Source organism: Bubalus kerabau, chromosome 1, assembly GCF_029407905.1.
Source record: "Bubalus kerabau isolate K-KA32 ecotype Philippines breed swamp buffalo chromosome 1, PCC_UOA_SB_1v2, whole genome shotgun sequence".
NCBI lineage: Eukaryota > Metazoa > Chordata > Mammalia > Artiodactyla > Bovidae > Bubalus > Bubalus kerabau.
This window is the reverse complement of record NC_073624.1, coordinates 278,426,412-278,714,769: the sequence shown is the minus strand read 5'-3', so window position 1 is coordinate 278,714,769 and position 288,358 is coordinate 278,426,412. Positions and strand designations below refer to the sequence as shown.

The 288,358-nt window shown below is 43.6% G+C and overlaps 1 protein-coding gene and 1 long non-coding RNA gene across 2 annotated transcripts; both read right to left on the bottom strand.

Moving 5' to 3' along the window:
* Positions 1 to 23,941: 23,941 nt before the first annotated feature.
* Positions 23,942 to 24,960, bottom strand: LOC129642316 (uncharacterized). Its single transcript, XR_008709619.1, has 2 exons — positions 24,837 to 24,960; positions 23,942 to 24,281 (listed from the first exon to the last, which is right to left on the bottom strand). It is a non-coding gene; the product is annotated as an uncharacterized LOC129642316 (long non-coding RNA).
* A 47,977-nt stretch (positions 24,961 to 72,937) lies between these two features.
* Positions 72,938 to 281,043, bottom strand: MAN2A1 (mannosidase alpha class 2A member 1). The gene is made up of 22 exons (XM_055565880.1): positions 279,973 to 281,043; positions 240,684 to 240,941; positions 233,310 to 233,454; positions 214,511 to 214,682; positions 197,304 to 197,431; positions 187,574 to 187,747; positions 184,484 to 184,670; positions 180,497 to 180,674; positions 170,954 to 171,156; positions 167,987 to 168,169; positions 163,549 to 163,663; positions 162,371 to 162,438; positions 130,748 to 130,913; positions 128,385 to 128,603; positions 127,545 to 127,667; positions 124,366 to 124,480; positions 104,831 to 104,964; positions 101,923 to 102,064; positions 99,256 to 99,389; positions 89,786 to 89,980; positions 77,508 to 77,618; positions 72,938 to 75,748 (listed from the first exon to the last, which is right to left on the bottom strand). Exons 1-22 carry the CDS (start codon positions 280,105 to 280,107, stop codon positions 75,596 to 75,598), a joined length of 3,438 nt encoding a protein of 1,145 aa, XP_055421855.1. The 5' UTR covers positions 280,108 to 281,043; the 3' UTR covers positions 72,938 to 75,595.
* Positions 281,044 to 288,358: the final 7,315 nt, after the last annotated feature.

Genomic DNA, 288,358 nt, shown 5'->3' with positions numbered 1-288,358 from the left:
CAGCCAGGAAAGGGGTCTGTTTTAGTGGATGTAAATTCACTAGGTTATATTTCATAAATGTGAAGATGGCAGGCTTGGTGATTAATGGCAGGGAACTTGGACACAGTAAGTTGTGAGAACATATGAAACATGACACGGCCATCAAGCGGACATGGCGCTGCAGCCTGTGTTGGCAAGCCTCGACACACAGACCTCCACCAAGGAGAGGCCAGCCTCCTCCTGCCAGAAGAGAGCAGTGAGGAAAACAGATGCCTCGCGGAGCGCCTCAGGCCTCCACTGTTCCACGTTTGGATGCCACAAGAGACATTTTCAACATCCACAAGGGAGGAGGTAACCACTGCCTTCCAGATGATTCTTTACCTTTAATTTATTTGCTATCTATTGTATTGCAAGAAAGTGGAAAAACTGATTTTTTTTTTATTTTGCGTAGATTTCCACTGTGTATGTATTTGGAATCAATTTTCCATTGATTCTTCATAGTTACAATAAGTTAGCTCTTGTCAGTATATCCTTTTCCTCTGGTTTGTGCCCACACTCTCACTATCCTAGCAGAGCGGATGTTTATCTAACGTTTTGAGTAACTCTAGAGCTACAGATACCCACTCCAGTGTTCTTGCCTGGAGAATCCCAGGGATGGGGGAGCCTGGTGGGCTGCCATCTATGGGGTTGCACAGTCGGACACGACTGAAGTGACTTAGCAGCAGCAGAGCTACAGATGACTCGCGGGCCTCACTTAGGATGTGCTGTGGATGGGCTGGCTGGCCGCCTTCATGGACCTCTAACCAGGCGTCCAGCAGTCCCCAAGGTCCATGTCGACCCAATTCCCACCCGTGCAATTAACCCCTAGGACTTGCGGTCGCTGTTTGAGAATGCTCTTCTGTGATTTTATTTCGGCCTGTGCCACCTGAAGCAGAACTCAGTATCTTAAAGTTCCATCATCTAAACTTGCAGACACACGTTGGTTGTGTGTGTGTTTAGACCCAGCGTTTTAGGAAAAGGGGCCTTCACCCAGTAACTGCTGTCATGGGGAGAAGCCCTTTGTCCCTCACCCACTCCTTTCCCTTAACAAAAATGCGCCTGTGGAAGATGAAAAACTCCAGTCTTGATAACTAAAAGGTAGAAACTCTGGGCTTTCTAAGAATCAGAGATCTTAATATCACTGAAGAGGGAAATGATGTCACCTTTCCCCACTCGCTCGTCCACAATCCCCTGTCTTCCAGGCTTTCTTAATTTATACCTCTTAAACTCCAACACCTTCTAATACTATGTCAGAGTGTCTTAGGCCTCTGAGACCAGGAGAATAATGACCCTGGTCTGAAACTTGACAGAGTTTGGAAAAGTATATATAAATCAAGCCAAACATTCTTTATAAACTATATAAAGATAAATTGATTGGGAGACAAATGATGGCTAGATATGGATTTATTAGCCCAGGCAAAACTGCAAGGATATAGATCAAAATGGTAGTGGTCTTTATCACTGAGAAGCATATTAGTGATTTTTATTACCGTATTTGGTTTTCAAGATAATTTTTAGGTGAAGTCTTAGGTTCACAGCAAAACTGGAAGGAAGGTACAGAGGCGTTCCCTACAACCCCTGGCGCACCCATTCCCAACTCCCCATCATCAACACCCCTCAGCAGAGGGGTGCATCTGTTATCACTGATGTCTCTGCATCGACACGTCCCAGCCACCCTAAGCCCATGCTTTCCCTTAGGGTTCACTCTCGTGCATTCTATGTGTTTGGACAAGTGCATGATGAAGCATTTCCATCAGTGTGGTTTTGATGCGAAAAAAAGCATTTCATAGCACAGTAAAATCAGACTGGTCTGAAAAACTTTGAAATGCTGGATAAGATTATAACCACCACTTGGGTTTCTTACATTAATCATTTGAGAGAATGCAGAACTTGCTTAAGTTGAGGTCCAAAAGCAGGCAGCTTTACTTCTGCTGTTGTGTTGGACAAAGTAGCTGCAAGTTGGCCCAGATTCAAGTAGATGGAGGCAGTGAAGCAATGGTGCATGCATACGGCCTGGGAAGGGATTGAAGGCAGCTTGTTCTCAAGACAAGTGACCTCATTCTACCACAAGGGTGTGATCAGAAGGGGAAGAAGGCAGAAGTCCCAGGTAGTGTCGACTTCTATCTGATTCTGTAGAGGAGCTCAAGGGAGAGTCACATCTCAAGGTATCTCAGTGTAAGGGACAGAGCTTCCATGCTTTCACACCAAAAACCACTGGTCCACAGGGTGGGTGAATCCAATTCAAAAATAAACAAAGGATATGAAGATGTTTATTCAAGTAAGATATGCAAATAGCCAATAAGCACATAAAAAACATTCCACATCATTCAGTTCACTCAGTCGTGTCTGATTCTTTGTGACCCCATGGACTGCAGCATGCCAGGCCTCCCTGTCCAACACCAACTCCTGGAGCTTACTCAAACTCACATCCATAGAGTTGGTGATGCCATCCAACCATCTCATTCTCTGTCATCCCTTTCTCCTCCTGCCTTCAATCTTTCCCAGCATCAGGGTCTTTTCAGATGAGTCAGTTCTTCACATCAGGTGGCCAAAGTATTGGAGTTTCAGCCTTAGTATCACTCTTTCCAATGAACACCCACGACTGATTTCCTTTAGGATGGACTGTTTGGATCTCCTTGCAGTCCAAGGGACTCTCAAGAGTCTTCTCTAACACCACACTTCAAAAGCCTCAGTTCTTCGGTGCTCAGCTTTCTTTATAGTCCAACTCTCACATCCATACATGACCACTGGAAAAACCATAGCTTTGACTAGATGGACCTTTATTGGCAAAGTAATGTCTCTGTTTTTTAATATACTGTCTAGGTTGGTCATATCTTTTCTTCCAAGGAGCAAGAGTCTTTTAATTTCATGGCTGCAGTCACCATCTGCAGTGATTTTGGAGCCCAAGAAAATAAGGTCTGTCACTGTTTCCATTATTTCCTTATCTATTTGCCATCAAGTGATGGGACCAGGTGTCCACTGGCATCTAGTCCACATCATTAATCATCAAGAAAATGTAAGTTAAAGCCATAAGAAGATATCATTTCACGTTGACTAGAATGGCTAGAGTCAAAAAGTGTGATGATAACAAGTATTGGTGAAGATGTAGAGAAATCAGATCCCTCCTACACTGTGGTGTTGGAGAAGACTCTTGAGAGTCCCATGGACTGCAAGGAGATCCAACCAGTCCATTCTAAAGGAGATCAGTCCTGGGTGTTCTTTGGAAGGAATGATGCTAAAGCTGAAACTCTAGTACTTTGGCCACCTCATGTGAAGAGTTGACTCATTGGAAAAGACTCTGATGCTGGGAGGGATTGGGGGCAGGAGGAGAAGGGGACGACAGAGGATGAGATGGCTGGATGGCATCACTGACTTGATGGACGTGAGTCTGAGTGAACTCCGGGAGTTGGTGATGGACAGGGAGGCCTGGCGTGCTGCAATTCATGGGGTCACAAAGGGTCGGACACAACTCAGCGACTGATCTGATCTGATCTGAACACTAATGGTGGGAATATACAGTGGAATATACAGCCGCTTTGGAAATATGTTTCCAAACATATTTCTTTTGTTTGGAAAAGAAAAGAAATTGCCATTTTTTCAAACAGGTAAGAGTTACCTGTGATCCCGTCAATTCTGATCCTAGGTATATACTTGAAATGAAAATATGTCAACAAAAACACGCACGTGGATTATTGTAACAGCACTATCCACTGTCGCCTAAATGTGGAAACAACGCAACGCCCAGCACTTGGTGAGCGGATGGCCAGCACCATGGACGGCTACTGTTCCACAGAAAAGAGTGAAGCACCGGTAAACGGCACAGCGTGGATGAGCCGTGAGGGCTTCATGCCGAGCGGCGGCATCTGGTCGCCAGATACCATACATGACCCCACGCATATGAAATGTCCAGAACAGGAAAACTTAGACAGAAAGCTGGATAGCAATCGCTCAGGGATGGGGAGGGGATTCATGGGATAGAGAGGAACAGCCAAAGGATACGGGGTTTGCACCTGAGGTGGTGCAGATATTCTAACAATGACGGAGGACAGTTGCACATACCTGTGAACACACTAGAAACCCCCGAGTTGAACATGTGAGTAGACGATGTGAAATCATATCTCAATACTAATTTTCTAGAACTGCCATAACAGCTCACCATAAACAACGTAAACAACAGAAATGTATCCTTTCATAATTCTGGAGGGCAAGAAGTCCAAAATTAAGGTGTCAGTAGGACTGATTCCCCTTGGAGTCTCTGGAATAGAACCCTCCCTGGGGCCGCTTCTAGCTGCTGCCACGGCCCTTGGCTTGCTGGGCTTACAGCTTTAGCACTGCAGCTTCTGCGCCTATCTTGTTGTCTTTTTTTATCTGTGAAATCTCACCCACCTCTCTAATGTAAGTACCCCAACGGGGGCATACCTCGGAGATAGTGCAGCTTTGGTTCCAAACCACCGTAATAAAGCAAATGTCACATTAAAGGAAGCACATAATTTTTTGGCATCCCAATGCATATAAAAGTTATGTTTATACCATACTGTGGACTATTAAGTGTGCAATGGTGTTATGTCTAAAATCAATGTACATACGTCAATTTTAAAATACTTGATTATTAAAAAATGCTAACCATCAAAAAAAAGTTTTTTTAACAGGTCAAAAATAAAAATAGGAGGAATATAGACTCCTGGGCACTTCCAGTTCCCTGTGGTTGAGGTAGAGTGTCTGGGGCAGCCAGAGAAGGGTCCTCAGAAGAATGATTATGAACAGCCCTTGAAATCACATTGAAGTTTTAAGGGTAGAGAAGGGAGAAGGTTCAGAAGCATGGTAAAGAGAGATGTCAGGGTCAGCTTAACACCTATCCCCTTTCCTTAACCAATTACGAGAGAAAATTCTGGCCAGAGTTCTGGATCCTGTGCCCCCTTCAAAGCTAGACTGAAGGTAGAGGAAGAGGGAGCCTCCAGTGGGCAAGTGCCAGAACACAGAGGGAAGCTAGGAAGCTGCAGGCGAAACACACTCCCTGTAAGAACTCGAGTTCTATGGCTCACTCTAAGGAAATTCTAGAAGTGGAGCAGGAAGGGCTGCCACAGAAGAGATGAAGCCTCCCGAGCAAGAGGTCATCAAGCAGAGCAGAGCCGGGGTTGGACGGGCCCGCTTCTCAGGAGACAGTTTTAGAAAACCCTTCGGTGACTCCCGCTCTCTAGTACTTGTGCCCCTGTGTGACCCCCTCCCCGTGACTGTGGGCTGGAGGGAGCGACCCCTTCCGGAGGAGAGGATGCAGTGGAGGCGATGGGAGGTCCCTTTTGAGCTTAGGTGTCCCCACCTTGGATGTCCTCTTCTTGACCTCCTGGGCTCCTGCTCACTTACTCCGAGGGCCACCGCCAGCCTTACTGGGAGCGTCTGTGTGGGGCCCTTCAGAAGGCTGTCTCTGGAGCAGCCCGTGAGGAGACTGGCCACCAGGTCACGAGTGAGCCGAGGGGCACATGTCCCCGGGTTGGGGATGATGCGGATTGCGGATGGCACGAGCTGAGGATGAGGACTCCCCCCCCTCCGTCTGGTTTGGGAGCGGACACAGGATCCAAAGTCCCGCTCAGAGTTTTCCCTCTCGGTAATCTGCTGAGGAAAGCGTGGAGGCCTCAAGCTGGCCCTGACTTGAGATGCTGGCGGCCTCGGCAGACACCATGGTTGCAGCTCTGTGAGACGTGCTGAGTCAGAGGCCCCGGGCCAGGCTGGTTCCCTGACCCGCAGATGGTTCGATAATCAATGCTCTTTTCAGCTGCTACGCTTGGGGGCAACGTGTAACGCAGAAATAGATGACGCTCACAGGCCTGAAAGCTCCTTCTCATCCTAATACTAGCTGAAGATGCGTTCCTCACAGGGACTACCGCGGTGGTGTGTGTACGATCAATGAACATGAGTACGTGTCTGTATCTGCCTGAATGTGTTTTGAAAGGGAGGCCGGGAAGGTGAAGCACAGAGAAGGAAAGATGGCAATAATGCCAAGGCCCCCGCCCTCCTGATGTCGACGTGCCCTGGCTCTCCCTGGCAGCACACCGGCCTCCGCCAACAGATCTGGTGCCACCCTTCAGAAGGAGGGGAAGCATCTCTGCGACAGTGGCCACGGAAGAGCTGGAGCTCTGCGCCCTCGCCAGGCGCCCTGCCCCAGGAGAGGCAGCCGCCAGCCCTGAACCTTAGCCGCCGACTTGGGCCCCAGAGAAAACATTTAAAGTATAATCAGTAGCACTTAGGCCGTTCCGGATCAGTACGGGCATGGTCAGGAGCTTCTCCAGCACCATTTATCCCACTGATTGTGCTCATGGCTTCACAAGAACACGTTAGCTTTTTTTTCCCCTCTGCCCAGAAATGTATGGCTGCCCATTCCGAAGCCGTCAATTATGCAGGAAGCTCTGATGTGCAGAGATCACACCTGGACCGCTACCCGGCGTTCATTCATGCCAAGAGCCTGCCGTCTGCCCGTCCTGGAGAGAGGGGTTCTCCCGCAGCAGGGGCGACACAAAACTGCAGACACGATCAGAAGCTCAGCCTCCCTCCCGTGTCCCTCCTGCCCCCACAATTAGCCTCGCTCAGAGTGGCAGCTCAGCCCTGGCCTAGGGGCGCACGGTAGCCAAACAGGGGCTGGCCTCTGAGAGCAGCGAGGGAGGGCCTGTCTGGGGCTCCTCCCCTCCAGTGACTCTCCAGAGACCCTTCCGGAGGGGGCCCAGGCACCATCTGCACCCCCGGAGGCCTCTCAGGAGGGGGCACCCCCGGGGCTGACCCTCAGACGCTCAGAGGGCCTGCGGGGATCAGGAAGCCCAAGGTGTCTCAGACACGCGGCTCGGACGGCTCATGCAGAGGGCCCCGCACCGCCTTCTGCTCCAGCCTGCCGAGGATGAGCCTGGGCGCCAGCATACCACCCAGTCTGGGCCAAAGGGCTGCAGGGCAGGCCCCTCAGGCCCCGCTCCCACCCGCCGAAGGACAGCGAGCCTGCCTCTGCAGCCAGCAGCCCGGCTCACAGGTCTAGTAACGCAGGCAAGACGCTTACCTGTGGACAGGAGGCCTGGACTCCAGTTTCGAACCTTTCATTAATCAGGTTGCTTTGATCAAGGCTTTTCAAAAATGTATAATTAAGTACAATCTACTCCAGGACTTTCCTGTAGCTCAGACGGCAAAGTATCTGCTTGCAATGCAGGAGACCTGGGCTCGATCCCTGGGTCGGGAAGATCCCCTGGAGAAGGAAATGGCTACCCACCCCAGTGTTCTTGCCTGGAGAATCCCGTGGACAGAGGAGCCTGGAGAGCTACAGTCTCTGGGGTCACAAAGAGCCAGACTCGACTGAGTGACTGACACACTACTAAAGTCTACTCTAGGCCAAACGGGTCTTGTGCTCAGGTCGTGCATAGAAGTTCCAGAAGGAACTGGAACTAGGAAGCCAGCAAGACTCAAGACGCTTCTCTCTTCCTCTCTAGGGCCTCTCCTCTAGCGTTGCTGTGTGGCTGTGTCTTGTCTGTCTCTGCTTTCGCATTCCCACAGAAGTCAGGCCTCCAAATCTAAAGGCCCCAAGTTCAAACAGCCAGCTGAACTGACCAGCATTGCTGAATTCCCTTTCCAAGTTCCCAGGTGAGAGCCTGTGACTAGACATGTGGGGTCAGGGGCCCCCTGGTGCAATCAGCTGTGGTCCGGATGGGACTGAGGGATGGGAAGAGACCCTACAGCACGCAGAGAGCCGTCAGCAGCACCTCTGAGAACCGGGGGAGGAGGGTGGAGAGAGGGCGGGCACAGGAGGTGCTTCTTGGACAGGCACACATCCCCGGACACAGGAGCCTGGAGGCTGCAGGCTCTGGGGCTGCAAAGAGTGGGACACGGCTGAGCGGCTAGGCACAGCCCACATCGGCATTCATCCTTGCTAGTGCAAAGCCTGCTTGAATGCCGGTTCCTTCAGGAGCTTAACCTTCTCACCCCTCAAGTCCTCCCCTCCCTGTGAGCCTTAACTTCTGTTCAACCAAGTCTCAGCCTTGCAGTAAGGTAGCATCACCTAAGGTTCGCCCTCAGGAAGGGCAGACAGTCCAGGTGCCAAGTGCAGTAAGCCCTGCGGTCACAGAGGTGACACAGCATCGCGAGGACTAGTCTGAAAAACTAGGGAGACAGGTTATGTGACCACATGACCTCTGTGCCCTCCTCCCCCAGTGCCTAGGGCAAGGGGCAGGAGGCTGAGGGCAGAGCTTTAGCTGAAGCTCTACAGCCCAGTGCATTAGGCGGATCAGAACTCCCGCTCCCTGAAAGGGCCCATGCACATTAGCACAAAGTGCCTGGGTCCCAAAGGCCTAGGAAGAGGCAGCGGGCCGCCCTAAGCACCCTGCTCTCGCTTCTCCACCGGAGCGATCTGAGCCTGCAGAGGTCCCTTCACAGGAGCGCAGCCGCATCGCGGTTTCCATGGAGACACGCACCCCACGTTGCATACGCGGGCCTGTTTGGGGATTTCTTGCTACAGTGCATTCATGTTGGTTTGCTTCCCATTTTAGCCCACAAATCATCTCTTTTTCACTTTCCCGTCTTCCTACAAATGGTTGAGAAATTACACGACCCAAAGACATCATCCTTGGTCTGGGGTTTCCTTCCCTGTCAGTCACATTTGGATCAAGGATTTTTCAGTCTTCATCTTGCTATTTTTCTAAATTACTGTCTTCCGTAAATGCTTCAGTAAAACGGTCCTTTTATTAGTCTGATGAAATTCGGCAAACAGGGTCTATGGGACTTTTGTTTTTGTGAAGTACTCTGTTGCCAGGATACCCAGGGTGAAGGTGTCAAAGGAAGACACATTGAAAGGACAAGCTATGGTGAGCATCCCAGAATCGGCCCCTTGCATACTAATCGTTCTGATTTACCCTAGGCTGTTCCTGTCTGCTTGCTATAGGAAAGATAGGAGAGCCCAGTGTCTAAATAATAAACTATGGGGAGAACAGAAAACATGTATTATTCAATCGGGCAATGCACGCTTCACTCTCTTCTTTTTCCTTTCCTTTAAAATGTAGCATTAAGACCATTAGAGAGAAATTCTGGTATTTCATTAAGGCAAGTAAGGAGATGAAATAGATTTCTACACTGACAACTTCAGGAAATTTACAACAGAGTGAAAAGGAAAATAAAAGGGTGAGAAGAATTAAAGCCACTTCCAACAATAGCAGAAAGACTCCATGATCACGTCATTATTCAAAAAGGGTATACTAAGCACTTTGTTAACAAGCATCTTGTAAGCACCTTCCAGGGACATCGTATACTAAATAAAGCCTTCCTTAGACTTAAACTAGATTCATTTGAAGTAGTATAGATGTATGGTTCTATACTCAAATAAATATAAAAAAAAAGACAAGGCAATGCTACAAGTTGAGAGTAAAGAGCTGAGATTGTCTTGGCAGTAACTCCCAAGGTCGCAGCAGACAACAGATTTATTATAAGAAAATAATATGGTGTGCCAGGCTCCCAAGGTAGCTTGGTGGTAAAAAATCCACCTGCCAACGCATGAGACGTGAGTTCAATCCCTGGGTCAGGAGGATCCCCTGGTGCAGGAAATGGCAACCCACTCCAGTATTCCTGTCTGGAAATTCTATGGACAGAGGAGCCTGGTGGGCGACAGTCTATGGGGTCACAAAGAGTTGGACATAACTGACTGAGCACGCGTGCAGGGCTTGTCAGGGGTGGGGGGAATTTGACCCTGGACTCTCTCAGTAATACCATCCTGGCCACGTGAGTACACTGTACTATTAGAAGGTGGGCTGGCCATGCCAGACGACACCCAGACTATCACGTTAATGCAGACACCGCATGTCAATAAAAATGTTGGCTCACTACCTACATTCCAGATGAGACCAACAGACTGAGGATGTGGAGGAGGGCTAACCAGAGGGAAAACTCTAGAAGTTACTCTACTGGAAGAATCAAGAAACTGAGGGTGTTTAAACCAGAGAAGTTCACAGTGTTGGTGAAAATGCTATTGACATGGCAGAAATCGCCAAAATCGGCTCTAAACGCGTCCGTCTTGGCCAAAAATTGTCCGAGCTCAAAACTAGCTTTGTTCTCTCACTGTCTGACAGAGTAAGAACTTGAACGGCACATTTCCCAAAGGAAATAAGGAGAAAATTTGGCCAGGCACCGCTGGGTCCTCATGTGGAACCTGGGCTTTAGGGCGGCTTGTTCTCAGAGGTGCCTCCCTGTCTGCGCACGGAGCTCGCTCCTGGGGTAGCCTACTCTCCCGCCCGGGTGCTTTTCCACTCGGCAGAGGGGGAGGAGGACTATTCGGAGGGCAGTTCCCGGCAGGAGCAAGGTTTCTCTCCCCCCATGACAAGTTCAGAGAGAACCGCAGAGCCTGGGAGCCTTCAGGGCAGGCCAGAGCTCTTCCCACCGAGGCACAGAGCACCAGGCTCCCCGAGACCCACTCACGGAAACCCGCCCTGAGATTTCTGCCCAGTCTTACAACGCTCATCCTAAGAAGCTGATGGGATATAAAAATCATTCTTCTTAAAAGGAAACCATCTTCTCCACAACTGGTGTAGAAACACGCTGCGGATACCAGAATGTAGCCCACCCGAGACCACTCACGGAGTTTCTAAAGGAAGAAATTTCCTCCCTGCCTGCTGCCCACCTAGACTTTAAAATAATTTGAGTACAATGATGGACAAGGAAAGGGACTATCGAGACTCTCAGGAAAACATCAGACCATGAGAACTCGGAAGCGTAACAGAGTCAGCCTATACCAACAGTATGGAGTATGGAAGAAAGCAGAAGTTCTATACTGAAAAATACAGATTAATTTATATACTGGCTAGACCAGCATATCTTACAGAGTAAGGCATGGATTATTGTGCTGTTTATACTTAGTGAGTGTTTACTAATTATTAAAATCATCATGAAAGAAACAACGGTTGTGAACTGCAACATTTTAAAGTAGCTTCTTAGCTCTTCAATCTGCATAACTTTAAAAACTCCATGCCTTTGACCCTATAATTCCTCTCTTCCTTAATTTTCATACAGAAGAACTAGTCCCAGATGCATACAAAGATTACTATTTCATAAATTTTAAGCAAGTGAATTCTAATATTTGGAGAGTAATTATGTTAGGTTTCAGAAAAATTCATCCAATGGAATCTTAACATGATACAGTTACGAGCCAGAAAGGGTGGGGAGGGTAGAAAGCTGGAGAAATACGACCGAATGAACACGCCAGAACAGGGGGTGCACATGCATGGTAGAGACACGGATCATATTTTCCACAGTAAAAATGAGGATGGTTAAGTGAAAGCACGTTAAAGACGTGACTTCTCCTGTAGTTATTTACACTCCAGGTGAAGTAGCAAGTGGGTCACAGAGAAAGGGAAAAATAGAATCTGGTTGAGTCCAGACCTCTACACCTTGCGTCTGCAGGATACCGGCCACTCAACTGTAATTCACGTTTAACCAGCTGAAACCAACTGCCTCAGGACAGTTGCGTCTGGACCAACTTTTCTGCTGGTCTTGCCAGCACGGCAATCTGCCACTTTTTATTTTCATTAATTTTCTTCTGTTACTGGAGACTGAAGTTCCAGAGAACTCAAGAGCCTTTCCACAGAAAATGCCATGTTTGCAGAGGAAGCTGAGTTTGCTGCAAAAGATCACGAGAGAAGGGCTGGAGCGCAGGAAAGCATCAAAAGCCTCAATACATGAAATACACCGGGAGACCTCAAACGTGCCCTGGAGGACCCTGGGGCCATTATAATGCCCCCTGGGTGGAAATGATTTCCATGCTCCTTCTGAATTCAGCATTCCTGTGTCTCCTAGCAGAATTACTCACATTCACTTCCTCCTTTGCCCCCAACTCTCTTTTTCACTTAATTCTCTGCCCTATTTCGTTGTCAAGAATTTGCTTCAACGGCAGCTGGGTACAATCCAGCCTCACCCCCAGCTCAGATGGAAAGGCTCTGTCCTGAAACAAACTTCAGGGCTCCCTCTTGAGGTTCCCACATTCTTCCGGGTGTTCTCACTTATACATGCTGACCCAGTTAATTCTCATAAAAATTCTGTGAGATTCTATTATTTCTATTCTCTAGGATGAGGAAATGGAAGCTCAGAAAAATTGAAAGTTGACTGTTCACGATTTCCAAACAAAGTAGGCTTCCGCCAAACATGGAGGCCCTGCCTCTTAAGGCACCTCTTGGTTACGATTTAAGTGCTAACAGACTTCTTCTCTCTGTACAAGCAGCATGAAACCAACGCAGCACTGATGTGCTTGCTTTTCGTCTGCAACGTGTAACTAAGATGCACTCAGGGTTCCAGTTAACAAGCAGCCGAGAACCACTGCTGGCTTTGCTGGCCCGGCCACGGCGGGTTTGAGGTCAACGACAAAACTTCAAAGGGACACTTGCCTCTCTTCCTCCCACCTAGACATTCTCACTTAGTGTTTTTCAGCGAATGAGAAGACGCAAGACCCCGGGCTCATTGACGTTATGCATAACTCCGACACGCAGCTTCACCGCTGGGGCGGGTATCACAGCGCGGATGCCCCACCCGAGGGGGACTTGGGAAGCAGGAAGACAGAGCGCTCTGAAGTCAGCGACTTGAGGTCTCTGCTCTCCGTGATCAGCAGCAGTCTTTTCACTTCCCTGCTTTTATTTTTGTTTTTTTCTGGCAAAAAAACTATATATCCCACTCCTCTCTTTAGGGCAGATCCTCAGAGCTACGTGAGAGGCGGACATCCAGGCCGCAGTCCTCAGTAAAATCCCTGAACAGAACTTAACTCACAGATTTTTAGCCTGTGCAGAGGCTCTTCAGTAAACTGACATCTCATGAAAGCTCTTCAGCAGCCGTCCTCAGAGACGCAGGAAGCAGCGACCGCTCCGACCCAGGGCTCTGAGCCAGTGGGCTTTGCTCTCGAGCCAGAGGGCCAATCGAGTCTGAGGCTGAGACAACCTCAGCCGGCACTGCCGTGGATGCAGATAAGCTGCTGCCCATCAGGTAGGAAAGGCTGGAGCCGTGACCAGGAATGGCCACAGGAGATAAAGAAGAGGACGACGACAGATGTCCAAAATGCCCGAGACCGGCTGAGAGAGGCCATGTACTTCTCATCAGAACTGGAGAGCACCAGGAGAGACCAACAGACACCGCAGAAAAGCCTTTTACGAAATCAAACTCAGTCATCCATGCAAAGCATGAGTCTCTAGAAGGATCTCCTGCAGTTGAGGAAATGATTGAAAGTGAAGTGAAGTCGCTCAGTCGTGTCCGACTCTTTGCGACCCCATGGACTGTAGCCTATAAGGCTCCTCCGTCCATGGGATTTTCCAGGCAAAAGTGCTGGAGTGGGGTCCTTTGCCTTCTCCAGGGGATCTTCCCGGCCCAGGAATCGAACCCATGTCTCCTGCATTGCAGGCAGACACTTTACCGTCTGAGCCACCAGGGAAGCCCTGGTGGAAATGATTGGGTTGTATTAAATCCAATGTCACCCGGTTCCTGAAGACCAGCTGTGTGCAGTCACTCTCTCCAGAACAGCGGGGCCCACGTCGCCAAGCGCGGATGGGTGTGTGCGTGTGCTGTCCCGTCACGCCCAGGACAGGGCACCAGGCTGAGGCAGTGTTGCACAGAGGTCAAAGGCCTGGGGCCGGGACTCGGAGACCGGTTCCAAGTCCTGGTTCCACAGCTTGTTAAACGTGTGACTTTGCTGCTGCTGCTGCTGCTAAGTCGCTTCAGTCGTGTCCGAGTCTGTGTGACCCCATAGACGGCAGCCCCCCAGGCTCCCCCGTCCCTGGGATTCTCCAGGCAAGAACACTGGTGTAACTTTGCTAGTGTTACTTAATTTCTCTAGGTTTCCGGTTCCTCCCTGTCAAAAGGTGGGGAAGGGGTAATCATGGTAATCAAACCCTGCGTGGAGTTGGAGAGTTGAGTCAGTATATGGGAAATGGTTGCACAGTGTCTGGCAAATACTATACACCCAGCCAGTGCTGACTCTCATTACTGATAAGAGAAGCACGTGGATGGCTTCTCCCCGTTAGACAAATTCATACTTGTTTGAATCCCTCTTGTTCTATAAAGAATGTGAGGCAGCCAACAAAAATAAGTAAAATACAGGAGACCAGCATAATTTTCAAGTGAGAACGAAAGAAATCAAAGCAAGGGTGGAGCTGACATTGAGCTAGGATCCTCACTGCACTTTTTACGCTGAGTTGACCTCACCAAGACAGCGACACGGGGCAGGAGCCCCCTCATGTGTGACACGCAGTCACGGCAGGGGCGGCAGCCTTGTTCGTGAAGGATTTTCAGGTCGAGGTGTCGTCGCTTCCTCAGAAGTCCACGTTTCTGCCGGTCCTGTTCTCTTTCGTTCGCTTCACTGAACCTTAACGCTCATACTGTGTGTGTGTGTGTGTGTGTGTGTGTGTGTGTGTGGCTTAGTCGTGTCCGACTCTTTGCACCAGGCCCCTCCATCCCTGGGGTGCTCACAGTAGAAACGTATAGATGGGATGCAGAGCCCACTTCAGAGGGAGGGGGCAGTGGGCTGAGAGCACGGGCCGGCGGGGCACAGGCCGGGGCGTCGGGGACTGCGGGCGAGGCGCCCAGCCCTAGGAAGATGAGCTCTATCCACCGAGTCCTGCGGGCTCCCAGGATCTGCAGGGACCTCCCAGCCCGACCTCTGCTTCCAATTAATGCTGCGCATTAACATTTTCATGAGGTGAGGCGTTTGTCTTCTGAATATGGTAATGATCTGAGCTCTTCCCCGTCCTGGGAGAATTTATGCACCGAAAGGGTCTGCTCCAGGAACCAATTAGGAGAACCCTGCCTTAAAGAATCTTACTGTGGCCTGAACACTGGGATTGACTTCGGTGTAGGTCATGTTTACGTGCCACAGAAAGAGCACTGTTGCTGATATTCTAGAACTCGGATGATTACAATAACAGCTCGTGCTTAGGTTCACGAAGCCAGAGGGGCCTTTGAGAGGTCACTGCATTCTGCGTCCTCATTTTGCAGCTGAGGTGAAGTGACTTTCCCAGGACCACCTTGCGTGCGTGCTAAGTCACTTCCGTCGTGCCGGACCCTGTGTGACCCCGTGGACTGCAGCCCGCCAGGCTCCTGTCCAGGGGACCCTCCAGGCAATGACATTGGAGGGGGTCGCCGTGCCCTCCCCAGGGGACCTTCCCGGCCCGGGGATCGAGCCTGCCTCGCGTGTCTCCTGCCCTGGCAGGCGGGTTCCTTACCACCAGTACCACCTGGGGGGCCCAGACCACCACCGCACCATGGCCTTGGAGAAAGGGCCGATTCACAAAAGTACATTATTTGTCGAGTGAGATTGCTGGAGCGCCTTTTAGGGTTTTCTCAGGCGTCGGTGTCCAGCACCTTGCCTCTCGGGGCGAGACGCGCCGGGCACTCGCGGCACTCACTCAGGAGCCGCTGTCGACTCCTTCCCAGCTGCCCAGCCTCCGTCCGTCGGCTCCGCCACCATCATTTCTCATGAGAATCAACCACGACCTGAGACGAGGTACCACCGTCAGGGGGAAGCCGCATCCCCAATGACTGCATTGGGAAGCATGCTTTTGTTCAGAATTTAATCAGTCAGCTCCAGCTGGAGAGCCGGAAGGTAATTCTGTGCGTGTGCGCATGAGCGTGAGCTTTCTGCCACCTATTTTCCTGACATCTCACAAACACGGTGGCCAAAGCAATGGCCCCTGGAAATGGACCGCCTTGGTGACCAGCCATGGGGTCGGAGGCCAGCCTCTCCTAGGCGTCAGCTTCCTCCTGTGGGAACTGAGACTCTAACAATAGGACCTGTGACACATGGTTACTGCAAGATGTAGACGAGATAAACCAAGGAAGGCACTGGTACATGTAGGCAGTAAATAAAGCCAAAGAACTATCTCAAGCCCGGGGAGGGGAGGCACACTCATCTAACACCGTAGGCGAGAAAGAGAGACACCAAGCTACCAAGACACGAACCTTTATCGTGCAAGGCATCTGACTGGGGTTGCTTTTAGATATTTCACTCAGCACAGACCTCTGAGGGGCTTTGCTCCCCGCCCGTCTTCACCCTCATGACTCGACGCTTTCACAGCTCCCCCGTCCCCCCCCCGCCCCCCAAACACGCATATTCCACTCAGCAAAATGAGAGTGGATTGAGCAAGAAATGACGGACCTCTGTGTTTTGAGGCTGGACACAGGAAATGGCAGAAACAGGAGGATGGGAAGCAAAGGGGTTAGAAACACTGAGAAGCTGCAGGGAGTGCCTTAGGGCAGGAGGGGGGAAGGCAAGCCACACATCCAAGGTCCCCGAGCCTCTGGACAGCAACCTGTGGGCAAACCGAGTGGAGCAAGGGGTCTGTGTTCCCTTCGCAGGCTAAGCAAGGTGGAAGGGAGCACACGGGGTTCTTCCCCATCCCTGCCCTAACTTCTGGGAAGTCACTGGGCCCCTCCATTTAGAGTTAGGGAGGCGGAGAGCACCAGGGACCGCATCTAGCAACCATCATGGTAACAGCTGGCTCAGACCCACGGAAGGATGAGAAACCACTGGGCAGAAGGTTGATGGAAGCCAGGGTGTGGCCACAGCTTCCAAATACTAATCACAAAGAAGAAAGTGGTGACTTGATAACCACACCATCCAAGCTCACGTCGTCAACAAAGAGACAATGACGTCACCTTTGTAAATGACGCCTCCTGACACGATGCATTAGGGTGGACACAGCGTCACTCAGTGGTGTTCCTCCCAAACACACATAACCTGAACGTAAGTGTGAGGAAAGAGTCAGACACACACACACCAGCGGGCGTTCACGGAGCAAGCCGGCCAGGCGCGCTTTCAAACTGCCAGTGCCGTGAGGACAACGAAGGATGAGGACCCGTTCCAGAGTAAAGAGAGTAAAGAGCACAGCAGGAGAGCCAAGATCTGATCCTGAACGAACCGAAAAATATGCACGCGAGATATAACTGAGCTGAGATCTAGACGTGGACTATGGAGTAAAGAACACTGTTGCATCTGTATTAAGCTTCCTGAACTGGATCATTCCATCACAGATATGTAAAAACTTTTCTTGTTTTTAAGGGATACACACAGAATTATTTAGGGGTAAAAGTCAAGGGATTTCAAATCATTTAACAAGTTTAATAAGAAGGAAGAGGAGGAAAAGAACTCTGTAATGGGGGTGAAAGTGAAAATCACTTAGTTGTGTCCACCTCTTTGCAACCCCATGGACTGTATAGTCCATGGATTCTCCCGGCCAGAATACTGGAGTGGGTATCCTTTCCTTTCTCCAGGGGATCTTTCCAACCCAGGTCGAACCCAGGTCTCCCACACTGCAGGCGGGTTCTTTACCAGCTGAGCCACCGGGCAAGCCCAGGAATACTGGAGTGGGTAGCCTATCCCTTCTCCAGTGGATCCTCCCAATCCAGGAATCAAACCAGGGTCTCCTGCATTGCAGGCGGACTCTTTACTAAGCTGAGCTATGAGGGAAGCCCTCATGGGAGAGGTGGATCAGATAGAAGGAAGAAAAACGAAGAAAAGACTGCAAAATGTTAACACTGGTGAATCTAGGTAAATGGTATAAGGAAATTTCATTACATTATACTTGCATCTTTCTACAAATTTCAGAGTTTTTTCAAAATAAAATATTTTGTAAAACATGAGTGAAAAAGAAAAAGCAAGAGATGTGTAAGAGACGACAAGCTGATGGCAGGATGGATTTGCTGCGGAGGCATCACCCCCTTCCGCGGGGTGTAGGCTGGCCTCGACATTCTCCACCTGCAGTGCTGGGCTGGATTCCTGTATTACCGCAGGCCCCAAGATGTGACCACCAATCACGCGTCCACGGCAAAGACAGACTGCCGATTTTACGAATTTACTATTTAAAAAAAAAAAAAAAAAAACTCCTGCTATGCTACCTGGGGCTTGCCTGATAGCTCAGTTGGTAAAGAATCTGCCTGCAATGCAGGAGACCTCGGTTCGATTCCTGGGTTGGGAGGATTCACTGGAGGAGGGAACAGCTACTCACTCCAGTGTACTGGCCTGGAGAATCCCATGGACACAGTCCATGGGGTCACAAAGATCGGACATGACTGAGCGACTCTCACTTTCACTTTCTTATGCTACCTACCAATCGGGAAGAATAGGTAACTGCTAAGTGCAAAAAGTTAATGAAAGCAGCAAACCATTTTCAAAAATGACACATATGTGGCTTAAATACTTCTTTTTTCCCTTGAAAGTGTGTGTACTTTCTGTGAGTGGGTGTTTGCCAACTGGAGTTACATGTTGTTTTCCTTGAATAAAGCACATGCATACAACTCATACATCACCAATTATTTCCAGATTTAGTTTGTTTAAAGTTGAAAGTGCATTTGTTCTAGATGTTTACTTCTTTTAATCATTTACAGGTATCTTACCCACTGATTTTATAAAGAAAGCACTTGACTTTATTGAGCTTCTCCAGAACATTCAATTTATTTTTCATAGGAAAATAAAAACCCTCTTTCCTCACATGTATCATCAGTTTTGTAATACGTATTTAAATTCTATAATTATAATCTGAAGCATAAGAGATGCCGGGAGCCGGCGAGAGACATTCCACTCATGACAAAGGTCATGAGGAAGGGGGCTCGGCATACGCAAAGGCGGGATCGAGCCTCGGGAGTGCCCCCGGATATTCTCGAGCATCTACCCCCCAAAAAACCAGAGTCTGCCTACTTTATTGCTTTGTGCTCTCACCTCTGACTTTACTGGGGGCTGTCCCCCACCACCATCTCTCTCTCTCTGTCAAAGAGTTAACTTACAGCTTCAATTAATAAAGTTCCTGGGCAATTAGGAGTGTTTAAATCCAAACCCCTCAGATGGCTCTCTAACTCGCCTGACAAGTTTACCCGGACACCTACAGCTATGCATACGATTGTTTACAGTCTCCCAGCCTCCAGAGGCACGGGAAGCTTAAGATATTCAAATAGCTTAGAGCCTCTCAGAGAATTAGAAACTGTCAGAATAAAACTAGTAAAAGATTTCATTGATGAGCCAATGTTTGTTGCCAAGTTTTCACATCCCTTGAATTGTATCCTTGAATGTGCATTAATTAATATAGTTGGTATGTAGAAAAAATAAGTAGTGGCCTTGGTGTTAGTAACTTTAGACCCTTAAGGTAGTAAATTCTTTCCTTTGTAAACCCATTACACATCCACCCTATAGGAACGTAATCTTATCTTCGGAGGATGGCGCCAAACCTTAAAATAATTACTCTTAGAGAAAATAAGTCTTTGTTGATAAGTCCTTGTCAAGAGTCATAAAATGTTAATAGGCCTCTGGCCAGAAGATGATGTAAATCACCTAAACCATTTGTATACGATAAATCTGCAGGAAAGAAACCCTGGTTTTTGATAAGCATCAAAGACTGCTGATTTTGCATCCCCTATTGTCCTCTATGTGTAACTTAGGGTATAAAAGCCCCTGTTGAAAATAAAGCTATGGGCCTTGCTCACCAACGCTTGGTCTCCCCATGTCATTCTTCCCTTTAACTTCTAGCTGAGTGTCCATCTGGAGCGTGGATGTCCTCTGCGACCATTTATTTGCCTGGGCTTCTAAGACCCACTCGAGAAGGTGTCTAAGGTGGGGCACCTTCTGCTATTCGAGAGGGTGCCTGCGGCCTCCGTGGTCAGAGCTAACCTGGTGTCACGGGTTATATTGATTTTCCGCGTAAACCAAGCCACTCAGCTTCTTTTCTCCACTGAATTTTCCTACTGAGCTATCCTCATTCTATTCCTCTTTATTATATCTAATTAACATTTGAATAGGCCGCCTAGCCGTCTCTCCTTCGAAGACCCTGGATCAGCCGGGGCTGGACCCCGGCAGGTGGGATTTGAAATAAATGCAGTTGAGCCTTGGTAAGCACACAGGCTATAGTCAAAGCTCTGGTTTTTCCAGTAGTCATGCAGGGATGTGAGAGTTGGACCATAAAGAAGGCTGAGTGCTGAAGAATTGATGCTTTTGAACTGGGGTGTTGGAGAAGACTCTTGAGAGTCCCTTGGACAGCAAGGAGATCAAACACCAGTCAGTTCTAAAGGAAATCAACCCTGAATATTCACTGGAAGGACTGATGCTGAAACTGAAACTCCAATACTTTGGCCACCTGATACGAAGAGCTGCCCCACTAGAAAAAGCCCCAGCATATTGATGCATGCTAATTCTCTATAAAATATACTGGGACTTCCCAGGTGGCACAGTAATACAGAACCTGCCTGCGGTGCAGGAGACTCAGGAGACAGGGGTTTGATCCCTGAGTCAGGAAGGTCCCCTGGAGGAGGAAATGGCCCCCACTGCAGTGTCCATGCCTGGGACATCCCTCGGACAGAGGAGCCTGGCGGGCTACAGTCCATGGGGTCGCAGACAAGTTGGACGCAATTGAGCACACACGTGTGAAATTTATTACCTTTCAGAGACACTAAAAGTAGGAGCAGTGATTTGGTTTCATACAGAAAGTTGAGTGCCCACCAAGTGCCCAGCGCTGTGCTGTGTTCCAGGGTACAGATGGTCCTTTGCGGAGTCCCATCCTCACAGATCAGGTTCTGTGGTGGAACTGCTGGGCCTGCTTCTCCACCCTGGTGAAACTGAAGTCGTTCAGTCATGTCTGACTCTTTGCAACCCCATGGACTGTAGCCTACCAGGCTCCTCTGTCCATGGGATTTTCCAGGCAAGAGTACTGGAGTAGGGTGCCATTTCCTTCTCCAAGGGATCTTCGCAACCCAGGGATTGAACTCAGCATTGTAGGCAGACGCTTTACCCTCTGAGCCACCAGGGGAAGATCCTTGGTAGGATCCGAAAGAAAAAAAAAAATGCTTGCTTGATTCAATAAGCAAAGAATTAATTCAAGGCTGTCCTTTTTCTCTTCTGAGGAGCTGGAAGGATGAAAACGAGGGACTGCTTTACCCTGTGTCGAGTTAAATGATGTTATCATTTGCCACGTGTGCAACATGCTGTTCACGGTACAGCCAATTGATCATGACGCCGAAAACCAGGTGATAGATGGGGCCTGGCTGTGGCAGCAGCAGAAAAACAAGGAAAAATAGCCGTAATTAACATATTGAGGCACGCCGATGCAATTTCGTGTCTACTTTTATTGAAGCAATTTTCTAAATTTGAGATGATTCCGTTAATTAATCATAGAGCCAAGGCTTTTTTGTTTTCGGTGTTTATCTTTACCTTCAAATTACATTAAAAAGACTGCCGCTGCTCTTGGTAGAAAGAACCTTGCCTTAAAGTGGGAAAACCACCTTTGAGAAGGCCCCTGAAACATGGGGGTTGAGGAGCACAGCCCTAGGCCCCGCAGGGCTCTCTGCGCCGCCCGCCCCCGAGCTGAGTCCGCCCTCCTCCCTGCCTCTGGCCGGTGCCCACTCCTCGCGCTCGGCTGGAGGCCCAGGCGGGCCAGGCCCTCTGCAGACGCACACCCGCCCCCAAGCCCAGGTTTCCTGCCTCCTCTCCACTTTGCTAAATGCTCAGATGAAGGCTCCTCCCTCTAAGCAATTGTCCATCCCTACTCCTGTCTCATGGATACATAAGAGTGCATCTCATGAATTTTTTTTTTTAGCAATGACCAAGTTCAAACTCTTCAGAAGAAAACTGAGACAAAGAAAATGAACAGCTCGGCCACTGTCACAGGGTAGAGTGGGAGCAAAACCGAAGTCCCCTGTGCCCCAGCTAAGAGCCCTTTCCACTCTTTTTGCGACTTTAGCACTTACTCATGTAGCTGCAGCATCGCTGCTGCCAACCCGCGTCCCAGAAGAATCCATGGGTTCAGTTCCGTGGAGCCTCCCCACCCGAAGAGCACTCGGGCTCCTTGAGGGCAGGGATGGAACCTTTCACGCCCTTGGCTTGCATGGAGTGAGAAGACAGAGCAAAGGACAGCCGGATTCAATTAGCTAAAGCTCCGCTCAGACAGCACCAGATCCTTCCCCCCAGCCACCTCCCACTGCCCCAGCAATCTCAGCCGGCACACGTCTCCTGATTGCATTTCCAGGTCCTCCCGTGCCTTTGATGAACTTCTGTGTTTTTCAGCCGCTGCGACGCAGAAGCAGCCATTGTGTTGCCCCAGGTGAGAAATAGCACTGTAGGGAACAGGCAGTTAATAAGCTTAACAGGTAGGGACAGAGGCTCGTTAATGGTTGCTCTGTGATTTGTGGCTAGTTCCTCCCAGCCCCTACATCTTGAAATAAATATATTGAGAGACCCCGTTACCCCGGAAGAGGACACGGGTCTTTTTCTCCATTAACAGCGGAGGCACTACAGCAGCGCGTGCATTCACACGGCGTTTCCAAGCCTGGAAGCTGCTCCCTTTAAAGCTGCTTGCATGGAAGTTTGATCAGCCCTTGATGAAAGAAGACTTACAGATCGCAGACAACCTGGTAACCATCTGTGCCCAATGCATATTAAAAGAAATGTAAATTCACCAAAGCTTCCCAGCATATATCAGTTTATCCACTCCAGGGAAGACAGAGGATGATTAGATAATCTGGGACCAAATCTCTGGATTCAGCAGGGCCATGTTAATGAGGAACTTTGCTGAAGTGAACAGCAGGCGGGTACCCTCAAGAAAGGAAATTTCTGGATGGAGGGTGTCTCCAACTTTCCTCTTTCTGGTTATCTCTCTGACGTGGTAGACGCTTAGGGATGTCTCTGTCCAACCACAAGGCCACACACACATCCCTGAGCCCTAATGCATGTGGGTCCAGGCAGCTACGTCATTACATCCTATGACCCTCTGTGACCACCTTCCCCGGGGCCTCATGTCCATACATCCTTGGAGAAGCTTTTGGCCCAGGCTGAGAGGCGTCTGCTGTGATCGGAACTCAGGGCATCACCATATCCTCCGTCTGAACCCTTTTAATCCGTTCTGACAATCTCAACTGCTCAGATATTTTTCTGTGACTTTGGAATGGATGCGGAGAGGACCAACTCAGACATTTGAGAAACATCCTTGTAACGTTGGGAGTGAAAGGGGTGGCATCTTCTGCCACGTGCTGGGAGAAACAGCCAAGGCTGGTGCGGCGGAAGAACAAAAACAAATCAGGTAGGTAGTGCCGCGCGGGGGCAAGGCCTGCGAGTCCGGAGGGCGACGGAGAGACAGGTGCGGCTTGCCGGTCTTCCTGGTGCCGGCCCGGGCCAGCCTTCCCTTGAGCTCCAGGCAGCGGCCCCGTTTTGTAACCTCGGTGCTCTTCTCTGTTCAGTCTGGGTGCAATCAGAGAGGTCCGAGGAAGGCCCTGGCAGAGGAAGGGGGCTCGAATCCAGGCCCCCAGCGAGGCCCTGGCAGAGGAAGGGGGCTCGAATCCAGGCCCCCAGCGAGGCCCCGTACCCGGGAGCCGCTGTTGCTTGTAGAAGCAGCCCCTCCAGCCCGCTGGGAAGACTCGGCGATGCTTCGTCTTTGCCAGGAGCACGTGGAGCCGGAGGCAGAGACATCGGGGGATGCTGAGGGGGCCTCTGGAGGAAGGGAGAGCAAACCCCACCGCCTCGAGCGGCATCTCCAGCAGGGACCCGGCGGAGTCCTAGGGCGCCTGCAGCCCGCTGGGGTCAGGGACGCAGCGACTGCCTTGCGGTGGCGGTGGTGTCTGCAGCCCGCGGCTGGGGGTCCCGCGCGGCCGGGGCACAGTCCTCCCCCGAGGAGAGGTGGGCAGCGCCCGGTGCCCACGCAGTGACGGCTGCGGTCCTTTCCTGGAGGTGCTCTGGCAGGCTCAGGGCAGTGCCGTTCAACACAGCAAAGCTAGCTAGTACTTCCTGATCATTGCGGAGGGAAAATGCCCATAAGATTGTATAAACAATATACAGAAATGTTCTGACATGCGTGCCCCTAATATGATCACCAAGACGCACACGTCGCCCCCACAGCGTGCCTGCCACAGAAGGCACCACCTCTTACTAACCCTGAGGCCACATGAGCTAAAGGCTAACTCAGGGGCTTCCCAGTAAATCCAGGACAAGCACTCCACCCAGGTGTCAAACCAGGAAACACAAGAGAAAACAAAGGCTTGTCAAGGAGAAGCCAAAGGGAGGCGGAAGACCGCATACAACGCGGGACCCAGAGCGGGTCCTAGAATACAAAGATGACGTTCATGGGAAAATGGGGGAAACCTGATTGGAGTCTGTACTGACAGCCCTGTGCCAGTGCGTGTCTTAGCTTTGATCACTGTTCCATGGGTAGGTAACACGTGAACAGGAGAAGCTGGGTGGGTGGGGATACTCTGTACTGTTTACCCAACTCTTCTGAGTTGAAAATTATCTCAAAATAAAAGAGGTTTTTAAAAATCTGAAAAAAGAAAAAAAGGAAAAAGATACATTATACGTTATTCCAGTTTCATTAAAAACTCTATACCCAGCCTGGTCAAAGTTCTGTCTTTCCTGACCTCTAATACGTATTCTTAGGTATCTGAACGCTGGACCCAAATGGGTGCCAAAAGAAGGGAGGGGCGTCTGGAGGAGAACGGACACGTGTGCGTGTGTGGTGAGCCCCTCCCGTGTCCCCAACAGCAGTAATCAGCTAACGCTACCAACCAACCAAACAACAGTCACTGAAGCCTCCTTCCCTGCCAGCAGTTTTATCTGTTCTCTTTTATTATGTTGATCTCTTTTCAATCTCTAAAACATTAAATAAATTACTTGTTAAAAAGAAAAATCTCAGTCCCCCAGAGAGGAGCGTATCTAGCAGAGTCCCACCGAGGCACCACCCCACGCCCGTCTCCCCACCACCCTCCCTTGAGAGGTTCCCCCCAGACCCTCCAGAGCTGGAGGGAGGAACTCAGCACCACACAAGACACCTTATCCTCGGGGTGCTGCGTGCAAGTTCAGACTCTCCTCAGCCCACCTCGCAGGCTGCTTTCTCTGATAGAGCCAGTCCCGATTTCTATCTGGCTCAGACCCCCCGCATCCGGCCTTGGGGCGGTTCCGGGCCCAAGCTGCACTGCGCATGCTGTGATCTGGGCTCAGGCAGTCACCCCCGTCCCGCCCCCACAGAGCCTTTTAACCTGCTTTGTTTTGATTGTTGTAAAATCCTGCCAAGCCCACTGGGGCTAATGCTCAGCTGAAAGCAGCCGCGACCTCCTGTGGGCGCTTGGCACGGCAGGGCCGTTGGTGATCTTCTGCAAGAGACCAGAAGCCTCTGCTTCCAAGGTGAAGGGAGGCAAGAGTGGAGAAGGCACCCCCGCCTGAACCTCTGAAGTCAAAGCCTCCCCTCCACCTGCGGCTCAGCCCTGAGCTCTTGGAAGGATCCGAGCAGCTGCAGAAGCGCCAGGTCTCAGGATTCAAAAGGTCCCACCAACAGCTCTCTCTGAGTTTGTAATCAAAACAAAAGCACACCTGTGTTTTGGCAGCTTCAAAGGGGTTACAAGCGGGGCAGGAATGCCACGTGGTTGAGAGACGCACGGTGAGCCTGTGGCTGCAGGGACGCACCCCAGCATTCTGGCACCACACCTGCGTGGTGACCTCGAAGGGTTGCCTGGGACCCCGGACATGAGAAAGTCACAGCTGGTTTGCCTTGAACAAGGGTGCCCTCAGGAAGTCAGTCTATGATTAAAGACGCTCAGCGCCTGCCTTTCTGAGGCTTGGATCTGTACCAGTCTCTTTAGCATTGAATCAAACCTCCCTGCGGCCTTCCCTTTGCTCTTGGCTCCTGGGATGTCCTTCCTTCCCCAGCTCAAATCTGGCACGTTTTCTAAGACCCAGCTTTAGCGACTTTTTCTTGGAGCCTATCTTGGCCGCGTACCACAGCCTCAAGTCTCCTCCCATAGCCCTTTCAGAAGGCTGCACGCAGTTCTGCAGTCCTGGACTCCTCTCTGCTGTTCTTGGCCATCGTGTCTGTGTTAATATTGCATCCTTTGATGTCATGGGCTCCTGAAGCCCAAATTGTTTGAATGCACTCTTGGATTGCATGACTGATTAGAAGGAAAGACGCTAATAAAATGGTGACAAAGGAATCTCAAGCCATGGTTTCTCGGCCATCTTCCCTCGGAATCCGTACCCTGAATCAAAAGCATGCAGCACCATGTAATTTCCAAAGGTCAGAGCAGGGTGATCGCGGTTGGCGACAGAGGTCTGGTGAGCCTGACCGTCCGGGCGTCCCTGCTGTCTATTTCTGCGTACCCTCCCCCAGCGAGGGCGTCTGCACTGCAAGTGGAGCTCGCCTCTCATCCGTGATTACAGCACCCTTCCTTTAGACCCGGGTGCGGATCAGCCCCGGGCCCCTGCCTTGGCAGCCAAGGGCCTGACCCAGCTCCCGTCAACTTCAAGAATAGCGACAGGACCGCAAGCCTCCTACAGCTGCAGGGACGACCACAGAGGACCACAAGCGCCGAAATGACCAACAGAGCTCGACCTGCTTGCTTCAACCTGGGCGCCCTTGGAGGGCCAGGCCGCGTTGAGAGAGGAGTTGGGAAAATTGGAAACGAGACTTTGCAATGAAGCTCTGTCTAAGGGAAGCTCCTGTAGACCCTCTGTCTCGCTGACCCTGTTTGTGATGCCAACTGTCTTGCCATCCACACTGCTTGCTGAGCCCAGGGCAGCTAAGTGCGAGCGAAGAGGCTGGAAGCAGACTCGAGGAGCCGGAGGAACTGCAGACACGCGTGTTCTCTGCCGGCTGGGACGGCGGCCATAACATGACCTCTTATAACATAACCGTAACGGAGCCACAGCATGACCTCAAGGCACAGACCCACGGTGTGGCCCCAGTGCAGCCAGGGCCTTCCTGGGGGAGCTCACACAGGGGCAGCGGGCACAGCAGCCCGCGACCAGGCGGTCACCTTGGGACACGCACGCACAGAGCTCTGGGTGAGCTTGGCTGTAACAGAACCATTATTTACAGAACGTGGGGCAAGAGTGCCTGCCTATGCCGTCTTGGCTCGTGTGCCCTTTCCCGGCACCTCCTTGGTAAAAAGGCCTACATACAGCCAGCAACCCCATCAGCACAGCTCTAGAGGACCCGCAAAGACGGCCCACGGCTGCAGCCAACCAAGCATTCTCCCTTCCACTTCCACACAGTCCCTGGGCCACAAACAGGACCCTCATGGGCCTTGGAAATCCTGGTCGCTCTCAGTGGTAGAGAAGGAGGTGCAAGAAAGAAAATTTGTCCAAAGTCAGCTTGTAGCAGAGTCCATGTGAGATTAAAATAAAAAAAATTAAAGTCAATTCAGAATGATCTAGGAACTCAGTCATTGGCTGATTTCTCTGTACTCAGTCTATTGTAGACAATAAATGTTTTGTCTCAAGTGTTTCTTGACTGGGGTATGGAGAGAAATGTTATATCTTTTTTCTTGTCCAGGAGGAGAAACCAATTCTCAGGAGTTGAGAAAGGAACATAAGCATAAAAAAATAAAAATAAAAAAAAAAACGGAGGTTAAAACATCAGAATGGGATGAATTGAGAGAGTAGCATTGAAACATATCCATGACCATATGGAAAATAGAGCGCCATGGCGGATTTGCTGCACGACGCAGGGAGCTCAGCCCAGCACTCTGTGACCACCCAGGGGGTGGAAAGGGAGGTGGGAGGAGGCTCCAGAGGGAGGGATGGTGCATACCCACGGCTCGTTCATGCTGATGTACAGCAGAAACCAACGCAGCATGGTAAAGCAATTATCCTCCAATTAAAAATGAACTAATTTTTTAAAATGCCAATTAGGCATATGAAAAAAATTAATACATGCAGAAACGCCTGTGAGACTGCAAATATCACGCTGCTGTACCTCTTACCGAGCTGCGTCTGCTCTCAGAGGCCTGGACGCCCCTTCCCAGATGGCCTGCTGTCCGCCTTGCACTCTCCCCCATCCCGCACGCCAGGACCCCCGAGCTCACCCCACCCCTCGGCATCACACGTCAGCACGGCGGCCCCTGGCCGGCAGGAAGTTCGCCTGTTATCAGGCTTCTATGAGATTAAATTCAGTCATTATCTGGAAGAGAGTTATTTCCTGTTGACAAAGTCGCTCAGAGTTCGCTGTGGAGAACCTTAATTTCCACGTTCACAGGAGATTTGAGTTTGATTGGGCGTCAATTAAGCGCTGTGCACTGCTCAGGGACCTAGCTCCTGAAGAAGACGCACTCGCTGCCTGGGGCTGGCTCAGCTCTAAGGTTCTGTTCTTCCTAAAACCATCGTCTGAGGCTGTAGGGCAGCCTCGGAAGTAACGGGCCAGACATTTACAGTAACACACACGGGTTTGATTGCTGCTTTTAAAAAGAGCCAAAGCATTCTAAGTCACAGGCTCCCTTTCCTGGGTCTCAGTGAGGATAATGCCATGCGGCAGTCGGGAGCAAGCAGGCGGACCTGAGCCCCAACGCCACGCTGTCACGTTCAGCCCTGTCACTCCAGACCCGCCAGTTAGCCTCTCCACATTCAGGGTCCTCATCTGCAGCCCAGGAAATAGCAATGAGATGAATGAAAGAGGCGTGGCACAGTGCCTGATACGGAGTGCGTGTTCAGCGCACCACAGCACCACTCGTCAGGAGCCCTCTTAGGGTTTTAACCGTCTTCTACTTTCGATTATACGTTTATTCATCATCAAACATGTGTTGGGAACCTACCAACCCACCAGGAAAAGTAAAAGGGATAGAGAAATAAAAATATGTGGTCTCTATGACCAACCTAGACAGCATATTAAAAAGCAGAGCCATTACGTTGCCAACAAAGGTCCGTCTAGTCAAGGCTATGGTTTTTCCTGTGGTCATGTATGGATGTGAGAGTTGGACTGTGAAGAAAGCTGAGCACCAAAGAATTAATGCTTTTGAACTGTGGTGTTGGAGAAGACTCTTGAGAGTCCCTTGCACTGCAAGGAGGTCCAACCAGTCCATTCTGAAGGAGATCAGTCCTCGGTGTTCATCGGAAGAACTGATGTTGAAGCTGAAACTCCAATACTTTGGCCACCTCATAAGAAGAGCTGACTCATTGGAAAAGACTCTGATGCTGGGAGGGATTGGGGCCAGGAGGAGAAGGGGACAACAGAGGATGAGATGGTTGGATGGCATCACTGACTCGATGGACATGGGTTTGGGTGAACTCTGGGAGTTGGTGATGGACAGGGAGGCCTGGCGTGCTGTGGTCCATGGGGACACAAAGAGTTGGACATGACTGATTGACTGAACTGAACTGAACTGAATCCTCAAAGGGCTTAGAGTTGTTTTTTTTTAAAGGAAAGTTTGCAGATGGGGAGCCTAGTGTGCTACAATCCATGGGCTGTAGAGAGTAGGACACAACTTAGCCACTGAACAACAATGGAAGGGGTTGACCTCTTGCCCAAAGGCCAACCTCCCCCCACTGGCAACCAGCGGGCAAAACTTTTATAGGTGATGGAAGGGGGCTACATGCAGAAAAAGCACAATCAAAGGGCTGACAGTTTTGAGGTGGGACATACTTCTCAGCAAGCATATGAGTCTGTATACAAGTGCTATGAATATATTAGAGCAGGAGCATTTCGATTTGACTGAAGAAATCAAGGGAGGCTTTATAAATAGAAGAGGTAGCTCTTAAGCTCAAAACAGAACCGTAAGTGTGCATGAGAGGCACATGCGAGGAGGCCATCCCCTCCAGAGGACATAGCTCGTGCTAAGCCCTCGGGGCCTGGGAGTCCAGCTCACCTGTGAAACCAGGCTGGGCCGGCCGGGTGAGGAGCAGCGAAAGCGAAGCTGAAGGTGCAAACAAGGGCTGGATAAGAAAGGGCCGGCGTAGGCGCCCCGGAAGGGAAAGTGTTAGCAGCTTTGCACTTGGAGGCTAGGGCCCAGCTCCTATAGATGAACGTACCCAGCTCAGAGACGTGCTGAGACGCTTCATTTTACGTGTCAACTTGAAAGGGCCACAACGTGCCCGGATCTTGGGTTCAATATTATTTCTGGGTGTGTCTGTGAGAGGATTTCCAGAATAAATTAGCACTTTAACTGGTGAGCTGGAGGAAAGCAGATGGTCTCCCCAAAGTGGGTGGGCATCAGCTCACCCTCTGAGAGCCCAAACAGAGCAAAGAGGCAGAAGAACACGCATTCACTCTCTCTGCCCAAACGTGCGAGGTGAGACGCTGGTCTGCACGGTGCAACTTGCACCATGAGGCCATCCCGGCGCTCAGACCTTCACACGCAGACCGGGACGGCACCACTGGCTTTCCTGGGCGAGCGGCTTGCAGACAGCAGGCCACGGGGCTTCTCGGCCTCTGGAGTCATGTATCCATCTGTGTCTTTATCGATACTTACGCCAATATTGATATTGGTATCTATTTCCCCTATTCTGTTTCTGTAGAGAAACTCATCCGCACGTAGTAGATGCTCTTTAAATGCTACTCGAAAGACAAATTAATGAGTACAGCATCCCAGGATTACTATCTCGCTTTCAGAATCAGATCAAATTTTGAGAGGGAAGGAATTAAAAAGGAGGAAATGGAATCTCCCGCATAAATCTAGTCCAAAGCCTCTGTATTTTCCACAGAGAAAGCCAAGACGTCACACGTGAGATCCAGGATACACCTGGGCACACTTCTCTAGCTCTGAACCAGCACACAAGCAGTTTCTCCTCAGGTGACTCTGCATCCCAACATCAGTGTTTCCACCCTCACCCGGGGAGCTTACTGTAGGGTAAGGCAGTACCTCTGGTAGAAAAGCCCAAGAACCTTTGAAAACAGAGGGCTCAGGAATTCCAAAGAGCCAGAGCCAGCCCTCAAGTCCACACGCACTTCTGATGTGGGAGTGAAAGAGGGGCTGGGTTGGTTGGGGGGGGGCGTGGAGGAGACCACGGGAAGGAAGCTGGTGTCTCCTGGGTCCTCTGCAGAGAGGGCACCAGGGGTACCAGGGCTGGCCCTCCTCCACTAAGCCCTGCCTTTCCTCATTCTGTTTTGCTTGGTGTTTACCCTGCATGTCTCGATGGGCAGAAATTTACTTAAATATACATTCTGTACTTTGCTTATTATTACCACCCAACATTGAGTAATAATGAAAATTGTACCTGTGTAAGTCCCACCCATTAGCTCATAAAGGGGGAATATAGAGGCCACAGAGAAGGGGTCTTCAGAGCGGCCAGCTTTGGGGGTTCACCCATATACTCCTCGGTTGTCCAAGATTACGCAGTGCCTGCTGCTTAGTCAGTTCAGTCGCATCTGACTCTTTGCCACCCAGTGGACTCTAGCCCACCAGGCTCCTCTGGCCATGGGATTCTCCAGGCAAGGATACTGGAGTGGGGTGCCATGGCCTTCTCCAGGGGATCTTCCTGACCCAGGGGTCTAACCCGCAGCTCTTACACCTCCCGCATTGGCATGAGTTTTTCTGACCCCAAGGGCCACCTGGGAAGCCCCCCAGTAAACCAGAAGGCGTAAACACCATGGTTTCCATGGTCACTGTTTTGGTAGGCACCGAAAAATAACTTGAGAGTCTAGGTAAAAGGGTGGGGTGAGGAGGCTGATTCCAAGAGTTCAGGGGGAGCAGGACCTGTTAGTTACGAGGAGAGAAGACCAAGAACGCTCTGCTCGGCGGAGTGTTCCATGAAGGGTTTGTCGAGACCACTTTCTCAGAGAAAGAGCACTCTGGACGAGGCTTCCGTTGATTTTATTGTGTGTTCTAAGTTCTTCTGTGAAGACGATTCTGAATAGAAATGAGCTTCCCAGGGTCAGGTAGCAGCGCTGGTAACAGTCTCTTTCCCTTCATCTGCAGTCCGTCCTTTCTCTGACCTTCAGCAGGAGTCAGCCGGAGCACGCCGCAGACAGAGCGTGTTCTGTAGGCCGGCGCGTCCTTGGCTGCTCACGCGAAGGAGCTTCGTCTAATTCTCCTAGGCTGGACACAGCTACCGCCCGTGCGCCACCAAAACCACCATTTTTGCCACTTAGTGTGGCTTCTTTCTCCTTCCAAACGTCTCCCTGGCAATGTTAGCACGCACGTGAACCCTAATTCTCACATGTTCGTCAAGACCACGCTTCTTAATTAGATTCCATGGTGGCCTGGGTCTGTGGGCAAAATCAGCTTTTGTCTCATTAACAGCTTCACACAAGTCACAGCTGCCCAGGGAGGCTGAGCTGGAAGAACCAGAAACAGCCCTTGTCCAAAGACATCTGCACCAGCCAGGAGCTACAGGGCTAGAAACTTGGCCATTTTCAATTCTTTTTTTTTTTTTTTGCAGAGTTGGCATAACTCTTTCACAGAGTTCTGTGTTTTCTATTCCGCAAACATGCATCATGCACGCACAAGTATTGTGGGACACTCCTCAGTAAGAGAGCCTGTAGCACAGGGTCTATATGGAAGCCGGAGGAGCATCGATAACTGTACTCCAGGATAAAAGTAAAAACGTCTTAAGAGAGCTTCAGATAAAATGCTTTGGGAATTCAAAAGGGAAAGTTATTGATCATTTCGGACTCAGAGGACGGTTTGGCATTTGAGCTGTGCCTTGAAGGTGGGTATGGTTTGCACCTATCTGTAAGGCTTTCAAGAGGCAATGAAATTGGCGAGCTTTCCTCCTGTCTTTTTAACAGTAAGTATTCTAAAATAAATATGTGATTTTGTTTTTCAAATTCTGTCCACAGCTTGAGAGGTTTGAGCCTTGAGAGTATTTTATCTGGTGCCACACCAGCGTGTCAGAGAACAGCCACCAGAGCAGCTGATCGCTGAACACTTTACTCTTCCCTGCAGCAGGGAAAACTCTGATCCAAGTGATAGAAACCGATGCCTGCCAGTAACTCCTCAGGGGGATATATGGCCAATGGAGGGATGTGCAAAGCCCTGGCCCAGAGTGGTGGGGGCCCTCCAGGCCCGTCAGTGGCAGGGTGATGGAGCTCGGGGAGGCTCTGTCCCCAGTCTGGAGCCGCACGTAGGGACAGTGGGCCAGCCACGGTCAGTCCAAAGTCAGGAGGTGTGACACTCTGAGAAGGTGGGGCATCAGTTCAATTCTAGCAGTTCCCTGAGATACTCATATTGGTCATAGGGATCTTTTTTAAAAAATCTTTTTTTACTTCTGCTGCTGCTGCTGCAAAGTCGCTTCAGTCGTGTCCGACCCCATAGACGGCAGCCCACCAGGCTACCCCGTCCCTGGGATTCTCCAGGCAAGAACACTGGAGTGGGTTGCCATTTCCTTCTCCAACGTGTGAAAGTGAAGTCGCTCAGTCGTGTCCGACTCTTCGTGACCCCACAGACTGCAGCCCACCAGGCTCCTCCATCCATGGGATTTTCCAGGCAAGAGCACTGGAGTGGGGTGCCATTGCCTTCTCTGTTTTTACTTCTAGTTGTGATAAAATATACAGAACATAAAATTCACCATCTTAACCGTTTTTCAGTAGTGTTGAGCTCATTCACCTTGTTGTGCACCCAATCTCCAGAGCTCCGCTCACCTTGTAAGCCTGGAACTTTACACCCAGTAAACAAAAACACTGCATTTTCCCTTCCTCCAGCCCCTGGCAACTGGTATTCTACCTTCTGTTTCTGTACATTTGACTGTTCTAAGTGCCCCTTGTAAGTAGAATCGAGCAGCATTTGCCTTCACTTAGTCAATATCCTCAGCTTTCACACACGCTGTCAGGTCAGCGCAGTCGCTCAGTCATGTCCAAATCTGCGACCCCATGAATCGCAGCAGCCAGGCCTCCCTGTCCATCACCAACTCCCGGAGCCCACCCAGACTCACGTCCATCGAGCCAGTGATGCCATCCAGCCATCTCATCCTCTGTCGTCCCCTTATCCTCCTGCCCCCAATCCCTCCCAGCATCAGAGTCTTTTCCAATGAGTCAACTCTTCGCATGAGGTGGCCAAAGTACTGGAGTTTCAGCTTTAGCATCATTCCCTCCAAAGAAATCCCAGGGCTGATCCCCTCCAGAATGGACTGGTTGGATCTCCTTGCAGTCCAAGGGACTCTCAAGAGTCTTCTCCAACACCACAGTTCAAAAGCATCAATTCTTCAGCGCTCAGCCTTCTTCACAGTCCAACTCTCACATCCATACATGACCACTGGAAAAACCAGAGCCTTGACTAGACGGACCTTTGTTGGCAAAGTAATGTCTCTGCTTTTGAATATGCTGTCTAGGTTGGTCATAACTTTCCTTCCAAGGAGGAAGCGTCTTTTAATTTCATGGCTGCGGTCACCATCTGCAGTCATTTTGGAGCCTAGAAAAATAGTCTGACACTGTTTCCCCATCTATTTGCCATGAAGTGATGGGACTGGATGCCATGTTCCTTGTTTTCTGAATGTTGAGCTTTAATCCAGCTCTTTCACTCTCCTCTTTCACTTTCATCAAGTGCCTCTTTAGTTCCTCTTCTCTTTCTGCCGGAAAGATGTGGTCATCTGCATATCTGAGGTTATTGATTGAGCCACACTGCAGCATATTACATTGTGTATACACACCACATTTTGTATATTCATTCATTTGTTGATGGGCACTTGGATTTTTCCACTTTTAGCTATTGTATAACAGCTAAATAGAATACTGTAATTATAATATAATTTTATTATATTTATATTATTTTATATATTATTATAATATAATATTCAAGTATAATGGAACAATACTGCAATGAGTATGGGCATACAGGTGTCTCTTCCAGATCCTACTTTCAATTCTTGGGGTATATGTTTCCAGAAGTGAAGTTATTAGATCACAAACTGATTCTCCTCTTGATACCTGAGGAATGGCCATCCTGCTTCACCCAGAACTACCCCGTCTGACACGGCCGCCGATGGTGCACAAGGTTCCAGCTTCTCTGCATCGTGCCAACGCTCGTTATTTTCTGGTTTTTGAAGGTCCCAGCCTGATGCGTAGGTGGGTCACAGAGACTTATAATACAGCACTCAGTGGATGCATGGGAGCGCACATAATGAACCAGGAAACCTGAAGTCAGTTGGACAGGTGCATTATTTCCCAGACTGTCCGCAGGGAGGGATCCATTAGGCAAGAGAACGGGGGCAGCTTCAGTCACGTAAAAGAGCAAGCCTCTCGGCAAGCCTGCAAAACAGGGCGAGAGAGGCTCCCAGGAGGAGTCCGCACCTGGGTCAGGCCCACCCCGAAGCCCCGAGACGCGCCCTCTGAAGCCGCGGGAGCGGTTCCGCCCGGTGAGGTCTGGGGTGCAGCCTTGCAGCAGGGGACGCCTTGTTCAGAGGAGCAGGGTGAGGCGCTGGAGGTGGAATGCCCACTCTGCTCTCTGAGGCCTGATATGCAAGCCCCAAACAGCACCCCGCGAGTTGCCGAAGGAGCCCCAACCAGCGGCAGGCGACTCAGGAGGCTGAAAGTGTGTCTGGCTCTGTGCTAAGATTAAAACAATCCATATTTCACAGAACTGAACCTTCTTAGTGACGCCAGATAATACGATTAGCCCACCATATTATAGCATGAACTCTCAGAGGGAGGAAGGAACAGGATGTTCTTAGAACGCTGGAGTGAGTGTTGTTGAAGGGGACAATCTGGATTTAAACCGCATCTCTGGTCCGTGTAGAGAAGTCCCCGGGATTCTGGGTGAACGCTTCAACCACAGAAATGAGTCTCCAATGCATCTCAGACGGGCCCATCTCAGACGGAGAAGTGGTGCCACGGCCGAGGCGACACCAAAGTTCCCCACGGAGATCAGCTGCCCTGTTTGAGGCCCCCGGCCCTCGGCCGATGTGAGCCCCGCCGGCCGCGGCCGCGGCGTCACACGCTGGTCCCCGTCGCGGTGCTCTGGAACGCAGGCGTGCCCGCAACTCCTCCCCGGTTCACCGCGGTATTAGGGATACAGTCTGCTGTTTCAAACGGCTGCTGCTGATTTCCTTGGGACACGTGCTGGTTTTACATCAATCAGAATGTCACACACACTTCTCCACGGAGTCCTAGTGGATACGAGACATGTAAAGAAGGTAAGGACGTCTTTTATAAACGTTTGCCTACATTCAAAACCCCCTGTATAACGTTTTTCAGACACCCCGGGAAATAATGTGCCTCTCTATCTGACTTCAAGCTTTCCTCTCCCATCGCGCAGACTCCCGGGCCTACGTGAGCCAAAGAGGGAAGGGAGAAATGTCTTTTGACTTTGAAGCACCAGTTACATGGATGAAGCCTCTGATAAATATTGAAATCATCATGAAGAAAGCGACAATCCTTTATTCTCAAGGAGGGACCTCACCTCCTCAAGTCTCCTCTTTGCTGGTCCTTCCTTTCATACCCTGACCTCAACCACTCGAGCCTTCCTTGAGTCCCCTGACCTTCTCATCAGCTTTATCTTTCCAAAATGAAACCAAATCTGTTTGGTTTAGCAAAGACTTCTGTCCACAGGTTTACTGAGGACAAATAACACATCACACTGTGAGCACTCTGAGGATATAGAACAGATATTTCAGCTATCAGAAAGACTGCCAAACGTGGGCAGTCTTAATAAATTCCTAAAAAATCAATTCAGTTGAATGAAGAGTTGGTTAGCGCTCAAGAAAGAATTATCTGAAGGACTCGCCGAGTGGGAGCTTGTCTCTCCTTTATCACTGCGCCCTCTATCCTGCACCTTAGCATCTGCTTACACGCCTCAGCCCTACACTCACCCGCCTTGCCTTGCCCCAGGCCGTCAGTAGCCGCCTGCCTCCCAGGCCCTGGCCCCTCTGCAGTGCCTGGAGGTGGCACCTGGGTCTGTGCCCACGGGATGCGTTCTTCTCTCTCCATTGTGCCAGAACCACCCCGATCTGGCTTCCTATCTGGCCAGCTCATTCTCCTCCATTCCCAAGTCCAGTTGCTTCAAACCACAGTCTTCAAGCTGACGCATCTGGGCTTCGGGAAAGCAACCAAACAAGAAGGACCCAGTTGGGTTTTTTTTTTATAGCTTCACCAAAAAGCCAATTTCAAAGCAGATCCAACTGGTAAATTTCCCTTGTGATCTATGATACACTGACGTATCTAGGACTGCTTAGGGAGAAAAAAAACACAGAAGGTATAAAGAGTCAGTCACTAAATAAACTGCCACCCACCATCATGATGAGAATCAAGAGAAGCACACAGCAGTTAGCCAACACAGCAGATGTCTCAGATCCCGTAAACAAGACCTGGTCTCTTGATGTATCAAGAGTTAAACACGGCAAAGCGATTTTGAAAGAAATTTAAAAGGTGTAGTGAATTAACTGATGCAAAAAAATGACTGTGTGGCATGTCTTAATCTATTCAAGCTTCTGTAACAAAAGATCCCAGGCTAGGTAGCCTGTATAAACACTAGAAATGTATGGCTGATGGCTCTGGAGGCTGGGAGGACCAAGATGGGGAGCTGGCATGGTTGCCTTCCGGTTAGGCCCTCCTCCTGCTGTGCAGCCAGCGCCTCCGGGTGATGCCCTCACGCAGGGTGGGGGAGCCCCGTGGGACCTCTTTTACAAGAACATACTCTCCCCACGTAAACTGGCACAACCACTATGGAGAACAGTGAGGTGGGCGAGCACGATCAGTCTCAGTCGTGTCCGACTCTGCGACCCATGGACTGTAGCCCACCTGTGACAGGCTCCTCTGTCCACGGGATTCTCCGGGCAATAATCCTGGAGTGGATTGCCATTGCCTTCTCCAAGAACAGTACAGATGTTCCTTTAAAAACTAAAAATAGAATTACCATGCAATCCTGCAAATCCACTCCTGGGCATATATCCAGAGAAAATGATGGTTTGAAAGGATGCACGCAGCCTGCTGTTCACCGCAGCACTGTTTACAACAGCCAAGACGTGGAAGCGACCTATACGTCCATCAGCAGAGGAATGGGTAAAGGAGGTGTGGTGCATTGAACACAGTGGAATGTTACTCAGACATAGAAAGATGAAATAACACCATTTGCAACAACATGGATGGACCTAGACATTATGCTACTAAGTGAAGTCAGTCAGACAGAAAGACAAATATCATATGATATCACTCGTAGGTAGAATCTAAAAAATAATGCAAATGAATTTATTTACAAAACAGAAACAGGCTCATAGACTCCGGAAACAAACTTATGGATACCAAAGGGAAAAGGTGGGGGATGAATAAATTAGGGTTTTTTGATAAACATATATCCACTAGAATATATAAAATAGATAATCAACCTACTGTATAGCCCAGGGAACTCTACTCAACATTCTGTAATAACCCATATGGGAAAAGACTCTAAAAAAAAAAAAAGACTCTGTGTAGCTGAATGACTTTGCTGTCTACCTGAAACTAACACAACACTGTAAATCAACCATGTTCTAAAATAAAATAGTTTTTTAAAAGAACATTAATCTCATTTATGAGAACTCCACCTTCATGACCTAATCACTTCCCAAAGTCCCCAACTGCTAATTACTATCACCTCTGGGGTTTAGGATATCAGTAATTGAATTTGGGGAAAACACAGATATTCAGACCATAGAAGGATACCTATTACAGGCTGGGCTTCTTTAGGCACTAAAGATCCAACAGTAAACTTTAGGTCCTTGACTATTGGAAATTTACATTTATTTGGAAATACTGAGAAAAGAAAGTAAAAGCAATACAAGATGTATCTTCAGATACCAATAAATGCTCTGAAGAAAATATAATCAGATTGAGGGATCGTGGTGAACCAGTGGTGGGGCAAGGACTATTTTAGGTTCGATGTGTAGGGAAGGAGTCCTTATGCAAACTCTTCCAAAGATCTGGAAGAAACTCCTCAGACAGGAAAGAGTAACTGCAAGAATCCTGAGGAGTAGATAAGCCTGGCATGTTCACAGAACCTAAGAAAGATCCCATAACCCCAACAGAGTACATAATAAGGACAAAAATATAAAATTAGATTAGAGAAACAGGTCAAAGCCAACGTATATGGGACTTGTTGGACATGATAAAAGTTTTGATTGTATCATAGGTGTGATAAGAACATGGGACTTTCCAGGTGGCCCAGTGGTAAAGAATCCACCTTTCAATGCAGGAGACGCAGGTTCGATCCCTGAGTTGGGAAGACCCCTGGAGGAGAAAATGGCAACCCACTCCAGTATTCTTGCCTGGAGAATCCCATGGACAGAGGAGCCTGGCGGGCTGCAGTCCAGGGGGTCACACAGAGTCGGGCACAACACAACTATGATAGGAACATAGTGAGAATTTCAAATGAAAAGTGACAAAATCGGACTTAGATTTTAAAAATACCATTGAGGCTGCTGCGTGGAGATTAGATTTGAGGCAGTTTCAGGCAGAAGCAAGATGATTCATAAGGATGCTTTTGTGTGAGTCCAAATGACGGACAATGGTGACGCAATAAAATAGTAATCTCGAAACTGAAGAGTAGTTAGATTTGAGGTATAACTTGAAAAACAGAGAGGACTTTTTGATGGATACAATCTAGGGTATCAAGTCAACAAAGGATTGAAAGATGGCTCCTAATATTTGACCTCAACAACTGAGTAGATTTTTGGTACATGCTAAGTTTGAGAAATTTATTGGACACTGGAGACTTCAACAAGGCTGTGATTTTGCAGTTCAGAGGAGGGGATGAGGCTGGAGATGTAGGATATACATGACATCTAAAGACATAAAACTAGATGGAATCATCTTAGGATATAGAGAAGGCAGAGCCCTGAGCTAGGAGCTCCAGTATACCACAGATATGGTCAGAAAGAAGAGGTGGGTCCAGCAGGGAAGGCTGAGAAGTAGTTGAGGATACAGAATGAAGATCAGACAATTGTCTAGAAGTGAAGTGTGTTTCAAAAATAAGCAGTAAACATTTGTGTCAAACGATGCTGAGAGTTCAGTAAAGAGGAGGCGTGTACAGTGGTCACTCGAGTCGGCAACAGGGCAGGGACTGGGGGCCTGACCAGGAGCGGCGGGAGCAGAACACAGTGGGGTGAGCTGGAAAGGGAGCCAGAGACCAGCAGTGGGGGCCGAGGACAGCCGGCTGTATTCGAGCGTCTTCATCGAGAGGAGCGGTGAAAACAGGCTGTAGGTGAAGGAAGACCTGAGACTTGGGGTCAGGCTTTTTTTCCTTGTGGCTTGTTTTAAGATCGGAATTATTAAGAGTATTTTTATACTATCCGGTAAGAAAAGAAAATGGGCTATATACCATAGGAGCTGAATGTTTCTGTCTCCCCAACATCATAAGCTGAAGCCCTAATCCCTAGTGTGATGGTATTTGGAGGTGGACCCTCTGGAATGTGATTAATTATAAGGGCAGAACACTCATGAAGAGGATTAGGGCCCTTATAATAAGAGACACTACGAGTGAACTCCGGGAGCTGGTGATGGACAGGGAGGCCTGGCGCGCTGCAGTCCATAGGGTCGCAAAGAGTCGGACACAACTGAGCGGCTGAACTGAGTAAGAGACTTAGAGTATTGATGTCTCTCCACCATGTGAGATACAGCAAGAAGGCGTCTATCTGCAAACCGGGAGAAGGGCTCTCTCCAAGAAATGAATCTGCCACACCTGGGTCAGCCCTCACTCTGTGAGAAGCAAATTCCTGTTGTTAAAATCACCCAGTCTATCAGGGAACTCAACCCTGAGCTTGGTAACAACCCAGCGGGGTGGGACAGGAAGGGAGGTGGGAGGGATTTCAAGTAGGAGGGGCCATGGGGAAACCTAAGGCTGATCAATGTCCACGTTGCTAGAAACCAACATAACACTGTAAAGCAATTATCCTTCGATTAAAAATAAATGATTTTTTAAAAAGTCACCCAGTCTATGGTATTTTTCTTGTAACAACCTGAACTAAGACAATATGGGATGGAAAATGAAGAATTGCTGGAGTTTAATTAAAAGAGGATCAGCTCCAGTTTCTAAATGAATCGAGGAGTTAGCTTTGATAGGACAAATTTTTCTAATCTAAGTGCTTTTTTCTCCAAATAAATATACTAATTGCTTCCATTTTTTTTCTCCTTTAATAAAAGCAACCCTGTGAGATACATATGAAAGATAAGGATTATTTATTTCCTCTTTCACTAGGAAACTGAGACAACATAGTTAAGCCACGTGTCTGAAGTCAAGCAGCGACTCTCAGTATCAGAGCAGGACTCGGGCTCTGAACTCTGAGGCCCCATCCCTGGCTCTTCTTGCTTTTCCCACAGCACGTGCGTCAGTGACACAGTGGAAATGCCACTCTTGGGAGGGTGAGTCAAAGCCACTGGCTTAGCATCTTGCGGAAATCATGTAAGGTCATCTTTTAACGAATTTGAGACACGTGTTTCTTAGCTTTGATCTGCACCCTTCTGTTCCCCAACCAGCCTGGCCCAGAGACTCAGAGCTGACAGGTGGCTGTTCCGACTTATCAAGGGAGCCCCCCTCCCCCTTCTTTTCTGCCAGTTCCTCCAGATGTATTTCTTCTCAAATGGCGGGCTTATTGAGGATATAGTGTGTTCTGCTAGCAAAGAGACAGGGAATGGACCAGAAACATACCAGACAGCAGCAGGAAGATGGTCTGCAGTTACACACTGGCTGGGACCAAAACTCAAATGCATAATTAACAGCATGCAGTTGCTGTGGGTCGGGCACAGTCCCGTGATGGTCAGACCACCTATAGTACCAAAACCCGGGTGTTTGCGATCCTTCTCGCCTCAGTATAAATTAGGAGGTTGGAAGCTTTCTCTTTTAAACGGAGTACTTCCTTTTTCCTTTTTTTACATCCCTACCACCACCTAATTTGTCCTTTAAAAAAATCTGCTCAGATTGTCTCAAGGATAAGACCAGAGTGAGAGGTAAAGAGGATATGAATCTGAAAGGTGCTCTTTGCTGTTTTGCCACATCTGCTGGAAATTACGAAGCTGGCACTGAATCCCAGAGATCACAGGAATGACTGTCAAGTCACACAGGTCCCAGTTGTAGATGTGCTTGTGAAAATGTTCAGGGATTTGACCACAACTCTTTGGTTCATTTCTTAGCATAACTCAGGTTTACTCAGTTTGGCAGCTCACCTGTGATCACTCTGTCCCTGGACGGCGACTAAGCGAGTAAATCGTCAACTGAGACTCACCGGGAGGCTTCCCGCCCGGGGTGGACGTCCCCCGGGTCCTCCTCCCCGTCAGGTTCACGCAGCTCGCCGAGCGGCGCTGGGCACTGGACAGCCGGTGTGGTTGAGGCTTCTACACTGTCTCTTCAATTAGCCCTCGGCACTCAGCCCCTGCACGGAACGGGTCCGCCCAGCAGGCTTGGCCGGGGACGCGGTCATCTGCACAGTTACCCGCCCGACCCCCTCCTGGCCCCGGCCCCGGCCCCGCAGGCTTCTTAGCCGTCTGCACCGTCAGCAGTGGCGGCGCGCCCCGCACGGGGGTCAGGGCCCGGGGTCCGCTCCCTGCTTGCCGCCCCCACGCCGCCCCCCGAGCTCAGACCCCCAGGCCCTTCCTCCCGCTCATCCTCGGTCTAGTCCCGGCACACGGCCCTGCTCTCACGGTCCACCCGTCTCTGAACCCGCTTCTCTTTCTTCTTCACCTTGCAGCTCTTACTTGGACTCCTGCTCTGAAATACGGATTAATCACTTTTACCTTTCCTTTGAAAAGTCAAGCTCTATTATCAGCATAAGATCCAAGCCCAGTATCAGGATTGGGCCCACAGGAGGAGCCCGCCTGGGCCCCCGCAGCCCCACGTTGGGCCTTCCGGCTTCCCCCGCGCCAGGTGGTTGGCGACACGCAATCCAAGCAGACTTCGCTATGGATTCCCCTGTTTTCCCAGGCCGCACTTCACACCTAAATACACTTATTTTAATGCCAGAAGGAATCAGCCTTCTAACTTTTCTTTTTATAGGACTGGGTAGTTTGGATGCTTTAAATGATTAAAAACAGAGGAACAGTTTCTTGCACGTTTTTGTTTTTTTTTTTTTCCTTTTAGCATTAAGACTAAATGTGTTTCACTATCTAGAAACACTTCGGTACATTAGATGATGACTGAAAAGGGATTTCACAGAATTTACATTTTGAATCTGAGAAAATTCCATTAGGCTACGAATTTATAAAGACAACTTTTATTTTGCTCTTGCTTTAACTAAACACCCATCCTGCCACAGCCAAACAATAAGCTTCTTTTGTCTTCCTGAACAGATGTCACTTGCGTTGTTCTGCTTTAGAAACTACAGGACTAGAGTGGAAAAAAAAAACAAAAACAAAACAAGCAGAAACTGGAAAGCGAACAGGAGCAGGAAGATGTGACTAACACACCTGCATACTGCCTACTAAATCGCTTTGAATTTCCACAAAATCTAAACAACAGCAGACTTCAGCTTCCACACGGAATGTCAAGAGCTTTTGCTTCACTACTCTGGTTTAATTTCTAAAAAAACACAGGGTTTCACAGTTATGGCCAACTGCTTATCCCAGGCAAATTAAATTAAGCCCCTGGCATGCAACTAAAAGTCTGTTTCGCCTAATTGAGCAGCTAATGGGTATGGATGAATTTGAGCTACAGATAAAAATATTGTTTTCAAAGAGCCTTTCTGATTAGCATGCTCTGAAACAGGCAAAGAAAAATATTTGCAGCCATTTTTATAAGCCTGTTCAAATCCATTCGTTAGGCTCTGGGAAGATCTTAAAGGGCCTAGTCCTGTCTTTACATGAAGTGAGCTGCTCAAGTGCTGAAAGAAGACAAACCCTCTACTAAACACATTCTGACATTTTGCTGTACCCACACCCAGCCAGTGGAAAATGTGCCTCTGTGGAAAATGCGGAAAAATGTGCTCTCCCCATTATCAGCTTCGTCTCCACTCGAGGACTGAGTGCGTCTCCATCCGATGGATTCCGCCGTTTCATCGCATAAATGGCCCTAGTGCCACTGTGCCACTGAAGGAACCGTCAGAGGCTTAGAGCAGCGAGGAAACAAACAGCTGGGGAGCAGTCTCGGAAATACTAACCTCCTGGAACTCGTTGCATTCGACTTCTAGCCTTCTGCTGTGTTTGCTTGGATGGTGCTGAATGTCAGGGCAGATGGCCATTTCGCCCTATGAATCTCCTTCTTCATTATTGTCTTTTAAAAATAAGCTTTCATCAACAGCAAAACCAATGTATGTATTATTTTCTACAGCTTATAATTAGAAAAGAAATGCAAAAAGACATCATGCTTATAGAACTCAGTTTAAAATAAGTCGGTTAAAGAAAACCTTAGAGACAAGCTATTTTACATGACGGCTGTCCCCGTGACAAAGATGCCTCGCCGTCAGCCAGTATTCCTGTACACACACAAGCCTCCGAGGGCCTCGGGTTTGTCTCTTTGTTCTTCAGTTCTCGTTTTCTTTTTAGCTCTCCTGCCCATTTATAATGAAAGAACATGGGTATTGGGTCGGATACAAAAGGCGTACAGATTATGACCCAGAAGCTACCTTCCCTGAAAACTGCAGTCAGGTTGTCCTGGGGCTAATTCTCCAGCAAATGCATGACTTGATGGGCCTCTTCCACTGGCTTCACCTGGCCCACAGGTGAATGGTCACATCACGGTTACACGGAGCAATTAATCGTACTGTTTCCAGTACATCCTGGACCTTAGGTGAGCTCCTGCTAGAAACATTCTGTAACCAAGTAACCTATTTCCCAAACCTTGGTCCAGAGCTGACTGTCAGGGATGCAGACGTCACCATCTTAATATCATCCGGCCCCTCTTTTGCTGAGGTAGGAGCATAGCGTTTGGCAGACACTTTTAAATTTCAGAACTGTCATGAAATTCAGTTGAGTTATATCCCCCAGCCCCACCTCAAATTCACACGTTGAAGTCCTAACCGCCGGTGCCTCAGAAGGTGACCGTAATTGGAGACTGGATGTTTACAGGAGAAATCAAGGTAAAGCGAGGACACAGGGTGGGCCCTACTCCAACAGGACGGGGGCCCTGGAGACAGGTCCAGAGAGATGGGAGGGCAGTAAAGACACAGGAGAGGGCGGCCAGCTATCAGTCAAAGAAGGAAGCCGGGACAGACCGTCCATTCACAGCCCCGGAGGAGCCGTCCCAGCGGCCTCCAGACCACGAGCAAGTGCAGCTCTGTGATTTACCACCTTGTCTGTAGCACTTTGTCGTGGAAGCCCTGGAAAACCAATATGGATAATTGTTTAGTAGCCACGTCCCTTGCTCACAAGAACCGAGACTGACCTGGAGAGGCTCCCACGTCTACCAACAGAAATCCCCCACTCTGGGTACTGGACAGGATTTAAACACGAAATTCCAAATTTTTTGTGCTGTCTGTCAGTCTGCCGCTGATTAAATTCATTCTTACTCCTCCTGGCTTGTGTATGAAAATGTCACTCTTGTTTGTCCCGTTAAAGTGCAGAACTTTTCTTCCCCCAAACTGACACTGGCCCTGCAAGTCATCGGCCTCCACACTGAGATCAGGATTCCCACCACATTCTCTTCTGGGGCAGAAGTAACAGAGCTAATTACGCATCATTTCTTTGTTCACCTACTACATCCGAACGCATAGCAAATGTATGTTCCTTCATATGACGTACGTACATTCACGAGCCACATGGACACACACACACACACACACCCACACACCACCCACTCTTCTCCTTTCTAGAGTCTTGCTGTGCACCAAGAGCTGGCCTACCCTAGAGTCCAGGTGGAGTTCGCACCTGGCATGGGAGGGATGGGAGGAAGGAGCTTAACCTGCATTGCTGCTTCTAAGTCGCTTCAGTCGTGTCCGACTCTGTGCAACCCCATAGACGGCAGCCAACCAGGCTCCCCCATCCCTGGGATTCTCCAGGCAAGAACACTGGAGTGGGTGGCCATTTCCTTCTCCATTAGCCACCTACTAGAAGTATATACACTTCAGGCACGCATTACCCTAATTAACACTTGCAGCAACGCTGTGAGATGTGCACTGTGTCACAGCACAACGAAAGCAGCTCAGCATGGTAAGGCCGCTCCCAGCCAGTGTCCCGGCTGGGACAGAGACCTTCCTTTCGCCCTAAGTCTTCTCTTCGCTGCAGTCCTGCCCATGCATTACATCCAGGCTTCCTCCTCAGTCGGAAGAAACTTCTGAAAGGTCGGGAAGGAGCAGCACCGGCTGGCCCTCATGGCCACGGCGGAGTCTCCTCCTGGAAAGCCTCCATGGCCAGGCCATTCCTGGGGCCGGGAGCGCCTGGAGGAGGGAAATCCCAGCCGCCCAGATTGGCTCCCGATCCACCATCTCACAGGCCCGAGGAGCGTTTAATGGGGCCGATTTGGACCAGTGGAGATTGGTGTTTAGGCTGCTCTCCAAGACCTCTAGGACAGCCTGGAAACGTGACCATTGTTGGCAAGGAGTCCAGCGCTTACTGTGTTTTCGTTTTTAAATAAACCTCTCTAACATTTTTTTTCGTTGCCTTTTCTATTGAAAGTTCTTTCAATTATTCAAATCAATTCAATCAGAATTCATCGAGCACCTTTTCTGTCCCAGACACAACGGGAGTATAAGAAGATCACTAAGACACCACGACAGGAGCCTGAGGATCTGGGAGGATGCAAACCCCGCAAACAGTGCTAAGAGGCAAAGGTGAGAGCTGTAATGGAGAACAGATAGAGAGCTACAGGACTGCAGACAAAGGAGACGTTCCTGCTGCTTGGGAGGAGAAGACAGTGCGGACAAGGAGCTAGCACTGGACATGGACCTTTAGGAAGTAGTCAGTCAGAAAGTATTTACTGCACGCACAGCATGTGCCAGGCATGTGCCGAGAACTGGAGACACAAGAGGAACGCAATCCCGGGCCTCAGGCTACCCGCGTTCTTGCAAATAAGTAGACAGCACACCAGTGAACAGGTTACTTACAGCTTGCTACGGATATGGGGACTGAAGAGCAGAACGCGCTGACTGCACCCCCAGGCTGGGTGGCGCTGGGGGCAGGGCAGGGTCCTGCTTTGGCAAAGCGGGGGGGACGTCTTCGTGAGTTTCAGTGGAGATCTGAGGCACGAGGAAGAACCAGCCATTTGAAAAGTGGGGATTGGAATGAACAAAATCCTGTGAGCCCAAGTGAAAAGTTCTTAAAAAGAAAAAGAATTGGGGATTATCAAGAAGGACTCAAGCGCCAGGCAGCTTGAGAAGGAGCTGGAGAAGTAGGTGGGCTTGCAAGGCATTGATCATGAGAAGGAATCTGGATTTTCTCCCAACTGTAGAAAGACTTTTGAAGGGCTTCAAGCCGAGCGGTGGTGTGAAGCCAGTTTACACTTTGAAAAGAAAGTCGGGACAGAGCACTGCGTGGAGAACGGGCTGGAGCTCAGGGGATAAGCAGGCTGCAGCGGCGGTCCCTTTGGGGCAGTGTGCTTTATAGCAGGGTGAAGCTGGGAGATGGGGAGATAAATTTGGAATACATTTTAGAAAAAGAAACGACAAGAATCACTGGATTGGAGTAGCACAGAGCATGTAAGGAGACAAAACAACGTAAGTGAAGATTCAGAGGAGGAAAACGGGGGTCCGGGGGGCCTGTGTGGGCTTGCGTGAGCCTGGAGGAGCCTAAGTCTTCCTTGTAGCAGAGCCCTGGGTCAGCAAGAGCACCATCCTCACTCTTAACTGCAGCTTTCCTTCCCGCCCCCCAACTCCACTCTGCACATAAACTCACTGTAATAAAAGGTAAAGGTCGCAGAGTTCACAGACACCTCAGCAAGCAGCGAGGCCAACATCCCCCAGCATCAGTCTATGTGATACGTGTTATACTACTTGCCTCTTGAGCAAAGAAAGGGGCTTTGTGGCCAAGGAAGTTTGGAAACGACTCTCACACCCCTTTCCTGGACGGCTACAAAGCACGTCGGCACACTAAAGACTTGGAGATTTTTTTTAACACAGCTGTTTCCATACTGTTAACAGTGAACCCACTGTTTCCACACCTATAGGCTTTGGGTCCCTTAGTCCATAGAACAGCCTCAGGGATCCTGGGGAGCCACTGACCTGGCCCACAGGACCAGGTGAATAATTTGCAGGGCTCGGCGCGAAGTGAAAATGCCGGGCTCTTTATTCAAATATTGTCAAGAATTTTCCAAGCCAGTGAGAACAGAACACCGACCCAAGTGTAGGACCGTTTAAACGTAGCTCCAGGACTTCCCTGCTGGTCCGGGGCTGAGACTCCAAGCTCCCAGCGCAGGGCGCCGGGTTCTCTGCCTGGTCGGGAACCAGATCGCACACGCCACAGCGAAGACAGAAGATCTACAGCCGCAACTAAGACCCAGGGCGGCCAAGTAAATATATATTAAAAACAAACAAGCAAGCAAAAAACAGCCAAACCACGGGGCTCTGAGGGACGGCAAAGACCCAGTACAACCATGAAGCCAGCCTTCTGGAGGCGCGTCATCTTCCAGCCGAGGAGGAGGAACAAACCCAGAGCACCGAAGTGGCCTGCCCCGGGATCTCACGTAAGGTCAGAGGAGGCCCTGGGTCTGCTCCCCGGGCCGTGTGATCGCTTACAGGTTGCAGGCTGGCTTCTGCAAGACGAGGCAGATCCCCTGAGAGGCGGCTCTCCCTGCTTGGTCGTAAGGGACCTCACTCCCGAGCCGGGCACAGCTGCGCCGTCTCTGGCCTTGACCCGCTTGGCAGGCCCCCTGCCCCCTTGAAGGACCAGCCCCTGCACAGCTTGCTCCAATTTGCTACTCAAGCCAAGTTCCCTGCTCTTTCTAGTCGTCACCCTGGCTTACTGCAACTGGTCACAGAACTTAATTACCACTCTAACAGCAATGTGCGGCCAGAACCCGGTTTATAGAGATACCGTGGGCTAACTAGAGATGAGTAAGAAAACCAGGGTAGCAGGGCAGAGGAGAAGATCATGTTTATCTGACTCTCCCCCTGTCTGTAAGAAAGAGACAAATATTTCCTATCCATTTTCCATAAAACATGTGACACAGTATTTTATACACAGCAGGGACCCAAGAAATAAAGAGCTTTTCCTCCAGTAAAGGCAGGGAAACTAAAGCAGCCAATGTGGAAACAGAACGAGCAAACTGAAATACAATTCCAGTGCTCGGTGAAACTCTAAAGTGGGTGATGCCTGGTTCTCCAAGAATAAACTCAGGGAGGCCGTCAAGGAGAGGATACGAAAGAGCTCCGGAACAGACCTCCTGAAACAGACAGGCTTAGGGAGAAGAAAGGAAGAGTTTCTGCTGTTTATCCTGCTCTGCTGGTCAGCACTCTGCAAAGAAACAGACCCAGTAGACTCTCCCGACCTGTCCACACCCATGGAGAGGGACCAGGAGGATCACGGCTCATGTTACTGTGAAGACTCACAGGTCTCAAGTCTACAGGGTGAGCTGGCACATTGAAGAACCAGAAGAACCAATGATGTCACTTCTGATGCAAAGGCCAGCAGGCTCAAGGCCCGGGAAAACACGAGGTGGGAACCGCTGGGGACAAGTGTGTGGAAAGGACTTCCTAGGAATGTTGTCAGCGCAGAAGAGCAAAGCTGAGAGATGAGGGCAGACAGGAGCTGCGCACTGGTGACGAGGTCTGATGCCCTGACTCAGCTTTGCGCGAACATTTTAGTGGCATGAGTTACGAGTTCCATTGCCTGCGTCTCATTTCATGCTTAAGTTGCCTTAAGGTTTTTTCTTCTACACGCAATCAGTCCTAACATGTGCCGTGAGCATGTTATGCTCAAAGAGCACGCCAAGGGAGTGGCTCCCTTATCGAAGGAGCAGTGAGCTGGCCGCCTCTGCTGTCCAAACGTTCCCTTTGAGGAAGTTACAGGGTCGCTGAAGTGGGTGAGTGAGCTGGACTTAGCGCCGGAGGCCGCAGCGAAGTCTATGAACTACTTCCGTCACGCCATTAACTGGAAATCATTCTGTTCCTGCAATTCCATCCATCACTTTGACCATGAAAATCACCTGGTGTAATCTGATACTCGCAGGTACAGTGTACCGTCAGGGCTGGGATTGGGGGAGTGAACAAAAAGCTTAAAATTCCAGTTCCTATTGTTGGCCGTAAGTGTGGGGCTCTGGAGAGTTGCAGGGAAAGGTTAGCTGGCTGAGGCTCCCTGATGTCCCCAGGAGGGTGAAATGAGAGGCCCTGATCCAAGCCGGAAAATAAATGAGCGGCTCCTACATCCTGAGCGAGTGCAAACCCACTCACGCCAAGACCAAAAAACAGAGAGAACGCCCTCCTACCGCTACCCTTCCCGGCTCAGGACCCTGCGATCAGGAGGGCCCCCTGCTCCAGGCTGCTCCTAAGCGGCAAAGGAGTTAGCGCAGCCCAGAGTCCCAGCCTTCTGGGCGCTGCCCTAGAGTCAGATCGCCCCCTGGGCACCTCAGCAGGCTGAGGGCCTGGCACGCGCGGGCCCCTGGAGCTTCCGAGGCCAAAGGCATCCTGACCAGCGTAGGCACCTGTGCGGCTCATCCCTGCAGCTCCATGGGCGGTGATGGCCATAAGGCCCAGCTTCCGGCGTCCCCCGAGGAGGACAGAGAGGTCGGTCACTCATCGAACGTCCCAGCTCTCCGTGCAGTCGCCCAAGGGCCTGTCTTCTCGTGTGCTCGGCTGTGCAGCCAGGTCCCAGGCACCCCAGACACCCAAGGGCTGTCGGGAGGGAAGAACACTGGCTCTCAGCACAGTGCGCGCAGGGGTTCCGCAGTCTCGGTGGCACCTCCTCGGGGTCTCCTCCTGCGCCAGGCATCCATGAAGACCGGGAAAAGTAGCTGTTTCAGGTAATGAACAGACACCCACACCGAGTCTCTGTAATCTCAGTTTTTAGGATTTTCCCTGAGAAAAAAAACAGCCTGCGGTGAGTCAGCTTCATGTTACTAGGATTTGGATGGAGCGTTGTGTAGAATGCTGAAAAACTGGAAATACCCTAAGTGTCCACCCATAAAGGAATAATCACATTGATTTCAAATATAATGCAATCAAATAGGGAAAAAAACTCATAAAACTTTCAAATATATTGATAACTTTTTAAAAACTAATGATATTAAAATAACTTTAAAGTGCTAAAAACTATGATTCTAAGACTATGTAAATAAATAAAATAACATGCAGCAAGAATGTAAGTAATTTTTAAAGGAAATGTTTTTTCTCAGTCATCTACAATGAATGCATGTTGACTTTAAAGACAACAGCAACATTTTCAAGTGTTGAGGAATTTTCCAGAGAAAAAGGAAAATTCATTTCTTTTGTATACTTGACTGACTTTCAGCCAGGAGGAACAGAAAAAAATTATACATTTAAGAGGAGTGCATTGAAGTCTCCCATTCCCAAAGCTTCCCTGGTGGCTCAGAGGGCACAGCGTCTGCCTGCAGTGCAGAAGACCCGGGTTCAATCCCTGGGTTGGGAAGATCCCCTGGAGAAGGAAATGGTAATGCACTCCAGTATTCTTGCCTGGAGAATCTCATGGACAGAGGAGCCTGGTAGGCTAACAGTCCACAGGGCTGCAAAGAGTTGGATATGAGTGACGACTTCACTTTCTTTTCTTTCTTTCTTTTCTCAAGGCAACCCCAGAAAAGGTGGTCCGTCAAGCTCCTCCCGCTTACTCAGAAAGACGTCGCTGAGTATGGTCTTCCTGGGTCTTCCACGGTCTGACAGCACCGAGGGCTCCTGCAGCTGCTGTGCTGCGGGCAGGCAGCAACACCGCTCCTCGGCAGGGCTTCCGCTCCCGGGTCTTCTGGCAGCCTTTCCCAGCAGGGCCAACCTCACAGAGTGAGGGAAGCTCAGCGGTTACATCTGAGCATGCTATGATATCAGACTAGATGCTGAGGAGCTGGGTAAACCTGGGCCTGGCCAACAGAGACGCCGCCTGGAGCCTGCCAGGGCAAGAGCCTGTGCTTTGGCGTCTCCCGAGCTGGGTGAGCTCCAGGCTCCCCTCCTCTCGGCCCCCTGCTAGTTGAGGGACGACAGCAACACCGCTTACCTTCCTTGAGCTCAGCGTCCTCGACTATAAAAGGGAAATGCTCGTCTCTTCCTCCCGGGGTCGTGAGCAGGGCGTCCAACCAGGCAACACTCGCTGGCTCGGCTGTATTGATTGAGAAAATATGAAAACCTTTCAGTGAAAGTTGGTAAATAATCACTGCCCGAGTGTCTGCAAGGTTCCCCATGGCCCCCGTCACACGTCTCCATAATCCTCCAACTAAGGACTTCCGGGTCTGTTTGAGGGTTCCCTTTGAATCATCTGTGAAGCTATCTTATTGGTTTGTTAAATGTTTTGAATACCACCTCTTGGGGGAATTAAATATGAATGAGGTGGTCCACATCCATGAGATTACAGACTGCAGAGATTTGCAGATTTTTTTTTTTTTTGTATATATTTTTTTTGTGTGTGTATACTTGCAATGACTGACCCAGGTCAAGAGGACCAAGATACCTCCTCTAAAAAGGTGAGGAATACTTGAAGAGGAATACTTGAAGGGTAAAAGACCACTGAATAGTAAGACCTAAAAGTAACCCTCTTGGCCTTTGATCACCGCCTATCCCAAGTCAGAGGAGTGGGCAGCTTCGACCTTTCATTAAACCTCATTATGTAATCACCAGAACTGACCTTCCTCAGTCTTGTTATTTTGTATGTGAAGAACAGAACTAGTTTTTTCACAATAGTTTCTCTACAAGGCCTTAGATTTTCATAGCTCACCCGAGAGTTTCTGACACTGATCAAGTTTAAGTGTTGAACTTACGGTCTATCTGGTTTCAGGGCTGGGCTGCCAACCCTTCAGAAAACAGATGCTCTAAGAGGAAAAGTCTTAATTTGTGATTTTATGATTGTGGTCTTCTCTCCAGGGGCATTTTGTCCATTCCTTACAAAGAAGACCCAGAGCAGGCTTCCCAGAGATATTTCATGAAGTGGTCAATAAATAAGGTAGACAGCACTCATAATGGACAATTCACACATACTTTTCTCCAAAGCATTTTGTTTGCCCTTTTATGAGATAATATTGAGAAATCTGGATACTGATAGTGACACAAATTTGTTAAGAAAATGTATTGTCTAAATGTATTGTCTAATATTCTAGAAATATGCACATTACTGATACCAAAGTGAATACAACTTATACAGAATTACTTCTTTCTTATTCCCGATGAAAATGTTACCAAAAATAACGCGATGTTAAACGAGGCCAGTTTCCAGAGGCATTGTTGTTTGGCTGGAGTGAGAATTACACTAATCCAAGTATATGTAAATAGGATAGAATTCAGATACTTTTTTCACATATTGGGTTTCCTGTTAAAAATGTGACTATCTTACTGCTGTCTGTTCTGCTCATTCTTGGTCCTAATAAAGTCCTGGGGAAAACAGAACAATCCGAATTCTTGTGTGCCCGTGTCTATTTTTTTGGCACTTAATTCTTCACACCTGCTCTACTCATTTGGAAACCTGATACTTAGAGGCTCCAGGGCCCCTAAAGACAGTCTCCTGAACCAGTATGGTTCTTTCCCTCAGGATCAGCAAGCCTTGTGAACCTCACACCCCGACTAGGGATGAGGGCGACCTGCACTTTTCGCAGGTGTTCCTGTTTGTGACAAAGGATGAATTAAGTCTCCAAGAAGACTCATCTGCTAGCTTTTTCTGATGACTTCTATTTCAAGGTCTTCTCTCTCTAATTAGCCTCCCCAAATGGACTGTTTAATGCATAACTAATCTTGAGCTTGCTCTTCTCTCTGACTGGAGAGAAAGTTGCGCTTCATTCTGTGGAGCTGTGCCGCTTGTGCCGCACATTGAACAAGGAGTGACATTTTAGAGTTCTAGACGGCAGCTGTTCCGAGCTTCCTCATTGGCAATTACTAATGGTGAATATATAAACCCTCTTTAATAGGCAGTCTAACCAAAATTTTTCTAAATATTTAGCTTCTTAAATTCAAATTGTTTTCTAAAGAATATTAGTCTAATGTGAACAAGAAACATTCTTTTTAGGATTCAGAGGAAAGTGGAAAGCATTTATAGCCTTTATCATGTGGCCAAATAAATCACTGATCACAATAAAATACAGTGTGCTGATTTCAACAGCTTCCTATCTATGCGTTAACATCATTTTACCCATTTCTATTATTTTCTTTTAAATATTTATCTGAAAAAACCATACTTGTTGTTTTACCAAGGTAATTTTTTAAAGTTTGTTTTTATTTGCCCTTCTACTACAAGAAGTGGAACAAAATAAGTACACACAAGCTGAAATACTACAAACGAATAGAATTCACAACATGATTCTTTTCCATGCTCGGGGCTTCACCTTTGTGGCCAACGCACAACAGGGTCTCTCCTGTTCTTACGAGCACACAGAGCTCCCTTGCGCAAATAAGAATCTGTGGACAGAGAGCCCAGGCTATGGAAGAAACTTCCTAAACTTTTCTCTCTAAGAAATACAGTCCTCGCCTTTCCGATAGGACGCTGAGTTGACTAGAAAGTGGGAACACCAACTAAAAATCTTCAGGTTCGGAGGTGAGGAAATAGCCACCAAAGAGACAATGAACTGGGGAGAGTGACAGAGTCAAAGAATGGAAAAGAGCACAAAACAGGAGCTCTAGCACGCCTCCACAAAAGGAGGCTGGGAGGTGGAAGAGGAGGCAGAGTCCCGCAGACGCGGAGGCGGAGAACGCACGCGCACTCACCGTGACACGCACACCGCCCGCCAGCCTGCCGTCGATCTGTCTGCAGGAGACTCGGAGGGATCTCAGGCTTGGTGTAGGCCGAAGCTCTCAGACAGTAGGCGGGAACTGCATCCAACATGATGTGCAAGACTATGTCTGCGAGGCTTGTCACACATACGGCCCAAACCCAGTTTTGACTTTCTCAAAATAAGGATAGGGAATGGTTGATTCCCTGGTGGCTCAGATGCCAAAGCATCTGCCCGCATTGTGGGAGACCGGGGTTCAATCCCTGAGTCAGGAAGATCCCCTGGAGAAGGCAATGGCACCCCACTCCAGTACTCTTGCCTGGAGAATCCCATGCGTGGAGGAGCCTGATGGGCTCCAGTCCGTGGGGTCGGAGAGTTGGACACGCCTGAGCGAGCTTTCTTCTTTCTATGGTCGGAAAGGATTCCTACCAGGTGGTTAAAGGGCAAATGGGCTGTGTTTGGGGAAGATGGTGCATTCAAAGATGGAAATGCACCACAAGATATCCGGGGACGGTGAGAGGAAGCTGGTGATTGGGCCGAACTTGCACCCACATCAAAGGAAAGGTCAGTGAGAGACTGCCAGCAAAGGGAGGCTTCCAGGAAACCCAGGAAACGTTGTGTGGCAAAGCCAGCGTGGGACGTCCACCACTGATCGAGGCCAGTCAAGGAAGACCCCCGCCGCCTCCCTGCCGCGTTGCCTCTCCCCTCTCCCTCCTGTCAAGGAGCTGAGGGCAGAGGAGAGCAGGCTGGGGGAGTGATGGAGCCTGTCACGCCCCTTCCCCTTCCCACATCGGCCACAGGCCAGAGCTGGAAGAAGGAGAGATTGTAGGTGTGAATACAATTCGGAGTTTTGACTAGAAATCCAGGTGTTTGCATTGAGGCTACTCTACAGATTAAATATTTTCTAGCTATGACCAGAAAGGCTAATGGTACATTTCTCCAATTTTATCTGGGGACAGAAGAGAACCAACCCTTGGAGTGGGTTTGCTGCACCAGTTGTAAGACAAAATAAATTTTAAATTACTTTATGATTGTTCCTTAAAAGACCTGTTTTTTCATTGTAATGGTAACATAGAAATTTACCTAAACAGTTAAACAGATAGGTGAAAGCAATAACTTTAGAATAACTCTAAAAACGAGAAAACATTCCATGGAAGAGATGTAGAATTAGGAAAGACTGAAAATCTGCTGGAGATACAACGAAAAATCTGCAGTGCATTTAGGAAAACATAGGAATGCAACTAAAGGGGCTCTGAATACAGAAAGTGTCTTTTAAAAGAAACTGTTGGTGGGAATATAAATTGGTACAATCATTATGGAGAACAGTGTGGGGTTCCTTAAGAAACTAAAAATAGAGCTCCCATATGATCCAGCAGTCCCACTCTTGGACATATATCTGGAGAAAACCATAATTTGAAACCATGCATGCACCCTGATGACCACGGCAGCTCAGTTCACAAGAGCCAGGATGTGGAAGCAACCCAAGCGTCCGTCAGCAGAGGAGACAGATGAAGACGTGGTGCGCATGTGCAGCGGGATGTCACTCAGCCATAAAAAGTATGAAATAAGGCCACTGCAGCGACGTGGGTGAGCCTAGAGGCTGTCACACTCGGTGACGCAGCTCAAAGACAATCATAATACGGCGTCACTTGTATGTGGAATATAAAAAAAATGGTACAAATGAACTTATTTACAAAACAGAAAAGGAGTCACAGAGATAGAAAACAAGCCAATGGTTATCAGAGCAGGGAGTAGGGGGAGGAATAAACTGGAGGATTGGGGCTGACATATATACATCTCTCTATATAAAATATACAACTAATACAGACCCACCATGCAGCGCAGGGGACACTTCTCAGTGCTCTGTAATGACCTGTTTGGGAAAAGAATCTCTACAAGAGTAGATATGTGCTCATGGATGGCTGAGTCACTCTGCTGTGCAGCAAAAACTAACACAACATTATAAATCAAGTATACTCCACTAAAAGTTTTTAAAAACATTTTAGTAAAATATTACAGCAAAAACGATGAAAAGATAAATTATCTCTGGACTGAAAGCCTAACTTCCTCTTTTTATAGGAAGATGAAATAAGAACTGTCTATGCATGTGGACAAGCAACCAGTCCATCCTAAAGGAGGTCAGTCCTGGGTGTTCATTGGAAGGACTGATGCTGAAGCTGAAACTCCAGTACTTTGGCCACCTGATGGGAAGAGCTGACTCACTGGAAAAGGCCCTGATGCTGGGCAAGATTGAGGGCAGGAGGAGAAGGGGACAACAGAGGACGAGATGGTTGGATGGCATCACCGACTCGATGGACATGAGTCTGAGTAAATTCTGGGAGTTGATGATGGACAGGGAGGCCTCGCGTGCTGCAGTCCATGGGGTCCCAAAGAGTCAGACACGACTGAGTGACTGAACTGAACTGAACTCATGTGGAAGCATTTCTTGGTAAACCCTTAAATCAGAAGGAAGTGACATTTGTGATTTGATGACTGGTCTGTTTGGGGGCCCTGTGTGCCTCGCATATAATTCAGGAAATCGACTTCGTAAGACAAAGTAGCCGCAGGTGGGTCGGTTCTCCCAGAACGTCCTCACTGACATGCACTTTCGCCGGTGCGGTCTTAGCTCTAGTTGTAACGTCACGCCTGTGACATCTTCTTCCTCATCTTAGGCTTCCTCTGGTCTGCTGTGTCTTTATCCCCCATCCCTGCCAGCAATATAGCACACAGTAGGATATGAAGAAATAGGGTGATGTCCAAAGCTCAGCCCTCTAGACACCTTCCTCAGCCATTTCTAAAACCCAGCCTGGCACCAGGCTAGATGTAGTGTCGTGCCAGCTGTGGAGATGCTCTGAAATACACCCTAGGATAAGCCAGTCTTCTGGAACACGTTTGTGCTACGTACTCCAACAGTTAAACCCCAAGGGGCCAGGCAGCTGGGATATTCACATCTGATGACTTGTATTTCTTCTGCTTTCTTCTCTTGGCAACTTCCTCTCAAAAAAGGAAGGGCTTTCCCTGTCTCCCAAAGGGGAAATGTCCCTTATAGCAAATATTGGTCCTCGCTACAGTAGGGCTTAAGATAAAATACAGTCATCCAGATTCTGTAGGCTTAGCATGTGATTTGTAATGGGAATTTTGGCAAATTCAAACCACCTTCCCCCGTTCCATCTCCCCCAACAGAGCCTGGATTTCAACACTATGATCTCACTGTGAATTTTTTAAAATATGGTTTTCCACTCACTGCCAAGAAATGACTTCTCAGTTTCAAACTCCCATGACACGGTGAAGTCCATTGATCTGTTAAATACAGAGCCACATAGCTACATGATTTCTGGGAATGAAAAAAAAAAAGTCAGTTTAGTGTTTGCAAAATATTATTCCTGTAAAAATTAAAATTTAGACATATCTGCTTGTTGGCAACTGTCAGCTAAAAGAATAATTTATGCAAGTATTACCATTGCATGCAGGGTCATAGATGATAAACTGCTTAAGACCAAATACTGCTGAGTTTCTACACGTTTGGATCACTTGAAGATGCTAGAATCACAGAGACACAGGGACTGTAGGACTCCACAGAGATTATTACAGAGAAATTTGGGACAATGACAGACGACGTCTCCTGGGAGGCCAGTGAGATGAGTAGTACCCATTACATCACAGCCTGACCACAAGCTAGCACGATAGCCATATTTTCTATTCCTCACCTGTGTCAGCCTTTTCTTCCAACAAAGCCAGCTACCCCACACACCTCCAGATTCACCGATAGCTCTCCTACATCTGTGTCTTTGCTCTTGCAGTCACTTCAGTTGGACTGCCCCCAGTTTAGGGCTTTAAAGAGCAAAAATCCACCAGAGCTAAGTATCAAAAGTCTTGCCTACTTCTTATATATTTCCACCAATTAGGAGAATCTTGTGTTGTTATCAGAATGGAAGCACAATATTTTGTTACAATGCTTTAAAATTGGACCATAGTGGTATCTTACTTTGAGGGGAAAAGAGAGAGGTCCAATTTATCCTTGCTACAGTTTGTCTATTCTTTTCAAAAGGACATCTGAGGGGGAGCCGTGAGGCTGAGTCTGGCTCTGAGGAGGGGAAATGGGAGCAGAAACACTGAGCAGGAGGCAGGGAGACGACGGTTGTTGCCATGGCGATGAACGCCCAGTCCGGATGCTGCTGTGGCCGGCTTGTGTTACTGAGTGGGAGAAAACCTCCTTCCTTCTGGACTGGTGGAGCTGAGGACAGAAAAATCTGAGTTGACCAATTTAACTCTCCAGTTGAGAGCTTAAATTGTATTTCTACAGATACGGCCAATGTTTATTAAGCATCAACAAAGTGGTTGGCAATGTGCTGGATACATTAGAAGATCTAATGTGTGTAAACCCAAAAAGTAGGGACTAACATCCCCATTTTAAATGTGAAGAAAGTAAGTTTGAAGTGGGTAAAGAATTTGTTAATTACCTAGTTAAAAAGGCAGGGCTAGGGTTTAAATCCAGGTCTTTAATTCAACTGAATTTACTTTCAATGTAAACCTATTTCTACTAAGCCGCAACAATGCCTGGCAAGTGACAAGGCAGGAAAATCATGTCCATCTGAATAATGCAAGCTTAGGAAATCCATGCTTAACCCAAGCTTGGACACTGTATAGTTCTCCTTCTCTTGCAAGTTTCCTAGGAAAATAACTGATGTTAAAGCTTTCTTTCCTTCATTTAAAACTGAATTAGTTTTCTGATAACAAATTAATTAAGAAAGTACCCTATATGACAGCTTTCAGTGTATTTTGCATTGATGTAACAGTATCAGTGATTTATTGACTGCAAGCATCATTTTATAGATAATGCAAAAGTCATGGAATTACCTCACTTGTTCTTTTTCTTCCCAAATAGGAGAAACCTTTGAATTTTTAACAATAATCACTTATTGCCAGTAAAATAAATAATATCAAGATACTAAAGGCCCTAATATTTCTATTCTGATTCCCATCCCTAATCTAAAATGATAAGTTGGCATTTGTCCTTTTTGAACATTTATGGACCATCAGATCAGATCAGTCGCTCAGTCATGTCCAACTCTTTGTGACCCCATGAATCCCAGCACACCAGGCCTCCCTGTCCATCACCAACTCCCGGAGTTCACTCAGACTCACGTCCATCGAGTCAGTGATGCCATCCAGCCATCTCATCCTCTGTCGTCCCCTTCTCCTCCTGCCCCCAATCCCTCCCAGCATCAGAGTCTTTTCCAATGAGTCAACTCTTCGCATGAGGTGGCCAAAGTACTGGAGTTTCAGCTTCAGCATCAATCCTTCCAATGAACACCCAGGACTGATCTCCTTTAGAATGGACTGGTTGGATCTCCTTACAGTCTAAGGGACTCTCAAGAGTCTTCTGCAACACCACAGCTCAAAAGCATCAATTCTTCCATGCTCAGCTTTTTCACAGTCCAACTCTACATCCATACATGACCACTGGAAAAACCATAGCCTTGACTAGACAGACCTTTGTTGGCGAAGTAATGTCTCTGCTTTTGAATATGCTATCTAGGTTGGTCATAACTTTCCTTCCAAGGAGTAAGCGTCTTTTAATTTCATGGCTGCAGTCACCATCTGCAGTGATTTTGGAGCCCCCAAAAATAAAGTCTGACACTGTTTCCACTGCTTCCCCATCTATTTGCCATGAAGTGATGGGACCAGATGCCATGATCTTAGTTTTCTGAATGTTGAGCTTTAAGCCCACTTTTTCACTCTCCTCTTTCACTTTCATCAAGAGGTTTTTTTAGTTCCTCTTCACTTTCTGCCATAAGGGTGGTGTCATAGCACTTTATAAGTATATGCATATATATATGTATGTATTATTTACAGAAATGAATCATGTTACTTATATCAAACTACTAATTCTCACTTAAAACATCTTAAGACATATACCCATGTCTGTATGCAAGGATTCACTCTCTCATTTGCTGAGTAATACTCTACAGGACAATGTGTCCTCAGTGTGCGTCTGTGGAGGGAGAGAAAGCAAGCTCTCCGCTGTCTGTTTCTAAGGGCACTAATCCCATTGTGGAGGCCCCACCCCCATGACGTGTCTACCACTAATTACCTCTCAAATGGCCAAACATCATCACACTGGGGGCTAGGGTCTCAACGGTAAATTCTGGGGAGATGCAAACATGTGGTTCACACTACACTGAACAAAGAGACCGGTTTTTAAATTGTGAGTGTTAATATGCATCATCAGAGTTTCTGCAATTTACACTCCTACCAAAATAGGTGAGAGTTCCCATTTCTCTACCTCTTATCATTAGCAGTTTTCATCACAACTCATTTCACTCTTTGATAATCTGATAAAGCACCACAACTAATTTTGGTTTACATATATTTGATTACGCCTGAGGATAGACATTCTTTTTATTTATTGGTGAACCGTATTTCTCCATTTGTGAATTTACAGTATACATCTGTTGATTTTTCTATGTTAATGTTTCTCTCATTGATTTCCATGAGTTATTTACACATTGTAAATATTAACTCTTGTCTGTCGATACTCTTCCATACCATATTTTCCTGTGGCATCCAGACTTCACCTTTATAATGCTTAAAGAAAGTGAAAGAAAGTGAAGTTGCTCAGTTGTGTCTGACTCTTTGTGACCCCATGGACTGTAGCCTACCAGGCTCCTCCCTCCATGGGATTCTCCAGGCAAGAGTACTGGAGTGGGGTGCCATTTCTTACTCTAAATTGTTCAGTGTGGTTCCTTGCTTACACAGTCACACGTTTTACAAGGTACAGTCTATTCTTATCTTATTCAGTGTTTAGTTCTAGCACCAAGTACAGTGTCTGGCCCAGAGTTACTGCTCCAGAGCTATTGAGTATATTAATTAATAACATATATATTGCAAATATTTACCAGCATATATTATTTTTCTTTTAACTATTTCTGACATCTTGGCCACACCATTTTTTATTTGTATAATCAGATTTGTCTAATTGCCTTTACAACTCTCAAGTTCTCACCGTGCACGGACATGCCTTCTTCAATCCTAAATCTGTATTTTACGTATAGTCTTAACTTTTGCAATTAACTCTTTAACCTGACAATTATTTGTCTGTGTTTGAGTAGATATACAATTTTATTTTCCTCTAAATAAAGACCATGCTATTTATTGAATAATCTACCTCTTTGCCACCAACATGAATTGGAACCCTTATCATACTCTATAAAAGATGTTACGTCTGTATGTTTTGGTACGTGATAAGGCAAATCTCTATTTTTCTTCTTTGAAACTTTTTTTCCTAGTCTTATTCAGGGACACAGCCAGGTAAATATGTTGTGAATTTATCAAGTCCCTTTTGAAGTCCAATAAATCCCTAGCAAGTAAGCCAATGAGCAGGGCATTGGGTCAGAAAAAATTACCCTTCAATCAGGCTGCCTTCATTAGTTTTCCAGCTTTAAGATGCACAGCTTTGAAAGATCCATAATCATATCTATCTGACCTTCTTCACAGAGGTATTGTGAGACAAGAGAGTGCAAATTAACCTGCATATTAAAAGTACTTTACAAATGAAGCTTCTGGGAAGTAAAAATCAGTCATATTGTTTATTATTGACAAGTATCCCACCCTTTCATCTTGAGAGGATTTACTTAGATTGATTGGAAATAGACAGGTAACCTTCTGTGGTAAATGGTGGCAAATTGCTGCACACGTTTTCCTGCCTTTATTCCCAGTCATTCTGTACGCGGCCAGTGGATGAGGAATCCCACAGAATGAATCAGATGCCGAAGGGGCTCCGGTCTAGTCTGGTGCTCCTCTCTTTTTGGCAAAGCGTGTCTGCCGCCAATCAGCATAATCCCACAGCCTTTCCTTCTGGAGCAGGATCCCAGGGACACTGGGGAAGCCCCGTGGGCATCCCCAGACAGGCTGGATTAGGACGGCTGGGAGAGATGGATTGTGAATACTCCATTCCTTTTCTGAGGCTTCTGTAACAAAGTACTGGGACTGTGTGGCTTAACACAACAGAAACGTATCCTCTCACGGTTGCAGAGGCCGAAGTCTGAAATAGATGTCAGCGGGGTCACGCTGCTTCTGGACGATCTGGAGGAGGAAACCCCTGGGACTCCTGGTCCTCAGGAGCCTCAGCACTCCTGAGCCTGGGGCTGCTCACTCCAGTCTCTGCTCCAAGGTCACTTGGCTTCCTGCTGGCTATGTTTCCATTCTGTCTCTTGTGAGGATATTTGCATTAGATTTAGGGCCCATCCAGAAAATCCACTTCATCACGAGTTATTTAATTACATCTTCAAACACCCTTTTCCCATTTAGATAACGTTAGCAGGCTCCAGGGGTTAGGATATGGACAAATCTTTCGGGAATCTCCCCCCCGCCCACACCCTCTTCATCCCACTACAGAAGCCTGTATCTTCAGAAGAGATCAGTCTCAGTGGATGCAGGGCTTTACCACTTTGAGAAGTAACGGGCTGTAGCTGATATTAGCCCAGTGGAAGTTCATTACTAAACAGTGGGCATCAAGTTCTGACATCTTTCTCTTTCTAAAATATACATAGAGCATCTTTCAGATTCAAACTTGACTGAGGTCAAATTCAAAGATATACATTAAATTATTTCCTTCCCACTCCCACTCCAAATCTTTACACTTTACATACAAAAGAGTCACAAGGGTATCACCAGATTAACACATGCCTTGCTTCAAACGACCTTGACACATTATTGGAAAGCGAAAGTTACTCAGTCATGTCTGACTCTTTGCGACCCCAAGGACTATACAGTCCGTGGAATTCTCCAGGACAGAATACTGGAGTGTGTGTGTGTGTGTGTGTGTGTGTGCACGTGCGCACACGCGCGTGCACACTTAGTTGCTCAGTCTTGTCTGACTCTTTGTGACCCCATGGACTGTAGCCTGCCAAACTCCTCCGTCCATGGGATTCTCCAGGCAAGAACACTGGAATCGGTTGCCATGCACTCCTCCAGGGTCTCTTCTCAACCCAGGTCTCCCACACTGCAGGTGGATTCTTTACCAGCTGAGCCACTAGGGAAGCCCTGCATTACTGGAACAAGATATAAGTCCCATCGCCAACCTTCTCATCAAATCCTCTTTTCATAAGACAGGATCTCTGGCACTTATCACAAGGCAGCCTGTATTTTTTTCCTAAGCAATCCTTCCCCTTAATCTTTCAGGGTAAAGCTACACCAGGACTGATTTTTAACCACAGACGGCCAAAGACTAAAACTCCCTGAGATTTAAAGTGGCTTCTCATCTTCGCCCTGCAATGGAAGACTCCCTCGTTCCACAGGTCCGCACGCTGACCACAAGCCCACACGTGCAGGAGCTGTTGGTACTGACTCGCAGCTTGAAATTCAATGGCGTTCACACACTCCTTTTGGGATTTTTTATGTTACTCTTCACTTTCAGCCTTATGTCTTCCCAGAGAAAGCTTCAGGCTCAGGTGGTTTCGGTGGAAGGAAACCCTGGCGTTCACAAAAACAGAACAAAAATAAGTTAAACAGATATTATATTACCATTCTGAAACATCTTTCTACCCAAAGGTGCCATACCCCTAACATGCAGAAATAGGACTTCAAAAGGTTATTTGGCGAGAGCTGTGAGCGTTGCCATGGAGAACTGGTAAAAAATGCATTTTATTTGATCAGTTAAAATAGCTTTTTGTAAACCAGAAAAAGTGTTTGGGGGAACTTTTAATTTGGAAGCTTGGCAGTATAGCTTTAATGAGCAGATCAGGGGGAAAAAACAGATTTTTTAGGAGTTAAGAGTGACTTTTCCAAGGACCTAATGTTACTTTTTGCACAATTGAGACTAGAATCTAGATTGTCAGGCTCCCTAGTCTAGAGCACCTTGCACTTCTGCCACATTTTCCATTCTTTTATGATTAGAATATTCTCAACATTCACTAAAGTGGGGATTCTACATCAAGTGGACTCTATAGTCAGATAGATAAAAGGTCTACTTTTTTCTCTTATGGACCATTACTAAATATTTTCAGCTTTGTGGGCCATATGGTCTCTGTCACAGCTACTCAACCCTGCCATACAGTAGCCGTAAAAAGTATGTAACAAAGATCCTCTCAGATCCTCAAGAGACCAAAAGTGGAACTCGATTTCATCAGCCTTCACTTTCCTTTTCTGTAAAATGGGTATAATAACAGTACATCCTTTATACAATGGCTGTAAGGCATTCCTCCTGCCTCTTGAGAAACCTGCATGCAGGTCAGGAAGAACAGTTAGAACTGGACATGGAACAGACTGGTTCCAAATAGGAAAAGGAGTACGTCAAGGTTGTATATTGTCACCCTGCTTATTTAACTTCTATGCAGAGTACATCATGAGAAACGCTGGGCTGGAAGAACCACAAGCTGGAATCAAGATTGCCGGGAGACATATCAATAAACTCAGATATGCAGATGACACCACCCTTATGGCAGAAAGTGAAGAGGAACTCAAAAGCCTCTTGATGAAAGTGAAAGTGGAGAGTGAAAAAGTTGGCTTAAAGTTCAACATTCAGAAAACGAAGATCATGGCATCCGGTCCCATCACTTCATGGGAAATAGATGGGGAAACAGTGTCAGACTTTATTTTTTGGGGCTCCAAAATCACTGCAGATGGTGACTGCAGCCATGAAATTAAAAGACGCTTGCATGTTGGAAGGAAAGTTATGACCAACCTAGATAGCATATTGAAAAGCAGAGACATTACTTTGCCAACAAAGGTCTGGCTAGTCAAGGCTATGGTTTTTCCTGTGGTCATGTATGGATGTGAGAGTTGGACTGTCAAGAAAGCTGAGCACCGAAGAATTGATGCTTTTGAACTGTGGTGTTGGAGAAGACTCTTGAGAGTCCCTTGGACTGCAAGGAGATCCAACCAGTCCATTCTGAAGAAGATCAGCCCTGGGATTTCTTTGGAAGGAATAACGCTAAAGCTGAAACTCCAGTACTTTGGCCACCTCATGCGAAGAGTTGACTCATTGGAAAAGACCCTGATGCTGGGAGGGATTGGGGGCAGGAGGAGAAGGGCACGACAGAGGATGAAATGGCTGGTGGCATCACAGACTCGATGGACATGAGTTTGAGTGAACTCCGGGAGTTGGCGATGGACAGGGAGGCCTGGTGTGCTTCAGTTCATGGCGTTGCAAAGACTCGGACACGACTGAGCGACTGAACTGAAATACACCATGGGTTTACAGTGCCTGGCACGTAACATTCATTAAGTGTTGGCAATTATTTTTATCATCATCTTATTTTACTTTTGGTCATGCCTTCTGAGAAAGGAAGAGGAAAAGGAGTCAACATTCAGCGCTGCTTTACTTCCCCTTGCCCCGACATTATCTGCTGGCTGCCACGAGCCCCTGCAGCCCTGCGCGTGTCGCCAGGTGGCTGCCTGTCACAGCCCCACAGATGGCCACACCACAGTCTCAGGCCCGAGACAGACGGCTTGCCTTCTACTTGGAACTTTGGCAAGGTTGGAGCTCCTGCAGCCCCCTGGCTCTGTGATGCCAGGTGCTCGGATAGGTGCTTTCTGTTTAAATACTGAAAAGCTTTCATTTCATGGTCTATTTCCGGAGACTTTAATGAAGCCAGGTGCACAGTTTCAAGGGCCAGGCATTTGTGCCTGTGGCCTCTTGCCCCTTGTGTTCCCTTCTAAGCCGAAATGTCCCCAAAGGGCTCCGCTTTGGTCATACTGTTGAAGCTGAAAGAACTGGGGCTACAACTGTTGGAACCTCACTCACCACTCATCTCCAAAAAGGTGGGCTCAGGCTAAATGGCTAGCCTTCACCTTACATAGGTTTACTGACTTACAAACCCTCATCACGACACTGCAGTGAGACAGGCCCAAGAAAACCGCATACGACAAGGTTCTGCTAAACTTGAAAATATTAGACCCCTTTAAAGTTCAAAGTATTTTAATAACGTGTCTCATGAGTTCTTTGATTCTTAGCTGGGTGACAGGTACTCCCGAGTTTATAGCTGACAAGCTGACCCCCAGAGACAGCCCCGGAGCAGACCAACGGTGGACTAACAACAGGGGCCGGTGACTCGGTCCCCTGGACCACGGTTCTGCCCAAGCTTGGGGGTGAGGCTGCTATTTCACAGATAGAACCACTGTAGGGCACTGCAGGCAACGGTCTCACACACAAGAAACTTACATTTCATAACTGCCCTGATCAAACATCACATGGCTACAGCGAAAAAAATTAATTTGGATGCACATTTCCTTTTCTTCACAATGACTGACAATTATTAAGGTTTCCTGAAAATGGCACTCACACTTCTTTCCTTCCACCTTCTTAGCTGTGCTCACCAGCCAATATGCACATGGATACCACCGGATCTCCGTTTCCTTCTGTAGGTTCAAAGTCTTAAATACAGAGCAGGGCGAGCCTTTGAATTATACAAAAACATGTCCAGCCTAACTTCCAGTGACTTCCCCTCACCACACTTGCCCCAGACACGAGCTTTCTTGTTTTGCGTGTGTGCTGGGGTCACCGCCCCCCACGTCTAGCTGGTGATACACTTCCATCCTCCCGCTCAGCTCACGCCCACCCTCCCCTCGGTACTCCAGACGGAAGCCACGTCCCCTTCCCCTGGGCTCTGCGTACCTCACGTCTGTGCTGCCCGCACTAAGGGGCCTCTGGCCTCTGACCTTACCTGTGCCACCAGATGTGAGGTACCATAACTTACGGCACCGTAACTCCAGGCAGGATCTCTCTCCCTCACCAGACAGGAGAGCAAGATGATTAAAACCCCACTCCCCCAGAGCGCAGAGCAGGCATCCTGATCAAATGCCAACTCCCACTAACGTTTATTGGAACTCAATGCAAAATCTAAAACCAATTGCCATCAGGCTCTATTAAAGGGCGTCCATGCATTCAGTGAAGAGGAATCTGTAGATTGTCCTTAATAGATTTAAACTTCAAACTAATCATATTAACTGTGCTTTAAAAATCCATTTAGGAAGACAAAATAAACAAATGAGTCAAATTGCTTTTTTTAAAAACTCCCTTCCATACAGCCATCCCAAGATGATTTCAATCCTGCATTTGACTAGGACATCCTTCACAAGGAAGGCAAGTGCTCTGATCTGATCCGGGGAGGGGGGCGGGGGGCGAGTTTTGGATGAAAACAAAGGCCTCCCTGCAACTTCAGATCATACTTTGAAAGCCAACCAATGAAGCTCCATTTGGTTTTAGTAAAAGTGTTTCATACATCCAGACCCTAGAGACTCATCTTGCTGCTGCTGCTGCTAAGTTGCTTCAGTCGTGTCCAACTCTGTGCGACCCCATAGACGGCAGCCCATGAGGCTCCCCCATCCCTGGGATTCTCCAGGCAAGAACACTGGAGTGGGTTGCCATTTCCTTCTCCAATGCATGAAAGTGAAAAGTGAAAATGAAGTTGCTCAGTCATGCCCGACTCTTAGTGACCCCATGGACTGCAGCCTACCAGGCTCCTCCGTCCATGGGATTTTCCAGGCAAGAGTACTGGAGTGGGGTGCCATTACCTTCTCCGATCTTGCTTGCTAGCATTGCCATTTAGATTTGGGATCAGAAAATGGGCCCCAAGACTACAATGGTGAGTCAAGATTTGGAAAGCTACACAGGGCATGGGGGCCAAGAACGCTCGGCTCCACGAAGACCCTTAAAATCTGCGCTTGAAAACTACGTCACAGCTGCCTTTCTTCGCCTGGTTTGGAGATTCAGAAATTCACTTACGGCCCTCCAATGAGAGAAATCTCCTGCAAAAACTCTTTCAGCAGCTGAAGAGGTAGCTGGGCGCTTCACAGAGGGCCGGCCCGGCACCTACCCCACCCCCAGGGCAGGCTCTGCCCACCCGTCGGGCTCACCTCCCCGCGCAGAGGCCGAGCCGCACTAGGCTGGCACTCAGGGCTGGGCCAAAGGGGCTCTGCGCCCTTCGGGCATGTTGCTGGGACACACATCCTGCATTCATCTTGCCTTTGTTATCTTTTCATCTTATACTTGAAAAAAGTGCCTACGCAATATCATTAAGAACAGTTTTATTAAATATTCTGAGCAAATGTGCAAGGCGGTGGGAGCAACAGGGACAGAGTAAGAGGCTGTGTTCTGAGAAACTGCCCTGACAACCTGAGCCAGGCAAGCCCACGCGCACCACTCTAAACAGCGTCAGGTGCCGAGGCAGCCGTGAAGAGCATCCGTTTAAACGCCTTAGGTTCTTTGTGACCTAACACTGAACTCTGAGGGGCTGAAATACTAACGTGTCATGACTTCATGTAACGAAAAGGTGGGACTTGGCTCACTCAGCAGCTCAGCACCAACAGGGAGGCACCAGGCTCTGCTCGTTTTCATTTGCTCCTCAGGCTTGTCTCTGCAGGGCTGCGAAATGGCTGCGGCAGGTCCAGCATCAACACTCCACAAAGCTGCCTGTGAACGGGGCTGCATGAGGGTGAGGCGCTCTGCCCTTCTGAAGACGGAGGGATGCTCCCTGCAAGGCCCCAGCTGACTCCTCCTGACAGTTCGATGGCCAAAACTGTCACAAACTAATTCTTAAATCAGTCATCAAGGCTATAGAAAGAAATCGTGACTGATTTAGACCAACTACAACCCACCTCCTGAGGCTCATGACTATCTGATATGTGAAGAAAATCAGTATTTTATTAGCAAAGAAGCCAGAGGGCCAGTGGCTGGTTGTGAAGCAAGTATAATATCTTCCATAAGGTCACATCCTTGAGGGAAATTAGGAATGCAGCTTGAAACATTTATGCTTTAATTTCGGGTAATGGGAACTTATTGAGGGTTTTTTGAGCAGGAAAATACCATGAACAAATATTTTTCGATACAATTAAGATGTAAAGGACTTCTCAGCCTCCTATTCTGAAAATTGCAATTGTCTCTCAACATTCAACGGTGATAAACATTTTCACCAATTTATTGAACACACATCTGCTGAAGGCCTGCTGCTCCAAGTGTGGAAATACAAAGTTGCACAAACAGCTAGGGTCCCTGCCCTCAGCAGCGCTTACATTCCACTGGGGAAGGCACACTGGCATTTCACACTTGGCTCTGTTAAGAAGAAAAGCAGCAGGGTAATAAATACTCGCTGAGGAAGTAGGCGTAGGACTAGTGTAAACTGGCTGGTCCAGGGGGATTCTTGAGAAAGCGACAGTGAACCGGAGCAGAGTAACAAGGAGCCTGCTACAGGAAGGCGTGAAAGCAGAAACACTGGAGCAGAAGGGACAGGGCCGAGCCCGAAGAACAGCAGTAACAGCGTATGAAGCTTCCCTTCTCTCCACGTCCTTGCCAACACTTCTTCTTACCTTTTTGATAACAGACCTTCTAACAGGCGTGCGAGACTTTGCTTCTGACAAATGTTCTGGGCCAATGCTTTAGCACGCATGTTAACCCTCTGGGGAGGGGTCTTGCGGAAACGTGGCCTGTGACTCAGCGGGTGTGGGGGTGGGCCTGAGACTCTGCATCCTGACAAGTTCCCAGCTGTGCCCATGCTCCCGGCTTGAGGGCCACACCGAGTGGCAGGACTGTAGCCCAAGGTGCCCAATCAACGAAAAATGCAAACGGCGTGGATTTTTAGTTGTTTTTCCTACCGGTGTCTTAGACATTACCACGTGCTCTAGACCAGTGTTAATACTGTAGACACACGTTGCTTTTCAACTCAAATGAGCTATTCAGTTCCTTACTTGCATGCAGCACACCTCAACGTTGGTGGACCACACGTGGCTAGTGGCCACCACACGGGACGGCACACGTAGAAAGAACCCTGCTGTTACCACAGCAACGTTTTACTGGACAGATCAGATCAGTCGCTCAACAGAAGGAACCATTTTCAGTTCTTCAGGCTTGCTGTTACGTCTTTCCTTATTCTGGCTTTTATGGAGAACATGCATATTATTTCTACCTGCTGAAGTTGAATGTATCTTTTAGGCACTATTTCAAGCCTCTCTCTTCCATGGAACCTTTCCTGAAATTAAAGCTAAGTGTGCTTTCTAAAGTCTGCACATTTGTTTCTTCTCAGCAGTGTATTTCTTACTGTATTTTGCTTACTTAGGATCCAAAGCACCCTAGTATCCAACTCCCTTTTCTCTGCTGTTTCTATGGGGTAGGGGGGTTAAGGGTGGGCTATTTCTCACATGTTTTGCCCACGTGACTCAGTTGAACTTAACTCTACCCCTAGTCATCGTCACTAGGATATTAGCAAGATGACCGCCAGTACTGTCGATGCCGGGACCTTTGCTGAAAGTCTGAATGAAGGTGCTCTTACCAGTGGGGTCAGGAAGCCAGCTGGGTGCAGGGCTGGCTCTGCCGGGAGCCCTCTTGCCATTACACGTGCAGCCCTTGCCTGAGATGAGAACTCAGAGGAAAGCAAAAAAGAGAACAAACCACATCCCGGACGACATCACCCTATGGTTGGCTACAGCTGTATTTGGAGTTCTGTCCACCCTTGACGTTGTACTGGGGACAACAAATCACTTATTTTTGCTCAAGCCGATGTACACTGCAGGGGCCTCACCCACTACAGCCGCTCTGCAGCCACGCCTGGAACCATTTACAGTCGCAATTGCCCTTAGTTGGTTTCACATCACAGCTTTGCAGGAGTAATGCAAGCATATGCCCATCTAAACTGCATTTTTCTTTACCCGTTTTTAACTTTCAAACGGTTTGGCATGTTGATAATCAAATAATACGGAGCCAAAAAATTTTAATCATCTGATGATTAAATTAGTATTTTTATTCATATTTCTCTAGGGTTTTACAGCTCAGTGTATATATATTATAAATTGATTAGTCTCTTCACGTTGTCAGTCACCCAAAACAAGTATAAACTTCCTAGTTAGTGTGTATTCTTTGCCTGGCTAACACATATGTATCTCCAGAATATGTATCCCTTCCCCTCCCCCACTTCCTGGCTTTGAGGAAATTCCCCTAAAGCCACTAAGCTGTGTGCTGGCCTGGCCGGCAGGCTGGAAAACGTCTTCAGACCCCCACCCTTCCAGCACGCCTTACCTTCCGCACCCGCTCGCACGGACCTTCTGTGTCACATCTTGGCTCCCTCGCATCTCATCTTGGAGTGCTGGACTGTGGCCACGACCTCCCCTCCTTACTGGGCCAGAAGGTCCCCAGGCACAAGTGTTGCTGGGAAGGCTCCTGAACCCCAAACTCAAAGCTGCCCCCAAACCCAGACGTGGGTTCACCACCACCCCCGCCTGCCACTCGCCTGCTAGTGGGTTGGCCAAAAAGTTCCTTTGGTTTTAAAGTACAAATAAAGACCCATTTTTCGTTTTCATCAAGAACTTTATTGAACAACGTACTCACCGCTGTTTTACCCTACTACGTTCTGCTATTTTCCAGGCAACTTCATAATCTCATCTTCCCAAAACTTTTTATCTTTTTGAGCAAACAACTGTTTTAAGTGTGTTTATGGTTTTCCAGGGAACTGAAATTTTTTCCATTAGGAGAATTCTGTAAAGACAAAAATAAATGGAAATCCAAAGGTCTGGAGAAATACCTGGATGAATCAGAACTTCCCGGCCCAGCTGTAACAGTTTTTGCCTGGTCATCAGAGAAACTCGTCTTGTGCAATCCTGGGGGGAGATGATGCGTTTTCTGCTGACCAATTCCAGATGCTTTTCCTTGAGTGCTGCTTTCAGCTGGTCTAACTGGGAGCAGTACTTGTTGGAATTAATCATACTGCAGCAAGAGCTCATCAAGAGGACTCCAATCCCACCACATATAAAACATCAGCTTCTCTGGATGAAGACTGGCCTTCAGGTGTGATTGGTGGTGGTTCATTTTGCTTGCCTCACAATCTCTTCCCTTCCACATCACTGTACAGTATCTATTTTTCATCACCCAATACGATTTGTTTTAAAAACAGAACATTTTTATTACCTTTCACTGGAGAATTGCATGTGGAAAGATGGTCAAGAAGGTTTTTCTCTTTGCTTACGAGGAACTCAGACATCACAGCGATTGACATAAGCGAGCTGGCACGAGTGCTTCTCAGTGCGTGGTCTGGGCATTCTGAGCGCTGCAGCTGCCTCCCTGCGGCACACGCTGACTGCTCTCGACGCCTCCACTTGATGGTTATCAGCGTCAACTGGTGTACATGGCCGTGCAATATTGTCCAGCAAGAAACAACCAGCATGAAACTTCGCAAACCACTTTAGAAAAGTCAGCTCAGTCACCACACCTTCTTCACACACCGCATAGATATTCTGTGTGTGTTTCAGCTGCATCTTTACCTTTCTTGAATAAAGCATAATATGCCAAACATGTTGCTTTTTCTTCCATCTTCATTACTAAAATGGCTACACAACAATCACCAATTGATTTTAATAGATGCTGATATGACAGTAGTCACAACACAATCTAACAAAATTGTTTTGAAGATAAAGACAACTAGATGAAGATAAAGCGCTACTAGAACCACCTTAGAGGAAAAAATGAATAAACTTTTTGGCCAACCCAACGGAAATGGACTGAAGGAGCAATTCACTCATGACAGAAGACAAAACAAGCCCTTATTCCTCCACTCTACCCACCGAAACATTTACTGTATCTTGCTTACAAAATCAGATTTAAGAACTGCTCTAGAGGACCACAGACATGGTAAGATTTATCTTTTATTAGATATCTTATATTACATATTCCCAAAAAGATATAAAATCTTCCAAGAGAAAATATCAAAACCTATTGATTTCAAGGAAAGCAACATAATCAAAATGAAAACAAAGATTTTCTTCCCGACAAAGGAATGTGGAAACATTTCAGCACAAATACAACAAAGACATGGGAAGGTAATTACAATGTTTTACAACACATTTTACAGCATTTTGTTTTAATCAGTATTTGCAGAAAACAAGGATGCTAAGTTCTCAAACACTGCAGTTATAACCCCAAATTAAATTTTAAAAAAGACAGAGAGAAAGTCATGAACTACTTGGTCAACTGAACATCTGCGATACTGAATGTAATAAAACCTAAGCAAACAAATACGCCACTGAGATCACAACTGAAGTGCACGGTTTGTAGCGTGTGCCAGGGACACTAAATTATTTAATCAGTTCTTGACCACAACCCAAAGCAAAAGCATCCTCTCTTCATTTCCCTGATGATTTATTCTAAAAATAAAAAGCAGAAACTTGCTGGTGAAAGAGAATTTCTGCTTTACCTGTGAGCAGCTGGTGACCACACACACTGAGTAAGACCCCGACGGAGCACAGGACAGACCCACCTCAGAAACCAGGGGTGGCAAGACTGCTGTTATTGCATCAAGAGTTTTTATTTCAACTGATCAGAGATTCCAGAACAATTAGGTACAACCACTTGAACCACAGAACACAGTGAACTCCTATAGGAAGGTTTTACACTTAAGATGCAATGAAAATACTGATCTTATTCCTGGGATTTGTGTCTGGCAATCCTAACGTCTGTAGATGTTCACAGAAAGTAAGTTTGTTTTTTGTTTTAGTTGTTTATCCCCCCAAAACAAGGAAGGAAACTTACAGTACATGTTTATTGCAAGAAATTACTCTCTTGTAATATCTTCATCAACACTAGTATTATTTCCTTAATGATTAAAGGCGAAAGAAGTTTGTGAACTTAATGGAACAATAATCTAAGGAGCTGCATCTTGACTGGAAATACAGATGATAACTAGGCTACATGATAAAACAGAACTGATGTTTTATTTCTGTATGAAGATGTTGGAATGGCAGGAGGTAAAATGGAAGTTTAAAGTCAGATAATACTAAACCTACTAGTTAACACAGAGAATTTTCAGCAGTGCACATAGTCAAGAATCCTTTCCATGCTAAAATGGAATACTCTAACTGTTGGTTTTATTTTAATGTCAAGTTAACAATGATCCCAAATAAATTTTATCAAAAGTACTGTAATGGCACATGGGTTGAGAACTTCACTTTGAGGTTAGCACGTACAAACGTCTGAAGTTCACTCAACAAACATATTCTCTAATACGATAAATTACGATGAGTTACATATAAGTGGGTTTCAAAACGGCCTATTTTAAAGCATTCTCTCTTCAAAATGGTGAACTCTTGTGAAATGAAAACAGTATGTGGATTCTGCTTGTTACAAAATCCTAGCTTCAAGTTGCAGTCTCCTTGGCAGCAGCATATTTTAATTAACAATATTTTTCTTCCTTGTTTTGTTTTCTGACATCTCAGTACATTCAAATAGTCAAAATGTTTAGAGTAACATCAGCACACATTTAATGGACAGATCAGCACGTGGCCAGCATTGTCAGGCAAAAGTTATACAATTTATGCGTCATGGAAAGTACCCGCCGCTCCCCCAGCCACTCCCCATCTTCCCCCAACAGTAATAATTTATGTGTCATAGAAAGTACCCGCCGCTCCCCCAGCCACTCCCCATCTTCCCCCAACAGTAATATGGACACCAAAAGATTTAACAAGACTTATAAAAAATAAGGCACATTTATTCTGATATGATCATTTTAAAATAGAAAACCCCTTCTCAGAACATCTGTATTCAAATGAGCTGTGTAAAAAGACACCTTGTGGTACCCAGAAGAGGTCATGGTACCTATGGAATCGCTTCTCCCAGCTAAGTGACAATGGAATAAATTGCACCTATCCCACATTGTCAAGTAATGAAAATATGCCTCTTTGTCTACTATTGAATGATTCAAAATCTGGTATTTCTGGAAATACTTACAAAGGGTAGGAAGGGAGGGGTCAAGTGGTAGAAAAACATGTAAAAGCAACGATATATATTATCAGGACTGATGGATTGCACTTTTCCACATATTTCAACACATAAAGTTCTTCTAACACGTATGAATGATTGCAACCATTTTGGCCATTAGCTATTACCCACCAGCTTTTTATTCCATTTTGGTAAAAATGGGTATTTTTGTAAAACTAACAAAGGGTCAGCAACATGAACACTGAGAACAATCTCTTTACAACCCCCAACATAGATATAATTAGTTAACATTTAACCTGAGATACAATCTGTTGAGAGGCTGTCTTTAGACATTTCTTCGTTTGTTGCATCAATTCATACTGATGATAGTAGTTCATGGAAGGAACTTAAGCAAAACACTAGTTTGTAGCATGGCTTTTTTTTCTCTCCTACTGTACTGGTTTAAGAAAAAGAATCACAGAATTCATGTCCTCACAGTAGCCAGAAGCTAAAATAATGTGCTTCTTATTGCACGTAAAACCAAGAAGTATATAAAAGCCAATGCTTTCCAATCCAAATCTGAAACCAGGTTCACCTCAAGTGGATTCGGAATGTGCTGATTTCCATGGGCCTCAAGTTGATCTCACTTACGTTTCGGGTGTCTGGCGGGGAATGCATCAGCGACAATGAGGAAGGTGTGATACTCACAACAGCGAACGTGCTGAAAAGCTTCTGGACCAGTATCTAAAGTGAGATAAAAACTACATGTATACAGTAGCTCTGAAGACAGATAAGTCGTGCATCTATATACTCAGTGCGAGAGAAAGTGAGAAGTATGTTTGAAATTGTCTTTTAGTGAAAAAGCAGGGGCAGGGGAGGGAGATTAAGTCCACCTCCACACACTTGAACACAGAGACAACTCTGAAGGGAAACTGGAACCCAGGAACAGGAGAAGGCTGTCTTCTGGACCCCTCTCAGCTGCTTAACAACGTATCGTATGCAAGGGCCTTTCTCAATGAAAGAAAGGACTCCTCAGACCAAGAGCTTTAAACACAGCCACATCCTCTTTCAGTCAGTATTCACCCCAACAGCGGTGCTTCTCCACCATCCTCCTGAACCAGAGAAGCTGGGAGACAGGCCCCAGGCCCCCCAGGAAGGCCCTCATGTAAGGGAGTCACTTAACAGGGTAGGAAGGCTATTTGGAAAAAACTACTCTCACTTCTGGCAGTTCTTCTCATCTGTCTCTCTGGGTCGTGTAACCCCCTTAAGACTCAACACCTTAGTGTCTGAGTACAAACGTTCATACCCAAGTGTCTCAGATCCTCACTGAGAAGGGAGAGAGTAAGAACAGTGAAACCAATAACAAAGATCCGTGCTCCCTCGAGCGCCAATGACATGCAGCGTGGGCAGAAGGAATGGACATGTCGCCCCAAGCAGCTTCAGGCCTCTCGACCGCCTCATTCTCCCCTCTTTCTGGAGCCTCTGCTATGCACATGCCAACTGTGTAGGACAGAATGGACTCCCTTGAGTCTGTCTGACACCATGTCTACGAGGTCTTCAAGAGTGGGTCAGCTAGCTGACTTGGTGTGGGAGGCCTGCCGGCATGCTGCAGACAGCCCCAGCCTGTCGGAGCCAGAGGCGTAAGGCTGGAGGTTCCCTTCCCTCCAAGAGTGGCTGACGAGGACCACCAGCAAGGCCAGCTTGAAGAGATACTGGAAGGTGCAGCTGGCGGTCAGTACTCAGCCTGAGGACCCGCTGGGCTGCACAGGGTGGACTCATGCACACCCTCTTAATCAGAAGATCCGGCCCTGGGAGACAACGGCCTGGGACGGAGTCCAGCTGCCCTGCAGGCCTCGGCCGACTCACCCCGCCGGCCAGTCTCACGTCCCCGCCACCCCTACTGCAAGCCTGCACCCGCTTTGTGTGTGTGCTGGTCGCTCAGTCGTGTCCAACTCTTTGTGACCCCACAGACTATAGCCTGTCAGGCTCCTCTGTCCATGGTATTTTCCAGGCAAGCATTCTGGAGTGGGTTGCCATGCCCTCCTCCAGGGGGTCTTCCCCATCCAGGGATCAAAGCCGGGTTTCCTGCACTGCAGGCGGATTCTTTACTGACTGAGCCACCAGGGAAGCCCCCACTGCAGTTACTTGGCCCCCGCAGGACATGGGGTTGCCTTCGCTGAACTGGATCATACCTGAGCCGTCTGAGAGGTGGGAATAGAGGGGGTGGGAAGAAGCCGCTTTGTGGGCTAGAAACGGAAAGCCTAAGACTCGAGGAGGCCCTGTCTTCAAGCATGCACCCGTCTGCCGGGGCAGTTTGATGTCGACAAGGAGAAGAGACTGAACACTGGACAGGCTTCCGTAAGAGGGAAAACTGGAGCAAACCTGAAGGTGAGCTGACGGAGTCCACAGAAAGGCAATGGACATCTCCTCGTCAGGATCATCTGCACAATGCAAGCACCTCAAATCACACTAGACCAACAGGAAGAACAGGCCTTCGGCTCACCTTTCCCTGGGTTGTGGAACACAGCAGCCCGGTGTCTCTGCTAGAGAAGCGGCAGTCAAACCCCTTCCTGTGGAGGATCAAGGCGGCCTCGCTGGAATGCTTGCCATCCACCTGTAAATGAGCAGACAGCAAGACGCCACGGGGACGCTGAGAGCGAATTCTGACCCCACTGCACACCCTCGATGTCCCTGTCCCCAGCCACAAATGCTCTTGTATCTTAAAGTGACTTCAGGCCCGCCCACTCCCATTCAGGCTCCTGGCGCAGCCTGCCCACTCCCCGACAACACTGCCTTCCCCAGGCGCTCAGCTGACCTTCTGAGAGTCCTTGGCAAGTCACTCAGGCCTCGGTTTCCTCCACGGTTTCTAAGGACATGGGCTATCTTTTGTCCACATGTTACATACTGGTTTGTCAAAGTTTCTTCAAATAAAGTGTTTCATTTTAACTTACTTTTAATAAATCCATCAACTGAATAAAGGATACCTGAATTTGGTCCTTATCTGGCCACTGATTGATGTATCATCCATCTTAAAACTGAAATATGCTTCTTCACTGAATACTAATTTTTGTTAATTGCACTAACATTTTTAATCTTTAATGTATTGGTTCATGATTTTTATATAAGAGAAATTTAAGTTGAATTAGTTATGCTTATCACTTGCTAAGCCAGCCACATTAGCTTGATGTATCATTTACATTCACATTACAGAAGCTATTCTTCTTGCTCAGGCAAAAAGGAAAACACTAAAAATCACAAGTCAGCTACAGCGATCAGTATACACTTTCTTGCAGTAAAATTTCTTGCTCCCAATACAAGTAACTGCACCCAATTGAAGTAACAATGCCTTGAATGCTTTAAGTCCTTGAACATTTACAATTATAACCATTTAATCAATTTTACATTTTCTAAACCAGGAAATGTTTATGATAAATAAAATGGATTAATAAAATCTTTGGAAAAGTTAAGCAATGCACACTGACGGTATAGACACATTTACTCTTCCTTTTTTTTTAATGTGACCACAGACACGAATATGCCGAGGTTCTTGATCAACCTTGAAAGTGAAAGTGGCTCATCTGTGTCTGACCCTCTGCGATCCCATGGACTATATACGGTCCGTGGAAGTTTGCAGGCCAGAATACTGGAGTGGGTAGCCATTCCCTTTTCCAGGGGATCTTCCCAAACGAGGGACCGAACCCAGGTCTCCCGCATTCTAGGTGGATTCTTTACTGTCTGAGGCACCAGGGAAACCTATGTCAACCTTCAGTCACCTCAGTAGCTCAGTCATGTCCGACTGTTTGAGACCCCATGAATCGCAGCACGCCAGGCCTCCCTGTCCATCACCAACTCCTGGAGTTCACTCAGACTCACATCCATCGAGTCAATGATGCCATCCAGCCATCTCATCCTCTGTCGTCCCCTTCTCCTCCTGCCCTCAATCCCTCCTAGCATCAGAGTCTTTTCCAATGAGTCAACTCTTCACGTGAGGTGGCCAAAGTACTGGAGTTTCAGCTTTAGCATCATAACTTTCAAAGAAATCCCAGGGTTGATCTTCTTCAGAATGGACTGGTTGGATCTCCTTGCAGTCCAAGGGACTCTCAAGAGTCTTCTCCAACACCACAGTTCAAAAGCATCAATTCTTCGGCACTCAGCTTTCTTCATAGCCCAACTCTCACATCCATACATGACCACTGGAAAAACCATAGCCTTGACTAGACGGACCTCTGTTGGCAAAGTAATGTCTCTGCTTTTGAATATGCTATCTAGGTTGGTCATAACTTTTCTTCCAAGGAGTAAGCGTCTTTTAATTTCATGGCTGCAGTCACCATCTGCAGTGATTTTGGAGCCCCCAAAAATAAAGTTTGACACTGTTTCCACTGCTTCCCCATCTATTTCCCATGAAGTGATGGGACCAGATGCCATGATCTTAGTTTTCTGAATGTTGAGCTTTAAACCAACTTTTTCACTCTCCACTTTCACTTTCATCAAGAGGCTTTTTAGTTTCTCTTCACTTTCTGCCAGAAGGGTGGTGTCATCTGCATATCTGAGGTTACTGATATTTCTCCCAGAAATCTTGATTCCAGCTTGTGCTTCTTCCAGCCCAGCGTTTCTCATGATGTACTCTGCGTGTAAGTTAAATAAGCAGGGTGACAATATACAGCCTTGACGAACTCCTTTTCCTATTTGGAACCAGTCTGTTGTTACATGTCCACTTCTAACTGTTGCTTCCTGACCTGCATATAGGTTTCTCAAGAGGCAGGTCAGGTGGTCTGGTATTCCCATCTCTTTCAGAATTTTCCAGTTTATTGTGATCCACACAGTCAAAGGCTTTGGCATAGTCAATAAAGCAGAAATAGATGTTTTTCTGGAACTCTCTTGCTTTTTCCATGATCCAGTGGATGTTGGCAATTTGATCTCTGGTTCCTCTGCCTTTTCATGGTTCACATATTGCTGAAGCCTGGCTTGGAGAATTTTGAGTATTACCCACTAGCGTGTGAGATGAGTGCAATTGTGCGGTAGTTTGAGCATTCTTTGGCATTGCCTTTCTTTGGGATTGGAATGGAAACTGACCTTTTCCAGTCCTGTGGCCACTGCTGAGTTTTCCAAATTTGCTGGCATATTGAGTGCAGCACTTTCACAGCATCATCTTTCAGGATTTGGAATAGCTCAACTGGAATTCCATCACCTCCACTAGCTTTGTTCATTGTGATGCTCTCTAAGGCCCACTTGACTTCACATTCCAGGATGTCTGGCTCTAGGTGAGTGATCACACCATCGTGATTATCTGGGTCGTGAAGATCTTTTTTGTACAGTTCTTCTGTGTATTCCTGCCACCTCTACAGTCAACAAAAACAAGACCGGGAGCTGACTGTGGCCCAGACCATGGACTCCTTATTGCCAAATTCAGAGTGAAATTGAAGAAAGTAGGGAAAACCACGAGACCATTCGGGTATGACCTAAATCAAATCCTTTATGATTATACAGTGGCAGTGAGAAATAGATTTAAGGGACTAGATCTGATAGATAAGGGTGCCTGATGAACTACGGATGGAGGTTTGTGACATTGTACAGGAGACAGGGATCAAGACCATCTCCATGGAAAAGAAATGCAAAAAAGCAAAATGGCTCTCTGAGGAGGCCTTACAAATAGCTGTGAAAAGAAGTGAAAAGCAAAGGAGAAAAGAAAAGATATAAGCGTCTGAATGCAGAGTTCCAAAGAATAGTAAGGAGGGATAAGAAAGCCTTCCTCAGAGATCAATGCAAAGAAATAGAGCAAAACAACAGAATGGGAAAGACTAGAGATCTCGTCAAGAAAATCAGAGATACCAAGGGAACATTTCATGCAAAGATGGGCTTGATAAAGGACAGAAATGGTATGGCCTAACAGAAGCAGAAGATTTTAAGAAGAGGTGGTCAACCTTACTAGGGCATAAATTTTTAATGTGCTACAGAGACATCTTTTCTGAATAGCTGCCAGCATTCCCAACACTGATTTGATTTTAATGTGACTGAACAACTTAAATCTGTCCTCACCTCAGACTCTTGGCTGGAATAACCTGTTTTATGACATTTTACACTGGTATTTTACAGTGGTACTGCTAAAACATTTTTTTGAAGAAGAAAAAAACATAATTTAGGGATTCTGAGTCATCACAGGACCATATAATACACATAGCAAGTTGAAGTAATATGATAAAGATTCCTAATGAAATTTCAAACAATTTCATAGCCCCTAAATAGCATGAAAATAGCACATTAAAAAAAACCTTGTATTTAGTATGTACAGAAGGATAACACTTATGCCAATTTTGAAACCCTGGAACGCTCTTTTATTCTTCCTGAGCGCCAGTCTCCTCGTCTGTAAAGTGGAGCTAACGCATGTGGGCTCTCCTCACAGTCATGCTGCGAGCTAACCCCCTGAGAACACTGTGTAAGGCAGCCCAGCTCGTAGGGCAGGCTGCGCTAGTGCAGAGACTGTAGAAATGAGAGGGTCACCGTCTGGGCTGGGAGTCAGACAGCCTAAGAGCTGTAGCCTACTTCTGCAATTTACTAGCTGCTGTCAGCAAAACTGTTTTTCCTTTACCATAAAAAAAGAGATAAAAAGAGGCAGCATAATAAGGACTTAGCCCAGGGTCTGGAGCAGAGAAAGACCTCGATATATTATTATTTATATCAACATCATCCATCAAATAAACTGGTTATTTTCATAACAGTTACAAGTTAAACAATATTCTCTTTTAACTTCTTATTCACAAATTTATTTTATTGGCATCATAGCTTTGTAACTAAGGAGTCAGAATAGTCCTAAATTATATGTCCAAACTATACATCAAAGTCCTAAGAGTTCTGATTCAAATTCACAAATTAGATGGCCTCTTAATTAAATTCCAAAAGCACTTATCACTATTATCCTTGGCATCTGGCCATTTTAACTCACTGCTGCTGCTGCTGCTGCTAAGTCGCTTCAGTCGTGTCCGACTCTGTGCAACCCCATAGACGGCAGCCCACCAGGCTCCCCCGTCCCTGGGATTCTCCAGGCAAGAACACTGGAGTGGGCTGCCATTTCCTTCTCCAATGCATGAAAGTGAAAAGTGAAAGTGAAGTCGCTCAGTCGTGTCCGACTCTTAGTGACCCCATGGACTGCAGCCCACCAGGCTCCTCTGTCCATGGGATCTAGACCATCATTAAAAAAAACACTGATAAGCAGGCATTGTGAAAATTTCTGCAAAACATTTGTCCTTGGAATAATGACTGTATAAGGTCTTTAGCAGACTGAAGATGACCAAAAAAAAAGTGGGAAGGGAGACACTTTCAGGATTCTGCCAGTGAAATTTAATTTTAGATAAAAGGTTTAAACAAACAGTACAAAAGTGGAGATTAAAGTCATAAAAATTAATTTTCACTTATGGGAAAAAAGTTTTACTTTCTCTAAAAACTTAAATTGCATCATTTTTACAAGGACTAAAAGACTAATAAAATGGCATTCATCTTGTGTAAGTTTTTAAAAATCAAATATTCATGAAAGGATCAGTTTTCAAACAAAAATACCTGAGGCAAAGGAGCAGTTTTTCAGTTTCAAAGTCTGTCTAGACATTTTATTTCCAAGAAAACTGTTTTTTAAAGTAGGGAAACTGTGATTTTAACTTGAATACGTATGCAGGAAAACCAGTTACCCTCAAGTAGTCACAGCATACGCTCTAGGAGAGTAAACAACTTTTGAAAGACCTCTTTTTATATTCATTAACACATTAATGAAATCCAGACCTCAAAAAGGGGGGGGCATGGGGAAGAAAACTTATAAATTTGAAACTGTATCATCGCTGTGCTGGGTGAGTGTCAAACTGTCCTTGTAGAACAGATCACCGTTGGGGCTAAATCACTGTGTGGATGTTCCCAGGCTGTACCAGGAAAATGCACTGTAGAACTTATCTCAGAGGAAAAACCAACACTGAGTTTCTAGACTAAGCAGGGCTCATAAAACTTCTCCAGTGACAGGGGAAGGCTGGGCAAGAAGATCTGACTACAAGTGAGGTCGTCAGGCTCAGAGAAGGCTAGCCTGGAGGCATGGGTTGGCTCCAGCAGGAACCCTCACCAACGGTTGATGCAGCCTTCTTGAGTATTCCACTATTACTGAGCAGGCAAGAAGAAAGCAAGCCGGGTATTGCCCAGCGCTGTCTGCACGGTCCCAGGCAGAGGGCAGTACCAGGCAGCGAGCAGGGGTCTGGAGTCAGCCTCTGAGCATCACCACTCCCTGGCTGTGTGACCCCGAAGGCTTCCCAGCAGTCCCAGGCCAGCCCATTTCCTCTTCTACACAGGGGCACGGACCCCGCCTCCCCTCCTCGTGCTGCCGTGAGAGGTAAATCAGGCTCACAGAAAGCACTCAGTGCAGCACTTGGGGCGGAGGCGGCTTTAGGTACGTCATACTGGAGCGACCTGAGAAATCAGCAATAAACTATATAAGGAATACACATCAAAGATACATCAAAATTTACTGTGGCAATAAACTTTAACTTTTTCCAATTAAAAAGAAAGTGCCACTATTTTTATTTCAGTATTAGTAACAGCAAAACTGCTGATGACTGAATGATCACAGTTGAGAACCTTGTTAAAACTTTGTGCTTACTATGTGCCGGATGCTATTCTACATGCTTGACAACTATCAATTCATTGGAGCCTGACAGGGCCTCTCTCGGGTGACACTCTCACCACCGCCTGGCCACTGGCGAGGACACTGGCGTCGGAGGATGCAGGGCCTGCTCTGAGACAGCTGGGCAGCGAGCGGAGGCAGTGCCCCTGGCCCAGTGGGCCCGGCGCCCAAGCCTGCACTGGCGCAGCTGCGTTCTCTGCCTCTGCTCTGCTGCGGATTGGTGCAGACCGACACCGGCTTGAGGGGAAGGAGGAGGATCGCTTTTGACTTGATAAAACAAAAGGTTATCAACTTAAGGAGATCACTTAAGGAGACTTTCCAGCTTCTGATTTCAGGCTGGAAAATGGGAGTATTTAATCAATGGTTCCAACAGAGCTAAAATCATGATTTACTAACACATTCAGAAAGAAAGGTTTAGAAGTTATCATTTCCACCCATTTACAACCTGCCCAGCCATCCACTCATCCCATTTTAAAAGATTTAAGGCCACCCTGAAAATCACACCACATATGACAGTCTCTTCTAAGCAAAGGAACAGGCAGATGCTCCTTCCGCACGGTGGATGGCAACTCTGCAAATGACAGTGGAGCCGCTCCTGTGGGGTTCACAAGCCGTAACTGCTGCCAACTGTGCAGGGCGCCTGTGGACACGCCGCCTCCTGAGAAACAGAGGGGCCCGACTGTGGCGGGACTCTCCAAGGAGGCTGTGACCCCGCCCTCCTCGGGGACGTGCCAGGCACGCACAGACGACGCCACGGCTCCAAGCTGCTCAGATTCTTTGGCGACGCCAAACGCCTCTCATATTTCAGTGCATTCTGGCAGGTGGCAAGGCTAGAAAATCTCACACTGTGTTACAAGTCCTGAGGCAGGAAATAACCAGTAGAAATGCATTTTCCAGGGCACTTGTTAAGATGTCAATAACAGTTATCCTGTTTTAACCAACAAGGTAGCATGACAGAAAGAAAGGGGAAGGTGGATGGGTGTCCTCAGATACGTACAACAAAGAACATTTTTTCCCAACAATTTTCACCTTTCCAGAAACTAGGGAGATCAATAAAGCACCAATGAATTCTTTTAAGAAAGGCAAAATAAAGTATAAACCTTAAACTCCCTCTTACAAGAAAAGGAGGGGGTGGTGAAAACAAGTTGAGAGAGAAGACTTTATTCAGTAAGTGGTGCGGACATTGAAATGACTGGTTAACTCTCTAGAAGAAACGGTTAAGCCCAAACCAAAATAAATCCCATACATAATAAAGAGTTACATTTAACACATACAGATAGAGAGGAGAGATACACAGACAGATGTCTAGGAATGAGGGCTTCCCTGGGGGCTCGGATGGTGAAATGGCCACCCACACCAGGATCCTCATCTGGAGAATTCCGTGGACAGGGGAGCCTGGGGCCTACAGTCCACTGGGCCACAAAGAGTCGGACACGACTGAGTGACTAACACTTTTCACTTCACATCTACAGATAAATGAAATAAAAATATATTTGAATATAAAAGCAGGGAAAACAATCTGCAAGAAGAGTGGATGTAGGTATCACTGCTCAAAGCATTAAGGCAGCACGGCTCCATGACGCTTAGCTAAACAGCTTAATCAAGTTCCTCCTCATCCCTGGAAAATCAGCATTCCAGACGGAACTTTCCATTCTCGCTTGATCCATGGCTCATCCTCCCATGAGATTCTCCCAGCATCCCCTCTCCCAAGGCTCTCTTCTCCCTGAATCACTTCCCTCTCCTGAGGGTGTGGTGTTCCCAGTTAGTGCACTTGAGTGGTACTCCTATTCCCCAGTTTTCAAACCTTCACAGAAGCTTCTTTTTGTAACTCAGGCTGTTGATAGCACAAGAAAAGGGAGTGATGAAGAGAAGAGAGTTGGACACCAGATACACAGGATGAGAAGGCTAACGTTTAAATTCCTTAACAGTGGCTGGAGCACACTGGGCCATACAGCTGTGAGGCAGGGTTTTAAGACATGTTTGTTCTCCTCTTCATCTGACTACAAATATATGACATAGTTAATTAAAAAAAAAAACAAAAAAACTATAAACTAAAAAAGCAAGATATGTCTATGTAAAAACAAGCTCATCTATCAATATAGAATAATTTTTGAAAACTGGACCTTTTTTGTTGCTGTTTTGTTTGTTTTTCTGGAAAGCTGGACTTTGAGGGCAGATGTAGTAAATCTCGAAATCTTAATGTGACCCTCTGAGATCACAGTCAGCACCCAGGTTCAGAAGGGCTGGTTGTGGCTCCTGATTCTGCCATTCACAGGTAGGTGATTTAATTTTAACTATTTATTCTAACCCTTACTTTCCCAATTCAGTAAATGCAGATAATAGCAATTTCTAGAATCACTAGGAGAGTTTTTAAAAGTTACTAATTCCTAAACTCTCCACCCCAAATCTACAGAATCAGAATCTCAGAGATGAAGACATCTGTGGAAGTCTTTTCTATAATCTCTCTGGTATCACCTGGACACAGTGAGTTTGAGGACTTTAGCTAGAAAAGCTGCTAACTTCAGGGGGTTAGCAGACCCCCCAGGTTCCACGTGCTCTCTGAGCTTTGAGCACACAGAGCCTGCCTCCACCAGGAGTGGGAGCCCAGGGCTGGAGCAGGGAGCCCAAGGCTGGAGCGGACAGCCTGCAGACAGCGGCCTGGAGCAGGGAGCCCAGGGCTGGAAGGGGAGCCTGCCTGCAGACAGCAGCCTGGAGCGGGGAGCCCAGGGCTGGAAGGGGAGCTGGCCTGGAGCGCAGGCCGGCAGAGGGCCCCCATCATGCTACGCAAGGAGGGGTCAGGCAGCAAGGGCGATGCGCCCTGTTATGTTACGGAGGTCTGCAGACACTTTCCTCATGGGAATACTGTGAGGTGATGGGCCAAGGCAGATCTCCAGTCTTGCCTGGAGGCCAATCTCTCTTTGAAGTAAGGCCAATTACTTCAGTGGGAAAAATGCACTGCAGTCTCTAAACAAAGAGCGCATTATTGCATGCTGGGAGATGCCAACACACCAAAAACAAGAACACAATCCAAAATGCCTAGCTCTGGCTTCTGGATTGAGTCACTTTTGTCTTTCTTCTAGTATAACCATGGAATTACTCTGGGTACCTTTTAAGTACTAAGTTTTCTTTGAATGAATACGTACATCAGCGTCCTTCAATGATTACTTCCCCATTATCAGAGATTAGGGGATGGAGAGCAATTCTTTAAAGAATCCCTTCGGATTCCTGGCAAGTTTTTAAACTGTTAGAAATATGTGCTAAGAGTCAAAGACTAACATAGAAATTGGAACCAACTGATATCTAATGTAAAACAGCCTCAAATATTTAGTTCTGATCACGTGGTTAGGCATTAACTTACGCCTATGGCATTTCAGTCTTCATTCTTTCTGGTCAGACTGTTAAATCGCTTTGTATTTCCTCTGCTAAAACCCCGGTCTGCACCTGTGTTGGCATGTACTCTAAGTATCCTCAGGACAACAATGTATGTCTACAAAGAGCTTCTGTTTCCAAAAGCTCTCACGGCATTATCTCACCCGTTTCTCATATCAGACCTGAAGCAGACATATCTGCCATCAGGCCCATTTCATACATGGCAGTGGAGTCCGTGGGCACGCAGTGGGCATGCAGCGGGGGTGCAGGCGGTCCGTCTGCCCAGAGGTGAGAGGGACAACGGGACCTCACGTGACTGCAGCCAGTGGGGGCCAGCCTGCAGGATCCACGGCTATGAACCAGCTGGGGAAAGTGAAGCATCAGTTGTTCAGTCGTGTCTGACTCTTTGCAACCCCATGGGCTGTAGTCCTCCAGGCTCTTCTGTTCATGGGATTCTCCAGGCTAAAATACTGGAGTAGGCAGCCATTCCCTTCTCCAGGGGATCTTCCCAACCCAGGGATTGAACCCAGGTCTCCCACATTGTAGGCAGCTTCTTTCCTGTCTGAGCCACCAGGGAAGCCGAACCTGGTGGGAAGTGGGGTTTATTTTGGCTGCACGGTGCTGGCTGCGGCCTGGGGGGTCTTGGTTGCCACGCGCAGGCTCTTAGGTGCAGCATGCAGGATACAGTGCTCTGACTAGGGCCTGAAGCCGGGCCCCTGCACTGGGAGTACAGAGTCTGAACCACTGGACCACGGGCCAAGTCCTGGCAATGGAATTTTTAACCACAAAACTGATTAGCTCTATATCCCAGGAAGACAGCCAACAGGAGGAAAAATGAAAGAAACAGGTCACCACGACAAAGAGGTAATCTGGAAAACAAGCAAAACCCTGGAGGAAAAACCCTGCACTCTACACCCAACCTCCACCTGCAGAGGGACAAACCTCCCAGAATCAGCTGGGCTGCTCCCAGAACGCCGTCACAGGAGAGACTCCCCGAGGAGGGAGGCTAAGGAACAGCAGCCACCATGGACCCGAGAGCCCTGGGCGCCTTCCGCTTGCTAGTGCCCTCCACCATCCCCGCCCAGAGGGCGCGGCCGGGGGCTCAGAGGCTGGCGTCTCCACTCTCTCCTATCTTTCTCTTGAGCCCAGGAGTCAATGACAGGTCACCTCAGAGAGGCTGTCCATCTCAAGTGTGTTCTTTCCCTGAGTCAGAGTAGACCCGCAAAGACCACAGCAAAATCCTAGAGAGAGTGCTCTCAAGATACACTCGCTCAACAAAGGGTTACACAGTACCTACTGGGTGCAGATTCTGCTCTCAGAGGGGGGACACAGCAAGGAATCTCACGGCTCCGGCTCCTCCATTCTGACCGGCATCTCCTGCCTTCAGGCCTTCCGTGTGCTTGTAACTCTTCCCGACGACTCTATCCCCAGAAATCTGCGAAGTCTCCTATTCCCTGACTTCCTTCAGATTTTCACTCCCGTATCACCCTTTCTGCAATGCCTTCTCCAACCGTCCTATTCCAACCACCTCCTGAAGGTGCTCGTCCCTCCTTTTCCCCCTTCAAAACAACGCTTATTACCATCTAACATGTGTTCTCTGAGTTTTGATCTTCAGTTTTCCCCTCATACTAGAATCTAAGCTTCAGAAAGGCAGGGCTCTTGTCTGCTTGGTTCATGGCTGCGCCCCTTAGTTCCTGTAGTGGTAACTGGCACATAGCAGTTCACTCATGCGATCCTCTGTGTACCCGTGACACGGGGGTACACACACAGGCCTCTAACATCCACTTGTATTCGTCATTACTCGTCACATGTATTCTCGTGCACACTCAGACAAAAGTTCCCCATTGTGGACGTCCAGTTTTAAAGCACTAAGTGTCCAAATTTGTATGTACTGATCCTTCCTTTATTTGATACGCTTCAGTTTTTTATTCTTAAGCTAAACATTTTTTCCCTCTTATGCTGTCTTTGAACATGAACACTCTCTTCTTTTCACATGCAGGTAATTTTTTTATATTTCTCACAGAATCCATAACCACTTACTATTTCCAGCTAAGTGTATGTCAATCCACAATATCAAAACAGCTCTACAAAACATAAAAATGCCAAACCTCTCATCTTTTTTTTTTCCCCCACAAATGCAATCTGACTTTAAAATTAGGCATATAGGTAAACCCAAGCAATCTGAGTTAACATTCCATACCTAACAAAATCTTCCCTTGTTACTTCCTCTAACATATCTTTATACCTCTCCTACATAGCTGGTTTCTCAATGCTAAGTTTTAGGAGTATTTTAGGATTTTTTATATTTTTAGGAGAACAGATACAAATGTACAAAGCCTCTGGTACAGAAATAATTAAACACTGTGCTTTCTGTCTCTCTAACTCCTGAGAAACACTGGCGAATAGGCAGAAACAAACGGCAAACACCAGCAGAGCTGACCTCCAGGCCTCGCTCTCCTTGTTCTTCCACCTACTAGTGATGTGACCTCAGGCCAGCTTCAGCTTCTTTATCTGTAAATAGAAGCTGATTCTTCCCGATCTGCTCACCACACAGGACTTTTATGAGAATAAAATAAGTCTAAGGACATTCTCTAAACTGCACAGCAACAGTCAGACGAAAGGCACAACGACGCTGCCCGAAGGCGCAGTGGGCTTAATCACCCCCTGAAGCAAGAGCGAGCCTCACGGTGTTCTCATTCCCACGCCTCATGCCACGTATAATACAAAAAGGCAGTTTTTCATAGATATACTTGGGGATATACCTTCGACTGCACTGTCCTCAGGTTAACCAGGTGAATGTCACAGGGCAAAGGTGACATTAAGGGAGAGAATCCACCCAGCAGCTGAAGGGTGGGCACGGGGACCTTTTCTGTCATTGGGAAGACAGGGTGATTCAGGAAAGAAGACGTTATGTGGCTAAGGAGGGAAGGGTAACTGACTGCCTTCTGGTCTTCTTCCTGTCAAGAGAAAACAAGAATGTGTAACAGTTAGATATCTGCAATTCTCATAGTATTAACTGAATCAGCAGGCAGGGTTCAGACAGGAAAGAAATATAAAAATATATTAATACTTTGGTTTCACTATATTTTATAAATAAGTTTAGACAATGCACAGCAGATTACCAAGTTCAGTTCTAAGCAATAGAAGAAAACAGTGCCCACTTAACATTAACTTCCATGTGTAGAAACCTCTCCTCTGCACTGCTTTAAAACTAGAAGTCTCGAGAACATTTCCAAAAACATTCTAGGACAAGGAATTAGTTTATATGAAGATTCTTTCTCAGCCTACCACAAAACTCTTACAGTGGACAGATTAGGATGTTCACATATCTTGTACATCATCAAATGTTGTCTCTTTTCCCTCAGGTTTTATCTATCATATTCTCATGGTTTCATTTATACATTTGACTAGACTGTGAAGTTATATACCAATCCAAAATTATGTTCTATAAGTTCTATATATAGAACTTTATATGAAAATTTTTATATACATATTCTATATATAAAATATATAAAGTTATGTTCTACCCAATGATAGGATTTTTAAAAAAAAAACAAAACAAAACAAATAAGGCTTTAAAATAACACAGGTAGCATATCTATATCATCTATTGTCTTTAAATTTGGTAAAATCATTGCCAGATGTTTTGCTTTACCTTATTCCAAAAGCTGGAACTACTACACCTGTTACAGAATAGTTATCACACATTTACATGGTGTACAATTATTCAGCATAGTTTTAAAATACTTTAGTCTTTGCTATGGTGTGTGGTTACAGATAAGCATTTCAGCACGTTCAAACATTAAGTAAATCTACCAGGACTGGGGAATATACATATGGTAGATGACATACACAATTAATTAAATCAGTGACTAAGTAGAATCTTAACCAAAAATGTCTAAGGTGTAAAAGCAGACCCAGAAAAGCACTAAGAAAAAAACATAATTTATGTAGAAAGGCCTTGTGATCACCAACAACACTTGGGGATATTTCCATTTTGCATTGTATTTTTGGAAATGACTATTTCACTGATATCTTCTGATTTTGCATATTTTTTAATAGATGGCTCAAATAAAAGGTTTGACAACTTATCTGTGTGAAAAGAAAGATTTATAGAAGATAGAGAGCTTAAAATTCAGAATGTCAGATTAGCGCTGAACAGAGGGTGTTAGCAAAGAGTGGTGAACATCTTGCCAGCAGCAAACTATAGATGTCGTTACAATTCAGGCTATGAATAGAGGAAAAAAAAATTAAGGCAACAGAGGGACACTACAATATTAAGATACTGACGAAAAACATTAGGTAAAAAATATTAAGTTAAAAAATTTATCCATCCCACACTCTTTTTTAAGGAAAGATTAAATAAAGTATATAAAATAATATCCTTCAACAACATTGAAATTTAATGCAGCTTGTAGAGTAACATGAAGAGAGAGGGAACATTTTCAATAAGAAGCTTTAAATGGACTCAAAGATCAAAGGACTTCATAATCTAGGTCAGGACTGCTGACAAAACCACTTTTGAGTAATAAAAGATAAAAGCTTCTTACAGAAAGGAAAACACCTGCTTTATCAGATTCAGAGGCATTAAATCCCTTCTAGGTCAAGACACGTTCAGAAAAGCTCTCTGGCTTTGTTCTGTGCTCTTGGAGGAATCCTTGGACACTTCAGTGAGATGGTCGGATACTAACTGATAGATTATCTATACCTTAGAAGTAATAATGTGCAAATCTAGTACTCCTTCAAACCCTAATCAGTTCTCCCGACCTTCAGATTGACCAGACATCAGAGTGGCTTGGGAAACTTTTATGAAACCTAGATCCTTGGACCTGAACCGAAATCTACTGAATCGGAAGTCTACGGGGGGGCCTGGGAAGGTCAAGTTAAAAGCCCCGTGTGCCTGTGGCAGGCAGGCCACTCTGCTCTGCTGGCCTGTATGATGCAGGAACTGCCACCGCAGCGCCCTCCCAACCTTTCAGAGCAAACAGCGCTCACTCTGGAATTAAAAGTATAAGCCTTACCGTTGAACTAATTTAGGATAAAAAAAAAAAAAAAAGATGCAGACTCAGAAGCACGTTAAGGAAAAGTCTTGCCAAATAATACACTGTCGTGAATGTAAGTACTTTGGGCATTCAAGAGCTGTGCTATTTATGTTCTCCTAAGCAAGAAAGGAAGAGAAGTTTACGTAAGAGTTGTGGTTCAGTGCCAGAAGAGCCCCGAGAACACAAACATTTCTGGACGCGGGCCAGGCAGGATGAGACAAAGACTCAGGCACAGCACCATGATTCACACACCTTCTTAACAGCTTTATAGCAATAAGGGGCTCAACAATATATTTAACTGTGAAGCTATCACTACTTTGATTAACCTCCTAGAAAGGTAATCTTTGAACCATAACCTTGATGATACACTCAAAATTTATAAAATATATTTGCTATAGGAATTTTTTACATGTTTGTGTAACCTATAAACCAGTGTTACAATAAATGATATACTACTACTACAAACATTATTTGGTTTCTTGTAGGTTGGGAGGTTTCAGACTGTCTAGGTCTGGCTTTCTCTCCGCAGCCTACCTGAGATTAAAGAGAATTTCTAGCACATTCTGATGCAAACCACATTAAGTTGAGATCTTCTCCACTGGGTTTAAGCCCTTATTTCATAAGTCAGAACTTCTTGCCAGGCTCCTTGGTGTCCCTCATTAAGCCCACTTGAGTTATCCACTGCCTAAACATCAAAGCTTTCCATTTCATCTACATAAAAACCTGCTAAATTATTAAGAAAGAGATCATTCTTTTTAGTCACCCTTGTTTATTTAGAATGACCTGACATAATGAGAACCAGATAAATGTTGATAATTAATTAATTTATTAATTATATTAACAAGCAATGAAATATAAATGAATGAGAGAAAATTACTGTAGGAGAAAGAATGGGGTGAAAAGACAAACAGGGAGAAGGAGAGAGAAAGAATGAAAATATACAGAGTGGTAAGATTTAGTGTAGAGCTGAAGCCTAGCAATATATAGGCCAAGTTACCCTATTAGACATAGAATACACCCTCTCCCAACAACACAAGAGATGACTCTACACATAGACATCACCAGATGGTCAACACCAAAATAACACTGATTATATTCTTTGCAGTCGAAGATGGAGAAACTCTATACAATCAGCAAAAACAAGACCAGGTGCTGACTGTAGCTCACATCATGAACTCCTTCTTGCCAAATTCTGACTTAAATTGAAGAAAATAGGGAAAACCTTAGACCATTCAGATATTACCCAAATAAAATCCCTTACGATTAAACAGCAGAAGTGACAAACAGATTCAAGGGATCAGATCTGATAGACAGAGTGCCTGAAGAACTACGGACGGAGGTCCGTGACATTGTACAGGAGGCAGTGATCAAGACCATCCCCAAGAAAAAGAAATGCAAAGGCAAAATGGTTGTCTGAGGAGGCCTTACAAATAGCTGTGAAAACAAGAGAAGTGAAAAGCAAAGGAGAAAAGGAAAGATCTGAAAGCAGAGTTGCAAAGAATAGCAAGGAGATAAGAAAGCCTTCCTCAGTGATCAAAGAAATAGATAAAAACAATACAATGGCAAAGACTAGAGATCTCTTCAAGAAAATTAGGGATGCTAATGGAACATTTCATGCAAAGATGGGCTCGATAAAGGACAGAAATGGTATGGACCTAAAAGAAGCAGAAGATATTAAGAAGAGGTGGCAAGAATACACAGAAGAACGAGACAAAAAAGATCTTCATGACCCAGATAACCACAATGGTGTGATCACTCTCCTAGAGCCAGACATCCTGGAGTCCAAAGTCAAGTGGGCCTTAGGAAACATCACTACAAACAAAGCTAGTGGAGGTGATGGAATTTCAGTTGAGCTATTTCAAATCCTAAAAGATGATGCTGTGAAAGTGCTGCACTCAATATGCCAGCAAATTTGGAAAACTTAGCAGTGGCCACAGGACTGGAAAAGGTCAGTTTTCATTCCAATCCCTAAGAAAAGCAATGCCAAAGAATGATCAAACTACCACACAATTGCACACATCTCACATACTAGTAAAGTAATGCTCAAAATTCTCCAAGTGAGGCTTCAACAGTATGTGAATCAAAAACTTCCAGATGTTCAAGCTGGATTTAGAAAAGGCAGTGGAACCAGAGATCAAATTGCCAACATCTGCTAGATCATCAAAAAAGCGAGAGAGTTCCAAAAAGCACCTACTTCTGCTTTATTGACTATGCCAAAGTCTTTGACTGTGTGGATCACAACAAAGTGTGGAAAATTCTTCAAGACATGGAAATACCAGACCACCTTACCTGCCTCCTCAGAAATCTGTACATAGGTCAAGAAGCAACAGTTACATCCAGACATGAAACAATGGACTGCTTCCAAATTGGGAAAGGAGTACGTCAAGGCTGTATATTGTCACCTTGCTTATTTAACTTATATGCAGAGTACATCATTCAAAACACTGGGCTGGATGAAGCACAAGCTGGAGTCAAGATTGCTGGGAGAAATATCAATAACCTCAGATATGCAGATGACACTACCTTTATGGCAGAAAGTGAAGAAGATCGAAAGAGCCTCTTGATGAAGGTGAAAGAGGAGAGTGAAAAAGCTGGCTTAAGACTAAGATCATGGCATCCAGTCCCATCACTTCATGACAGACAGATGGGGAAACAATGGAAATAGTGACAGAGTTTATTTTCTTGGGCTCCAACATCACTGCAGATGGTGACTGCAGCCATGAAATTAAAAGACACTTGCTCCTTGGAAGAAACTCTATTTGTCTAGGTTAGCATATTAAAACCTAGACAGCATATTAAAAAGCAGAGATACTACTTTCCCGACAAGGTCCATCTAGTCAAAGCCATGGTTTTTCCAGTAGTTATGTATGGATGTGACAGTTGGACCAGAAAGAAGGCTGGGCGCCAAAGATTTGATGCTTTTGAACTGTGGTGTTGGAGAAGACTCTTGAGAGTTCCATGGACTGCAAAGAGATCAAACCAATCAATCTGAAAGGAAATCAGTCCTGAATACTCAATGGATGAACTGATGCTTAAACTGAAGCTACAACAGTTTGGCCACCTGATGCGAAGAACGGACTCACTGGAAAAGACCCTGATGCTGGGAAAGATCGAAGGCAGGAGGAGAAGGGGACGACAGAGGATGAGATGGCTGGATGGCATCACCGACTCGATGGACAGGGGTTTGGGTGGACTCCGGGAGGTGGACAGGGAGGCCTGGCGTGCTGCAGTCCACGGGGCTGCAAAGAGCTGGACACAACTGAGTGACTGGAGTGACTGGCCCTACTAGACATGTTGTGGCGGCTCCATATGGCATTAAAATAGTGTTTGTTTTTCAGTCCTCTCAAGAGAAAAAAAAATAACCCAGGAGATTTCATATTTAAAATTATCGAAATGACTACAGTAATGAAAACTTATCCAAACAGATACTTTTTTTTTTTACCCCAAGCACTGGGAAATGAAGTCCCACTGGGCCCCCAACCTCGAGGAGAAGCAGCCATGTGGGGCTGCACTATGGCTCTGACGTGGGCCAGGCAGCCATCCTCATGCTCAGCAGGCCCTCTGGTCACCTAACATAAGCATCTCCCTTAAACCTGACCAGCCTCCTTCTTGCTATCGTTTCCTGGAGCCCAGTCAGCACCTGTGATTGTCACCTGATGGCTCCAAAATCCCTCTCCTTATATGTAAAGAACTGGTGTCCAGAAGCAAAACGACCCAACTGCGACACATGAGTGTTACACATGAGTGTTACACATGAACTGCGACACATGAGTGCCTCCAGTGCAATGTTTCTAGCTCACTGTCCCCTTTACTATTATTTTAGTTGCCAGCAGGAAGGGTAGGAAGTAGGGGTCGAAGAAATAAATCCTAAGACGTCAACGCTAATGAGATAATTTCTATTTTGTTCTTCTGCTGAGCCTTGGGCGTCATTACTGTGAAAGACCTCACACAGTGGCAGTCCTCCGCTGGGCATGTACACCTCTCCCAGTGATGTTTGTCATTCCAATCTTGTTCTCACTGCCTCTGCAAAGGCCTCGAGAACACGATGCTTCCATTTAGTCATCCAGGAGTATCACCATGAGGATCCAGCAGGTTCAAAGCTTCCCACTAAAAAGCCTTCCTTTCCAGGGAATGTCTCCCCATGTCAATTTCTACCATCGACATTTTAGTCATTAGTCTAGTTGAAAATAAAAACACTTTCTAGAAAATTTAAGTTACATGATATGTAACATTTCTTAATCAAATGTCATTTTAATTAATTTCACTAGAAATTAAAATGCATCTACTCTTCTCTGGCTCATTTTTTATTTAAAAGAAACTATTGACTTAAGCCCAAGAATCTATAGTTGAGCAAAAGACGAATTTAACCAAGACAGGATTATAAAAACTCTGCATCAAACTGAAATCAATCACTATGCAAAGAGTTTTGAATGAGAATAAACAAATTATTTAACTTCTAAATGACAGCTTTATAGATCTGACATAAAAAAATTCTTATTGCTATAGTTAACAGAAGTTTTGTAAATTAGTATCTGTGGAGAGAAACTCATCAGCCAGAAGCATTTCAGGAGAAGCAAACGACAGCAGCCGCCAGCACCCAGACGAGGACTGCTGTATGCCACTTTAGTCCTAAACTAAGCTATCTTGTCAGTAATTGATTTAAACCATGAGTCCCAAGAACTGGTATAAATATTGACATGTAAAGGGGATATTAAAACCTTTTTCCTAAAAGATTCTAAATACGGAGACAATTGTTTGCCTTAATTAGCTGCTGCCATTTCACTAAACCAACCAGTATTTTATTTATAAAATGCCTACCGCGGGCCAGGAGGCCGGGCGGGGCACATGCAGACGATGCAGACACGTCCCTGGAATCCAGGGGGGACGGAACGCTGCCAGGGCGACCGGCAGTGAGCAGTGACTGCGGTAAGGACAGCGGGGCAGCGTGCTCTCCCAGCTCAGGCACTGCCGCTCTTGTGTGCTCGTGCATGCAACACACACTGGGTGTCTGCTGTGCCAGAAACCATCCTAGAAGCAGACGGAGATGCGACTCTTAAGCCCACAGGAGGAGAAGGACAATGACCACACAACCACACACACAGGAAACGTGCATGATTCTGAGGGCGGTTCGAATCTGGTCAAGCCGAAGAAGCTGCTGAAGGAGACTCAGATCTGAACGCCTAATTACGAAGAATCGCTGGGTAGAGACTGAAAGGCATGTGCAAAGGTGCGGGGAAGGCCCGGCGCACAGGAAGCGCTGAGGCCTGAGGGAAAGCAGCTGGCGCAGGGCGGGAACAGGGAGACCACGCATCAGTAGAGGAGGAGGCGGGACAGGCAGGGCCGCGAGCAGGGGGCTCCGCGAGCAGGGGGCTCCGCGAGCCACGGTCGGGAGCAACGCGAAGGCAGAGCCGGGAAGCAGGGCACTGTGGGACAGACTCGGCTTCGAAAACAAAGCTGCTGCTCACTGAGTTCAGAGCAGACAGGGCAGAAAGAAGACGGCGGGGGGGGTTGCGCACAGCCTACCTCCAGAAAACACAAGATGCTAGTTAAAATTAGAGTTGTCGAAGCAATCAAGTTTGTAGATTTGAAATATTTAGGCAGCGATACAGCCTAAATGACGGTGAAGACTGCGGTGCAAAGACAGCAGGTGGGGGAGAACGTCCACCAGGGACGACCCTCAGCGGCCTGGGCTGCATGGAAAGCAGTGCTGGTTATCAGAGAGGGGGCACTTGGAAGGGGGCGATCAGGACCGTGGTTCTGAGTGTGTCAGGCTTGAGATGCGCTTAGAAACGCACAAAGAAATGCCAGGAAGCAACCAGATGGGTGGGTCTCAAGGCGAGAGGTGAAACTGAAGCTGAGGGTTTGTATCTGTCAGTTCCAGCTGATGCGGAGGAATAACACACAAAGTGAGGAAAGGGGAAGGCCCGGGGCTGAGCCTCGAGGGCTCTAATATTTAAAGCTGAATACAGAGCTATCGGAGAGAGAGACAGAAAGAACCGTCCCAGAGGCAGGAGGAAAACCAGGTACGCAGGGCCCACGGGAGCCTTGGCTCGGCAGTGTTTCAGGACCTGACAACGGTCAGTGTCAGATGCTGCTGCGCGAGGAGGTAAGATGACGACCGACCACACCCGCTGGGGCGAGCGGCCCCGGAGCCGAAGAGCCGAATCCCGCCCGGAGCACAGCGGCACGAGGGGAGAGGGCACCAACGCAGCCCGGCAGCCCGGCCTCAGCGCGGAGGGGCCGGTGCAGGGAGACGCGGGTGAGAGGCTGGGCGTCAGCTGCGTGTGGGTTTGTGTTTAACAGAAGAAAACAAACCGTGCTTACAAGCCAGCAGAAAGGCTGTAGGGGCAGGGCCGCGGACGCAGGGAGGATGACTAACGAAGGGCCCTGGGGAGGGCGATGGGTCGGCTCCAGGACGGCAGAGGACCTGCCGAGGAGGAGAGGAGGTCAGCACAGGGAGATGGAGGCGGGGAGCAGACGCCCGGGGTCCAGGACCGGGAGCCCCTAGAGCGCTGCTCCATCTGCAAGGCGGATGGGAGGCCACCGGCTGCACAGAGCAGAGAGGTCTGACGGTTGGTGCAGACAGCCAGAGAACAGAGCAAGAAGGAGGAGGGCCGCGTCGGGGGCCCCTGAGGTGGGGGCCTGCAGTCTGCGGGGGTTCCGGGGGGAACTGGTGCTGCCTTCTCAAGGAGTATATTGTCAGGTGAGTTCATGCCCAACAGAGTTTTTGCCAGACTCTCTGCACAGAATGCTGGATTTTTGCTTTGAGAAATGAAAACTGAACAAGAAAGCAGACAAGTAAATCCACTTTCAATAGATGAGTCTAAGACTAGCATGAGTGCACTAAAGTTTCAAATACATTTACTGATCAAACTTAATCTCCTAAGTATATGACTAAGGTCTATTCTTTAGACTGAACTCTTGCTTCTGTCAAAGTAATTTCAGGAAATTTTATCCAAACTGATTGCTTAACATTATTTTATATCTACATAATAATCAAAACAAAAAATAAAATGCCTAAATATGAATCTTACATGATACATATAACTGAAGTTCTCTTTCTTGTGAATATAGGCTAAGTCTAATATAAAGACATCTCAATATTGGAAAATGCAAAATATAAAGTATAAGGTCCCATTTTTGGATGGCAAAGAACAGTCAACACTGGGACATGAGAGCTGCTTTCCTACCGTATTCACGACACTTCTCTTTTCTAGGAGTATTCGAAATAAATTAGCTGTAATCTTGTTATCATGGACACCTTGCTCAAGGCCACGATTATCATCTTGCATGAGTCTTCGATCCATGATAACTTCAATCTGACCTAGCAAACAAGGAAACAAACAGGCTAGGGTTATTCACTGAGAAGCTCACAAATATAAAGCAGAGTCTAGACGTACGCTTCCCCTCCAGTCGGGGAAGCCATGGGGTTCCTTTCAATAACAGCTCAGAGCATTTAGTATAAATTCACAAAACAGGACTGTATTTCTTCTTGTCTTCATCAGCATTTTGTAAAATCTGATAAGAAATTTAAATGGGATAGAAGAGATCAAAATGAAAGTAAAACTTAAAAATATTGATCAACAGAATAAAGGCCTCCAAATTTTTAGCAACAGCATTTGGAATTGAAAAATGTTTATGAGGTTCATTAAGAAATAGATATATCACACATGGAGTAATAAGAAAAATACAGAAAGACAGATCTAAAAAGGATCTGAAGTAACATTTTAGGTTACTTGATGTGTGGAGATTCTCTGAAGCCCGAGGATTTGGGGACACCCATTGTGTAATCCCTTCCCTCTCTGATACTGTATTAGTGATTTCCCAGTGGTCTTTTCTCCTTTAGCTCAAAAAGTTGTTATATTTGGTTCCTCTGTTTGCTATGCAGTAATTCTACAACTCCTCTAGTTTAGGCTATAACCCTAATAGTTAGGTTATGAAATTACAAACTAAAAGAAGATCACCAGAGACATATTTATATGTCTAAGATTATACAAAAAAAAAAAAACCATTAAAGTTATACTACCTTAAATATATTGGAGAAGGAAATGGCAATCCACTCCAGTGTTCTTGCCTGGAGAACTCAATGAGCAGAGGAGCCTGGTGGGCTACAGTCCATGAGATCACAAAGAGTCGGACACGACTAAGTAACACACACACACACACACACTTAAATATATATATTCACCTACCCATCCATTAATATTTGCTACTGTACTGAGCAATCACTTGGAGTAAAAGGAAAATGTATAGACTGTGTTAGTAACTATTATGCTCGCATAGGTAAACCAAATGTGGTTCCTCCTTCCGGTTTGGGTAACAAGCACATGAAGTTACCATGGTGGGTTAGAGTTGCTGTTGTCACTTTCTCCACACTTTCTAAGACAGTTGTCTAGAAGGTGCTGCTCAGGCCCTGGGGCTAATTGTCCCCATGCTTGTCTCGAGTTCTACCACTTCACATCCAAGGTAGTCTATCAATCTCTCGGTCCTTTCTCAGTCTTCTCCCTGACTTCAAATATTAGCCCACACACTATGTGACACATAGTAAGCTCCTCGCCTATACTCAAGTTGCTTTTATGTCTGGAGTTATGCAAACTCGAGGGTGCCTGGGCGTCTATTGCAGGGTCTTTACCAGAGAAGTGAGACAACTGTTAGATGCATGACTACTTGAAGCCTAAGGTCCAGTCCCCTATGCTGCAAGTCACTGCAGTCCTGTCCAACTCTGTGAGACCCCAGTGTGGAGCCCAAATTGGGGAACTTTAGGCAGCGTTTAAAAGTGGGTAGCTCAGGAGTCGTATCTGACACCAATAGGTTTTACATTCTGATTATTAAAAAATTATGTCAACATTTACAGAATGGGCAACTTCTTGTAAAATTCCAGATGGGCTTTTTGTGAAAAGCTGAAGAAGGTGACGACGCTGGGCCAGTTCCCCACAGCAACAAGGTCTGTACACCGGGGGGTGTGCTCTGCAATTCACCCAAATCTCAGCACTCCCTACTGGATCCCCGAGGTGAGGCCATTTTTATTTTTATAACTGCATTCATGTCTGGGTGACATGATCTCAGGATTTTGTGTAATGAAGGCCACAAGGAAAAATGATCGACAGTAAAGTTTCCTGTGTATGGAGTACAGAATGTATGCATATGCCCAGCATGAAATGACCACGCCAGGCAAGTACTCTCACTCATGACCTGCCCAGCTCTGTGACACACTTGTCTTACAACTCTTAGTATGTAAGCAAAGAGGAGCAACTGACATGTAAATAATTAAAAACAGGTATTATGAAGGACAAGTCTCCCAATAGAAAGTTTCCCAGACAACAACCAGCGTCTGCCATCTCTCTCCTCCTCCCCCCAGTCTCGGTCCGTCTGGCGTCTATGCAGTCGTGTCTGCCGCCTCTTTATCGCCATGTCCGTATCATCTCTGCTCCCTTTTTCCTTTCAGGCGGCAGCATCCTAGGAGGACGTGACTCAGAAAAGGACCTAAGTTTGAACTGCAACTTCCCCTTTTGGCAACCCTGGCTAATTTATTAATATCTAAACTTCAAATTATCTAAATTTAGTTTAGTCGGAGTCTGAATTTCCATATCCATTCAGTCACAACAATGACAGAATTTTGCAAACAATGGGCTATTGGGAAAAGTAAATTATCTTTAAAAATCATCAGTTTTGTGAACTTTTGGGTTTGTTTTCATCTGAAGATTGAGGAAATTTATTGTTTTATGTCAGTCTCACAAAGCTCAAAATTAACAGTCTGGTTCTAAAAAGAAAAAAGCTTGTGACTGAGGAAGGTAACAAACACACAACTAACAGAAAGTGAGACTAGTAAGAGCAAAGAGCATCTACAGAATACACACCACTCTTCAGACTCGAAACACCCAAAGACTGAGCTGAGAGCAGAGTCAAGCGGCGCTCGGCATCCTGGATGTACGCCATTGTAGTCATGGGATAGACGTTCGCCTGAAGAGGCAATTTGCTCATTGTCACTCTAGGTTGAATCTGCAAGACCAAACAATTATCGTGAAGAAAAAAAGAAAATCCAGTGATATTTACAAACGTACTTAAAAACATTACTACTGACTACAGATGGCTTTTTTCCCAAATAGAAAAAGGTACAGCACCTTTCTTGTCCAACAGAACAGCTAACTTAGAAATTAAAACATTCTTCAAGATGAAGAAAAATCATGAGCGTCTTAGAAAATTTTTAAGTGAGAAAGGCAGAACTTATCTAGTTTTTTTTTAAATAGGTATTACTATTTAAATTCAGAATAAAAATCCTTAACAAAAGTCTTCTAGCTCTCCATATTTGCATAAAACAAGTTATAAAGGTATTAAGTATTCATTTCTCATCTAAATCTAACGTACTGGCTTTGTAATGAATGCAAAGCTTAATAGCTCCCTATTCCCTTTCAAGAAATGTCTCTCATAATTCTTGAATCAGTTTTAATAAATACCACACATCTCGCCACCATATCCTCTAACATACTCTGTTGTAATAATCAAATGCATTTTTATATTTAAAAACTATTCAATGCTTACTCTTCTTGTTTAGTTTCAATGTAGACAGTTCCAAATTCCAATTTTTCTTGGTTTACTATCTGAATGCATGAAATACAACTCTACCTTTAGTTTTTGAGAGAGACTGATAATGAACTAAGCTGGTTGGGTCAAGGAGACTCACTCAAACCTCAGGAAGAGATGTCAAACAGAGACTCTATTATCAGAAATCTTACTCACACCACATAAAAATGTCATGTCTTCTTTTAAACTCACGAAACTTTAACATGGAACTCAGAACAGAAGAAGTACAATGTAAGCACAAGAGTTCACGCCTACTGAGTGTCCATGAACACTGGGCACAGCACTGGGTATTTCACAGATAACATCTCAATCTTCACCAGTCATTCAATTTACTGGTTGGTTCTCAATAGAGTCCCCCCAAATTCATGTTCACTCAGAACCTGTGAATGTGATTTTATTTTGAAATGTGGCCTCTGCAGAGATAACCAAGTTACACTGGGTTGGGGTGGGAGATAATCTAAAGAACAGTATCCTCCCAAGAAACGGGGAATGTGGACATACAGACACGCAGAGACACGAGGAGATCGCGTGAGAGTAGAGGCAGGAGCCGCAGCGATGTGTTTGCAACGCACGGCGTGCCAAGCACTGCCAGCGACCCCCAGGAGCCAGAAGAGGCAAGGCCACCCTTTCCTAGAGCTGACCGAGCGAGGAGGCCTGGCTACACCTTCGTTCTGGCTTCTGAAGTCCAAAACTGTGAGGGAATACATTTTTGTTGTTTTAAGTAACCCAGTTTGTGGCAGTTTGTATCACAGCCCTAGGAAATTAACAACCTGGAAGGGGAAAAAAAAACCAACCCTGTAAAATGTTTTTTAAAAAGGAAGGCACGAAGGCTAGCTGGTACGGAATCGCCAATCCTGATCTTTCTACTCCAACTGAGTTTATACTGAGAAAAAAGGCACCTAAAACTGTCACGACTGTGTAGCTGCTACCCTCCCCATCTGTGGGTCTAGATTTCTAGTTTGGCCCAAGCAACTATTATTTTCAAAGCATAAGAAATGGCCTATTCTAAAAAAGAAGCAACATTTAGCTTACAGTCTTAAAAATAATGTTTTCCTATTTATTAATGTGCTCTATCTTTGTAAAGAAAATTCACATTTTCATTTGTACTAAGTTTTTTCATTCATGTATACACCCACATCTACAAATTATTGCTTCTGTAGGACTTAGAAAAGCCTTTCTTTTGTACACAAGGAAAATGAATCACCATAAAGCCAGGGCTTCATCTGAAAGCCAAACAACTGTAGTAGAATTAACATGTTAATTTAAAATGCATGCTGCAATTTTTATGCTTTGCAAAGGTTTAAATTTAACTTTTGCAGGAAATTGTAGAAGAGAAAATTATCACAATCCTTTCCACTCATCCCAGTTGAAAATCAGAGTAATAGCATTTGTGAAATTATTTCTATTCGTAGTCAGAAATTTCTAAAATGCTAATGTCTCAGAGACATGCTCATGTTTTTAATAGTATTATTTCAAATATATGTTGTTACACACATATACTTTGCATATAGATTTAGGTAGCAATCAAGAGCACTCTAGTAAATTAGAGAAATGAAAATCTGAAAAAAATTTTACCAATCAATTTTCCCATTACTATTTCAAACTATTTCACAAACACTTTGATTAAATACAGCTATTCACATTTCTAAACAGATAGATGTTTTTATCTGTATGTCTGTGTCTATGTACACATATATGTATGTGTATAAATGTACACACACACATACATCAGTAGAGAAGGATTTCCTGGAATTGAAAAGAGCCCATTGTTAAAGCATACATTTAAAAACATATGTGGAACAAACTAAATACGGATAGACCAATTCCTTATGAGGAAATAAAAGGTATACTCTATCAATCCCTAATTAATATTAATATTTCCTTCTACTAGAAAAATTCATATATATCAAGGTATTTAACATGCATAGCGGTCCCCAAATTTTCCTTTGAAAAAACAAATCCTTACAAATAGATGTTTTACAAAATAATCTTGCAAATATTTTTTTCTATCCTTGAAAACCTGGTTAGATAGAGAACCTAAAAGTGTCCGTTAAAATTCAGTTTTATTTTAGAAATTTGCAACCTTAAGTATATTTTTTCAAAGGATCCAAAATTAACGTGCCTGTTATCATATATAAAAGGTACATATTAAACCATCATTTAAACATTTTAATGGAAAATTACCTGGTATCCATTTAGGTCAGTATAAAATCTGTTTTGGCTGTTGATGCTGGAAGAAATTCTCATTGCAATCTCATAGTTATGCTCTTTTCGGATGTCTACAATATTGGAAATCTCCACAGACTGTCCTTCTACTCCTAAATTCAAAACAATATTTACATTAAGATGTTGGGAAAGAATGAGGGCAGGGTGCCAGAGGATGAGACGGTTGGATAACATCACCGACTCAATGAACGTGAGTTTGAGCGAACTCCAGGAGACAGTGAACGACAGGGAATCCTGGCGCGCTGCAGTCCATGGGGCTGCAAAGAGTCAGACACGTCTTAGTAACTGAACAATACATTAATAAAAAATAATTGCCCCCCTTTTCTTAAATATACTATACAGAACTCCTTCCAAAGTTACATGTGTTCCCCTGTTTCCAACTTTCTCTTTACCATCCCTCATACACTGAACGGTGTCACAATTCATCTTTTTTTAAAGTCAGACCATAGAAAACATTTATTCAGATCATATATAACTCAACAGAAGGATTAAGAGGCTGCAATGAGATAAATGTACATGAAATGAAACATGCAAATGATTCTGCAGGAAGTCACAGAGGGGAAAGAGGACACTGAAGGACAGGAGGTCAGCCCACTACAGGCTCATCCGCCACTCAGCTGAGCTGCCATCCCCAGCAGAGCCATTCAGGGCTACTTCTTCACCAGGCTCTCTCCACACACTGGAAATTATGAGCAGTGAAATTTACACTCTGTTGGTTCAAGAGACAGTATATTACTGTCCATGATCTCTCTCCAGGAAAAGAGATAGGAGATCCAGCGAGATGATTTATGGCTGAAACTGATACTACCGTATTAGTATTTGTGGAGTATAATCTGGAGAGCTCCCCAGAACTTCAGTCAATTTTAATTGAGTCTGATATCTTTTAGGATCCCTTGTTATGGAGCGATTCATTTTTCCCTTTGCTATATAAAGCAGAGAGAGGAGAGCTTCAAAAAGTCCCAGATGTAGGACATTTTTATTTTTATTTTGGATAAGCCTAAAGTATTTACTAATTTCTATCTGTCATGCTACTCTAAGTATATCTTCAGGTCTGTGGTGAACCCTTGGGTCTATTTCAGAGCTGGAGAGGAGTTATAAATAAATGGAACACTTAATACAGTTAAGTGGGTAGAAAAGATACCGCAGGATCTTCTAAGAAAGACAGCAATTAGGAAAGTGGTCAAAGAAGAAAGAGTGGCCACATACAGCTGAAGCTTTCTGAGGCTCCTGGAGCCCAAGACACTTTCCCACAGCTGTGACTCGTGACTCAGCTCTCCCCTTCCTCACACACAACCTGTCACCCCGCTGATAACCAGCACCTCTTTAGACACAGAGGGCTGTCTACAGAAACACAGTTCAGTTCAGTTCAGTCGCTCAGTCGTGTCTGACTCTTCGCGACCCCATGAATCGCAGCACACCAGGCCTCCCTGTCCATCCCCAACTCCCGGAGTTCACTCAAACTCACGTCCATCGAGTTGGTGATGCCATCCAGCCATCTCATCCTCTGTCGTCCCCTTTTCGTCCTGCCCCCAATCCCTCCCAGCATCAGACTCTTTTCCAATGAGTCAACTCTTCGCATGAGGTGGCCAAAGTACTGAAGTTTCAGCTTTAGCATCACACAGGGAGGGGAGAAATAAAGTGAGGAAGACTTTTTTCCAGGAGCTAAGAAGAAACCCCAGAGCTTATAGAAGGTGACAGCAAGCAGAAAGGAAGTTTGAATATGCAGGATTTGTGGAAAACACATAAATGCAGCTGGCTTAAGCATTATAGGTTTATGTGAAAAATACACTGGAAATCGCACACCATAAATAATAACATGGTAACAATACTGAACGGGCCACAGCCTCCATTAATGTAGTGTTCAGATGCTCACAGAGGTTCTCTTCCGGTAGACGGTGCTCTTCTGATTGACCAACCTCACCAGAGCCAGCCTCGCTGTCTCACCATGACGAGCATATCTTCATGGGTGGAGGAAGGAAATACCATTTCCCCCCTGCTTTATAGGCTCCCCAAGCGGCGCTAGTGGTAAAGAACCCACCTGCCATCGCAGGAGACATAAGGGGTACAGGCTCAATCCCTAGGTCGGGAAGATCCCCTGGAGGAGGAAATGGCCGCTCACTCCAGTATTCCTGCCTGGGAAATCCCATGGACAGAGGAGCCTGGCGGGCTACAGTCCATGGGGTTGCAGAGAGACAGACGTGACTCAAGTGACCTAGCACACACACAGCCACAGTGTGAACCACTAGCCTCTACTACTTAGATGCACACATATACCTGCATACATTTTCTTCTGCGGATTACCAGATAAACCTACCAACACAGTTGACGGAAACTTCGCCACCACCAGGAGCTGGGGCAGGGGGCAAGCACACACACACACTGGTAACGGAGCAACAGGAACTTCTCTGAACTAGGAAATGCGTTACTTGTAAAGTGAACTTTCCCTCCAGTATACTTACAGTAACCAGATTATTTTTCTACAACCAAATGAATTATATAAAAAATTTAATAGACAAGTATTCACAAATGAACCAAAGAAGCCCCAAACCCAAAATGCAGCACTAGGGATGCTAGAGTTAATGGGCGTTAGGAAAAACGGCAGACAGCAAGTGACTCTGCGTTACTGCAAGCATTTGTAGGGTTTTCAGTGCTGCTTTCTGTTTTTTCCTCTCTAGATGGAACATTATCTCAGGGGCCAACAAAATACATAAAATGAAGTAGTCTTCATAAAGGAGGGAGTCATGTATCTCCGGAAAACTGACCAAAAAAAAAAATGCTCTGAGAAAAAAATTAATAATTTCTCACTACCTCGAGCAATGATAAATTATTTCTATTGAGAAAATCATCTTTCTCAAGGTCAATACTATTATGCTCCGATCCTACTGGGGCAACAAATGCTTAAAGCTCCTTTAAAAGGAGCCTTCACGCCCATTTGCACCTCAATAAGACATTAATTTAAATTCTGTGCCAGGACAGAGTTTTAAAATAAAGTCAAACTTAATATACTTATTATGAACAAACCAAATAAATGAGACCTGTAATGGTAACAAAAGCAAGAAGGTATCCCTGAGTTCTCAAAGAAAAATTATTATTTTTCAAAGAAGAAAATGTTTGGAGGGGAAAGAGGACTAAAATGGATGGGAATGGGTGAATCTAATTCAGATGACCATTACATCTACCACTGCGGGCAAGAATCCCTTAGAAGAAATGGAGTGGCCCTCATACTCAACAAAAGACTCCAAAATGCAATACTTCGGTGCAATCTCAAAAACGACAGAATCATCTCAGTTCTTTTCCAAGGAAGACCATTCAACATCACAGTAATCCAAGTCTATGGCCCAACCACTAATGTCGAAGAAGCAGAAGTTAAACCGTTCTATGAAAACCAGTAAGACCCTTAGAAATAGCACCAAAAAAAGATGTTCTTTTCATCATAGAGGACTGAAAAGCAAAAGTACGAAGTCAGAGAAACTGGGAGTAACGGGCAAATTTGACCTTGGAGTAAAAAATGAAGCAGGGCAAAGGCTAATAGAGTTTAGGCAAGAGAACGCTCTGGTCATAGCAAGCATCTTCTTCCAACAAAACACTAGAGATGACTATACACATGGACACCACCAGATGGTCAATACTGAAATCAGATTGATTATGCTCCTTGCAGCCAAGATGGAGAAGCTCTATACAGTCAGCAAAACAAGACCAGGAGCTGACTGTGGCTCAGATCATCAGCTCCTTATTGCCAAATTCAGACTTAAGTAGAAGAAAGTATGGAACACCAGTAGATCATTCAGTTATGACCTAAATCAAACCCCTTATGATAATAGAGTAGAAGCAACAAATAGACTCAAGGGATTAGATCTGATAGACAGTACCTGAAGAACTATGGACGAAGCTTTGTAACAGTGTACAGGAGGTGGTGACCAAAACCACTCCCAAGAAAAAGAAATGCAACAAGGCAGAACAGTTGTCTGAGGAGGTGTTACAAATAGCTGAGAAGTGAAAGGAAAAGGAGAAAAGGAAAAATATACCCATCTGAATGCAGAGTTCCAAAGAACAGCAAGGAGAGATAAAAAAGCCTTCCTCAGTGATCAACGCAAAGAAATAGAGGAAAACAACAGAACAGGAAAGACTAGAAATATCCTCAAGAAAATTAGAGATACCAAGGGAACATTTCATGCCAAGATGGGCACAATAAAGGACAGAAACGATGAGGACCTATCTGAAGCAGAAGAGATTAAGAAGACTGGCAAGAATACACAGAAGAACTGTACAAAACAAAAGGCCTTAATGACCCAGATAATCATGATGGTGTGATCACTCACCTAGAGCCAGACATCCTGTGGTGTGAAGTCAAGTGGGCCTTAGGAAGAATTACTACAAACAAAGCTACTCGAAGTGATGGAATTCCAGCTGAGTTATTTCAAATCCTAAAAGATGATGCTGTTAAAGTGCTGCACTCAATAGGCAAACAAATTTGGAAAACTCAGCAGTGGCCACAGGACTGGAAAAGGCCAGTTTTCATTCCAATCCCAAAGAAAGGCAATGCCAAAGAATGCTCAAACTACTGCATAATTGTGCTTATTTCATATGCTAGCAAGGTAATGTTCAAAATCCTTCAAGCTAGGCTTCAACAGTATGTGAACTGAGAACTTCCAGATGTTCAAGCCGGATTTAGAAAAGGGAGAGGAACTGGAGATCAAATTGCCAGTTATCTGTTGGATCATCGAAAAAGCAAGAGAGTTCCAGAAAAACATCTATTTCTGCTTTATTGACTATGCCAAAGCCGTTGACTATCCAGATCACAATAAACTGTGGAAAATTCTGAAAGAGATGGGAATACCAGACCACCCGACCTGCCTCTTGAGAAACCTATATGCAGGTCAGGAAGCAACAGTTAGAAGTGGATATGGAACAACAGACTGGTTCCAAATAGGAAAAGGAGTACGTCAAGGCTGTATATTGTCACCCTGCTTGTTTAACTTACACGCAGAGTACATCATGAGAAATGCTGGGCTGGATGAAGCACAAGCTGGAATCAAGATTGCTGGGAGAAATATCAATAACCTCAGATATACAGATGACACCACCCTTATGGCAGAAAGTGAAGAGGAACTAAAAAGCCTCTTGATGAAAGTGAAAGAGGAGAGTGAAAAAGTTGGCTTAAAGCTCAACATTCAGAAAACTAAGATCATGGCATCTGGTCCTATCACTTCATGGGAAATAGATGGGGAAACAGTGGAAACAGTGATAGACTTTATTTCTTGGGCTCCAAAATCACTGAAAATGGTGACTGCAGCCATAAAATTAAAAGATGCTTGCTTTTTGGAAGAAAAGCTATGAAAAACCTAGTTCAGTTCAGTTCATTTCAGTTGCTCAGTCATGTCCAGCTCTTTACTACCCCATGAACTGCAGCACGCCAGGCCTCCCTGTCCATCACCAACTCCCAGAGTTTACCCAAACTCATGTCCATTGAGTCGGTGAGGCCATCCAACCATCTCATCCTCTGTCGTCCCCTTCTCCTCTTGCCCTCAATCTTTCCCAGCATCAGGGTCTTTTCAAATCAGTCAGCTCTTCGCATCAGGTGGCCAAAGTATTGGAGTTTCAGCGTCAGCATCAGTCCCTCCAATGAACACCCAGGACTGCTTTCCTTTAGGATGGACTGGTTGGATCTCCTTGCAGTCTAGACAGCATATTAAGAAGCAGAGACATCACTTTGCCTACAAAGGTCCATCTAGTCAAAGCTATGGTTTTTCCAGTGGTCATGTATGGATGTGAGAGTTGGACTATAAGGAAGACTGAAAGCTGAAGAATTGATGCTTTCTAACTGTGGTGTTGGAGAAAACTCTTGAGAGTCCCCTGGAAAGCAAGGAGATGAAACCAGTCCATCGTAATGGAAATTAACCTTGAATATTCATTGGTAGCACTGACACTGAAGCTATAATACTCTGGCCACCTGACAGGAAGAGCCAGCTCATTGGAAAAGACCTATTCCTTCGAAAGATGGAGGGCAGGAGAAGGGCACGACCGAGGATGAGATGGTCAGATGGCATCATCGACTCACTGGACACGAGCTTGAGGAGACTCCAGGAGACAGTGAAGGACAGGGAGGCCTGGTGTGCTGCAGTCCATGGGGTCACAAAGAGTTGGACACAACTGAGCGACTGAACATGTCCTACTCTGTGTCAAGAGTCTGAAGATGCGCCTGTCCCAACAAAGCTCACTGGACTGAGGGGAAAAGTCCCCAGGAAGCGGGGGTACAAGCCCATTGGTCTCAGTGACCTGCTGCCTCTTTGCAGGATGTGGCAGCAAAAGATACTTTTACTAAAATGGCTCTACCTGAGCAACGGCTCTAGATGGCCAGGGGTTTTAAAGGCCCTCTAGTTTTAGCTCAATCCTGGGAAAGAAAATGCCTCTGACTTTGCAAAAGTAATCCACAGGGAACTGAGAGTTGGTGTGAGGACATTCCAGGTTTCAACAGAGAACTAAGCGCCCTTTAGCTATTAATAGCTCCTCATATTCTGTGCTCTTGCAGAAGACAGGATGGAGATTCTTTATCCTTATTAATACACGCAATGCAAAGTAAAATTCAGCCAGTTCACAGGTGGAAAGCTGTAGCAGAGAAGCCAAAGGAGTCTTTCAGAACCCTGGTGCTCTTCCATTTCTCCTCCCTGCAGCCTGTGAGCATCTCACAGACACAGACTGTCTTACACACACCTTCACACTTCAGTTTTTAGCCACGTTTTGGGCACACGCTCAGGGCTGAATGACTGTTAGCCAGAAAGAATGAAAATGTGAGAGGCTGTCCCTTACCATGCAGCAGTTGGCTGGCAGGGGAGAAAGCAGACGGGCTATAGATAAGGCTCACATGGAAAGATGAGGAGGAAATCCTTTCGTTTTGAGCAAACACACTCCTGTTACAATCTCAGCTCCTTGTGTAAAGGGACCATGTCTTATTTATCTTTATGCTCCCAGCACATAAGAGGTACTGAAGAGTTGAGTGAAGAGAGGCAGCTGTGTGGGAGAAACACAATCAGTAGGTACCAAGTGCTTAGTATGGACCGTACTGCGTACATCTAATAACCCATCAATTCTGACCCCAAGCCTAGGAGGAAGTTATCTGCCCCAGATCACAAGGTCTGGCAGAATCAGGACTAAACCTCTCAGCCATCATGTCTCAATGGCAGACCAACTACTAGAAAATGTTGAAATTACCTTCAGACCAAGGATTGAGAAATATTTTGTAGGAACTCTAAGCAGAGAAGAGAGCTCCGGATTATTTTTAAACAAGGAGAGAAGGCACTGATCTGCGATCTGATATACTACAAGAGCTACTGAATTAAATGAAATTAAGGGACAAGGCTTGCCAAAACCTAAAATTTCATTAGAACAATCTCAGAATCTCTTCTGAAGTGTCACAGACACTTGAGAAGCCAATAAAGTAATATACATTAAATATTAAAGTCGCACACCCTAATTACCTGCTATCTACCTCGAATGGACAGCGATCATGAGCACAAGTATACGCACAGTGCACCGGTGCCAAGAGGAGAAATCTGGGGAAACGCACGAGATGGCCGCCAATGGCCAACGGACAACAAGACCAGGCGGCACATCCACGCTACGGGACGCTCTGCAGCAAATGAAAAGCATGAGGCAGCTCTCTGTCCCGGCAGAGAAGGGGCTGATAGAGAAAGCAAACAGAGCATCCGTACAGTCTGATACACTTTAGGCTCAAAACAGACACAGATATAACATTACAGATTTCTTTGAGTGTGTGTGTGTGTAAGAGAGAGAAAGAAAGGGCCCACATATCTGTATTAGCTGTCTTAAGTAGTGGACAGAGGACAGGAATATTTTTCAGAGAGATTTTATGCTATATCTATGCTGTTGTTGTTGCTCAGTCACGTCCAACTCTTTGAGACCCCATGGACTGCAGCACGCCAGGCCTCCCTGTCCATCACCAACTCCTGGAGTTTACTCAAAGTCATGTCCACTGAGTGGGTGATGCCATCCAGCCATCTCATCCTCTGTTGCCTCCTTCTCCTCCTGCCCCCAATCCCTCCCAGCATCAGGGTCTTTTCCAATGAGTCAGCTCTTCCCATCAGGGGGCCAAAGTATTGGAGTTTCAGCTTTAGCATCAGTCCTTCCAATGAGTATTCAGGACTGATTTCCTTTAGGATGGACTGCTTGGATCTCCTTGCAGTCCAAGGGACTCTCAAGAGTCTTCTCCAACACCACAGTTCAAAAGCATCAATTCTTCGGTGCTCAGCTTTCTTTATAGTCCAACTCTCACATCCATACATGACCACAGGAAAAACCATAGCTTTGACTAGATGGACCTTTGTTGGCAAAGTCAAGTCTGTGCCTTTTAATCAGGTGTCCTGGTTGGTCTTAGCTTTTCTTCCAACGAGTAAGCATCTATTACTTTCATGGATGCAGTCACCATCAGCAGTGATTTTGGAGCCCAAGAAAGTAAAGTCTGTCACTGTTTCCATTGTTTCCCTATCTATTTGCCAAGAAGCGATGGGACCGGATGCCATGATCTTAGTTTTCTGAATGTTGAGTTTTAAGCCAGCTTTTTTATAGCATGTGAAATTTTGTCAAAAGAATATGTGTGCACATACAGACATAAATACTATGTATTTGCATTTTATACATAAAGGTAATTTTAAGCATTTTTTTTTTTAAAGAACATTTTCTGAGGCTGGGAAAAAATGAAACTAAGTAGGCAAGAGCTAAGGGTCAGAAAGCAGCACCCTGTGGACTCTGTTGCTCAGCACTGGTTTGAAGGAAATCAAGAAGAGCAGTCCTTTGTGTATGGGGAGAAAGACTGGATGGCACTTCCAATGTGTCCCCTGGGCCTTAAGAAGAGGTGGGGCAAGCAGCCTGGAAGGGCTCATGGCTGGGTGGTGCAGACAGAAAGCCCGGAGCTGTGGCTCTGACAGCAACCTTTGAGAATCCCAGGCATACCTCCTCAGCACATACACTCTCTTCATCAGATTATTCTAAATCCACCCAGAATGGCCGAGTTCAGCCCTCTCCACCTGTCTAGGTCATCTGACTCTAGCAATTCTGATATGCACAATACACTCTTCCAAGGAACATGCCTGATAGTCACACAGCTCGCTCATGACAGTGAAACCGTTACAGGAACGAGAGGCAGCAGCGTGGGAGAAAGAGCAAAAGACAGCCTCGCTCCCGGTCCAGCAAGGATTCAGTACCTTATTTAGTGGCACTCAATATGTGCTGAGGACAAGTCATCAGATCAGATGGAAAAACAGCAACTGGCCCACCCCCACCTGGAAAAACAAAAGGTGATGATGGGAGCCCCAAGAGAGGTGCCCAACCACCAAACAGAAGTTTAACTGAAATGTGACACAGACAGGATATCATGCAGAATACATCCTAAAAGACACCCATCCAAGACTTAAAGCAAGGTCTTTAGTGACTGTCCTTAAAATGTTGGCTTTGAGACAAAAATGGAACTTTGTGATCAATCTGCAGTCCTCGGCCCTTCTCTCAAATCTGTGCCGCAGCAGAGAGGCCTGGGCCCTCACATCAGAACAGAAGCAGGACAGGGAGAGCTGCCGTGGAAAACTAGGGCTTCTCATTTTGAACAGCTCCCCTTCAATCTGGGGAATATTTTGTTTCATATTTAAGTGATCAGAAATTGAAAAATAATGTTCCTGGTGTGTGTTTACTTTGTGACACTGTTTTTCTAAATATATGTATCCAACTTAACTGGGAACTGACACATGGTTATTACTAATAATTAATACATACTGCTTAGGTAGGCACATACATTTAAATGACAGTTCTCACAATGATGATAAATTTAGTAGGTCAGCATGGAGATGATGTTTCTTTAAAGCAAATATTATCATTACTATATTTAAAAAAAATGTACTCCTATCTGAATGTACCAAGAATAGAAATGGTAGTAATTCCCACAACCAGATGACCTTTTTCTTCATGTTGACTAACTCAACTTATCATCCATTACAAGATCTAACTTATCCTCTAAGGTACTTGGTGATTTCCAGGTCTGTAAATGTTCACACTGATTATTTCTCCACAAGTGAAAATTTTAACATCTGCTTTCATGAATACAAAGTTTAGTAAATTTCACTCCAAGACTCAAACTTAAGAAAGTGACAATGCATCACTGTGTTTCATTCATAAAGCAGTAGATAAATAACTACCCCTACTTACTGACTAACTTGTCATGAGCTCGGCACTAGTCAACACATTTTATGCTTTTCATTTCACAAACTCTCAAAATGATGCAAAAAGTAAATGCGTACTAGGAAAGGTACAACATTTTGATCACACAGATTGCAAATTCTGGTTAAAGATTATACCAATTAAGTATGCTATGGGTGAAAAAGCCCTAATAACTGAAACACAGACAACAAAACTAGGAAGCTGTCCTTTTTATTTTTATTTTTTTCCCTCTAATAAACACTGATTTTAAAAAACAACACGCTTTCTTGGAAGCCTCATTTTGGAGGAACATAACACCTACATCACTAACATTCTTTCAAATCCCAAACAGAATCGGTCTCACTAACCCTGGCTTCCTCCCAGAAGGTGCATAAACAGCTCGTGACCTGCATTACAGGCCTGGGCTGGTCTAGTGCAGGCAGGGAGGAATGCTGGAGGAATCTCATGGTCTGTCTGCCTCCACACCGACAGTCACTCTGGAGTGGCCTGCCTCCCATCCTCACAAACATGCTCTTTTCCAAGCTACCTTTAGAGAGGAAAATCAGATTTCACTGAGACAAACCTGCCATGCAGGCACGTGATTCTTCCTCTTTAACCACACTTTGACAATTCCTTCTCCTAACTTTCCCCACCCACCAAAGAAAAAAAACAAATACACACACAAAAAAACAAAGGCAGCCGCATTCCTCTTACCCACCCTAACTCCTGTGGAGCTGAACAATTAAAGTACTGGTGTCTGACTGAACTTTAATGACTAGGAACAAAGATTTTTGCAAAACACACGGTTTCCAATTGCTGGTTTTCAACAAAATTGAAGGTTACCTAATAACATTGTCAGACAGTAGATCATTAAAAATAATTGATTACTGTTTGGCAATAGATCACTGTGATTTATGGAACATAACTCAGAAGGAATTCAAGGAATTAGATAACATGCCCATAACTAAACTCCTTCTATTCCCACCTACTTATTTATGTTTTCAACATTCCTTTGCCTTAAATTTATAAGAACAAAAAATAAGAATAAAATAAAAGCTGAAACTTATCTCACTCTAGCAATAAGTAACATTCACCAATGAAGGCATAAACATTTAGGATACAAAAGGTACAATTCATCTCAATAAGATGGCTAACACATGAAAAGATGCTCAACATCACTCATTATCAGAGAAATGCAAATCAAAACCACAATGAGGTACCATTTCACGCCAGTCAGAATGGCTGCGATCCAAAAGTCTACAAGCAATAAATGCTGGAGAGGGTGTGGAGAAAAGGGAACCCTCTTACACTGTTGGTGGGAATGCAAACTAGTACAGCCACTATGGAGAACAGTGTGGAGATTCCTTAAAAAACTGGAAATAGAACTGCCTTATGATCCAGCAACCCCACTGCTGGGCATACACACTGAGGAAACCAGAAGGGAAAGAGACACGTGTACCCCAATGTTCATCGCAGCACTGTTTATAATAGCCAGGACATGGAAGCAACCTAGATGTCCATCAGCAGATGAATGGATAAGAAAGCTGTGGTACATATACACAATGGAATATTACTCAGCCATTAAAAAGAATATATTTGAATCAGTTCTAATGAGGTGGATGAAACTGGAGCCAATTATACAGAGTGAAGTAAGCCAGAAAGAAAAACACCAATATAGTATACTAACGCATATATATGGAATTTAGAAAGTTGGCAATGATAACCCTGTATGGGAGACAGCAAAAGAGACACAGATGTATAGAACAGTCTTTTGGACTCTGTGGGAGAGGGAGAGGGTGGGATGATTTGGGAGAATGCCATTGAAACATGTGTAATATCATGTAAGAAATAAATCGCCAGTCCAGGTTTGATGCAGGATACAGGATGCCTGGGGCTGGTGCACTGGGATGACCCAGAGGGATGGTACAGGGAGGGAGCTGTGAGGGGGGTTCAGGATTGGGAACACATGTACACCCGTGGTGGATTCATGTTGATGTATGGCAAAACCAATACAATATTGTAAAGTAATCACCTCCAATTAAAATAAATAAATTTAAATTAAAAAAAATAAAAAAATAAATATTAACATGCTATCATTAAAAATATATATATTTCTATTCAAGTTTATAAATTATCAAAATGGTAATATATTATTAATTATATGTTTTGATCAATTACATACTATTAGTAATAATTTTATAACTCAATCTAGAAGAAATTTAATACTTTTGAGTTTTAGGATGATAGAATCTTAAAACTTATATGTGTGTGTGTGTGTATATATCTTTCAGAAGAATAATGAAAAGTTGACCAATAATAAGACTCTTAAGTATAAAGTATTATATTGAGGTAAAATTTGGTGGGGGAAGTAGAATGGAAACACGAATTCAAGGAGAAAATAATGATATGAAATTAACTGTTAAGGAGGGCTTGTTCAGGCTTTTCAAAAATGCATGATTTAGTATCAAACTGCTATGCACTGGTTATGCTTCTTTTAAAATGGCAATATTTACAATGTGCCAAATATAACATCCTTTGCAAAAATTTAAATGTATAAAGAAAAACTAGATGTCAACTTACAAAAATGTAAAGGACACAGATTCTTCAAATTCTTATAAGAACAAGGGAATTTGATCTCAACAAATCCACTTTACACTTTGTGATCTACTTTTCCTCCTTCCTGTCCATTCAAATGACATTTCTCCAAGACCAAGCCTCTCAAAAGCTCACTTTTTAAAATCAAATCTTCCCCAACTTCCCCAAACCTCCAATGACTTACTGTGTAACTGGGCCTGCACCTGTGAAGGAGATACACCGCTCAGCACGTGCCGGGCTTTGTGTGCATCAGCTCAGTTTATCTCCAACGCTCTGGGCAAGACTATTACTGTCACCGTTTGCAGGATAATGAAACCGAGACCGTGCAGGCCAGAACCGGCACAAGGTCAAATGAAGCAGGTGTGAGGGCTGGACTGGAGGGCCCGGGCTGTGCCTGCGGCCTGGGCTCTTGACCGTCACGCGCCCCTGCGCGTCCCGCCCCGGCCCCGCCGTCTCCGTTGAGCTCGCGTCCCGCCCCGGCCCCGCCGTCTCCGTTGAGCTCGGCGCACACTGGTGGAGGGTGATGCGGTTCCCGTTAGGAAGCCCTGCCTTCAGAGCAGCAGCTGCCGCCAAACAGCCCCCAAGATGACCTGTGAGCTCCGAATCTGTGCAACCAGAAAGTATGCATAGTCCCTTAAAATAACCTTCCCTTTCATGCCTGTAGGGAATAATCAGATTCAACACATACCCACTTATTTCATTTTTTTTTTTTTAAGTTCCAATTAACAGAAAAAAAAATCCTTAGCAGTCAATTGCATATTATGATATTCCAAAAATGTTTTAATTACCTAAGTCTGCCTAGTCATAAGTTACTTAATGCTTTTTACTCTTAAATCAAGCTAAATATGGAATGCAGTCCTGGGAAAAATGAGAGATTGATTGCAAACCATTTTAATATCCTCATGAATCTTTTTATGGAAATAAAAACAATTTCAGCGAAGCTCTGAGACCTTGTTTGTGAGTGAAAGGACTCCAGGGATGAGGCCCCAGATTCAAACATCCTTAGAAAATGAATTCAGAAGCAAGAAGCCAAGCGCCAGAGAAGCTCCATGTGAAAGTAAGTCTTGTGAAGACACCTTGATGGTGATGCCTAATTGACCATCCAGTCTTTCTCTCTTAAGAACTTACAGAGCAAACCAAAGTCATTCTAGTTTGCTTAGAGGCAAAACTAAAGGTTCAGATCTCTAATTCCCAGTGTGAACTCTCTTAACATGTTGAACTGGATAAAGTTTATTTCGATTCTCTGAAAGTTAAGGGTCATGTTATGAATCCATTTAGATTATATATTCAAAACAGAAGGAAAACTAAGCAAGCTCTCTCTGATTACCGAATATGCCCATGGAATAAAATTATCAGTCATTTCAGCCAAAGGAAAGTCTTTTCTTCCATACTTTTTGATGGCAGTTCATTACATTTTACCCCCAGGCTACTCTGTACTTTCTTTGCCAAAATCCATTACATGCTACACTTTTATAACATGATTGGTGGAAAACAGGTAAACGTATTGCATTTTAGATATTTCTCCTAAGGGTTTAAACATGGTTTACACTGACATACTCACTCACTCACAAATAGCTGCCTAGAAGAACGCAGTTCTGAGGGAGGGAAAGGCCTCGCGGGTGTATATTGTAACAGATCTGAGACCCCAGCCGAGTGCCAGTGACTACGTGCAGGACACTCTGGCAACCAACCGCAACCTAAGTCTTCAACGCAGCGGCTGATGTCAGAAAACGAGGCCTCCAAAGTCTATAATTAATTACAGCTCCGAAGACAAGCGAAGCTACACCAGCGAGTGTTGCTCACTGATCATCGCTGCAAGACAGGCATTTTTTGGTGCCGGTAAAGTATCAAATTACTATAACACAAGGGGGTTTTTGGCTTGTATCATATTCTATCTTCTAATCCAAGCTTAATGATAAAAGCTAAAGTAGCATATTTGGTAACACTTAAAGTTTCAGTTTAATGAAAGATGATTACACTACAATAAAAAATGAATCCATACCTCTTTCACCTGTTCCTCCAGAAAAATGCTATTTTCTACAAACAAAAGAATATTTTAGAAACTATGAAATGCTCTTAAAGGGCATTTCATTAAATTATGGTCACCATGAAAAGGGTTTCTTATTTAACCTTTTATGAGGCAAAGCATAATGTCTCATTAGAAATCTCTGAAATTTCTCTGATCTTTTGGAGTTTTTAAAGCTCATGAGCACAAGATTTCTTTTAGTTCAATATTTCTAGGAACCTTTTTGAATATGATGTCTGAACAATAATGAAAATAAAACCACAGTGTTTTCAATAGCTTAAATGATGTTAAGGAGAGACTTTAAACTGTACTGCTTATTATTTTCAGAATCTGAAGCGAACACAAATAGAGAAACTGAAGTTAAATATCAAATCAAGAACAAACCAGAAGCCAGGCTGAACCCAGGCCTCCCAAATCAGTTTGTGTCAAAATCAATAATGACCACATAGTTTATGTAATTTGGGAAGTGTTGCTTGACTTTTGTCCTTGACTTTGTTTTCTGATAAAGCTTAATTTGGGCAAAAGTTACTTTAGGGAGAGAAGAATCAAAGAGTAACAAAAAAAGATTTTGAGGAATTTAAATATATTTTTTTCAGATTTGCATTACCTTAGGTTTTTAAAAGAATGTTTCAAGTAAACAGAATTTGAAAGGTTTAATATAACAGATATTCAGTAAGACAATCCATAATATTACCTCATTTTCTGTTTCTTTACTCTTGTTGTTGAGAGATAAGACAATCTTTTGTATGATTAAATGGTTTAGTAAACTAATAGTTACAATATATAATCATAAAATATTAATAGTTTCCTTCCCTTCAGCCCCCATTTGTTCTTGGATCCTGAACTTAGTACTAACAACAGGCTCTAGTCATTAATACTCATTCAAATAACTGTATTCTCAATTTAAAAGGGGAAATTCGTCTATGTCAGAAAACAGATCCATAAGTTAAATTCAATAACAGATATTTCTGTTATCTTAAGAAATTTTAAACCAAAGTCAGTTTACAAAAGCATGAAAGTTGGCTGAAATATTCATAGCACCAAACATCAGGTCAGTCTGTCTATGCATTCTGATCAGTTACTCAGAAGCTTAGCTTACAAGGAGTCCTACACGAGGCTGAAGTCGAGAAGCGTTTCCTAGTACAGACGCTTGAGTGCCACATAACCAAGGGCTCTTCAGGTATCGGGAACACCTAGAGAGGCAAGCACCCTGAAGATTTCACATCTCAGTCGCAGGCCTGGGTGAGTGATTCAGTTAAAACCCATGAAGACAGGATCCAGACAAGCTGTGCCCTCATGCAGCAGCGTATGAAACAAGGATGGATAGAAATAGATGACAGAGGCCACCAGGAAAAGGCTCCAGCTCCACAACTGGGCTTTTTTTTTTTTTTTCCCCAGGACAGAGATACGTTGAGAGGGTCTCAAATACAAACATGGGAGGGTGTACAGTTTGAAAGAAAGTGCTTCAGGTGATATAGTATCTCCATTTTCTCCACAGTCTTGCTGGGAGAAAAATGCTCTAGGCTTGAAACAGTAAAAAGAAAGATGGATCTGTCACTTTGAATAGTTACATATGCTGGTTTCAGGTTCAGTCCAAGCAAGTACAGTAAAGCTCATCTGGGGAATCACTTTAAAATCACATTTTATCTAACTTATCTGTCATTTCACACAAATTTCTGAAGCTTCCTGCTTTCAAGCTGCAAAAATCTAACATCAGCTCAATTTATCCCACCCACTGAGACATCTAGGGGCAATCTGAGCTCTTTTTATTTTTTAATTATTATTTTTGTTATGCTAATACTCTAAGTGCCCAGTTCAAAACAACCTCTATTTCTTAACTGACTAATCAGAGCCAGCCTTGCCACCTTGGAGAGCAGGGAAGGCGGGTGGGGAGCTGGTGACATCTCTTGCCCTGCTCCTGCCTAAGGGCCCATCAGCCCCTGGGCCTTTCTGACCGCTCAGTGGGGGACAGGAGGGGAGGAGAGGCAGAAAGACAAGCTACTTAGTTTTGAGGAGTGCCTATCTGTTGGGCTAAGCAAACAGGCCAAGGCAGAGCATAATAACTTCCAAGCTGGCTGCTGAAGCAAGACAGCAAGCTAAGCTACAGCCACAGAACTGGAAGAGGGCCCTCGAGTTCAGAGAAACCACCCTTTGATATGAGACCCAGATCCTGTGGACAAAAGAAGAAAACTCAGAAGCTGCACTGATGAACAAATGCAATTAAACAAAAGCAAAAGCAGTTAAGCAGACACACCTGTTGGAACATGAAGTTAGACTTTTCTGACGAGCTGCTTCAGCATTTACTCTGAGACACGTTGTTGCTTAGTTGCTCTGTCGTGTCTGACTCTGCGACCCCATGGGCTGTAGCCCGCCAGGCTCCTCTGGCCATGGGATTTCCCAGGCAAGAATACCACAGTGGGTTGCCATTTCCTTCTCCAGGGGATCTTCCCAACCCAGGGATCACACCTGCCTCTCCTGTATTTACCACTGAGCCAGCACGGAAGCCCACTCTGAGACATTGCCTATTTCTCAAAATAACTGATGACAAGCAACAGTAAACCACACTTGACCAAGCAGGTCTGGACCGAGGCTGCACCGTGCTGGATTCCAGACAGAACCTTCCCATCAAAAAACAGTCGTTTTAAGCAAATTTAAAGTAGACAGGCACACCTTCTTTGTGATCATGCTACTTTATATCCGTAAGATAAAACCTGTGGCTATAGCTGAAGATGGAATTTTAGGGCTCTCACAAATGCTAAACAATGGCCTATGTGAGGGTACAAAACGAGGCCAAAAACAGTGCTTCTGACTTAAAATCGCTCAAAGATTATTTCAAAACTACAGACTTTCTTGTAGTTTCAAAGTGTTTGCAGATAATTGCAAAAGACACCAAGTTAGTGTCTAGTATGATTCTCCCTGCCATCTAAAAGAACTTTTTACTTTTTAATTCAACATATGAATCATGGGTTACCCTGAAAATATATCACATAAGAAGTCACATAATGAAGTCTGTTCATACCTGAAATTCTACTGGGTACTTGGAGTATTACCAAAACAAAAATAATTATTAAAACATAAATACCCAGACCTTAGATTGCCTCTATATGTCTCAGTGCGTGGGATAAACTTGAGCTGATGTTAGATTTTTGCATCGATGAGATTTTAAGTTAAAAAAAAAAGTTAAAAACAAAGTCAAACACTGAAATCTGAAAACTGAACTTAGCTAAATAAGAAATTCCCTGAACACAGTAGGCTTTTGTTATTGTTTAGTTGTGAATTCGTGTCTGACTCTTTTGCAACCCCATGGACTGTAGCCTGCCAGGCTCCTCTGTCCATGGCATTTCCCAGGCAAGAATACTGGATGAGGTTGCCGTTTTCTTCAGAAGATCTTCCCAATTCTGGGATGGATCCTGCATCTCCTGCATTGACAGGCAGATTCTTTACTGCTGAGCCACCACAGAAGCCCAGAGTAGCCTTTGCTTCCCCATAATACCCAAAAAGTAAACAGTGCCTGCCCATATATTTTATTACTTGTTTTGAAACACTTTTTGTCTACCTGTCTACAGATTCAGGGAAAGAATATTTTCCTTTTCTAATTTTTTCATCTTAGCTTATAGCAACAAAACATGTAAAGTGGCATTTTTATGAGGTCTTGTACTAAAAGATTTGATACAATAGTAAATGGTCTGGTTATTAGGATTAAAAGTGTGGTTGGAAAGGTACTCCATGCTAAAAACAGTGAATTAAAAATCAACCAACCTAAGTATACAATTCTGAGACTGGGAACCATAGGTCCATTCAAATCATATGGAAAAACCAGAGCTACTGGTCACAGTTCAGTTTCCAAACAGATCAAAGGCCTACTTCTTACCACTTGATTAACAAAGAAGCTACTTCAATACTGTGCTAAAAGTAATAAACTGTCTGATTTTATATGCTGCAAGCTAATGAGTTGTAAGCAAACAGAATGAGCATAGAATATTTTTCTTCTAAAGTTAAATTCTAATAATGTTAACTATGGCAATAACTTCTATATTTGAGGCAGGTTGTGTGTATGTGAGAGAGAGAAAGGTAGTCAGTGATCCATTCATTGAAAGCCACATTTGATATAATTTCTATTTCTTAAAATAAAAAATACTATACTGTTTTTAGATTTGATAAAAGAGCTCACAACTTATGACAAATACTGCAATAAGAAAGAAAAAGTTAAAGTGAAGTTGCTCAGTCGTGTCTGACTCTTTGTGACCCCATGGACTGTAGCCCGCCAGGTTTCTCTCTCCATGGTATTCTCCAGCCAAGAATACTGGAGTGGGTTGCCATTTCCTTCTCCAGGGGACCTTCCTGACCCAGAGATCAAACCCAGGTCTCCCGCACTGCAAGCAGACACTTTACCCTCTGAGCCACCAAGGAACCCCCTAGAACAAGAAGATATACAGAAGAAAAAAAAAAACATGTATATGTAGGGAGTTAAGTGTTTGACCGTTTTTGATTATCGAAGGGTAAATACCAGCATTTATTTTTAAAGTCATATGATGAGTATGAGGTCAAGTTTAGACAGACGATTATGTCATCTTCAAAAACCAATTGCTAAATTATTAAAACTGACACAAGAAAAGCAAGAATTCAAGAATCAGTATACATGTTTCACAACTGCATTTCTCTGTTTTCTTACCATGTATGTTGTACAGTCGAACTCTGTGGGTAACATGTTCAAAAAAGCAAGTCACGTCCGAATAAAACCTTCCACGCTGCACTCTGACAAAGGGTGGTGTTGTGTAAACGTAAGGCTGAGGAGGAAATAACATTTTTAAGAAAAATGTTTTGGCTTTTAATTTTTCCAAGGGATGTTTATTATAGTTTCCAAATTGGCAAATACATATCATGTGATATTGGTAACATTAAGTGAAAACCAAACCTTATAAGGTATCAGACTATGCACATGCTATAAAAATTGAATATATGGTTTTACATTAGACAAAAACTGCTGAAAATAGAAAATAAAAATGTTACAACTTGATTGGTTTAGAAGATCTACAAACATTTCTCCCTGCCATAAAAATTTCTAACTAAAATTTTTCTATATGGTTCCTATGTTATCTATGAGAAAGAGCAATACTTTTACAGCAGTGACGTTTGTTTCCCAGGCAAACATTATAACCACGGCCCCCTAATGTTCAGGGTTTGGAGCATGTGGCTGGAAGGACCACAGGGACTCATCTCAAACAACCTGGAAGCAGGCTTCAGAACACGGCTCAATCCCAGCCAGGCTCACTGCTCTATAAAGCACACTGCCCTGTTACTTCAAAGAACTAAGCGGATATGAAGCCAACTTACAAACTTGGAAAAACTATTGGCAACCACTGGTTTACTTTTCATTATTTAGAATCTAGAATCAAGAAACTATGGGAATAAAACTTATAACTTATACGGTAAAGAAATGAAATCTAAAGCACATATGAAGAATTTTAAGTATTACACATCTTAGAAGGCTCAACAGCAGCATACAAAGCTAGTCTGCAGCACAAGATCTTCAGTACTGTGTAATTTTCTTCCATATTTACCTCTTTGGTTAGGGAAAAATATTCTGAATTTACTATAATGCTTTACAGTTAACAAAGCTCTTATACCTAGTCACCACACAGCTAGAAAGCGTGGAGGAGGGTGGGACCTAGGAGGGGGATGTCTGAGTCCCCACCTTTTCCCGGCACACCCAGCTGTCCCTTTCCCTGGTGTTCTTTTATTTCTTCTTTGTAAACATACGATGATTCTATTTTTCCTACTATCTAATATTAGAGTTATTTAAACATAAAATAATTTTTAAAAATAAAATAGTAATTACAACTGTGTATAATATTGTATAGCATAGTTATTTTTTTCTTTAAAGTCAGTCAAAACAAAATGCCTGTGTAATGACAAAAGCTGTTAAGTGAGAAAACACTGATGTAGCTTATATTTAGGATCCACTGCTCATCCTGAAATGTCTACTAGCTTACCTTTAATTCCTCAATGATTAAAAAAAACAGAAACAACAAATAACTAGAATTCTGAGCATGACCTAAACAATCCCTTAACATCTATATTTGATTTTGGTTAGCAGGCTTTTCTAGAGCAAAAGCAACTTTTTTAGGAGACAGGACCCTAGGCAACAAAACACAGAGTATTTAATTTATCTTCAAGTGGAGAAAGTTGGTGTAAGTGTAAAAGCAAAGGAAGAAACTCTAAAGAAAAAATTACAAAATTGACTACACAAAAATTAAGAACGAGTATAACATAAAAATAAAATAACAAACTCAGTGATACACTGAGGACATATTTTTCAATAAATAGGAAAAAGGATTAATTTTATAATATATAAAAAAATCTTTATAGATCCACAAGTCATATCAGTATAAAAATGGCCAAGAACTTAAATAGGACACTCACAAAAGAAATATGAAAGATAAATAAAAGCATTATAAAGTTCAACCTTACTAATAATCACAAAAATCATAACAGTAAAATATTTTTCATTTATTATTATAGGTTAAGTATTTAATATGGCTAATTCTCAGAGTTTAGAGTAGTATGCTAGATAGCTACTTTCAAAAACACACTGCTGGAATGAATATGTATCTTTCTAGAGAGACAAGGAAGATAAGTAGTATCTATATGTCAAAAGCCTTAAAAGGCTCCAGACACACAAAATGACTCTTCTAGAAAATTATTCTCAGGAAATAATTAGCACTGTACCAAGAAAGCTTATCACAATTTTACAGTAATAAAGTATTGGGAGAAAATGTAAAATGTACATATGCAACAACAGGAAATTCTTTACTTCCACATATATATATAATACACACACACACTTTTTTAATGTGAGGACACCTAAGTTCTACTCTTTTAGCAAATATCAATAATCCAACACAGTGCTATCAACTATAGTTACCATGTAACGCATCAGACTCTCAGACCTCGTTCATCCTACAGCTAAAGTTCTAAATCACAGAAGTGTGTATTAAAATGTGTTTTCCAAGAGCATATCAGATTATGAGCATTGTCACAATGAAAAACAAAACATATTCACATGCTGCTACTGCTAATTTGCTTCAGTCGTGTCCGACTCTGTGTGACCCCAGAGACGGAGGCCCACCAGGCTCCCCCGTCCCTGGGATTCTCCAGGCAAGAACACTGGAGTGGGTCGCTGTGATACACACAGAATAAAATATGGTAAAAATACAACATTGGCAAAGGTTTTCATGGGCTTGTAGCACAGCCGGCCGGTGGAGGCAATGGCAACCCCCTCCAGTACGCTTGCCTGGCAAATCCCAGGGACGGGGGAGCCTGGTGGGCCGCCGTCTATGGGGTCGCACAGAGTCGGACACAACTGAAGCGACTTAGCAGCAGCAGCAGAATAGCCAGCAAATATTATTGTGTTCTTCAGTTTTATGCATTAAATGTGCAGTCAGGGTAGGAGAATACTTTGTTTGTTTGTTTTTTAAAGTGCTAAATGTTAAGAAGAAAAATGGCTCAGTGGTCAATCTATCTTTCCCCCATGGCTAGGAATTTTGTGTCTGTATCTCTGCCATGCTACTCAGGTACGTAACAACTCAGCAGCACCCTAATCCCAAATCAAGCCTAGCTTCTTTCCATACAGAGCGCTTGTCCCCTGTAGCATCCTTACTGAATTTCAACACTGGGAAATTACTGTTCACCTAACACTCAACTAGAAATTGCTAAGTGTCAGTAATGATATATGAGCGGAGCTAATTCATTTATTCCTAATAGATGACCATAATATTGAGATACATTTACTATGCTCCTCACTACTCTCTCAGTAAGTGCTTAGTCACGGCTCTGAGCATCAGCTCTTACCTTGGCCTCCCCGTCGGGTAAGAAGAGGTAGGCACCACTTTTATCCTTTTTACTTGTGGTTCCATACCATGAAAACTGTACTTTCACTTCAAGACTTTTACCATCTCCTTTATTTAGCATTTCCTAAGGATAAAAAAAAAATCTTTTTAGTATAAGTCAGTATTAAGACATAAACTTACTGTGTCTAGCTACATGCATGTCTATTTTTAAAAAAATACCTTGTGATAGATTTATAAGTGATTAACATTCAGCCTGTAATATTCACAATTCTTGGATGAACACTCCAAATTTTATACTTAAAACCTCAGGACTGAAAACCTCCACAATAGAACTAAAAGAACACATTTCACCAAAGAAGAAAGAGATATACAAATTAAGACATTAGGCCAGTACTTCTCAAACTTTCTGTAGTAAAGGAGTGAATTTATTTTTATTTCCATTATGCATGGAGCAGCATTTTGGTGAAGTACAATGAAAGTGAATTAATTAAAAAAAAATTAAAGTGATATGCCAAACATAAACTCATTTTTTCTTATTAGATTTAATAGGCATAAATCTACTCAGTCTAATTACTTTCAAAGTTTCCATAAACATTTCTAAATAGCCGCCAATTGCAAACGCGTCTTGTGGACTAGTATCAGCCGGCCGCGGGGCAGCACCTCGCAGGCCACACGTGTGAGCGGCGGCGGAGCTGCGGCCACAAGGAGGCGGCGCACTGAGCTCCCCATCCTTCCCTCCAGAGCACCCGTGTCCACTGCTCCCACTTTACACACGTGATCTACATATGTTATAACAGAAGTGACATGCCTTCTGTAAATTTCAGAACTACTTGGAACATACCTCCATAAGCCCAGATGGACCAAAGCGCAGCTTAATAAAGGAGTTCTCTAGAGTTATAGCTTCTTGAGCACTTTTTATATTATTCATGTTAAAAATTCCTTCATTTGCTATATTACCATTATATAGGTCATATTTGGCTAAATGTGGACTTGAACTTGATGTTTCCAAAATCTTATACACTTTCAGTCCCAATGGTGGCATCTCTGCTAGAAAAGATATCTTTAAAGATAAAGGAGAGAAGTTATTAAAGAGAAATGCAATCTACTGAAAGGAAACTATATTTCTAGTAAAAATAAGCAACTACTATGTTTAAGAAAGAATATAATACTATTCCATGTTTTTATAACTTATGGGTGGAGTATTCACATTTCTATTTACCTAGGGAACCTAGTAAATTCAAGTGGGTAGGACTATCAAAGACATTAAGGCTTTTATTCAATATACGAAATTATGTGACCATCCTCAACTGCCCTACAGTGCTCTTAATGGATGCTCAGATGGGGAAATTCTCCATGATGGAAGGGTTTACCGTGACAGTGATTTTAGGAATCATTTTACACACTATAGTAATTCAGTACATGCAAAATGAAAAATAATAAATGTAACAATGTAAACATCAAGCATATTAGTTCAGTCAATACCAGACATCAATGCCTGGGAGGTCCAGCAGACGCTGAACAGGCACTGAGGAGGCACCCACCAAGGGACATGATCCAACCTTTCAGGAGCTTCTGCTCCAATCTCGAGATGAGGGGTTTCCTGTAAAATCTGATCAAAACCTGTATCATAGTTTCTTTTCTTTCTAAAGGATAATAAATTCGTAAGAGCAGCCAGCAATGCCTTTTAATTCTCTTTTAGATTCCCTAGCTTTTGTCTGTGTCTTCAGAAATACAGTTTAAGTCCTACTCCGAATTTTAGCAGTCCAACATTTCCGGTGATGGGGAGGCTCAATTTAACACTGCATACTTCAAGACATTTTCCCAAAACACCTAGGACTTGAACCCAGACACTTTTTTCATAATTATATCTTAGAAAAGAAGCATCTTATTTATTTAAAAAGTCTTTCTTTCTTGGGATGTTACTGTAATCTTTGCAATGAAAGTTGAAAGTATCCAGTTATTTAGAAGGAGGTATTTATCTTCTTTTCAATACTTCAGTTCAGTTCAGTTCAGTTCAGTTCAGTCGCTCAGCCATGTCCGACTCTTTGCGACCCCATTAATCGCAGCATGCCTGGCCTCCCTGTCCATCACCAACTCCAGGAGTTCACTCAGACTCACATCCATCAAGTCAGTGATGCCATCCAGCCATCTCATCCTCTGTTGTCCCCTTCTCCTCCTGCCCCCAATCCCTCCCAGCATCAGAGTCTTTTCCAATGAGTCAACTCTGCGCATGAGGTGGCCAAAGTACTGGAGTTTCAGCTTTAGCATCATTCCTTCCAAAGAAATCCCAGGGCTGATCTCCTTCAGAATGGACTGGTTGGATCTCTTTGCAGTCCAAGGGACTTTCAAGAGTCTTCTCCAACACCACAGTTCAAAAGCATCATTCTTCGGCGCTCAGCTTTCTTCACAGTCCAACTCTCACATCCATACATGACCATAGGAAAAACCATAGCCTTGACTAGATGGACCTTTGTTGGCAAAGTAATGTCTCTGCTTTTGAATATGCTATCTAGGTTGATCATAACTTTCCTTCCAAGGAGTAAGTGTCTTTTAATTTCATGGCTGCAGTCACCATCTGCAGTGATTTTGGAGCCCCCAAAAATAAAGTCTGACACTGTTTCCCCATCTATTTCCCATGAAGTGATGGGGCCAGATGCCATGATCTTCATTTTTTGAATGTTGAGCTTTAAGCCAACTTTTTCACTCTCCACTTTCACTTTCAATACTTACAACTCATTAAATTGAGTTAGGCAAAAAAGTTCAAAATTTTATACGGAATCAGGAAAGAGTTACAATATACACACTTACAAAAACGAACAATATACATACTCATAGTGCACTAAAAATAACATGTAATATACACACTAACAAAGATGTTAATATTTTGGAAAACAAAGGATCTATTTTCCTTTAGAGTCATTTCATTGGCCAGTGAGTGGGGCTTCCCTGGTGGTCAGCGGTAAAGTATTCACTTGCCAATTCAGGAGACCTGGGTTCGATTCCTGGGTCAGGAAGATCCCCTGGAGAAGGAAATGACACCCACTCCAGTGTTCCTGCCTGGAGAGTCCCATGGACAGGAGAATGGCAGGCTACCGTCCATGGGGTCCCAAGAGAGTCAGGCATGACTGTGCAACTTAACAACAACAGCAACGTGACAAACTATGCACTGGCTGTGCCTCCGTCCGCTGCATGGAGAGCGCATACCTCGTAGGCTGTCTGTGAGGCGGTAGTCGCTGTGTCCCACACTGCACTCATCTGGATGTCCACAGGCTTTCCTGAAGCAGAGGACACTTGCGCTGCGGATGAGCTCACACAGACTGAGACTATAGAGCTTCGAGCTTGTTCTGAAGGGTTATAGACCACGAGATACCTGTAAAAACAGTTGCTTTACTAGTGGGGTCTCAAAACATTTGTCCTTTTTTCACATTATTCGTAAGATTTCAACTCACAGATAAGCATAAAACCAACCCAAGGAGAAGAGTTTTCAGAAACATTCCAGTAAAACTTTCAGAGAACAGGCAATTTTCATCTCAACAAACACCACACTGTGCAAAGGGCAGTGAAACAATGATTCACTTCCTAAGAATGAATGCTTTACAAACGAAAGACAGCAACAGAACTGCTATCACTATTTCTATGTCCTAGAAAATGACTTATGCACATATGGTTTTATTAATCTGAAATAAGCAGCCCTATACAATATCCTGATCCTTGCCTAATCTGGATACAAAAATACATAAATTACCTGTTTGCATTTTGAAAGTGAAAGTCGCTCAGTTGTGTCCAACTCTTTGTGACCCCATGGACTATACATACAGTCCATGGAATTCTCCAGGCCAGAAAACTGGAGTGGGTATCCTTTCCCTTCTCCAACCGGGGATGAAACCCAGGTTCCCACACTGCAGGTGGATTCCCAGCTGAGCCACAAGGGAATCCCTTAACGTTTGCATTTTAGTCACAATTAATTTCAATTAAAATTCTGACATTCACTTTAGAGGACTAACACACAGTGAAATATATGGCTATACACGCAGCCACACATGTACTTTATAAACAGGGGTCCCTATTATCCCAGAAAGTTGGTCCCAGAAGAAAGATCATTTGAAGCAAATTCACTTAAAATAAGAGGCTGAAATCTTATAATAAATAGTAGTAAAAAAAATTGATTGGAACTTAGCTAGAAAAGGGAATAAAGACTATTAAAATAAGTTTAGGCAACATTTGCAAATAAGTGCAGTTCTTAGAATGAAGTGGGGTTTTGGCAAAATTTTTCCAATAATACCTTATATTAGCACACATCCATCAAGTAACATTTAATTTTTACATGATGGTTTTAAACATAACTATATTTGTTAAGAATATTCAAGATCTTAATCATTTTTCCTACATTTCTCTCTCAATTCTTTGATATTTAGATATTGTCAGCTGAAGCCCTTAACAGCCTTGGTTTCCTCAATAGCATTAGGTCCTCACCGCTTCACAGCTTTGCCTGTGAGCAGAAACGTTCTAGATCACGTCACAGACTTCAGGAATTATGCATTCTTTGTAAGACCTATGATTTTACTTTATAATACTTTTACAACATATTATCTTCAAACACAAGAAACAGCATTTCAGAGAGGATACCTGACAATATAACTGATTCATTAGTTAACCTTTTCATGGCATTTCCTGTACTTTCACGTACGTTCCTGTCCACTCCCGTAACTTCAGGAACACAGAGTCAGGCAGCCAACCACGCCCCCCTCTCACCCGGTACTCCAGCAGACGGGGTCCCAGCTACCACTGTCTGCTCAGTGCGTCTCAGAGTCGAGCAGCACGTGTCCTGCACGTTCCAGCTGCATTGCAAATGGTTCATTAGGAAATAAATACAGTGATCAAAACGAAAGTGAAGGATAAAGGAAAAGGAGGATGTAGCATGAAACCCATGAAACGTTGACTCGTACGTTATCAGGAGAAGCGCTTTTGCTTGACTCAGTATTGTAATACACCAAAGGTAACAACATAAGAGCGTCTTTGGCTCCTTTTAGACTTGCAGTGCACCTCAGGGTGACGAGCTCTAACACTGTTTGCGTTCACTGAGGTCCCATGTGTATTTGAGAAAAGAGCGTCAGAAGCATGCAGTCAGAAACAAGACAAAACAAAGCAAGAATCTACATAAGGCACTGAAGCCCCAAAGTCCTAGACCAAACCCCACTGTGTCCATGAAGCAAGGAGAGGGAGAGCACTGCCCCTGAGAGGCATGTTGGGCAGACTCCCCTGAAGGCATCTGCCAGCCCGTGTGTGCCCGCCCACCACCCTCCACCGGAGCTTAGGTTTCCCCGACGGTTCTCCAGCCACACTCACGCCTGGAGAGCCACAAATGCCAGGGGCTTCAGCGTTACCAACTAGACTGCACTACCTCCCTCGGCTGCGCGAGGGCAGGAAGGCGGTCAAGGATCGCTCACGCCCAGCATCAGACATGCAAAGCAGCGTCCCAGAAACGAGTGGCTTACTACGGAACCCCACACGTCCAGAGGCTTAGCGCCAGTATGAGAAGAGCTCTCTGTAGTCTGTATTTGTAGGCTAAAGGCTTAGGCCAGCCTCCTAATTCTGTAGAAGCCCTGAGGAAGACCTAGAATGGAGTCCAGAATTTCCACTGCAAATCTCTGGATGCCCCACTACACAGAGCTGGTCATAAAGGATCTGATAATAAAATACAATGCATCCAAGAAATAGACTTAGGCAGCAAGCATACAAAACACTGATTCTTTCTGATACAAAGTAATTCACACTTAAAGCAAATAATAATTTTAACCATATATTTCATTTTGTACAGTATTAAATAGATTTTTATAATATGCTGTGAACTAGGTTCTGTTTTGTTTCGTGTTAGTAGCTAATTAGTATTTGACCATAATGATGTTTCTACTGTACTAAATGATTATGTAATTATCATGCCAGGAATATATTCAAAAGAAAAGTGTATGGAGTATATAATGAGTATAATGCTGTACTAAGAAAACAATTTTTTCCACATAATTAGAGATTCACAGCACGTTCAGGAGCATCACAGCACACAGCTGCCTGACACACAAACTCCTATCCATGTATGCTTCAAGCAGAGTACAGAGAAAGCACGATCATACATGAGTTACGCTTCCGGGGAGATAAGTACACCACCACAAATGAAGTAAATTTTCATTGTCACTACTGTGTTCAGTAGTAAGACATTTGTTACACTGTCAGTATCTCCAAACATGAGACTTTTTAAACCTTTCAATTATGAATGGAACCAATAGGTTTCATATTAAACTATCATCAGTTCAGTTCAGTTCAGTCGCTCAGTCGTGTCTGACTCTTTGCAACCCCATGAACTGCAGCACGCCAGGCCTCCCTGTCCATCACCAACTCCCGGAGTTCACTCAAACTCATGTCCATCAAGTCAGTGATGCCATCCAGCCATCTCATCCTCTGTTGTCCCCTTCTCCTCCTGCCCTCAATCCCTCCCAGCATCAGAGTCTTTTCCAATGAGTCAACTCTGCGCATGAGGTGGCCAAAGTACTGGAGCTTCAGCTTTAGCATCATTCCCTCCAAAGAAATCCCAGGGCCGATCTCCTTGCAGTCCAAGGGACTCTCAGAAGTCTTCTCCAACACCACAGTTCAAAAGCATCAATTCTTCAGCGCTCAGCTTTCTTCACAGTCCAACTCTCACATCCATACGTGACTACCGGAAAAACCATAGCCTTGACTTTTGTTGGCAAAGTAATGTCTCTGCTTTTCAATATGCTATCTAGGTTGGTCATAACTTTCCTTCCAAGGAGTAAGCGTCTTTTAATTTCATGACTTCAATCACCATCTGCAGTGATTTTGGAACCCAGAAAAATAAAGTCTGACACTGTTTCCCCATCTATTTGCTATGAAGTGATGGGACCAGATGCCATGATCTTAGTTTTCTGAATGTTGAGCTTTAAACCAACTTTTTCACTGTCCTCTTTCACTTTCATCAAGCGGCTCTTTAGTTCCTCTTCACTTTCTGCAATAAGGATGGTGTCATCTGCATATCTGAGCTTATTAATATTTCTCCTGGCAATCTTGATTCCAGCTCGTGCTTCTTCCAGCCCAGCGTTTCTCATGATGTACTCTGCATAGAAGTTAAATAAGCAGGGTGACAATATACAGCCTTGACATACTCCTTTTCCTATTTGGAACCAGTCTGTTGTTCCATGTCCACTTCTAACTGTTGCTTCCTGACCTGCATACAGATTTCTCAAGAGGCAGGTCAGGTGGTCTGGTATTCCCATCTCTTTCAGAATTTTCTATTGTGATCCACACAGTCAAAGTCTTTGGCATAGTCAATAAAGCAGAAATAGATGTTTTTCTGGAATTCTCTTGCTTTTTCCATGATCCAACGGATGTTGGCAATTTGATCTCTGGTTCCTCTGCCTTTTCTGAAACCAGCTTGAACATCTGGAAGTTCACGGTTCACGTATTGCTGAAGCCTGTCTTGGAGAATTTTCAGCATTACTTTACTAGTGTGTGAGATGAGTGCAATTGTGCGGTAGTTTGAGCATTCTTTGGCATTGCCTTTCTTTGGGATTGGAATGAAAACTGACCTTTTCCAGTCCCGTGGCCACTGCTGAGTTTTCCAAATTTGGTGGCATATTGAGTGCAGCACTTTCACTTCCAGGATTTGAAATTTGCATCATCTTCCAGGATTTGAAATAGCTCAACTGGAATTCCATCACCTCCACTAACTTTGTTCGTAGTGATGTTTTCTAAGGCCCACTTGACTTCACATTCCAGGATGTCTGGCTCTAGGTGAGTGATCACACCATCGTGATTATCTGGGTTGTGAAGATCTTTTTTGTACAGTTCTTCGTGTATTCTTGCCACCTCTTCTTAATATCTTCTGCTTCTATTCGAGCCCATCTTTGCATGAAATGTTTCCTTGGTATCTCTAATTTTCTTGAAAAGATCTCTAGTCTTTCCCATTCTGTTGTTTTCCTCTATTTCTTTGCACTGATTGCTGAGGAAGACTTTCTTATCTCTTCTTGCTATTCTTTGGAACTCTGCATTCAGATGCTTATATCTTTCCTTTTTTCCAACTATCATACTCACTTATTAAAAAATAATATTTCATCCACACTGACAAAAGAAAACAGTAATATTCCTGAAAAGGGGGAATAGTTCATTTCTATTTAACCTCGGAAGAAACTGCATAGGAAGCTCAGAACTATTTTCCCCCCAGTCTCTCCTACATTTGCCTTGGCTTCCGATCCACCCGTCATCAAGCAGCTTCCCAGTCCTCATTATGACACTCAGCCCCCATGACTTGGGGCTACAGGCAATTATCTCGTGTCTCTATATATAGAGAACAACCTTCACCTCATGCAGACAGAGCACTCATATGTCACCTGCCAATCAAATGAGACTATGATCTATCGCGGCTGAGAGAAAACGGGGAGGAGAAACATCTGCTTGTTCATGTCAGATCGGGAATCATTTTATGAAAAACTAGAATTTCAATGTAAATGTGATTCTGTGCTTGAAGATTCTAATGAAGAGGAGTCTATTTAAAATTCCCTAACTTCTTTTGTAGAAATGATTCGAATCATGTTAAGGCAACAGTGGTCCTCTGGCTCCTATTTTTTGGCCGATCTAACCAACACCTGCTATAAACCAATGACCAGGACCAGGCGGACCTCCTCCCAGGACTGGACCCAGGGCGGCATGAAGGAAGAGGCCCCCGGTGAGAGTGCCACTGGAGGTACCACCCACAGAGCCTTCCTGTGTGCCAAGCTCGGTCCGAAGACTTGTAACCTACAAGACACAGCGTTTCATCCATTACTGCGCAGTCAGGAGAGCTGAGGTTCACGAGGTCAGGTATGCGGCAAGATTCCACTGGTTAGAGGGGCCAGAACGGGCTTAGCACTCAGCCTCACCCCTCACCATCCTAACCACTGGACTCACAGGACATGCCTATAACAACCATTCTGACAAATGGGGTTTCCTGTGGAGATCCCCTTAGCTCCAAATTTACTTGTGAAAAACTCCACAGATGTGAAGACAGATTCTTCACTGATGCCAAAGATCCCCACAGACATTCTCTCTTCAGAAAGCTCAGGATGAACAAAAAGCTATTTACATTTCAGTACATTTGTGAAAGAAAACTTATAAACTAGATCAATGGAATAGAAAAAATCTTATATACCAAAGAGTATATAAGAGTATATACTTACATATAAGTATATGAGAGTATATAAGAGTATATACTTACATATAAGTATATGAAAGTATATAAGGTCATTTATCTTATGACCTTACTGCATATTCAAACAACAGTCAAAAACATTATTCAAGTGATATTAAAAAATATTAAAAAACTAAACTACAGTTTTAATAAACATTAAAAAATATTACATGCATTTATGGAGGTGAAAGGAAGACAAACGAGAAATGCCACCTGTTAGTAAAGTTTAAAACCAATTAAACACACACCAGGTTATATGAACAGTAACTGCTCCTTCACGCACCTAGTGCAGTACCTTGCATGAAATAACGTTCAATAAACAGCTGACGGACGACTAAAACAAGCATCTCAGGGGGAGACTTTATCATTTGTAAATAATACCTACTAGTGAGGAGCTTTATGGTTTTATCAAGTCGTTTTCATTTTGATTATTTTAATTCCTCAAAAGATATGGTTGAAAAACTATGTAATTAACCCCTCTGCAAAGATGAGGGCAATGACAGATTCATGATCAAAGGGAAAGTTAAGAATAAAAGCAAAAACTAGAGTTCAGTCTGTCTGATTATTAATCAATGACAGCATATTAAAAAATTCACTTCAAACAATATATTCAACTTCTCTAAATAGCCCATTAGTGGAGCATAATATAAAGAGTAGTAACCTTTACATTAAGTTATTCTGAATATGAAAATATGTAGCTTTACCTGTTTACAAAAACTACAATTTCTAAATATGAACTTATATTCATATAGTCCACCTAGTTTTCTAGTTTTAAAACATAATGCTTACCATAATAGCCATCAGAATAAAAATCAAGATATTAAAAAACCAAAAAGAAGCTTTTTTGAGATACATTAGACCTTCAAAAATCACAATCAGTTCTGTGATTCCTAAGCTCTGGAGTCAGATACATTCAAGTTCAAAAGCCAACAATCATACATATAATTTGAGAGGCTTTAAGATCCTTATCTATAAAATCAGGAGACAAGCTTGCAGTTAGGGTTATATAGTAAAATGTTTGGAAAATCCCAGGGCTGAGACCTGACACAAAGAAGAATATCAACAGCAATTAACTCTCTCCTTTCTCTTGCAAGACCCTCCTGGTGTCCTGACCAGGGACCCTGGTATACAAATCACATGGATGGTGGGATGGAGGTTTTAATCAACCCAGGTTCTCTGAGCCACCTCACATGCTAGGTAAAGCATACATAAATCTAAATGAGAGAAATTAACAAAACCACACATGTTACAGACACCTTCAACAAGAGTTCAGATAAGATGTGGGGAGGCAGAGGAGATAAATGGGTGCACAGAACACACGCACACACAGCCACCACGAGACACCCGGCTGCGTTAGGAAGCAATACGGAACGGACAGAGGAGCGCGCCTCCTGCCACGTGCAGTGACAAACCTGCGACTGTGACCACACAGGCCCTGTGCTGAGTATTGCTGAGTTCAGTACAAGAGAGGAGGTAGGAAGGACTCTGCACACTCTATGTACAGAGTGTGCGTGATACACACAAAGATGGCGTCAGGACAGAGCAGGCGATGGCACCCACTCCAGCACTCTTGCCCGGAAGATCCCATGGGCGGAGGAGCCTGGTGGGCTGCAGTCCATGGGGTGGCTAAGAGTCAGACACGACTGAGCGACGTCACGTTCACTTTTCACTTTCATGCACTGGAGAAGGAAATGGCAACCCACTCCAGTGTTCTTGCCTGGAGAATCCCAGGGACGGGGGAGCCTGGTGGGCTGCCGTCTATGGGGTCGCACAGAGTCGGACAGGACTGAAGTGACTTAGCAGCAGCAGCAGCAGCATGGTTAAGAATCAACCAGGAGAGGATTCAAACTAGAAATTAACTTTACACAAAATAAGCAAAATGTATACAAAGAGGCTGACAGAGCTTTATTGAGGGACATAAAAAATGAAGAGAAATATACTTTTCTAGGTGAGAAAACTAAAATACTGTAAAATATACAATTCTCCCAAAATTAATTCATGAATTTTATGCCATAAATTCATGAATTTATGCCAACCGCCAACCAAAATCCCACTGAAATCCTCTTATTGGGAGAAAGGGAACAAAATAATCTTATGATATTTCTACAAATAGATGAGCAAGACATATGGTAAATAGATGCACTAAAACAAAATGCCAACATTGATTCTCAATGAATTAAAAAAATTTAAAGACAGAAAAAAAATGATAGAAAACAAGTAGGAAAAATAAATGTAAAGTTTGCGGTACAAAACATCTTTTTAACCATAATAGAAAATACAGCAATAAAGTAAAAGGCTGACAGATTTGATAACAAAATGCTTAGAACATTTTCTATATTAAAAAGTAAGATTAAAGAATGAAAAAATAAAAGGAGATCAAATTCAGGAAATCTGTAAAGTGTTCTTAAAAATCAATAGAAATATAAACACTCAAGTGGAGAAAATGAGCATTTTTCTTTCACCAAATTGAAACTGAACAGTAAATGATGCTCCCCCTTCCAGCAGAGGTAACGTAGTTGGTGACAAGAGCTCTCACTTCTATGGGCAACTAGGAAACCAGGTAAAACACAGTAATCGTTTGCTTGAAGGCAACAGAGAATCGCTCAAGGGAGAATTTCAGAGAAGAGAGCTGCCTTCTCGAGCTATTTTCTACCCTGGGTTGTGCTAATTCTCAGCACAGGAAAGACTGAGTTCCATGCAAAGCCCAGAACAAAGCCTAGAGGAGCTTCACTGCGCGGGCAAAGAGGCTAAAAAGCACTTGGAGGATATGCAGGAGGCTTCATGTATACACTTGGCTTTCCCATTAGCTCACGTACCACACATTGGGAACTGCCCAGAAATCTAAACAGAAAGCTTTTCAAAAGTAGAGCAAGACACGAGATTTTAGAACCTGCCAGAGATAGGGCAGTGTGTGGAAGGGGCTGCAGGCCAAGCACTGCAGGTGACCACGAGAAACTGATGGAACAGGAAACGGGGCACGCTGCAGTCCACGGGGCCACAAAGACTCGGACACGCCTTCGGGACACAACTACAGCAAGAAGATACAACAGGCAGGGACCAGACTTGTCCCTCAGAGCCTCCGCAAGGGACAAGCCCTGCGAACACTTGTCACCCAAGTGAAACTGATTTTCAACTTCTGGCTTCTAAATGTTTAAGATAATACATTTGTGGTTTATCAAGACACTGAGTGTGTGGGTATTTGTTAAAACAGCACTAGGGAATGAACACACCAGGTCATTCTGCTCCTCCTGAAAATGAGGGCCAAGCTCCGGTTTCCCAGCACAGAGACCACCGCACACAGAAGAGAAAATCCCAAGTGCTGGAAACAGGGGCAGGAGGCAGGGAGGGCAAAGGGCAGTGGGCAGAGCTCAGGGCTCCTGGAGCTGGGCCCAGGAAAGACTGAAGGGTGTCACTCTGACCCCTCTCCCGTGGCGGACTCCCTCCTGCTTTTTCATCCGCCGGCTACAAGGTCTGAGGAGCCCAGATCCACACTGTCCCTGAGCAAGTGCACACAGCTAACAAAAACCCAGAAGCAGAGGAGAAAACTCCCAGCCCTGCATTTCGTAAATACCAAATGATTAACAGTCCCTTACACTGACCAAGGTGGTTATTCTTAACCTTTTAAAATTCTGCTTACTTTTTAACCTTTGAATACCTTACGCAGACACCATTCACTGATGAAATGTACATACGCCCAAGACTTTTTCATATAAGTCCCAAGGCCTCTCAGTTTAAAAATCCTTCTATTTCTAAAAAACAGGCCTTCTTAACTAGACATTTAATGGTTTTTCCATAAAAACTTTCCTAGAAACTATATAATAACCATCACACTTCTCTTCCATGACCAGATATAGAATTTATACTAGCAAGAGGAAAAATAAAACACAATGTTTTCTGGAAGCTTCCAGTTGATTCAATAACATATATTATTTGGCCTCATTTAAGAAGAAAAATAATTCAACACTTAGGACTAGAACACTTTCATCTCAGCAATCAAAATTAGGATTTTACTTGAATACAGTAGTGCATAAATGTAGCCTGAATTTCTTAACATGTGAAAGTTTATTTCAGCAATTTTTCTACATTTAAGAGAAATAAATTAAAATTCATGGACAAAAATGTTATAAATCTAATCTCATGGGAGCCATTCACCCAAGGACAAGATCCAAAAGGAATGTAAACAAAGGTGCTGCCAGCGTGAGGGCGCCCTTCATGGGCCAGTGATGAGAGCAGCCCCTGAACCTGCTGTTGCCAACCAAGCGCTGGGTTTCTGAAGACGCCTTACTAAATCCAGAGGCCCCGTAAAACATTACTAACAAGAGTCCTTACGTGAGACGAGTAACAGGCAGCTACTAAGTAACTATTCCAGAGAGTTCTACATTACAAGATATTACTTTGTGTAGAGAATTAAGTTTGCTTATAATACTAATAGGCAAAGCAGTAAATCAAAAATAAAATTGTAAAAGAAAACTGCACCTTAAGGGAATATTCTTACTACTTTTAATTGAGAGTAAAACTGACTTGCTGTGACAGAGTTTTTCAGATGTTAGTTCAGTTCAGTCGCTCACTCACGTCCGACTCTCTGCGACCCCACGAACTGCAGCATGCCAGGCCTCCCTGTCCATCACCAACTCCCGAAGCTTACCAAAACTCACGTCCACTGAGTTGGTGATACCATCCAACCATCGCATCCTCAGGCATCCCCTTCTCCTCCCACCTTTCAGATGTTAACAACAATAAAAACAATACCAAACAGCTAGCACTGATGAGCCTTTAGAACAGGGCCTAAAGCATACAGGATGTGCTTTCCTTAACTCTGTGCAGCTTTACAGCCAGCTTATGAAATCCTAAAACCATGCAGAGCCAGGAATCACACTGAACCAGCCAGACCCTAAGGCCTCTTGGAGGCAGAGCAGGCGGCCCACCCTTCTCCAGCGGGTGAGGGCCTTGGGGTGCACGTGCTGGAAGCAGAGTCTACCCCAGCTCCAGCTCTCCAAGGCTCTCAGAACGCTCCTTGATCAGGCAGCTCCACGCCACTGCACCTCAGCAACGAGCCCTCACTCTGATGGCCCCCGACCAGTTGCAGGGGGAGGATGGGGTGGACGGGCTTTCTTTAAGGGGGTGAAACAAAGGCTACTTCTCTAAATGGCTCGAACACCACACAAGCTGCTCCCTTAGGAGTTTAACTTTCTGTAGGAGGCAGTGAGAATGTGCATGTGCTTAGTCACCCACTCATGTCGGACTCTCTGAGACCCCACGGATTGTAGCCTGCCCAGATCCTCTGTCCATGGGGATTCTCCAGGCAAGGATACTGGAGTGGGTTGCCAGGCCCTCCTCCAGGAAAAGTAAAAGTATTAGTCGCTCAGTCGTGTCCGACTTTTTGCGACCCCATGGACTGTAGCCCGCCAGGCTCCTCTGTCCATGGGATTCTCTAGGCAAAAATACTGGAGTGGGTTGTCATTTCCTCCTCCAGGGGACCTTCCCAACTGTACATAAAGGAGACTTCATTAACGTGCATTAGAGGATACCCCAGGTTAACTGTCATAGAAAACTGTCTCTTGAGCCTTTAAATTCTATACCAATTCTACACCTCCGGTTGGCCAATTGTTTCTTCATTTAGGTTTTAAGGTCAACCTGACTGCAAATCTAAACGCACAGTTGAAATGTCTATTTTTCTTGCCATCCTCAGAAGAGATTGCTGCAGATCTACTCTATGATTCTCATTCTTTTCAGCTTACAATACAAATAGCTTATTATTTTTTGCAACCTATGTCTTATAATAAAGCAGTGCTGAAAAATTAAATAGAAGAATGTTCAGTCGCCATATAGGCTACAAAAATGATTTGCTGGTGGTGATTTTTAAGCTTGATTCTAAATAGATTTATGAAGAATGGCACTTGGAAGATGTGGTTCAAATTTTGCTATTTAAGGTATCTTGAAATTATAGGCTCACTCTCCCTAAAATTTCAAAAAGTGTAGAGCTGAGGCTCTTAAGGGTATAGCAGTGATAAAAGCTTTCATAGTCATTTCTAAAAAGCAACACTTCATAGCTTTCTGTCTCCAATGGTTCTCTAATATACTTGTAGAAGGAAGGCAACAGAAAACCAAGAATAAAAATATCGAAGCCAGGTCTCCTGCACTGCAGGCAGATTCTTTACTGTCTGAGCCACCAGGGAAGCTCAAGAATATGGAAGTGGGTAGCCTATCCCTTCTCCAGGGGGTCTTCCCGACCCAGGAATCAAGCCAGGGTCTCCTGCACTGCAGGCGGATTCTTTACCAGCTGAGCCACCAGGGGAGCCCAAGCTATATCACAGGTCTTCATTTTGCAATATTCATGATATTTTGGAAAATAGTTTCTTTCTCCTGTGTCCCAATTATTGAACCAACTTGGTTATTTTCTAGAGTTTTCTACCTCAAAACTTCCTTTCCCAGTGTTTATGCAAGTGAATGCTTTATAAATGATTTGTATATAACAGACAACTAAATGTCAGTTGGACATAACACTGGGGATTATCTACAGCCCTCTCTTCTTCAAGACATACTGCAAAAAGAACTAACGTTTAAAAACATTGAGCTGGCTGGTGACAGAGGTGGGACCAGAAGGAGCCTCCAACTCTCAGCCCGCGCTCCCTTCACAGCTCTGCTCTTTCCAAGCATCGGACAGTGAGCCCTGCCCAAAGCCCAGCAGGACAGGAGCACAGTTAGTATCGTGAATGTTCCCAGGATTCACAGCTGCAAATGCAACTCAGTACCATCAAGTCTTAACCCTCACAAGTACAACTACATATTTCAGTCGTGCCTACACTGAGAAAAGCGTTTCTAAAAGCAGAAATAAAACCACAATCAAAGTAGAATCAACACTTCATTTTATAATTTTTTAAAACAAAATAAGGTTGAAAAATCTTGCAACTATTCCCACTGTATAACAGAAAATGGCAAATCAATGAAAAGGATAAATATTCCTATCCAACTATTCTAAAATTTTGATACTAAAGCAATAAAAAGAAACAGACACAAAAACTGTACATAATTTGGCTGACCCCAAGAGCCTTGTCACCAATTAAGTTCCCTTCACTCTGAGATAGCTTTGCCTAAAACAAAAATACCATCTGTTTTACCTAAAACATTAAGATGTTCTATTTTCTTGTCAATTCAGAAATCACATCTGTAGCCATTTTCTGAAAAGACAGCAAAAGACATTATATTTATGGGTGACTGCATAAGGAATGATGTTCAATCAAAATGTAATTTTCATCTACTAGAAGAAAATTTCATTTCTCCAGTGACTATAATGCCGTAACTTTGGAGGAATGCACAGTACATAAACAAGCTGATTTTCACAAATAAAAAGACCTTAAAAGTTAATGCAGTAAAATAAGGTTGTTTTGTTGCTAAAGACAAAAATGGCAAATGTTTGTATTCACTTTGTATCTCCTTGTTGACAAATGAAAACGTATCTTGTGTGAGGTTTTCTGGTGAAGAGCAAACAACTTTTTATTGGTGCTACATCTCTTCATGCTAGTGAGCCACCTTGTAAGAGGTAAAAATATGAAAACAACAAAACAAAAGCACTCTCTCTTTTCAAAACACTTTTACACAACATCGGTTCTAGGACAGAAACTCTACAATCCCAAGAACCGACTGAAGAAGATGCAAAACACTAGAGAAAACGTCACTCACAGTGAAGGAGACACCACGCCACAAGGGATAAAGAACACGTTTCTAAGAAAAGCACTCACACCATCCAAACACCTACAGTACTCTGAGTATATGTTAAGCACCTACAAAATATCAAAATCTAAAACCAAGTACATTTTAGGTCAAAAAGTACCTCAACTTCACATTTTGTTTTCTTGCCTAAAAAATAAAATAAAGCTACTCTCCAAATAAGGGTGAAATAAGTCCAAAGGCTCTATTTAAAATGCTTCTTTTACCACAAAGCTGTGAAGTGCTCTGAAGTCCAAGATGGGCTTGAAGCCCGCCCTGACTTGTCAGGGCCCTTTTCCTTGTTCCTCTGGTAGTGCACGGTTTATTAATCTGCATTTAGAAGGAAAAAAAATCTGGTTCAGAAGAATGGAAGACTGAAATAAGCCGCATCTCCTCCGCCTGTGCTCTGCACTGCTCTGAGTCATGAGCTTTGTGGTAGCAGTTTCAGAAGACACGACGGACGCTGGGAGGAGGAGCGAGAGGACAGAGGGCCAAGAGCGCACAGAGCCAGGAGAAACACGCAGCTGAGGCGTCGCACTCACACACGCGCCTGTCCTCAGACCCGACACGGGCCGCTCAGAGCAGCCACGCGCGTGCCAGGAATCAGATCTACCTCAGCGCTTTCACAGTGCACGGCTCCAGCTAACGGCGGGAGAAGCCTGGGCGCTGCAAGCGGGAACAGAACAGGCCACTCAAAGTCGGCATTATCTGGCAGACACACCAAAGCCAACGCTAGCTCTTCTTTGACACAGTTTCATCTCCTTTACAAATTTTTCTTAGATTCTACAAATTATTTCCAAATATCATAACTGGAAATTATAATCCTTCTTAGATACAGGTGACAGTCCCCAAGCTAACTCTGCCTTCATATTGTAAGGTATTAAAATAATATCATACTTTTACACAGACAGAGGCACACGTTACTTCTCTCCATCTTCAGCACTTTCTTGACTGTGGTCCTTGGAGTAATTATAAGATGTTGTATGCAATGTGCAAAATCACTTTAATTTCATTAGACAAATCACACAACTAAAACATAAGTGTAAACTTAATTCTCTGTATGATAATCTGACAACAATAAACCAGTACCACACAGCTAGTTAATAAAGTTTGATTTAAAGTATAAACAATAAAAAGGCAATTAAAACACAGCACCTTAGCAAATGTTCTCTGAGCACACAACTACTTTGCCATTGCTCTTAAACAAATAAACCTTAAAATATTTAAAAGAGTCTGTTCAATCACTTTTCAAAATAAAATCTAAACCTAATAAATCTAAAATAGTTTTGTACCTAGGAACAAAAATGAAAACAGACCAATCATAGGGACCTGGGAAGAGTCTGAGCAAGTTTATGTAAAATTGGTAAACGGGTTGATGTAAGATACCATGCTCTGAAAGCACTAAGGAGAGTCATTTAGGAAACAACACGTGAGACAGAGTAGCTACTGACAAACACTGTCTTCAAACTTAAGAGGGACAGCAAAAGTGTATATATAATAAATAATTATATTATGTAAATCATTCTATCATAAACTTTAAACTGGCTAATGTAAGAGTTATAAAAATTATTACTTCAGGAGGTACAAGAATGGAATAAGAAATGTTGTTTTTTTGGAAAAGTCAGCACCTAACTATGTCTGTGACCAGGAGATGGGATACAGAGATGTGGAGAGATAGCACTGCTCAAACTGCAAAGACTTCCTGAGAGGCAGACATTTTCCAAGAGATCTTTAAAAGGGATAAAATCAGACAGAGAAGAGTCGAGGCATTCAAACACCTTGGTAATAATCTGATGCCAATTGGAAGAATCATGGTGGCTTCTATACCTTTTGGGGGGAACTCACTAATTATGTCAAACAATTTCATTCCTCTTCAAACCACTAATCTACAGTTTTACAAGATTTTTCAAAGTTCTTTTGATGGCAAAACTTAAACCGAACTGACACGAAGCTATATATAATTACTTATTCCTTTTAGTCTGAATAGTCAGAATTTTTAAAGTATTTGATGAGTTTTGCCCCAGACTCTGAAGTATTATATAATACGCCAACTGTGTATTCCTATCAGGTTCCTAAAATTTTAGAAATTCTAAATCCACAAATAAATATCTAGCCCTGAAGATTTCAGGTAAAGGATTAAGGACTTGTATTTAGAGGCTATACCATAATGTGAGTTACATACTACTTGTCGATTCTGTCCAGATTCTGAGCAAGAAAGAACCAACAAGTGAAAGAGGGGGGAAGAGCATCCATCCTGCACAGGGCTACACAGACTAAATCTGGCACCGAACGGCCAACCGACGGAACTACAGAACAAGTGCGCTTTAACCCGGTCTTAAAACAGGTCACTAAGAAACAGTGGAGGTTTAAGGACACTCTAGTTTCTTCATATGTGAAATCCCCGGTTCCCAACAGGACACACATCTGCTTTTGTGAGACACCCCTTCCTCTCTTTCCTAATGTGTAATTGTGTAATAGTCAATTACGTTTCGGTTTTGGAATAAACAGAAAACTCTGTTTCTTTAATAGCTGTGATTGACATGACTTCTCCTTTCTTAATATTTACTTTTGGCTGTGTCTGGTCTGAGATGCAGCTCCTGGACTCCTAAGCACGTGAGCTCCAGAGCTGAGGTGCAGGGACTCAGCTGCCCCACGAATGTGGGTATCAGTCCACCACCAGGGGCTGACCTGTGTCCCCGGCCTCGGAAGGCAGACTCTTAACCACTGAAACACCAGAGAAGTCCCTGATAGGACTTTTCTATCTGACTGCTAGGACAGTCTTGGGGACATATTTTTAAGATGCTTTTAATACCCAGGACTGATGTATTCAGCACAGATCTGTATCTATAATACACAAAACACAAGTCCACTCTGAGCGGAAGGGAGCAGGAAAGGGTAAGCCAATGATCAGAAAATATGGTAGCTGCCCCATGGCCTAGTTAATAAACTCAGTGAGCAGACACTACCAGTTGGTTACTCCATGGTCATCCTCATTTTCTACTTTGCCAAAAGAAACCCAATTTTACTTGGGATGACAATGATCCTAGCTTAAAAAAAAAGATCAAAACATTTGATTTCTCACGCTTGGGGTAGGCCACGTGACATAGTTCTGGCCAACAAAAAATGTAATCGGAATTCAATAAGTAGTGAAAGTGAAAGTCAATCAGTCGTGTCTGACTCTGTGTGTGTCTGACTCTTTGTGATCCCATGGACTGTATAGGGATCTATATATTCTCATATAGATCTGTATCTTCTCAAGGCCAGAATACTGGAGTAGGTAGCCTTTCCCTTCTCCAGGGGATCTTCCCAACCCAGGGATTGAACCTGGGTCTCCCGCATTGCAGGAAGATTCTTTACTAGCTGAGCCACACAGGGTAGAGATTCCTAGAAAGTTATTCTGTGTGTGTGTGTGTGTGTGTGTGTGCCCGCGCGCACGCACATGCTCAGTGGTTCAGTCATGTTCAACTCTTTTTGACCCCATGGACTGTAGCCCACCAGGCTCCTGTCTGTGGAATTCTCCAGCCAAGAATACTGGAGCGGGTTGCCATGTCCTCCTCCAGGGGATCTTCCTGACCCAGGGATCAAACCTCAGTCTCTCGGTCTCCTGCGGTGACAGGTGGACTCTTTACCACTGTGCCACCTGAGAAGCCCAGGAATTTATTATATCACCAATTTAATAAAAATCAGCAGGCTCAATTGGCATAACTTTCATCCTTTGCTCCTCCCCATTCCTGGCTGGAAAACAGATGCAATGTCTGGAAAAGCAGGAACAATCTTAAGACCATAAGAACAATAGCTATAGGCTTAGGATGGCAAAGAGCTGAAAGGTAAAAAAAACTCCTGATTCTTTAATGACCCCATGAGACACATCACAAGTCCTGGACTACCCACCTTGAAACTCGTACATAAGAAAAATTACCTGCCTTCGATTTTTGTTGTAGGCAGTCTAATACAACCCAAAGTGATTCATTAAACACATAAAAAATAATACTGGGTAACACAGGGAAGCCAACTAGTACCAAAAACAAAGTAACATTGAATGCAAGAGATAGTTCTCCTAAAGTAGAAAATTCCCCATAAAGATTCATCACTATACACATGCTTTCCCTTAAAGGGTTGTTTATTTTTTAAACAAGTCCTTAACTGCCTATCAAATATTCTACATAACTTCTTTCTCATAATTGTCACCTCCTCCATTTCAATTTTTAGTTTTCAATTCAGCAAACATGTCCTACAAGCCAAGCACTTTTCCTTATTTGACTCAACTAATCACAACTTCTTCCATTCAAACAAGTCATCTTCCTTTCCTCCATGGGACTCAGAAGAGAGATTTCATAAAAACATAAAACAAAAACCTCAGAATTTACCAATCCCATTCTGCTTTTATTAAAAAAATAAAAGCAAGTCTGGCATCTTTGTAAAACTTCATATAGAACTTTATGAACACAGGAATAAAAGTAGAAAAGTGAAAGCATTAGTTGCTTTCATGTCTGACTCTTTGACCCCATGGACTGTAGTCTATGAAATTCTCCAGGCAAGAATCCTGGAGCAGGTTGCCATTCCCTACTCCTGGAGATCTTCCCAACCCAGGGATCGAACCCAGGTCTCCTGTATTCCAGGCAGATTTTTTTACTGTCTGAGCCATCAGGGAAGTCCCAAAATAGAATATCTGACAAATTCACTGATAGTTATTGTTGATGAACATTGAAATCTTTAACATTCTCTTCACATCTATATATGATTATTTCTGCAGGGTGGACTTCTCCCAGCACACTGTCCAGTCCAAACGCTCCTGGCACACACTACAAAGTGCCTTTCTTGAGACTGCCAGGCGCCGTGTTTAGAATGCTGAGCGAGATTCAGCCTCTGCCTTCAGGAGGCTTTTAGCAAGTCTCTTTAGATTACACATGCGGCAAGAGAAGCAACGGTGAGTGAGGACACGCTCGTGTGAGAGCGTGCAGAGCGACACCCAGCCCCGACTCAAGGGCATGAGGAAAGGGTCCAGAGGATGCAGCACCAATGCTGAGTTCTCAAAGACAATCAGGAACTAATCAAGCCAAGTGTGTGTGTGTGTGCGCATATGGGTGTGTTTGGGGGCAACGTGGAAAGGGTTTTTTTGTTTTATGTTTTTTTCCAGGTAGCAAAGACCTGTAAATAAGACAGAACATAGCAAGTCAAAAAACTGATAGCTTTTGAAAGGTTAGAGCTCATAGTGTAGGCTAGAGTATCATATGGAAGACGATACAAGAGAAATCAAAATGCAGACAGAAAAGCCAAGTTAAAGACTGGGAATTTTTCTTTAGGGCAATGGGAAAAAGAAGGGTTTTGAGCAGAAGAGTTACAACATCATTGCTTACACTTGCTGAGTGCCTACTAAGTGCTAGATCCCATATAATTAAGTTCATATACATAATCTTACTTAATTCCTCAAACAAATGTATGCGGCAGGGACACACCCAAGGGAGAAAGCTGGCACCGAATAAATATGGACAAAATTGAGATACATTTAATAAACAACACAAGAAGACATCATGTTTGTCTGGATCCAAGTTGAAAGTGAAAGAGAAGAGACAAAAATAATCAGAGTAAGCCCATGATTTCTTGTGCAAACAAACAGACTGTTGCGAGTGAAAGGGGACACTAAATGAAAATCTCGAGCACATGATCACTTGCAAGTTGAGGCCCAGGTTTCTGGCCTGGGGAACTGGATGACGATGCGAAAATTTTATCAGAGAGCTTGGGACCACAGAACAAGTTCAGGCAGGGAGGAATTCCATTTAAACACACGGAGGCAGAGGTGTGAGCGGCCGTCCCAGTGGAGCTACCCACAAGGCCTGCGGGCGTGTGGGTCTAGACCTCCAGGGACTTCTCAGCAGAGCTGTGTATTTTTTTTAGAGGCAGTGGGGCAGTGACAATAAGTGACGGCAAACTTCTAACTTTTAAATCTTCCCAAGGCAACATGACTGCTTTCTAAGATCTCTACATGCTCTGCTTCTCTACCTCTTTCAGATGTTAACATAATTCGAAACCATAGCTCAATATTACTATTAGCAAACTGCCTTTACATTATACAAATTCTGCCAAAACTAGATGGGAAATTCTAATTCAGTTTAGTGATGGATTTTCACTATGTCTAATTATTTCCAATGCCTTCTTAATTTTGATGCACTTATCAGTCGGGTGAGTTAAGTTTAGCAGGAACATTTTTAAAATTTCTTTTTTAAAAGAAGAAAAGAATATCTGTGGTATGCTTTATAAATGTTTTCAATTTTGAAAATGCCTCTTTGTTACTTTCACATATGAAAGGTAACTTTGAGGACAAAATGATTTCAAAACTCCACAGACTTGTTATAGAGCAGAAACCTAAGTCAGTCTAGCTTTTGTGCCATATTACACAATATCTGTCTCTCTGTCTGGGTACTTTTACAAAATGTCCTTTTCCTTTTAGTTGAAATAAGTTACCAAGATGCACTAGGGCTGACTCTCCTTTCATTTATATTACCAAGAACTTAGCCCTTTTCCTCTACAAAGCAAGGCCTCCTCAGCTCAGAACACTTTTCATTGTATCTTTGATTATTGCATCTACTAACATTTTTCCTACAGAAAACCCAGGATTCTTTTGTTGAACTCTTGTCCTTCATACCTATCATTGTCCTCCTTTTCCCTGCATTCTTGAAGAGCATCTCATTTTTTTCTTCATGTCACTGATACACTCTTTCACCATGTCAGCTTCACTCTTAAACGTCACTAATGCAGATTCTGCTCCTGTCACCCTAACAGTCTTGCCTTATCTCACACCCCCCGCCCCTTTCTACAGCATCTTGCCATTTTCCCTGCCACTGTTACTTTTTCCTTAGGGACTATGACTCAAACTGAGAATTACAAAGAGTTCAAAAAATTTTTTTCCTGGTCTCTGTAATAAACTGTTTTAAGATAAATTGTTCTTCTCAGTCTTCATGTTACGCTAGTTTTCAGAATTCTCAGGGCTTTTTCGCAGGCTCTATGATAACTCCCCGTTTCCTCGCCCACCTAGGCCCTGCGTGTGAGAAAGGTACCTCGCGGCCGTCGCTGCAGTGCTGACTCAAGCCCTCCTCTTGCCTTGAGTTACTTATTTCACAAATACTTGTTGACCACCTACCATGTACCAGTTATTTGCCAGGGGATTCAAAAATAAAAGTTCCCTGTGTTCATGCAGCTAATTTTAGCAAGAGAGATGGAAAACCAGAAATAAAGGAAATAATCAGTTTGTTATTAAGGCCTGAAGAATGTAAAGATGCAGTAACAGAGAAAAGAATGAGTGGAAGATAAGCTCCCAGGCACAGATGCGGTCTGACGTTCCCGAAAGGCTACTGCCCAGGGGCTACTGTCTACAGCGCTGGGTCTTCTATACCAGCTCTGCTGCTCTGAAAAAACCCAGGGCTTCTGCCTTCAACAAACAACATCAGGTATTCTCCCGGCCCATGCCACCAGCATGGCATGTTTCCCTGAGTGGATACTGTGCTAGATCAGTGCTCTATCATCAGTTCCCCTATTTGTTCCTGCCTATTTTATTTCTGGCAGATTCAGTCCCCAAATTGGTTGTAAAATACAGGCACAGTGAAAACCATCAATGTGATTAAGGCTGGCAATAGCTCTGTTAACTGAAAGGGTTAAACCTACTTGAAAGTAAATATTAAAGTAGAACATCTTTTTAAAACAATTTTATTTTTAATTGAAAGATAATGGCTTTACAGAATTTTGTTGTTTTCTGTCCACATGAATCAGCCATATCTTTAAGGACATCTTCCATTAGTCATCATTCTGCAGAGCTTCACCATGAAAGACTTTATCATAAAACATACAAATACGTATCATGCCCCAGTCTACTGATGCAAAAGCAAAGCTTCTGCTTTGATTATGGGACCACTAATTGGCATTCTGTGTCATATTTTCTGCATAACCATACATATGATAAATTATTTGTGGTTTCTAGCCCAGTTTTTCTAAAGACCAAGAATTTAAACACTCAAAAACATTAGGCAATCTGAGCACAGAGTGCTTCTACATCTTTACAATTTCTTCCCAAATCTTCTGTAGGCATCTTGTTGGTATTTATCAGCGACTTACCATTATTGAAAATTTCCAAAGCACTCAACTTTATGATTAAAAAAACTTTACCCTTAATTCATCAGTTTTATAAAAATCAAATTATGAGAGATCAGTAACAAGAACAACTGACTGGGGAGTAAGTAACTGCTTTAAGGTAATCGCACGGTTCAACTGAACTCCTGGGGGGAGAAAAGCCCCAGCCGGCTAGCTAGCGGTCTGTCGGCAGCAAGGGCGGGTGCCATGGGCACAGAGCACCCATCGGTCTAGCTGGCCAGTTAAGCGGGGATTTGTAAACAGAGATCTGAGGCAAGGAGGATGAAAGGGAAGAACAGCTGCCTCCTGAGCTACAGAAAGCAGCACCCTCTTGTCCATTCCAAAGCCTTGTGCTGTGTGCCAAGTTGCATCTGACCTTGTGCGACCCCATGGACCGTGGCCCGCCAGGCCCCTCTGCCCATGGGATTCTCCAGGCAAGAAAGAACATTGCAGTGGGTTGCCATTCCCTTTTCCAGGGGACCAGGGATCAAACCTGGGTCTCCCACGCTGCGGGCGGCTTCTTTACCAGATATCTGAGCCACAGGGAAGCCCCTTCAAAGCCTTGTGGGTAGACACAAGGGAATCAGTCTCCACACCTGCTTTTAGAAACCTGCATGCTATTTTCATTTCTGTTTATCATTGGTTAGTGAGCAGGTGCATTTTTTAGTCCAGTTTGATCAGCACTGCAGTGTGCAGTTATCTTAGACTGCCGCAATAGAGTGACTGTCAAATTAAGGTTTTGGTGCTCCTTGATTGTTCAACATCTGAGCTTTAATAAAAAACTGAGAGTCAATTTCAGGGTTCCTAGTCAGTCACCATATAAAATGGAAGCATCAATATTTTGTCAATATTTTTAAGAAACATATAATAGGTGTTACTTCATCTAAGGCAATGTGAGATGGAAAGAGTATTTCAGGAATTAATACTCATCATTCCTGATATGATAAACTAAATAGAAATAGTAAGAGCAGGGAGAACAGTGTGAGAAAGGTGGAGTCTTTCCCCCTCTTCTCTCCTCAAAGATCTACTTCCCTTACAAGTCGGGTAAAAAGCAAGCCAGTAAATGACTGATTTAGAACGGCAAACTCTAGACAAGGTTATTTTATTTTGCTTATCAGACATGATTGTTCCCAAACCGTTCCGACTACTAGGCAAAGACGTTTTAACACAAAATGTACGTGGAAGGTGGTACGTTTCTTCCAATCCCCTAAGAAACTTGGGTTGTTTAAATAATGTACTATATTCCACTCAGTCTTCTGGTTAAAACATCCTCTCTAAAATATTCCAGATAACAAACAGGCTGAAAAGTGTTTCTGGATAATCAGAGAACTGGTCAATCTATGTCTTAAAAACAGTCAACGTTTTTAAAACGTTGTGTTTTAAAAACACAACTCAGATCGAACGCAGATAAAAATACACAAATACCCTTCAAAAGTAATTAATACTTAAACAAAATAGTATCTCAGAGCAGAGTTTGGGAACTGCTCCTTCAAGTCCAGTAGTGAATATTAATTTGCAAATAGACTATGCAATTAACACCCAGACAGACTTAGACTAGTCCAGCTTATTTGTCTCCAGTACTGTCGGTTAGGGCTCCCCTGGGGGCTCCATGGTAAAGAATCCACCTGCCAATGCAGAAGACATGGGTTCGATCCCTGGGTCAGGAAGATGCCCTCGAGAAGGAAATGGCAACCCACTCCAGTATTCTTGCCAGGAAATCCCATGGACAGAGGAGCCTGGGAGGAATCTTCAGTCTATGGAGTTGCGAATGAATCAGATACGATCAAACAACTGTCATTAACAATTTCTCCATTGAAGAAAAGTTAGGGTTAGATAAACTAGTTTTCTAAGCAAGGGTTCAGAGTCAGAGCCTAGAGAATTGTGTAGTCTATTATCACCTTGAATTCCCTTGTGATAATTATAAAATGCAGCCATTTCCAAGGGAAAAAAAGAAACAACAAAAAAACCTTCTTGGTTGTATCCATTTATTTTTCTGCTAACTAATGTGAAGACATTTCTACACTAGCTTTCTAGTACATGATGAGACTTGAGCTCAAACATCATAAACCATGAGCAATAAGCACGGTCCTCACACTAATTATCACTGTTCCATCTCCCCCAACAAAAAGCCAACATTCCAAACAAAAAAATTAGGCTTTGAACTTGGTTTCGTCACTTAAAACTTATGTTTAAATAACTGGTAGAGATGTTAAGTACTTCCTTAGATATATTCTGATTTTATGACATAATGACCCATCAGAAAATGCTCCAAAGCCTTGAATCCCATCTCACTAGTGGAAAATTACTATCAGAATAACCGTGTCTGATAACAATATCAAAAATACAATGGCAGAAACCATGACATTATATCACAACATTATAAATCAATTTTCCTCCAATTAAAAAATACAAAATGTAGAATTAGGCAAATAGTCTATGTCAACAACAATAGCAAAAGTCTTATGACAAAATAAACTCATTCAGGTATATGGGTGTATCTTTTGAATTCATTCATTCTTTAGAGGCCCCAAGAATGCAATCCCAACAAAGTTAACTCTTTAAGAATGCAGTGCTGCTGAGATGTGATGCCAAATTTGTCAAGTCTCATGGTACTATACTCTGAAATCTCAAATGAACAGCTGTCTAAATGCTGAACAAATTTAAAATATATTGAATTACTGCTTATTTTTATTTATATTAGTATTTAGTGGATTGGCAGTCTTCTGTCACTCAACCTCCAAATGTCAAATGAAAGATTCCATTGAGGAGAATATATACCAGGATACCACATCTTCACACAGAATGTGAACCATAGTCTATGCATATGTGGTATCTAAAGTTTAATCTTCTCTTCAAGCAATAATACAATGTGTTGTAACACATCTTTATTAAATTCTTACCATGCTATCACACCAGAGGCACAGTGGTGGACATAAATAAACCCTCAAGGAGTTTACAGTCTTGTGGGATACACTTCAGACAACTACACTGGCCGAAAAAAGCCAGCATCAACCCCCGGTCACACTACGAGCTACGCTGGACCTGATTAGACCAAACACTGGCGCCACCACCGTGACGGGATGAGACCCTGGGCATCTTGGGAGGAGGGGGCACTTATTTTGTTTTGCACGTGGGAAACATGTGAACTATGAGGGCCAGTGTGAGCTGTAGGAGGTCCTCTCCAAAGCCGCTGCCATTCTTTCCTCTGCGTCCCCTACAGGTGCCTCCCCTCAGGCAGTGGAGAGTAACCCTGCTCCCTCACACCCCAGGTGGCCTCCCTGACTTCTCGACTTTCGAGTCTAGGTCTGAAGCCTTGCCATTTCTATCCAAGTAACTTTTTCAGAGTGGCTTTGGGTAGACCCGTCAGAGAGCTGAATTATAGTTAATAACTTAGGTACAGAGAAAGGCCTAAGGACAGTAAACTATTACAGTAGTTCACGCAAAACATAAAGGATTGGTTAAAACAAAAGCAACAGAAAGAGAAGAGAGGACGGATGTCAGAGATGAGTAAAGCTAAAATCCAAAAGACTCTCCAATTGATGACAATTAAGGATTAAGAAAAAATAGAAGTCAATGTGGGTTCTGGTGCTTCAGAACCGAGACAGCTAAAAAGAAAATGATGCTGTCAATCAAGGTCCTCCAACAAATGAATGGCAACATTTCAAGTGAGTGGGGTATTGAGTGCCTGCTCTGGAGTTCTGTCCTTTTTAATCTGGCTGATATTCTGAAGTAACCTAAGCCTAGAAAACACTGACTTCCTTTGTGTCTCCACATAGTTAATGCTATCTATTCTAGTTATTTCATTTTTTTTCTCCTGGCCAAAAAAGATGTAGGACTCCTTACTAATAAATACCTTTCTAATAATTAGAAGCATATAAAGGTAAATTTGTAATAGTGATTTCAAACTAAAAACTTATCTACTTGAAAAAATTAAACTTTCAGATTTACAGAAGCCATCTCAATATAATTTGGATTACATTTGTGCCTTTGGTGTTCAGTCACTCAGTCTTGTCTGACTCTTGGTGAACCCATGAACTGTAGCCTGCCAGGCTCCTCTGTTCATGGATCTCCCAGGCAAGAATACTGTAATGGGTGGCCACTTCCTCCTTCAGGAGGATCTCCCTGACCCAGGGATCATATTTGTGTCTATCTGTGGATTCTTTACCACTGAGCCACCAGGGAAGCCCTTTTATTACATACTTGGTGGCATTTCAAAGTATCCACCATTAAAAGAAAAGTTACTTTCTACCCTGTCAGGCACATGACTTGCAGACCTGTGCTGTAGCAACATGTAATCCTGTCCTGCCTGAGCAGATGGAATACTGAAAGCAGACTGAGATCTCCTTGTCTGTCTCAGACTTTCACCTTGCATCCTCAGTCCCTAATCCTGTTAAATCTTTGTATTAAATGCTCTTACAACTGGTTTCCTTAGGCAACTGTGAACATAAAGAGAAACAGTAACATCTTTGTTCAGGGTACCCTAACTTTTAATTTGTAATTTCATATGCTATCTATACGAAGGCTAAGAATGTATTTACTGTACAGCTCACATAACCCTGTGAACTCACTTAGGCACACGGGCAAGTACTATGTCACTCTCAGAAGATCATGGACCACTTTACACGCTCACAAAATCATGTCAGGTTATAGCTGTAAGTGATGCTGCCAGAAGCATGATCAAATTCATTCTACATGTATTATTTAAACTGCATGGGTTTAGACCAGTGTTTCTCAACCTTTTGTCATTATAACCTCCTTAAAGATTCTCTTCATACATATTTTTTCCTAATCATTCCTCCACACAATTTTGATACTACATATAAAATGCTCATCTGCTAGGGACTATTATGTATTGTATCTGTGCTTTGCATTTCCAAAAGAATATGGGTTTTTTTTTTAATCCCCCACCCCAACATCACCACGGGCCCAAGAAACAATATTATCCTCCTGGGGAAGACATCTCCCTATTGAGAATGCACGCTTTATTGAGACTAATAATATGTTGTTCAAATTAGAATTATTCCTATAATCAAAATAAAACTAAGCCTTAGAGCATCTCAGAAGACTCATGAGGAAGAAAAGCCTGAGTCATGGCTGCTTTTTCAAAACTGCTGACTTAAAGACTGAGAAGCACAGATAAGAACTCTAACTTCCAGAACCTGCAAAACAAAACTACGAAACTCTTCCATTTTAAAGGACATCAACAGTCCTCCATTCTTGATGGATTTTATTCAAAGAGCAACAACTCATATAATTTGTGGCTAACAAGTAAAAAGTGGATTTAAAACCAAAAATATAAGTGGTTTTATTCATGAGGTTCTAGAGTTCAGAAAGGACAGTAAAGATAAAAATAAGAATCTGACAATCCTAAGCATTTCCAACACACTTAACTATGGAAACAGTAGCATTGACATTTGGTAGAAAAGAACTCTGAAGATATAATATTAAAATGAACACTATTTAAACAGAAACTATTTAAAATGAAATATCAAGAAGCGACTGTTTTCCTAATAGACTCAAAAAGTCTATGCTTATTTTTAATTAAAACTGTTCATTATTAAAGCTCAAAAATATATTTATCCTCAATTAATAGACTCTGTCTCCTTTCTCCCTCTAGCATCAGGAAAGCTGAGTCTCACGCACAGCTGGCCAAGGCAAGGGCTGCACAGAGAAGAGACACCACAGAGCACAGCCGTCCCTCTGACCCCACAACAGCCCACTGGCCCTGACATGTGTCCAGGAAGACTAGGGGTGGGGGTGGAGCGCGGCTTCCTAAGAGCACACAGGTCATTCTCAGAGTCAGCAAAAAAGGAGATCTGCCGCTACCAGAATAGGAAAAGATAAAAAAGGTAACAGATAAGAGGATTACGCCTAAAGCCAAATAGATTTACTGACACCACAGTTTATTAGGGACACAATATACTAAAAATTGCCATACAATCCCAAATTCATCAAAACATTACTTATATTAAGACAAAGAAAATGTTTTACAATTTTATAACAGATTTTTCTTTCAGTATCATTATCCTTTCATCCTAACTATGGCTTGGCTATATGAAAGCTTTTAAGACTTTAGCAAGACTAAACTTAAGACTTAAATTTTCTTTTCAAATTAATCCCTTCTTTTTTTGTCAGCCAAAAGAGATGGTAAGTTTCTTTAGTATTACTTTAGTGATATCTAAGATTGCCGGGAGAAATATCAATAACCTCAGATATGCAGATGATACCACCCTTATGGCAGAAAGTGAAGAAGAGCTAAAAAGCCTCTTGATGAAAGTGAAAGAGGAGAGTGAAAAAGCTGGCTTAAAGCTCAACATTCAGAAAACTAAGATCATGGCATCTAGTCCCATCACTTCATGGGAAATAGATGGGGAAACAGTGGAAACAGTGTCAGACTTTATTTTTGGGGGCTGCAAAATAATGGCAGATGGTGATTGCAGCCATGAAATTTAAAGACACTTACTCCTTGGAAGAAAAGTTATGACCAACCTAGATAGCATATTCAAAAGCAGAGACATTACTTTGCCAACAAAGGCCTGTCTAGTCAAGGCTATGGTTTTTCCAGTGGTCATGTATGGATGTGAGAGATGGACTGTGAAGAAAGCTGAGCACCAAAGAATTCATGCTTTTGAGCTGCGGTGTTGGAGAAGACTCTTGAGAGTCCTTTGGACTGCAAGGAGATCCAACCCGTCCATTCTGAAGGAGATCAGTCCTGGGTGTTCTTTGGAAGGACTGATGCTAAAGCTGAAACGCCAGTACTTTGGCCACCTCATGCCAAGAGTTAACTCATTGGAAAAGACTGATGCTGGGAGGGATTGGGGGCAGGAGGAGAAGGGGTTGACAGAGGATGAGATGGCTGGATGGCATCACCTACTCGATGGATGTGAGTTTGAGTGAACTCCGGGAGTTGGTGATGGACAGGGAGGCCTGGCGTGCTGCAATTCATGGGGTCGCGAAGAGTCGGACACGACTGAGTGACTGAACTGAACTGAACTGAACTGAAGTATTGCTGAAATATACTCTTGCTCTAAGGTGTGGCCTAAATCTGCTGTGAGTCCCTGCGCACGGAAGAGGTCTAGTCAGCGAAGGCTGTAGTCTGTGTGTAACCAAACTCAGCTTGACTAGCAACTGTAGAACTTCTGCAATCACTGTGATCCTATTTATTTTAAAATACCTTTAATAAAGTGTACCTAGTGAAAATAATGCATTACACTTCACAATTAGCCTTTTATTCTAAAACATATAAGAGGTGATACTCAACTTCTCAATTTAGATAATAAAAACTTATATTACCAAACTATAAGGTGGCAAAAATACACAGAAGAACTGTACAGAAAAAAAGATCTTCACAACCCAGTTGATCACGATGGTGTGATCACTCACCTAGAGCCAACATCCTGGAATGTGAAGTGGGCCTTAGGGGAGCATCACTACAAACGAAGCTAGTGGAGGTGACAGAATTTCAGTTGAGCTATTTCAAATCCTAAAAGATGATACTGTGAAAATTCTACACTCAATATGCCAGCAAATTTGGAAAACTCAGCAGTGGCCACAGGACTGGAAAAGGTCAGTTTCCATTCCAATCCCAAAGGAAGGCAATGCCAAAGCATGCTCAAACTACCACACAATTGCACTCATCTCACACGCTAGTAAAGTAATGATCAAAATTTTCCAAGCCAGGCTTCAGCAATATGTGAACTGTGAACGTCCAGATGTTCAAGCAGGTTTTAGAAAAGGCAGAGGAACCAGAGATCAAATTGCCAACATCCGCTGGATCATGGAAAAAGCAAGAGAGTTCCAGAAAAACATCTATTTCTGCTTTATTGACTATGTCAAAGTCTTTGACTGTGTGGATCACAATAAACTGTGGAGAATTCTTCAAGAGATGGGCATACCAGACCACCTGATCTGCCTCTTGAGAAACCTGTATGCAGGTCAGGAAGCAACAGTTAGAACTGGACATGGAACAACAGACCAGTTCAAAATAGGAAAAGGCAGACGTCAAGGCTGTATATTGTCACCCTGCTTATTAACTTATATGCAGAGTACATCATGAGAAATGCTGGGCTGGATGAAGCACAAGCTGGAATCGAGACTGCTGGGAGAAATACCAATAACCTCAGATATGCAGATGATACCACCCTTATGGCAAAAAGAGAAGCAGAACTGAAGAGCCTCTTGATGCAAGTGAAAGAGGAGAGTAAAAAAGTTGGCTTAAAGTTCAACATTCAGAAAACTAAGATCATGGCATCCAATTCCATCACTTCATGGCAAATAATGGGGAAACAATGGAAACAGTGACAGACTTTATTCTTTGGGGCTCCAAAATCACTGCAGATGGTGACTGCAGCCATGAAATTAAAAGACACTTACTCCTTCAAAGGACAGTTATGATCAAACTAGATAGCACACTAAACAGCAGAGACATTACTTTGCCAACAAAGATTCATCCAGCCAAGGCTATGGTTTTTCCAGTAGTCATGTATGGAAGTGAGAGTTGGACCATAAAGAAAGCTGAGCACAGAAGAACTGATGGTTTTAAACTGTGGTGCTAGAGAAGACTCTTGAGAGTCCCTTGGACTGCAAGGAGATCCAACCAGTCCATCCTAAAGGAAATCAGTCCTGCATCTTCACTGGAAGGACTGATGTTGAAGCTGAAACTCCAATACTTTGGCCACCTGATGTGAAGAGCTGACTCATCTGAAAAGACCCTGATGCTGGGAAAGATTGAAGGCAGGAGGAGATGGTTGGATGGCATCACTGACTCAATGGACATTAGTTTGAGTAAACTCCAGGAGTTGGTGATGGACAGGGAGGCCTGGCGTGCTGCAGCTCAAGGGGTCACAAAGAGTCGGACACGACTGAGCAACTGAACTGAACTGATAACGTGTATCTGGGTACTGACTGATTGATACTTGGGGTCAATTAAAAGTAGATAACTTGGTTAAATAATTGTCAATAAAAACATAAAATGTTTTTTGTAAATCTAAATTAAATGTCCCATTTTTAGGTTGACTGAGCACCTTTCCTATTTAAAGATAAATCTACGGTGTGAAATTGAGGCAGTGTTACAAGCACAATGATAGTTATGTAGTAAACAATTGACAGTAGGACACTATCTTCTAACAGTAATTACGTATCTTCTTCCATTTTAAAATACATGATCAGAGATTAATGAAAACAAGGTAAGTAAATAGAAAGTTAATTAAGAAAGAATATACTCTAAACAATAATCAATATTATTTAAATACAAGGTAATTTTTCAATAAAGCTACATATTTGCCATCGCACATTAAGCCTCTGCTGAGAGCTACCCTCACAGTTGTGTGGCTGCCCGTGTCCCAGCCAGGCACTGTTAGCTGTCAGCTCTGAACATGACACTGCCCGGCATCCGCGGTGGCTCCAGGGCAGACGTTCACCTGCAACACAGGAGACACAGGTTCCACCCCGGGTGGGCAAAATCCCTGGAGCAGGGCATGGCAACCCACTCCAGGATTCTTTCCTGGGAATCTCACAGACAGAAGGGCCTGGCGGGCTACAGTTTATGGGGTTGCAAAGAGTTGGTCATGACTGAAGCAACTTAGCACACACAGGCATGACACAGCCATGGGAGAAAAATCCATTCTTCAAACAGATGTTTTAAATTAATAAGCTGATTAAATGAATTACTGCCTTAAAATATATGATGGATCCAGAGCAAAACCATGAAAATCCAAAAAGTCAAATCACAGAAGTGGTCAAAGTTTATGAGAAGTAACACTATTTACCTTGGCTCTGCACTCAGACTTATTACATTTTTTTGTGGCAGAGAACTTTGCGTTCTTTGTTTCAAATCCTAGAAAAATGAACAGAAGTTTTTATTTTACTTTTAAAACAAGTTTCAAAATTAGCTGTGTAATAATACCTTGAAGAAAACATGAAAAGGGCACAGTAGAAAAGAAAAAACAAGCCTCTTTCCAGCTACATAAAGTCCATCCAAGTCCAAAGCAAACAAACCTTGTGTCTATGAATATGTATCGTGTATTTAGATTTTAAGCATAGCATGTGTTACAGGGACTGGAGTCCATAAGGGGTAGTTCTAATTAGTAACCAAATAAATCACAGTTCTAGCGACAATTCTGCAGAAAGTTTTACTATGTTCCTTTTGTGTCACATGCTTCATATCTTTAGAAACTTAAGTCTGACAAATAAAAAACAATTTTTAAATATCTGAGTTACTAAGTAGAAGTGTAAAGAGGATTGCAATAAAAAATTTTTTGAACCCTTGGTCCTTGCTGCAGATACCAAGCTCTTCCTCTCAGGGCATGGTCTGTTTTACTAACTCATCTGACCCTAGCGAGCTAAGGCATACATCATTCCGTTTTACAGAGGATCGAGGGCTCACAGATGTAACGCCCTCAGCCCCTGCAGAGGGGCAGAGGCGAGACTAACAGCTAATCTCTTAACTCCTCAGTCACTGCTCTGCTCTTACATCTCAACACTGCCCAGAGCACTGCTTGGACTCATAGGGAAACCAGAAGAAAATTTAGGATCATTCAAACGGAAATGCAGCAAGAACAGGTTCAGGATTTACGGCAGTTCACGTATCAAGGAGCTGTTCATTAAAGCTAAGGAAAATAAGGAGTATAAAGTCTAGTTACCTTACAATATCATCTTAAGTGTTCTAAAAGTCTGAATTTTTCGCACACCTTGAAATAAGTTCATTATTTTATTTTTCATGCTTAGATTTTGTCGGAAAATACACACCATAAATCAAATAGAGACACATTTACAGGAAAAAAGAACACAGGTAATTTATATAAAGCGATACAAATTATTTCAAATAATTTACAAAGAAATAATTATATTTCAATGCCTCTTTTTATTAAGCTTCTCACTCCCTTTCCCAATCCAAGAAGAAAAGAATCACTCATTTTGATTATGAAAATAGAAGATATTAACTAACCATTTCTAGGAAGGTATCCGAAGAGTAAGAGTCGTATGAGTGTTTGTCCTTCAAAATAAGCAGCAGTGCAGAATGTCCAATTATCTTCTTTAAATTCATCAGTGAATGAAAGAGTCTGTGAACCAAAAATTTTACTCATCTGAGAAGTGATTCAAACATCAGTATACAGTATTTTCACAACGATCAGACTTGCCAAGGGAGAGGGGAGAGGGGGGCGGACTGGGAGCCTGGCATTAGTGGAGGCAAACCATTACACATAGAACAGAGAGACAAGGCCCTACTGCACAGCACAGGCTATCCTGTGATACGCCATAATGGAAAGGAAAATAAAAAATACGTATATAACTGAATCACTGCCATGCGGTAGAAATTAACACACTGTACATCAACTCATCTGTATACAACATTTTCAGTTGTTTTATTTATGGCCAAACCACCATCATCTTCATCCTGTATTCAAACTAAAACCTATCATAAACTATCATGAATCTCTACTCTGAATGAAGTACTTAGGGAAAAGTTAATCAGAAGGTATCACTGGTAAGGATTCATTTCAATAGCAAACCATCTGGATACAGTTGAAACACATAAACTTATCCACACTACTTATATTCTCCATGAACATCATACTAAATAATAACAATAGCCAGCACGATGACCCCAATAGCTCTAAAGCATTCTACCAACAGCAATGAGTTGACGTTTCACTTTAGAAAAATCTTTAACAAGCACTGAAATAACAACAAAAGAATATATAAGATTAACTCTCATTCACAAGAACATTCAATCAGTATACACACTTCAAAGAATTTAAATTCCTAAAGAATTCGAATAGATATTTTGTTGAATTTAGTTTCATGTTCTTGTTCAAAAGAATTAGAAAAAAGTTTCTCACAGATCAGATAACAAACTTGTCTTTGTTCTTGTTCTATTTCTTTGTCACTGAAATTCTTAACTGTATTCAAACTGTGTGTTTCTGTCTGAGGAACAAAAGAGATGCTTATGAATCGACTGATTCAAGTTCAAATCTAAAATATAATCTTGGAACATTACCAGCTATTGGTGAAGCACTATACTTTGGAAAAAAACATGCCTTCCCGCCCTTCCCCCCTACCGCTCTCCTTGCCAAAGTCCCATCTTGTTTCTTTAAAGATTTAGAGAGCAGGTATCCCTAAGTAAACTCATGATGGAGAAGCTGGTAGAGAAACTTTTATAGTCATGCTTTCAATCAACCCTCAGATGTTTATAGAGGAATTACGTTATCTTCCCCAACACAGAAAGCAATTTTGGATCTGTGTGTTAAAATATTTTTGTTGATATTCAACAACAACAAATAATTGTACAAGAATTAGATAACTTCAAAGATGTAAGTGATCATAATCAGCAAGTTATTAATTAAGTGCATTTACATAGTAAATCTGTAACCACAGTATTAAAATCTTATGGATTGGAGTTCAATCGTCCAGCTAAATTTCTCATTCTATTCAAATATTTTACTAAATAATAGTGTTTTCATAAGACTAAAAGACCATATATATGAATGAACACAACTCAGTTACGAAAACAACAACTTCAATCTAAGTTTATTTTTATTATCTACATGGCTATCTTTATGAGGTTATCTGAACCTACAGAATAAGTCATGTTCTGCACCTGCTAAAATCTTATTCCTATTAGTGTTTTAAAGAGTCCTAATTAAACTGAATAAATGCCATGAATCAATGTTTGCGTCCTGAAGGCACGTACGTAGTCTTCTTATGAGATGACCACTGAAGACAGTGCATTTCCCAAATACTTTCTTAAGATGTATAAAGCTATTTTGCTAAAAACAAAATAAAGCTAAACCCTAGTAAATAAGTTTGGAGGAAATTGGAAAAAACAAAATTTTATACATTTCAACATTTCATCAATGTGGGATTGAAGTTTCCTCTGATTTCCCAATGTACCCTTCTCACACTATGAAACGAGCGTAGCAAGCACCAGCGAGGAGGCCGCTTTCGCTCGTTACCCGTGCTGCTGTTCAAGGGGCCATCACCACGCTTGCACCCACCAGCGGAGACTACGCGCTAGGAGCCTCGTTCTCACCCTCTGCTCATTCATCTCTCCTGCCTACCTTTATTACAGTTTCGCCATTGGCAGAATTCTTAATCTCTCTGTAACTGACCTCATTACCATCCCTTCTTCACACAGTCCCAGGATTCACTTTTAAGCTAAACATCCAGCAAAACACTGCCTAGTCTAATTCATTTTTGATTTCATGATTTTTATGCCATAATTAGAATTAACCTCCAAACATGCCATGATGTACACGTGCTCTCCAATTTATAATTACATAAACACTCAATCTGCTGCTGAGAGCATGACTGAAGGATCACCCTGAGAAGGCAGAAGAGAGGGCTCCCACGGCCTGGGGCTCTGATGCCCTGTGGAGCGGCGCACCTGGCCGAGCCTGGAGACGTGCGGGCGGTGCGTTCAGCTTCCAGGTACTCTCACTAGCAGCCAAAGTCGGCTCCTAATGCCCACATCTGCTCACAGACACATCTCTGCCAACATGTGAATCAACAGGAGTCAACAATTCAAGAACAAGAAATCACCCTATACTAGCTGCTCCTTTAGTTATAATTCTCTAACTTCTGTTTTGAAATTTCCTATTTAAAAATGTGTGTGCTAATGACTTGATAATTGTTTATGGCTTTTCAATGAAGCATGAAGGGCTGACAAAGCAGATTTACAAATGTCAAGTACAATGAGAATTACTGTGTCTTTTTTCTCTAAGATGCAATTTTCTATTGGAATGCTTTCATAAGTTAAAAACAACACCAAATACATGGAAGAACTAATGGCAGGCCTTCTGGAGAGGTCATGAGACAGAAAATATTCTGTGCAAAAGCCCCATGACCTGCACCCTAATCCCTTTCAGTACAGCAGCCAGGGAGAGAGCGGTCAGTGGAGGAGGAGGACTCTCCGTGTCCTCCTAGGAGCTCTGCTCTGGCCTGACTCCCAGCAGCTTCACTTTTAAACTCTTGAGAAACCAAGAAAACAGAAACAGGTGAAAAGAAAAATGGAGTATCTGACCTTACTTTCAAAAACACTTTCTGAGGGAGCAATAACATCCTTATCATCCAGTAAGTATCTTCCACTTTAAGCTCAGCTTAAACTCAGAACAATGCCAGATATATCTGCCACAAGAAAACTGAGAAGATATTTAAGGTATTACCTTGAATATATTTTTTAAGACTTAAGGCAACTAATGGAACCTCCAGAATATTTGTTACCAAGTCTTCTGAAAGGCAGTGAAAATATTATAACTACGAATCTAGTTAACACTATTACAATTAGTAGTATCCGCTGTAGAACAGTTTTTTAAGAATGACTTTATGTGCTATGTACATTTTCTACCTATGAGAATATCTATAAAAAGAGATTCACTTTTTAAATCTAAGAAAATCAGATTTTTAATGATTTTAAAATATTATCAAAGAGTAATCTGGAAGAAATACTAAACTACGGTGAAACAATAGGCAAAACTCCTCCTCCAATGTCAGAATCTCACCTGCACAGATCCTAACAAATGATAGCCTCAACTCTGGTATGATGATGGAAATCTCACTATTACAAAAGGTTATGCTTATTGGGAAGCACAGTTTACAAATTGCCCCGCTCTTCTGAGCCAAAGCCAGTAATCACTGTTTCTGATCTGCAGTATGAAAATAATGGAATTCTACCCCCTCATTCATCTAACAGACCGTCTAAGAGCTGAAGATGGCTTTGATGTCAATACTCAGACCATCCCTTATCACCCCAATTCTTTGTATCATCTATATATGACAAGCTTTCTCAGTTCTTCTACTTCCTGGCTATTCTTCTAAACGTAGTGTTTTTTGTCAGTGCCCCTGTTAAAAAATGAGGTATCCAAGAGTAAATGGATATGATAGGATGGAATTAAATAGCTATATAATGAAATGGAGCTCTGCATGGCCCTGGATTATAGCTATGATTTACTTGATACCAAATCCTTGGGCAAGAAGGCAGCCTCAATTACCACACTCTACTTGGGGAAAAGCGGGGTCAGTTTTGTAACAATGTTTTACTACACCATTTACAGAAAGGCACTACCATGCAAAGCTGGGATGGCCAGCACTTTTTGTCAAGAGATTTCTTTAAAAAATGATGGTTGTGAATACTGATGGTTTTTCTATAGCAACACTTATAAGAGATGTGATTATTAAAATCTTCATCAAAGATAAGCATTTTGGGTTGTCAGCATAACTGAAAATGTTTCTTGGCATGACATATGTATCTTTGAAATTGGTTTGATTTAGTGTGCTTCCCTTCAATAAAAATTCAGTATTACAATAAAAAAAATTCATCAAAAGATAAACACTTATGACCCCAAATTTTAAAAGATTTTAAGTTCACTTTTCAGTAATTACATTACCTGGTACCATAATCCACAACCACCCAATCTTTTGCAGTTCCTGTGATAGCATCATGATGTTGAAAGAGTCCCAAATTTCGTCTTGCTTCTGTCAGCATCACATAATGGGATGATGAAAGAAATTTACTTATCTTGTACTGCTTAGCTTGTTTCAGGGCGAAATAGTAAAGAATTTCAGCAGCCCTAATTGCATAAAACAGTCATTAATTTTTATTTCAAAACAAACATTTTAATTTACTACCTAAAAGAGGTATCAATGATACATTCTCAAACTTAAAAAGAAATCCATGATTTCAGTATGATCAATTTATAAGACAAATATTGATAATAAACATTTCTATAAAACCACCAAGGTATACACTTAATACATCTAAATTCTTAAGCATCAAAGAACACCATGTCTCACCATGTCTCAGTGATACAAGGGGAAGAAGTGAGTATCTGTTGGCAGCAAGACACGTCCATTGCCATGTAACGTATGAAAGCAGTAGGAACTAGGTAAGTGTTTCTGTCCTTCCTTCTCCACAGTGTAGACATACACCGTGAACTTCACCAGAAGGCCACTGACTCTCACCCGTACAGTGGAGCAGACGGTGGGGAAGTGCGTGGCCCCGTGAGCGTTACTAACAGCAAAGGAGGGGAGGGGTGGCGGCCTGACAGCTCAGGGACAGGAGCCGGCCTCACAGGAGAACGGCCACACACGCCCGCTACAGGGGAGTTTCAATATAACCTGAAGGCTGATAAGTCATGTACTGCATTCCTCACTTATTTTAAAAAGAATAAAAATACTTTAGCTTAAGAATAGTTTTGAGCAAGAATATGAGAGTTTATAACTTTCACCTTTAAATTTTTCCATCCAAGGATATGGTTCAGGATAGGTTTCTGAAAGGTTCTTTAAAAAGAGACACAGCTTGATGGAGTGAAAAATATAAGAAGGATCTTTATGACAAACGTTAGGATGACGGAGAGAAAAATCAAGGCAGCATGAAAATGTAGCAAGATATCAGGAAAAAAGAAAAGATTTAAACTGCTCTTTTTAAAAAAGAATTCCTTGGAATTTTTGAAGACACTAAATAATCTCTACTTTTTAAAAACAGATAAAAATTTAATATCCACTTTTTAAAATTACAAGCCTTCTTGACGGCATGAGACTCCCTCTCTTGGAATTAAGAAGACTATAAGTATGTAGGCAGACATATCCAGAGCAAACGCACTGAAGAGTACATATACATATAAATATTCCAAAATATTAAACAAGTGGATTTTAAGAATATTTTCTTTTTTGTACTTTTCTAATTTATACACCTATTTTTACAAATGAGTTGAGGATCAAATATAATTTTTCACACAATAAACTTAGTTTCAAATAAATTAATTATATTTTGAAATTCAAATTACTGTATGGTTTATTGTTTTATTTTAAAGCAGGAGAATTTTCAAACTACATTACCAGTAGTAATATATTCAAGTAGCACCTTAATTAAGTTCAATAAAATAAGACTGAACCAATACTCATAACTTTTTGCCACCAAAAAATACTTGACACTTAAAAAAATTATGCAGTGGCCCAAAAGAATTTCTACATTATTTAGTACTTGCTCTGTTCTTATCATAGATAGTTTAGAATAACGTAACAGATAACTAATATTCTATTGGTTAAGGATGCAGAAATATCTATATATACAAATACTTTTTTGTTATAAATATAATAATATACATACATTTGGCACATTAATGACTATCCCCTCAAACAGTCAAAGGTTAGGGTTTTTTTTAATAAGTTACTGTTAGTTTGTGGAAACAGTATCACAGAAACGGTAAAAATAATAAACACACATACCACTATACCAAAGTACAACACTTAAAGAAATTAATGATTTTTAGAAAAATACTGTCCAATATATACTTAATATCCACTAGTACATAGAAGAGGGTAGGTTTCATATAATTTATTATCTATAATACCAAGATTCATCATGAAAATTACTCATCATGATTTCCTATTTTGAACTGAATGGACAATGAATTCATCATGAAGGTTCCTCTCCTGGGCCACGCATATAGAAAAAGCCACAGGACTGCCTTGGGGAGGTTTCTGAGCGTCTGAAAACAGTGAGACTCAGCTGTTTAGAGCAGCGCTCTCCACTGTGACATGTGGCCACATGTGGCCATGTACATTAAAATTAAATAAGATTGAGACTTCAGCTCCGCAGTCATGCTGGCCACATTCCAAGTGGTCTGGTCACACATGGCTGGTGGCCCCTACGCTGCACAAACAGCAGAGAACTGAGCATTTCTCACTACAGAAAGGCCTACTGGCTAGTCATCGAAAAGAACTGGATAATGCAGGTGTATAGAGTGCTTTAATGTTTTTTCTATTGACTTTTTCTGTCTTCTCCGTATCAGTTTATTTTTCAACCAATCATTTTGCCTCCATCAGTTCCCATCTCTTAAATTTTCTTCTTTAAGCAGAAAACCATATCTATAGAAATGTGTTTTAAAATAAGAGCTGTGATGGAGTCCCCAGTCCTCCCAAATATGAACACAGCTGTCTTAGAGGATGGTCTTTGAGGCCTGCCCCCGGCGGCTGAGGGCCTGTCTGCCCCTTCTGAGCCCTGCTCCCGCCTCTGTAACCCGGCTGACCAGGCTCCCGGCCTGCAGGCACTCAGTGATGCCGCTGAACGCTGCTGCAGAGCGCAGGTAACACAGGGGGCCAGTCAGAAAAACAGAAAATACGGAGTACAACTCCCAGAAAACCTAATTACAGAAACTGTTTTTCCTTCAAGAGCAAAAGCCTTGTAAAAATCTGATTATTTCCAAAGATATAGCTCTGATTGCATTAAAATTTTACAATTACATTAAACACATACAACATAAATGCTGTATACTATGCAAAACTCTACAGACAGGTAATGATAACATAAAAGAAGTGAAAAAATAAATGTAGCTCTCTAAAGGTAAATGTACCTTAAATGGGATTCCAATATCCTATCCATTCGTTTGTAAAAGGGCCTGGATGTAAAATAGCCACTCCAGTAATGATCATCTCGGTCAGCATAAGTGAAAAAATCTCCACTTAGAACAGGGAATATTGATTGGCTATTCCTACTATTGGCTGAAGCTTCTTTTTCTAGTGCATCAAAATAATCTGATAAAGTCCCAAACTGTATCTAGTGGGGAAAAAAAAAAAAAAGTTACATTTCATTTATTCACACATTCATCTGTACCTTAAAATTACTTTTAGTGCTGAAAGGAAAAGTTCCTAATAAATATTTAAGGCATGCTTCCAAATTAGGATAAATATATAGCTCAGATTTACTTAAATGCAGGGGGAAAAGCACTCAGTGATTGTCTTTTACTTGCATCAAGTCCCAAAACACTAAGGGAAAACTTGCACGTGTAAGCAGTTAGAAGAGTTAATCAGAGCTACAAATGTGTGGATCTGAAAACTCCTTATCCATTTCTAGAATCTCCAAGTGTGCAAGGACTGGGCTACGGCATAATCCAGAGATGAATGGCAAGTAGGGGAAACAGCAAAGATAAAAGGTGTGTATTTTAAGTACATGTTACAGCAGTCTGGAAGAACAGCTTTGTTATAGCTATTAAGTATTTCCACATATCATATCCACATATTCTCCTCTGGCCTCTACTCTACCCGGTCTGTATTCTTACAAAGGAGAAAAGAGAGACTTTAAGAACAGCAGGTCATTTAAAAAAAAAAAGGACTTTCTCTACCAGTAGGTAACAGTGAGCAATAGAAGTAAAACAGAAAAGGGGATGAGAATTGCAAGGTTGATTGCTCAAATGAAAAAGTTTTTCTGACTAATGACTCAAATTACTGGTACATAAATCCATTTTTATGATCTCAAACTAGTCTATAAATCAGAGGAAAAAAGAAACATTATACAAGATCTCATAAACATATATTGAAAGTAGTGTTGCTAGAAGTAAATAGACAATTAAACAGGAATGTGTTCTTTTTAAAAAGATGATAATTTTTTTGTTTCTGATCTTATACATACACACACATATATACATGGTCAATGAGTTAATTTGTTTTTCCATAAGATGTAATGAAACCCAAGAGACCTTTCTGGCCAACCCAGTACATATATACACACACAGATACTGTGAGCCATTTTTGATTCAATGTGGCAGAAAAATAATTAAAGTAGTCAAAACCAGTTAGTGGCCCTCCAGCAGTTACTAAGAGCAGCACAGAAGCTGGATCCCGACGATGTGGGTTTGAATGCTCTCTCCACCACTTATCTAACACATAGTTTTGAGCATATTATATAATGTTTCTGCACGTCTCCATGCTACAGCTGATAGGATTCTAAGTAAAATGCTTAGAAACACGACTGGCAAATAGAGGTATAAGCTTTGGCTGTTACTCCACCACTGCAAAGGCAAAATATCAACTGGAAACACAACAATGATATTAGTTAGACAAATGTAAGTTTTCATAATCTGTGATATAATGAATTTTGTAACAGCAAAATGGATGATTATTCCATTCCTTATGCTTACATTAAAGAAAAGCAGCTTTTTCAAAGTTAACTTTTTACATTCATTTTACTTGGAGGATAACTGTCTTCCATGTTGTGCTGGCTTCTGCGGCACAGTGAGGTGAAACCCTGTGGGCACACACATGCCCCTCCTCCACCCCCGCCCTTGTCCCCCCCCCCCCCCCCCCGGGCTCATCACAGAGCTGGCTGGGCTCCCTGTGGACAGCGGCTTCCCAGTAGCTGTCTACTGTGCACATGGCGATGCATTCATGCCAATGCTCCTCTCAAGCTGCCCCACCCTCTCCTTCCCGCACTGTGTCCACAAGCCCATTCTCCATGTCTTTCTCTCTACTCCTGCCCTGTAATATGTTCACCAGTACCATTAAGAAAAGCAGTTTTAAACTATATTATCTACTCTAATCTTGGCTTCACCAAATAGTTATTTTTGGGCAAGCGAATCTATTTGTGCCTGTCTCCTAAAATATAACAGGACTAATTATGTGCTTACCAGAAAATGCTCAGAGAATTAAATAACTGTTAAAGCAAAGCACTGTACTAGAGGACATTATGCCAAGTAGATAAAGAGAAGGAAAAATACTGTGTGACCTCACTTACATGTGAAATATAACAAAAAATGAACAGCTCAGAAAAAGAGAGTGGACGTAGGGGCAGGGAAGGAAGCTGGCCAAAGGTGGCCGAAAGGTACAAACCCCAGTTCTAAGCGAAGTAAGAGCCAGGACTGTGATACACACAGCATGACGACTACAGTTAACGCTGCTGAACGAAATGTATGAACACTGGGAAGAGAGCAGATCCTAACAGTTCTCATCGCAAGGAAAAATTTTTTCTTCTTTTTTAATTGTATCTATACAAGAAAAGAAATGCAAAAAAGCAAAATGGCTGTCTGGGGAGGCCTTACAAATAGCTGTGAAAAGAAGAGAAGCGAAAAGCAAAGGAGAAAAGGAAAGATATAAACATCTGAATGCAGAGTTCCAAAGAATTGCAAGAAGAGATAAGAAAGCCTTCTTCAGCGATCTGTGCAAAGAAATAGAGGAAAACAACAGAATGGGAAAGACTAGGGATCTCTTCAAGAAAATCAGAGATACCAAAGGAACATTTCATGCAAAGATGAGCTCGATAAAGGACAGAAATGGTATGGACCTAACAGAAGCAGAAGATATTAAGAAGAGGCGGCAAGAATACACAGAAGAACTGTACAAAAAAGATCTTCACGACCCAGATGATCACGATGGTGTGATCACTCACCTAGAGCCAGACATTCTGGAATGTGAAGTCAAGTGGGCCTTAGAAAGCATCACTACGAACAAAGCTAGTGGAGGTGATGGAATTCCAGTTGAGCTATTCCAAATCCTGGAAGATGATGCTGTGAAAGTGCTGCACTCAATATGCCAGCAAATATGGAAGACTCAGCAGTGGACACAGGACTGGAAAAGGTCACTTTTCACTCCAATCCCAAAGAAAGGCAATGCCAAAGAATGCTCAAACTACCGCACAATTGCACTCATCTCACACACTAGCAAAGTAATGCTCAAAATTCTCCAAGCCAGGCTTCAGCAATATGTGAACCGTGAACTTCCTGATGTTCAAGCTGGTTTTAGAAAAGGCAGAGGAACCAGAGATCAAATTGCCAACATCCGCTGGATCATGGAAAAAGCAAGAGAATTCCAGAAAAACATCTATTTCTGCTTTACTGACTATGCCAAAGCCTTTGACTGTGTGGATCACAAGAAAGTGTGGAAAATTCTGAAAGAGATGGGAATACCAGAACACCTGATCTGCCTCTTGAGAAATTTGTATGCAGGTCAGGAAGCAACAGTTAGAACTGGACATGGAACAACAGACTGGTTCCAAATACGAAAAGGAGTTCGTCAAGGCTGTATATTGTCACCCTGCTTATTTAACTTACATGCGGAGTACATCATGAGAAACGCTGGGCTGGAAGAAGCACAAGCTGGAATCAAGATTGCCGGGAGAAATATCAATAACCTCAGATATGCAGATGACACCACCCTTATGGCAGAAAGGAACTAAAAAGCCTCTTGATGAAAGTGAAAGAGGAGAGTGAAAAAGTTGGCTTAAAGCTCAACATTCAGAAAACTAAGATCATGGCATCTGGTCCCATCACTTCCTGGGAAATAGATGGGGAAACAGTGGAAACAGTGTCAGACTTAATTTTTCTGGGCTCCAAAATCACTACAGATGGTGACTGCAGCCATGAAATTAAAAGACGCTTACTCCTTGGAAGGAAAGTTATGACCAACCTAGATAGCATATTGAAAAGCAGAGACATTACTTTGCCAACAAAGGTCCGTCTAGTCAAGGCTATGGTTTTTCCTGTGGTCATGTATGGATATGAGAGTTGGACTATGAAGAAGGCTGAGCACCAAAGAATTGATGCTTTTGAACTGTGGTGTTGGAGAAGACTCTTGAGAGTCCCTTGGACTGCAAGGAGATCCAACCAGTCCCTTCTGAAGATCAGCCCTGGGATTTCTTTGGAAGGAATGATGCTGAAGCTGAAACTCCAGTACTTTGGCCACCTCATGCGAAGAGCTGACTCATTGGAAAAGACTCTGATGCTGGGAGGGATTGGGGGCAGGAGGAGAAGGGGACGACAGAGGATGAGATGGCTGGATGGCATCGCTGACTCGATGGACATGAGTCTCAGTGAACTCCGGGAGTTGGTGATGGACAGGGAGGCCTGGCGTGCTGCGATTCATGGGGTCGCAAAGAGTCGGACACGACTGAGCGACTGATCTGATCTGATCTGATCTGATACAAGATGATGGCTGCCAACTAAACTTATTGTGGTAATCATTCCACAGTATCGGTAAGTCAAAACATTATGCTATTAATATACACCTTAAACATAAACAGTGACATATATCAATCATATTTCTATAAAATTATAAACAAATTAAAAAGTAAAGCACTTTAGAGAGTTAATAGCAAATCAACCTCTCAATATACTTTAGTTTATTTAATATTAATTATTACTCCCCAATCTCATTACTAGGAAGCAGAATACACTTACTAGGAAGTAGATTATGTGTGGACATACAAGAAATGAGGCTCACAAATACCAGGACACAGCATTAACTACAGACCCAATAGGCACAGATGAGATCAGAGGAGGAGACGTAGTAACAGTGGCATAACGGTCATTGAGGTAGGTGTTTTTGAGTCTCACTCTCCGCATCCATATGGGGCTTCCCTGGTGGCTCAGCTGGTGAAGAATCTGCCTGCAATGCAGGACCTTGGTTCGATCCCTGGGTTGGGAAGATCCCCTGGTGAAGGGAAAGGCTACCCACTCCAGATTCTGGCCTGGAGAATTCTGTGGATTGTATAGTCCATGGGGTCGCAAAGAGTCAAACACAACTGAGGGACTTTTACTTTCACTTTCTCATCTATGTAATAAGGGATTACTATTAGATAACAAAAATCACTTTCAGTTTCAAATTTTAGGGATCTGTGACATGCTAGAAAGTTAATATCAAAAAGAGAGCACACCCTTTTAAAAATATTTCAGTTAATTTTTGGTACTACCCAGAATGAAAATATTTTCTTCTTGGCAAAATCCCAGAGCAAAGTTGATGTAAGTGACCTGATGAGCTTTCTCACAAACTTAAAGGACTGAAATATAATCCTCTAGCAATGCTAGAGTAGTTTAAAAATAAATAAATAATTTAAAGTAAATTTTTCTATAGTCTCTTGGTAACTCAAATAAAGTATTTGGGATACCAAAAAATAACTGAACAAAAATATTTAAATGTTTTACACTAAAAAGCAACAAATAATCGTAAACATAACCTTAATCTTAAATGTAACATTAAACTCCTCTACCAGGACGACATAAAAGGAAAGGTTACATAGATTGCTAAATAAGTCATGATCAATGGCAAACTGGCTGACTGGGTTAGTCCAACGTCAGTTTCTCAGTCACCTAAATCCAATTGCTTACTTCTGTTTGTCCTTTATTAGAAGAAAATAAGCTTAACACTTTCAGCTTGATTAAGCAACTTTAAACATCTCACAGAGAACAGATACAACTAGACAAACAAGTTTTAATACACAGAAAAAAATGTTTGAAGATATCTAAGGGCCCTCAAAGCAGCCAGGATTTAAAGGACAAAAATTCTTGAAATAAAGGAAATCAATAACCTCAGATATGCAGATGACACCACCCTTACAGCAGAAAGTGAAGATCAACTAAAGAGCCTCTTGATGAAGGTGAAAGAGGAGAGTGAAAAAGCTGCCTTAAAACTCAACATTCAAAAAATGAAGGTCATGGCATCCCGTCCCATCTTCAAGGCAAACAGAAGAGGAAAAAATGGAAACAGTAAAAGACTTCATTTTCTTGGGTTCCAAAGTCACTGCAGACAGTGACTGCAGCCATGAAACTAAAAGACGCTTGCTCCTTGGAAGAAAAGCTATTACAAACCTAGACAGCATATTAAAAAGCAGAGGTAACACTCTGCTGACCAAGGTCCATATAGTCAAAGCTACGGTTTTTCCAATAGTCAATGTACGGAAGTGAGGGTTGGACCATAAAGAAGGCAGAGTGCTGAAGAGAAGAACAGAACTATCAGATATCAGATAGTAAGATCTACTATGAAGCTGAAAGTATGAAACTGGTTAAATAGACAAAAGTGAGTAGAAAGTCTAGACACAGACCCACACATAAATCCATCTCCACTCATGATGAACAACAGAGATGACACTGCATAGAAATGGGCAAACTATGGTCTTTTCAATAAATGGTGCTTGATACTCACACGGGCAAAAAGTATCTTGATCCCTCCCCTCAGACAATATACAACAATCTATTCCAAACATTATTAAAAAGCAGAGACATTACTTTGTCAACAAAGGTCTGTCTAGTCAAGGCTATGGTTTTTCCAGTGGTCATGTATGAAATGTGAGAGGTGGACTATAAAGAAAGCTGAGCGCCAAAGAATTGATGCTTTTGAACTGTGATGTTGGAGAAGACACTTGAGAGTCCCTTGGACTGCAAGGAGACCCAACCAGTCCATCCTAAAGGAAATCAGCACTGAATATTCACTGAATGGACTGATGTTGAGGCTAAAACTCCAATACTTTGGCCACCTCATGTGAAGAGCTGACTCATTCGAAAAGACCCTAATGCTGGAAAAGATTGAGGGCAGGAAGAGAAGGGGACGACAGAGGATGAGATGGTTGGATGGCATCACTGACTGGGTGGACAGTTTGAGTAAGCTCCGGGAGTTGGTGATGGATAGGGAGGCCTGGCATGCTGCGGTTCATGGGGTCGCAAAGAGTCAGACACGACTGAGTGACCGAACTGAACTGACTGATTTCCGACATACTATAGACAGACCTACATGTTGAAGGTAGAACAACAGCACTTCTAGAGTACAGCTTCATAAGGAATAGCTTTTCACGACCATGGGTAAACAAAAGTTTTTAAGCAAAACATAACAAGCACTAACCATAAGATTCCATTAAAATTAAGAACTTCTGTTCCTCAAAAGATAGCATTAAGAGAGAGAAAACAGAGGCTACAGAGTGGGAGATAACATTTGCATAACTTTAATCTGAAAAAAGACTCAATCCAAAATACATAAGAGAAATATAAATGGTTAGGAAAAAGACAGACGACCCAATCTAATAAAATAATCATCAAAAGACTTAGCACTGCTCAAAAGAGGATACCCAAATAGCAATAAACTTATGAGAAGAGAGTCAGCCTCATTAACTACTGGAAATACAAAATAAAACCATCACATCCATCATAAAAGGAGAAAAAAGCTCTGATAAGACGAGCCTGAGTAAGGAAGAGGAACCACTGAAACTGTCAGAGGATGCGACATCCAGTGGGTCTACTTTGGAATTTCATTTGACAATATCTACTGAAGTTGAACATGTGCATACCCAATAACCCCAAAACTCCACTCCATTTTATACCCCCATAAACTCATACACATACACTGCAGAAAACGGTCAATGCAGTGTTACTTGTCATAAACCAAAGCTGAAAACAATCCAAGTGTCCACCAACAACAGAATGGATAAATGGTGGTATGCTCATCAATATCACATGATACATGCCACATGTAACCCATAACATTAGATGAATTTCAAAAACATAATGTGCAGCCAAAAAAAAAAAAATTGAGACAAAAAATAACACATATTTAAGAGTCCCTTCTCATAAAATTCAAAAACAGGCAACACCAATCACAAAGATACAACCCAGAAGAGCAGAGTGGAGCAGGAGGTGGGAGGGGGGTTCAGCAAGAGGGGACAGACACACACCCACGGCTAACTCACATTGACAGACGGCAGAAACCAGCATAAAACTGTGAAGCAACTATCCTCCAATTAAAAAATACAAATGAAAGCAATGGTTACTCTTGTAGGAACTGGTAGAGACTTGGAAGACTAGAGATGTTCTACATATTGGATAGGGGTTACGTGGTGATTTTTTCTTCTTTCAAACGAAGTATATTTGGTTTACAATGTTATGCCAATCTCTGCTATACAGCAAAGTAACTCAGTTATACATATATATATATATATATATATATCCTTTTTAATATTACATGGGTGTTTTAAAAACTGAAAATATTCTCTGTGTACTTAATGGTCTATGCACTCCTATGTACATGATACATTAACTTTTCAAATTACTTTAAAGATTTTTCTAGTGGGCAAAGGAGGAAACAGGTAAAATATTAAAGACAGGATTAAATTCTTCAGAGTCATGCAGTGGCTCCTTCTGCAGACCTCGGAACCATTCCCCAGGAAGTTGTCTTTCGAGACGTATGCACGCGTCCCTCCGATCAACGGTCCCTGTGTGCACTTCCTCTTGGAGGGAAGCACAGAGATGACTTACACACAGGTCCAGTACTCAAGGTTTATGACATGGCTGAAATTCGGTTTTAAGTATCTCGAATCACCGTGATGTTTTATTTAAGCTTATTCATCTATTCAGTATTATGTGATTTTCCTTAATAAGCTTGAATTTACTTCCCACAGGTAACCGCACTTCCTCTCTACTGTATTCTCAGTGTGGTAAGTCCAACAGCTCTGATGTGCACACAGTACACTGCTGGGTAAGTGGCCTCTCACACAAGGTCCACGTGACTCTTGCTCAAGCCTCACTCATGCAACCCATCTGCTAAACGCTTTGATGAGATGAGTGAGATTGGATGTGTCTGGTTATATGATATTACTGTTAATCTTTCAGATGGGATAATGGTATTACGATCATATTTTTCCACAGTGTCCTTATCATTTAGATACATAATGAAATGGTTATAGACAAAAATACATGCCCTCTGAGATTTGCTCCAAAATTCTAGAGGAGTGAGATGACAGTGGAGCACAGGGGAAACAAGGGTGACCTTGAGCTGATGAGTGCCGTAGCTGAATCATGGATATTGGGAACCAGTGTGGGGGGGAGGAATTTATGCTATTCTCAGAACTTTAGGGTGCATTTTAAATTTTCCAGAGGGGGAGAAAAAGAGCAAGGATGACAGACGAATGATTAATTTTAGAAGACTTCTCATCTAAGGAAAATGCGAGTGTAGTCTCTGATACAAGACATTTGTTTGCAAAATTCTTGACATGTGCGTCTGCATCTGCCAGTCACACTGCTAAATCACAGGAAGCGATTGAGAGAAACAGCAAACTTTCAGCGCCAGTAGGAAAACAGGACATCACTGGAAAACGAACATCACAACTTAGTAGGTACGTGTTTTCAACCACACAAAGCAATGCCTCTTTAATCCTCAGTGAGTGGTAAGAAAGGGGTAACTTTAGAAATGGAACAGTAATGTAAGATAATTTACCCCTTCATGAATCACACTTTTACAGAAGAACTACATATTCTAAGAAATACTAGGATGCGGGACGAAGAAACTAAGGCTGTTGTGTTTCAGCCTCCTTTAATAATGAAGGTTCACCTTCAAATACGGCATCATGATAAAGCATTTCTCATTACCTTAACATTATACTGAGAATGAGAGTTCATATAATCAAAAAGCAGCTGGTAATTCTTGAACTGATGATCCCATTCGGTGCGTTCCGTGTAGCGAAAATCGTCTCCCAGCGGGGCCAGGACCACCGTGGTACGGAAGAGCTTTGACTTCTTTCGGTACTGGTCCAGAAGCATCTCGGCCCTGCAAAAGGAGAAGGAGCACCACTAACACCAGCGGGGCCACTCGCTACGAAGCCGCAGAAAAACAGAGCGTCATGCGTTCTGCCTGTGTTCTCGCTTGGCGCGATTTACGAGGCAGATTATTCTAAACTACTACACTGATTTTTACTATCCCTCTAAAATATTGATAAACTCTTATCAGAGGGAAAACCCCATAGCTTTTCCATGGAATATCCTTAGAGAAATAAAGGCATATGACAGCTTTGGCATAAATTCCTGAGGGCATCAGTGCCCTCCCAAAGTTTAGCCACAGAGACTGACTGCCAGATAGCCTGTGCCGTAAAATAATTCAGTCCAAGAAGATAGATTTCTCATCTACATGAACTCTGACTTGCTTTGACTTAATATCCCTTTCTCTAACTTAATCTAAAATTGCCTAATTAAAAAAAATAAAATTGCCTAATTAAACATAAAATTATTTTGAATGAAGCCAATTATAGAACCGTATTTCCTTTTCTAAAGGAAGAAAACCAACTTAGTCAACTTCTTCCATCAATAATCTGAGTGTCTCTCACAGTGTCCTTCATACTGATCAACAGATATAGCTAAGGAACGGCATGAGCTATTCTGGTTTCTCTCTCTCTGGGCCCTAACCCATGACTCAAAAGGACAGCTAAATACAACGTGCTGATAGGCTTCTGTATTTCATTTTCTTACACTGTCTAGAAAACCTTTTGGGAGACGCTGAATGGGGGCCCCGTTTGAGAAAGCCTGGGAACACAAAGTAAGAGGAAGAGCTTCTGAAAGTGAAATTAAACAAGCAGATGAACCCTGAGGAGTTCTCCATGTTTCTAGTGCCAAAGCTTAAAAAACAGTGATAGATGACAAATATGGTTTTTTATTCAGTATTCCAATTTTCACTTCAAGGATTATCCAGAAGTAGATTCTAATTCACGATATAAAAATTTATGAAGAAATCTCAAAGAACATCAACGATGGAAGGAGGCATTTTACAGAAACTATGAAAAAACACTGAACTAAATTTAGAATCTCATATGCTCTTTTTATATTGATGGTCTCTGAAATTGTTCTGCAAATATTAAATTAGCAAAAATGTAATAACTTGGTGAGTAAAATATAACCATAATATTCTTACTTAACATATAATACCTAGTTTCCTGAGATTACCGTTCAATATAGAACTTAATTTTTACTAGTAATTTACTAATATTCCATATTTCCCAAAAAACAATTTTAAATTATTACTTATAATTATAAAGCACACATACAATGAGATTAATCACACAGGAAGATGTATAAGACCTAAGGAAACAAGAGGAAAAATATGTACATGAATCACAGATATAAGATAAAGTATAAATGAGCATCCAGCTAGATCCTCCAGGCAAGTAGCACAAAAACGCATCCCAAGGCTCACTACTAGATACACCATGCTCTGCATGTATATGTGTGAAACACAGAAGAGGAAAGCAAGCACAGACTCTGATGAAGTGCCTTTTCTACACAGCATCCATCCCGACTCCCAGGCTGTTGCTCAGGAAGTGTCAGCGCTGGGAAAGCCAAGGGGCCACACTGCCAAGCTGGTCGGGAGTGGACACTCGTTACACACGGCAACCTGTGACAGGTGCCTCGGCCACATCACAGGTACAGGTGCGCAGCTGCAATCGCTCTGCACTTACTCTACCAGGGAGGAAAGGGCAACTTGACTGGAACAGACGTCACATCACCTGACATGTAAACCATGACCATACGTAAAACACACGGTGAGTGAGTATCGGCTGCCCAGCCGTGTCCAACTCTTTGTGACCCCATGGACTGTAGCCCACCAGGTTCCTCTGTCCATGGAATTCTCCAGGCAAGAGTACTGGAGTCGTTAGCCATTCCCTTCTCCATGGGATCTTCCTGACCTAAGGATTGAACTCCAGTCTCCTGCATTGCAGGCAGATTCTTTACCATCTGAGCCACCAGAGAAGCCCAAATTATATGGTACTAGATCTAAAACCCAATTTGATAAAGAATGGAGTTTCTTTGTCTTCAAAGTAGAGAAACCTGATAAACTAAGCATAGTGAACGTATCACCTGTGCATGATAGTTAAAAATCATTTGCTTTAGGGTGTTAAAAAAGCCAGTGCCATTAAACTGGAATGCCCATGTTTGATCTCTGAACATCACAAGGAAGGTGATATCTGCATGGGAAATAACCCGCAGAACCAAGACTTCAAGACTTATAAGCTAAACAACAACAAAAAATCTATGTAAGCATTATACGGTTCATTCATCTGTATGTCCCTGGTGCCTGGAAGCCCCTTTCAGAATCACTGGAACTGACTGAACACAAGGTGTGTTCTGAGGGGGGTTGGGGAGGGGGCCGGTAGTCTTGGAAGGGTTCCAGGACCATCAACAGGATTGCGCAGAATAGCTCTCAGGCACTCTCAGCCACACCCAAGAAAGAAAAAGAGGGGCCTCGCACCATCTGTGGGTGCACGGGGATTCCCCGAGCTAGCCTGCAAGAAGTCTCCCGGAGCCCCTGACCACTGGAATAAGAGGAGGCGTGCAAACCCCACTTAGCGGCCAACAGCTACGTGTTCTCCAGAGAAGGCAGGCAAGGCTCCCCCGGACCTGACCAAGCCACCGCCACCCCCTCCCTCTGCGCCTCTGCGGCAACTGCACTGGATTATCCGCTTCTGTCCAAGCAGCCTGACCCCAGCAGGCTGACCCGAGCCTGACCCGAGCAGGCTGTCCAGGGTCTTCACCGCTCCAGGAACCAAAAAAGAAACCAAATAGATCCCGAATCTTGGGATACTTTTTTTTCAAAACAACTATAAAAGCCAGATTTTGATATACATAAAGGATCCACGACGTTAAGAAGACGGCCATGCTGAGATACTTTTATGCCTGCCACAGTGAGAGGCTCACACTGCAATATTTCCTTTATCGCCACAACGGCTCAATCAGTGCAAGGAGACCCAAATCATACCTTCATCCTCACACACACTTTTTTAAAAATAGATTTTATTGAGCACAGAGCAACAATCTTACTTTATTTAAAAGGCTATATTATTTTTCTAGCAGAGTTTGTCTTATATTACAACACAGTATTTTATTTTAGTGTATTACATACCATTAATTTTACAGTGAAGAAATTAAACTTTTAAAAGCACCAGAATTAGAAGTATAGGTAGCTTGATTTAATGAGATGCTTCCATCTTTAGGACAGTTTTCTTCTAAGAAAAAATAAGTAATTCATTTCCTGATTTTTAGTTAACAATTTTTAAGAATAAATATTCCTAATTAAAGTTTTCGGTAAGTCAAAAACTTCAGAAAGATGCAAAGACATGTATTCATCAGAGCTGGGCAGTGTTCACGATTACTGAGATTGTTATTAAGGGAACAGATAATTACGCTCTTTATGTGATCCATTTCAATAAACATGTTTTTGCAATTGGGTTGCTTCTCTTACCAATGTATACCATAGAGACTATAAGTTTTATTATCAACAAAAGTATATGAAATCAATCAAACACAGTAGGAGGCTTTTATAATAAAGGCAAAGGAGATCATAGTAACAGTGTATAATAGGTTATCCACTGTACACTGATCTACTATTGTTCACTTTCCATTAAGTTATAACACAGAAGGCAAAAACAGGCAAGGCTTTGGCAATTTTCAGCTGCTTTAAATCTCGTTTGAATGAATGCCTTGAGTAAGGATAATATTGGCTACCAAAGACCATTTATATAACTCTTCAGCAACAAGCCACTAATACTTACTTGTTCAAGATGCTGACTTATAAAATGCATATTTTCATACCTGTTCTGGAGATTTCCAGGATATATTGTTTCTGGGGGGACTCCCCAGGGACAACCGTATCTGCCTCCAGGAAGCCGTTTAAAATCAAACTGGCAGCATATTTTAGGATCAGGTCCACAAGTGTGGGGGATGTCGTAGCTGTAGAAGGGCATCATATGGCAAAAAATGTCTGTGACAGATCCCAGATCTACAACAAACAGCGACAGACAGACCTGTGTAAATTTACAGGTTTCATCCCCAAACTTTCAAAACGCCACTGCTTTACACATACACAGTGCAAGCTCCATCCTAAAGCAACAACCCCTCTAACTACTAATACACACACCGCAGCAGCATTCTACGGCCACCAGCCAGAAGGACGACACTTGTATCTCAGTGTCTGCATACATCTTCTGTCTAAACTTAACTGAAACAGAAAGGCCCCATCCTAAAGCAGCATCTGCTGACCTGGAAGGATATAAATGAGCAGAAGTTACAGCCAGCTCATCCAAAGTTACGGCCACCCCTGGCTGCCAGCGCCTGCCACATCTGCGCCTGCCTCGGGGAGCAGGGACTCTGAGAGGGACCATTAGCTGCAGAGGCCAGGTGTGAAGAAGACACGAAGGCAGCAAAACGGGGGACTGGGAGAATAAGAGAAGGAGAGGGAAGGGCTTGTGAAAATACTGGGGAAATACTCGTCTTCAGTGACAAGAAATAAGTGCACTCAGCAGAGTTTGTGCTGCTGCTGCTGCTAAGTCACTTCAGTCGTGTCCGACTCTGTGCGACCCCACAGATGGCAGCCCACCAGGCTCCCCCGTCCCTGGAATTCTCCAGGCAAGAACACTGGAGTGGGTTGCCATTTCCTTCTCCAATGCACGAAAGTGAAAAGTGAAAGTGAAGTTGCTCAGTCGTGTCCGACTCCCAGCGACCCCATGGACTGCAGCCCACCAGGCCCCTCCGTACATGGGATTCTCCAGGCAAGAGTGCTGGAGTGGGGTGCCATTGCCTTCTCCGCAGCAGAGTTTGTAGAGGGCCCCTTACCAGTGAAGGGCCAGTCTGACTGTTCTCCTTGGAGGCAGAGGAAAAGTAAAAATAATTTTCAAAAGCAAAGAGAAGAAGAATCAAAACAAAGCAAACAATAAAGATACAGAAAACGAGTACTGCTTCCCAACACAGAACTGTTTTTAATTGAAACCTCAATGCCAGTATGTCCTGGCATCACTGCCCTTGAGAGGTAAGACGCCTCCCACAAAGTAAGACTGGAGGGCTTTAACAAGAGTTAAAAAATGGCCATTTTTTGTTTTTTAATTCTGACCTGTAAATATCTCTTCCTCTCTACAAACAGATCTCCAATTCTCAGCAATGTATTGCTTTTATAATACAGACAGACAACAAGAAAAAACAAATAAGCACCATATACCTTTAAAAAATTTGAAAACAACTGCTTCATTAACAACCAGAACAAACAAAGAAGTTCACCTTAATTCCAAAACATCATTTTCAAGCAACATATCCAAAGACATCGGGTAGGTCCACCATACTATTTAGCAGCTCATTTACACATTTCAATTTATCTGCTGCATTTGGTGGTGTTAGTCTTTTATCAAATTAAGACTATAATTTTACAGGCAACGATGTTTTCTATAGTTCTTCTTAGCATAGTATTAAGTGCATAAAAGTATTAATTTTATGCCAACTGATATTTATAAGCAATTTGAATGTAAGCAATAATTTAAGTAGGGCTTCCTCAAATAAATGATCCCTTTTCTACAAAAATTAATATGCTCCTAAGCATCTGATAAAATTATATAGGATGCAACCCCCCAGAAGCTCTTGTTTGCCCTACAGGTTCAGTTTTCCAGGATAATAAGTTATATAGTTAATTTGTTTCCTTTTGAAAAAACAACAGTGCCCGTGAGAAAGATACTGTCTAAATCTACAGATGATGCTCCTAAGACACTTAACGAGGGTCTAGATTACCCAGAGAACAAGTATGATGTAATGCAGTGATGGCTGAACAGTCTTAATAATGAAATCCTTTTTCAGATGACATTTTACTGACAACTTGGTACAGCTGGCAGCAGATGCTAGAGGTCAGGGGGCCTAGGCCTCGGAAGAGCACAGAACTGGGTTTAGATCCAGGCTTCGTACCTATCACCTGTATGAGATTTGGCAAAGGGCCTCCACTTTTCACCATTTAAGAGGTCCTATAATAACAGAACCTAACTTAGCAATAATTACAAAGGTTCAATGAGAGAGTGAATATAAAGCATGTAACACAATGCATGTCCCATAATAAGGACTCACTAAGTAAAAATATGTAAGCAGACAATGGCCTGGGGGTGGGAAAGGCAGAGGCCTCTCGGGAGGGTCGAATCTTGTCACCCCTCCTCCAGCACAGAGCTGGAGGCGTACATCCGCGGATCCCCTGGGTACCAAGAACAGTGTGAAAACAAGTGACAAAGGAAACAGGACGGCTGTTCCAGGAGGGCAAGAGGAAGGTTTTAAAAGGCAATTCTAACTAGCTACAGAGACAGGAGAGGCAGAAGGAAGGAACACTGGCGGGGATTCCCCAGAAACTCAGTGGTAAAGGGTCAGCCGGCTGCGCAGGAGACGCAGCAGAGCCCCGGGTTCCATCCCTGGGTCGGGAAGATCCCCTGGAGAAGGAAATGGCAATGCACACCTGGACTCTTGCCTGGAAAATTCCACAGACAGAGGAGTCCAAAGAGCCACAGTCCCTGGGGTCGCAAAAAAGTCGGACATGACTTAGCAACTAAACAAACATCAGTTCTAATGCAATCAACTTTGTGGTAAAATGGGTACATTTAAAAATAGAATCAAATGAAAGCATTAGTTGCAAAAGACTAATTTCTTATTTTGTTTACTTCCTTTAGGCTTAAAAGAATCTACCATGTTCTATAGATAAAAATTTTTACCAATGCTTAAAAGACTCCTGACACGATTATATTGAAAAAATAATTATGTATATCTTTAAGCAACCTGATTCTCAAGAAAGACACGTTGAATAAAACCCATAACAGCAAGAGGTCATAACCCCTGTGAAATAATATCTAGGTCAAGTAAGATCTACTTTCATCTAACCCTACATACCCCAATTTTGTCTCCAAAAAAACTCCAGTGTTTTATGCAATGCAAAATGTTTTTTAACTGCATAATGAACTCTCTGAATAAGCATGTGAGAAAATCCAGCACGTTTTAGAAGATAAGCCATTGTTGGTGAATGTCCAAACGGGTCGATAGCCCAACCAGACCGAGGTTTCACTCCTGTTGATAAAGAGAATAAGTGTTATTTTTTTAATTGATAAATGAAAAAGAAGAAGTCACAACACATTCAGACCCACCCGAGCTCCCTGGTCTCCTGGATTCCAAGATAAAGGGCTGCCCAGAGCACCCTTAGTGAGACTCCCTGCAAGACCCCCGAGAGAAGGACTCTGCCCCGGCCGTCCTCCCAGGCAGGGTGACTCACACTGGAAGTGAATCAGCTGGAGCTAAAGTGAGCACTCTGTCATCTGATAGATACTGGAAAGCTGCTGCAGTCAGTGGAGCCCGAGAAACACACAGGACCAAGCCACTGCCCTCTAGGAGCTAACAGTCCTGTCCTCTGTGGAGCTGCAAAAGCCTGCAACTTGTTCTTATACAACACAGAAAACTAATCTAAGTCATTTCAACTTCTACTCTCCAATCCCAACATTAAGGGATTTTAGGCTCTCTTTTTATACCGTACAATAGTGCTAAATCATCACATAACACAGTAGCAGAACTGGCCAAAATAACTATGCTGTTATGTCCTTATAAATCTTAAGACATTCTGATGCTGGTACTTGCTATCAAGAAGGAATCAATAGAATTTTTCACACCTGACTCACACCAATTCTGGTAAAGGACTAAAGATACACCTCAATTTCACAGAGGATAACATATGAAAAATCAACATAATAAACGCACAGGTTAGAATTAATGAAATAAGATTATTCATTGGGCAGTATGCAAATATTTATTCAGGATTCTCAAAGAAGGCTTCTATATGCTACCTATACATAGACATAAGTAATCTAACCGTGCATTTTTTTCACTCAAACATCTATTTAGCATTTTCCATACACAGACTGGTTCCAAACAGGAAAAGGAGTACGTCAAGGCTTTATATTGTCGCCCTGCCTATTTAACTTCTATGCAGAATACATCGTGAGAAACGCTGGGATGGAAGAAGCACAAGCTGGAATCAAGATTGCCAGGAGAAATATCAATAACCTCAGATATGCAGATGACACCACCCTTATGGCAGAAAGTGAAGAGGAACTAAAAAGCCTCTTGATGAAAGTGAAAGTGGAGAGTGAAAAAGTTGGCTTAAAGCTCAACAATTCAGGAAACGAAGATCATGGCATCTGGTCCCATCACTTCCTGGGAAATAGATGGGGAAACAGTGTCAGACTTTATTTTTGGGGGGCTCCAAAATCACTGCAGTTGGTGACTGTAGCCATGAAATTAAAAGACGCTTACTCCTTGGAAGAAAAGTTATGACCAACCTAGATAGCATATTGAAATGCAGAGACATTACTTTGCCAACAAAGGTCCGTCTAGTCAACGCTATGGTTTTTCCAGTGGTCATGTATGGATGTGAAAGTTGGACTGTGAAGAAAGCTGCGTGCCGAAGAATTCATGCTTTTGAACTGGGGTGTTGGAGAAAAGACTCTGATGCTGGGAGGGATTGGGGGCAGGAGGAGAAGGTGACGACAGAGGATGCGATGGCTGGATGGCATCACTGACTCGATGGACGTGAGTCTGAGTGAACTCTGGGAGTTGGTGATGGACAGGGAGGCCTGGCGTGCTGCGATTCATGGGGTCGCAAAGAGTCGGACACAACTGAGCGACTGAACTGAACTGAACTGAAGAAAGGATTACACTGGCTTAGGATTACACAAATGAGTTAATCTTGATCCTGATTATAGCTGTAAAGATTACCATGCAAGGTGTTTACATAGAAAAACAGAAAAGAAAACAGAGAGAACGCTGCAGAACACTGAAGATGAAGCCAGCAAAGCAGACTGAGAAGGAAAAGTTGAACTGTCAGAGAACCAACAGTGTATGTCAAAACTAAAAGAAGTTGCCATATAAAGTTTGCCCATTTCACATATGGGATTTACCTCCAAAAAATTATAAAGAAATCTTGAACCTATTTAGTACTTTGGGTTTTTTTGTAGTAGCATAGGTTTAGCAATTCTGAAACTTTCATGAATTCCAAGACTGAGCAAACTAGTTAGGTAAAGTAGCCAGGTTGTATATTTTGAGAGAAGGAACTGCAAAACAGTTCCTATAAATATGCGAGTAGAATGGACCCTATGGTACTGAGCTGAAATAGGACACAGCGGTACTAACTTATGAATAAATGTACAAATAAACACACAAACATACATATATATTTAAACAAACTATGTGTGTGTGTGTGTGTGTGTGTGTGCGTGTGTGTGCGCACGCACGCACATTTCCTAGCTCACTGCACTAGGAAGGCCTAGATGCAGAAGCACTTCAGCATCAATTAGCTGAACTTTGCTCCTAGATTTTGACCTCTAAATGCTATGCTCTATAATAAACTCAGAGAAACAGCTTATTTCAGGGCTGAGACTGGGAAAGTACAAGATAACCCTAGAACAGATTATTTGGGGCATAAAGTCAAGAAATGGCCAAAGAGTCATGGAAACATATTATATAAAAATAAATCAGGAGATAGCTTGAAGGGGCTTCCATTGGCCAAATGTGGGACAACTGGGGCATCAAGATAAAGAACAGTAGTACTGGACTAGAACCCACTGAATAAAACAAAACCCACAAGCTCACAAATACGAAATAAAAAAGAAACATCTTCCTTTTAGTAAAATGCTAACAAATAATCAGGTCTTCCCTGGTGGCTCAGCAGTAAAGAATCTCCTGCTAATGCAGGAGATGTGGGTTTGACCCCGGGGTCAGGAAGAACCCTTGGAGAAGGAAATGGCAACCCACTCCAGTATTCTCTGCTGGGAAATCCCACGGACAGAGGAGCCTGGCAGACTACAGTCCATGGGGTCCCAAGAGTCAGACAAAGCAACTAAACAACAGCAAAACCAATAGTTACGGAAGGAATGGTGGAGTTAGAAACTCATCAACAGATCCTAAAACTAAAATACTCAAGTTTGATGAGGAATCTTACCTGTTCTCAATGTGTCTCCCACAAAGGGGGGAAAGGTAAAGAACAGAGAAGAAACATAAGCCATGACTGGTCACGGACAGCGCCACCAGCAGGGAACAGAGAGGCGACGAGCACTTCCTGACGAGACGCACTGAGCCCACAGGAAAGAACGGTGGAGACATCCCAGGAAAACAGACAGACCAGAGATCATGAGCTGAAGCTAACGATAAGGGGAAACACTCAAACTGAGAGACGTTTTACAACAGAAGTCTGACCTCCTCAAAAATACCAAGGTTAAGAAACCCAGAGAAAGTCTGAGGGAGTGTTCCAGGTTAAGGAGACAAAAAGACGTGACAACTAGATGTCATACATGACCCTGGGCTGGGAGAGGAAAAACAGTAGCTTTTATTGAAGAACATTACTAAGACAAGTGACGAGGTTTGAATATACTGTGAACTAGATTGTGGTATCATTGCTAAAACTCCTGATTTGACATCTTCTGCTTATCTAAGCAAACATCTCTGTTTCTTAGGAAGTAACACTGAAGGGACAAGATGTCTCCCACTTCCTCTTACATGGTTCAAAAAAACACGCATGTGAATCTAACTACAGTCATCCCTTGCTATCCAAGGGAGACTGCTTCCAGGACGCCTGAAAAAACCAAAATCCTTGGATGTCAAGTTCCTTATATAAAACGGTATTATATTTTCATATAACCTACACACATCCTATTCCATATAGGCATACCTCGGAGATATTGAGGCTTTACTTGCAGACCACTGCCATAAAGAGAATATCACAATAAAATGTTACCCAGTACATATAAAAGTTATGTTTACATAGCCTATTAAGTGTACAAGAGCATTATGTCTAAAAAACTGTACATACTTCAGTTAAAAGAAACTGTATGTAGAGAAAGAGAAGCCCTGCACTGCTGGTGGGAATGTAAGCTGGCATAGTCACTATAGTAAGCACTACAGAAAATTCTCGAAAAATCAAAGAGAACTACCATATGACCCAGCGACTCCACACCTGGGAATTAATCTAAAGAAAACAAAAACACTAATTTGAAAAGATACACAGACCCCCACATTCACAGCAGCATTATTTACAGTAGTCAAGATACAGAAGCAACCTAAGTGTCCATAAGTGGATCGGTGGACATATATACATACCCACACATGTACATATACACACATACATATGTGTATGTATACATACAAATATACAACAGAACCCTATTCAGGCATATAAAAGAACATTTTTGACAACATTTACCAGGCTTGAGGCAATTTGCCCTATGAAGTAGTCAGACAGAAAAAGATAAACAATGTATGATTTCACTGACATGTGTAAGCTAGAAAACAAATGAACAACAAAACAGAAATAGAGCCACAGACACAGAGAATAAACAGGTGGTTTCCGGAAGGGAGGAGACTGGCAAGAAGAAAGAAATAGGTGAGGGAGATTAACAGGCACAAAATTCCAGCTGCAAAATAAGTCCTGTGATTCCATATTTGAAATGTATGGAAATACAGAGTCACAATGTTGTATATCAGGAACATATGTTGTAGATCAATTATACTTCAAAAGCAGCAAACTCAAAGAGATCAGATCTGTGGTCACCAAAGGTGGGAGTGGGAGAAGAAGGAACTGAATGAGGTGGTCACAGGTACACGCTTCCAGTTACAAGATAAACAAGCACTAGGAATGCGATGCTGCTGCTCAGTTATGCCCGGTCGTTTGCAACCTGAGGGACTGCCGTGCACCAGGCGCCTCTATCTTGCGCTCTCTCCCGCGTTTGCTCAAATTCGCGCCCATCGAGTCAGTGATGCTGCCTGACCATCTCATCTCTGCTGCCCCTTTCCTTTTGCCTTCCGTCTTTCCCAGGATCAGGTCTTTTCCAATGAGTCGGCTTCCTTTGCGGCTCAGTTGTAAAGAACTCGCCTAGCAGTGCAGGAGATGCGGGTTCAGTCCCTGGTTCAGGAAGATCCCCTGGAGAAGGAAATGGCTACCCACTCCAGTATTCTCGCCTGGGAAATCCCATGGACAGAGGAGCCTGGTGGGCTAGAGTCCATGGGATTGCAAAGAGTTCGACACGACTGAGCGACTTCACTTCTTCATATATTGTCCAGAATAACAAGGGCAGAATAAGCTTACAAACAAGAGTAAAATCCAACATGAAAAGTTACAGTGATGTCTGAGATTTTATCACCACCAGTGATCTTTTTCAATCAAAATCACCTGATACACAGGATAGAGCAACCTAGCTGCAACAGATTAAAGAATCCCTGGGGTGTAATGACAGAGAAAAGAGTGAATTTTTAAAAACTGATATGAAAGGAGGTGAAAGCTACACAGAGACTTAGAGGGAAATCCAGTATCCCGCCAGGATTTTTCTTGGTATAAGTAAATATTTTTAAAAGGGGGTTAAGTGACAAATTTATGGGAAAATGCGTATAAGAAAAATCCAAAATTTAAAAAGAGGGCGTATGTGCCAATAAAACCAGGAAAGATTTTGTGTTTTCATGTAAGAATAAGATTGTTAAAATATATAAAAGTAAAAGCAAGAAAAGTTACAGGAAATAATCATTAAAAAGAGTAAAACATACCACTTAAGTGATGGCAAATCTAATAGACTTAAAATCAAAACATGAGCAATATGAATAACATAATTAATAAAATTGGATCATTTCAAATACAATATTAGAACTTAAGATGAGTCAGAGACAACAGTTACAAAATGCATATTTTAGGCAAAAGATAACCTTAAAAACTCAAATTTAAAGTTTCTAATGGTCGGTTTTATACAATAAAATGTATAAAAACAGAAATTAACAACCAAAGACTAAATAATTTTAAAGTGAAGTGGAGTGAAATGAAGTCACTCAGTCATGTCTGACTCTTTGCAACCCCATGGACTGTAGCGTACCAGGTTCCTCCATCCATGGGATTTTCCAGGCAAGAGTGCTGGAGTGGGGTGCCATTTCCTTCTCCAGAGGATCTTCCCAACCCAGGGATCGAACCTGGGTCTCCCGCATTGTAGGCAGATGCTTCACCATCTGAGCCATCAGGGAACTATAATTAGTTATTTAAAATTATTTAAACAATCATTTATTATTAATTAATACTTATTAATAAATATTTATTAATTAAAATTATTTAAATAATTATTTTAATTTAAAAAGTATCCCCAAATCAAATGTAAAAACAGTGTCCAAAACAAGCTGCTCCAAACTGTTTAGCAAACAAAACTGAGAACACTACACGTATTCTCACTACAGTCAAAGCTACAATAAGGAAATTAATATTCTCAAATGTGTTCATTAAACTCTACTCTTAGGTAAAAATCCAAAAAAATGAAAACTTTTGTCCTCACAAAAGCTTACACAAACGTGCACAGCAGCATCACCCAGAGCAGCTAAAAAGGAGAGCAATCTAAATGCCCATTAGCTGAAGGTGGAAAACAATGGATAAACAAATATGGTATATCCATACAGCAGGATATTATTCAGTCATTAAAAAGGAATAAACCCCTGATACATGCTATGGATAAACCATGAAAGCATTATGCCAGGTAAAAACGCTAGTCCCAAAAGGCCACGTTGTATGATGCCATTCATGTGAAATGTCCAGACCAGTCAAATCTGCGTGTGTGTGTGTGTGTGTGTGTGTGTGTGTGTGTGTTCCACTAAGGAGACTAGTGGTCACCTGAGCCTAGGACACAGAAGGAAGGAGTCAGAAAGGGGTGTGACTATCAGTGAAGCAGAGGGTCCTCCTGGGGACGCTGATGACGTTCTGAAACAGATGGTGGTCGCGGCTGCACAACGCTGTGACACCACCAGCACTCCCGCGCCCTTTGCCCTTTGCCCTTTGCCGGGAGGGTTTCACGGGAGCAAATGACAGTCACTCACAGGACAGCAAGGAAAACGTCCATGCTGAGCACACGAAGGCAGACCCAAAGCGGCAGCCCTGAAACCAGTGGAAACGGGCTGCAGTGAGAGCCACGCAGAGCGCTCGGCTGCAGGGGAAGCTCGGGGGTGAGGGAACTTTCTAGAATGATGAAAACGGGCTTACGTGGGTATATACGTCTGTCAGAACTCTACAGTTACGACTTATATGTTGCACTACATGTCAATTACACATCCATAAAGAAAAAATCTACAAAATCCACTTACTGGAGTCTTTACAAAATTCTCTCGATGGAAAAAGTTTCAATTCCCTGGAAGACTATAAAAAGGCACCTGGAACAGTTCTTTGCTCAAAAAAAAAACAAAAAGTTTTGGGAAAACGGAATTATAAAGTTGCCTGAAAAATGGCAGAAGGTAGTGGAATAAAATGGTGAATACTTTGTTCAATAAAGTTCCTGATGGGGGGAAAAAAAGTGTCTTTTATTTTTACTTAAAAACTGAAGGAAACGTTTGGCCAACTCCGTATTCAAGAAAAGTGACACTAAGTAGGGGGTCCCTAAGTCCACCCAGAGACTTCTTTATTTAAGAAAACTTATAGCACCCAACATAAAGTCAAACTCACAGCTATGATTTATTATAGTGAAAAGATACAAAGAAAAATGAGCAGAAACAAAAGGCACACAGGGCAGAGCCCACAGAAACCAGGCCCAGGCTTCTAAGAGCTCTCCCTCTGCCAGATTACCCAGATGGAGTCAACTACTGCACCAGGGAATGCGGACAACACCGAACGGCGGTCAGCCAAACCGCTCACTAGAGACTGTACCCAGGCCTTTCACTGGAGTCTGGACATGTGGGTACTCACTGTCTAGTTCATAATATGATTCAACTCCCAGAAGGAAAACAAGTGTTTAACATATGCTACATTGGGTTTACAAGCAGTTTAAACACAGTGAGTTACTCATCGTTGAAGAATTCAATACCTCAGACACCCACCAAAGAACAACTCTGCTAGCAAGACCTTTCTAAGGATAGCAACATCTGACCTGCCATTCTAACTCTTTTCAGTACAGGTATGTTATCCGCAACTTACTCTACGAGAATCACAACAATAATAACATGGAAAGAGAAAAAAGTAAAGCAAATGTGTCAAAATGTTAATAACCGGTGAGTGTGATTGGGGGCTTTATGGGAGTTCTTTGTAGTACTCTTAGAATGCTTATATTTGAAATTATTCCAAAATAAAAAGTCAATATTAACGGGGTGGGAAGGTGTCATTTCTAACAGAATAATTTTAAAAAATTTTTAAATAATAAAATATAAATAATTTCAATTGCAAATGTATATTTACTATAAACTACAGAATTGTACTGAAAAATATGTGAACACAATTACACACATGCTGTTTGCTGATGTTTTAGTCATCGAGTCTTTTGTGAGCCCATGGACTGTACCCTGCCAGACTCCTCTGTCCACGGGATTTCCCAGGCAAGAGTACTGGAGTACGCTGCCATTTCCTACTTCAGGGGATCTTCCTGTCCCAGGGATCGAGCCCACATCTCCTGTATTGGCAGGCAGATTTTTTACTACTGAGCCACCAGGGAAGCCCCATTTACCATGATGCACAATGCAAATATCATATATCACAAAGACTTCAATTAGTCCCATGTTCTTATGAGTTGTATGAACTGATTTTATCAGTTCAGGATCCTCTTCCCCTTACAGGACCCATTCACCTGGTTCAAGTGGGGCTGACCCTGCCTCAAATCTCTCTTTCCTTGAGACCATTTGCATCAAACTAACCAGGTCTCAGTGATTTCAGCTCCTATAGCTATGGCCACAAAAAACTGACTCGGAAATAACCATCTAACCCAAAGCGGGCCAGTTAGGTAAGGTATTAATTGCAGACTCCTCCTGTTGGGCTAGGAAGACCAGAGTCCTGGCTGTCTCCGGCTATCACACTCCCCAGGAGGAGATGCAAGAGTGAGCAGGCCCAAGAGACAGCACCCAGGCAGCACAGTCCAAGTCCTCTGGGCCCAGTCTGCCCTGGCGCTGCCCCATCTCTGGCAATTAGGTGTTTGCCTTTTATGATCAAGAGTCTTCACTAATATATGATTAAAATTCCAGTGGGATATTTTTAGGAGAAAATACTAAAATTAATAAACAAAATTGATAAAATAGGTGAAACAAGGTAGATGATCCTTAAAGTGACCACGTTATACCTATATAACAGAGTTTATGATCCAAAAGACATAAATCAACGAAAAATAAATTATTCAATAATAATCAGTCCTAGAAAAATTAATTATTAAAAAAATAAAAGACCCCATCTCACCTTTCCCAAAATGAACTGCCCAAAGTAGTCCACATGAGCTACCAGGGCTTACCTGAGAGCTCAGCTGATAAAGAATCTGCCTGCAACGCAGGAGACCCTGATTCGATTCCTGGGTCGGGAAGACCCCCTGGAGAAGGGACAGGCTACCCACTCCAGTATTTTTGGGCTTCCCTGGTGGCTCAGATAGTAAAGAATCTGCCTGCAACATGGGAGACCTGGGTTCGACCCCTGGATTAGGAAGATCCCCTGGCAGGGGGCATGGCAGCCCACTCCAGTGTTCTTGCCTGGAGAATCCCCATGGACAGAGGAGCCTGGCGGGCCATAGTCCATGGGGTCGCAAAGAGTCAGACACGACTGAGCGACGAAGCACAGCACAGCACAGTCCGCACGGAAGAGAAAGACACCCATACGTACCTAGATTCTTCTCCAGCCACTGATGTCCTTCAATTAGTTGGTCAATTATGGCAAAATAATGTGCACCAGCTTCATCAGGCATTACCCAGCCACCTGTCACAATTTCAAACTGACCATTTTCTAGCAAACTAGGGAGAAAATAACATAAGAATTTACATTAACATATATAAGAAAAGTTGAAATAAAAAAGTAAGACATCATAAACATTAGGTATAGCCTTTAAATGTAACCGGTATTTACACTAATTAAAAAAAAAACACACAGTGCGTGAATTTCCACTTTGGGACACTGGTGATGAAGCATGCATGGCACAGTATCTGAGGTGACTTGTCCTAAAGACAAAGCCACACAGGTGACTCTGGGAGATCTATTTCATAAAGGATATGCTCTCCCACACAGCTTCCTGAAGTCAGCAGCCACATCTCATTCATTTCTGGATGTTGCTGAGCACCTAGCAAAGTGCTTTACTCAGAGTGTATGCTTGAGGAGTGTCTACTGGTGGACAGTCATTTTAAGCACAGCATTTGTTTTATCATACTTACTTTAGTACTTCTGACATTAATAAGTTAATCATGCAAACTACAAAAGTAATGATAATAAAGGTAAATCTAATCGTAACACATGCTTCTGGGAACACAGAAGACATTATAGAGCACCCTGCTCCGGAGTCAGTTATAACATAGGCTATAAAGTTTATCTTTCATTATTGAGTGAAAAGCTCTAACATTATCATCATCTGTTCATTGGGTTCTCCTCTACATAACACCATACAAAGTGTTACATCTTTCTCAGAGAAAGAAAAACATAATCAACTAATAAAAAATCTGAAAAACGACATGAGGAAGTATAAATGTCAAGAACTTTAGCAAACATCTTAACTGCCACAGACTTCTGAATTTGTGACAAGGTGGTTTTGAAAATGCTGTAAAATTTCAGAAGGAAAAGCAGTTTTAATAAGGATAAACATCACTGAACACCTATAACTTAACAGCCAAGTATCAAGCCAAATTTAACTAAAACAGACCAGAAGCATAAAGAATAATTTTATACAAGGCATATAACACAAGCTACAGCATTAACAAAACATCTGATTTTTTCAAACACAGAACCAATGACAGAATGGATAAGGACACAATTTCTAAAAGTGAATGAATGAATGATTTCCTTGTGTAAAATGAAAAGGTATTAATTACATCTGTGTCACCATGGGGATCACCAACTAATGCAATCTCCCACGGAGAATATGATGGTTCATTACTGTATCTAAAGAAACCCAGTCAAACCTCAGCTTCTCACAGGCCCACATCAGAACTTACAAGAAAGAAGATGGGCATTCCTAACAACTGTATCTCTTTAAGAACACAACGAAACCCAAGGCGATTTTGTCCCACTTTTCCTGCCAACAGGACTTCATTTAAGGTTCCTTCTTCCTCTTCTCTTTCTGTTGATTGCCTGCTTTAGCCACACTCTAGAGGCCACGGCAGCCCCAGACCCTTATACCTATGGCCAGTACTTGGAAGCCTGAGATGTCAGAAAAGATTTGGAGTTTAATCTCTAGCCACCTTAGCTCAGTATTTCAGTAAACAGATCTTTGGGAAAACATCACAAATAAACTGGCAAAAACAAATTCTGTGCTTCTCCTGAACAGAGAATAGAAACTATAAAGTAACTAATCTGAATACTATTAAGATTAAATGGGAAAAAAAAAAAATCACTCAGACAATGGAATTTTTCATCTATTTCTGCCAGTTTTATTTTGCTACATATTTCCTGAACCATAGGCATAAATAGGCTCCAAGAAACAGCCAACCCAGCAAATAATCATGCATATTAAATTTCTTCAACTCCATTTGTAAATACTTTACCCCTTCCCCTCCCCATGATGTCTAAGATACTACTGAGATTAGAGATTGAATTCTTATCTGTACACAGTGATTATTTTAAAGACTATCCCATCTGTAATACAGGGGAGGCATGAAAGTCCCTGCTCATTTAACTGCTTTTCATCATTTTCTTATCTATTTTCTCCTGTCTTTCCTTTCTCAGCTCAAATAAACCCACCCACAGAAGCCTCCAGGATACCCATCCTTCCTCGTCCTACCAACCGCTACAACATCAGCTCCAGGACAGAAGGGACCAGGACGTGCTGCTGTGTTCACTTCTCCAGGCCAGCACCGAGAAACTCACTTGGCATATAATGGGCACTCTGCTGCTAGATGAATAGGGAATCCATGAATGAGATTCTCAGTTTAAAATCAGTATTAACATAAAGTCTTTGATTGGCTGAAGTGCAAAGACATAGGCAAATAAATTGGACAGGGAAGGGTCAGCTAAAAAGGGGTGAAAAATGCAGGTATGAAGTGACGCAATCTGGAACATGGCTTATGTATGAGAAATGAACGAGGAAGGAGAGAGAGGAGACGCTTGAGGAAGCATCAGCGGGAATCAAGAAACGCCTGAAATAAGAGCGAGCACTAAAGCACGTATGACATGGGACTGGATTCCAGGTGTCTCATAGACTGGTGCTGCTCACACAGCGCAGCTCAGCTGAGAAGGGAGTCATTTTACAATTTACAATGTGATACATATAAATTTGGATAAGGCTATTTGATGTGACAATGAGGCAGTCAAAAGAAACTAACAAAAAAGAAAACTAAGTTTAGGGGAAAAGGCCAATATACAGATTACATCTTGAAGAAACAGCACAAAGAGGAAATAGAAAAGGATAGGGAATTTGGAGAAAACAGTCAAAGGAGAGTTAAGGAACAAGTAGAAGGAAAGTGTAAGAGGAAACTGAGGCAATAAGAAATGTAAGAGATAAAAATAAATCTGCGACTATATCCTGAAACCACCTAGGAGAGAGTCATCAAGAGCAACCCGCACCTCTGCTTGGTAAAAGGCATTTTTACAGCTTAAAAAGCTACCATATAACTGCAACTTAGAAACAGACACATCAGTGGGTCAGAATATAAAGTTGAGAAATAAATTTTACAAATATTTATATTATTAAAATAGCTATTAAAGTAACTGGGGAAGCATGGATTACAGTTGGTTTTTCAAATCTTCAGAGTGATTGGAAACAAGCTCGTAAGAAAGCCAAGATGCTCTGTCATGGAAGACAAAGAGCTGACGTGCAGTGGCTCAAACAGATTTTTAACAAAAGCTACACGAGGCGCTCACAAGAGGCGTCAGTGCTGTCATAACAGCAAGCCAGGAAGAACACAGGCTTTGGCTTTTCTCAGCACAGTTTCTCTAACCCGTGGAACAGAATGGGAGAGGACAGACAGCATGATTTAAGACGGACACCTGGCCAGACAACCAGGTTAGTGAGTACCATTTCACTCTCTAGTCCACACATAGGAATGCTGAAAACCGGATTATAAACCAGACAGTCTCACAGGTAGGAAGGCCAGGCTTCATATAATATACTCACTGTGTTAAGCAGAACTGCCACTTGACCAGTTTAAAAACAAGGCGCATGCACACATGAGAACCGCAGCAGCGCACAGGCGCGCCATGTGCAGCCCGGCTCCCAGGACACATGCGGTAGGCACTTAGGGAGCATCCGAGGAACGACAGACAAAATGGTCCAAATCAACACGCAAACACAGCCCTAATGCAGCACAGCGGCCGTCAGCGTCATGTAGTGACGGGGACAAAACGCAGTCCTGACAGTCTCGCAGAAATGACGCTCCAGGAACTAACCAGGAAAAATATTTATAGGCAATCGCAGAAAGGCCATGCTATCCTACAAAAAGCACCATATTTAAAACTGCCATTGTTATGAAACAAAATAAAGTTAAGACAGACTGCAAGCTGTACATTTGACACTTTTATAATTTTTTAAAATCAAGTAATGGGAAACAGAGAAGAAGCTACTTAGAGCAAATACAGGTGTTCCCAAGTAATATTTCCATTCACTTAGCACTCAACAAGCATGAATTGAGCCATTTCCCTGCAACTGTCAGGGCAGTACAGCAACAAGGACCTACTGTACGGCACAGGGAAACACATATCTCACAATAGCCTGAAATGAAGAAGAATCTGAAGAAGCATATACGTATTCACACAGAGACACGCGTAACTGAACACATATCTCACAACAGCCTGAAACGAAGAAGAATCTGAAGAAGCATATACGTATTCACACAGACACACGCGTAACTGAACACATATCTCACAACAGCCTGAAACGAAGAAGAATCTGAAGAAGCATATATGTATTCACACAGACACACGCGTAACTGAACACATATCTCACAATAGCCTGAAATGAAGAAGAATCTGAAGAAGCATATACGTATTCACACAGACACACGCGTAACTGACCCACTGCTATACACCTGGAACAACACAACACTGCAAACCAACGATGCTCCAACAAGAGGTGCTTTCTGAAAAGCGAGCAAGCAAGCAAGCTCCTTGCACTGCTTTTAGGAGAGCGATGCCTACTGTTCTAGTGATAAACTTAAAGGATGAAGAAACTGTAAACAAAGTCACCCAGATCTAACTCCCCAATAACAGCCACTATCATCACTTTGAAAAAAAACAAGGAAAAGCAAAATCAAAAATGCTGCGCTGACCTCATAGGGTCTTATTGTTTAATTTCTGCCAAGACACTGTCTGGTTTCTGGTTAATTTTTTGCATGAATGCCCTTCCTAACATTTCCTAATAAACAAGAGATCTAGAAACAAATGAAAAGACAAGGAAAGAGACAGAGACAAAGGAGTACGTACATGCAGCAAGTCCAGAAAATAGGAAGCCAGGCACTAACTTTCACAATTAACAACACCCTTATTTTACTTTTTGAAATAGCTGATCTGTAAGCCACTATGCACTTCTCTGTTTCTACAATTTCTCTGCTTGAAAGCTTGATATAAAAAGCTTTAGAAGATACTGATCAAAAGTAAGCTGAGCATCTCTGTCAAGCTCATTGTGCTGTGAAGAGTGAATCTACTCGCCAAGCACAGGAAGCGGCAAGCCCTTTTCTCTGAGAGCCCCTCTCCCCCGTGTAGACACATCACACATTCAGACTTTGGTCACACACAGAAGGACAGACGCCAAGAGCTTTCGTCCCCAAACGGGGACACTGTTACAGATAACTTAGTAGCAAACAATGCATCATTTTGTCAGCATCAAAGAATCACAAATTAATTTCACATGATAAAAAGAGTTGAATTTGTAATCATACATCTAGGGAAATATGAAATAACACATGATGATACACAGGGATTCATTCTTAAATAAAAAACTAGTTAAATGGAAAATTTAAAAAGATGGAGGCTCCCAATGAATCAATTAATAATTTAAAAACATTTGCTCATCAGATTATCTGATTTATATGCCTTTCATGAGGAATATCTAATAAGAGAGTAAAAATAAGTTTTCTCTTAAAACTCCTCAGATAATAAATCGGGAGACTTCCCGTATTCTTCTGAGTATTGTAGACGCCCATCTTCAGAGGATACACGAGGGACAAACAGCCAGTGAGCCGTCTGTCCTCACCTCCTCCTCACGTCACGCCAACCATATCCTGTCTCTGAGTTTGCAGTCTATGCTCTGTCTGTCTGGAGGAGCCTCTCCCAATATTTGCCTCACTGGCTCGTAATGCATCCATTAGGAGCCTCTCTGGCCAACACACACTCCACCCAAACCCCACCTAAATTGTTATCTTGCATAAAATCCAAAAGCTTTTTTCATGGCACTTTTCACAAAATTTAATAACACATTTTCATGTTCACGGTCTTTGTCCTCCAGCAGACTACCAGCTCACGAAGGCAGGAATCATATCTGTTTTGCTAACTATTTAAATCTTGGTGTTCCTATTAGAAAAGAATACCAACAACCCCAAAGAAATGCAAACAAAAAATATGAAGCAGATATTTCAGAAATAACTAGCTGCTAAAAATGAAAAGACGTTTAATGTCACTCATGAGGAAATGCAAATTAAAACTTCAATGAGATCAAAAAGTTGTACAACACACTGTGATGTCAAGGATGTTTAGAAAAAGGTATTGTTACTTAAGACTAGCAATAACTATCAAATTTTAAAATGCATATATACTTTTATCTATGCTCATTAAAATGAAGTCAGAAAATAGATAAAAATAAACAAAAGCACTGTACAGTCAGCCCTACATATCTGCAGGCTCTGTGTCCGCAAACTGAACCAACTTCTGAAGGAAAATTTTAAACAGAAAAAGTTTCCAGGAAGTCCCAAAAGCAAAATTGGATTTGCCGCAGCCTAGCCGGAATTCACAGCACTGACGCTGCACTGACAACTGCCAGCAGCTCATGGAGACGGACGGGGAAGCGGTGCAGACCGCGCCAGACCTTATTCTTCTGGGCTCCAAGTCCACTGCAGGTGGGGACTGCAGCCATGAAATGAAAAGACGCTTACTCCTTGGAAGGAAAGTTATGACCAACCTAGACAGCATATTCAAAAGCAGAGACATTACTTTGACAAGAAAGATCCGTCTAGTCAAGGCTATGGTTTTTCCTGTGGTCATGTATGGATGTGAGAGTTGCACTGTGAAGAAGGCTGAGCGCCGAAGAATTGATGCTTTTGAACTGTGGTGTTGGAGAAAACTCTTGAGAGTCCCTTGGACTGCAAGGAGATCCAACCAGTCCATTCTGAAGGAGATCAGCCCTGGGTGTTCAGTGGAAGGACTGATGTTGAAGCTGAAACTCCAATACTTTGCCACCTGATGCGAAGAGCTGACTCATTTGAAAAGACCCTGATGCTGGGAAAAATTGAGGGCAGGAGGAGAAGGGGACGACAGAGGATGAGATGGGTGGATGGCATCACCGACTCAATGGACATGGCTTTGGGTGGACTCTGGGAGTTGGTGATGGACAAGGAGGCCTGGCGTGCTATGGTTCACGGGGCCACAAAGAGTTGGACACAACTGAGTGTCTGAACTGAACTGAACTGATCAACATAACATTTACATTGTATTAAATATTATAAGTAATCTGGAGATGGTTTCAAGTATGCAGGAGAAATGTGTGTAGGTTAAATGCAAATATGACTCAATTTCACGTAAGGATTTTGGTATCCGAGGCAGGCTCTGCAACCAATCCTCTGAGGATTATCAAGGGTCGACTGTATACACTAAATATAAAGATATACTCCATGCATTCACAAGAGACCGTAAAAGAAAATACAGGGCCATTAATCAGGAGAAGTTAAATTAAGGCCCACTCATAACAAAGACTTTTATACAGTCTTTAAAAAAGAAAGTTTCCTGAAAGATTCTCTGAGATATATTAAGTTTAAAAAGCATGGTACAAAACTCATTAGGATGGCTATTATAAAAAAAAAAGAAAGAAAAGAAAAACAGGACACGGGTGTTGATAAGAAAGGCAGAGCAGCTGGAAACCTCAAGTACTACCAGTGGCAACGTGAAGCCAGGCAGCTCGTATGGAGGGCAGTACGGGAGGCCTGTGAGCAATCAAACTGGGAACTGTTGCAAGATCCAGCAATGCCACTTCTGCGTATACACACAAAAGAACCGAAAGGAAGGACTCAAACTGGCATTTATATACTCATGCTCATAGCAGCATTTTTGCAATAGCCCAAAGGTAGAAACAATCCAAATGTCCACTGATGGATGAATGAATAAACAAAACACAGCATATTCATGCAGCGGAACACTATGCAGCCCTGCAAAAGAAGGGAACTGACACATGCTTCAATATGAATGAACCTCAAACACATTATGGTAAGTGAAATAAGGCAGACACAAAAAAACAAGCATTGTATGATTTCACCTACAGAGTGAAACGGACAGAGACAGAGGCAGAATGGTGATTGCCAGGCAAGACTGAAGGGGCCTGGGGAGTTACTGTGTAATAGGTACAGCATTTCAATCTAGAATGATGAAAAAGTTCTGGAGATGGGCGATGGGTATGTTGCAAAACAATGTGAATATATGTAATGCCAGCGAATGTCACACAGAGAAACATTAAAATGATAAATTTTGGGTTATATACATTACACTACAATAAAAAAGATGCACTCAAAAAAAGCACAAAGTGCGTGGCACGCTGTCATTTGCATAATGCATATGAACGTGTCTTTGCACATATGTACCTGAACGTATCTTTTCCTATTTCTGTATAAATTATATATGTCTGATCACAATAGCTGCCTCCTGTGAAGTTAGATGACAAAGAAACAGGAGTCGTCAGAACCTTTCCTTTCACTGTGTACCCTTTATATGTTCAGACTTATGTTAAAATATGAATTAAACTGTTCTCTAAACTATAAATGCCATACTACCCTGATTTCTTTTAAGCACTAAAAACAAACAAAACTATAGCATAAAATAGTCATGAAATTTCATTTAAGAATATTTATCATATTAGATGGTTTAACTAATAGTTTCTGTAAAATTTCAATAAGATACACTTTAAATATTTCGTTGTATACTAAATAGTATTTCATTTTCTCATTTTTTAAAAATAAAAGCAATAAAATTCTCATTCAAATAAATCAGAAAATACATGAAGTTGGAGAATAAAATTGAAAATTTCACTCTTAATGTCCTTCTATAAAGACATAAAGGGTTATGGTAGACATAGTTTTTAACCAGTTTATTCTACTTAATACTATACTTTGGCCACCTCATGCGAAGAGTTGACTCATTGGAAAAGACTCTGATGCTTGGAGGGATGGGGGGCAGGAGGAGAAGGGGGCGACAGAGGATGAGATGGCTGGATGGCATCACTGACTCGATGGACGTGAGTCTGAGTGAACTCTGGGAGTTGGTGATGGACAGGGAGGCCTGGCCTGCTGCGATTCATGGGGTCGCAAAGAGTCGGACACGACTGAGCGACTGATCTGATCTGATCTGATATACCATAAACATCTTTCCATGTCAATAAATAGACATATATCATTATGTTATGGCTGATCATTTTTGCTAAAGTATTTATAACTGAGATATAGCAACACATAATATACATGTGTTCAGTTTGATGTATTTTGACAACTGTTTATACCCGTTACTGCCCAAAATTCTACTCGTTACTACCGAAAATAAGACATAAGCTATTCAGAGATGTCCCTTCTGCCCTTTTCCAATCAATTCCCCCCAACAGTAACAACCAGAAAGAGACATCCTTACCTTGTGACTCCTACCCCAATAGATGAGCTACTCTCAGGCTTCACAAAGCAGAGCCGTACAATGTGCTTTGCTGTCAGGACTCTTCTGCTAACATGTTTGTTAGATTCATCCATATTTCTGTATATTTCAGTAACATTATTTTTCATTGCCGAGTGATAATTCATTGTTTAAATATGGCACAAAATTTTAATTCATTATTCTATTGATGGATATTTGAACTGTTTCCAGTTTGAAGTCATTATAAAAGATTCTGCTATGAAAATGTCTATGTAAGTCTTTTTTTGTGAACATGTTTTTATTTTTCTTGGATAAATGCCTAGGAGGGAGCCCCCAGGAACTAGATTTACCTAGTCCCAGCCCTCAGGGCAGGGGAGGGAAGACAATGGAATGAAAACTGTATCACAGTAAAGCAGGTTCCTTCTATGGAAACAAGAAGGTCTTGGAAAGTCGATGAATGCTTAACTTTGGAAAACTCAGGCAGCCTTTCAGGAAGTAATTTCTCATCTTATATTCCCACTAGCAGTGTCAGAGAGTTACGGTCGCCGCATCCTTCCCAAGCCCTGGAGCTGTCAGTCCTTCTGACTGTAGCCCCTTTCAGGGGCTCTGGATAGCACCTGGGGGCAGTTTTAACCTGCACCTCCCTGAGGACTGCACTGTGCTCAGCCCTGCACACACACCCTCCCCTGTTCTGCTGCAGCCTAATAAACTTCTTTCAGGCGTCTGAACAGGCCACGTTCTTGCGAATCCCTGGCCCATAATCACAATTCTCCTCTCATAACCTGGAATGCTTTCCCCACCCTCTGCTATTGGCTATTCTAATAGCCTTTCCAGTTTCAACTTCAGGAAGGTTTCCAAGACCCCCTTGTTTCCATAGAAGGAAAGACTTTATTGTGATACTGTGTTAATTACATTGTCTTCCCTCCCCTGCCCTGAGGGCTGGGAGCAGGTAACTCTAATTCACTTCTTGTATCCCTGGAGTCTAGCACAGTAAATACTTGCTGAATAGACGATGGAGAAAATAAGGGAAGGCTTCGGAGGTGAGGTAATATTTCAGTTGCGTCTTAAAGAATAAACAGCATTGAGATTATCCAATGCACAAAAGGAAAAAAAAAAATTCTCAGCTAAACTCATGAGCAGATTCCTAAGAAGGAGAGAATAACGGTGACTGAGGACATCCACGTGGTTCAGCGGGGCTTAGAGAGGTGTGTGAGGGGAGAAGTGATGGAGGGAAGGGCAGACATGTGAGCGGGAACTGGGCCGAGCAAGGGTGTGCCCAGTGGAGGGGTCGCACTGGGCCTGTGGACGCTGGATGTCACTGAGGCATCTGAAGCCAAGAAGAGACACGGGCAGGCTCATACACTGGGACCCGAGACACACTCCTGACCCCCTCTGCCCTGGTTTCCCCAGCAGGAGAATGAGGATAATGCAGGATCTCAGCACGCAGGAATGATCTAGGACCAGCTGAACGAATACATAGCACTGTTGAGAATATGCCTTCTACACTGAGTAGAGTAACCACTCAGTGTTAGGTGTTACTCTTACCCTTGACAAGGGAAAAAGAAAGTGAGGTTGGAACTTTAGCCTGCAAACTTGGAAATTAAAACAGCGGTGTGGCATCGCCCGCAGACTGAAGAGGAGAAGCAGCAGCCGCACACAGGTGAGAGCTGGAATGTGTAGGAAGGGGCAGAGGAGGGAGTCATGAAGGGGAAGAAAAAGCTCTGTTCAGCCATACACGCCTAGGGCCAGGAGAAGAGCTCTGGGCCACAGAAGACCAAAAAAGGAAAGAATTTCAAGGTGAATGGAGTGGTCAGTGTCAACACTGCAAAGAAATCCCCTAGGAGGACTGAAAAGTACCCACAGACAGAGCAGCTCATCAGCGCTCCAGGCTTTTGCCCCTATCTGATGCAGCGGAAGCCAGAACTGAACTGAATGAGAGGGGGAGGGACAAGCCAGGACTGGAGGGCGGGCGCCAGGACGGAGTACGTGCTTTCTGAAGTAAACCTGCACCTCTGCTTCACTACTAGAATCAGCCATCTGAGACACGGGCACTGCTCTGACTCCTCTGATGAAACGCTGTGTATCTTTAGGCTCTAAATTCGATCCAAACCTGCACTTTACTCTGAACATCACAAGACACACTGTGACTTCTCATCGCTCTGCAAATTTTATAGCAGCCTTTGGTTAAATACCATAAAATCTGACCTGTATAAAATGTATAATAAATTAGCTAGTGTAAGAACTTTAAAGGTTATTTTTCCTAGTGAACTCAAGATATAGAATGTATGTAAGTTTGCAATACGTTTGCAATTGTATTATTTAAGAAAGCAACCTCAAACATTCCTGATTTCAGTAAGCAGAGATAGTTATTAGGACAGGGTAGAAGGTTTACTTAACTATAAACCTAAGAAAAAAAGATGTAAGGGAATGGTAGAAGGATGAAAGACTGCAGGCCTGGCAAAGCAATGTAATCCAGAAGCCTGGTCAAGACAATATCTAACTCATACATTTGGAGCCTTATTTCATATCAGAGGTCCACACAGAGAAGCTGGTCAAGATACTGGCAAACACATAAACTGTTCTAGGTTCCAACAGTTCAATGGGCTTCTCACTTCAACACTGGTCTCAGTAGCAGAAGCAAATGCTATGTAAAAACCCTTTCAATATCTCAGAGCCCAGAGGGAAAATGAATATGTAACATGCTGGGTGACAGTCAAAGGAAATGCTAAGGCTAACGTTTCAGCTGTTTGAATAAGGGTCCACATTTCTATGTATTATAAATATCACATAGTATTTAAACCGAATTTAGCTAAAAAATATTCAAATATGAAGTTTAAAAAGTAAAAAGAATGTTAACATACCAGTTATTTTCAAAATAAAACAAGAGTAGACAGAAAATGGGCTGATGATAACAAGGCAGTTTCTGTTAAATCCACTGTCTATGTGTTACAAGGAGGAACCATGACTATACTTGATTGAGTCACATAAAATAAAGAAGGTAGATGTTGTCTGCATGAATCTCCTTTTAGTTAACTAGATTTTTCATTTTAAAAAGCTTATAGAGCTGAATACTGCTACCACAGGGGGAAGAGTCAAACACGTCATTGCTAGCATAGATTATGAAGATCACTTGAGCTATGTTTCTGTTCAATTCCCATAATCAATTGGTATTCTTCAGGGACAATAAAAGCTTACAGAGAACTCTGCTAGAATTAACAGGTTCTTCTCTGCAACAGCTAGCTTGCAAATTTAGCTACAGACATTTAATCCGTAGATTCATCTTCAAAAAGGGAAAAGCAAACCACTGCATAAGCACTGCACTAGCAGTCACAGCACAATGCTGTCAGTGAGGCCGCTAGGCGCTAATGGTGCCACAGGCGTCAGTGATGCCAACAGGACAAGGTCAGAATCTAAAACAGCGGGAACAAACGCATGTGTCGTTTTTTCTTCCTTTCTGGAGCCCTGCTCTTCAACGAAGGATTTGAGGAGAAATATTTCAGCTAAAACATCTACTTCTGCTTCATTGCCTATGATAAAGCCTTTGACTGTGTGGATCACCACAAACTGTGGAAAACTCTTAACAAGATGGGACCTTGTTAAGACCACCTGACCCGCCTCCTGAGAAACCTGTATAAAGGTCAAGAAGCAACAGTTAGAACTGGACATGGAACAATGGACTAGTTCAAAATTGGGAAAGGAGTATGCCAATGCTGTATGTTGTCACCCTGCTTATCTAACTTCTATGCAGAGTACATCAAGTGAAATGCTGGGCTGGAGGAAGCACAAGCTGGAATCAAGATAGCCGGGAGAAATATCAATAACCTTAGATATGCACTTGACACCACCCTTAAGGCAGAAAGTGAAGAAGAACTAAAGAGCCTCTTGATGAAGGTGAAAGAGGAGAGTGAAACAGCTGTCTTAAAACTCAACGTTCAAAAAACAAAGATAATGGCATCCAGTCCCATCACTTCTTGGCAAATAGATGGAGAAAATGTGGAAACAGTGTCAGATTTCGTTTTCTTGGGACTCCAAAATCACTGCAGATGGGTGACTGCAGCCACAAAATCAAAAGACGCTTGCTTCCTGGAAGAACAGCTATGACAAATCTCGACAGTGTATTAAAAAGCAGAAACATCACTTTGCCAACAAAGGTCCGTCTAGTCAAAGCTATGGTTTTTCCAGTGGTCATGTATGGATGTGAGAGTTGGACTATAAAGAAAGCTGAGCACCAAAGAACTGATGCTTTCAAACTGTGGTGCTGGAGAAGACTCTTAAGAGTCCCTTGGACTGCAAAGAGGTGAAACCAGTCAATCCTAAAGGAAATCAACCCTGAATATTCACTGAAAGGACTGGTTCTGAAGCTGAAGCTCCACTACTTTGGTCACTTGATTCAAAAAGCCAACTCTCTGGAAAAGACTCTGATGCTGGGAAAGTTTGAGGACAAGAGGAGAAGAATGACAGAGGGTGCGATGGTCAGATAGCATCACTGATTCAGTGGGCATGAGCTTGAGAAAACTCAAGAGAGATGCTGAAGGCCAGGGAAGCCTGGTGTGCTGCAGTTTATGGGGTCACAAAGAGCAGGACACAGCTGAGTGACTGAATAACAACACGCTGCCGCTGCTGCTGAGTCACTCCAGTCGTGCCTGACTCTGTGAGACCCCGTAGACGGCAGCCCACCAGGCTCCCCCGTCCCCGGGATCCTCCAGGCAAGAACACCGGAGTGGGCTGCCATTTCCTTCTCCAATGTATGAAAGCGATAAGTGCAAGGGAAGTCGCTCAGTCGTGTCCGCCTCTCAGCGACCCCATGGACTGCAGCCCACCAGGCTCCTCCATCCATGGGATTTTCCAGGCAAGAGTACTGGAGTGGGGTGCCATTGCCTTCTCCAAACAACAACATATCAGCTAGCTTTCTTCCCCACAAGCAACACTGACTGACTCTGAATGGGAAATGTATTGGGGAGGCTGTCGTGGGCACACAGGACTGAGGGCAAGCTACAAGTCCAGGCTAAACAGAGGACTGGAAACCGTGAGAAGGCATGCCACAGGCACGACAGGGGCTCTGCCACAGGGCAGGAAGCCTCTTCTGAACGCACCAGTGCTACACTGGATGGCCCCAGCCTCCCCTCCATCCTGTTCCCTTCCTTTCAGCTGTCTACCTTCACGTCACTCTCCAAGGACTGACGATCCTGGGAAATAATATACTGACTGGCTGAGCTCAGATAACAGCTGACCTGTCTGACCTGGGGCAGGAAAATGAAAGATGTGACTTCTGTGTTTGGAGACCATTTCCTAAAAGGAAACCAGGTGAATGAGATGGAAGCAGCAACCAGTCAGAAAAGGAAGGGATGTGATTGAAGTCACACTGTCTGTTTTGAAACAAATTCCAGGTGTGGATACGTTATTCCTCATAGGATGGGTTTAAAAAAAAGAAGAGAAAATGTTTGGACACATAAACAACAATATAAAGAATCCAGAACTAAAGGGTAATTAAAAAGCATAGTTAAAACCATGCATTTGAAGCCAGAAAAGAACAGGCTCTACATGACCGATAACTGAATGTGAAGTGGGAAGAAAAAACCTTGAAAAAAATCGCATAAAATGCAGTAAATATAACAAAAAAATTAAAAAGCATATGCCAAAGAGAGACCAGAAACAACTAGATAACTGAATTATAAGGAAATGAAATAAAACTAATCAGTAAGAGCAAAACAGATAAGATGAAAAGTATTTGAATTGATAGATGAAAAATTTAGTAATAAGTTATACATACCTAGATATATGGCAAAAGAAAACAATAATACAGTTACAGATAATTTAGGAAAAAATATCATATTAACACAATAACACATAAAAATGTGAATGCTGGTTAACAGCAGTGTTAAAAGGCAAATACAGAGAGAGAAATACTTCTTGTTCAAGTAAATCAACTGGCCCATTTAGCACTAGTTAAAAAACAGGCAGAAGGAATTAAATAAAAACAGAAAAGTCAAGAGTAAATATCAGTACAGTGCAAAAAGTTTTTTAGGAAACAAGTGGGGGTACAAAAACCAACAAAACTAGTAAGCGCTTCAGCCAATCTAATCAAGATAAAAAATATAATCAGGTCCCACCAAATAATAAGGAAAAAAACCTACAGATGGAATAAAATCTTAAAATCTGCACAATCTAAGTAAAACACTATAAAATAATAATTTAAGAAACTATAAAGCATTATTTATATTCAAGGAGCAACATAAGACCTAGACAGACAGAAAAATTTGTCTTTAAACTTAGTTAAAAAAAAAACAATTACATATCTGACAAGCACCAATTCCATAGAGCATTACAGGGCAGTTCTTAATTTTTGAAAAGTTGCAAACCAGTGGATAGCTTGATTTTAATTAAGGATGTGTATGTGTGCATGTTAATATAAATCAGGTGCTAACATTTCAACTTAAAAAGTCAATACATTTTATGTAGTGTCTTGGAATCCCAGCCTGCCGTGACTGACCGGAAGACTGTGCTGACCACCGTCTCCTGTGGCCACGCTGCAAGCGAGGAAGAGGGGTCGGCCTCTGGGTGCCACAGTTACTCCTGGTGAGTGCAGGACTCTCAGAGCCTACAGCCCTCACTTCTGACATCTTCTAACCACTCTTGTAAGCATTTTAAGGATGCTGTCAGGGAAGAAAAAATGTCTGATAGATAATAATGGAAAGCCAATTCTCCCGAAAATACCTTTAAACATTTAGGTCAATACCTCTCAAAATCTTCCCCCTCTTTTTTGGGAGATAGAGTAGGAAGAATTAATCCCAAAGCTCTCTGGGAAAATTAAGCAGTCACTCATGAAAAGAACTTTTCAATAAAGAAAAATAAAGGAAGATTTAAACTGTTAATGAAACACCTCATAAGCTTGCAACAATTACAGTTACACGGAAAAGTCTATGAAAGAGGTCAGAAAGCCCAGAAATCAATGCTTATTTAAATACAATAAAGATGGCACTTCAAGTGAGTGGAGAGAATGAATGTGTAAGGGAAGGGCTCATGGGGCTGAGGCTGGCCTGGACGGTAAGCAGTGCGGCATGTCCCGCCGGGTGACCCCATCGGTACAATCAAGACACTCATTGGACTCACTGCACAGGATTACTGCAAAGAGTATCAGGTATCGTTTGTAAGGTACTTAACACAGGAAGCGATACAGTAGGTGGTGCACATGTGACACTAAATAAGTAAAAAAAAGTAGTTTATGCTAAGACAAACCCTGAACTCCCGGAAGCAGGGCGGGTGGCGGGAGGAGGGAGACAGCAAAGCAAAAGCCCCCATCACACCACATTAAAGAATAAACTGGAAGGTTTATAAAAGGGAGCAGTAAAAACACTAAAGAGGGGGGGAAAAGATCTCCTCTTAGGCTAAGACTCGGGTATGACAGAAAAGCCAATATCAAGAAAACAGATCAATACATTAGACTACATAAAAACTTCTGAAGTCTATTTGTCAAACACTAAGAATTAAGAAGAAATTTAAAGGTTCATAAAAAATAAGGGTTTATATGTGTGCATAAGTACTCTTAGAAATCAGTAAGCAAAGTACAGGATCAAGCAGTTCACAGAAAGTTCTGCCTGCATACATGAGAAAACATGTAACACTATCACTAATCAAAATTTTATCACTAAGCAAATTTTCCAATACTTAAATTGATGTTTTAGAAAAAAATTACATTGCAAATATGCAGAGAATTTCATCTGCTAATATGCAGAGAAATTGGTACATTTGTAAATGAAGAACACACTGAAACCACCTTTACAGGGATCACTTTGATTTATATGCTTCAAAAAAATCTTTAAAACATTAAGCCCCTTTGACGTAGTAATTCCATCGCAAGGACAAAGCTGGAACATAAGAATTTCAATGGAGAAGTTTCAGGTCACTTTTTCAGAAATGAACCAAGAATCAAGGTAATAAAAGGATATGGAGAAATATTTTAAGTTTCATTTATAAAGCTAAGAGTTTTCACCTTCTGAAAAGTCGACACATGTTTCACTGCAAAATTAATGTATTTAATATTACCTAATTTCAAAAAGCAATAGTTTTAAACAACAAACCTTTTAACAGCATCCTTCTTCTGAACATCTATAGCTTCCCACCACTTCGAAAGGTAAGAGATCTCAGACCATATAAATTTTCTCCGTGGGTCTTCTTTCAACTTGACAACCATATTATTAAAAATATACTGAGTCTTCTCTCTAAAGTAGTCATCAAAGGTCTTCAACCAACCTAAATTAAGACACAAATATATCACAAAGGTCTGATGTAAACTCAGTCACACTCAATTGCATTTTGTATAACCTTAGGGGTTTCATTCATACAAAGACAACTAAAAATTTAGCAAATATTTTCAGTTAATGAAATTCCACTGAATGGACATGAGACTCAAAAAGCCACTAATACTGAAATGATAAAAAGACTCTGAAAACTGTACAAATTCAGATATCAATGAGAAAAATGAGAAAGCTGAAAAACATTTATTCATACTTAACAATTACAGTATCTAATTCAACTACTTATAATTTATCTCTAATTTAAGGAATTTTTTTTTAATTAAAAAAACCCAAACAACATTAGCAAGTTGGACGTAATACTCTTTTAATACAGAATCAAAATTTTATTCTCTCTGCTGCTGCTGCTCAGTTGCTCAGGCCCGTCCAACTTTGTGACCCAGGGACTGCAGCCCACCAGGCTCCACTGTCCGTGCGATTCTCCAGGCAAGAACACTGGCGTGGGCTGCCATGCTCTCCTCCAGGGGACCTTCCCAACCCAGGGCTTGAACTCTGGTCTCCTGCATTGCAGGCAGATTCTTGACCACTGAGCCACCAGTGAAGTCTGTTTATTCTCTCATAGCACATCTAAAATTTCTTCTTCATTAAGTACCCAAAACTAAGAAAAAGAAAATCACAAGTACAAACTATATCAAAAGCCTAGAAACAGAGCAATAAGGTAATTACAGAAATAGTATGAATACTAACAAGAAGAATTCTGCCAAAAATGGCCATGAGTTCCCCAAAAGCTGCTCATTATTCTACTTTTTTTGAAGAACAAATTGACAATAATCAAACAACAAATGTATACACATCCATATAAAGTTGTTTTCAAAAAAGAACTGCGACAACTCAATTCTTTGCCTTTTCCTATGACTTCTCAAATATCCTGGAAATTTTATCTAAAGACATTTACAATTTGACTATTAAGAAACATTTTTAACAAGATCTATAGTTCCAAATGCAGCCCCATCCAGCCAAGTAATAAAGCAACACGACAAGAAGCTGAGGCAAAACACACACAGCCGTCAATCCCACCTACTGGTGGGAGATAAAATGTCCTCGGTGAGAATCACCTCTTATCTGTGACATCTTACAGGAAGGGGAGTTTCTATACAGACAGGCAAAACTGCTGTTCTATTGTTTCCAAGTCTCAAACATGTGGGAGGTCTAAAATACAAAGGGTCCCATGAGCTATTTCTTTTGTCTGTCTACAATTAAGTGATAGTCAATGCATACTATATTTGCTGACAAATAACAAAAACGTGCAAGGGCTGAGCAGGCAATATACTCTTGACAATGCAAACATGAGATTCTAATGGGCACTGCCACTAGGACTGCATTTCTCCCTTTGGCTTTAACTGAAATCTGTTCATTCTACAATTATTTATTGAGCACCCACAAAGTGATGGGTATTGGAGCTATGCGCCAGATAGGATATAGTTTAAAATATTCTTTAAAGAACTTTCTTGGCCTGGGACACTTTTAAGCTGGGTGTCTCCACCGAGCACTACCTGAGTGATTCAGCCTTTCCATGCCACAGCTACAGCCCTCGGCGGCGGCTGCAGCTACAAGCGTCATCAGCCTCTAACTCCAGCGCTCTTGCCTGCAGAATCCCAGGGACGGGGAGCCCGGTGGGCTGCGGTCCATGGGGTGGCTAAGAGGCAGACACGACTGAGCGACGTCACGTTCACTTTTCACTTTCATGCACTGGAGAAGGAAATGGCAACGCACTCCAGTGTTCTTGCCTGGAGAATCCCAGGGACGGGGGAGCCTGGTGGGCTGCCGTCTATGGGGTCACACAGAGTTGGACACGACTGAAGCGACTTAGCAGCAGCAGCAGCAGCCTTTAACTACCCAAGCTCAGGACACACTACAGCACTTGATGACATGGCTGCGGCTGCTGTTGTTATTATAATAATCATCAGCCTTTAACTACCCTTTTCACATCTCTACAATCAAACCAGGTCAAAGGAGAAATAAAAGATATTCCTAATTTCCAATTTTGAAAAGTATACAATTTATTTACAAATTAAATAAACGGCTCCACATCTTAAACATATGGGTTACCCAATACGTTAGCATAGAACTCATTCTATGTCCCTTTAATAGGCTGGATTTGTCCTCTTGAAATGCATACGTTGAAGTCCTAACAGCGAGTAACTTCAGAATATGACTGTATTTGGACATAATGTTGCCAAAGACAGGCTTCCCTGGTGGCTCAGAAGGTAAAGCGTCTGCCTGCAATGCAGGAGACCTTGGTTCGATCCCCAGGTCAGGAAGATTTCCTGGAGAAGGAAATGGCAACCCAGTCTAGTACTCTTGACAGGAAAATTCCATGGACGGAGGAGCCCGGTAGGCTACAGTCCATGGGACTGCAAAGAGTCGCACATGACTGAGCAACTTCCCTTGTCTCCAAAGAGATGATGAAGATAAAATAATGTCATGAGAATGGAGCCTAATCCAGTACAGGCATAACTTGCTTTATTGCGCTTTGCTTTATTTGGCTTCACAGATGTTGCATTTTTTATAAATAGAAGGTTTGTGGCAACCCTCTGTCAAACAAAGAGATCAGGGCCATCATTCCAACAGCATTTGCTCACTTTATGTGTCTGTCACATTTCAGTAATTCTATTCTAAAATTTTTAACTGTGATCATATTTGTCACCATGAACTGTAAGCAGCGATCCTGACGCTACACCTGCAACTGCTCCGGGCTCCACGAGCCACGCCCGTGTAAGACGGTGAACTGAGTGTTCTGACTGCTCTAAAGGCCCTTCTTCATCGCCCCCCTCCTCCAGCCTCCCTATTCCCTGAGACAAAATAAAATCAAAAGTAGACCACTGAACAGCCCTACAATAACCTCTTAATGTTCAAGTGAAAGGACGAGTCCCATGTCCCTCACTTTTAATCAGAAGCTAGAAATGATTAACCTTAGTAAAGAAGGTTTGTTGAAAGCCAAGATGGCCAAAAGCTAGATGAATTGCCCTGAAATAGCCACGCGATGAACGCAATGGATAAGTTCTTAAAGGAAATGAAAACTGCTACTCCAATGAACACATGAATGATAAAAAGCTAAACAGCCCTATTGCTGATATGGAGAGTTTTGGTGCTCTGGATAGAAGATCAAACCAGTAACACGTTCTCTTAAGTAAAAGCCAAACCTAGACCAAGGCCTAACTCTCTCCAGTTCTATGATGGCTGAAGGAGTTGAGGAAGATAAAGAAGAAAAGTCTGAAGCTAGTAGAGGCTGGTTCATGAGATTCAAAGAAAGAAGCCATCTCCATAACATTCAAGTGCAACAGCAAGGGAAACAGCAAGTGCTAATGTAGAAGCTGCAGCAAGTTATCCAGAAAAATCTAGCTAAGATCATGAACAAAGGTGGCTACATTAAACAAGACATTTGCAATGTAGATGAAAGAGCATTCTTTGAAGGAGATGCTATCTCAGACTTTGTTAGCTAGAAAAGAGAAATCAATGCCTGGCTGCAAAGCCCCACAGGACAGGCTGACTGACTTGTTAGGGGATAATGTAGCTGGTGACTTGAAGTTAAAGCCAGTGCTCATTTACCATTCCAAAACCTCAAGGGCCCTTAAGAATTATGCAAATCTATTCTGTCTGTGCTCTATAAATGGAAGAGCAAGCTTAGATAACAGCACGTATGTTTACCATAGGATGTACTGAATATTTTAAGCCCATTACTGAAATCTTCTACTCAGAAAATAAGATTCCTTTCAAAACAGTCCTGCTTATTAACAATGGTCAGCTGGTCACGCAGGATCTCTGATGAAGATACACAACAACATTCACATTGGTTTCATGCCCACTCATACAACATCCATTCGGCAGCTCATGGATCAAGTACTAATTTTGACTTTCAAGTCTTATGCTTTAAGAAATACCTTTCATAAGACTATACAGCTGTCATAGATGGTGATTTCTCTGATGGGTCAGAGCCAAGTCAACTGAAAAACTTCTGGAAAAAACTGACCATTTTAGATGCCATTATTAACATCTGCAATTCATGGGAAGAGGTCAAAATATCAATGCAACAGGATTTTGGAACGTATTGACTCCAGTCTTCATGGATAATTTCAGGGGTTCAAGACTTTAGCAGAGGAAGTCACTGTAAATGTGGTAAAATTAACAGTGGAGCCCAAAAGGAATTTCCCTGGTGGTCCAGTGGTTAAGACTCCAGAAGACCCTTGAGAGTCCCTTGGACTGCAAGGAGATCAAACCAGTCAATTCTAAAGGAAACAACCCCGAATAGTCAATGGAAGGACAGATGCTGAAGCTGCAGCTCCAATACTTTGGCCACCTGATGCAAACAGCCAACTCATTGGAAAAGACATTGATGCTGGGAAAGACTGAAGGCAGGAGGAGAAGGGGATGACAAAGGATGAGATAGTTGGGTTTTATCATCAACTCAAAGGACATGAATTTGAGCAAACTCTGGGAGATGATGAAGGACAGGGAAGCCTGGCATGCTGCAGTCCATGGGGTTGCAAGGAGTCAGACATGACTGAGCGACTGAACAACAAAGACACCACTTTCTACCTAAATTTTAACAAAAGTCAAAATTAATCCGAATTATTTGACTTATAAACTCAATTAAAAAAAAGAACTACCAGCAGTGAAATGACTCTGAAATTAATTTCATAATAAAATACAAGCATAAGAGGCAAATTTAGAAGAAATAGTCTTTATGACGTTTAATAAGTTAAAGGCTTTTTTAAAATACGACTACTTATTTTCATAAGTTATACTTTGTGATGAACTCAGGCCATTTCAAAGAATAGTTTATCAGGGGAGTGTTCATAGAGGAATCACAGTGACTGATTAATCCATTTTACCTTCAACACTTCATTCGCCCTTCAACAATCATGCAGACAATATGTCAAAGATATTTACGAGAGCTAGAAGACAAGCTCAGAGATGTCAACTTAAAAGGCTTCCATAAAACTCATCTATAATAGATATGAATATCACTACAATGCAGCACAATTAATGTAGAATGAACAGAAAGATAGCCTCTTGCAGTTTTCAATACTGCGTAATATAACAGTAAATTAGCTTTTATTGCTCTTATACAATAGAGTAATCAAGTATTCCCTTTTACACTGAATTGACTCTTTCTTCTCTAAATTACTGTAAAACTCCAACTGTATATTAACATGAGACCAATCACAAAGATAGCATTTTAAAAAACTTGTATGGGATAAATTTTTGTAATATAAAATTACATTCCTATGTCGAGATTTAATAATCTTGGGACATTCAGATGCAAACTGATTTACTTAAATGGTCAATTCACAGCCTTTTTCTTTCCCTTGAATATACTTAGAAATTGAAACAGGGCTAGAACAGCATTAAGAATACCTTTCAATTTATCCTTTTACATTCTAACAACACCATCACCCATAAAACAGCTAATCACTATTTTAAATAAGTGGGGAAATGTTAAAAACAAAGAGTACACAATTAGAAGTTTTATTCAGCCATAATTCTAAAGTCATTATCACTATTTTATCAGAAAAATTTTTAATTTCTAAAATATAAAAATAACAGTTGAAAACTATTGCTTATTCTTAATCATAAATAAATACACACCTAATAACTGTTCACTAACAAAACACAATTTATTTTTTAAATTGTGGACTTGTGATCTAGCTTAAAGTCTGCAGGCTTTGTGGGATCTGAGGTCTGAGGAGCGCTTCGTCTGTCTGGTAGAGGGCACATACAGGACCACCCAGGGGCCTGGGCAGGAGCGCCTGCCCTGCGCACTGGACCCCAGGGCTCTCCCTGCTCCTCCTCTGAGCCCACCCTTTCCACAAGACAAACCCACCAGGCAAAGGCCATGCCCACCCACTGGCTGTGTGGTGCCCTTCTCAGTCCCCAGGGCTTGGATATCCGCGTCTGATCATCCCACAGCCAGCTTCTTGAGCCTCCCAGGGCCTCTGCTAGGCCACCCCTGCCAGGACAGATGAACTTGCAGGTGGCCAATAGCCTGGCAGTAGCCAGGAGGTGCAGTTTGCAGGGGTATGGGAAGAGGGCTGGGGTGTCTGCCAGAAGAATCCTCCTGGGTTCAGGCAGGGCCGGGCTGCCCAGAGGCTAACGCTCCCCACAGCAGCACAGCCAATGCGGAAGTGCAGCCCAGGCACTCTAAATCCTCACCTGGCCTTCCAGATCACTGAGCTATTATATCCTAAGGCAACAGGAAAAGATCTATTTTATTTAGCAATGTATTAGTTTGATTTATAACGTTTAAATGTTTAGACATAGTGTTTGAAGGCCTCCATGTACTTTTGCCCCAGGTCATGCAAGTTTTAGAAGTGAGCCTAGATAAACAGTGCAAGCTGAACTTCAAACAAGTCAATTCTCATGACTCGAGCACCTGGTACAGTCCACAACAGCAAAAGGTCAGTAAGTACTTGATAGATGAATGAACTGTATGGCTAAAAGGACTGGAAAAAATATGTATGTGGAGTAAAAAATGCAAATTTACTACTTCAACTGAAAATGAAACCAAAGGTCAAAGACACCACATACTTTTAGCTCTATTATGTTCACAATCCTGATACTAACCCAATAATCTTTGAACAATATCTCTAAGTTTCTATTTTATATTTATAAAGGCTCCGTCAGCCCTAAGATGATTTAAAACACACACATCCGGAAGAAGGCATGCCCCTCAAATCATTGTTACACTGTTATGGTTTTAATTGCTACAATAATGACTTTTTAATGAGTACATTAATTCCACTCAAATAGGTACCAACTGTTAAGAAAACATAAAAAGATTCTGCGATATATCCAGATAATAAACACTGAAAAAAATCCAACATGCTTCAAGTAATTTCCATTTTAACATAATATTTTCAAATTGAAAAATATAAGTAGAGTTCATTAAAAAAGAAAGCTCCTTTATTTTAGTAATTAAGTTATTCTATATTAATAAATGATCAACAAGTTTCTTACATCACTTGTCAAACCTTTCAATGTTCAACTGCAACATCCAATCCTACACTTAAGGGGTTACAAACAACTTTAACTGATGTTACCATAACTCACATGCTGATTAATTTTAATTCCAATATTTCTAGTATAAAATAACCTTACTTTTCCCCCTGATAAACTGTGAAAGAGTTTTAATTAACTTTCTGTTCTGGTTTATTCATTCAAACACAATCCAAGCATCTAATAATGACAAAGCAATAAAGCTAAGTTCAATGAAAACATTTTACAGTGAAAATATAAACAAAATGCTGTGAGAATAAAGAAATGTAAGTTCCTATTAGAAGAATGGAAGAGAGATTCTTAGATTAGATGTCATTTGGTTAGAGAGAAAAGGGGGAAGCTTCAAACAGAGGCAAGAGGAGCCGGAAAAGACATTAAGCCAGGAAATGATGTATCAATTTCAGGGAGCAGAAGGCAGTTGGGTATGGCCTCACTGCACCTTACACAGTGGGAATATAGTAAGATACTGAATAAACAGAAGTGAGATCAGATCACTGAAAATCTAAACCATCCTTGCTTCTCACCAAAAACTTAGAAGGAAGTAAGTTAAGGTTTTCTGAGCTGGGTTTTCAAAACTATCTGTACTGTGGGTGTAAAGTGAAAGAAAGTGAAGTCACTCGGTCGTGTCGGACTCTTTGCGACCCCATGGACAGTAGGCTACCAGGCTCTGCCGTCCATGGGATTTTCCAGGCAAGAATACTGGAGTGGGCTGCCATTTCCTTCTCCAGGGGATCTTCCCAACCCAGGGATCGAACCCGGGTCTCCTGCATTGCAGACAGACGCTTTACCATCTGAGCCACCAGGTAAAGAATAAACTAAAAGGTAAAACGGACCGTGTAGAAGCGCGCTGGCTGTGACGGACTGCGCAGAAGTGCAGCCAAGAGGAGCTACCCCAGGACCAAGGTCTGGGGCAGCCCCCGAGACGAGCTACACCACATCCGAGGTCAGGGGCGGAGGCCAGGAGGAGCAACCCCACGTCCAAGGAGCTGCAGCTGCATGGGTGCAGGAGGATCGAGAGGAGCTACTCCACGTTCAAGGTCAGGAAAGGCGACCTCGTCCAAGGTAAGGAGCACAGGCTGCATTTTGCTGGAGCAGCCGTAAAGAGACACCCCGCAATCAAGGTAAGAGAAACCCAAGTAAGACGGTAGGTGTTGCGAGAGTGCATCAGAGGGCAGACACATTGAAACCATACTCACAGAACACTAGCCAATCTGATCACATGAACCAAAGCCTTGTCCAACTCAATGAAACTAAGCTATGCCCTGTGGGACCACCCAAGACGGGCGGGTCATGGTGGAAAGGTCTGACAGAATGTGGTCCACTGGAGAAGGGAATGGCAAACCACTTCAGTGTTCTTGCTTTGAGAACCCCACGAACAGTATGAAAAGGCAAAATAATAGGATACTGAAAGAGGAACTCCCCAGGTCAGTACGTGCCCAATATGCTACTGGAGATCAGTGGAGAAATAACTCCATAAAGAATGAAGGGATGGAGCCAAAGCAAAAACAATACCCAGTTGTGGATGTGACTGGTGATAGAAGCAAAGTTTGAATGTGTAAAGAACAATATTGCATAGGAACCTGGAATCTTAGGCATTTAATCAAAGCAAATTGGAAGTGGTCAAACAGGAGATGGCAAGAGTGAACGACGATATTCTAGGAATCAGCGAACTAAAATGGACAGGAATGGGTGAATATAACTCAGATGACCATTATATCTACTACTGTGGACAGCAATCCCTTAGAAGAAATGGAGTAGCCATCATGGTCAACAAAAGAAATGCAGTCTGAAGTGCAGTACTCGGATGCAATCTCAAAAACAACAGAATGATCTCTGTTCATTTCCAAGGCAAACCATTTAATATCACGGTGATCCAAGCTTATGCCTCAACCAGTAATGCTGAAGAAGCTGAAGTTGAAGGTTCTATGAAGACCTACAAGACCTTTTAGAACTAACACCCAAAAAAGATGTCCTTTTCCTTATAGGGGGCTGAAATGCAAAAGTAGGAAGTCAAGAAACACCTGGAGTAACAGGCAAATTTGGCCTTGGAGTACAGGATGAAGCAGGGCAAAGGCTAATAGAGTGTTGCCAAGAGAACGCACTGGTCACAGCAAACACCCTCTTCCAACAACACAAGAGAAGACTCCACACATGGACATCACCAGATGGTCAACACCAAAATCAGATTGATTATATTCTTTGCAGCCAAAGATGGAGAACTCTATGCTATGCTATGCTAAGTCACTTCAGTAGTGTCCAACTCTGTGCAACCCCATAGATGGCAGCCCACCAGGGTCCCCCGTCCCTGGGATTCTCCAGGCAAGAACACTGGAGTGGGTTGCCATTTCCTCCTCCACTGCATGAAAGTGAGAAGTGAAAGTGAAGTTGCTCAGTCGTGTCCGACTCTTAGCGACCCCATGGACTGCAGCCTACCAGGCTCCTCTATCCATGGGATTTTCCAGGCAAGAGTACTGGAGGGGAGAACTCTATACAGTCAGCAAAAACAAGACCGGGAGCTGACCGTGGTTCAGATCATGAACTCCTTATTGCCAAATTCAGACTGAAATTGAAGAAAGTAGGGAAAATCATTAGACCATTCAGGTATGACCTAAATCAAATCCCTTATGAGTATACAGTGGAAGTGAGAAATAGATTTAAGGGCCTAGATCTGATAGACAGAGTACCTGATGAACTATGGACGGAGGTTCGTGACATTGTACAGGAGACAGGGAACAAGACCATCCCCATGGAAAAGAAATGCAAAAAAGCAAAATGGCTGTCTGGGGAGGCCTTACAAATAGCTGTGAAAAGAAGAGAAGCAAAAAGCAAGGGAGAAAAGGAAAGATATAAGCATCTGAATGCAGAGCTCCAGAGAATAGCAATAAGAGATAAGAAAGCCTTCCTCAGTGATCAATGCAAAGAAATAGAGGAAAACAACAGATTGGGAAAGACTAGAGATCTCTTCAAGAAAATTAGAGATACCAAGGGAACATTTCATGCAAAGATGGGCTCAATAAAGGACAGAAATGTTATGGACCTTACAGTAGCAGAAGATATTAAGAAGAGATGGCAAGAATACACAGAAGAACTGTACAAAAAAGATCTTCACGACCCAGGTAATCACGATGGTGTGATCCCTGACCTAGAGCCAGACATCCTGGAATGTGAAGTCAAGTGGACCTTAGAAAGCATCACGATGAACAAAGCTAGTGGAGGTGATGGAATCCCAGATGAGCTGTTTCAAATCCTGAAAGATGATGCTGTGAAAGTGCTACATTCAATATGCCAGCAAATTTGGAAAACTCAGCAGTGGCCACAGGACTGGAAAGGGTCAGTTTTCATTCCAGTCCCAAAGAAAGGCAATGCCAAAGAATGCTCAGACTACCGCACAATTGCACTCATCTCACACGCTAGTAAAGTCATGCTCAAAATTCTCCAAGCCAGGCTTCAGCAATACGTGAGCCATGAACTTCCAGATGTTCAAGCTGGTTTTAGAAAAGGCAGAGATCAAATTGCCAACATCCGCTGGATCATCAAAAAAGCAACAGAGTTCCGGAAAAACATCTATTTCTGCTTTGCTGACTATGCCAAAGCCTTTGACTGTGTGGATCACAATAAACTGTGGAAAATTCTGAAAGAGATGGAAATAACCAGACCACCTGACCTGCTTCTTGAGAAACCTATATGCAGGTCAGGAAGCAATAGTTAGAACTGGACATGGAACAATAGACTGGTTCCAAACAGGAAAAGGAGTACATCAAGGCTGTATATTGTCACCCTGCTTATTTAACTTCTATGCAGAGTACATCATGAGAAACGCTGGGCTGGAAAAAGCACAAGCTGGAATCAAGATTGCCGGGAGAAATATCAATAACCTCAGATATGCAGATGACACCACCCTTATTGCAGAAAGTGAAGAAGAACTAAAGAGCCTCTTGATGAAGGTGAAAGAGGAGAGTGAAAAAGTTGGCTTAAAACTCAACATTCAGAAAACGAAGATCATGGCATCTGGTCCCATCACTTCATGGGAAATAGATGGAGAAACAGTGGAAATAGTAGCTGACTTTATTTTTCTGGGCTCCAAAATCACTGCAGATGGTGACTGCAGCCATGAAATTAAAAGACGCCTACACCTTGGAAGGAAAGTTATGACCAACCTAGATAGCATATTGAAAAGCAGAGCCATTACTTTGCCAACAAAGGTCCGTCTAGTCAAGGCTATGGTTTTTCCAGTGGTCATGTATGGATGTGAGAGTTGGACTGTGAAGAAAGCTGAGCGCTGAAGAATTGATGCTTTTGAACTGTGGTGCTGGAGAAGACTCTTGAGAGTCCCTTGGACTGCAAGGAGATCCAACCAGTCTATCCTAAATGAGACCAGTCCTGGATGTTCATTGGAAGGACTGATGTTGAGGCTGAAACTCCAATACTTTGGCCACCTCATGTGAAGAGCTGACTCATTGGAAAAGACCCTGATGCTGGGAGGGATTGGGGGCAGGAGGAGAAGGGGACAACAGAGTATGAGATGGCTGGATGGTATCACCGACTCGATGCACAAGAGTTTGGGTGAACTCTGGGAGTTGGTAATGGACAGGGAGGCCTGGCGTGCTGCAATTCATGGGGTCGCAAAGAGTCAGACATGACTGAGCAAATGAACTGAACTGAACAAGGTAAAAATAGGAGAAAAACAAGACATGAGGCCACTGCAATTATTCTGCTAAATATGGTGATGGATCTCAGTGGAAACAAATACAGGGAAATAGAGGCCAAGAAGGCACAGTGAAGGGAATTGAGTAAATTTTCAGCAGAGAGTAGAAGCAGAGTCAAAAATGAAGATGAGTCTTTGAAAACTCAGAAACCTGCTGATTCCTCTAAATGCTTTTGAACTCAGATATCCAAAAGAACCCAACCTTTTTGCCAGGTGATTCAGTATCATCTAATAGTTTTTAAAACATATCAGCTTCACTTCCATTAACTTGTTTGAGATACAGCATTTTTTTTAACCTATGTAAGATATTGTCACTGGAAATTCTACCCAGCACCACAAGAATCCATTTGCATTACGATCAGGACAGCTGGATTTGGTTCACACTGCAGCTGTATAATGACCAAATGTGACCTCTTTCTATATTGCTTTTCTAAATGCCCTTTAAAAGACCTGCATACCTTGATACCTGACACCTGCAATTGTGAGGTCACCCTCCAAAATATTGTCTAAATCTGTGCTTCCTTGTGTTACTTCCCTCCCGTGTTAAGAATTTCATCCCTGAGTATTTATCTGAACCAAATGAGGATACTTCCAGACTAGTAAGTCGTGTCCAAACAAAGTTTGGTCAGTTGAAATAATGAAAAGTATCTATGAGAGACACGCATATTCCTTTGGGGGCATTACTCTTAGGATATGTGAGGAGTCTACTAACTTAGCCTTATGAGCAAGCCAATACTGGGCAAATTATCAAAGTTTCTAGAAGAAATCATTTAAAATCTGGAAAATACTGCTTCTCAATCACTTTCCAATTGTACAATATATAGCAATGAGAAAAACCACTCACCATTTCATGTACTAATGCAGTATTTAAGGACTAAGCCATCTGTTTCAATAAGGACAGAAGAAAAGAAAGGATAGCGTACAGTGTAGTGAGGTGTCTACTTTAGCAACGGTCACTAAGATGTTTTATACGATTAATACTAAAGTAGATGACATTTGGCTTAGAAAAACTTAAAGACATTCTTCCTAGAAGCTCTTTGTGTGGTTTTATAAGCACTACCTGCAAGAGGCAATATTAAAAGTAGTTATGGATTCTGATTCCAGACCCAGATGACTCGGGTTCACACCCAGCCCTGCCACAGACACAGCACTCATCCTCTGTTCTGTCTCAGTTTGTTTTGTTTTTTTCATCTGTGAAATGAGGGTGAAAACACAATTTTTATCATAAAGTCGCTAACAGGATGGATGGATTCAAAACATGGCTCAGACAGTAAAGCATCTGCCTGCAGTGCAGGAGATGTGGGTTCATCCCTGGGTCAGGGAAGATTCCCGGAGCGGGAAATGGCAACCCACTCCAGTAGACTTGCCTGGAGAATCCCATGGACAGAGGAGCCTAGAGGGCTACAGCGCATGGGGTCACAAGAGTCAGACACGGCTTTCACACACACACACACACACACACACCTAGAAGAGTGCCTGGAACATGGTAAGTCTCCATGCACCAGCACTTAATTGTATAGCCAGCACAGTGGTGAGCTCTGAAGCACCCAGGATTGAAGACAGGCAAAAGTAACCAAAATAGGGTAACTGCAAGATGTTTAATAATTACCTACATTTCAGGCGCTACCTGACATTTGTGCTCCTAAGGAATACAGTCCAGTGAGAGCCCAATCAGACTTATTTCCCTCTAAAAAGGAATATCAATATACCAATTCTAGAGATCTCTTAAAAACAAGTGCCAAAATTTCTTAACATTTAAGAGTGCCAGATAAAATACAGGATGACAGGTTAAATTTGAGCTTCAGATAAATAATAAATGTTTAGTGTAAGTGTGTACCATATGATATTTGCAGCACATGTAAAAAATTATACATAATATAGGAAGTTAAAATGTAAATGAGCAGCCTGTTGTTGTTTTCTTTTTTCCCCAGCTAAATCTGGCAACTCTATTAACAAGCCAAAGTTCAGATAAATGTGCTAAATTAGCCAATGCCCATAAAGCAAGAAGAAAAGAAATACCAGCGTCATTTGAACTAAACAAAGTATCCTAAGAGACAGTATAGTAAATGGAAAATATATGGGGCTTAGCATCAGGCAAATCTGAGCTCCAATTCACCATCCTCGGCCACTTTTATAACTGTTTAACTTTGAAAAAACAACTACACTTACTCTAGCCCCACTGTCCTCTCCTGGTAAATGGGATTTGAATTTACCACTTTTCAGGATTGCAGGACAGGTTACACTAAATAACGCACACCCAACACTCCCTGAGGCCACACAGGCAATGAAGGTCACAGTGTCTTAGCTCCAGAAACACAAATTTCCTGTACAGTAGCCAAAATCAAAGAACTCACTTTACCCCACAATAACTAAACAGAAAAACATATGCAGTCCCCACTGTTGCCACAAAGCTCGCCTTCTCCCGACCGCCTCCTTCCACCTGGCGGTCTCCTCCAGCAGCCTGAGCTCTGTCCCCACGGCCTTTCGCCTGCATGGACGTTCACTCACCCATGGAGAACCAGAAATGTTCTCTCCGGACTGTGCTTAAAAGTATTTGAACAGAAGAGCTGGGAAATAACATTCCCCCTGTGACGTCCTCACATTTCTCTTTTCCACTGACTATTTAAGAATAAGGATACATAAGCAAACTCATTTCAAATTATCATATAATACAAAATGCAAAAATCGTTCTCTTAATTTTCAAAAAAAAAAGGCTGAAAATCCTAAACACTCTTGAGTCAAAAATTCTGCAAAAGAACTGAAAACTCATGAAAGAAAATTATTTTCCAATGTGACTCTTGGGCCCAGATCTTCCTTCTGTTTTGGAGTCACACCACATGGGGGGATTATTTTCTAATGTTCATTTTACAAATTGCTTGACTAGCAATATGCTGTCCAATTTTTCATTTAGTATACCTTATCTTCTCTCTACACACTTTTTTCCTTGGAAGGAAAATTAACTATTTCCACAGTTAACTAGCAGGAAGCAAAGAATTAAGATTGTAGATATAAAGGTGCTGTAATGGTGTTTTAATCAGCTTATTAAATACAACATGAACATGTATCAGTCAACTAACATTTAATTTCATGGTCTATGATTCAAAACTTTTCAAAAGCGTAACAGTACACAATTATCAGCATTTACTTAATTCCTTTCCAAGTTTGTTTTAACTCATGTAAACCATATAAAATATCACATGATAATGGTTACATGTCCTTATGTACTGGAAAAAGACATAGTTAGAAATTTTATTAATATATAAATGTAACTTGAAATGTACCTTTTCAATTCAACCCAAAAAGAAAAATATCTCCACACACAAAAATGCAGGAACATAATTTTTTAAGTATGGTGACTTAATATAGGAATTTCCTAAAAATTTATTTCAAATATTTCTAGCCCCAACAGACAAAACTCCACTGATGAAATCAACTACTGGGCTAAAGTTTGTTTTAAATTGTTGCTGCAGAAAAAGAAAAGCTCTCTATAAATTTCATTTACAAGTAAACTGCACGTTCATTTAGGAGTATTATACAAATATTTCCTATCACGGAGTGACATTTTAACTTGGAATGTATGTGTACATACTCATCTCTTTTCCTCTACTGAAGAGTGGTTTTTCATGATCTGAATGATTCCATTTTTTACAGAATAATTTAGTTATCTAAATTCTATTTTTGTTAAGGAGCAATGAAAATTAAGTCAGTAGGTTCTTTTCTCTAGCATTTTGCTTGATAGCAAAAAATTGCTTTAGTTTTAAAAGGTCTGTTTCTGACCATTACTTTTGACTCAAGTGGAGAAGGGCCTGAGGGTAAAGGTCATTAACATCTTTCACTAAGACAAAAAGATTCAACTGTGGTTGCTAGGATACCAACAGACAGATTCATTTATTAGTCAGGGACAATTATTCAGAATGCCTTCTCACAGAACAACACACCAACTGCAACAGGAAGCTTAATGCAAACAAAGTTTAAAAGGCAGAGACAGTCCCTGCCCTTTAAGAGCTTAACATTATTTGTTATTGGTATTCAAAATTATACAGTGCACTTTAAAGAAGCTATTTTTTAAAGGAATGGAAATAAATAGACAACAAGAAGGAGGGCAGTTAAGAGTATAGGCCAAAGAATAAGTCAGCTGTTCCATATTCCTTTGTTCATTAGCTTATTTAACTGAATCAGTCTGTACTATGTGCTGGTTACTGTTTGAGTATTAACAACCCAGTAGTTAATAAAACAAAGTTCAAGCCCTCATTGAGCTTACACTCCAATAAGAAGACCAATAAAAAGTTTGTATCTGTGCTGATATGCAAGCATCAAGTGTGTGTGTGTGTACACAGTGTGAAAAAGTTGTGAAGGGGCATGGAGGCAAGTCATTGAAGGCTTTACACATATTTAGCGAAGACTATATGCCAACTACTGGGCTAGGCAATGAGGACAGTGTGTAACAAGAGACCCACGTTCTCTGCCGCTCTGCCGATCCAGGTAAACCAACAGGGAAGTACTCAGGTGCCACTTACTGCCTGTGTAACCTTGGCAAGTTGGTAACACCTTCAGCATGAATAGTGGCACTAACCTTCAAAAGTTATTGTCAGCATTAGCTGTTTATAAAACATCTGGCACCCTGCCTGGTAAACTACAAATTTTATTATTTCAGTTAAGACCCCATGTTACAGAATAACAAGAAATGAGATCAGTGGAAATTGAGGATGGCAGAAAAGAGGAAAGGATAATAAATGTCTCTAAAAAATAAAAAAGGAAGGAGAGTTGTGTTCACATGAGGAGGTCTTAAACACACTGGTTAAGTGTATTTATAAACCTATAAGGAATTCCTTGGAACTCCTATTATGGATTTGGAATTATGGAAACATAATGGAATCACATCACAAACCCAATTAAGTGATAAGAATTAAACTAAGATTGGCAGGGAAAAGAAGAGGAGAGAACAATATAAACAATAAAACCAGCTTGGCCACTATCTCACTCAATGAAGGGATATTTCAGAGTAAATGAGATTTATAGGGGAAAAAAAAAATCTGCCGTCCTACGGTCTCAGATCCCATAGGTGAAGTGTGAGCACCTCACCTCAATGAGTGAATCCAAATATAAATGAAGATAGTATGTCTTTCATATGTATCTCCTAAATGCAAACGTACTATTTAATCTGGTGCTCACGTGGGTAAATAAACAGCAAAAGAAATTTCGATTAGGTATGATTTTCATCACCTTCTACATTTCCTTTATAACTCAATCTCGCTCTACATTTACTTTATAACTCAATCTCGCTTACGATGCTGCTCCACCTACATGACCTCCATTTCATAGATACACAAATAAACAAGCCCAGGGACAGCTGGAGGCATGCCTCACTCAGGCTGGCCCCGAATCAGCAGCCCCTACGCGGTGCAGACTTTCTCGCACGCTTAGCCGCTCAGTTGCGTCCGACTCTTTGTGACCCTGTGGACTGTAGCCCGCCAGGCTCCTCTGTCCATGGGGTTTTTCAGGCAAGAATACTGGAGTGGGTTGCCATTTCCTTCTCCAGGGGATCTTCCCAACTGAGGGACAGAACCTTTGTCTCCTGCATTGCAGGCAGATTCTTTATCTGCTGAGGTGACGACTTAAAACACGTAAGAGGAAACGTCAATGAGACAAATAGAGCTAGATGAAGACATTAAGACCAAAGACAAGGAAACCAAATCAGAAGCTGATGTGTAGTAACTGCTCATCACAAATTTTCAGAATATTGATTTCATATATATATAGTCCTTCTTCTCATACTAAATACTGAAGTACACTAGAGATTTGAACGCTTCAGCACCCAAGCTCTGTCTTGGAGACTATCTTTCACATCTAAAAGCAGCATGCGTGGGCAAACACACACAGGCAGGGCTTCACCAAAGCATGCGTCCAGATGTAAAGCAACAAGCTCTACTGTCTGAGAAAGAAACACATAAAAATATAAACTAGTGGAAAAGAATATGACAAAATCAAATGTTGAGAGCAAAAACATGCAAAGTAGCAAATGAATATGGTGCCTCTGATAGTAACAATGAAATTGAGAAAAATAACAAACAGAAGCATAGGTAAGTCAGTCCTTCAAAAGTCTTTGGAAGTACATTCCAAAAAATCCTGCAACTTAATTCATGGGTCATTTACTCATTACCTGTGTCCTCACACTAATAAAGATTAACATTGAGTTACATTTCCCATTATCATTTTAGCAACTTTCCTCTACCTTGGGTGGAAAAATCTCTGGCCCCAATAAATACCAAGAGGTGTCACATGAACGAATGTCAGCATTAATGGCAATGACAGCAGTTATTCCTGGGCAGTGCAACGTGCCTTGAACCTTTCACTCTATGAAGCGAATACTTGATCCTGTCTCTACCTGGGAAAAAACTTCCTCTGGCCTAAAGTTGTCCAACACTGTTGGGGTTGGGACTCACACTCATGCATGCTTGAAACCAAGGCTCTTAACCACTTTATGCTGTTTCTATATTTTAAAGATACAAACCTTACCATGAGCATTCTGAATTTTCTAATGCAGAGTTTATGGACATGAAATAATTCTCTCACACAATATTTACAAAGTAACTAAAATGAACTATCACTACCTTATATGCATGTAACTTTTCATCTCCCAAAGCTGAGACCTTCTTGTGTTTATTCCTATTTGATACTGCACAAGTATTATCCTTGAATGGCCCATAAATTGATAAAATGAGAACACTGTAACATACAAAATATGTTAAAAGTCAGAGAATAACATCCCCAAAATTTGAAAAGTAGGTTTAACTAATTCTCATTAAAATACTTTGGGCCTACAAGGACTTAATAACTTCCAGATTTTTGAAGTGCAGATTTTACCTGGGTCATTATGGGAATGAGGCACCACAAAGACTTGAAGGGGCTTAGTGTCCCATTCATCAGGTTTATAAGTAATGTCAAATCCTTGCTTCCAAACTCCACCATCGGGATTGTCAAAAGGAATTAGACTGTACACATCCAACATCTAAAATAGAAAGACAAAAAAGTTAAGTTTAATCATGTATGCAGTGTGTTAGTAAGTCGTGTCCAGCTCTTTATGACCCCATGGACTGTAGTTTGGCAGGCTCCTCTGTCCATGGAATTCTCCAGGCAAGAATACTGGAGTGGGTTGCTGTTCCCTTCTCCAGTTAATCATGTATAACCATTATTAATTTAAACTTCATGTTGGGAATATTTGCTCAAAACTACTTGTTGCTGTACTTTGTATATATATTTAAAAAAAATGAAACTATTTCTGTAGACCTTAACTAAAAAGGTTAAGGCAGAACACATTTAACCATCATTCAAAGAGTTAAAATAAAGGTTAAAATTGTGCTACATAATAAACCTGATAAATAACCCCGTTCATCTTTTGTTCCTAATATAAAATAACTTCATTCAATTCCTCTTCCCCTACTTTACTTCCAATACAATTTAATAGAAAAGGATGGGAACTGAAGAGCTAACAAAAAATTTCATTATGATCAAATATTTTTAGCATTTTCAAACAAAGTACTGAAAATTATTTTATAATTTGTCTTTATTTTATAACCAATCTCCTATATTTTAAATTCTATATCTGAATGGAAATGGATCTATAGATATTCTTTAATTTAGCTTATGTATGTTTACCTTTTTTATACTAAAAATAAAACTATAACAGGGTTAGCTAGGTTTAAAATAATTTTTTTTTTAATTGAGATTTAGCTTTTAAGTGTTCAAATGTTTGCTAAGTTCCAAAGTAGTATTTCTTCTAAATAATAATCCATTTGGGGAAAAAAAGAAAAAAATATTAATGTTTGCTAAGTTTGCTAAGTTCCAAAGTAGTATTTCTTCTAAATAATAATCCATTTGGGGGAAAAAAGAGAAAAAAATATTACAAGAAAACAAAGTCAAACAAACCTAAAGACTTATTTTTCATACTCTCTGTGATACTAAGTATGACAAAGAACACAACCCTCCTTTGGTAAAATTTAAACTACTTGAGAAATTACATCCTAATTAATACATAAATGGGTTACAACACAGTTTTTTAAGATAACAAGCAAATTATACGAAAGTGAACACAAAATATTTTAAGAAAATAACATACCTTTTACTTGGAAACTTACAATATAAATAAAATGTCCCAAAGATAAGAAGGGCTGTCTGTGAAGCAGCAGGAAGAGGAGACAGAACAGTCTCCACTGGCCCTGCGGGTCCTTCTCAGGCCCTGCAGCTCCCAGCACCCTGCTGCCTCGCTCTGCCTGAGCTCCATGACTGCTCTGCAACTCCTTTCTAGCTGGCCCAGATTTAGGACCACCCAAAAAAGATTTTATTGTTTCCCTTTAAAGGTACTTAATTAAAACCTAAACACAGCCAAGCCTCAGAGAAACAGATATCCCTTCAAAGCCCAGGATCTTGATCCTATCTGAACCTGGCCACACACTAGCTGATGAGGCTGGAGCACAGAGCCAATCCCACTGTCCCCAGCTTCCGGCTTAACAAGCGGGCCACGGCCTCGAGAGCATATCATGCTCTCTGTCCCCAAGAGTCAGTGAAAGCTTCCACACTAAAGCAAGGCCAGAGCCAACTCCTTTTGTCCAACTTTAAAATATTCACTCCTTAGGGTCCTGCACCAAGATCCAGTTTCCCGTCCAAGGTACAACGTTAAAATAGCTCTCTGTCAATTTGTAGAACGGAATAAATATGAGTGACGCACTCCAAGTTTAAGAAAGGCAGGAGTCCTTTCTTACCTTAGTTCTCAACACCACTACCCTCTAAGAGCAGTGCTACTGGAGGAAAAAATTGCATTGGCCAAAAAGTTTGCTTGAGTGTTTTCTAAGCTATTACAAAACACCCAAACAAACATTTTGGCAAACCAATAAAATGCAAGCTAAATACATAATTTAAATTTCTCTAATTCAATGAAATCGGTAACCTCCAGTTCAAGACGGTGGAGCAGAAGATGCGCTAATCTTCTCCTGCCGAAGCACCAAAATCACAACTAGCTGCTGAACAACCATCGACAGGAGGACACTGGAACCTAACATAAAAAGATACTCCATGTCCAAAGATAAAGAAGACGCAGCAAGATGTAGCAGGGGCACAATCACGATAAAATCAAATCCCATACCTATCGGGGTGAAAAGTGAAGTCGCTCAGTTGTAGCCAAGTCTCTATGACCCTATGGACTGTGTCTCACCAGGCTCCTCTGTCCATGGGATTCTCCAGGCAAGAATAACTGGAGTAGGTTGCCATTTCCTTCTCTAGGGGATTGAACCTGGGTCTCCCGCATTGCAGGCAGATGCTTTACCATTTGAGCCACCAGGGAAGTTATCGGGGTGGGTGACCCACATACTGGAAAGCAACAACACTCAAGAAGTTTTCCCATTCTTGGGAAGGTTCAGAACCCCACGTCACGCTTCCCAGACTGGGGACCCAACAAAGGGACGGGAATCCCCAGGGTATCTGACCTTGAAGGCCAGCAGGATTTGATTACAAGACTTCCACAGGATTGGGGGAAACAAAGATTTCAGTCTTGGAGGACAAAAGCAAAACCCTGCACACACCAAGACTCAGAGGGAAGGAGCAGCAACTCCACGGGAACAAGAGCTGCCTGCTAGTGCTGGGGGGCTCCTGTGGGGGCGTGGGTCAGCAAGGGCTCGCTACAGGGACCGGGGACTGGCAGCAGCTGTCTGGGAAGGTCCCTTTGGCATAAACTCTCTTGGAGGTCCCCAATAACCCATTCACAGAGCCAGTAGACCCAAGGGCTGGCTGGCCTCAGGCCAAAATACTACCAGGGCAGGAGTGCAAATCCAGCAGATAATTGGATTAAAGCTTTACTGAGAAAGGCACTGCCTACCAGAGCAAGACCCAGATTTTTCCACCACCAGTCCCTCCCATCAGGAAGCTTACACAAGGCTCTTAGCCTCCTTCATCACAGGGCAGACAGAAGAAGCAAGAAGAACCAGAATCCCACAGCAACTAAAACAAAATCACCATGAAAAAGCTGAAAGTTACGTCCCAGATGAAGGGACAAGACAAAAACCCCAGAAAAATAACTAAATGAAGTGGAAATAGGCAACCTTCCAGAAAATGAATTCAGAATAATGATAGTGAATATAATTCAGGATCTCGGAAAAAGAATGGAGGCAAAGATTGAGAAGATGCAAACAGTGTATACCAAAGACCTACAGTGGACACGTTTTGGGTGGAGTCCAGGAGTTGGTGATGGACAGGGAGGCCTGGCATGCTGCAGTCCATGGGGTCGCAAAGAGTAGGATACGACTGAGCGACTGAACTGAACTGAGAGACCTACAAGAACTAAAGAACAAACAGAGAAGAATAACTGGGACAGAAGCACAGGTAAATGACCTGGAGGACAGAATGGTGGAAATCACTGCTGCAGAACAGAATACAGAAAAAAGAATGAAAGGAAATGAAGACAGCCTAAGAGACCTCTGGACAACATTTAATGCACCAAAGTTCACATTATAGGGATCCCAGAAGGAGGAGAGAGAAAGAAAGGGCCTGAGAAAATATTTGAAGAGATAATAGTTGAAAACTTCCCTAATATGGGAATCAACCAAGTCCAGGAAGCACAGAGAGTCCCAGGCAGGATAAACCCAAGGAAGAACTCAACAAGATACATAGTAATCAAACTGACAAAAATTAAAGACAGAAATAAAATATTAAAAGCAACAAGGGGAAAATGACAAATAACACACAAGGGAACTCTCATCAGGATACCAGCTGATTTCTCAACAGAAACTCTACAAGCCAGAAGGGAATGGCATGACATATTTAAAGTGATGAAAGGGAAGAACCTACAATCAAGAATACTCTACCCAGCAAGACTCTCCTTCAGATTTAATGGAGAAATCAAAAGCATTCTAGACAAGCAAAGTTAAGAGAATTCAGCATCCTCAAATCAACTTTACAACAAATGCTAAAGGAACTTCTCTAGGCAGAAAACAAGAGAAGGAAAAGCCCTACCTACAGAAAATAAACCCAAAACAATTAAGAAAAAGGTAACAGGATCATGTGTGCAGGCATGCTAACTTGCTTCCGTTGTGTCCAACTCTGTGACCCTATGGACTGTGTCTCACCAGCTCCTCTGTCCAGGAGATTCTCCAGGCAAGAATACTGGAGTGGGTTGCCATGCTCTCCTCCAGGGGATCGTCCAATCCAGGGATCGAATTCTGGTCTACATATCAATAATTACCTTAAACGCAAACGGAGTAAATGCACCAACCAAGACACAGCCTGGCTTAGCAGATGAAAACATGTGTATGTATGTATTTTCACTTACCACATCACTCTGCTTGACCCCCTAAACTGCATGTAATTATTTTATATTGTTAGATAAATCAAGTTCCCATTATACCTTACAATTGTAATCTATACAATTTTTTGTATAGATTTTATTTTTTGTCTGGCTATTGATGGTGAAAACTAATAAACATCTTTTACTATTGTGATGATGTAACTCTTACTCACTTAATATCATTGTATCATGATTGGTCAACAGAAAATCATAGATAGAATTCTATATCACCAAAACTACCATTTAATAGAAAAACCTGTAATCACTTTTTGAAATCTAGATGCATAGCAGAATTATTTTGGTATTTTTAAAAAAATACAAATGCCCAGGTATTGCTTTTTTGACAGAGGTCCAGATATGTTTCTAATGAGCAGTCATGTTTAAAAGCAACCAGACTGTATGAGAATCTTTTACTTTTATCTAGCTTGTTTCACTTTTTCTATTTCATATTCAGTGTTCCCATTTCATTTAGTTTATGTTTTCCAATTTCTCCATCGATTTTGGTTTTTTTTTATGTTTTTTCTCAAGCCTTTATCAAGCATATTAAAAAAGCTTTTGTATACATATATATAAATAATATGTATATATTTTAGAAAACTTATGAATCTTTGCCTAACTAAAAAGTTTATGACATTTTGATTCCACTTGTTTGACTTAGTATGAATAGAATTCTAGATTTCTAATTTTAAAAAATAGATATGCAATAAGCAACAAAGGTTTTCTGTATAACACAGGGAACTATAGTCAGTATCTTCTAATAACCTATAATGGAAAATAATTTCACAAATAACATATGTGTATAACTGAATTACACACACAAACAAAAAGAATTCTACTTTCTGGAATTTAGTTATGTCTACCTTTTTGCCAGCTTTTCTAAATATCCTATGCACATCTAAAAACAATGTATGAAGTACAAAATATTAAATATATTTGTGTAGGACATGATTAATATAAATTAATTAAGTCGCTGCAGATGGTGATTGCAGCCATGAAATTAAAAGATGCTTACTCCTTGGAAGGAAAGTTATGACCAACCTAGATAGCATATTAAAAAGCAGAGACATTACTTTGCCAACAAAGGTCCATCTAGTCAAGGCTATGGTTTTTCCAGTGGTCATGTATGGATGTGAGAGTTGGACTACAAAGAAAGCTGAGTGCCGAAGAATTGATGCTTTTGAACTGTGGTGTTGGAGAAGACTCTTGAGAGTCCCTTGGACTGCAAGGAGATCCAACCAGTCCATCCTAAAGGAGATGAGTCCTGAGTATTTATCGGAAGGACTGATGTTGAAGCTGAAACTCCAATGCTTTGGCCACCTGATGCAAAGAACTGACTCATTTGAAAAAACCCTGATGCTGGGAAAGATTGAAGACAGGAGGAGAAGGGGACGACAGAGGATGAGATGGCTGGATGGCATCACCGACTCGATGGACATGAGTTTGAGTAAACTCTGGGAGTTGATGATAGACATGGAGGCCTGGCGTGCTGCAGTCCATGGGGTTGCAAAGAGTTGGACACGACTAAGCAACTGAACTGAATTAAATATAAATCAATTATATTTAAATTATTAATGACATCATTCAAGATGCTCCTATTCTTATTTTTTCTGCACTCGATATTCTCAGAGAAATGTTAATACATCTCATTATGATTCTATATTTTTCTTTTCCCTCATATTTCTTCTGATTTCTCCTTTATATATCTTCGTTTCTTTATTGTTAAGGTGTCTAATGATTTACATCATCTGTCTTCTTTGTGAATTATCATTAAAAATATTCATCTTTATTTCATTTAAAAAAAAAAAGAATCCAGGGCAGAGGAAGGTCTCTGTAAATAAATGCCAAAGTATAAAGAAAATAAAATCATACTACCTAGATAGGAAAAAATAAACAAATAAATAAATGAAAGATAGAAGTTATTTGAAATCCAAAATATAATATCTCAAAATTAAAACCCAATAGTTACTACCTGAAAGTAGCCTTAAATATTACTGGGCAACAAACTAAAAATACTAGAAATAAAAACAGGATCAAGCTAAAAATTCATAAATAAACCCTTTATAGAAAGGAAATCAATCAGAAAAATGAATAGCCTTATAGATCATAAAGAGAATGAGAATATCTCCTACTAAATGAAAATGGTAAAACTGATTATGTTTAGGGAAATATATTTCAACTTCCTTTTATAACTGCACAACTAATTTTTAAAATACAGCTCTGACTAAACCAAAAAAAGGAAAATAGGTGAAATTAACTTTGATGATATATTTTAACCCAATATATTCAAAATATTACCATCCCAATATATAATCAAAATAAAATAAGCAAGATATTTTACATTCTTCTTTCCACACTAAATCTTCAACACTTTGTGTGGATATCAGTGCATATCTCAACTCAGACTCGCCACACTTGGCGTGCTCCTTAACCACAGGTGGACAGCAACCTTCATCCTGGACAGTTCTAGAGCTCTTCCCTTCCCCTCACACAGAGGCGTATTCAGTAAAGAGAAGCTGACATCACACTGTGTGAAACTTCTTATGTATAGCAGATACACAGAAAGAGCAGGGCTTTTCTCGTATTCTCTAAAGGAAGGGGGAAAAAAATCTCTTTGCCAAGATTTAAACCTCTAAAGGTTTTCAACTAATATAGAAAATAAAACCTAAGAAGCACACAGAAAAGGCCATAGTCACATATTATAAAAGAAAGAAAAACTAGGAGAAACATAGAATTACATAATTTTATCACTAAAAAGAACATCGATGATCATGTGACCAATTAAATGATTTTACAAAAATGGAAACTATAATCCGAAGAACTTAGCAACTATAAACAGGTACCAGATCAAATCTAAAAAGACAAAAGCAAATCAAAGCCCAGTGATTCTTAATGAACGCATACATTACCTGTACATCTGAGCTCTGACTTCCACTCTGTGAAGCAAACAGACAGTCTCCAGGGCCAACTGCGAGGGGCAAATGTTCCAATGGCAGAAGACGAGAGCCAGCACCATGGCTGAAATTGCCTTTTGAGTTTTTCGTACCATCCTCCACAGATTCACTCAAATTGATGACTGAGTCTCTAATATTTGAGATGATTTCATTATTCTCAGCTAGCAAACGTTCCAAATGGTCTATTTTTTCTTGCAACATTGAAAGCTGACCCTATAATAAAAAAGAAAAAGACAGCTATATGAAACTCTAAGACAGCTCTACTGAGACAGACAGCATTTTTTTTGAAACTATGTGCCTGACCAAGATGGTAGCTGCTCAGCCTTCACTCTTCTCTTGCACACGTGGGGTCACTGGAAGGGCGCGCGGCTGGCCGGGTTAGATGCCTGTGTACAGCAGAAAACCTGCTCCATGGCTGCAGCCTCTGTTTAGTCATATTTTAAAATGTGCAAAACACAGACCAAGAAGACTGGGGCCTGTATTTCCTATTACCCCAAACCCAGTCCTAAAAGACCTTCAGGTCTCTAAAACACTAAGTGCAATACCATATTATATTCAGGTATGAAATTTTAAATTGAGGTACAAATGAGTCCAGTTACTTAAAAGAACAAAAAAGTATGAACTTGAAAACAACCATTCCATTTCAGTCAGTAACACTAGTGAACAATCCTAAACAAGAACTACCATCAACAGAAAAATCTGGTCAACTCCTTTAATGAGCTGTATTGTGAAAAGCCTGGCGTGAACCTGCCCCAGCAGCTGCACTTAAGTCATTTAGACGGCTTCTACTCCACTGCGTACTTTTGTTTCTTTTAACTGATCCTCACACGTAGAGGCTTGCCACCTCTACACACAAACTTTCCTTTATAGAATAACCCTCAGCCTCTGGTCTGTAGGAGGCTGCTACTTCTGTCACACATGTCTAAGTAAAGGGCTTTCTCTGGTGGTTCAGTCAGTCAAGAGCTCGTGCAGTGCAGGGGACTGCCTGCAATGCAACAGACCAGGGTTCAATCCCAGGGTCGGGAGGGCTCCCAGGAGCAGGAAACGGCAACCCACATCAGTCCCAATCTTCGTCTTGTTCACTCCGATATCCCGGGTCCCAAGACACAGTACTTCAATGCTTGTCACAGAGCTCTCTACACTTCTTCCACGCAACAAGAACGCTTGAGTGAACACCCTCCGCGCAGGCGCAGCGCTACATGCCAGAAAGACAGACACGCGTTAGACATGGTTCCCCACATGAGCAAACCAGGCCACACTGCGTTCGTGCCAGAGCAACAGCCTGCCCCACAGCTGCAAAAAGGCCTCATGAAGGTGTAACAAAACAAACGCGTGGAAAGCAAAACAAATGTGGACACCCAGAAACGAAATGTCTCTCACCAGTAAATAACAGAAAGACAGAAAGGAGAAAAGAAAAAAACATCTATATGTCCCAAAGTGAAGGACTAGTCAAACAATATAACTAATGTCATGAATAGTTTTTAGTCAGTAAAAATTTAGAAATACAATTTTAAAAATTGAGAAGCCATTTTCAGAAGATAAAGTGATGAAAACACAGTTTTAAAACTGTATGTATGACATGATTACTCACCTTTTTAATAAAAGATACATATAGAAATAAATAAGCAGGTTGACAATATACAGCCTTGACGTACTCCTTTTCCTATTTGGAACCAGTCTGTTGTTCCATGTCCAGTTCTAACTGTGGCTTCCTGACCTGCATACAGGTTTCTCAAGAGGCAGGTCAGGTGGTCTGGTCTGCAGATGGTGACTGCAGCGATGAAATATAAAGACGCTTACTCCTTGGAAGCAAAGTTATGACCAACCTAGACAGCATATTCAAAAGCAGAGACATTACTTGGCCAACAAAGGTCTGTCTAGTCAAAGCTATAGTTTTTCCAGTAATCATGTATGGATGTGAGAATTGGACTATAAAGAAAGCTGAGCACCGAAGAGTTGATGCTTTTGAACTGTGGTGCTGGACAAGACCCTTGAGAGTCCCTTGGACTGCGAAGAGAGCCAACCAGTCCATTCTAAAGGAAATGAGACCTGAATGTTCATTGGAAGGACTGATACTGAAGCTGAAACTCCAATACTTCGGCCACCTGATGCAAAGAGCTGACTCATTTGAAAAGACTCTGAGGTTGGGAAAGATCGAAGGCAGGAGAAGGGGATGACAGAGGATGAGATGGCTGGATGGCATCACCGACTCCACAGACATGAGTTTAAGTGAATTCCAGGAGTTGATGATGGACAGGGAGGCCTGGTGTGCTGCAGTCCATGGGCTTGCAAAGAGTCGCACAAGATTGAGTGACTGAACTGAAATGACATACAGAAAGCTGTGATCAAGATGGTAAAACTGGTTACAGGTACTTATACTTTCTTTAGTCTCTTATGAGTGGTTGTGGATTTTATAATGGGAAGCCAAGAGAAAGAATAATTCTAGTCCCAGGTATTGGCCAGTTCAACAACAGGAGGGAAAAAAGATCAACAGAGTGCTATCTACCCAGAGAAGGTCGCTTCAGCAAGCTGCGTGAGAGCTCACAGAGGCCTGAAGGGGCGAGGGGAGGTGTTCCAGAATGAGAAAGGTAAACACAAGGGGAGCAAGCCAGCAGGGAGGGCCTTCACAGGCAGGGCCGCGACAACGCTGGGGAGCAGTGTCCGGAGCTCTGCCTGCGGAGAGACGAGGAGCACGCGATGGCGGCAGAGCCCGCGCGCCTGAGAGCCCGCACGGCCCCCACGCGGACGCGCGCCGGGGCAGGCGGCAGGGCTGCTCCCCATGGCCGGCCCTTGCGGCCCCACGCACCGTACCCGCCAGGCTCCTCCGCCCATGGGATTCCCCAGGAAGAACACTGCAGTGGCTTGCCATTTCCACCTTGAGGGGATCTTCCTGACCCAGGGACTGAACCCTGGTCTATTATGTTGCATGCAGTCTCTTGCACTGCCCGTGGGTTCTTTACGGACTGAGCCACCAGGGGAGCCCCTCTACTTAGACATATAGGACAGAAATAGCCCCCTGCAGGTCAGAACTCTAGCCTTTAAGGCAGCAGTCACCTCTAGGGTGGGGTGCCATGTCTCCACAAGGGAGAACTCAAGCCTGTTCATCAGGGTAGAGAGAAGCAGGAAGTGCAAGGTCTTAGCAAAGAACTCACCCTGCGGGACAAGCCCCACTTCTCCTAGTGAAAAGAGAGACTGACTATGGATCAATCCTTGACTAGAAACGGCAAAGCAAAGGAAACCTGGTGGGCCGGTGCAGCACCAGGTCAGGGCCAAGGAGAAGCTAGCTGAACTGTGGAGGCTGCAGGTCAGCAGCTGAGCAACATTAGAACAAATCTTTACAGACACACATCCATATCGGCTGACTGGTTCTCTGTGCAACGGTCAAAGGCAATCCCTTGGCATAACCCAGAGTCCACCCAAGGAAGCGAAAAATATTTCAGAGCTAGGTAGACAGTTGTCTAATCTATATACATTTTCCTAAGTGGACCAACAAAGGTCTGTCTAGTCAAGGCTCTGGTTTTTCCAGTAGTCAGGTATGGATGTGAGAGTTGAACTATAAAGAAAGCTTAGCACTGAAGAATTGATGCTTCTGAACTGTGGTGTTGGAGCAGACTCTTGAGAGTCCCTTGGACTGCGAGGAGAGCCAACCAGTCCAACCTAAAGGAGATCAGTCCTGAATACTCATAGGAAGGACTGATGCTGAAGCTGAAATTCCAATACTTTGGCCACCTGATGCGAAGAATTGACTCACTGGAAAAGACCCTGATGCTGGGAAAGATGGAAGGCAGGAGGAGAAGGGGACGACAGAGGATGAGATGGTTTGATGGCATCACCGACTCAATGGACATGAGTTTGAGTGAACTCCGGGAGCTGGTGATGGAAGGGAGGCCTGGCGTGCTGTGGTCCATGGGGTCGCAGAGAGTCGGACACGCCGGAGTGACTGAACTGAACTGAATGCACTGTCAAAGGCTGTGTCTGAAACAGGGGAAAATGTTTCTTCACTCATCATCACAATACCCCAGACTGACGCTTTTTGAAATCACTTCTGATGAGTTCTGTTGAATATTTCCAGCACCAAAGACACAAGCCTACTTCAGTGATACTTACAATTTCTACCACAGCAGGTAACAACAGTAAATCAAGTTCCTCTGATTCCGAGCAGAATTAGAATGTGTTGACTTGTCTGGACTGCAGTAAAAGCTACACACCCATAAAATAAAACCTTAGTCTAAAACGCCACCATTCCAGAGCTTTTAAAGATGCCGTGTGTCTTACCAGGCACTTATAACGTATAAATTAACTCATGGGTGCTATGTTTCTCCAGATCTTTCTGTACTTTCAGGATAAGATAATTTTGGAGCCATGCACATTGCAAAGTTACTTGCAGCTTAAAAGAACACACTGAAAAAGAGTTAATTCAGTTCTTTTGGGAAGGTGCTCACTGTGGCCGCAGTCCCATAACCCATGGATGAGAGCACTATGCAAATTAACATTACAGGTGATCGATGCTCCATGAAAAAGGATCAGGCAGGCACTTATGATGACTTTTAAGTTCATTGTAGCTTTAAAGATACAATGAGTGATCAGTACCTGGAACTCTGTGCTGAATAGTAAGTCCATAGAGAAAATCATGGCCTGGGGATACATTAGCATAACAGTCTAGTGAGAATCATTTTTTAAACTATATTATGTGGTAGAATAAAGTCTTGCTCCAAACATCTAAAATTCCTGAAATACACATACTTCCATAAGCAAAATCTGTATACATGTCAGAGAAGAGTGATATGACTTTAAAAAGATACACTTGCAGTCTGCATTAAAGTAACAAAAATCATAGACAATGTTTCAATTATGCTGACAAGTCAAAGAACACTGATAGTAATATTGAAAAAGACAATTTTCTGTAGGGCAAGAAAATCACTTGTGAGAAAACCACTTTATTCTTTGATTTGCTAATCAGTTCTAAAGGAAGGTCACAATGTTGACTGCCACGGAGTGGGAAAGAAGGTCACAATACTTGATTTATTCTGGTTTTGGTGAAAGAGAATAACTGAGTAAATGGAAAAAAAAATCACTGATAGCAAAGACTTTTGAGAGAAAATTCAGAGCCTACTACCAGCAAATCAGGATCAGTACTCATACTGTCCTGTCAACAGAATCAATCTATGTACATCTACTGCTACAGTTAAAAATTCATTATGCAATTACTTGCCCCATATAAGACACTCACTGTTGGGATTGCCATAACTATGACCACTCGAGCACAGCTGTATCTGCACATCATTCTTCCTGTTACAACTGAAAAGAATATGTGCCCTCCTGTCTCTCTGCTTCAAAGGCCAACACTCCACTGGCGATCTCTACACCCATCTCTCAATGGCTCAAAGGTATTCTTTTTGGCTAAATTCCCTCAACACTGCCTCATCAAATTCCCCTTCTAAAGGTAAGGCCTCCTCAATAGCATAACATTCAGTTCAGTTCAGTTCAGTCGCTCAGTCATGTCCGACTCTTTGCGACCCCATGAATCGCAACACGCCAGGCCTCCCTGTCCATCACCAATTCCCGGAGTTCACCCAAACTCATGTGCATCGAGTAAGTGATGCCATCCAGCCATCTTATCCTCTGTCGTCCCCTTCTCCTCCTGCCCCCAATCCCTCCCAGTATCACGGTCTTTTCCAATGAGTCAACTCTTCACATCAGGTAGCCAAAGTATTGGAGTTACAGCTTTACCATCAGTCTTTCCAATGAACACTCAGGACTGATCTCCTTTAGGATAGACTGGTTAGATCTCCTTGCAGTCCAAGGGACTCTCAAGAGTCTTCTCCAACACCACAGTTCAAAAGCATCAATTCTTCATCGCTCAGCCTTCTTCACAGTCCAACTCTCACATCCATACATGACCACTGGAAAAACCATAGCCTTGACTAGACGGACCTTTGTTGGCAAAGTAATGTCTCTGCTTTTTAATATGCTGTCTAGGTTGGTCATAACTTTCCTTCCAAGGAGTAAGCGTCTTTTAATTTCATGGCTGCAATCACCATCTGCAGTGATCTTGGAGCCCAAAAAATTAAAGTCTGACACTGTTTCCATTGTTTCCCCATCTATTTCCCATGAAGTGATGGGACCGGATGCCATGATCTTAGTTTTCTGAATGTTGAGCTTTAAGCCAACTTTTTCACTCTCCTCTTTCACCTTCATCAAGAGGCTCTTTAGTACCTCTTCACTTTCTGCCATAAGGGTGGTGTCATCTGCATATCTGAGGGTATTGATATTTCTCCCAACAATCTTGATTCCAGCTTGTGCTTCTTCCAGCCCAGCATTTCTTATGATGTCCTCTGCACAGAAGTTAAATAAGCAGGGTGACAATATATAGCTTTGACGTACTCCTTTTCCTGTTTGGAACCAGTCTGTTGTCCCAAGTACTAACTGTTGCTTCCTCACCTGCATATCGGTTTCTCAAGAGACAGGTCAGGTGGTCTGGTATGCCCATCTCTTTTAGGATTTTCCACAGTTTATTTTGATCCACACAGTCAAAGGCTTTGGCATAGTCAGTAAAGCAGAAATAGATGTTTTTCTGGAACTCTCTTGCTTTTTCGATGATCCAGCGGATGTTGGCAATTTGATCTCTGGTTCCTCTGCCTTGTCTAAAACCAGCTTGAACATCAGGAAGTTCACAGTTCACATATTGCTGAAGCCTGGCTTGGAGAATTTTGAGCATGACTTTGCTAGCGTGTGAGATGAGTGCAATTGTGCGGTAGTTTGAGCATTCTTAGGCATTGCCTTTCTTTGGGATTGGAATGAAACCTGACCTTTTCCAGTCCTGTGGCCACTGCTGAGTTTTCCAAATTTGCTGGCATATTGAGTGCAGCACTTTCACAGCAGCATCTTTCAGGATTTGAAATAGCTCAACTGGAATTCCATCACCTCCACTAGCTTTGTTCATCGTGATGCTTTCTAAGGCCCACTTGACTTCACATTCCAGGATGTCTGGCTCTAGGTGAGTGATCACACCATCGTGATTAAATTAGGTCAAAGAATATGAAATTACCATTCTCTTAAGCTGGAAATAGTCAAATGTCACCAGTTTCTCAGGGTTCAACTTAATACTACAACCCATCCAAAAAAAAGCCTCTGGTGTCCCCTCAGCCCTGCCATTCCCTTCAAGGGCCGTACCCGTTACCAAAACACCAGTCCCTGTGCCCCTGCAGAGCGAGGCCAAACAGTAGTGACACTGGCGTTTGGAGCACAGACAGGGTCATTAGGCTCAGGCCCTGAGAGCCCAAGTTACTGAAAGTTTCAGCACAGCCCTCTTCTAGAAAGGTGCAGGAGGGATGCAGTTAGCTGATACAGACGTCATGTGGTTAGATCCTTTGTCCTAGAGGTCAGGTTATGGTCAGGTAACCATGATCCTGTAATCTCTCTCTAAGGGATGTTTTTCTCTGTCCTTACAAGAAAGGGCGAGTCCAGGTTCCGGCTAAGAGGAGGCGGTCTCAGTGGCAGCCCCCTCAGGGCCAGGGCCCAGACCCTGCCCCGGTCATCTGAGGAGCCCAAGTGGCCCGCAGGCTCCGCAGGCACTGGGAGGGCGGGCCCAGGGGCCCAGGCTGCGTCCCTGCACAGGGCCGCTGCTAACGGGTGGCAGAGGTGCACAGGGGAGGGTCCCCACCACCCCCAGGCCTGGGCTGTGGGGAGATGGGAGCCCTCGGAGGCCAAAGAGCTGGGCACCCTGAGGAGAAAGGGGGCTGCCTGTGACCTCTGACCTCGCTCTCCACCCAAGGACCACCCTCTGCGCAGTGAGAGCACCGAGCTCACTCAAGGACTGCTGGCATGCGGAGGGGCCCCCCCGGACCGAAGGCAGAGCAGGACCTCGAAGGGCCGGCGACTCCTGCCTGCTCGGAGGCGGAGGGTAAGGGCGCGGGGCAGTGGCTGTACTACTGGCCGCCCCTGGCTGCCCTCCGTTACAGTCCAAGCAGCCGCCTAAGGAATTCTCTAGATCCACAGGTTCAACCACGCCCTCCTAAGATGGAACACCTTTAATCAACCCAGTGGTAGTTTCTCATGGTACTTAAAACAAAAAAAACTGAAACACCTCACACTAGACTCAACAAGGACCTGCATATCTACCTCCCCACTGTGCTCTTTCTCTCCTCCAACTTCCGTTCAGTCCCTCAGTCCTGTCTGACTCTTTGCGACCCCATGAACCGCAGCACACCAGGCCTCCCTGTCCATCACCAACTCCCAGAGTTTACTCAAACTCAAGTCCATTGAGTCAGTGATGCCATCCAACCATCTCATCCTCTGTCGTCCCCTTCTCCTCCCGCCTTCAATATTTCCCAGCATCAGGGTCTTTTCAGAGGAGTCAGCTCTTCACATCAGGTGACCAAAGTACTGGAGTTTCAGCTTCCACATCAGTCCTTCCAATAAACACTCAGGACTGATCTCCTTTAGAATGGACTGGTTGGATCTCCTTTCTGTCCAAGGGACTCTCAAGAGTCTTCTCCAACACCACAGTTCAAAAGCATCAATTCTTCGGCACTCAGCTTTCTTTATAGTCCAACTTTCACATTCATACATGACTACTAGAAAAACCATAGCCTTGACTAGATGGACCTTAGTTGACAAAGTAATGTCTCTGCTTTTTAATATGCTGTCTAGCTTGGTCATAACTTTTCTTCCAAGGAGCAAGTGTCTTTTAATTTCATGGCTGCAATAACCATCTGCAGTGATTTTGGAGCCCCCCAAAAATAAAGTCAGCCACTGTTTCCACTGTTTCCCCATCTATTTCCCATGAAGTGATGGGACCAGATGCCATGATCTTAGTTTTCTGAATGTTGAGCTTTAAGCCAACTTTTTCACTCTCCTCTTCCACTTCCATCAAGAGGCTCTTCAGTTCTTCTTCGCTTTCTACGTAGCCACACCCTTCTCCTGTGCTGTGCTGCTCTTAGATGCTCAGGCGTCTGAAGCCAGGTCTCCCAGGCTGCAGGTGGGTCCTTACCGTCTGCGCCGGCACGGCGGCCCACCCCTTGTCTCGTCCCTGCCCTTAGCCAGCTCCCCCGCCTCACCCAGGTCCTGCGCGGGCCCTCTCTGTAAACAGCGCTTCGCCGCTTCCCAGACGCCCCTCTGCCCGGTCTTCTCCAGGCGTCCTCTCTAAAATAGGCCTCCTCGTGTCACACTTCTTGTCAGCTTATTGTTTTGATTCTTCCACAGTATTTTTGCCGATTTTATCCATGTATTTTTCCCCCATCTTCATCACTAAATGAATCACTCTATTTAGAACAGGCACTACAGCGGTTTACTCACCACTGTACCCACTGCATTCTGATGCCGAGCACAACGCCTGGCACAAAACAGAACTGAAAATATTTACTTTAAAGAAAAAAGTGTGCAACACTTTTTTCTAAGACAAAGAAGCAGTAACTGTCATTTTGTGGCACATACACCTATAGTACAAATACAAATGAAACGAACAATTTTTAAAGAAAGATAAAATCTACACTGTAACCCGAAACGTAGGTAAGAAAAGGATGAGGAGTCCTAAATAAATAGGATGATTTTTATGGACCGTCTGGGAAATGAGAGAGAAACCGATCCATATTCAGCCACAGGGTGACCATCATGACCTCGTGAGTAGAGCAAAAAATGCGGCTTCCCTTCTAAAGCAAAGATTATGGATTCTGTACAGTCCAATCAAATGTCTTCAGGTTTCACAACCGTCACCAACCGTGGCTCAATGAGCTATGATTTTCAGCTGACGAGGGTGACTGAGGGCGTCTGAACCCTGAAACAATTCTAGAATCCTTCCTAATATGTTAGTGATATGAAATCTTCATGCAACCAAATCAAACTTATAATTAAGGGACCTCTAGAGGAAATAATATTACATGTATACAACCAGCATTCTAAAGAGGCAGCATTCTAACGAAAAAAGCTTGACCTCATTGTATGCTTGTGTGTATACCTGATACTTCTTCCCCTTTAAATCTAATTTTGTTAGAGTCAGCTATCACTCCATCACATCAGGATTTTTCTGCATTTGGATTCTGTCACTTAAGTGCCCTTCGTGTAGTGAGTGTAGTTGGGTGAACAGGCTCCAACAGTGACCATCAAGACTCATTGTAAAGGCTGCTCAAAAGCACAAATCCCTGGAATCCACCCTGGAATGTCACGTAGGGCCCCAAAAACTGCAATGTTTATGCTCCACAGGTGACTCTGGTGATCATGCAGGTTTGGGACCTGTGTCTCTGAAGTCATGCATCTCAGCGAGACAGCAGGGCCCCAAACTCCAGAATCTAATGCCTGATGGTCTGAGGTGGAGCTGATGCAGTGGTAACAAAGGGCACAAGACATGCGAGGCACCCGAAGCGTCCCGAACCTTACCACCCAGCCTCGGCCAGTGGGGACTGTCCTCCACAAAACCAACCCCAGGTGCCTAAGAGGTTGACCTTACCGCCCAGCCTCGGCCAGTGGGGACTGTCCTCCACAAAACCAACCCCTGGTGCCAAAGAGGTTGGAGGCTGCCGCCTAAGAGGATGCAGCAGACAGTCAACCACTTGGCAAATCATCGCTCAGCTCCCCATGGGGTGGCGTGAGTTCCCAGACCTGCACCATCTGATCCTCCGTTTAAACGGGACAGTAACTCTCACCCATCTTGTGTTCCTGTGGCAGGAGATCACATTTTTATTTTTAATACCAGCAAATGACGATTATTTTTCTTTTTAATGATCCCTTTTACCAAATAAAGGTAAAACCAGTTTAGCTAAAAAGTTCAAGTAGATGGGTTCTGGATCACACTACTTGGGTTCTAATCCTAGTTTCAGCACTTACCAGCACTGTGACCTTGAGAAAGCAGCTTAACTTTCGGAAGCCTCAGTTTCATTATAGGCAAAATGTGGTGCTTACACCCACTGCCTGCAATGGTATAAATGAATTAGCACTGAGTCTGCCACCAACGGGAAGGGCTTCCCTGGTGGCTCAGACAGTAAAGAACCTGCCTGCAACACAGGAGACACAAGAGACATGGGTTTGATCCCTGGGTCAGGAAGATTCCCTAGAGAAGGGAAGGGCTACCCACTCCAGTATTCTGGCCTGGAGAATTCCATGGACAGAGGGGTCTGCCGGGCTACAGTCCATGGGGTCACAAAGAGTCAGACACGACTGAGTGACTAACACTTTCACCTTTGCCACTAAGTAAACACTCCAGAAGACATCGCTGCTGCTACTACTGTAGCAAAGGTTCAGCTTTCTAAAACTACATTGAAGGAACAACAACTGTGATTAAGAGCAGACTCTAAACCAAGTCAAATGAGTGGCGTCACCAAAACAGCAGCATGGAAGACCCTCACCTCCATCTTCCTACAAAGATCAACAATTAGACAGTTATCCACAAACAAAATTGTTCTGGGAGAGCTCTGGAGGCTACTTACAGAATTTCAGCAACACAGTGGAACAAAAAACCCTCGAGAATACCACACACAGAAAGAAGGGCGACAGCTTCACTTTGCCTGCTTGTCCCATCCCCCAAGCTGGCGCTGCTCAGTGCCAAGGGGGAACTCCACAGCTGGAAAGAGTTCCTCTTTCTCGGAAAGGAAGCAGGGTAAGGGGCCAACGTCCTCAACACTCTGGAGTACTGCGTGGAGAGACACACAGAGGCTGCGCGACACGGGGTCAGCGGGCTCCAGGGAGCAGCCACTGAGCCGCAGCGGGAGAGGCTCCGAGGCCTGTCTCCCAGAGAGAGCCTCAGCTGTCGCTCCCGAAGGAGCCCAGGCCCAGCACGGCAGCCACGGGAGCCCCGCAGACCCCACCCAGTTCCCATCCGCAGGCGGGCACGCTCCCTAACACCAGCCCCCGAGCCTCTTCTGCTCTCCCCACCCAGCCTCTCTGGAGCCCGGGAGCCACATCAGCAGCCGCTTCAGGCCTCTGCGGCGGCCAGCCAGGCATTGCAAGATGCTGCCAACCTGATGCCCGTCAGCAGCCTCCACTGCCTCCTCACACGACACTGTGCAGCCCGGGAAGGCAGGCCTGCAGCCAGGCCCCGCAGCGGCGTGTCGGCCAGGATGAGGTCCCATCTGCTGTCACTGCAGGCACCACTGTGCCCGCTGGCACAGACCCGCCAGCTGTCACCTGCACGACACCTGAGTGCCTGTCCCCAGCGTGCCGCTGCACGCCCACAGTGGGACTGAGCCGTCACCAGAACACACCAACAAGCAGGATGCCTGCAACCACCTGCGCACCCACAGCTGGCTCCAGCTTTGCTGCCTGACTTGGAGCCCCACAGCTCCATGCATGTCTGCAACCAGCCTGGCCACCACCCTGGTCCCTGCAGCTGGCCCCCGCAGCCAGATGTGTCCACACCCATGCTGGCCATCATGCCATATGGTCTGATGCATAGCTGCTGAACCCAGGAGGGCCCCTGAGGACTCAAACAGCCCTGGAGCCCTCTGCAAACACCTGCAGCACTCGCCAGAAACCACACACATCAACGCTACAGAATGCAGCGGCCTGAGCCAAAAGACACCACACTAGCCCCAAAGCTGACGCAGCCACACGTGGCTGCACTGAGACCCTGACCCACCCGACCTGGGGTCACAGCACGCTCCAGCATGCCCCACGCACAGGGGAGAGGCTTCAGCCACGGAGTTTGGGAGAGGACACTGCTTGTTCAAATGCAGGTACCTTTACTAGGCAAAGAAGCATGACTCCACCAAAGGAATACAGTAAACCCCTAGTAACTAGTCCCAAACAAAAGAAGATACAGGGATTGCCCAACAAATAATTCAAAATACTTGTTGAAAAGGTGCTCAGAGATACAAGAGAACACAGATAAGGAATATAAGAATATCAGGAACACAATATAACAAGAAAATGAGAAGTTCAATGAAGAGAAGGAAAATACATGCAAGACGCAAACAAGAAATTTTGAGCTGAAGAATACAATGATCAATAGAAGTTCTAACATCAGACTTGACCAAACAGAAAAAAGAACATGTGAGCTCAAAGACAGATCTATCGAAATCATCGCATCAGAGGAGAAAAAAGAAAAGGAATGAGAAAGAATTTTAGAAGCCTCCATGTTCTGTGGTATACCAGTAAAAGGCCCAGTCTGCAAATTATTGGAGTTTGAGGAGTAGGATGCAGAAAGCTTATTGAATGAAATAATGGCAGAGAACTTTCCCAAACTAAGGAGAGATTTGGATAACAGGTTCATGAAGCTAATAGGTCACCAAATAAACTTAAAGAGATCCACACCAAGACACAGTATAATAAAACTGACAAAAGTCAAAGACAAAAATCTAAAAAGCTGAAAGAGGGGAAAAAAAAAAAAAAAAAACAAACCTGTAAATTTTAGGGGAATCCCCCATTAGGCTATTGGTGGACTTCTAAGCAGGAATCTTAGATACCTTACAGGGCAGGAGAGACTGCGATGATACAGTGCTGAAAGAAGAGTAATGCCAACCAAGGATGCCTGACCTGGCAGCGCTGTCTTTCAGAAATGAAGAGGACGTAACGCCTCCTAGACAAACAGAAGCTAACGGAACCACTACCACAACAACTGCCTCACGAGAAATGCTGTAAAAAAATCTGCAAGCTGAAAACATATTTATTAGTAACACAAAAATATAGAAAATGCAAAAACACTGCTAAAGGTAAGTATACAGTCAAATTCAGAATACTCTAATACTGTAATATGGTAGCCTGTATTGTTACTTCTAATTAAAAAAAAAGTTAAAGAACAAGACCATTAAAATAACTATTAGCTACAGTAATTTGTCAGTGGATACACAATATAAAAAGAGGTAAATCATGATATCAAAACATCAAAAGGGGGAGTAAAAGGGTAAGATTTTTGTCTATGATCGAGGGTAACTTGTTATCATGGTAAAATAGACTGTTATAACTACAGAATAGTAAGGAGGGATAAGAAAGCCTTCCTCAGCGATCAATGCAAAGAAATAGAGGAAAACAACAGAATGGGAAAGACTAGAGATCTCTTCAAGAAAATTAGAGATACCAAGGGAATATTTCATGCAAAGATGGGCTCAATAAAGGACAGAAATGGTACGGACCTAACAGAAGCAGAAGACATTAAGAAGAGGAGGCAAGAATACACAGAAGAACTGTACAAACAAGAGCTTCATGACCCAGATAATCACGATGGTGTGATCACTCACCTAGAGCCAGACTTCCTGGAATGTGAAGTCAAGTGGGCCTTAGGAAGCATCACTACAAACAAGCTAGTGGAGGTGATGGAATTCCAGTTGAGCTATTTCAAATCCTGAAAGATGATGCTGTGAAAGTGCTGCACTCAATATGCCAGCAAATTTGGAAAACTCAGCAGTGGCCACAGGACTGGAAAAGGTCAGGTTTCATTCCAATCCCAAAGAAAGGCAATGCCTAAGAATGCTCAAACTACTGCACAATTGCACTCATCTCACACGCTAGCAAAGTCATGCTCAAAATTCTCCAAGCCAGGCTTCAGCAATATGTGAACCGTGAACTTCCTGATGTTCAAGCTGGTTTTAGACAAGACAGAGGAACCAGAGATCAAATTGCCAACATCCGCTGGATCATCGAAAAAGCAAGAGAGTTCCAGAAAAACATCTATTTCTGCTTTACTGATTATGCCAAAGCCTTTGACTGTGTGGATCACAATAAACTGTGGAAAATTCTTCAAGAGATGGAATACAAGACCACCTGATCTGCCTCTTGAGAAACCTGTATACAGGAAGCAAGAGTTAGAACTGGACATGGAACAACAGACTGCTTCCAAATAGGAAAAGGAGTACATCAAGGCTGTATACTGTCACCCTGCTTATTTAACTTCTATGCAGAGGACATCAAGAGAAATGTTGGGCTGGAGGAAGCACAGGCTGGAATCAAGATTGCCAGGAGAAATATCAATAACCTCAGATATGCAGATGACACCACCCTTATGGCAGAAAGTAAAGAACTAAAGAGCCTCTTGATGAAGGTGAAAGAGGAGTGTGAAAAAGCTGGCTTAAAGCTCAACATTCAGAAAACTAAGATCATGGCATCCGGTCCCATCACTTCATGGGAAATAGATGGGGAAACAGTGGAAACAGTGTCAGACTTTATTTTTCTGGGTTCCAAAATCACTGCAAATGGTGAGTACAGCCATGAAATTAAAAGATGCTTACTTCTTGGAAGGAAAATTATGACCAACCTATGACAGCATATTAAAAAGCAGAGACATTACTTTGTCAACAAAGGTCTGTCTACTCAAGGCTATGGTTTTTCAGGTAGTCATGTATGGATGTGAGAGCTGGACTATAAAGAAAGCTAAGTGCCAAAGAATTGATGCTTTTGAACTGTGGTTTTGGAGAAGACTCTTGAGAGTCCCCTGAACTGCAAGGAGATCCAACCAGTCCATCCTAAAGGAGATCAGTCCTGGGTGTTCATTGGAAGGACTGATGTTGAAGCTGAAACTCCAATACTCTGGCAACCTGATGCGAAGAGCTGACTCATTAGAAAAGACCCTGATGCTGGGAAAATTGAGGGCAAGAGAAGGGGACGACAGAGGATGAGATGGTTCAATGGCGTCATCAACTCGATGGACATGGGTTTGGGTGGACTCTGGGAGTTGGTGATGGACAGGGAGGCCTGGCGTGCTGCGATTCATGGGGTCACAAAGAGTCGGACACCACTGAGCGACTGAACTGAACTGACAACTACAGAATGTTTCATGTGAGCCTCATCCTCATGTTAACCACAAAGCAAAATGCTACAGCAGATTCACAAAAGATAAAGAGAATCAAAGCATAATGCTACAGAAAATCCAGTTACAAAGGAATAAAGAACAAGGGAACTGCAAAACAGCCAGATGACAAAATGACACTAGTAAGCTCTTACCAATTAGTAATTACTCTAAATGGAAATGTATTTAATTTGCAGATAAAAAAACAGAGTAGCTGGATGGACAAAAAGCAAGACTAACTATATACTGCCTACACAACACTCACTTCTGCTTTAAGGAGGCACAAGGATTTAAAGTGAAGGGGTAAAAAAAATAATAATAATAAATAAAGTGAAGGGGTAGAAAAAAGACATTCAGGAGAATTCCCTGGTGTCCTGTGGTTGGGACTCAGTGATTTCACTGCCAGGACCCAGGTTGGATCCATGGCTGGGGAAGTATGATCCCACAAGCTGTGCTGCTGCTGCTGCTGCTGCTGCTGCTAAGTCGCTTCAGTCGTATCCGACTCTGTGCGACCCCACAGACGGCAGCCCACCAGGCTCCCCCGTCCCTGGGATTCTCCAGGCAAGAACACTGGAGTGGGTTGCCATTTCCTTCTCCAATGCATGAAAGTGAAAAGTGAAAGTGAAGTTGCTCAGTCACGTCCAACTCTTAGCTACCCCATGGACTGCAGCCTACCAGGCTCCTCTATCCATGGGATTTTCCAGGCAACAGTACTGGAGTGGGTTGCTATTGCCTTCTCCGACAAGCTGTGCAACTCAGTCAAATAAATAAACAAACTAGCAATATTTTTGAAAAAAAGATACTCTGTTCAAATAAAAACCAAAACTGAAGTATAATTCTATCAAACAAAATAGACTTTAAGCCAAAAATAGTAAAAAGAAACAAAAAAAGTCACTATATATGGACAGAGTAATCAATTAATCAACAAGATATAACAATCTTAAATATATATGTGCCCAACATTGGAGCACCAAAATATATCAAGCAATTATTAACAGACCCAAAGGAAAAACAGATAATATAGTAACAGTAGGAGACTAATGTTCAAGCTTGATTGCCAATATACATTGGATCATCAAAAAAGCAAAAGAGTTCCAGAAAAACATCTACTTCTGCTTCATTGAGTACACCAAAGCCTTTGACTGTGAGAATCACAACAAACCATGGAAAAATCTTAAAGAGATGGGAACACCAGACTACCTGACCTACCTCCTGAGAAATCTGTATGCAAGAAGCAACAGTTAGAACTGGACATGGAACAACAGACTGGTTCCAAATAGGAAAAGGAGTATGTCAAGGCAGTATATTGTCACCCTGCTTATTTAACTTCTATGCAGAGTACATCATGAGAAATGCTGGGCTGGAAGAAGCACAAGCTGGAATCAAGATTGCTGGGGGAAATATCAATAACCTCAGATATGCAGATGACACCACCCTTATGGCAGAAAGTGAAAAAGAACTAAAGAGCCTGTTGATGAAAGTTAAAGAGGACAGTGAAAAATCTGGTTTAAAACTCAACGTTCAGAAAACTAAGATCATGGCATCTGGTCCTATCACTTCATGGGAAATAGATGGGGAAACAGTGGAAACAGTGTCAGACTTTAATTTTTTGGGCTCCAAAATCACTGCAGATGGTGACTGCAGCCATGAAATTAAAACACGCTTACTCCTTGGCAGGAAAGTTATGACCAATCTAGACAGCATATTAAAAAGTAGAGACATTAATTACTTTGCCAACAAAGATCTGTCTAGTCAAAGCTATGGTTTTTCCAGTAGTCATGTATGGATGTGAGAGTTGGACCATAAAGAAAGCTGAGCACCAAAGAACTGATGCTTGTGAACCGTGGTGCTGGAGAAGACGCTTGAGAGTCCCTTGGACAGAAAGGAGATCCAACCAGCCCATCCTAAAGGAAATCAGTCCTGAATATTCATTGGAAGGACTGATGATGAAGCTGAAACTCCAATACTTTGCACCTGATGCAAAGTGCTGATTCATTGGAAAAGACCCTGGTGCTGGGAAAGATTGAAGGCAGGAGGAGAAGGGGACGACAGAGGATGAGATGGTTGGATGGGATCACAATGCGATGGACACAAGTTTGAGTAAGCTCTGGGAGTTGGTGATGCACAGGGAAGCCTGGCATGCTACAGTCCTTGGGGTCGCAAAAAGTCGGACACGACTGAGTAACTGAACTGTACTGAACTGACAGGACTTTAATATCCCACTTTCAACAACTGATAGATCATCCAGACAGAAAATCGACAAGGAAACACTGGTCTTGAGCCATACTTTAGGACAAACAGATTAACAGACACATATAAAACGTTTCATCCAAGAGTAGCAGAACACATATTCTTTCTCAGCACACAAGGAACACTCTCCAGCACAGATGATAGGATAGGCCACAAAGCAAGGCAGCAAATTTAAGAATACTGAAAGCTCATCAAGTATCCTTTCCCACCAGAATGGAATCTAACTGGAAACTAACTAGAAATCAACTAACAGGAAGAATAGTGGAATATTCAAAAATATGTGGAAATTATGTAACACACTTCTGAATAACTGATGGGTCAAAGAAGAAACCAAAGGGAAATCTAAAAACACCTTTACACAAATGAAAATGGAAACACAGCATACAGAAACCCAGGAAATGCTGAAAAAGCAAGTCTAAAAGGGAAACTCATAGTGATAAATGCCCACATTAAGAAAAAGAAAGATCTCACACAACTTAACTTTACAACTCAAGGAACAGAGAAACAGAAATAAACTAAGCCCAAAGCTAGCAGAAGGAATTAACATATATTAGAGCAGAAATGGAGAAGGCAATGGCACCCCACTCCAGTATTCTTGCCTGGAGAATCCCATGGACAGAGGAGCCTGGTGGGCTGCAGTCCATGGGGTTGCTAAGAGTCGAGCAATACTGAGTGACTTCACTTTCTCTTTTCACTTTCAAGCATTGGAGAAGGACATGACAACCCACTGCAGTGTTCTTGCCTGGAGAATCCCAGGGACAGGGAGCCTGATGGGCTGCCGTCTATGGGGTCACACAGAGTCAGACACGACTGAAGCGACTTATCAGCAGCAGCAGCAGAAAGAAATGGAAAGATCTTCCTTGTTCATAAGTTAAAAGAACAATTATTATTAAAATGTCCATATTACCCAATGCCACCCCTATCAAAATTGAATGCAATCTCTATCAAAATTCCAATGACGTTTTTGACAGAAATAGAAAGAACAATCTTGCAATCTGTATAGAATGATAAAAGATCTCAAAAAGCCAAAGCAATCTTGAGAAAGAATAAAGCTGGCATTTCCTGATTTCAAGCTGTACTACAAAGTTACAGCAATCAAAACAGTATGGTACCGGCATAAAAAGTGACCCAGAGGCAGTGGAGCAGAATCAGAAGCTCAGAAATAAATCCTCCCATATCTGGTCAAAGAATATTTAACAAAAGAGGCAAAAATATTCAACAGGGAAAAGACATTCTCTTCCATAAATGATGTTGAGAATAATGAGAAACCACAGGCAGAAGAACTGAATTAGAACCCAAATTATACCACTGAAACAGACTCAAACATGAGAACTGCAACTATAAAACCCCTAGAAGAAAACATAAGGAAAATGTTTGACATTGATCTGGGCAACAATTTTTTGGATATGACCCCAAATGCACAAACAGCAAAAGCAAAATCAATAAATTAGCCTACATCAAACTAAAAGTTTCTGCACAGCAAAAGAAGCAAACAACAAAACAAAAAGTCACCTATGGAATAAAAATAAAACACTTGCAAACATATATCTAATATGGGATAAATACCCAATATATGAAGAACTCATACAATTCAGTAGTTCAAAAAAAAAAAAATCTGATTAAAAATTGGGCAGAGGAACAGATTTTTCCAAAGATGACATATAGATGGCCAAGAAGTACATTAAAAGGTGCTCAGCCCACTATCATCAGGGAAACACACATCAAAACAACAGCATCACCTCGTAATGGGTAAAATGTTACCAACAAGACGAGGTAACAAGTGTTGGTGAGAGTGTAGAGAAAAGAGAGCCTTGTGCATTCTCCGTGGGAATGTAAACTGTATAGTCATTACGGAAAAGAGCATGGCGTTTCCTCAAAAAATTAAACACAGAACCGCTACAGGATCCCACAATGCCACTTCTGGGTATGTACAAAAAGGAAATGAAAACAGGATCTCAAAGAAATGCCTGCATCCCCACGTTCACTGCAGCATTACCGACAACAGCCGAGACAACACAGCAACCTAGGTGCCCATCAGCAGATACAGAAAATGTGGTGTACACAGACACACACACACACACACACACACACACACACACATACACACACACACATTCTCAGTCATAAGAGCCAGAAGGAACTCCTCTATATATGATAACACAGATGAACTCTGAGGGCATTATGCTAAGTGCAGTAAGTTAAAGAAATACATGTAATATGTAGTATCATTTACATGTGGAATCTAAACAATCACAGAAACACAGAATAGAGTGGCAGTCACTCAGGGCCTGGCAGAGGAGAAAATGGGGAGATGCTGATTAAAGGGGGTAAACTACCAGCTGGAGGATGAGCACACTCTGGGGTCTAATGTACAGCATGATGATCACAGTTAAAGACACTGTATATGTATGTTTTCTCACCATAAAAAAGAAACCGTGACTATGTGAGGTGACGGATATGTCAACTAACATTATTTCACTATATGTATCAAATGATCACTTGTACACCTTAAGCTTATGTGCTATATGTCAATTATTTCTCAATAAAGCTGGAAAATAAAACAGAATAAAAATAAAGCCAAGCCAAATTTGAATTATGGTTCCACTATAAATGGCTCCATAACCTCGGGTGAATTACATAATCCTCTGCTTCAGTCTTCCTCATCTGTAAAACAGGGATCACATGTTAAGAACTAACTCACAGGACAGTTATGAGTGTTAAGTCAGCCTTCACACACAAACCAGGTTAGACAGCACCTGGTGTGGTAGCAGAATGGCCCTCAAAGATGTCCACGTCCTAATCCCTGACATCGGTGAGTCTGCTACTTTACATGGCAAAAAGGACTTTGCTGATGTGATTAAGTTAAGATTTTTGAGATGGGGAGACTGTCCTAGAATATTCAGGAAGTCCAAACATAATCACATATAATGGAAAAGAAGGTGACAGATGCATCAGAATCAGAGGAGACACAGAGACAGAACAGGAAGTCTGAGCAACGCTGAGTTGGAAGGGGACCTCAGAGCCAGTGAACACTCGCAGACTCCAGAGGCTGAAAGGTGAGGAAATATTCTCTTGTAAAGCCTCCCAAAAGAGGCAGCCCTGCCAACATCTTGATTTTAGTCAAGTAAGACCTATTTCAAACTTCTAACCTGAAGAACTATAGGATAATACATTTTTTCTTGTATAAGCCACTGTTTATTGTGATTTATTAGGAAACTAAAACACCTTCATTGACTACACTAAAGCCTTTGACTGTGAGGATCACAAAAAAAATGTGGAAAATTCTGAAAGAGATGGGAATACCAGACCCATATCTGCCTCCTAAGAAAATTGTATGCAGGTCAGGAAGCAACAGTTAGAACTGGACATGGAACAAAAGACTGGTTCCAAATAGGAAAAGGAGTACGTCAAGGCTGTATATTGTCACCCTGCTTATTTAACTTATATGCAGAGTACATCATGAGAAATGCTGGACTGGAAGAAGCACAAGCTGGAATTAAGATTGCCAGGAGAAATATCAATAACCTCAGCTATGCAGATGACACCACCCTTAAGGCAGAAAGTGAAGAGGAACTAAAGAGCCTCTTGATGAAAGTGAAAGAGGAGAGTGAAAAAGCTGCCTTTAAACTCAACATTCAGAAAAAGATCATGGCATCCAGTCCCATCACTTCATGGCAAATAGATGGGGAAACAATGGAAACAGTGGCTGACTTTATTTTCTTGGGCTCCAAAATCACTGCAGATGGTGATTGCAGTCATGAAATTAAAAGACATTTTCTCCTTGGAAGAAAAGCAATGACAAACCTAGACAGCAAATTAAAAAGCAGAGACATTACTTTGCCTACAAAAGTCTGTATAGTCAAAGCTTTTGTATAGTCAAAGCTATGATTTTTCCAGTAGTCATGTACAGATATGAGAGATGGACTATAAACAAGGCTGAGCACTGAAGAATTGATGTTGAACTGGGGTGCTCAAGAAGACTCTTGAGAATCCCTTGGACTGCAAGGAGATACAACCAGTCCATCCTAATGGCGATTAGTCCTGGGTATTCATTGGAAGCACTGATGTTGAAGCTGAAACTCCAATACTTTGGCCACCTCATGCGAAGAGTTGACTCATTGGAAAAGACCCTGATGCTGGGAAAGATTGAAGGCAGGAGAAGGGGACGACAGAGGATGAGATGGTTGGATGGCATCACTGACTCAATGGACATGGGTTTGAGTAACCTCGGGAGTTGGTGATGGACATGGAGGCCTGGCATCCTGCAGTCCATGGGGTCGCAAAGAGTCGGACACGACTGAGCGACTGAACAATAACACAGATGGCAGAGAGCTGACCTACATGAAGCTCAGCAAGCATCCTGACCCTTGCAGCGTAAGGAAGTCTGTCCAAATGCGCGTAGAAGGGGTGGAGGGCTGGGAGCCTAAGAAGCTGAGAGCTCGTACCATGGATCAAGGAAGGCTAGACCATGTGACTTTATCCGCTACTTTCCCAGGGGTGCTGCGATCTAACAAGATTATATATTATCTTTACATGAAGGAGGCGGGAAAAGACATGGTTGAACATATTTTACCAGGAAAGAAACACCCGTATCATCACCGTTGACGCTTTGGGATCAAAGAACAAAAAGCATGTTAAAGCTCCTCTGGAACTGTAGTGCAGCAGTGGAGTAAGAGGTGGCTGCAGTTTACAGGTAAATGCCAGGGTAACCAGGGCCACGGAGGCCCAGGTGGAGGAATGTGAGAGGCTCTGCCAGGACAAACGAGCCGGGGCGGGGCGCGAGGCACCAGGAAAGAGAGAAAAGCGGCCCCTTCGTTTTGCTCAGGCAGCTGGGGAACTGAGAGGGTGGGGTGGCATCCTGAGAAAAGAGGACACGCTGGGGAGGAACGAAGAGGGGCAAAGGTTCCGTCCTGGGGCCATGAGACCGCTCAATGGCGGTGTCACACAGACAGGCATGCCTACGGCAGGAGAGCGTGGAAACCTGAGCGGCCAGGACCAATGCGAATTTGAAGCCGTAGGGACGAGTGGGATCACCCAGAGACAGAGTGCATAGGTCTGCCTTTTATCATTTTGTAAAAGGCTCACCAGGCAATTCTCACACATTCCCAGTTAACCACTGCATTGAAGCTAGATACAGGAACAGTGACTTGGTGAAAGAGAGCCCGTGCTCCAGCAGGGGTGCCGCGGTCCCACCACAGCCCAGGGCAGTTAGCTGCTGCTCAACTATTCAGAAAAACCCTGTTTAGTCAGGTCTCAGGCTCTTAACAGGAAGAAATTGTGGTTTGATTGAATGACAAGTCACCCAAGTGACCACTCACCCCTTAAGATGTGCACTGCTGAGGCCAGAGAGAGTGTGAACTAAAGCTGTGGCCACAGTTACGTATGTAACTCTACCAACAAGCCCCAAACCAATTACTAATGACCTCTCAATGACTTCCCAAACCTAGAACTTATCGTGCCTGAAGCTCTTCCAAGGTACTGTCTTTGTGCTTCTACTTGTCCATCCAAGGAAATAAACGCCCTCATGATGTGAGCACAAAGAATACTTAATTACATACTACCCTGTCAAAACACAGGGGCCAAGGCACTCTGGGCCCCGGAAACCGTCCCTCACGGATCACGCGCCTGCCGAGGCGCGACAGTCACCAAGGCAGTGTGGTGGAGCGCCAAGCTGCCCTCAAGGGGCGAGCTGGGCCTGCACGTCCACCAGCCCTTCTTCCTGCAGGGGGCCCGGAAGAGCCATGGCCGCATGTGGACAACCACTCTGCAGCTGCTGCAATCCCCACAAAGGGTCCGGCCCAGACCCAGAAAAACAGCAGGCCCCGACCTTGTGACCCCGTCCTCCCCACGTCCCTAAGCACGGGCAGCACCGCAGCTGCCGGCAGCGGCCTGCAGGCTCTCCTCCCGTGGGTGTCCAGCGCTCGCGGAGATCAGAACCCAGCCGTGCCCACCCACACTAACCCAACGCAGCTGCACGGAAACCACCTCCTGTTGAGGCAACCTAGAGGCACCCAGGCACCATACAAAGCTAAGTTCTGCAAAACGGGCAGCTTTTTAAAAATGATTATGAGAACAAGGGCTTGTAGATAGCACAAAATGTTTCAGCTGTAAAATATTTTCATACAGTGCAATTTTATTACTTTCAAATACATTTAATAACTGCAATTGACACTAGCAAATTAGGTGTTGACTAATAGAATTCTTTAATTCCACACTTTGCAAACTGCTCTAAGGAACATTACTTTTCTTTATATTTTGCAACATTTTAAAAAACCACACTGATTTTTCTTCTAAAACATTTCATATTTTAATGGAATTTCTATTCTGAAATATAGCACTCTGAAATAATATGTCAACATTGTATCCCACCCAAGAACTTGCACAAAAGTTCATGAGACGCACTTTCAGAATGCAAAAATTCCCAGAGAACCAGGGTTATACGTCATATATTTATTTCATCAAAGACTTCTGCTCTATGTTGTTAATCTGTCTCATATTTTTTGACATATGCCTGTCTTTGTACACAGGGTTATTATGCATGATCTATTTATACTACCTAAACTCATTTTCCATGAAGGAAAGGCATATATTATATTTTAGGTTCTCCTAATAAAAGTTCTATCGACATAATTTTCACAAGTAGTCTTAAGAAACACGATTTTAATGTAAAAAGAGAATAACTGCCAATAATGGAAAAAGCAAATCAACCTGAACAGCATCAGCCTATTAAAATAAAGGCAAGTGTCATGTCTAAGACAGTTTTTCACACAGAAATTGTTCAGGGGAACCTCCTGAAGGCAGGACTGTAGTAAGTAGGTAATCAGCCTACCTTTAGTCTTATTCATACTAACCGTTTCCTGTATAAGCCCCTCTGTTCCTTACTCACAAGAGTCAGGTGTTTAGACAAGCCCCATCTTAATTATTATAAATTCTGAATTTCCTTACTTTTATTTACAAGCATCAAATATTCTAAAGTTTTACCAATCCTTTCCTGCTGCTGCTGCTGCTAAGTCGCTTCAGTCGTGTCCGACTCTGTGCGACCGCACAGACGGCAGCCCACCAGGCCCCGCCGTCCCTGGGATTCTCCAGGCAAGAACACTGGAGTGGGTTGTCATTTCCTTCTCCAATGCATGAAAGTGAAAAGTGAAAGTGACGTCGCTCAGTCGTGTCCAGCTCTTTGCAACCCCATGGACTGCAACCCACCAGGCTCCTCCGCCCATGGGATTTTCCAGGCAAGAGTACTGGAGTGGGTTGCCACTGATCCTTTTCTAGTGACTTTATAAAAATCTGTATGATAGTGAACAGACTTGTGGTTGCGGGATGGGGGATGGATGAGGAGCTTGGGATTAGCAGGTGCAAACTATTACACATAAACAAGAAGGTCCTACTGCATAGCATAGAGAACTATACTCAACATACTGCGACAAGCCATCATGGAAAAAGCATGAAAAATAATGTGCAAATATTATATATATGTATAACTGAATCACTTTGCTGTACAGCAGAAATTAACACAACACTGTATATCAACTATACCCCAATAAAATAATTGTTTTTAAAAAAAGGGTCTGAATCAGCTGCTCTCCAGGGTGCAAAGGGGCATGATGCTCACGTGGGCACAACAAGTGTGACAGTGAAGTGCACGGCATTTCACACGCAGAAACACAACACAGCGACCTGCTAAATACCATACTGTCGGCTACCAAAGAGCTAGAGATGTACATTTCTTGGGTTCTTCATTTTTTTAAACAATTACTAGTTTACTCTCCCCCGAAAGTCACAAGAAGTACCTTGCATCTTGAGTGCCGTCATTCGGGCCTAAAAATTTTCAAGAATTGCCCTGAGGACCAACACAGTTCTTCAGTTTGGGATGAGAGTGGTGTGGGGGCCACTCACCAGTCAGATGGGAGAGGCTCTCCTTTACTGGGGGTGTTCGCAGACGTCCGAGATGTTCAGACTGACCTTAAGCTGTGAGGCCCTTTAATCTCCTCTCTCTCCCCCTCTCCCTCCTCCAGCCTCCAACACAAACCTGCACACATAATCTACTTTCATTCTTATAACCTAGAAGAAATAATTCCAGACCAGAATTAGGGCCAAAGATGAGATGGGCCTTTTTTCATTTCCTACCAAAATGCTTCTTTGAAATCCTTCCTTATGATAGCATTATCTGTTCTGAGATATGCTCATCAATAAGCTGGTTTCTGAAAATTTGAATACAAGCTGCTGCCTTTTATTAACATCTGCTACACAGTACTCTCAACCTAAGGCGCGTAGGCTCTGGCTGTAAGGAGTGCTGCTTGGCGCTTGGCTCTCCGTTCACAAAGCCAAGTCCCAAGTGCGCGCCCCACCCGCCCGTGCGAGGCTCCTCACTCGCGTCTCCCTCCCCTTCTCTCCCTCTGGCAAGCCAGCACACTTGGCTATTTCCACGCACAACCACCTCATCACAAACCAAACTGAACTTGGCTTCCCAAACCAGCTTATCCTTCCAACTACCCCCTTCTGCAAACAGTACAGCAAGCAGTCTCCAAATGCTCCAAAGGACAAAGGTGGGAGAACTTGTTTTAACTCAAGCCACCTATCCTTACCCTTTATCAAATCTGTGAGGAAACCCGGATGCTTCTTTTCTCCACATTTCCCCTCTGCCTCTTGATTCCAGCCAATTCAATACTGGTACAGGGATTTACTGCCTCATGTCTGTATTACCTCAAACAGATTCTCAGCTGCCTTCCTGCTTCTGAGTCTTCCTACACACTGTTACCAGAATAATTCAGACTGAATATTCTCTTAGCTCCCTTCCAGGCCTAAAATTTTCTATGAAATTAATTCTCCAACATTGGTTCTCTCAAGCAGCTTCCTGACATACTCAACGATTCTGAATGGTTCACCCCATAATTCCCCGCACTGGCTCGCAGGGCAATTCACAAACGGATCCCAAATGACCTACCGTGTTTTCCCCAGCTACTCTACAAGTTCAAAGGTCATAAATCAAACCAATCCCCTCAGCCCTTCTCACGCGGCCAGGCTCCACTGGGACTCCAAGCCTTTGGAGGTGTCATGCTTCACACAGGAATGTTCTTTCTCCCCTCAAAGTCCTACCCGATCAGGAAAGCCTAGCCCTGTGCTGTGTCATGGTCAGTTTGAGCTAGGCCACTACATGAACCTAGTTCTAAACTCTAAGGCCCTCGCCCTCATACTGAAAACACAAACTAAGACCTTGGACTCTTGTTTTACTCTTAGTTCCTATGCTCCCGGAACCTACAACAGTGCCTGGTACCTCACGTGTACTATTTAAAGCTGTTCATCAGTAACAACTAGCATTTACTGAGCATTTGCTGTGTGCCAGGAAGTCTTCTAACTTCTCAAAATTAACTCTTTTAAAGAATAACTAAACGCTCAACTGTCTCTAGCTGTCTCACAAATGGCAGTTGTGTCTCCACAACTAAGAAGCTCTGCCAAAGCAAGGAACGTATCTGGCAGGTCGGCCACAAGTTGCACAGCACGTAACACACAGTGAGCCAGCAAACGGCGCTGGCGACGGGACAACAGGAAGCTCCCCGGATTACGGGACAGCAGCACGTCCCAAGAACGCTGTGACAGGACGGGACACAGACCAAAAAAGAAAAAAACTGCTGAGGTCCAGTGTACACGTTTGTGTCCTTATCTGAAAAATCAAATACTAAATTACCAACCCTGGAAGGGTCTGCCCAACTCCAAGACTTCCATGACGTTTTCATGACTTTTCTGAGATTCTGATGACTGCTAAGAGAATGACTACCTCACTGGATTTAAAAAAATGCACATTCAGGATTATTTTATGCAGAAAAGAATTCTGAGAATGAGTCATACTGTCAGGCTTCCATCCTCTAATGCTCCAAGGGTAAAAATGTTGCCACAAAAGCCAAGACCAATAGAGTCCATGTTCCATGTTCCTCCACACCTGTGGCAGGGAACAGAGGGCAAACGCTGCAAAGTACGCCGTCAGCCCAAAGCGCAGCTTCATTCTGGAGAGGAAGAGCTCCCCGCCTCCCACCACAAAACCAAACACCGGCAGATCTGGACAAAACATGTATTTAGAAGAAAACGACCACCGCAGGTCCCCTGGCTCTCCAGACCCCTGATTCAGGACAGTGAGGTTCACTGGTAGGATCAGGCCTCACTTGAGACCTGCTCTGACTCTCCAAAAGGAATTTCATTTCTCTCGACTTCTGAAGGCGACGACATGCATAGGAAGCCAGTGTGGAAATCTATTTACATATGAAAAATGAATATATTTTAAAATGAGGGAAAAAACTTTAAAGCTGCATTCCTCAATGAGCTGCATTACAGCCGTTTTGCTCATGTGAAATCACTGCGTTTTGATGGTGGCAGCCAAGGCTCTGAGGACGTACATGGGAGAATGGCCGCCACAAGGAGCGATGGAGTCACACACAATCTTTGAGAAGCATGGAGAAGGCTCGAAACTAACGGCAATTAATTACTCCTGGATAAACAGACTAGCACGGGGCCCTGCGGACGTCCTGGAAGTCGGTTCTTCGCCTCCAAGCTGACCAGTCCTCGGGGCCCCAGGGATGACTGCCGAGTTCTGGCCTGGATCTCTGGCTTATGAAGAAGATACCTGGACTTGGGCAATCCAAGCAGTCAGATCAGACTCAGGACTCAGCCCACCTGTGAATTACAACAAATCTAAAATGCAACAAAGTCACGGTTTCCATCTCAAGACTATGGATCAATTTTGCACAGTTCCTGCCCCAGAACCCTCCATCCCAGAGCAGTCCTAGAGTAAGAAATCTTTAGGTGGGAGAAGAGAAACAAATTAAACATGTCAAGCATATCAGCGCTATAACACAGAAGTTCCCGAAGGACATCTGAAAAAATCTATGAAACATGCAGACAACAGGAGTTTTAAACGATACTCTCAAAACACAAACTAAGTTTGAGTAATGCTAACCTAATAACCAGCTTACGAGAATTTTGTTTGTTTTTAATTAGCCTACGTCTGCTTCAACAGATCTAACCACACTGTTTGCTTCCAATGTTAATAACAGAGAAATACAGTTTAAAGCAGGGGTTGGCGAACTTCTGCAAAGAGCCAGACGGTAACTTAGGCTTTGTGCGCTATGCTGTTTTTGTCCCAACTACTCCTCTCTGCCCTTATAACACAAAAACAGCCAGAGACGATTCAATTCACACAAGAACAAGAGTGACCACATCGTGAATTATTTAACCATTTAAAAATGTAAGCTCCAGTCTCCCATTGTGGTCCTACAACAGGTGGCAGGCCCGACTGGGCTGAGTTACCTGACTTCCCCAGAGTTCAAGCCCAGAGCCCCAGGCAAAAGGAAGGAGAGCATTTGCCCAGAACTTCTGTCACTCTTGTCCCACCCCATCTCCACCCCTTTCTTTAAAAAGCCTAGTTAGGACAAAATGAAATGAACGGGAAGGAAGTCTCCATCAGCGACTTTCTAGTTTCCTTCCCAGCTTTTTCTGATCTCAAGAAGGAATTAAAAAATGCAGTAACCAAAGTCATCATAATTAGAAGAAATAAAACAAGTAATACTCTGAAGAAAGTAAATAGCTTGCCTGAGAAAGTTTCAGATCTCTCAAATTATTTTTGCATATGCCTTTCATACTACCTTATTACTAATCAATATATCTTATCTTCCTGTGCTAAAAGGCAAGGGGAATAAATCTAAACCTTTAACTAAGTTTGCATAAACGAAAAGATGGCTTATTTACTATCATTTGATCAAATGCTTTTCTCAGAATAAAAAGTTTGCCCAATTTTTTTTCATTGTTTCAGTATAATAATATTCCGTTTCTAACTTCCATATGAACATAATCTACGCTTGTATTTTCTGTAACATATTGTAATGAGGAATCCTAAAAATGTAAGTGAATTTTGGGCATCTAGTTAAAGGACACATTTCAGTCATGAAAAAAAGAAAAAGCTACTTATCCCTGAGTATTAGAATTAAGCCTTTTGATTTAAATATAAGACATGACATAAAATTCCCAGAAGAGAACACAGGCAAAACACCCTGTGACATACACTGCACCAGTGTTTCCTGAGCTTCCCAAGGCAGTAGAAGAAATACAGGCACAAACACACAAATGGACCTACTCACACTTACAAGCTTCTGCGCAACAAAGAATACCATAAACAAAAAAGACAACCTACAGATTGGGAGAAATTATTTGCAGACAATGAGACCGACAGGGCTTGATTTTCAAAATATACAGACAGTTCACACAACAAAAAAACACAGTCAGAAAATGAACAGAAGACCTAAATAGACACTTCCTCAAAGAAGACACACAGATGGCTAATAAGCACATGAGAAGAGATGCTCCCCTTCTCAAGTACTAGAGAAATGCGAGCCAAAACTACAAGAGGCACCCCTCACACGGGTCAAAACGGCCGCCGTTAAAAAGTCCACGAACAAGAAATGCTGGACAGAGTGTGAACAAAAGGGAGCCCTCCTACACTGCTGTTGGAAATGAAAACTGGTGCATCCCCAAAGGAGAACAGAAGGAAGGTTCTCAAACAACTAAAAACAGAGTTGCCATCCTGAAATCCCACTCCTGGGTATATATTCAGACAAAACTGTAATTCGAAAAGATACATGTACTCCTATCTTCATACTAAGTTAGTTGCTTAGTCGTGTCCAACTCTTTGCAACCCCATGGACGGTAGCCCGCCAGGCTCCTGTGTGTGTGGAATTCTCCAAACAGGAATACTGGAGTGGGTTGCCATTCCCTTCTCCAGGGGATCTTCCTGACTCAGGGATCAAACCTGGGTCTCCTGCATTGCAGGCAGATTCTTTACCACTGAGCCGCCAGGGTAGCCCCCTATGTTCACAGCAACACTATTTACAATAGGTAAGACAGAGGGAAAATCTAAATGTCCCTCTACAGATGAACAGATAAAGAAGATGTGGCGCGCGTGCACACACACACACACACACACACACACAATGGAGTAGTACTCAGAAATAAAAAACCAGAATGAAATAATGCCATTTGAAGCTACATGGACAGACCTAGAGATGATCATACTAAACAAAGCGAGTCAGAAACAGAAAGCAAACACTGTATGATATCACGCATGCGTGCAATCTAAAGCACGACACGCATAAACTCACCATGAGCCGGAAACGGACTCACAGACATAGGGAGACTTGTGGCTTCCAAGGCGCAGGGGGCAGGGTTGGACTGGGACTAGCAGATGCAAACTACATAGAGAGAATGGACAAACAGCAAAGTCCTAATGTATAGCCCAGGGAACTGTATTTGATATCCTGTACTAAACTACAACGGAAGAGAATACGTAAAAGCACACACACACGTATGTATAACTAAATAGACTTTGCTATACTCCAGAAACTAGCATAATGTTGTAGATCAACTCTAATTAAAAAATAAAGAATTGAGCCTTTTAATCACTTTTTCCTAAAATGCAAAATTCCAACATAGTGCGATGAGCATAAAGAACACGTCTTTGGCGAGAGTGAAGTCAAAGAGGTTTTCAAAGGGTTGATTTTTCCTCAGGAGGCCATTTAGCAATGTCTGGAGACATTTTTGGTAGCTCCCAGTCGGACAAAGGCGTTTCTGGCATCCCGTGGTAAAGACAGCGATGCTGCGACACATGGTAGGGTGTGTACGGATCCCAGGACAGCTCCCCACCCTGAGGATGCAGCCACAGACGGCAGCAGCAAGGGCAGCGAGGCGCCAGGGGAGGGGCACACACACAAACCAGGGTGCACAGGGGAGGCCTTCTTTAGAAATAGTTAAGTTTACAAATTTAACATAAAATATTTACCGGCTACCAACTATGCACCGGTTGGCATAAAAGTATAAATAACATAACCTTAAACTTAAATACACTGTCTCACAGAAAACCTACATTGTAACCTCAAGAGACTGAATTCACTCAATTCAAATTATTTAATTCTTCCCTATCATAAAGCACATTTAGCAATACCCAAGCACTAGGTCTGAATTCCATTTCAGTACAATCAACCCTCAAACCTGTTTGAACCTAAACATGGTTTCGACCTTAAAAATAGCAGTTTTGCTATTAACACCTATTACTGAAACAGAAACCTGTTTTAGCTAAAATGGTCTACCTCCTCTCCTGATCAACTTACTAATTACAACTAATTTGCTCTTTAGAGTTCCTCCTCCTCTCCTGAGTTCTCCATTTACTGTAAGAGATGATGCTACCAGGACAGAAGGTCCAATTCAGCAGCTGGAGATTGAATCCTAGTTGTTGAATAGCCTCCTGTTTTCTTAAAGACCGCCATGGAAATGAGTGAACAACAAGGGAAAACTAAGAGCAAAGCAGGGAATCAGCAGCAGCTACTGAACTACTCCTTTTAGGAAATCTAAACACTTAGTCCAGTCTGTGAAAAAAAAAAAAAAAAGCCAAAGTTTTAACATCTATCACCAACAGCAATAGCTGACTTAAAAACAACAAGCAAAAGTGGTAATTTTAGTGTGTTTTATCCATAGCCCAGATATCCCTTAATGCCAATTAATGAGTCACAGAAAAAAATCTCCTTTAGACAAATAAGATTGCAACATCTCCCAAGCAAAAGTATTTGGTTAAGTCCTAATAGCAGTGCTGAAATAAAGCATTGAATTCAACTTAAAACTTAAAAAACTTAAGCCTTCATGCCAGGTGCAGTCCCGAGTGTCTGTCTGTAGGAAGACCCTCGAGTTCTAGTGAAACACGCAGGTGCGAGAAGCGCTGAAGGACTGCTGGACGCGGGAAGAGGAAGAGGAACCACCTCTCTTCCGGGCCTTTCCTGTTGTTTTACTTGTTTCTCTGAAATCCCTGGAGGCCACCATGGTCAAAGTTCCATCACTTCCCAGAAGTCACAGATCTCAAACAGCAGACCTCAGGAAATGAAACAAACTCTCTGATACACACCTGCACAAACCCCAGCAACAAGTGCTACAATTTATAAATGGAGTGCACTCAAGTGTGGAGAAGCAGAAAAGATCATATTTTTCTATTTATTACTCTTGAGAGTCACAGATTTTAAAAACAAGAAAAAACAAGTGGGAACTCAGGTCAACTTTTATTAAATATATACTATGTTAACTCTTAAGAAAGTAGTAGAGATGTAAAGTGTTCTAGCATATTTTTATAGGTGTATTATACTTTCATAGTCAAAGTCAAAAAAAAAAAAAGGGCAGAAAAGTCTCCCTCTACCAGTGCCTTTCTATCAGATACTTAAAGACATTCCCACTTTGTCACTTGATAAATGTTATCTGGGCACAAAGATAAAATCTGAACTTCAATTTTACATTTGCCATCAATCTCAATCTCTGATCTTTCAAGAGGTAAAATTAACCCCTATATCATATGCTATACTAAAGATCGATACTTTGTTATACACAACCTGAGTCATTAATTCTCCAGACCCAAATATAAGACATTAATACGCCATCTGCTTAAACACAATGTAGATAGTAAGCAACCGGTGAAATCTGCTTGTGAAAAGTAATAAAGAATTTCAGGAACACCTTAACAATGTTTCTCCTTTCCATTTGCTTGAATTCTTACATTACCTCAAAGCATATTCAGGGCATTAGACTCTGGTCAACCTCTCATTCAGAGTGGAATTTTTATTAATTTTTCTAGCTGAGATTTATTAACCCTGAAATAGACACACAAAAGCCACTGTTGCCTCAAGGCTTCAAAGCAATTCCTCCAAGCAACCGAGAGGAAAGCCTTCTAAGGACTATATGCAGGGTGGAGAAAGTGGAGCACCCAGAGTTGGGCTTACTTCCACCAGAGTCTGGCCAGGCGGTGGCAAACACAGACTTTGGGGAGGAGGGAAAAACAACGAAAGCAAATAGACTGCTCTCAACTGAAGACAGTTTTAAAACATATCTTGTTTACATGATGGACCACCTAAGGTTCCATGTTAACTGGAAGAAACTAAAATGAACAATTCAGAGCAAATCAATCCCTTTCTAGAAAAACCATTCCACTAGACACCAAAAGCGGCTCACAGTGACCAACTGACTACCTTAAAGATTCAAAACCCAAACTCATCAAAGAAACATAACTCAGTGCCACCTAGTTTCACTGTGTGCTGTTCTCATCAGACTAAGGTGTACATAGGTGCTAGAAGGAGTGAAAAAAATAAAAATCAACTCAAATGCTGGGATGCTATGCTGCATAATGGTTTCCACTATAACATTTAGCTCTCAAGTGAGCTGGAAGATATTGTAGGAGAGGTACACATCTCAAGCATTAAATGTTTCATAAAAAGGAGCACATTCAGTGGTCTAGAACTGAACCCACAACATCTCTGAGGTATTCCTGTAGAATGTGTATGTGTTTATGTGTGTAGTATGTGTGTGTGCATGCTCAGTCGAGTCCAACTCTTTTCGACCCCGTGGACTGTAGCCCGCCAGGCTCCTCTTTCCATGGGGATTCTTCAGGCAAGAATACTGGAGTGGGTTGCCATTTCTTCCTCCAGGGGATCTTCCTGACCCAGGGATTGAACCTGCATCTCCTGCTGCTCCTGCATTGGCAGGCGGATTCTTAACCATTGAACTATGTGGGAAACTCTATGCCTGTACCATATGACCCAGCAATTGTATTTCTGGGCATTTTTCACAGAGAAATCAGGACATGTGTTCACACAAAAACTGTATGTGAATGTTTGTAATGTCTATAGCAGCTTTATTCAAAATAAACTATCCCAAACTGGAAACAATCCAGATGTCTTTCAACTGGGTGAACGGTTAAACAAACTATGCTCTGTCTATGGAATACTAATAATAAGGAACAAAATAAAAATGAAAAGATGACAACATCAACGAAAAATAATAAGGAACAAACTTGTAACAACCTGGATGTCTCTCCAGAGATTTACACTGAGTGGAAAAAGCCAATCCCCAAAGGTTGCACATTATGCGATTTCACTTGTCATTCTTGAAATGACAAAATTATAGAAATTGAGGCACAGATGAGTAGTTGCCAGGGGCTAGAAGGGGAAGGGATAGGAAGGAAGTGGTCATGGCTATAGAAGGGCAACGTAAGGGGTACTTGTGGCAATGGGAATATCCTGTATCTTCATTATATCAAGATATCAATATCCAGGGTGTTACCCTACAGTTTTGGAAGATGTTACCACTGGGGGCAACTGTTAAAGGATACACGTTATCTCTTTGTATTATTACTTATACTTGCATGTGACCCCATAATTATTTCAAAATTGACAAATTTTTTAAAAGCATCAAAGAAAAAAAAATCAGCAGCAGCACATTCATTAGGGCTTCATATTAAAAATTCCTTTTAAAAAATTCATACACTAAGAAGCCAACATGCTCTTTTTTTCTACAAGGAAGCTGGAGCCTAAACAGTAGGCAAAGGATCACTAGGGGCAGTACAGCATAGTGGCTGAGAGCTTAGACTCCAAAGGCTGCCTGTTGAAATCTCAGCTTTTAGCTGTGTGACTTTGGGCAAGTTACTCTCTTCATGCCTGAGCTTCCTCACCTACGTGGTGGTGACTGTGTGAATGCAGTTTATCAAGTAAGACTAAAACACATCGGCTAGTATCAGACATACAAGGCTATAAGAATATTTATCCAGTCCACCTGCCTGGGGATTCAGTGGCTCTTCAAAACTAAATCAGCAAAGGTGTCTTTTGCACTGAAAATCCAGTATGAAAATCTCAGAAAGACAAACTTAAGTATAAAAAGTTCCACTTTTCAAACCCTCTCCCCTTGCTGCTGCTGCTGCTAAGTCGCTTCAGTCGTGTGAGACTCTGTGCAACCCCATGACAGCAGCCCACCAGGCTCCGCTGTCCCTGGGATTCTCCAGGCAAGAATACTGGAAAGGGTTGCCATTTCCTCCTCCAATGCATGAAGGTGCAAGTGAAGTCGCTTAGTTGTGTCCGAAAACAAAATAAGCAGACGGCCTTCTCTTCCAGCAGCTACTGTCACTTTCCATTAAATGCTTTATGTTCTAAGCAGGACTCCAGTCCCTTCATGAGAACTAGGGCTGGATGCTAAAATATTGGAATTAACTTCACCTAAGACTTTCCAGAGACCAAATGAGTCACTCACTTCTTTAGAAATAGTCAAATGTCAAGGTTGCCAGAGAACCCAAGCTCAGATGTTTGCATAAATTATTTCCAAGTGATCATCAAGTCAAGCCCAAAGGATATTACTCAAGATAACATTCTGAGTAAGATCAGTTTTTATGGTTTTTTCCTGTTAATGGAGAAAATTCTGAAAGTGGGACTACTGGGGCGAAAATCACAGCAAGTTAAGCCCCAAAATTATACAACATATTCTAGAAAGGCTTAAAACCCCAGGGTGTCACCCCTCCCCTCCATTTTTTTTTAACTATTTTATCCAATCTCATCAACAAGCACTGGACAAACTCTAAACTCTGTATTTAATGATACCCCATAGTGCTCATCCCACCGTATTTTCTCTATGCTGCTGCTGCTAAGTCGCCTCAGTCGTGTCCTACTCTGTGCGACCCCATAGACGGCAGCCCACGAGGCTCCGCCATCCCTGGGATTCTCCAGGCAGGAACACTGGAGTGGGTTGCCATTTCCTTCTCCCATGCATGAAAGTAAAAAGTGAAAGTGAAGTCGCTCAGTCCTGTCTGACTCTTAGCGACCCCATGGACCGCAGTCCACCAGGCTCCTCCATCCATGGGATTTTCCAGGCAAGAGTACTGGAGTGGGTTGCCATTGCCTTCTCCATTTTCTCTATAATACTACGTAAAAGTGTAGAGAGCAAGGCAGCTGCAGCCCTCAGAACAGAGCCATTGTTGCGCACCACTACGCCATTATCAGGTCCTGCTCAGCCATTGGTTGGCACCGCCCACTGGCAACCAACAGTCAATGAGAGACCGTTAGTGGTCCTGCTCAGCCATTGGTTGGCACCGCAGTGGGCTCCGCCCACTGGCAACCAACAGTCAATGGTGGTTTCAGCCTATAGTTGTAGGGTGGAGGTCATCACTAGAGAGTGAGGCCAAGAGGCGGATCCTGACCTTCTCCCCCAACCCCTCCAGCCTGTTCTCTGGCCTTGGGCAAGTGGATGAGCTGCAGGTCCCAGGGAACAGGCTGAGAGCCGTGTCCTGCCGGGCTTCAGAGCCCTCCCCAAAGTCACCGCCAGCCTTGGCCTGGGGCTTCCCGGGCAGCTGGGCTGGTAAAGAACCCGCCTGCAGTGCAGGAGACCCCGGTTCGGTTCCTGGGTCGGGAAGTTCCCTGGAGCAGGGACAGGCTACCCGCTTTCGTATTCTTGGACTTCCCTGGTGGCTCAGGCAGTCAAGAATCCGCCTGCAACGCAGGAGCCCTGGGTTTGATCCCTGGGTCAGGAAGATCCCCTGGAGGAAGGCCTGACAACCAGTGTTCCTGCCTGGGGAATCCCCACGGACACAGGAGCCTGGCAGGCTACAATCCAGTGGGTCACAGAGTGTTGGACATGACTGAGCGACTAAGCCCAGCACAGCACCCCTTGGCCCAAGCCTGGAGGCGGCGGTGACCCTTGCCTACATCCCTGCCTCTGCGACCTGATGGCAGCAGCCATCTGCACGGACACAGCCTGGGCCCCTGGGCCCGCCGGCCAGAGCCTGAGGAGCCTGCGGGCCAGCTGGGTTCGGGGCCAGGCTCCTCAGCGATGGCCGGGGCAGGGTCTGGGGCCCTGGCCCTGAGGGAGCCGCAGCTGAGACCGCCACCTCTTAGCCGGGACCCGGACCTCGGTGGGGAAAGTTGTCCCTTGGGATCTCGCCCTTTTTTTGTCAGGACAGAGAATAATATTCGTTACATAGAGATTTACAGGAACGTCCTTACCTTACCATGACTTGACTTCAAGAATAAAGGGTTTGACACCAAGAAGTCTGCAACAATTAACCATGCCCCTCTCTCACCTTTTGCTTTTAAAAAGGCTTTCACGAAAGCTTTGAGTACTTTTGGGGCTCTTAAGACATGAGCCACCCATTTCCTTGTATGACCCTCAATAAACCTGCCTCTGTTCCAGACCCCAACGTTTTAGTATTGTTGGCCTCACTGTGCATCAGACACACAACTTGCATTTTCAGTAACAAAAGCAAAAGCTTTAAAATTTTTTGATACATCTGTTTACAATCAGATTATTAATATCCTTCATCTGCAAAGCATTTTGAGTGAAGTATATTGATGACACCATTCACAATGGTGTCACATGGTCTTTTTTCACTTTCATAATAATTCAGGTAAAATTAGTCTAATTTCATTAAATTCAAGCCTTTTGTCCCAGTGTATCACCGGAACAAAAGGCAAAAATATTCTCTGGTTATTTACAGTGTCACACAAAAGATAGAAAACAAAACAAAAAACGCCAACTTGTTCACGTCCTACGTTTCTCTGCTGTTAAGTAGCTGATGTATCAGCTTGTCGGGGTTGGGGGTTCTTCAGGTTCATTCATTGCAGGGGATACTACACATTACCCAGTTTTACTAAAATTTCTAGATATTACAGATCATTGGCAAATAACGAAACAAATCGCACAGGCGGCGCGGTATCTTCCCAAATAGAAACCGATTGTTCCGTTCGCTTATTTTTAGTAACTTTAAATAAAAGACTGAAGATGGGTCGTTTTCCCAGTTCCTTTGACAGTGTGACCGTGGCCCGGGACGGAGCGCCCCACAGCTTCCGGCTAGAGAATGACACGCGCTTCCCCAGGTTCTCCCGACTGCGCCCAACAAACCCGAGGTAACAGCTGAAGAATGACGACACCAAAATCAACCCTACAGATTTTCATTCTGGAGATCTGCAACACCAAATAAACTTTTATGTCTCCGGAGACAGTGGAGTTAGAAAACAAATAAAACACCCAGATGGGGTCTGCTCGATCGGTTTCCGCGACCTAGGTCGCGCAGGGGGTCTGCGGCGGCTTAACCCTGTGCGGGCCAGGGGCTCCCCAAACAGCTGTCAGGGGGCGCTGCACGCGAGCAAGCCGCACAACGCGCCGGCGCCCCGGCCGGCAGGTGAGCGCCCCCGCAGGCCCGGGCCCCGGGGCGTGATCCCGCCACCTCAGGCCGCCCGGTACTTTGCTAACTCTGCGCGCCCCGGGAAGCCGCGGCTTCCCAGGTCGCGGCCATCGCCGTCCGAACGCCGCGGCGCCCGGGTGGGAGGAGGATCCGAGCCTCCCCCGTCCAGTTGGGCCTCGCCCTGCCCGAGCGCGGAGCCTCGGCGGAGCAGCGGGTAACTACCGGCTCCGCCCGCACCCTCCCGGAGCCCCGCGGCCCCACTCCCCGGGGCTCACCTGCGGGAAGGAGCCCTCGCGGCGCGGGCTCTTGGGGTAGTCCAAGTGACCCCGGTCCAGCATCAGGTAGAGCGAGAAGATCACCACGCAGAAGATAGCGCTGCCGAAAACGGTGAACTGCCGGCTCAACTTCATGTTTCCTCGATAGACCCGGCGCCCAAGCACGGTCCCCGCTCGGAGCCGGCGGAGCGCGGACTCCGGGAAGCGGCGGCCGGAGGCTCCCGGCTCCTGGGCTTTCGCCCTGCGCGCGCTCCTCTCCGCCGCGGGCGCGGGTCCGGGCGGCGCTCCTCACCTCGTCTCCGGCGCCCCCACGCGCCCTCGGCCCTCGGCCCGGCCCGCCGCCCTCCCCGGGGCGGGACGCCTCACGCCCGGAAGGGGCCCGCTCGCCCTGGCCGCGGATCTCCGCGCCGGCCGCCGGCGGGGCGCGCGGGGCAGGCGCAGGCAGGGTCGCCGCGCGGACTTGCTACCGCCGTCGCGAGCACCGGGTCGGCAGGAAAAGTTTTCTCGAGCCGGGCCGGCGCGTTCTCTCCGCCCAGGAGTGCGGGCGCGGCAGCTCCGCGCCGAGGGACCAGGTCCGCGGAGCCGCGGGGAAGGAAATCAGGAGGGAGGGGCCGGGCCCCACAACTTAGCGCCGGGACGGCCGGGCCCGCCCCGAGGCGCCGCCCCCGCCCGCCGGCAGAGCCCCTTCCTGCCGCCGCCGCCGCCGCCGCCGCCGCCGCCGGGCCGGGGCGCGCCCGGCTCTGACAGGACTTTCCTCAGAGTACGCGCCCGCCGGCCGGCCTCCCGCCCCCGCCGCCCCGGCCTTCGGGCTCTCGGGGACAGGACAGCGCCGGGGGGCGCAGGGGGCGGGCGGCGGCGGCGCGCGGGGGAGGGCGACGGGGCCAGGAGGGGAGCCTCCCCTGGAGAAGCCCGCTCCAGCCGCAGCCGCGAGTCCCCGCCCGCCCCGCACGCGCGGCGATGGCGGCGGTCGCCGCGAAAAGCAACGCCGGCTCTGCAGCGCCCCTCGGCGCCCGCGCGCCGGCCGCCGCGAGCCCGCGGAGACAGCGGCGGAGCAGCGGCGGAGCAGCGCCGCGCGGTCAGTGGGCGCCCGCGGCCCCGGCGCCGAGGCGGCGTCAGGCCCCGCCCCCCGACGCGCGGGCGGGGGGGCGGGCGCCCCGGCGGCCAATCAGCGCGCGCCGCCCGCCGGGCCCGCCCCGCTCCGGCCTCGGGAGCGCCGCGGCGGGAGGGCGGCCGCGCGGGAGGACAGACGCCGAGGCTCCGGCTCCGCCGCTCTGTCTCCCCGCCTCCCTTTCGTCGACTGGGTCTCGTGGCCTCGAGGCCCAGGCTTGAGGGGCCGTGGGCAGAGACTCGTGAGGAGAAGGCGGCTGCGCGTTGTGCTCAGACTCCCTTGCCTCCGTTGCCTACCTGACTGGTCAAACCTGAGGGCAGGAGCCCCCCGGCAGGTCTAGACCCCAGGCCACGAAACCTGAGGGAAACCCTGTGCCGGCGGTGTCTCCATTGCGTCTCAGCCCAGCTCACCCTTTTTGGCTGCACTGGGGAAATAGATCTGGGCCTTGCGAAGTGAGCGTGCCTCTGCCAGCAGAGGCGGAAGCCTTGTCGGGGGAGAAGGCTGAGGAGACGTTCCGGGAAGAACTGCGTTTTCTGCCGGGTTTTGGTCCATCGGCGGGCAGGCCCTGGCAGCGTACCCGGCTCTCCCCGTGCCGCGCTCCTGCGTTGCTCAGGGACCAGCAGTTTGCGCGCACTTCTCCAGCTGTGTTTTTGTAGTTCAGTCAGCTCAGTCGCTCACGCGTGTCCGACTCGTTGCGACCCCATGGACTCGCCAGGCCTCCGTCTCCATCACCAACTCCCGGAGTTTACTCAAACTCATGTCTATCTTAGTCAGTGACGCCTTCCAACCATTTCGTAGTAGAGGGGCTAAAAACGGACTTGACGTCCTTGATAACTTTCTGAGCGCCCTGGAGGCCAGATTCACAGCAAGCCCCACACGGCGGGTCCTTCCCGAGGAACGCCGGCACACGCGCTGTCCCGGCCACTCGGCGGCCAGGCCTGCGTCTTAGCCCTGGGAAGCACAGGGAGAGCGCGTCTTTAACAACTCTCCTAACCCACGATTATTTATAAGACTGACTCCCTATAGTGGCTATTTCTGTATTTTCACTCATCTTAGTAGTGAATCTCTCATTACTCCAAAACCCTGTGGTAGTTCATAATTCTTTTTATTAAGCTTTTTTTCTTATAGTCCCAAGAGATAGTTCAGTTTGGTTGGACACTTGGGCTTGAGCTAGGTGCTGAGTTCCTTGGCAGAATTAGGAGGCTAGGGCTTTGCGGTGCTGCGGGCATCCCAATTAAGCAGCCAGCTGTGGCTGAATGGGACGGGCTACCAAGTGCCTTGGGGCCCCAAGTGGCGGTTACACGGGACTGTTACGGCTGTGAGGTAACTGTAAGGATTGTGGGGTGACATGTATTCTTTTAAGTTCCTTTGAATGCTTAAAAAGAGAAATAATAAGCACAGTTCCAAATTACGGTAAGGGAACCACAGAGATTTCGTACAATTCTAAAGGAAGCTCACTGATTGTAGTGACAAAATGATATTGCTGAAAATCAAACACATTTTCATTTTCATGTTACTGCATTACAACTTCTGTCAAATTCACGGATATGCTAAGTTTCTCATGTAAAAGTTAGAGTGCTGTTGAATAACAGGATCCCAAACTTGGAGTGCATAAGACCCAGAGAAAACGGGCAATCTTGCACCCACGTGTCACTCTGAGCCCCTCTCACTAGTGGAAGTAGGTTGCCCTCCACTTTCTGAAGAGGTAGGCTTCCTCTGCTTGAAAATTCACCTGGGGCAGGTGCCTTGAGAGGAAATTCACATTCTCCTCAAAAACCGTGGTAATCACCTTCTCCTACCAGTGTTGTCACAACTAAAATCAATTTACAGCAAGTTCCTGGGGATGTAGGTGCACACTGTGATGGAGGAAGGAGTAACTTACACGGAAAGGACTGACAAGACTTTTCTAATATATAGGCAGAAACCTGGAGAACGTGTGTTTGTATAGATTCCGAGGTGTTAGACCATGGACGATGGAATGTAATAGTGTGCTGAGCCAAGTTTATTAATATGCTTTTTATTATATGTGTTAACTCACGTGGCTAGAGATGTTGTAGTACTTTACTCGGTTGATTGATGGAAACTTAGACTCACTGGTTGCCTGAAATTTGTGAGGTTGAAACCCTGAGCTTCCCTGGCATAATGTGCAGCAGGGAATCCAAAGTTGAGGGAAATGTTACCTTAGACTTAGGGCATGTAATCTGCATACCCATCCCCCAAAGGCCCAGAAGACACTCCCCTCACTGAAGAACTGACACATACATTCGTGAGAGGAAGACATGCATCTCTGAAAATGTCTGTGCATGTTTCCCTCTGTAGCCACGTGTGACTGTCAGTGATGCCACTATTAAGGTGGACTCATTGATAATGATGGGGATAACCCCAAATTAGCAGACTGCCACCAATGATGAGACTCCATCTGCATTATGCAAGGGCAGCAGGTGTGTTCAGGCAATCAATCAGAATGCCTGCCCACAGAGAGGCCCTTGGAAAAAGAAAGGCAACCTGATAGAATACTATGTGTGCTCAGTCGCTTCAGTCGTGTCCGACTCTTTGCAACCCCATAGGTTGTAGCCCACCAGGCTCCTCTGTCCATGGGATTTTCCAGGCAAGAGTACTGGAGTGGGTTGCCATACCCTCCTTCAGGGGACCTTCCCAATCCAGGGACTGAACCTTCTGCATTGCATGTTTGGATTCTTTACCACCTGAGACCTCAGGGAAACCCCCTAAGAGAATACTACTTGATATTTATTAACAAGAAAAGCTCTAAATCAGGTAGCCAAAATCCAACCTGAGTCACCACAGTGGATTCTCTCAGTTTTTAGACCTGTATCAATTCACAGACCCAGAACCCCTTGATTGAAGGAGAGTCTGTGTACTCTTTAGGAATTAACCTTGCACCATTGCCACGGTGGCTCAGATGGTAAAGGGTCTGCCTACAATGCGGGAGACCCGGGTTCAATCCCTGGGTCGGGAAAATCTCCTGGAGAAGGAAATGGCAATGCACTCCAGTATTCTTGCTGGGAAATCACATGGATGGAGGAGCCTGGTGGGCTATAGTCTAAGGGGTCGGAAAGAGTAGGACGGGACTTCAATTTCATTGCCACAGTACATGTTGTAAATGATCCCTCAACCTTGTCCCCCCAAAATGTGTGGCCATATACTAGAGTGGTAGTACAATGGAAAAAAGGAAATAGATCTTCTGAAGTTTTCTGGATCTTGGATCTGAACTGATGCTAATTCCTGGGGACACACACCACCACTGTGACACTTCAGCTACAGCTGCAGTTTCTCGCGGTCACTTGATAGATGAAGCCTTAGCTCGTGTCCATGGTCACTTGATAGATGAAGCCTTAGCTCGTGTCCAGCTCACGGTTGGTCATTACGTCACTTCATCCACACACCAACCAACTGCGTAATTATTTTCTGAGGTCTAGAACAGATTATATCCCCATTTTGGCTTTCTTACCCCTGGGATGAGGGCCATTAGAGTAGGAAGAGCTAAGTGGATGCTCCTGGAAATTTCACTCTCTTCCAAGACACTAAAGCAATTAATATTATTAACCAAGCCCAAGCTCGTGCTGCTTGCTTCACAACAAGCCAATAAATCAAGAGACTGTGTTGGGACAAGGAATAGTGGCTTTATCAGAAAGCCAACAGACCTAGAGAATGGTGGATCAGTGTCCCAGTGAACTATCTCGCCTAGATTTGGATATTGGTCTCTTTGACAGAGCAAGAGGAGGAGATGAGGAGATAGAGTAAAAATGGAAGATGCGTTTTTGCAAATATTTCTGAGTTCTGGCCAGACTCTGGAGGAAATATTTTAATTTCTTCTTTCCTGCAGATCTTTACGGGTGAGCCTGGTCAGGATGTTTCTTGTGAGCTAAAAAAGGTATTTTAGCTTAATATCAGTCAAGGGAGGCTGGGCTCCCTGAGATGGGCCATTATGTATACTTTAAACTATAGGCAACATCCCTTAAGTAATTAACCTACAGCGAAAGTAATAGAATACAAAGGTTAAAGCAAAAGAAATAGACCCAGGATAGAGTCAGCTTTGTTCTTCCTGTTCAGTGTCACCATAAAAGACTTGAAAAAAAGCACGGGTGCTGATACCTATCTTATTCTCATTTAACTCACCAGTTTGGCCAGTGCAGAAGTAGATCTTAAAAATTCACCATGGACTATTATAAACTTAGCCAGGAGGTAATTCTAATTGTGGCTGCTATCCTCAGGTGCAGTATTTTTACTGGAGCGAATCAATACAGTACCTGGCACTTGGTATAGCTACTAATGTGAGTAATACTGTCTTCTCTATACTTATTTGTAAAAACCATCAAAAGCTGGCTTGTACCTTTCAGGTCCAACAGCATGTTACTGAGTCCAGGCTTGAACCGCTCACTGCTCAACAGGCCAATAAATCAAGAGACAAATTATTAGAACAAGGAATAGTAACTTTATTCAGAAAGCCAGTAGATTTAGAAGATGGTGGATTAGTGTCCCAAAGAACCATCTTTCTCTAGAATTCAGGCTTCTTTCATACTAAAAGGGGAGGTGCGGTTGGTTATAGCAGACTTCTTGGTGTTAGAATCCTTTGTTCTTACAGCTGTCCATGTAGATCCTATCACAATATTCTTGCAAACACCCAAGAAGAAAATGTTATTCTCTGTTCTGCAGCTTTTTTTCTATGTGAATGGAAAAGTGTTATACTGTTAAAGATGAGAATCTTGAGAATGGACTGTCTTGTTTATTTCAGGCTATGGGCATCATTGTCATAGCAAAAGCAATAGAATACAAAGGTTAAAGTAAAAGAAACAGATGAACTATGGAGCCAGATTGCTTCTTCCTATTACAAGTATACCTCGCCATCCTCCTTACTATAGCCTACAGAAACGTTGATCATCTTGACAGTCCACGGAATATCACACAGGTTCATGTGGTTGTTCGTGATGACAGCAGTAGGCTGACTGCAGGTGATCAGCAGGAAGCAGAAAGTATGAAGCACACCTTCATAAGATCTATGTGAACTAGAGGGCGTTGGGTAATTAAGAACGAGAGATGGCAACTCCAAAATGTTCCTGGCAAGACCCACACCTCAGGGGCGGGAGAGCTTCTAGGATGGTACAAGCTATACTAGGGAAAAGACAGAGAGAGAAATTCAAGCAGATGATGTTGGTTAGAAATTATAGGATTGGAAGAAACAGGAAAGTGGGTGCTGCAGACTTGGATTGAGCCCCTCATGTCTGTGGAAGGAAGGCAACAGCACAGTGGGGAAAGGAGGGGCGCCTGAAGCCCCAGGAAGCTGAGAACTGGGGGGAGACTCACTGACCCCTCAGCTCTTACCTGTAGACTACGTGGCCTGGTGTCTCAGGATGCTTTGGTAGTTGAATACCCATTCTTAACTTAGATCCTAGACCCTTAGACCTTAGGACACAGCTCCTTGGTCCTTAGAGCTTACACTCAAGACTGTTGACCTTTTGGATGGATGACTTCCACCAACGATGACAACAAGATTGATTTTCTGAACATTAATATGGTTGCCCCAGCCTGAGATTATTCAGTCCCATGTGCTCTCTGTTTACTAGCTAAGAGGAAACTCTCTTCTATGCTTTCCCCAGACTGTAGCTACTGCTCTGAATTTGACTGTTGTGTCTATCACTGTCTCCTGACCCTACTGCCAAATACTTAACAGATGTTCAGATTTGGACACTGAAAAATCAAACCTTGACCCCCATGTCAACAAAACATTGTTGCTGGACTACAAACCTATTAGCAGCATCTAGTTTACCTGGAGCAGTTCTTGCTGTAAAGGCTAGGCTGGTTGGCTGTGATAGGCAGATTGTTCTCCTCAGAAGCACTGCACCCTGCTCTGCAGGAATAATTTAGGTTTAACCAAGGGGTTTGTCCATCACAAGGGACACAAAATTGACTCGCCCTGATAAATGACTAGAAAACACTCCTAATACAGTTTATGCCCCTAGTAAGGGAGGCATACCCACTCCAGTATTCTTGACTGGCGTATCCCAAGGACAGAGGAGCATGGCAGGCTACAGACCGTAGAGTCACAAAGAGTCGGGCGTGACTGAAGTGATTTAGCACGCATGCATGCAGGACACTACTTCTCAATGTGGACATCAGACTTATACTTGCCTGACAAAAACCAGTATAAACTATCTAATGCAACTGGTTATAGACAATCACATCACTCCTGACCAATCAAAGTGAAGTACATTCAAATGCCAGCACCGTTGCTGCATTGAGATGAATAAGTCAGGGCAGGTGGAGCGATGTATCTCCTGCATTATAGTGGCTCTCTAAGGTCTGTCTGCGGAGAAGGCAATGGCACCCCACTCCAGTACCCCTGCCTGGAAAATCCCATGGATGGAGGAGCCTGGAAGGCTGCAGTCCATGGGGTCGCTGAGGGTCGGACACGACTGAGCGACTTCACTTTCAGTATTCACTTTCATGCATTGGAGAAGGAAATGGCAACCCACTCCAGTGTTCTTGCCTGGAGAATCCCAGGGACAGGGAAGCCTGGTGGGCTGCCGTCTATGGGGTCGCAGAGTCGGACACAACTGAAGTGACTTAGCAATTAGCAAAGGTCTTTCTGGGGCTTCCCAGGTGACTCAGTGAGTAAAGATTCTGTCTGCTAATGCAGGAGACACAGGCACAAGTTTGATCCCTGGATCAGGAAGATCCCCTGGAGGAGAGCATAGCAACCCACTCCAGTATTCATGGACAGAGGAGCCAGTCCATAAGGCTGCAGAGCGTCAGACCCGACTGAAGTGACTGCACATGCATGCAAGGCCTGTCTCAGGAGTACTGAGATGTGCTTAGCTGGCTTAGCTCTGGCTGGGAGTCTTGTTTGCCATTTAGCTTTCAAGTTGGTCTGCTCATCCTGCCAGGAGTCAAAGTCTTGGTCACTCTCATCTGAAGTAGTCTAAGATAAATAGAAAATGTTTGATTCAAGCCCCTGCAGTTAATCAGTAGAGTTAATTAGGTAATGGGTGGCCTAAATTCCTGAAAATAATAATTCTTTCTTGGATGCATGAAAAGTCAGGGGTGTAGTTACTAAGAGACATCTCTGCTACCGCTTGGCGCTACATAGCTTTACGTAGACCAGACAGCCGAGTCTGACCAGCGTCTCGGTGGAATGCCCTGCAGTTGCTTCTCGGCCAGGGCAGTTAAGCTTCTTGTGAGGAGCTGCCATCAAACCATTTCTCATCCATCTCCCTCATTTCAGTTGATTACTTTGATTCCATTTAATTGCACCTTCCTGCA

Coding starts and splice junctions, on each gene's coding strand:
- MAN2A1 (XM_055565880.1), bottom strand. CDS start 280,107: ATGAAGTTGAGCCGGCAGTTCACCGTTTTCGGCAGCGCTATCTTCTGC. Junction 162,439..163,548: donor CGGATACCTTCCTAGAAATG/GTTAGTTAATAT, acceptor TCATTTTTCTAG/GATTTGAAACAAAGAACGCA. Junction 104,965..124,365: donor TCGACTGTACAACATACATG/GTAAGAAAACAG, acceptor TTTTGAATTTAG/GAGTAGAAGGACAGTCTGTG.